At 44.3% G+C, this 288,358-nt stretch overlaps 7 protein-coding genes and 1 pseudogene across 18 annotated transcripts in view; 5 read left to right on the forward strand and 3 right to left on the reverse strand.

The window, feature by feature from the left end:
• Nucleotides 1-335: 335 nt before the first annotated feature.
• LOC139376977 (uncharacterized) lies at nucleotides 336-9,732 on the reverse strand. Its single transcript, XM_071120014.1, has 6 exons — nucleotides 9,563-9,732; nucleotides 9,252-9,330; nucleotides 1,939-2,096; nucleotides 1,690-1,841; nucleotides 1,225-1,513; nucleotides 336-628 (listed from the first exon to the last, which is right to left on the reverse strand). The coding sequence occupies exons 1-6, from the start codon at nucleotides 9,730-9,732 to the stop codon at nucleotides 478-480; spliced, it is 999 nt and encodes a 332-aa protein (XP_070976115.1). The 3' UTR covers nucleotides 336-477.
• A 9,069-nt stretch (nucleotides 9,733-18,801) lies between these two features.
• Nucleotides 18,802-38,568, forward strand: LOC139364867 (SWI/SNF complex subunit SMARCC1-like). Of its 2 annotated transcripts, none has more exons than XM_071102033.1 (26): nucleotides 18,802-19,054; nucleotides 20,159-20,278; nucleotides 20,526-20,611; nucleotides 20,944-21,118; nucleotides 21,222-21,291; nucleotides 22,661-22,730; nucleotides 22,837-22,912; nucleotides 23,064-23,189; nucleotides 23,448-23,566; nucleotides 23,713-23,843; nucleotides 24,345-24,404; nucleotides 24,537-24,574; nucleotides 25,649-25,770; nucleotides 25,886-25,957; nucleotides 26,107-26,220; nucleotides 26,495-26,648; nucleotides 26,944-27,114; nucleotides 27,196-27,454; nucleotides 27,883-28,044; nucleotides 29,306-29,361; nucleotides 32,879-33,020; nucleotides 33,124-33,290; nucleotides 33,677-33,811; nucleotides 36,272-36,539; nucleotides 36,739-36,855; nucleotides 36,957-38,568. In XM_071102033.1, exons 1-26 carry the CDS (start codon nucleotides 18,869-18,871, stop codon nucleotides 37,046-37,048), a joined length of 3,288 nt encoding a protein of 1,095 aa, XP_070958134.1. In that variant the 5' UTR covers nucleotides 18,802-18,868; the 3' UTR covers nucleotides 37,049-38,568. The 2 variants fall into 2 exon arrangements, with proteins under 2 accessions (XP_070958134.1, XP_070958145.1); XM_071102044.1 differs by having other exon boundaries at nucleotides 18,822-19,054; nucleotides 23,472-23,566.
• Nucleotides 38,569-47,956: 9,388 nt separating this feature from the next.
• Nucleotides 47,957-80,970, forward strand: LOC139364875 (chondroitin sulfate proteoglycan 5-like). 8 transcript variants are annotated; one of them, XM_071102119.1, is made up of 7 exons: nucleotides 48,021-48,610; nucleotides 57,222-58,203; nucleotides 71,394-71,582; nucleotides 75,117-75,195; nucleotides 77,330-77,386; nucleotides 78,820-78,921; nucleotides 80,113-80,198. In XM_071102119.1, exons 1-6 carry the CDS (start codon nucleotides 48,514-48,516, stop codon nucleotides 78,904-78,906), a joined length of 1,491 nt encoding a protein of 496 aa, XP_070958220.1. In that variant the 5' UTR covers nucleotides 48,021-48,513; the 3' UTR covers nucleotides 78,907-78,921; nucleotides 80,113-80,198. The 8 variants fall into 8 exon arrangements, with proteins under 8 accessions (XP_070958202.1, XP_070958220.1, XP_070958158.1 ...); XM_071102057.1 differs by lacking the exon at nucleotides 78,820-78,921 and having other exon boundaries at nucleotides 48,023-48,610; nucleotides 75,117-75,273; nucleotides 80,113-80,970; XM_071102066.1 differs by lacking the exon at nucleotides 78,820-78,921 and having other exon boundaries at nucleotides 48,023-48,610; nucleotides 75,120-75,273; nucleotides 80,113-80,970.
• Nucleotides 80,971-90,285: 9,315 nt separating this feature from the next.
• Nucleotides 90,286-92,705, forward strand: LOC139376986 (elongator complex protein 6-like; annotated as a pseudogene).
• Nucleotides 92,706-93,458: 753 nt separating this feature from the next.
• LOC139364915 (sterol regulatory element-binding protein cleavage-activating protein-like) lies at nucleotides 93,459-132,830 on the forward strand. Its single transcript, XM_071102143.1, has 21 exons — nucleotides 93,459-93,644; nucleotides 105,402-105,596; nucleotides 108,917-109,037; nucleotides 109,279-109,436; nucleotides 109,547-109,767; nucleotides 112,669-112,947; nucleotides 115,833-115,959; nucleotides 116,763-116,875; nucleotides 117,396-117,490; nucleotides 117,654-117,752; nucleotides 118,127-118,339; nucleotides 118,818-119,218; nucleotides 119,403-119,549; nucleotides 126,167-126,368; nucleotides 126,500-126,615; nucleotides 126,923-127,430; nucleotides 127,694-127,862; nucleotides 128,778-128,944; nucleotides 129,074-129,154; nucleotides 129,619-129,825; nucleotides 129,965-132,830. The coding sequence occupies exons 2-21, from the start codon at nucleotides 105,475-105,477 to the stop codon at nucleotides 130,208-130,210; spliced, it is 3,792 nt and encodes a 1,263-aa protein (XP_070958244.1). The 5' UTR covers nucleotides 93,459-93,644; nucleotides 105,402-105,474; the 3' UTR covers nucleotides 130,211-132,830.
• Nucleotides 132,831-132,956: 126 nt separating this feature from the next.
• On the reverse strand, nucleotides 132,957-164,833 carry LOC139364907 (tyrosine-protein phosphatase non-receptor type 23-like). Its single transcript, XM_071102132.1, has 23 exons — nucleotides 164,600-164,833; nucleotides 146,266-146,340; nucleotides 146,019-146,146; nucleotides 142,559-142,635; nucleotides 142,395-142,444; nucleotides 142,136-142,267; nucleotides 141,956-142,036; nucleotides 141,592-141,723; nucleotides 141,443-141,490; nucleotides 141,280-141,336; nucleotides 141,060-141,118; nucleotides 140,827-140,906; nucleotides 140,547-140,727; nucleotides 140,290-140,435; nucleotides 139,869-140,189; nucleotides 139,634-139,788; nucleotides 139,109-139,260; nucleotides 136,340-138,854; nucleotides 135,603-135,787; nucleotides 135,387-135,491; nucleotides 135,140-135,278; nucleotides 134,833-134,949; nucleotides 132,957-134,242 (listed from the first exon to the last, which is right to left on the reverse strand). Exons 1-23 carry the CDS (start codon nucleotides 164,681-164,683, stop codon nucleotides 133,625-133,627), a joined length of 5,637 nt encoding a protein of 1,878 aa, XP_070958233.1. The 5' UTR covers nucleotides 164,684-164,833; the 3' UTR covers nucleotides 132,957-133,624.
• A 256-nt stretch (nucleotides 164,834-165,089) lies between these two features.
• LOC139380528 (GA-binding protein subunit beta-1-like) lies at nucleotides 165,090-172,009 on the forward strand. 2 transcript variants are annotated; one of them, XM_071123269.1, is made up of 9 exons: nucleotides 165,090-165,255; nucleotides 166,091-166,201; nucleotides 166,388-166,555; nucleotides 166,747-166,941; nucleotides 167,226-167,331; nucleotides 167,523-167,603; nucleotides 167,746-167,910; nucleotides 170,223-170,341; nucleotides 170,428-172,009. In XM_071123269.1, exons 2-9 carry the CDS (start codon nucleotides 166,094-166,096, stop codon nucleotides 170,893-170,895), a joined length of 1,410 nt encoding a protein of 469 aa, XP_070979370.1. In that variant the 5' UTR covers nucleotides 165,090-165,255; nucleotides 166,091-166,093; the 3' UTR covers nucleotides 170,896-172,009. The 2 variants fall into 2 exon arrangements, with proteins under 2 accessions (XP_070979370.1, XP_070979379.1); XM_071123278.1 differs by having other exon boundaries at nucleotides 165,123-165,255; nucleotides 166,094-166,201.
• A 34,459-nt stretch (nucleotides 172,010-206,468) lies between these two features.
• The window catches only part of LOC139364924 (semaphorin-6D-like), a 122,466-nt gene continuing 40,576 nt past the window's right edge, over nucleotides 206,469-288,358 (reverse strand). Inside the window, exons 3-22 of one of the 3 annotated variants that reach the window (XM_071102166.1) lie at nucleotides 265,776-265,977; nucleotides 260,159-260,181; nucleotides 242,996-243,204; nucleotides 239,838-239,952; nucleotides 239,412-239,469; nucleotides 237,735-237,791; nucleotides 237,219-237,320; nucleotides 234,999-235,089; nucleotides 234,611-234,733; nucleotides 234,238-234,326; nucleotides 233,227-233,444; nucleotides 232,157-232,288; nucleotides 231,807-231,962; nucleotides 230,823-230,996; nucleotides 230,338-230,475; nucleotides 228,026-228,103; nucleotides 225,248-225,306; nucleotides 224,814-224,864; nucleotides 222,012-222,176; nucleotides 206,469-208,981 (exon numbers count right to left, since the gene is read on the reverse strand). In XM_071102166.1, coding sequence (XP_070958267.1) covers nucleotides 207,615-208,981; nucleotides 222,012-222,176; nucleotides 224,814-224,864; nucleotides 225,248-225,306; nucleotides 228,026-228,103; nucleotides 230,338-230,475; nucleotides 230,823-230,996; nucleotides 231,807-231,962; nucleotides 232,157-232,288; nucleotides 233,227-233,444; nucleotides 234,238-234,326; nucleotides 234,611-234,733; nucleotides 234,999-235,089; nucleotides 237,219-237,320; nucleotides 237,735-237,791; nucleotides 239,412-239,469; nucleotides 239,838-239,952; nucleotides 242,996-243,143 — 3,321 coding nt within the window. In that variant the 5' untranslated portion in view covers nucleotides 243,144-243,204; nucleotides 260,159-260,181; nucleotides 265,776-265,977 and the 3' untranslated portion in view covers nucleotides 206,469-207,614. The remainder of the gene's footprint in view (nucleotides 208,982-222,011; nucleotides 222,177-224,813; nucleotides 224,865-225,247; nucleotides 225,307-228,025; nucleotides 228,104-230,337; nucleotides 230,476-230,822; nucleotides 230,997-231,806; nucleotides 231,963-232,156; nucleotides 232,289-233,226; nucleotides 233,445-234,237; nucleotides 234,327-234,610; nucleotides 234,734-234,998; nucleotides 235,090-237,218; nucleotides 237,321-237,734; nucleotides 237,792-239,411; nucleotides 239,470-239,837; nucleotides 239,953-242,995; nucleotides 243,205-260,158; nucleotides 260,182-265,775; nucleotides 265,978-288,358) is intronic. The other 2 variants (XM_071102156.1, XM_071102176.1) reach the window with 2 other exon arrangements.

Genomic DNA, 288,358 nt, shown 5'->3' on the forward strand with positions numbered 1-288,358 from the left:
TGTGCACATTCTAGATAAATGGTTGAATTGATTCCCATCTCCCGTCTCATCATTATTTAATTGTTATAGCTACTGACGTGGTCATGAAACCCACGTGAATAGACATAACACAGGCCATAATATTCCTATCAAAATATATTTGATCATTGTTTTCTAGATGACATTAAGAAATGACTCTGAACCGTACGTGTTGTGTTACCCTTTATCTCCTCCAAATACATTAACATACAATACAGTACAATGTTAGGAGCCGTTACAGTATGTACAGTTACAATAAAACAGATCTAAATGAATGTACTCAATATACCTATATTTACCATGTGAAATTATAAAGCTAAACTGTTAAATGAATTTCAACATGGCTTTTCCTTACAGAGAGAATGTTACCTACATATAAATGATCTAAGCATATTAAGCCCACAAAACAGTGTGTCCTGCGCTTCACGTTCAGTTTTAGGAATAAATGCTCTGGATCTGTCAGTCCAGTGGTGACCCATAGACCTCCACCTCACACAGGGTCAGGTACTCCTTCCTTCCTGGAATGACCACGTTGACGTATCGACCCTCCATTCCGTTACACTTGAAGGTGCTGGATAAGCCCGCTGGAATAGAGGAGATCACAGCACACCTGCAGGATGAAGCAGAAACGGATTTAGTACAGCAGTAACAAACACTAAGTGACACATTTTACACAGCGCCTTGTGGACGTACAGTGAGCCATTCAATGATATTGACAACTGTGCACATTACTTGATGTAGTAAATCTAAAAGTCAGTGTGCACAGAGTAACGTGAAACAGTCCGAGGTTATATCGTTAGTATGGACTGATAGTCACATAGTTCACCTGGGATTAACCATCTCGCGAACAGACTACGTGACATAAGGTATTGTGATGTCTGTCATAAGAGTCCAGGATACGACAACTAACGACCAACGTTATTTCTGGTGCTTTGGTTTTCTGTCACTGTTTATTTGGACGTATCAGGATTGGGTTAAGGTGGTGGGGTTAAGGTGGTGGGGGGATTTCAAGTGATGATTTCAAAACATTATTTCAAGCTAAAAGTTTTCGGAAGTGGGGAGGCTAGGTTGAGGCTTTCCGATTAGGGGGGTGGAGCCTTTTCTAGTCTAACCAGAATATATTTCCATAAATCTCCTCTTAATAAAACCTAATTGAGCATCTAACACAATTACGCAAGATTTTAGTTCTGGGTTTCCGAGATTTACCTGGGATTGTTGTTGCCATTGTTGTCGTCCAAGGAGTCTCCAATACGGATCTCAGCACCATTCAGTCTGCTGGAATAAGAAAGATTCTTTCTGTTGGTGATGGTGATGGAGAACACTTTGTAGGTATTAAGCAGGTCCAATCGCCACCAGGGGTTAAGGTCACCAGAAGTGTGAGTGCAGGAGCCATGTTCCATAGCATTGTCACGGTTCCCATCAATGGCATTGTAAGCAAACCCAAACCCATGCAATGACGACTGGGTGGCTTTTCCCCGTAGAGCCACATTCTTTCCTGGATAGCGCAGGGCAAAATAGTTGTAGGGATTTCAGCATGTCTATAGGTGCCACCAGGCAAATGTTACCAAAGTTTTCTATATTTCCAAGTAGATGTTAAACTAATGCTCTGAATATTGATTACTGGTAATGATAATAATAACCTATAAGAGTGATAGTCTTACTTATCCTTACCAGTTGGGGCGAGGTACCCATAAACCTCCACTTCACAGAGTACTAGAGTGCTTGTCTTTGGTAGAACCACAGCCACATAACGTCCTTCAATACCTTTGTTCCAACTCAGAGTGAGAGATCTACCTGCTGGAATGGAGGTAATCACCCCAGCTCTAGAAGAAAGTGAGAGAGAATGAATGAGAGTGAGTTATCTACAATTGCAATAATATTTGAATAAAAAAAAAAAAATGAAAGTATTTGTGATCTTACAGTGTGTTGTGAATGCCATTATCCTGTAAGGATTTCCCAATGCGAATTTCAGCACCGTTGATATTTGTGTGGCAGCAGTCCCCTCTGTTGGTGATGGTGACGGAGGTGACTATGTACAGTGCCTTGCGAAAGTATTCGGCCCCCTTGAACTTTGCAACCTTTTGCCACATTTCAGGCTTCAAACATAAAGATATAAAACTGTATTTTTTTGTGAAGAATCAACAACAAGTGGGACACAATCATGAAGTGGAACGACATTTATTGGATATTTCAAACTTTTTTAACAAATCAAAAACTGAAAAATTGGGCGTGCAAAATTATTCAGCCCCCTTAAGTTAATACTTTGTAGCGCCACCTTTTGCTGCGATTACAGCTGTAAGTCGCTTGGGGTATGTCTCTATCAGTTTTGCACATCGAGAGACTGAATTTTTTTCCCATTCCTCCTTGCAAAACAGCTCGAGCTCAGTGAGGTTGGATGGAGAGCATTTGTGAACAGCAGTTTTCAGTTCTTTCCACAGATTCTTGATTGGATTCAGGTCTGGACTTTGACTTGGCCATTCTAACACCTGGATATGTTTATTTTTTAACCATTCCATTGTAGATTTTGCTTTATGTTTTGGATCATTGTCTTCTTGGAAGACAAATCTCCGTCCCAGTCTCAGGTCTTTTGCAGACTCCATCAGGTTTTCTTCCAGAATGGTCCTGTATTTGGCTCCATCCATCTTCCCATCAATTTTAACCATCTTCCCTGTCCCTGCTGAAGAAAAGCAGGCCCAAACCATGATGCTGCCACCACCATGTTTGACAGTGGGGATGGTGTGTTCAGTTGTGTTGCTTTTACGCCAAACATAACGTTTTGCATTGTTGCCAAAAAGTTACATTTGGTTTCATCTGACCAGAGCACCTTCTTCCACATGTTTGGTGTGTCTCCCAGGTGGCTTGTGGCAAACTTTAAACAACACTTTTTATGGATATCTTTAAGAAATGGCTTTCTTCTTGCCACTCTTCCATAAAGGCCAGATTTGTGCAATATACAACTGATTGTTGTCCTATGGACAGAGTCTCCCACCTCAGCTGTAGATCTCTACAGTTCATCCAGAGTGATCATGGGCCTCTTGGCTGCATCTCTGATCAGTCTTCTCCTTGTATGAGCTGAAAGTTTAGAGGGACGGCCAGGTCTTGGTAGATTTGCAGTGGTCTGATACTCCTTCCATTTCAATATTTTAATGGTGCACATGAGACAGAATAATGTGTGGTTATAATTTTATAAATGACAACAAGACCTGCCAATCTAAAGAGCATCATATATCTAGAGATAACAACAAAAGGAAGTGTTTACTTGGAACAATGGCACCAGATGGTGTTACTAGAAGAGCCAGCAAGAGAAAGAACATGGCCTGTCTCATCCTCCTGGAGTGGAAACATAACAAGCCAATGTACTGATATTGTGGCAAGATACACAGAAGTTCAGGCACATTGCAGATTCAGACAACTAACTTTCACAGTCTCACGTCAAAATTAGACGTTCATCCATGTTTCTCAAACATCACATTTTTAAGTTGTTGCAAACATAACATTTTTAAGTGTTTAAGGCTAAATTTAGGCATTAACTCAGAATGTTTAAGGATAGGGTAAAGTTTAGGCATTAGCTCCAAAATCTTAAGGTTAGTCATTAACTCAGAATGGTTCAAGTAAGGGTTAAGGTTTGGGATAGGCTTCACACATAAAGCTCAAAAACAGCTTTCTCTCACTGGATTTCAACTTGCAACCTTTGGCCAATTAGAGGCAGATGCTTATGCCTATCTGCCATCTCTATCCACCTTTCCCTAGCAAAACTGAACGCTAATTGAAGGTAACAGCGCTCACTGCTGCTCCTAGTGGTCGGTGTCCACATTATCTCCCGATGTCCTTAGACATGGATGAACGTTGTCTGAATCTGCAATGTGCCTGTACTTCATTCAAAGACACTCTTACTTACAGTTGTGGCTGCTTTGTGTGATGTATTGTTGTCTCTGCCTTCTTGCCCTTTGTGCTGTTGTCTGTGCCCAATAATGTTTGTACCATGTTTTGTGCTACTACCATGTTGTAATGCTGCCATGTTGTGTTGCTACCATGCTGTGTTATCATGTTTTTCTGCCATGCTATGGTGTTGTCTTAGGTCTGTCTTTATGTAGTGTTGTCTCTCTTGTCGTGATGTGTATTTTGTCGTATATTGTTATTTTATTTATTTATTTTTAATCCCAGCCCCCGTCCCCACAGGGGGCCTTTTGCCTTTTGGTAGGCTGTCATTGTAAATAAGAATTTGCTCTTAATTGACTTGCCTAGTTAAATAAAGGTTAAATAAAATACAATAAATAAAACGTTGAATACTGACTTGTATCACGGGTGACCTGGCTGGATTCAGTGGTACAACATTGCTCAGCAGCCTGTTCTCTTAGAGTAGACGTAGCACAGTAATTTAAATATGTGACCCTTCATCTAACCCTTCCCCTAGCCCTAATATTAACCCTTTAACCTAACTCCAAAACTTAACCCTAACCTTAACTCTAACTCCTAACCTAGCTAACGTTAGCCAGCTAGCTAACGTTAGCCACCTAGCAACCTAGCTAGAATTCATAACATAAAAGGTAAGAACATTTGTAACATACAGTGCATTTTGAAATTTGTAACTACGTTTTGAAATTCTTAACATGTAGTACAGCTGGCAAAGTAATAATATACACTGCTCAAAAAATAAAGGGAACACTTAAACAACACAATGTAACTCCAAGACAATCACACTTCTGTGAAATCAAACTGTCCACTTAGGAAGAAACACTGAATGACAATAAATTTCACATGCTGTTGTGCAAATGGAATAGACAACAGGTGGAAATTATAGGCAATTAGCAAGACACCCCCAATAAAGGAGTGGTTCTGCAGGTGGTGACCACAGACCACTTCTCAGTTCCTATGCTTCCTGGCTGATGTTTTGGTCACTTTTGAATGCTGGCGGTGCTTTCACTCTAGTGGTAGTATGAGACGGAGTCTACAACCCACACAAGTGGCTCAGCTCATCCAGGATGGAACATCAATGTGAGCTGTGGCAATAAGGTTTGCTGTGTCTGTCAGCGTAGTGTCCAGAGCATGGAGGCGCTACCAGGAGACAGGCCAGTACATCAGGAGACGTGGAGGAGGCCGTAGGAGGGCAACAACCCAGCAGCAGGACCGCTACCTCCGCCTTTGTGCAAGGAGGAGCAGGAGGAGCACTGCCAGAGCCCTGCAAAATGACCTCCAGCAGGCCACAAATGTGCATGTGTCTGCTCAAATGATCAGAGACAGACTCCATGAGGGTGGTATGAGGGCCCGATGTCCACAGGTGGGGGTTGTGCTTACAGCCCAACACCATGCAGGACGTTTGGCATTTGCCAGAGAACACCAAGATTGGCAAATTTGTCACTGGCGCCCTGTGCTCTTCACAGATGAAAGCTGGTTCACAATGAGCACATGTGACAGACATGACAGAGTCTGGAGACGCCGTGGTTGAAGGTTCTGCTGCCTGCAACATCCTCCAGCATGACCGGTTTGGCGGTGGGTCAGTCATGGTGTGGGGTGGCCTTTCTTTGGGGGGCTGCACAGCCCTCCATGTGCTCACCAGAGGTAGCCTGACTGCCATTAGGTACCGAGATGAGATCCTCAGACCCCTTGTGAGACCATATGCTGGTGCGGTTGGCCCTGGGTTCCTCCTAATGCAAGACAATGCTAGACCTCATGTGGCTGGAGTGTGTCAGCAGTTCCTGCAAGAGGAAGGCATTGATGCTATGGACTGGCCCGCCCGTTCCCCAGACCTGAATCCAATTGAGCACATCTGGGACATCATGTCTCGCTCCATCCACCAACGCCACATCGCACCACAGACTGTCCAGGAGTTGGCGAATGCTTTAGTCCAGGTCTGGGAGGAGATCCCTCAGGAGACCATCCGCCACCTCATCAGGAGCATGCCCAGGCGTTGTAGGGAGGTCATACAGGCACGTGGAGGCCACACACACTACCGAGCCTCATTTTGACTTGTTTTAAGGACATTACATCAAAGTTGGATCAGCCTGTAGTGTGGTTTTCCACTTTAATTTTGAGTGTGACTCCAAATCCAGACCTACATGGGTTGATAAATTTGATTTCCATTGATAATTTTTGTGTGATTTTGTTGTCAGCATATTCAACTATGTAAAGAAAAAAGTATTTAATAAGAATATTTCATTAATTCAGATCTAGGATGTGTTATTTTAGTATTCCCTTTATTTTTTTTGAGCAGTGTATATTACCTTTTGCAAATTTCTAACATATCGTAAGTTTGGCAAATTCGTAACAAATAATTTGAATTGTAATTCGTAACATATCATACGAAATGGTTCATGGACATCCACAAGTTAAAACAAACCAAGTGAACTAAATGGAAGGTCTCAAATTTACGTACAGAATGATATGAAATGTTCTGAGAGCAGGTTGGGCTCAAACACATGGCTCACATTGCAGTAGCATATAAACAGACCAATATTACACCAGCATAAGCATACATTTGTTCTCTGATGCCATTTATATTCTTTACAAAGCTCCCTGTTTTATATTTTTGTAGGTATGTATAGTAAAACAAAAGAGTAAATAGACTTTCCTCATATATACAGTTGAAGTCGGAAGTTTACATTCATTTAGGTTGGAGTCATTAAAACTCGTTTTTCAACCACTCTACAAATTTCTTGTTAACAAACTGTAGTTTTGGCAAGTCGGTTAGGACATCTACTTTATGCATGACACAAGTCATTTTTCCAAAAATTGTTTACAGACAGATTATTTCACTTATAATTCACTGTATCACAATCCCAGTGGGTCAGAAGTTTACATACACTAAGTTGACTGTGCCTTTAAACAGCTTAGAAAATTCCATAAAATGATGTTATGGCTTTAGAAGCTTCTGATGGGCTAATTGACATCATTTGAGTCAATTGGAGGTGTACCTGTGGATGTATTTCAAGGCCTACCTTCAAACTCAGTGACTCTTTGCTTGACATCATGAGAAAATCAAAAGAACTCAGTCAAGGCCTCAGAAGAAATTGTAGAGCTCCACAACTCTGGTTCATCCTTGGGAGCAATTTTCAAACGCCTGAAGGGACCACGTTCATCTGTACAAACAATTTCGCAAGTATCAACACCATGGGACCACGCAGCTGTCATACCACTCAGGAAGGAGACGCATTCTGTCTCCTAGAGATGAACGTACTTTGGTGCGAAAAGTGTGAATCAATGACAAAACAACATCAAAGGACCTTGTGAAGATTCTGGAGGAAACAGGTACAAAAGTATCTATATCCACAGTTAAACAAGTCCAATATCGACCAAAAGTATCTATATCCACAGTTAAACAAGTCCAATATCGACATAACCTGAAAGGACGCTCAGCAAGGAAGAAGCCACTGCTCCAAAACCGCCAGATTACGATTTGCAACTGCACATGGGAACAAAGATTGTACTTTTTGGAGAAATGTCCTCTGGTCTGATGAAACAAAAATATAACTGTTTGGCCATAATGACCAACATTATGTTTGGAGGAAAAAGGGGGCTGCTTGCAAGCCGAAGAACACCATCCCAACCGTGAAGCATGGGGTTGGCAGCATCATGTTGTGGGGTGCTTTGCTGCAGGAGGGACTGTTGCACTTCACAAAATAGATGGCATCATGAGGCAGGAAAATTACGTGGATATATTGAAGCAACATCTCAAGACATCAGTCAGGAAGTTAAAGCTTGGTCGCAAATGGGTCTTCCAAATGGACAAAGACCCCAAGCATACTTCCAAAGTTGTGGAAAAATGGCTTAAGGACAACAAGGTCAAGGTATTGGAGTGGTAATCACAAAGCCCTGACCTCAATCCTATAGACAATTTGTGGGCAGAACTAAAGAAGCAGGTGCGAGCAAGGAGGCCTACAAACCTGACTCAGTTACACCAGCTCTGTCAGGAGGAATGGGCCAAAATTCACCCAACTTATTGTGGGAAGCTTGTGGAAGGCTACCCAAAATATTTGGCCCAAGTTAAACAATTTGAAGGCAATGCTAGCAAATACTAATTGAGTGCATGTAAACTTTTGACCTACTGGGAATGTGATGAAAGAAATAAAAGCTGAAATAAATAATTATCTCTACTATTATTCTGACATTTCACATTCTTAAAATAAAGGGGTGATCCTAACTGACCTAAAACAGGTTGAAATGTCAGGAATTGGGAAAAACTGAGTTTAAATGTATTTGGCTAAGGTGTATGTAAACTCCCGACTTCAACTGTAAGTTGTTTAGTTGTATAAAATACAATACCACAAAAAAAGTTATTCATGTCAGGTTTGATGAAATCTACAATGCCATTCACTGCTGAATCTTTACACTGTTATTATGCTTTAACTGTTATGTAAATCAAGGGTTGATATAAGGTTGTAGTAAGACAGAAAATACAATAGAATATAAAGCAATTCCAATTAGTATTAGATTGTCATATCCTCTTACCTTCACACTCAAAATAATGAAGTCACTGTTGATGTTGATGTGATTTTGATGTAGGTGAAAGCTATGTAGACTAAGCTGAGTCTGACAGAGTTATTTTTACCCCAGTCAACAAGTTAATGACCTTGTGATCTTTGTTTTCTACATGTACATTTGTAGCACGTGCTATTATCAGAATAGATAAGGCTGAGCAATCTTGGCGATAAACAGCTAAAACGTGATTCCAATTTATGGAGCTATGCAGTATAATTGAATGATCAGGATATAATGATATGGAAGGGAATAACAGGAAACATGTACACGTGTTAAACATGTAACAGAGTAGTTGTTAACATTACTACACATATAATCTCAAGATCATGTACAGGAACCAGGCAACATACTGCATGTATACTTATTCCACATCAGATATTTTACTGCAGTTGATGACTAAATTAATTTAGATTTGTGGTAGGTGTCAATTATTCAATTAGTTCAATGTTTCCTTACATCTACGGTCCTGGTGCAATTGCAATCCACACTCTTATACATCACCAAGTGTGTGTGTATATGTTCGTGCATGTGTGAGTACGTGTGCGTGTGCTTGCGCATGTGACTTAACTAATTACTTGGTTTTGAGAATTAAAAAGACAATAGCTCGTAATATTCCTATCAAAAACTCTTACAGAAAGAATGTTACCTACAATATAAAACATCTAAGTACGTTGAGCTCAGAAAATTGTATCCTGTGCTTCAGACTAAGTTATGGGAATAAATGCTCTGGATCTGTCAGTCCAGTGGTGACCCTCCACCTCACACAGGGTCAGGTGTTCACTTCTTCCTGGAATGACCACGCTGATGTATCGACCCTCCATCCTGTTACACTGGGAGCTGGGATAGAGGAGAGAACAGCACACCTGCAGGATGACACAGAAACGGATTTAGAACAGCAGCAACAGTGAGTGACATGTTTTTATAAACATACAGTGAACCATTGAATAATGTTTAAAAATGGTACACATTTCTTGATGTAGTAAATCTAAAAGTCTGTTTGTACAGAGTAGCGTAAAACAGTCAATCTGAGGTTATATCATTATTTTGGACTCAAAGTCCCATAGTTCACCTGGGATTGTTGTTGTCATTGTTGTCATCCAGGAAATCTATGATGCGGATCTCAGCTCCATTGAGTCTGCTGTAATAATTCATGTTCTTTCTGTTGGTCATGTCAAACACTTTGTAGTTATTAAACAGGTCCAGTTGCCACCAGGGGTTTAAGGTCATGGCAGCATTCATGTGCCAAATCACTTTCAAGGTTTCCATTAATGGTGTTTTGAGCATTAAAAAATTCCCACATTAATGACTTGGTGGCTTTCCTCATAAAGCCACGTTCTTTCGGCACAAAATAGTACAAAAAGAGTTGTGAGAAACAACCTAATTGTGGTTACACATTTTAATTAGTTGGTCGATGATTGCTCTGAATTAGTTAATAATAACCTTTATTATTCCTTACTCCAACAATACTAAAATAGAATTTTAAGGGATGGGGCTTATCCTTACCAGTTGGGTCGAGATACCCATAAACCTCCACTTCACAGAGTTTTAGAAGACTGTTCTGTGAATCTGTTCAATGATTCCCAACCAAATTTCCTGAGCTTGAGCTTGAGAAATTTGGGCAAATACAATGAATATACAGTATGTTGCCTTAAGAGGTTGGTAGAATCTTATTCAAAATAATTCACAACTGTAATGGCTGCCAAAGGTGCTCCCACCAAGTGTTAACTCTGGGGCGTGAAGACAATAAATGACACAATAAATGCATCTTCATTTTGAAAATGTTCTATCATTTTTTCTTTCACTTTGAAAATGAGGAGCAGGCTGTGTAGATCGGTAGGGGGAAAAATCTAATTTAATCTCTTTTTAGATGTAATTTAATGCAGCAAAATGTGAAGGCTGCGAGGAGTGTGTAGACTTTCACTAGCGGCTGTATACACCAGTCAGATACCAGTTCAAAGAGAGTGAGACGTTTACTGCTGTTTTTTCACGCAAAACATGCATGGTATTTTTCAGAACAGATAAGGTGCAATAACATTCAAGATAAATAACTGAAACGTGATTCCAGTTTATGGAGTTATACAGTACGTGATCAAATGTGTGGGATGATGTGTGATACAACAACAGGAAGCATTTGCAGATTAACAAGGGAGGACTGAGGGCAAAGGACAGGCACAGCAACAAGGAAACTGTTATACTTACAGCACTTACATTACATGCTTTCTTATACTATTTCACATACAGTGCCTTGCGAAAGTATTCGGCCCCCTTGAACTTTGCGACCTTTTGCCACATTTCAGGCTTCAAACATAAAGATATAAAACTGTATTTTTTTGTGAAGAATCAACAACAAGTGGGACACAATCATGAAGTGGAACGACATTTATTGGATATTTCAAACTTTTTTAACAAATCAAAAACTGAAAAATTGGGCGTGCAAAATTATTCAGCCCCCTTAAGTTAATACTTTGTAGCGCCACCTTTTGCTGCGATTACAGCTGTAAGTCGCTTGGGGTATGTCTCTATCAGTTTTGCACATCGAGAGACTGAATTTTTTTCCCATTCCTCCTTGCAAAACAGCTCGAGCTCAATGAGGTTGGATGGAGAGCATTTGTGAACAGAAGTTTTCAGTTCTTTCCACAGATTCTCGATTGGATTCAGGTCTGGACTTTGACTTGGCCATTCTAACACCTGGATGTGTTTATTTTTGAACCATTCCATTGTAGATTTCGCTTTATGTTTTTTGTTGGAAGACAAATCTCCGTCCCAGTCTCAGGTCTTTTGCAGACTCCATCAGGTTTTCTTCCAGAATGGTCCTGTATTTGGCTCCATCCATCTTCCCATCAATTTTAACCATCTTCCCTGTCCCTGATGAAGAAAATCAGGCCCAAACCATGATGCTGCCACCACCATGTTTGACAGTGGGGATGGTGTGTTCAGCTGTGTTGCTTTTACGCCAAACATAACGTTTTGCATTGTTGCCAAAAAGTTACATTTTGGTTTCATCTGACCAGAGCACCTTCTTCCACATGTTTGGTGTGTCTCCCAGGTGGCTTGTGGCAAACTTTAATCAACACTTTATATGGATATCTTTAAGAAATGGCTTTCTTCTTGCCACTCTTCCATAAAGGCCAGATTTGTGCAATATACGACTGATTGTTGTCCTATGGACAGAGTCTCCCACCTCAGCTGTAGATCTCTGCAGTTCATCCAGAGTGATCATGGGCCTCTTGGCTGCATCTCTGATCAGTCTTCTCCTTGTATGAGCTGAAAGTTTAGAGGGACGGCCAGGTCTTGGTAGATTTGCAGTGGTCTGATACTCCTTCCATTTCAATATTATCGCTTGCACAGTGCTCCTTGGGATGTTTAAAGCTTGGGAAATCTTTTGTATCCAAATCCGGCTTTAAACTTCTTCACAACAGTATCTCGGACCTGCCTGGTGTGTTCCTTGTTCTTCATGATGCTCTCTGCGCTTTTAACAGACCTCTGAGACTATCACAGTGCAGGTGCATTTATACAGAGACTTGATTACACACAGGTGGATTGTATTTATCATCATTAGTCATTTAGGTCAACATTGGATCATTCAGATATCCTCACTGAACTTCTGGAGAGAGTTTGCTGCACTGAAAGTAAAGGGGCTGAATAATTTTGCACGCCCAATTTTTCAGTTTTTGATTTGTTAAAAAAGTTTGAAATATCCAATAAATGCCGTTCCACTTCATGATTGTGTCCCACTTGTTGTTGATTCTTCACAAAAAAATACAGTTTTATATCTTTATGTTTGAAGCCTGAAATGTGGCAAAAGGTCGCAAAGTTCAAGGGGGCCGAATACTTTCGCAAGGCACTGTATTTAAATGTAACCATTACAGATTAGTTTGTTTCCTAGTACACTTTGAAATTGTATGAAATAGTGTGGTTTTAAACTTGTTTTAATTGTTAACTTAACTATTATTCAAGGTGAACTAGTGTTGATGTTGATTAATCACAGATCACAATCCTGCAATAAATAGGGGAAAGGAATCTGTCTCTAATTGGTCTGTTTCTGTGTTGTATTCTCAAATGAACATGACCTTTTATTTTAGTCATATGCCTCTCCAATTAGCTTTATTTGATTGTCACTATTTTTTCAGGATATCAGCTATGTGAACTCATTTTGAGGCTGCAATGCCAATGCAGACATAGGCCTACAGCAGAGTTTCCCAACTCCAGTCCTTGAGTACCCCCAATGGTACACATTTTTGTTGTAGCCCCGTATAAACATAACTGATTAAGGGCCTTATGTAGGCCCTAACAGTTGGTGGGCACCGTTTGTCACCATTATAGTGCAATTAATGTATTGTTTAGAGCTGTGTAGTGGCTTGCTGGCATGCATGCTACTTGTTTTTTTTGCCCCACCAAGACTTACATGCTAAAATTGCCACTGGTCCTCGCTTGCAACAGTCACTACTGAGTTCCAAACTGCCTCTGGAAACAATGTCAGCACAAGAACTGTTGGACGGAAGCTTCATGAAATGGGTTTCCATGGCCGAGCAGCCGCACACAAGCCTAAGATCACCATGTGCAATGCCAAGCGATGGCTGGAGTGGTGTAAAGCTTGCCGCCATTGGACTCTGGAGTGATGAATCACATTTCGCCATCTGGCAGTCCGAGGGACAAATTTGGGTTTTGGTGGATGCCAAGAGAACCTAACTGCCTGAATGCGTAGGTCCAACTGTAAAGTTTGGTGGAGGAGGAGTAATGGTCTGGGGCTGTTTTTCATGGTCCGGGTTAAGCCCCTTAGTTCCAGTGAAGGGAAATCTTAACGCTACAGCATACAATTACATTCCAGACTTTTCTGTGTTCCAATTTTGTGGCAACAGTTTGGAGAAGGCCTTTTCCTGTTTCAGCATGACAATACCACTGCACATAGCGAGTGCCATACAGGAATGGTTTGTCGTGGAAGAACTTGACTGGCCTGCACAGAGCACTGACCTCAACCCCATCGAAACCCTTTGGGATGAAATGGAATGCAGACTACGAGCCAGGCCTAATTGCCCAACATCAGTGCCCAACATCACTAATGCACTTGTGCCTGTATGGAAGCAAGTCCCCGGCTCTCAACAGCAATGTTCCAACATCTAGTGGTTTTGCCTTCCCAGAAGAGTGCAAGTTGTTATAGCAGCTAAGGGGGAACCAACTCCATATTCATGCCTATGATTTTGGAATGAGATGTTCGACGAGCAGGTGTCCACATACCTTTGGTAATGTAGTGTAGCTAAAAAGTAGCTAAGATGCTAAAGTTGTCGGTGGTGAGATTCGAACACTCAACCTTTGGGTTGCTAGATGTTCACGTTTGTTAGCTGGCTAATATTAGCTGGGTTCGGGTTAGAGTTCAAAGGTTAGGAGTTAGGTTAAAAGGTTAAGTTTAGGGTTAGGGTTAGCTAAAAAGGTTAAGGTTAGGGGAAGAGTTAGCTAACATACTAAGTATACTGAACATAAATATAAACGCAACATGTAAAGTGTTGGTCCCATGTTTCATGAGCTGAAATAAATATCCCAGAAATGTTATATATGCACAAAAAGCTTACTTCTCTCAAATTGTGGGCACAGATGTGTTTACATCCTTGTTAGTGAGCATTTCTTTGTTGCCAAGATAATTCATCCCCCTGACAGGTGTGACATATCAAAAAACGGATTAAACAGCATGATCATTACACAGGTGCACCTTGTGCTGGGGACAATAAAGGGCCACTCTAAAATGTGCAGTTTTGTTACACAACAAAATGCCACAGATGTCTCAAGTTTTGAGGGAGCATGCAATTGGCATGCTGGCTGCAGGAATGTCCACCAGAGCTAGTGCCAGAGAACTGAATGTCTCTACCATTAAGCCGCCTACAACGTATTTTTAGAGAATTTGGTTGTGCGATCAACCGGCCTCATAACAGCAGACCTGTAACTGTATTCCATCTGTCCCTCTCTTTACCCCTAAATGGGCTCGAACCAGGGACCCTCTGCACACATTGACAACAGTCACCCTCGAAGCATCGTTACCTATTGCTCCACAAAAGCCGCTGCCCTTGCAGGGCAAGTGAAACAACTACTTCAAGGTCTCAGAGAAAATGACGTCACCGATTGAAATGCTATTAGCGTGCACCCCACTAACTAGCTAGCCATTTCACCCCCCCCCCTTTTGACCTCCTCTTTTTCCGCAGCAACCAGTGATCTGGATCAACAGCATCAATGTAACAGTGTTCCATCTGTGAACAGAGTGCCCCATAGTGGCGGTGGGGTTATGGTATGGGGAGGCATAAGCTATGGACAACAAACACAATTGCATTTTATTGATGCCAATTTAAATGCACAGAGATGCCGTGACGAGATCCTGATGCCCATTGTCGTGCTATTCATCTATCGCCATCATCTCATGTCTCAGTATCATAATGCACGGCCCCATGTCGAAAGGATCTGTGCACAATTCCTGGAATCTTGCCTGAATACTCACCAGACATGTCACCCATTGAGCATGTTTGGGATGCTCTGGGTCGTTGTGTACCACAACGTGTTTCACTTTCCACCAATATCCAGTAACCTCACACAGCCTTTGAAGAGGAGTGGGACAACATTCCACAGTCCACAATCAACGGCCTGATCAACTATACGCAAAGGATATGTGCATGAGGCAAATGGTGGTCACACTAGATACTGACTGGTTTTCTGATCCACGCCCCTAAATTTTTTTAAAGGTATCTGAGACTGGGTATCTGTGACTAGAATAACATATGCATATCTGTTATACCAGTCATGTGACATTCATAGATTAAGGCCTAATGAATCTATTTAAATTGACTGATTTCCTTACACTAAGTCAAATCTCAGTCAAATCTATGAAATTTTGCATTAGGCCTAATTCTAAAGTAGCTAAACAGTAGTAAGTTGTTGAAAAGTTCCTAAAATGCTAAAGTTGTTAGGGTTAAGGTTAGGAGTTAGGTTAAAGGGTTAAGGTTAGGGTTAGCTAAAAGGGTTAAGGTTAGGGTTAGAAACCCTAATTGGTCTACACTGTCAAGTTCTTGCCTGGTTTAGATCTTATCTGTCGGAAAGATATCAGTTATTCTCTGAACATGGTAAAGCCCCCAAATTGCCTATCCTGGAAGCCTGTGTTTCAGACGTAAGGAAGTGGATGGCGGCATTTTTTAAAACTTGAAAACTAAGACAAAACAGAGATGCTAATTCTAGGTCCAAAGAAACAAAGAGATCTGCTGTTGGATCTGACTATTAATCTTGATGTTTGTACAGTCCTCTAAAAAAAACTGTGAAGGACCTCTGAGTTACTCTGGACCACGATCTCTCTTTTGACAAACATATCAAGAATATTTCAAGGGCAGCTTTTTTCCATCTTTGTAGCATTGCAAAATTCTTAAACTTGTTGTCCAAAAATGATGCAGAAAAGATAATCCATGCTTTTGTCACGTCTAGATTAGACAACTGCAATGCTCTACTCTCTGGCTACCCAGATAAAGGACTAAATAAACTTTAGTTAGTGCTAAACACAGCTTCTAGAATCGTGACTAGAACCAAAACATTTGATCATAATACTCCAGTGCTAGCTACTGGCTTCCTGTTGAGGCTATTGGGCTGATTTCAAGGTTTTACTGTTAATCTACAAAGCATTACATGGACTTGCTACTACCTATCTCTGCGATTTGGTCCTTCCGTACATATCTACATGTACGCTACGGTCACAAGACAAAGGCCTCCTTACTGACCCTTGAATTTCTAAGCAAACAGCTGGAGGCAGGGCTTTCCCCTATAGAGCTCCATTTTTATGGAATGGTCTGCCTATCTATGTGAGAGACGCAGATTTGGTCTTGACCTTTTAGTCTTTACTGAAGATTGCTCTCTTCAGTAGGTCCTATGATGGAGTGTTTTCTGGCCCAGGGATGCGAAGGTGAACCGCACGGCACTGGAGTGACGAATCAGCCTTGCTGTCTCTGCCTGGCCGGCTCCCCTCTCTCCACTGGGATTCTCTGCCTCTGACCCTATTACGGGGGCTGAGTCACTGGATTACTAGTGCTCTCCCATGCCATCCCTAGGAGGGGTGCGTCACGTCGCGCCAGGCTTTTTTCGCTATACTTGACTTGAGTAGGTTGAGTCACTGACATGATCTTCCTGTCCGGTTTTGCACTCCCTTGGGCTCGGGTGGTGGGGAAGATCTTTGTGGGCTATGCTCAGCCTTGTCTGAGGGTAGTAAGTTGGTAGTCTGTTGATATCCCTCTAGTAGTGTGGACGCTGTGCTTTGGCAAAGTGGGTGGGGTTATATCCTGCCTGATTGCCCTGTCCGGGGGTACCGACGGACAAGGCCACAATGTCCCCGACCCCCCAGTCTCAGTCTCCAGGATCTATGCTGCAATAGTTTATGTTCCGGGGGAAAACGGTCAGTCTGTCCTATCTGGTGTAATTCTCCTGTTTTATCTGGTGCTCCCTCTAATTCTAGCATCTCTCTCTCCCTCTCCCCTCCTGCAGGACCTGAGCCCTAGGACCATGCCTCAGGACTACCTGGCCTGAGGACTCCTGGCTGCCCTTACGAAAAAAGATTGCAATCAGAGTGCAGTATAACTGCAGTATGCTGCAAATACTGCGTCAAAAATAACACAGTCAACAGCAGTTTACAGTGTACTGCAGTTGAACTGCAGTTATACTGCACTATAACTGCAGTTGAACTGCAGTTATTCTGCAATTACTGCGTCCAAAATACCACAGTCGACTGCAGTTACTGCACGTTTCAAAACGGCAAACTTTTTTTGCAATGGTATCCCCGTCCCCTGTCCACCTGGTCATGCTGCCTATCCAGTTTCTGTTGTATTGCTTGTGGCTATTGAACCCTGACCTTAAAAAAAATGTTTTATTGTATTATTATTATTTTTTGCAGAAACACCAGTATACATACAAGAAGAATACAAACAGACAATGATAACATATGCTATGGGGTACAACAAAATACAGATTACACAAAGACCTTAAAAAAATGCACCCATATTGATTGTTTTAATAGCTTTCTTATTATAAAAATGTAGAATGGTCTTAATGTACTGCTCGAGTTCTTTCTAGAAAACACGGAAGAGTGTTTTTTAATAGTGAATTTACATTTCTGAATATTAAATTTAGCTATTAGCACTATTACATTTATGAGGTACATTTTTTTTCCTTCATCCTTTTTATAGTTAAGGAAACTGAGCAGCACATTCTTCCATAAAAAAAACCCAAAAGTAATCAAGAATATTAACAATTATAAAACTACGAATATCTTTCCATAATTTCTTTACATGTAGACAATGCCAAAATAAATGCAAAACTATTTCTGGATGTTCAGCACAAAAAGTACAGTTAATGTTAGTCTTTTTTTAGTTTCTTCAGGTAATGATTTGCAAGATAATACTTATGGATCATTCTGAAAGAGACCTCTTTGACCTTGTTAACGAGTAGATATTTGTGTGGTAATAACCATACTTTTTCTCCAACAGATATTATTGACAAATGTATTCCTCCAGTAAGTTGTGACATAAGGAATGGATACAATATCCATTTTAAATAAAGGAACATACAGATATGTTGTTCTGAGGGAGCAATGAGAAACAAATGTTTCCTATTGGAGAGTCACCTGTATTAAGAGAGGGTAGGTCAAGAAGGTGAGGTCTGGTTACACCTCTAAACATGAGAGTTCCAGATGGAATAGCATCAAAGACTAAGACGAACTCTCTAGGTGTAACAGTGGTATTATAACGAGATTTTAAAAAATCCTCATAATTCAGTAACAAACCTTCTGCAATAAAAAGTTGACTCACAGCAGGATATCATTATTAAACCAGTTCTTAAAAAATAAAGACTTGTATCTATACAACATATCCTTATTGTTCTAAATGAAATACCTATGCAGGGAAAAAAATATATATATTAACGACCACACTAAAAATACTTGTCTATGAAAAGCAGATCATTTTGTAGGAATCTTATCAATGTTGTAGTTACAATGTAACAGAAAAGTGAGGCCACCAAAACCGGAGAAGATATAATGACGGATGAAATTCCAAATTTAAGTTGGATTCTTTAAGAAATGTTTAGTCCAATTTATCTTAAAAGTAATATTCAAAGTAGGAAAATCTAAAAAATTGAGACCACTATATTCATTGTTGTTCATAACGACAGATTTCCTAATATAATGTGAACGGCTTTTCCAACCCTGACCTTCACACTGACCCTTCCCAAATGAACCCTCTTTATCGCGAGATTCAACAACTTTGTGTTATTTACAAATCTGCGCGTGCGCGTTTTTTTATTCGAAAACCTGCTTTGTGAGTGACGCGGTTGAGCAGCGAAACAGCAGCGGACAAGACAAGAAACAATGGCGACAGCGGCAACTGCAGCGGGTGGAACGGGTTCAGGGGGACCAGCAGCCGGCCTTATGGGCGTCGGTACTGCGGTGGGCCGTAAGAAGGATGGAGGTCCTTCCTCGAAATACTGGGAGAGCGCAGAAACGGTCTCTCAGATCGATTCGGTGCGCCAATGGATCGGGAAACACTACAAAAAGGTTAGCGAGTGCTGGTTTTAACCTCCATTTGATTTCCAACATCAAGGCACGCGTCTCTAGCACAATGGATGTGCTATCTAGATATCTCTTTCAAGCTATCGCTCCTATTTTGGTACTTGTGGTGAACTAGATATGAATAGATAGTTAGCTTCATGGATCTAAAGAAACCTATCACAACATTACATGAACATTACATGTCAAGAGATAGCTAGGCTAACTAACGTTAGCTGCTAACTGAACAGCCGTAGCGTACTGTCCGTTTTGTTTTGTTACACGGCCAACACACTAGCTGAAGAGTTGTCTGTTTGTGTAAGCTACCCATCTAGTGTAGCAAGGTAGCTAACGTAATAACAGTTGTTTTCATCTGACTATCTGAGCGTAGCTGGCTAGCTAACGTTGCGAAAACTAGCTTCGGTAGGTAAGATAACTCAATTAGCATGTTTTGAAACGGTATCATGTCATCATGTAAACATTGAGGTGATCCGGTAAAGCACCGGACTTGATGTAACTAACGTTAGTTAGCTACGTTAACGGTTGGTAACATTGTGATTGGGCAGATAATAGCAAACGGATCATTGGGCCATTAATGTCTTATATTTATGTCTAGCTAATTAGCTGAATCGTCTTGATGGGAAACCTCGACTACCTCGTGTACTGAACTACTTTGCGCTCGGAGACCAGTGTGTTCCACACATAACCAAGCAAAAGCTGCCTTTGTTGACAGCAGCAAACCATCAAAACACCTCTGCGTGGTCATGTATTTCCGAAAACAACTGTATTGAAAAGAAGTAGCTAGCTACTATAAACTATTTTCTACTGTATTGCTTTTCTTGAAACCAGGAAGACCCTTTTCAGTGACCAGTGAAGGGGCTTCACTGAAAGAAAAGGTGATGTCATATCACCCTGCATATACCTAAGAAAGGCTGCTGTTTTGGTCTTATAATATGTGCTATCTACTCATAAGATCTTGTGTGTGCCTGCATTGGCCATGTGTTTGTCTGACCATGTAGCCTAACACTTCTGTGTTCTCACAATATTCAATCCCTCCTTTGTCACACATGAGTGTGCAGCCCTGACTAACACAGTGGCCTTGTGGTGTCTCAGTATGTCCAGGCAGACTCTCCCTCCAATAAGTCCCTGGCAGGGCTGGTGGTGCAGCTGCTTCAGTTCCAGGAAGATGCTTTCGGACGGAGGGTCAACAACCCTGCCCTCACCAAGTTACCTGTGAGTATCTCCTCCACACACATCTTTACACCTGACCAGGTTGGGACAGGGACGGGACCTACACACACAGTGACATTTAAATGAATCCTAGACCTTTTTTGGGCAAGGGAAGAATGGGCTATAGAGGGTTGGAGTGCTTCCCAATCACTTCTGCACATTTTGTGTCACAGTAGTTTGCCCTGTCTTTATCTATCTGAGCCAGCTTGTGGGAACGTCCCTCACCTTTTCTTCTGTATTGCCTCATCAGACCAAGAGCTTCCTGGACTTCAAGGCAGGGGGTGCTCTGTGTCACATCCTGGGCTCTACCTACAAGTTCAAGAGCGAGCAGGGCTGGTGAGTAGGGTCTTGATTGAACACTTAAAAAATGCATCATTCAGGCCTCCCGGGTGGTCTAAAAGCACTGCAGTGCTAGCTGTGCCACCAGAGGTTCTGGGTTCGAGTCCAGGCTCTGTCGCAGCCGGCCGCGAAAAGGGGGGCTAAAACAAATATTATAATAAATGCATCGTTCCCACCTTGGACCAAGAGCACTTATATGACTTGTAGAATGAATTGTTCAAATGTTCTTTCTCCTATGGAATCACAAGAGAGGGAGGGGAAATAAAGATGCCCTGTTGAGTTGACACTGTAAGTAACAAAAGCATGTTCTATCCCTCCTATCTGTGCAGGCGTAGGTTTGACCTGCAGAACCCCTCCAGGATGGATAGGAATGTAGAGATGTTCTTGAATGTAGAGAAGACCCTGGTTCAGAATAACTGCCTGACTCGACCAACCGTATTCCTGGTGCATGACATGGAGCAGAAGCAGGCCAATAAGCTGAAGGACATCATCAAGAGACACCAGGTAAGACACGCCCACCCAAATCACACCAACCAATGGTAGGATTGTCACCACTCGCCAGACATTCAAATGGCATCGGAAGTCACTCCTAACTTCTTTCCTTTAGGGCTCCATCACTGAGGACAAGTCTAAGGCCACCCATCATATCTACCCCTCTCCAACCCAGCAGGAGGATGGTAAGTGATGTGCTCTACTGAGAAAGGAAATAAATCACCCCCTTGCAATGTATATATCATCTACTTTGTTGCTTGATCCCATGAGGCTCAGTTGGTAGAGCATGGGGCTTGCAACGCCAGGGTTGTGGGCTCAATTCCCACGGGGGACCAGCGCAGAGAACTCGGGATAAGTGTATCTGCTAAATTACTAAAAATGGGAAAAAAATAAATATACACTGATCAAAAAAGTAAAGGGAACACTTAAACAACACAATGTAACTCCAAGTCAATCACACTTCTGTGAAATCAAACTGTCCACTTAGGAAGCAACACTGATTGACAATACATTTCACATGCTGTTGCGCAAATGGAATAGACAACAGGTGGAAATTATAGGCAATTAGCAAGACACCCCCAATAAAGGAGTGGTTCTGCAGGTGGTGACCACAGACCACTTCTCAGTTCCTATGCTTCCTGGCTGATGTTTTGGTCACTTTTGAATGCTGGCGGTGCTTTCACTCTAGTGGTAGCATGAGACGGAGTCTACAACCCACACAAGTGGCTCGGGTAGTGTAGCTCATCCAGGATGGCACATCAATGCGAGCTGTGACAAGAAGTTGTGTCTGTCAGCGTAGTGTCCAGAGCATGGAGGCGCTACCAGGAAACAGGCCAGTACATCAGGAGATGTGGAGGCCGTAGGAGGGCAACAACCCAGCAGCAGGACCGCTACCTCCGCCTTTGTACAAGGAGGAGCACTGCCAGAGCCCTGCAAAATGACCTCCAGCAGGCCACAAATGTGCATGTGTCTGCTCAAACGGCCGGTATTCTGTCCATGAGAGAAAGCAGGTTCACACTGAGAACGTTCTGCTGCCTGCAACATCCTCCAGCATGACCGGTTTGGCGGTGGGTCAGTCATGGTGTAGGGTGGCATTTCTTTGGGGTGCCGCACAGCCCTCTATGTGCTCACCAAACCAAGAGGAAGGCGTTGATGCTATGGACTGGCCCGCCCGTTCCCCAGACCTGAATCCAATTGAGCACATCTGGGACATCATGTCTCGCTCCATCCACCAACGCTATTTAATAAGAATATTTCATTCATTCAGATCTAGGATGTGTTATTTTAGTGTTCCCTTAATTTTTTTGAGCAATATATATATATTTATATTTATATATTTATATATTATATACTGGTATAGGTGGGATTGTACTGTAGTCTTTGAATCCAATTCCTTATGGTCACGTTACTGAGGCTTACTCTACTCTCATATCACATTTCAAAGAAAGTGACGTGTGTATACAGTAATATACTGTTATTAATACAGCAGTCGGTATGCATTACTTGAGGATGTGTGTGTATATGCTGATAGCAAGCTGTGTGTTTGTCTTGCAGAGGAGTGGCTGCGTCCGGTCATGCGTAAGGACAAGCAGGTGCTGGTGCACTGGGGCATGTACCCAGACAGGTGAGAGACTGGCACTGTTCAGCTTTGCTGGTCCACTCTGCCCTCTTACACGTCCACCCACTGTGACCTGTTACTGACCTTTAACCCCTCTTCTCTGTGTGGTCAGTTATGACACCTGGGTGTCCACCAGTGACGTGGAAGGGGATGTGGAGGACCCACCCATCTCTGAGAAGCCCTGGAAGGTGAGGATCGAGCATCCTGTCATGTTTAATATTTTTTATTTATATATATGCGCAAAATGAACCCCTGCCTCCAGCCTGAATAGTACTAGCAGACAACACCACCCTTGAGTAGTGGATTAGCTTCGACTCCTCTCCCCCTCTCCTCTCCCAGGTGCATGCCAAGTGGGTCCTGGACACTGACGCCTTCAACGAGTGGATGAATGAGGAAGACTATGAGGTGGACGAGAACAAGAAGACTGTGAGCTTCCGCCAGAGGATCTTCCCTAAGGAGGAGGAGGTAGGCCAAACTCTTGAGGTGTGTGTTATGGATTCTTAGGAAGTGTGTGTCTCGGTGAGTTGCTGCACCACAAGGCTCTGCACGGTGGATTGTTGTCTTGCTCTTGTCTGTCTCGTGTCACCCATCCTTTCAAGCTCTCCTCTCCTCACCACCACATCCTCCCTCTTCTCCTCCTCCCCCGCTCCCCTCTGTGTGAGACTGTTCCATCTTCTCATTCTCTCTCTCTCTCATCTGGCCATCCCTCGTGGTTCTGATCAGTCTTCCCGTACACCCGATCGTAAGGAGCGCAAGGCCAACGCCGCCGGGAAGAAGAGGAGGCGCTCGCCATCTCCCCCGACCACCCCAGCCGAGTCTCGCAAGAAGGGTGGCAAGAAGGGGTGAGTCCCCCAATAACTACAGATCTAGGACAAGCTTAACCTTCCCAAATCATAACCTTAGCCATTGGGGAGAAAAACACAAAACTGACCCTGGATAGGTGTCTTGGGCAAACTTCTGACCTTTTGACCTCTTCTCCTGTCCCCAGGAATCCTGGGTCTCACTGGAAGCGTCGTGGCCACCGTGGCGAGGAGGAGGAGGAGGAAGAGGACCTGACCAAGGACATGGAGGACCCCTCGCCTGTTCCCAGCATGGAGGAGGTCACTTTGCCCAAGAACGGTCAGTTGATTGTCCAACTCATCCTTCTTGTCTCCCTCTCCCACATCTGCTCTCCTCCCTCTCGATCCTTCACTCTGTCCTCTTTCTCACCCCTACCTCCCCGTGGTCCCCCCCCTCCGTCCTCCTTCATTGGCTCAGTCACTCTAAATCACATGTTGTAAATCTCCCGTTCTTTCTCATGGTCCTGTTTCTTTCTCTCAGTACATCCATCTTAAGCTTGTCACCATGTTGACTTGCAGTTTATTCCTCTCTGTAGTAACTGCAGTTTGTTCCTCTCTGAGTTAGAAAATAACTAATTGTTACACATGTACACTCTGTCCTTGCCAAGATGGCATGGAATTGCCCGGGGGGGGACTTTCTTCAGTGGTGCATTGAATGGAGTGCTATTCGAAAAGAGAGCTTACAAGAGAAGAGGCAGCCTTTAGCTACTGTCAGTGTATTTCACCCTTACCATACTCTCTGGCTTTTCTTCAGCCTATTTTTCTTCTTCCCTGTCCTCAGTGAACCCTAAGAAAGATAGCGAGAACACCCCAGTGAAGGGAGGGGCCGTGGCTGACTTGGGTAAGTGTGTGTGCAGAACTATTTCAGTGTTTAAGTATATACCTGTCTCAGTACTAAACCTTCAATCACCGAGATGTATTGAGTCAAGCAATGGATAGAGTGATGTCATAACGTCCCCTCTCGGTCTTCCAGATGATCTGGAGGATGACTCTGTGGTCTCCGGAGGCAAGGTAACACCCGTTTTTTCTTAACCTTTAATGATTGCCTCTAAATGCGGTCTCTTTTCTATCTTCATTGTAAACTGTTCCCTATTCATCCACAACCATAGTCATCATTTATAGATCTAGGATCAGATTATCCTAACCCCCACTTTTTAGCATATCCAGAAGAGGGATGGAAAAATATCTGGCCTGGTGTCAGTGTTTAGAAGCAATGTCTACCCATTTGTAGATTTGGGCCCGGTTTCCCGATAGCGTTGGAACTTAGGCCTGGTAGTGCTGGTCTCGGATCAGCTTTCTCCATTAAAATCTTTCCTTAAAATTATAATTATTTCACAATACTGATGACGGATCAGCTCCTATTACCACCTACAGCTGCAAATATTGAGTCCACTTATTATAATGCTTATCCAATGACAATGCACTAAGTCACCAATTTGGCACATCGTTAGGCTACACACCATGAAATATATTGAGGCAAATTAGACAGTAGCCTACGAGTAGCAAAATATAACTCAGTTGGGTTTTAATATGTCGCTTGTTTGTGTCCATCGCAGAGATATTGGCAACTTTTGTATTTGTAGTCAACTGTGTTCTGAAGTTATCGGCGGTCACATAGACCCACATGGTTTATCAGTCTATGTTTAGCGGAGGTCTAGAAGTGACGCGGGAGGGCAAATAAAGCATCTGACGACGCACTTCCCTGTTCTATGATTGGTCTGAGGCATGCATTACATCCCAAGCGTTTTCAAGTGCACCGTTATTAATGATGGTTTTGGGGAAACACCTCAGAGACTTAACGATGCTGCCTATGTTCTAACGATGATCTTAGCCGTAAGATGTTTTTGGGAAACCAGGTCCTGTTCTGTAAGCAGTAAAGTAGCCCCGGACCCAGTCTCATTCTAATTCAGTTCTCCTACATTTGGGATGGGATTATTCCGGATGAATCTGGAAATCCTGCTTTTCTGACATTTATCCTCCATTTGTATATAATGGAAACTGACCTACCCCCTAGCCAAAATTCTGCTCTCCTTGCTTGCCTATGTTGACCTGATCTCATCTGTGTGACTCTGTCTCCCCCTGTAGGAGGAGGAGGAGCAGGGCAAGGCCGAGGTCAACCGCCTCATCGACTCCAGCGAGGACAACGTGACCGAGCAGACCCACCACATCATCATCCCCAGCTACGCTGCCTGGTTCGACTACAACTGGTGAGGATGGCCCACTGTTCTTAGTGTGTGGGTGGTGTATTGTGTGTGTCTTGGGTGGGGGTGTTGGGCTGTATTTTATGTTTGTGTCTGAGTTTATCCCCCCCATCCCTTTCAGTATCCATGAGATTGAGAGGCGTGCACTGCCAGAGTTCTTCAACGGCAAGAACAAGTCCAAGTCCCCAGAAATGTGAGTCCGCAAAGAACACTGCCCCACACACACGCACGCTTTCACTAAGAATTTTTCGTTGTACACACACATTTTTGTCTAACACATTATGTCCTTATTTGTTCTGACGTTTCAGTGGTTTGTTTGTAAAATGTGTTTGTCCCTGTCAGATACCTGGCCTACCGTAACTTCATGATCGACACGTACCGGCTCAACCCCCAGGAGTACCTGACCTCCACCTCCTGCCGCAGGAACCTAACCGGAGACGTGTGTGCCGTCATGAGGTGAAGGGTCAAGGGGTCAACATGAAATGGATTCCTTAGGGCAGAAGCTAGGTCATTGTTTGTCAGGGCACACCGTATGCAAAACACTTTGTAATATGCGTTTCTTAAAAAATATGACTAGTTTAGGTTGTTCCTTATTGCTCCAGTCAGTTTCCTTCTGTTTGGTGCCTAATGAATAAGACCCAGGTTTAGTTGGACTGTTTTGTCTTGCTCTAGATCACTGATCAAGAGTGATGATTGTGGAGTATATTCTTTGCATGTATCTAACTACTAGGGTGCATGCGTTCCTGGAGCAGTGGGGGCTGGTGAACTACCAGGTGGATGCTGAGAGCCGGCCCCTCCCCATGGGCCCCCCGCCCACCCCCCACTTCAACGTGCTGGCTGACACCCCCTCTGGCCTGACGCCAATGCACCACCGCCCCCCACAGGTTAGAAAACTACATGGAGCTTTGGCCACATTGCTTTCACCTATCCAGTCCTTTCAGGTCATTGGATACTGAGGGAGTAGGGGCTAGGGGAAGGGTCTTTAAACCCAAGCCTGTTAGTGCCGATAGCGAATTATATCCAAATACACATACAGGCGTTGTGTGTCTGTAGCCATTGATTTTTGATGATTTATTGGGTCACAAATGTTGAGCGATTGTGTGAGAGTGTTCACTGCATCCTCTGACCACAGTGTAATTCCTTTCAACCTCCTCCCCTGTCTCTCCTCTGTCCTTCTAGATCCCCTCCGGCCAGCAGATGATCAACTTCCCAGAGAAGGGCAAAGACAAGCCCTCTGACATGCAGAACTTTGGCTTGCGTAACGACCTCTACTCTAAGAAGAACCCCAAGAGTAAAGGAACCAGCGGCGGCCGGGAGTGGACCGAGCAGGAGACTCTGCTCCTATTGGAGGTACGTCAGTCACAACAGACGTAATCTAAAACCTACCAGCCTATCAGAGCCCTTCTCATTCCTCTATCTCCTCCCTACCAGGCTCTGGAGATGTACAAGGACGACTGGAACAAGGTGTCGGAGCACGTGGGCTCGCGCACCCAGGACGAGTGTATCCTGCACTTCCTGCGTCTGCCCATCGAGGACCCTTACCTGGAGAACTCTGAGTCGTCCCTGGGCCCCCTGGCCTACCAGCCCGTACCCTTCAGCCAGTCAGGCAACCCTGTCATGAGCACCGTGGCCTTCCTGGCCTCCGTGGTGGATCCCCGTGTGGCCTCTGCCGCCGCCAAGGCAGCCCTGGGTACGTGTTGTGGGGACTGGGTGCGTGTTGTGGGGACTGGGTGCGTGTTGCGGGGACTGGGTGCGTGTTGCGGGGACTGGGTGCGTGTTGCGGGGACTGGGTGCGTGTTGCGGGGACTGGGTGCGTGTTGCGGGGACTGGGTGCGTGTTGCGGGGACTGGGTGCGTGTTGCGGGGACTGGGTGCGTGTTGCGGGGACTGGGTGTGTGGGTCATTTGCAAGGGTGTTTTATCACAATGTGTTTATTCACAAAATAAGATGTTTTCATTTGTATGTAATATCACGCTGCATGTAGTGTGTCGTAATGATACGGTTGTGTGTGTGTAATATCGCTGTGTGTTTGAACATATCTGTGTGTGTGTGTGTGTGTGGAGGGACTATCACAAGGTGTGAGTCTGTAGCTAACCACAGTGTCTTCCTCTCTTTCCAGAGGAGTTTAGCCGTGTGCGTGAGGAGGTGCCAGCAGAGCTGGTGGAGGCCCATGTGAAGAAGGTGCAGGAGGCGGCCCGCAGCACGGGCAAGGTAGACCCCGCCTATGGCCTGGAGAGCAGCGGCATCGCAGGAACCGCCCCCGAGGAGCCCGAGAAGACCGGTAAAACACACACTCGGAACAGAACACATGCTTTCAGATATACATACACCCACGGTCGCACATTAGCGAAGGTAGATAAAAAAAAATACTCTCAAGCGTACTCAAACTATCACAGTTGGTTGTGGCACCAAAACTCCAGTATTATTCCTTCATAGCTCATTCTCCATCTTTTTAAATAGGGAGCCAATTTGATATTAGCACTTTTATTTCCATGACTGGTCAAAACGTGTTTTCTCATGGCTCTCTTGTCCCTCTGCAGAAGACATATGGTGAGCGATACGTTTGGAACACCTCAATAAAGTCACAGTATTAAATAGCAATACATATAGAATTGTGTAAACACACAGGCCTTCATATAAACATACAGAAACATTCTCTCATCACATACATCAAACATACTGATGCATGCAATACTCACTCACTCACACAAAATACTCACCCAGATACACACCCCCACATTTAGATGGAGTACTGAGTGTTACCAGTGGAGGGCAGCAAATAGCCAAGACACACACAGACCACAGCTAACAGGTTAGGGCGAGGCTGCTAGTAGCCAGCTGTCCGCAGGTCACCTAGACCTTATTCCTACCTCCTGCGTGTGTGTGTGTGTGCGCGCTCGCGTGGGTAAACCCAGATGTGTATTCTCACCAGAACATTTTGAGGTGCCAGCTGAAATCTAGATGGCCAATGGCAACGTAGAGGTTTCTTCAGAGTGTGTTATATGCCTGTGCCCAGCTGTCGTGGTGTCCAGTGGATTAGAATGGCAGATGGGGCGTTGGGGAAGGGGTTGAAACTGGGTCAACACACTATGCCATGTGCCACGGCCTCAATGCCTGGTACACACACAGCAATCGCTCAATCGGCAATTACACATGAATAAATGCATGTTACACATACATGCATCAACAACCAATAAATGGCCTAAATGCATTCAATACCCTCCCCAAAGCAGTCTACCATCTCTCATACAGGTCAATACTCGCATAGTAAAAAATGTGCCCAAATGCACATGCGTGCATGCTTTTTCAAACACACACATTCATGCACTCTCACTCCACATCGACTCGCTCGCTTTCTCCCACGTTTGCAGATGCGCACACACACACACACACACACTGTCATTCCTAACCACAATAATGTCTGAGTCATGGCGAGCATCTACTTATGATGCATAATCTGTTTGATAATTTTCTCTGAGAAATGTCTTGTTCTTTGTCTATCCCTCTACTCTAAGCCCCTCCTTCTCTCTCTGTCACTGTAGAGCCAGCAGAGACCGAGAAGGTGGACACAGACTCCGACTCCCAGCAGCCTGACAAGGTGAGAAAGCCCAGGGACGAGAGAGGTCTTTAGCATAGTTTATTAATTCGACCATAAAAAAATACAGCTCACATAAAACTTGAAAAAGCCATATAAACTCAGCAACAACAAAAAACGTCTGTGCTGTCAACTGTTTCTTTTCAGCAAACTTAACATGTGTAAATATTTGTATGAACAGAAGATTCAACAACTGAGACACAAACTGAACAATTTCCACAGACATGTGACTAACAGAAATGGAATAATGTATCCCTGAACAAGGGGGGTTCAAAATCAAAAGTAACAGTCAGTATCTGGTGTGGCCACCAGCTGCATTAAGTACTGCAGTGCATCTCCTCCTCATGGACTGCACCAGATTTGCCAGTTCTTGCTGTGAGATGTTACCCCATTCTTCCACCAAGGCACCTGCAAGTTCCCGGACATTTCTGGGGGGAATGGCCCTAGCCCTCACCCTCCGATCGAACAGGTCCCAGACGTGCTCAATGGGATTGACATCTGGGCTCTTCGCTGACCACGGCAGAACGCTGACATTCCTGTATGGCAGGAAATAACCCACAGAATGAGCAGTATGGCTGGTGGCACTGTCAGGATGAGCCTGCAGGAAGGGTACCACATGAGGGAGGAGGATGTCTTCCCTGTAACGCACAGTGCTGAGATTGCCTGCAATGACAACATGCTCAGTTCAATGATGTTGTGACACATCGCCCCAGACCATGATGGACCCTCCACCTCCAAATCGATCCCGCTCCAGAGTACAGGCCTCGGTGTAACGCTCATTCCTTTGACGATAAACTCGAATCCGACCATCACCCCTAGTGAGACAAAACCGCGACTCGTCAGTGAAGAGCACTTTTTGCCAGTCCTGTCTGGTCCAGCGACGGTGGGTTTGTGCCGGTGATGTCTGGCGAGGACCTGCCTTACAACTGGCCTACACGCCCTCAGTCCAGCCTCTCTCGGCCTATTGCGGACAGTCTGAGCACTGATGGAGGGATTGTGTGTTCCTGGTGTAACTCAGGCAGTCCTAAGTTTTTATAACTGTGACCTTAATTGCCTACTGTCTATAAGATGTTAGTGTCTTAACAACTGTTTCACAGGTGATTGTTCATTAATTGTTAATGGTTAATTGAACAGGCATGGGAAACAATGTTTAAACCCTTTACAATGAAGATCTGTGAAGTTAATCGGATTTCTCCGAATTATCTTTGAAAGACAGGGTCCTGAAAAAGGGATGTTTCTTTTTTTGCCGAGTTTATGTACATCAGTAAAATCACGGAGGATAACACACAAAGTCTGGGACTTATTTCCATTGTGGTCCTCTTGAAACCAGATGGCAAGGCAAAATCGAACACGTTTGAACACAGTATGACAGCGAGATAATAAAACAAAGAAGAACAACATCCATCTCATTGCAGTTACATTGTAGGATACATTCATATGTGCACCGAAGACGGTCAAACAGTTTTTAACTTTATTTTTTAAAGCTGGCTGCCCCTCCATTTACTACTCTCCTTCCATCTTTGACTTACTCTATTCTTCTCTCTCTCTCCATCCATCCACCCTATCTGTCTGTGTTTAGGAAGGCCACGGGGCAAATGTAACGCCACAGATAACATTAGCAGGAGTCAGCCATGCATCAGTGACCACTGTAGAGGCTGAAATGTTCATTAACCTTCATTAGCCATCGCCTATCCACACCGGTTCTAGTCCTGATGGCTTTACTGCAGGCTTATTGAAATGCAGGGCATTAGCTTTGACCCTCGTTCGGTTTTGCATATTTTTCCTCTTGGGTAATTGAGAGCTGTCTGGCTATAGTCTTCAGTTTGGTATGTCTCAGCTCTATCATCCTACATTTTGTGTTTCTCAGTTCTGTGTGACCTGTATGTACGGTGGATTCGAAAGTATTCAGACCTCTTGACTTTTTCCCTCATTTTGTTACGTTACAGCCTTATTCTAAAATTGGAAGAAAAAAAATCTTATCAGTTGACACACAATACCCCATAATGACAAAGCAAAAACAAGTTTTTTTAAATAATTTTTTTCCAAAGGTATATATTTTTTTTAAGTTATTTTTATTTTCACATTTACGTAAGTCTTCAAACCCTTTACTCAATACTTTGTTGAAGCACCTTTGGCAGCGATCACAGCCTCGAGTCTTCTAGGGCTACAAGCTTGGCACACCTGTATTTGGGGAGTTTCTCCCATTCTTCTCTGCAGATCCTCTCAAGCTCTGTCAGGTTGGATGGGGCGTGTCGCTGCACTGCTATTTTCAGGTCTCTCCAGAGATGTTCGATCGGGTTCAAGTCGGGGCTCTGGCTGGGCCACTCAAGGACATTCACAAACTTGTCCCGAAGCCACTCCTGTGTTGTCTTGGCTGTGTGTTTATGGTCATTGTCCTTTTGGAAGGTGATTCTTCACCACAGTCTGAGGTCCTGAGCACTCTGGAGCAGGTTTTCATCAAGGATCTCTCTGTACTTTGTGCTGTTCATCTTTCCCTCGATCCTGACTAGTCTCCCAGTCCCTGCCGCTGAAAAACATCCCCACAGCATGATGCTGCCACCACCATGCTTCACCGTAGGGATGGTGCCAGGTTTTCTCCAGATGTGATGCTTGGCATTCAAGCCAAAGAGTTCAATCTTGGTTTCATCAGACCAGAGAATCTTGTTTCTCATGGTCTGAGAGTCTTTAGGTGCCTTTTGTCAAATTCCAAGCTGGCTGTTATGTGCCTTTTACCGAGGAGTGGTTTTGTCTGGCCACTCTACCATAAAGACATGATTGGTGGAGTGCTGCAGAGATGGTTGTCCTTCTGGAACGCTACAGCTCTGTCAGTGACCATCTGGTTCTTGTTCACCTCCCTGACCAAGGGCCTTCTCCCCCGGTTTCTCAGTTTGGCCGCACGGCCAGCTCTAGGAAGAGTCTTGGTGGTTCCAAACTTCTTCATTTTAAGAATGATGGTGGCCACTGTGTTCTCGGGGACCTTCAATGCTGCAGAAATGTTTTGGTACCCTTCCCCAGATCTGTGCCTCGACACAATCCTGTCTCGGAGCTCTACGGACAATTCCTTTGACCTCATGGCTTGGTTTTTGCTCTGACATGCACTGTCAACTGTGGGGAACTTATATAGACAGGTGTGTGCCTTTCCAAATCATGTTCAATCAATTGAATTTACCACAGGTGGAGTCGAATCAAGTTGTAGAAACATCTCAAGGATGATCAATGGAAACACGATGCACCTGAGCTCAATTTCAAGTCTCATAGCAAAAGGTCTGAATAACTATGTAAATAAGGTATTTCTGTTTTTTATTTTATATATTGGCTAACATTTCGAAAAAACTGTTTTCGCTTTGTCATTATGGGGTATTGTGTGTAGATTGCGAAGGAATTGTATTTTTCATCAATTTATGAATATGGCTGTAGCGTACTACAATGTGGAAAAAGTCAAGGGGTCTGAATACTTTCCGAAGGCACTGTAAATATAATCAGCTGTGTAACACTTTAGTCTTACCTGTCTCTGTCTCAGGCTGAGTCTAAGGACGAGGCGGAGAAGCCCAGTGAGTCTGCTGAGAAGCTGGCCGAGGGACAGAAGGTGAAGAGCGAGACAGCCGAACCGTCTGAACGGGAGGAGGGAGAGAGTGAGGGAGGAGAGGGCACGGCTTCAGCAGGTAGAGTAGATCTAAGCAGAATATACATTTTGTATTTGGGTTGTATAAGTCCTGCATCGACTTGAATGATAGTGTTTATTCAATGTTTTCGCAACGTTTTCAGACAAAGACAAGGAGGAGGCCATGGAGACCTCAGAGGAGGACAAAGAGGAGCAAGGAGCGATGGGAAAGGAGGAAGAGGAGAGGAAGAAGCTAGAGCCGGACGGGGGGGAGGGGAACATTGCCACTGCAGCCGCCGCTGCCCTCGCCTCAGCTGCCACCAAGGCCAAGGTTTGCTTCTTCCAGAGGGCCAAGGGGATAGCACTTTGTATATCGAAACCCGAAACTACACCGCAAGCATAGCGCTGTTTTTCGGAATGCTCTGTTTTTGGCGTTCGAAACCAGAAGTAGCAAACTGAGGCAGATATCGAAAGCGTGAGCCTTTTCGAAATGCATGAAATAGATCCGAAGCCTTAACAGATGCTTCGGCAGCTCCATTCACTCATGCTATGCTTGTGCTGCCGGTGTAGCATCTCATTGATCGGTGTCAGTTTTGCCCACGGCTCAAAAGCTCTTGCGCTACGCTTATACTACCTGGCCAGTCTAGTTTGGCTGTAAGGCGACGCTTTATATTTCCGTTACATCTCTTTCCTCTGTATTCCTCGCTGTCCCTGTAGCACCTGGCAGCAGTGGAGGAGAGGAAGATCAAGTCTCTGGTAGCTCTGCTGGTGGAGACTCAGATGAAGAAGCTGGAGATCAAGCTTAGACACTTTGAGGAGCTGGAGACCATCATGGACCGAGAGAAAGAGGCTGTAAGTAGTGGCCCCGCGGTGGATTGTGGGAATTGTAGTTCAATGGGAGACTGCATGCGGGTTGAAGGTGCTTGTAGTTTCAGATCCCTTTGGGGTGTTGAAAGGATTGGATATGCATCTGGATTTTAGCGGTATCTATATCAGTTGTCACCCATCCAGGCATTTCAGAGATGTGTGTGAGGGAGAGCCAATGACAGATGGATAACTTGGCTGAACAAATAGAAGGTTTTGGGAGTGGGCCAAAATATACAACATAAGCAGAGGAAGTGAAGTGTCAATATACAACATTTGCATTAATAATGGGTGGTAATTTTGAGGGGTAGTTGCAGAGTACACAGGATAGTAGAGTAAAGAGCATGTAAGCATATGAAGGGAAAGCACTTGGGGAGGGGTCAGGCATCGTTGCTGTGCCCATTTGGATACACATGGTTTAAGAGCAATACAATAAGCTAGTCAACTAACTGCTGGGTGATAGTGGGCCTCTAGTCCAGTGGAAAGTCAGGCTGTGTGTGAGTGTAAAACTCTGTAAAGCGTGGAGCTGCTGCGGACCGCAGCCTAGTTGAGCAGCCTGATAAATAGTGCATGAAAAGGCCAGCCAGTCGTTACATAACCCTCTGGAACAGCACCCAGGCTGCCTCCTCCTACCGCTACCACAGGCTGTAAACACTGGGTTATACACACACACACACACTCATACACACACTGTGTCTTACACACACATATATACAAACACTAAATCAGGGCACTCCTCACTGTCTTTAGTACTTCATACTCTTCCTCCTCTACAAATGTACTTACACAGGGAATAGACTTCCTCACCTCCCATCTCTTTTTCCACATCTCTCCATCCCTGTGTCTCTGTAGAGTTTTGGTAATGGAATTCCCCCCATTGATTCCGTGTCAGAGAGTGTGTTAGTGGTTTATTGCATGCAAATCAATCCCTTTATCGACATTTCCAGCCATTGCTCCCTCTCTCCTTCCTGCTTCCAGAGTGGTCCTGTTTCACTGCCCCCTCTCTTCCTCCCCACAGTCTCATTCCATTGCTCCCTCTCTCCTTCCTGCTTCCAGAGTGGTCCTGTTTCACTGCCCCCTCTCTTCCTCCCCACAGTCTCATTCCATTGCTTTTCCTCTCTCCTTCCTGCTTCCAGAGTGGTCCTGTTTCACTGGCCCCTCTCTTCCTCCCCACAGTCTCATTCCATTGCTTTTCCTCTCTCCTTCCTGCTTCCAGAGTGGTCCTGTTTCACTGCCCCCTCTCTTCCTCCCCACAGTCTCATTCCATTGCTTTTCCTCTCTCCTTCCTGCTTCCAGTGGTCCTGTTTCACTGCCCCCTCTCTTCCTCCCCACAGTCTCATTCCATTGCTTTTCCTCTCTCCTTCCTGCTTCCAGAGTGGTCCTGTTTCACTGCCCCCTCTCTTCCTCCCCACAGTCTCATTCCATTGCTTTTCCTCTCTCCTTCCTGCTTCCAGAGTGGTCCTGTTTCACTGCCCCTCTCTTCCTCCCCACAGTCTCATTCCATTGCTTTTCCTCTCTCCTTCCTGCTTCCAGAGTGGTCCTGTTTCACTGCCCCCTCTCTTCCTCCCCACAGTCTCATTCCATTGCTTTTCCTCTCTCCTTCCTGCTTCCAGTGGTCCTGTTTCACTGCCCCCTCTCTTCCTCCCCACAGTCTCATTCCATTGCTTTTCCTCTCTCCTTCCTGCTTCCAGAGTGGTCCTGTTTCACTGCCCCCTCTCTTCCTCCCCACAGTCTCATTCCATTGCTTTTCCTCTCTCCTTCCTGCTTCCAGAGTGGTCCTGTTTCACTGCCCCCTCTCTTCCTCCCCACAGTCTCATTCCATTGCTTTTCCTCTCTCCTTCCTGCTTCCAGTGGTCCTGTTTCACTGCCCCCTCTCTTCCTCCCCACAGTCTCATTCCATTGCTTTTCCTCTCTCCTTCCTGCTTCCAGAGTGGTCCTGTTTCACTGCCCCCTCTCTTCCTCCCCACAGTCTCATTCCATTGCTTTTCCTCTCTCCTTCCTGCTTCCAGAGTGGTCCTGTTTCACTGCCCCCTCTCTTCCTCCCCACAGTCTCATTCCATTGCTTTTCCTCTCTCCCGCTGTACCGTTCTTCCCTCCTGTCATAATGTCCGCTATCGTGATCAGCTTGTCTTTATGGCTTATACTCTTTTTTAAATGATTTCCTTTCTCTTCTTATTCCTCTCCTTCATGCTTTGATTTATCAATCCATGAAATGAAGCTGTTTCTGCATCACCACCCTGCTCCATATACACTGTTGACTTGGTTTATCATCCTCTCTCTCTGTCCAATGAGCTCTGTCCAATTAGCTTTATTGACATGATTATCTTTTCAAAGTGATACTATGAGTAATGATCTTCTACTTGTGGACAGTGGGCTTTTGAGAAGTGAAGGGGAATGATAATCTTGATTAATAGTATGATAACATGACACCCCCCCCCCCCCCTCCAGTTGGAGTTGCAGAGGCAGCAGCTGCTGACGGAGCGCCAGGCCTTCCACATGGAGCAGCTGAAGTATGCTGAGATGAAGGCCCGCCAGCAGATGGAGCAGCAGCAGGCCAACACAGTGGCCCAGGGCCCCGCACCCCACCATGGTCCCCCAGGGCCAGGCATGCACCACGGACCCTCCCACCACGGACCCCCTCCCGCCATGCACTCCGGACACGGCCCTCCCGGACCCGGGTTTCACCCCATGGGTCCCCACCACCCGCAACAGACCGGTAAGGACACACACACTGGAGCACACCAGTTCTCAGCAAAGAAGCACACAAAGACCCCAAAAGTCCTGGAACTATATCCAAGGCAAGGGAATAACACCAAATATCAGCTCGGAAACATTAGTCTGTTTTCAAAAACATGTTCCAGCACACTGATTCTGTGATAGGCCAAGAGTCTCACCAAGCCTCTCCTTCTGTTTAGGACCAATGGGAGGGCCCGGTCAACCCATGCCAGGACGCATGATGCCTGGCGGCCCCCCCACTGGCAGCATGCCTCCCATGATGGGTCCCCGCCACCCTGGAGCCCCCAACGGCATGTGTGAGTACACTATCCGTATCTGCCTTCCAGATCCTAATCAGCCAGAAAAGTGTGTGTGTTGGTGTGTCCCATTCTCAAACCAGTGTGTTCTCTGTCCTCAGACCCTGGCCCCTCGCCTGTACATGCTGATGGTATGCCCCCAGCATCTGTGGGACCTCAAGCGGCAGCCCCAGCACGAGTTGCTGACAGCTAAGATCCCTGCCCCCAAACAAACACACACCAACACACACTCACCTCTTATAAAACCTTAGCTCATTGATGGCCTTGCTACTGGCTGAGTGTTCTCTCAGCTCCAAAAACTCATCCTGGCTTACACACACACACACACACACCTCCCTCTCAGGGCACAGCGTCAAGGGGTCTGTGGCTCTGGCCCTCCTAGTAAGAACACTGTTTTCTCCTCAGTCAGTCTGGTGTGGGACAGATCAGATAGGCTCCTCCCAGTCATTTTTAAGAATATATTGTGTGTTCTCTATTTTAAAAGAATATGAAGCGGATATTCCTGGAGGAAATCGGAAAACTCCCACTTTTCCCTCTCACCTTTTTAGAATGACACAATAGTCTCTTCCTCTCCTTCAGCGCAACACCAACTCCCCCCCTTCCTCCCCCTCCCTCACGTCTTCCCTCAACACAACACCAGGGGGAGCTAGTTGGGTTTGAGGGCTAGTTGATCGTTTAGGGACGTGTGTTGTGTACTGTAATGAATGGGATCATGAAGGTTCCTTCGACACACACAGAGGGGGCCAGTAACCCTCCCTTCACACACACACACTCACTGAGAATCTACCTCTCCACTTCGCTCTTCTGAAGCTAAAAACACTGTAGTCCAAAGTGTGTGTTCATGTGTTTCTGTGTACGTTGTTGGTGTGTCAGAAGAGCAGAATGTGCGTACAGCTGAGACAGGTGTTTGACTGTCTGCTCGGCTGCTCTGCCCCCCGCCCCTCCTATCACATGGGTCAAACCACCGATCGATGGGGGTGTCCAGAGGGCCCATAAATCATAGCCCCCACCAGCCAGGCATAGCACTGTACTACTCACACACTTAGCTGAACCCTGCTCTAGTACACTGGAGGCTGCTCACACACAGGCCTAATATCCTACTGACATTCATCCATCCTTTTAGTGAGCTAGATATGGTGATATAGTTGAAGTTACAAACCATGTGCTCCTCAGTGGTGGAGTGGGCGTATAGCTGTTCTGGTGCTGATAATGTAGCTGCTACCGCTACCTCTCTTCATCCATCTTCGTTCATTTCAACACCCCTCTACACCTTTCTGCTACCTCTGCATCCTTTCTCTTTGTCTGTCTGCTACCTCTCTAGAACTGCTCTTGCTCTCTGCTAGCTACCTCTCTGCTCTGCGCACCCCTCTGCTACCTCTAGTACCCCTCTCTCATTCGCTGCCCACGTGACTGCGGCGTTACTATTACCCCCCCCCCCCCCCCCAGGTAGAATATCACATACACACAGCGTCTCTCACGCTCTCACACACTTCCTCATTCAAGGTCTTTCCAGTCTGTTATATCACAAATTATGAGAACCCCCTTACATCTTGTATCTTTTGTTTTGTTTTATGGTCATGTATTTTTAAGAATAAACTTTGTGTAGATTTCAGTTATCTTTGTTCTTGGAAGTTTGTAGCATTTTTTTTTATTGTTTCTTCAGGTCTGTTGGTACTTGGACAATGTCTAATAAATTGTTTTTGTATTAAGTGATGTCTGTTTTCAGTAGTTCATTTTATTCTGAACAAAATGTTGGATTTGGTGCTTACACTTGATTGAATTTATAGATTTGTATTATTTCAGGGAGGAACTACAATATCTAGACTAGAGCATGACGAAATGGTCATATTATCCTGGGAAATAGGAAGTTCAGAATATTCTCTTTCCTATCTTTCTCTATACATATTTTGGGGTAATCATTTTATGCTAGAAAAAAATAACTAAAGCCATATTTCATATTAAACACTGTCGGACACACAACCACACCTCAAAGCAAAACAATCAGCTTTTGACTGGTGAGGGGTCTAGGGCGAAGTGCTACAGGGGAGAGATGGTCTTTGACTGGTGAGGGGTCTAGGGCGAAGTGCTACAGGGGAGAGATGGTCTTTGACTGGTGAGGGGTCTAGGGCGAAGTGCTACAGGGGAGAGATGGTCTTTGACTGGTGAGGGGTCTAGGGCGAAGTGCTACAGGGGAGAGATGGTCTTTGACTGGTGAGGGGTCTAGGGCGAAGTGCTACAGGGGAGAGATGGTCTTTGACTGGTGAGGGGTCTAGGGCGAAGTGCTACAGGGGAGAGATGGTCTTTGACTGGTGAGGGGTCTAGGGCGAAGTGCTACAGGGGAGAGATGGTCTTTGTGTGGTTGTTTTGCTGCTTAGGCTCTTATGCAGCAGCTGCAAATGCATATGAGGAAAAATGATAACAGCATCTATTCCTCCTGATGTCATTTAAGCCCTATTCCCAGGCAGCCAGCACTGTAATCTGGCGGGAGGGGGGGGGGGGATTTCTCTGCCCAGGCAGATTGACCAGGAGGATGTTATTGAGAGGGATGAGGGGCGATTATGTCTTGGGGGGGGGGGGGGGTTGTCCCATTTTGTGCCATTTGAGCAGCCGTAGAGGAGGGAAACCGTGATCGTACAGAAACATTAATGACAAAGCATCACCCTTTAGAACAGAGTTAGACAACCCTGGTCCTGGAGTGCTGCAGGCACTTCATGTTTTTAATTTAACTGACCTGAAAGACCAGGTGTGTTGAATTTAGGCAATCATTGAACTGATCAATCAGCTCAGTTGGTCAGGTGTGGTGCCTGAAACCGAACAGGGTTACCTACCCCTACTCTGTAAGATCTACTTCTCTTCACATAAACAGGCTCAATGTTTTGAACAGCTCCTCTATAAATGCAACATGTAAAGTGTTGGTTTCATTAGCTGAAATAAATCCAGAAATGTTCAATGCGTACACATTTCTCAAATGTTCTGCACAAATTTACTTACCTGTTCGTGAGCATTTCTACTTAGCCAAGATAATCTATCCACCTGACAGGTGATCAATAAGATAATTAAACAGCATGATCATTATACAGGTGCACCTTGTGCTGGGGACACAACACAATACCACGGTTGAGGGAGTGTGCAGTTGGCATGAGAGCTGTTGACAGACATTTAAATGTTAATTTATCTACCATAAGCCGCCTCCAAAGTGGTTTTAGAGAATTTGGCAGTACGTCCAATCGGCCTCAACTGCAGACCACGTGTATGGCGTTGTGGGCGAGCGGTTTACTGATGTCAACGTTGTGAACAGAGTGTCCCATGGTGGTGGTGGGGATATGGTATAGGCAGCTACGGACAACAAACACAATTTTATTTTATCGATGGCAATTTCAAAGCACAGAGATAACGTGCTGAGATCCTGAGGCCCATGGTCGTGCCATTTATCAGCCACCATCACCTCATGTTTCAGCATGATCATGCACAGCCCCATGTCGCAATGATCTGTACACAATTCCTGGAAGCTGAAAATGGCCCAGTTCTTCCATGGCCTGCATACTCTCCAGACATGTCACCCATGTCCAGACATGTTTGGGATGCTCTGGATTGACGTGCACGACAGCGTGTTACGCTAATATCCAGCAACTTCACACAGCCATTGAAGAGGAGTGGGACAACATTTCACAGGCCACAATCAACAACCTGATCTATGTGAAAGAGATGTTGCGCTGAGGCAAATTGTGTTCACACCAGATACTGACTGGTTTTCTGATCCACGCCCCTACCTTTTTTAAATTAAAGTGTCTGTTACCAACAGATTCATATCAGTATTCCCAGTCATGTGAAATCCATAGATTATGGCCTAATGAATTTATTTCAATTGCCTTATTTCCTTATCTGAACTGTAATTATTGTGTATTGCGTTTACATTTTGGTTCAGTATAAAAGCATGGCAATATGGTGGACAGGACACCTATCCAGTCCTTGTGTTTATCAGTGGTCACAGAGGAAAGAAGACAAGGGGATCAACCTCCCGATCCACACTCCTCCCTTTGTCCCCCATACACTCTCCCTCCTCTTCCCCAGCTGAGTGAGTGGTAGAGATAGACGCAGCGAGAGAGTGTGCTGCTGATGGGCACAGGGATAGAGACTAGCTGCTCCCTGGATGAGTTGAGATGTTTCATAATTGGCACAGTGTCTCCCTCTGCCCTCCCACAGCTGTGCCAATTCTGCCACCACCGATGAGTGTTACTCTTCAAGGCTGAAGCATGGCTCTACTTCACAGTCCCTTTCTCTCCTCGGATTCCCCCCCTTTATGTCATTCTCCTCATTTTACCTTTACCTTGATTTTTTACCATTTCTTGTTCAACTCTGCTCTCTTTGTAGTCCTGTCTTTCCGGTTCCTCTCTTTGGTTGCTTAGGCAACAGATGAAGTACCCTTAGTAATTGAAGTAGACAAACACACTGCTATTGTTTCAAACTGTTTTTAGCCTCAGCCCAGCTGTCTTGCTTGCTAGTAATGTCAATAGTGTATCAATTTCATCCTTCCCTTTGGACCGACAGTCCAGCTCTATGTGCTTGATTTAGTGTCTGTAAACATAAACAGATGCATAAGTATCATCCATAAACAGATTCATGAGTATGAAGTGATTTGTGTTGACAGGCCCTAAACAGGTCTATGAATAGGGTATTGGGAAGAGGAGAGAAGTGTCCTCCCAAACATTTCCTTACCATAATGCATACAAACCTAGGCGTCATTTCCCAGTTTTCTATGTGGATGCAGTAGATGCTCTGTGCCATTGAAAACATATTACCAGCGCAATGCAAATGTAGGGACGGATGAAGCAAATAATGCCAGCCTGTGTGAGCAACATCTGTTTATTTTTTATTTTTAGCAGCGTGTTTCAAAAGTGTGTGTGTGTGTGTGCCTACGCCTGTGCCTGTGTAACAGGTAGGTTCCACCTCTATCTGACGCACAGAGGGTCCTTTCCCTTTGTCGGAGGGTGTTGCCATGGCGACATTTTTTCACTGTAGAGCACCAGAGCAAGTAGCGCCATGGGCAGTCTATCACATTGGTTACTGTCAGAGAACAGTGGCTTAGTGCTATAATGATAATAATCACGGACTGCGTTGAAACAGCGCTTTCACCATGCATCAAGCACTTCACATTCTATATGGTTAACTCCATCCACTACCAATACATAGCATCCACTTAGAGTAGGTGGTGCACGGCAGCCATTTTGTGCCAGAGACGTCACCACACATCAGCTTTTGCGCTAATACAAGTGTTGCACGTGTGTGTGCACATACTGGTCACGTGTGTGTGCATGCTTGTGTGTGTGTGTGTGTGTGTGTGTGTGTGTGTTGTGCTCCTGTCTGACAGGTTGATGTCTCATACTGTAAGCGCTGAGGGGGATGTGAGCGAGGGGTTTATTAAAGATGGAGGATGTTAAAGTAGGGCGGCGGTTCACACTGCCAGAGGGGGTGATGGGGAAAGGAGCGACGTATGCAAACCTCTCCTTATCTCTCCATCTCCTTCACCCACCATCCCTCTCTCTTCACAGGCATTCTCGTCTCATTGTTGTAATTACTCCAATGCAGGTATCAGACCATATTCACTTACGGTAGTATTGCCCAACAATTCTCAGTTATTACTCAATATTTACTGTATTTTTGGAGGGAAATGGTCAAACAAGCTTTTAAAAAACCTGTCAGTCGTTGTACTGCAGTCGCCCATCTCTCCCTTCTCCCCTATGAAGTAAACTGTGACCTGTAAATGACACTGAAAAAGGCCAGTGTGAACTACCCTGAAATCACATTTAGATGCCATTCAGTTGTCCAGATGCAATGTAAACACTGGCAATGGATGACTCATGCATAAAGTAACATTACACACACACACACACACACACACACACACACACACAATCAGCCTCACTTACCGTGCTTTTAGTTGTACACAGGACTACCAAATGTTCCTTTCAATTGCTCCGATTCTGTTCTTCCGCTCGACTGATTGAGTGAAAGCCATTGCTGAGCAGTACTTAGCTAATTATCCCAGTCATAGGCTGTAAAAGTGCTGTCGACAAGAGGTTTCAGTGCTTCCTAATGGGCAAAGCAACTCTGGCAGCCCCCGCATGGATTCCTGCAGTTCTGTCATCTTTCTGCTGGGTATTTGATGAGAACACATTAGCTGTGAACACATGAGGGGACAATGACAATAGAGCTCTCTCTCTCTATCTCTCTCTCTCTATCCCCACACACACACACACACACATTACCTGCCTTCCCACGCCTCATTGCGTCCTGGCCGATGGATACATAAACATTCCGTTTCGCTCCATCTCCCTCATTACCTGCATCCATTTTGTCTGTCACTGTCCCAAACTTCAAATTATGCAAGAAGAAATCCTCAGTGGCTCGACAGTAGGCTACAGTGGCTTGGATTGTCCTCTATATCCACGGCCCACTTTGACTATGTGATATAATGAAAGTACAGAAATGCAGTCTGATACTGTCAAAGTGAATGTGTGTTGTGTGCGATTTACTTACATTGTTCTCTCTACCCAGACCCCCCACGCCAACGCTTCAACAGGCCCTACTTTGCTGTTGATGACACTGTCATCCCTTGTTTATTCATGAATCAAATCACATACAATGTATTTATAAAGCCCTTCGTACATCAGCTGATATCTCAAAGTGCTGTACAGAAACCCAGCCTAAAACCCCAAACAGCAAGCAATGCAGGTGTTGAAGCACTTACTTACCTTGTATGAACCTTGTATTTACTGACTCACTATGTCAACGTGGAGTCTGTAGAATTAGGAATGGTGGAGTCATGAGTCGCCAGTCCCTCTCAACTCTCACTCTCATATTGGTCATTGGCCTCGGCTAACTGGTTCATGTGCCTAACATCCACCAGTCTCATTGGAGCCAATGTTGCTAAATTGATCTCAATGGTTTACTGGAATTCACGTATGAGAGGCGATCAAATATTGACAAGTGCCAGGCGGTGCTTTATTTTGACACTGGTAAATATGCAGAGAGGAAAACTGGTCCAGGGTATGTCTGGTTAACAAGGAAAAAAAGAGAAGTCAGTTTGTTAATGTGTGTGTGTTGTGTGTTTGCGTGTGTGTGTTTCCATCTGTGTATTAGACCATTCTTGTATACTCCCATCTTAGTTTCTGGAGCCTGTGAGTGGGTGGTTGCCTTGGCTATGTACATAGTAACAAATGCTCTTGCAAATTATTGAAGCTTTTCTGCCGGAGGAGGGAAGGACGAGAGAGAGCGTGCGAGAGAGGGAGAAGGATGAGGAAAATGTTGCTGCTGGGTGCAGAGAGAGGGGGAGGGAGGGGGGGGTGATTGGAACGAGTGAGGCTGAAGCTTATGTACAGTACGTATGGAGGAGGGGGACGATGGTTTGGATGATTGGCGGCCAGTGCAACGTGCTATGTTTGGGGTTTAAGCGGGGGGGGGGGGGGGGTTAAAAGGGGGGGCACAAACAGTTTAGTTCTGCTCTGGTTAGCAGCACGTCAGCTTGTGTTCCCCAAAGCCCAACCCGGCACTAGGAATAGCAGCACTGCTCAGACGGCAACGGAAAGAAGGAGTAGGTGGGAGGAGGGAGGAGGAGGACAAAGAGGGATGGAGAAAAAGGGAAGGCTGTGGCAGTCTGTGTTTTAACTGGTCTGGAAGTGGATTGTAAAATACATCTGGACCATGGATCTGTAAAATGAAATCTGTGCGTGTCTGTCCATCCATCAATATGCATTGTATGACTCGTATGCATGTCACAACCAGAAGTACCATGCATGTTACTATGCACTCTCATCCAGGAAACAATGTAAGCCGCATGAGAAAAAGAACCACTGACTCTTCTCCAGTTCATTAATAAAGACCTCGTGCCACACCACACACACAACTACGAGTAGGTGCACACACAGACACAGACACACACACAGACACCCCCCCGCCCCCCACACGCACACTGTCTCTCCCTCTGTCTCAAACTCCCACGTGAGCGTGTTCACTGGGCATGTATAGCTGGAATTCAGAAGAGAAGCAGCCTAAAAGGTCATTGTCTGGCCTCATTAGTACTATCTGACACAGCTGTAATAATGAAACCATAATGAGATATTATTAGTAAGTATATACAGTGATGTTGGTCATTGAATGACCTGGGGTCATCTGCTAAACTCTTCTCCAATCTCACTTTATCATGTTCATACCTGAGACAGGATATGTTACCCACACAGCAAACATCTTGCAGTGTTTCTTAGATAAAGGTTAGAGATAACGGTCTAATGTCTCAGTCTTGCCCCAGGGTGTCTGAGAAACCGCCTAGTTGTTACATTGTTTGTTTTGTTATTGTGTGCGTGCATGCCTGCCTGTACCCAGTAACCCTGTGTCACCGCAACCGGATAATAAGTGTGGGGGGGGGGGGGGGGGGTCAGTCATATTTTGGGGGGAGAGGAGAGTAAGGATTTATGTCTAATCCCAATGTTGTTGACGGCCCCGTGTTCAAAATTAAACCGATTGGTGAGACTGTCATAACAACAGTCCTGGTTAGAGCAGACATGAAAGCTGTAAGAGGTATTAACCCCAAAATGAGTACATGACGCCCAGAGACAGATCTGGGGTGAGGTGGTTTAGGGGGGTCTATTTGGGCATTGGAGGAATCCCCTCTTCTAACCCATCAACCTGACTCACACATAGCCAAATGGCTGATTCAGCTCCGGGTGGATGCATTTCTTAAGGGAAAATAAAGGGGGTGGTCGGGTGAGTAGAGGGGGTAGTGAAAGTCAAGTCGCTCTGACCTAATCAACCCCATCTAAAAAATGTATATATACACAGTCACTCAGAACATAGAGGATACTAACAAAGTCTCTAGTTTGTTTAAAAAAGCATGGAGACTGCAAACCATGAGAACAGTTGATGAAGGATAGTTCTGATAGATGATTTGAAGATCTCAGCAAAGTCCAATGAGGGGAGAATGAGTGGTCTGAGGGTACTGTACTGTACTGTACTGTACTGTCTGTCTGTCTGTCTGTTCCCCCAAAGAGGTTTATTGGTAGGCAGGGGGGCTGCAGACTGCTTGAGGCAATCTGCAGGGCGCGAGCACACACATATACACACAAACACACACAAAGCCCTCACAGGAAAGCAAAGTGATCGTTCTCAGGTCAGGTCAGATGTGTTGGAGAGGTAGGATGTGTGAGTACCATCCTTAATTTAGCTGAACTCTGCTTACGTGAAAACGTTGAATAGTCTAATTTGAAATAGGACAGTCAATTACTAATTTGTTTCACACTGCATTTCTACTTGACTTACTTTTCACAATTAATTTGACAAATGTATCATTTTCCAATTTTGTATTTATTTTGTATTAACTTGTAACACACACACACACACACACACACACACACACACACACACACACACACACACACACACACACACAACATAAAAGCCTGCTGCCGGGGCTACTTTCCATCTTCCTCCATGGTCATCCTCCATGGTGGCCAGCCAGGTCACCCGTGATACAAGTCAGTATTCTAAGTCCACCCATGTCTGAGAACGTTGGGAGATGAAGTGTAAAACGCCCACTAGGGGCAACAGTGAGCACTGTTAAGTAGCTTCAAGCATCTGCCTCTGATTCCAAAGGTTGCATGTTGGAATCCAGCAATAGAAAGTTGTTTTTGATATTATTGTTTTAAGCCTATCCATTCAGAGTTAATGCCTAAACTTAACCCTAACTGTAAAAATCCAGTTAATATCTATACTTAACCCTAACTGTAAAAATCCAGAGTTAATGCCTAAACTTAACCCTAACCGTAAAAATCCAGTTAATGTCTAAACTTAACCCTAACCGTAAAAATCCAGTTAATATCTAAACTTAACCCAAACTGTAAAAATCCAGAGTTAATCCCTAAATTTAACCCTAACCGTAAAAATCCAGTTAATATCTAAACTTAACCCAAACTGTAAAAATCCAGAGTTAATCCCTAAATTTAACCCTAACCGTAAAAATCCAGTTAATGCCTAAACTTAACCCTAACTGTAAAAATCCAGAGTTAATGCCTAAACTTAACCCTAACCGTAAAAATCCAGTTAATATCTAAACTTAACCCTAACTGTAAAAATCCAGAGTTAATGCCTAAATTTAACCCTAACTATAAAAATCCAGTTAATATCTAAACTGAACCCTAACTGTAAAAATCCAGAGTTAATGCCTAAACTTAACCCTAACCGTAAAAATCCAGTTAATATCTAAACTTAACCCTAACCGTAAAAATCCAGTTAATGCCTAAACTTAACCCTAACCGTAAAAATCCAGTTAATATCTAAACTTAACCCTAACTGTAAAAATCCAGTTAATATCTAAACTTAACCCAAACTGTAAAAATCCAGTTAATGCCTAAACTTAACCCTAACCGTAAAAATCCAGTTAATGCCTAAACTTAACCCTAACCGTAAAAATCCAGTTAATGCCTAAACTTAACCCTAACCGTAAAAATCCAGTTCATATCTAAACTTAACCCTAACTGTAAAAATCCAGTTAATATCTAAATTTACCCTTGAAATGTCACTTTTGGAAGAACTTCGAAATTTCTCGTTTGACAAACATGGTTGAACGTGTAGCCTAATTTTGACCTGAGACTGTGAGAGCTGGTAGCTTGTGAAAGAATGTGTGGGACCCCCACCGTCAGTACCCTGGGCCCTCATGCATTCATCACTGCATCCCAAAGTCTCTCACACCCCGCCCCCTCTCTGCTGTTTGTTTCTTTATCTTAACACACAATTAACCAAAAACATGTTGTTTCTAAAGCATTAAAACACTACTTTACTTTAAATCTCCCTCTCATCCAACTGTTATATGGCATGTGGCCCATGCACCGAATCAGAGTTTGAGCACAGTGCTTAAAACCCATGATTTATATTTCACTTGATTTATTCAAACATTTGGCCAAAGCATCAATCTCTTCAGGGAAATGCTTGAAACATTTGACAGTGGAAAATAAGCATACGCCTGCGCACTCACGCCAATTATTATATTTTTTTATTTTAAGTCTCCGTTGATAAATTGTGTTTAAAAGGCTGCTGAAATGCCGAGCTGAGTGTGTGCACTGGCAAAATCCAATAGTCTCAGTTGAATAGCAAATTGGTCCAAATTATTGAAAGGAAAAAAGCCTTGGGAAGAGGAGGGGTAGGAGTAGGAGACGGGAGGAGGGGGGCAGCAACAATCCTTTCCCCTTCCCATATGGTGAGAGCAGTGCCGAAAGCATCACATTCCGCGGAGCGTTGCCTGTCGTCCTATGGTGAAGTGCCATCGCTCTAATCAAAAACAAACGGAGCCGCAGCTTTCGCTTGCGCTCAACTCAGCTCCAGTACGGAACGTCCATCCTTGGCTGTGCGAGGTCTCCGTCTGGCCGATATTCGGTGGCGACGGGGCCTTGAACGATTGAACTGTGGCTAATTGAAGAAGCGGGAGAAGTAAATACGAGCACACCACTCAAGACGAAGTTACTATGGGGAAGTGCAGGGAGGCGGGAGTCTAACGTGGATAGGGGGCACAAATCAAATCAAAAGATTTACAATTCGGATTATTTATATTTTGAACACTTCATTTTCAGAGGGATTTTCAGAGGGATTTTCTGGCCATTATCACACGCAGGAATGAACGGAAAGGAAGCGAGGTTTTGCACGGGATGCTGGAGGCAAATGATGCTGTCAATCATTCTGGTTCTACACTTGATTCCCCTCTTTGTACATGGTAAGAAATCGTATACGTTTTTACTCACAAGAAAGCAAGGGTTGTCTCTTTGTTTCCCCTCGGATGTGTATGATAGGCTGACCACCGTGAAACCAGTGACTAAACACACTTGCACAGAGAGTCAGTCCAACAAAGGGGGCCAGTGAGTCTTCTATTGTAGGCTAGAGCCGACTGGTCATGCGCTCACTCTCAGAATAGTGTCATTGAGCACTGCACCATAGGCTATCTTTTACCAAGGCCGTTAACCGATATTTTATTTGGGTTATGAGATGACATTATGGGTGGGATATTGTCGGGCAATGGGTCAATTCCAAAGAGAGGCAATTGCATGGAAGTTGTATTGGTTTTTGGAGATCCGGATGGCACAATTGCCTTTCAGCAATGACCCACTCTCTGTATCGGTGTTACGGGGTAATAGTGGCGAGCCGATGCACCAAGATTGCTCCCCCGAGGCTGCTGCTGTCACTATGGCAATGATGGAGCCAGGCGACACAAAGGCAGGATTACGGTCGGAGTCCCTGTTGCATTATTCATCAACCAATCCGAACAGACATTCTGATACAGCGCGCCTTGGCTTTTATAGAAAACATGAAAAGACACTGAAAACTCTCTATCCTCATTTGTCTCATGCTGAATCACTTCTTACATATTAATAATGTTGTTGGCTATGAATAGCCCAGGGATAGAATCAATGTGACATCATGGGGATATAGGCTACCTAATTTAGTCGATTCATTTTTATTTAAATTGCCTTACTCGGTCGCCATTACCATTAGATTTTATGTTTGGCCACTTCTGCTTGGACACCCATAACAATGATGTCCAGTGATTGTAGGAATGGGAGCGCGAATTGGTTCCCTACTTACAGGCAACGTAGTCTGCGGAAGGATGGGATGTTAGGCTATATTTATTTATCCATAAGTCAGTATAAAAAAAACGTCTGTGTAGCCTCTGGAGACTGGTCCGGGTTGGTGCGCTATTGTCCAACCGGCAAAAAGAGGATCCGTTTATGCCCATCACCGCCCAGCAACAGGGCACTGAAGACGGTACCAATGCGCCAAGACATGCTCAAACAATGTCAAAATGCCCCCATTAAATGGGTGAATATTTAATATAACATTAGCCATGCCAAATATATACAATGATGGCTGCAGGAAAGTAGGGTGGCTGAGGGTGCAGCACCCTCTGATAAGAATACAATTTAAAACATTAGTTCCACAAAATGAGTGAACTAGGCTTTTAATACTCCTGTAGGGAGGGTGAGCCCTTCATCATCCCCTTCATTTTGTTGCTTCACCGGTTTGCTGTGGCAGTGGCACCACCTGCTCCTTCTACTGACCAAAGAATGGTGTCCCTAACAATGACACTTAATTACATGTCAGGGCTCCTCTTCTTGGTGGCATTTTCAGTCATCCATAGTGAAATGAAGAGATGGTTAGGGGGTAATAGTGAGGGATGTAGAGGCATCTCCCCTCCCCCACTCAGAATGATGGCTGTGTGAGCGGGTTTGGACGGGTGATGGAGGGGGTAATAGTAGTCAAGGCTCAGCCACATTTCCAGGATTTATGTCCCTGGGGCCAGCACAGTGATGGACTCTGGGAATGATGGACCTCCCCGCCCGCCTGCCTGCCTCTCCCTCCTGCCTGCCTCTCCCTTCTTTCCTCTGCTCTCCTCTGGCCTGCTGACACACATCTGCCGCGGACAGATTATCTTTGAAGCGCAAGTGTGTTAATCTGCAAACCAAATCCCCCCAGCCTTTTTTATAGCAGTTTAGGAAAAAACACACATTTTGATGATAACAGTCATTTTAAAATCAATTTAAAGTAAATTGGAGAAATAGTGCACGTCTGTCTGTCTGTCTGTCTGTCTGTCTGTCTGTCTGTCTGTCTGTCTGTCTGTCTGTCTGTCTGTCTGTCTGTCTGTCTGTCTGTCTGTCTGTCTGTCTGTCTGTCTGTCTGTCTGTCTGTCTGTCTGTCTGTCTGTCTGTCTGTCTGTCTGTCTGTCTGTCTGTCTGTCTGTCTGTCTGTCTGTCTGTCTGTCTGTCTGTCTGTCTGTCTGTCTGTCTGTCTGTCTGTCTGTCTGTCTGTCTGTCTGTCAGTTAGTTAGTTAGTTAGTTAGTTAGTTAGTTATGATGCCACTGTGGTATGTGCTCTGTGTAATGGCAGACAGGTTAGATATGCCACATGCTAAAACAGCCTACCTACATATCCTTCTTACATTTGTCTGCTCATTAGAAAACACCTGCCAATGGGTGTAGTCCCAACCTTCCTTTCTCTAGTCCCAGTAGTATACATTACTCATTTCACATTAATCACACAATGAGCTTTGTTCACTGCTAGGTTGAACACATCACCAATGGAGAGCTGAAATCATTAGAACCTTGGGTGGATGACCTCAAACCCCAGCACCTCACATGCTGCTTGGTAGAACCTCTGCACTCCACCTCCTTCCATCTCAAACAATGGCTTGCTCAGTGCAAAGACGCCTCTGCATGTGTAACATGAAACCCGCTTTAGGCACATCCTCCTTCCCAAGCAGCTCCTCTCGGTGTTGCTTCAGGGGGATTGTGGGGTGACTTTGCATCTCATCATCGGAGGAGAAGCACGGGGAGACGCAGAGAAGATAACAAAATAGTGTTATCCCGTTCTCTCTGTCCTACCACCTGCACCCCCCTGCACCCCCCTGCACCTCCCTGCACCCCCCTGGTCCCCCCTGCACCCCCCTGCACCTCCCTGCACCCCCCTGCACCTCCCTGCATCCCCCTGATCCCACCTGCACCCCCCTGATCCCCCCTGCACCTCCCTGCACCCCCCTGCTCCAAGGTTCTGCCTCCAGTTGCCAGCAGGGGACCATTAACATAGGTGTCGGTTGGCTTGACCTGGCCAGCCGTTTAAATGTGTGTGTGAGCATTCCCATAGGTTGTGATAGTGTTAAGAATAAGTGTGTATCTTTGTGTCCTTGTACGTTCTAGTAGTCTGTGTGCGTGTCAGCGAGTTCATGTCAGTGCACGCGCCTCCTAATGTGTCAGCGCACATCTAGTCTCCTCCTCAAAGCGAACCGTGCTCTGCAATGCGAGCGGAGTGTATTACATCACCAAGACAGCGTCCATAGCTGAGCCCTGTCCTATTAGCAGTCATTCCCCTACCTCCCCCTGTCAAAGAGGCGGTCCTCTGTAGCTCAGTTGGTAGAGCATGGCGCTTGCACCGCTAGGGTTGTGGGTTCAATTCCCTGGACCACCCATATGTAAAATGTATGTATGCACTTTGGATAAATGACATATTAATAAAGAAATCCACCACATTCAGCTGAACCAAGAGAAAGAAGGGATAATAATCTTACGAAGGGATAATAATCTTACTGATAGCTGGATTCATGTGGTCTGTGTGATCCCTGGATGCCTTTGAAAGCTTGGAGTTTATCGAAGGCTAATCACTTAAATCAGTGGTTCCCAACCTTTTTCGGTTACTGTATCCCACCAACAGAATTTAGCTCTGCCCGGAGTACCCCTGTGGTACCCTCTCATGGGCATTCTATGGTATCATGAGTCTCAAGTACCCTCTATGGATAGGCCAAGTACCCCAGGGGTCCTAGTACCACTGGCTTAAACCAATCAGGTAGAAGCAGGAAGGTAAAGGAGTAGTGTATGGAGTATGGACACCGGAGGGGCATGTTTAGAGAGGACAGGCTCCCTGTTCTGCATTTTGATAGCACACACGCACACACACGACCAGGCACACACACCTGCACACACACCCTATGTTATTGCGCACTTAATATTTTTGTCTGAAAATGTGAGTATTAGCGTTTTGTCCTGGTAGTGTGTGCGTGCATGCGTGTGTTTGTGTGCAGATCTGTTAGGTTAGCAACGCTGCATCAACTCTCTCTCTGCACAGTGAGGGCAAGACTGTTGCCATGGCAACCCATCCCTCCTCCAGCCTGCCACCTGTTGGGCACAGAAATGAAAGGTTTTATGTGATGGAGGGACGAAGGGAGAGAGAGAGAGAAGGAGAGAGAGAGATGGAAAGAGTGGTGGGTGGAAATCAATGCAGGGGTATTCAATTAAGGCTGAATGCAGACCCATGCATATCCACTTTCATAGATATTAATGAGTGGTGTTGAGTAAAGAGAAAAAGGTTAATGCATTATTCATAATGGTTATATAGTGTGTGTGTGTGTGTGTCTATATACAGTATGGAGGTCCTCTCTTGAGGATTGTTTAGAGGGAGCTCACTGTAAAATGAATGGAAACGAGTGATCAGTCAGGTTCACTCTCTCACACACAACCTCATAATCCCAGAGACATATAAACAGATATATTTCTTTGAATCTACAGCCAGCTGTGCTGTACTTTATCTCACTGCTCTGGCCACCCTTACCTCTGACCCTTCACCCCTATGTCCTTCTGCCTGGGTCAGCAGACACTGCCTGGGAGCTAAAATCTGTCACAACCAATCCCCGTCCTCTTTACTGTCTGTCACAGCCAATCACAATCCCCCGTTTCATTTCGAGGTAGGCAACGCATCCCAACTAACCAGGAAACAAAAGATTCGGCAGCTAGCCAACACCAACCCTGTTGTCCCTGGCAATGCTAAATACCTCTCATTACCCCCCCCCCCCCCCAAACACCTCAGAATACCCTTAAAGGGTGAGGGGGTTCCTTATGTAACACTGTCTGACTGTCCCGTCTGAAAGGGGAGCACAAAGACCACTTTATCCACCCCCCCCCCCCTCCCAGGCCGCCACACACTGCTCTCCAACAGCCCTTGGCCGGGGGTCCACTGTGGCCCCCGTGAGCCTCATTCCATCTGGGCCTAGAGGGACAATCAGCAGTGGAGGCCAGGAATGGTGAGAAGACCAGGTCTAAACAGGGATCTGACCCTACCCTGGCAATCTCCATTCAGGCCATTGTGGCATCATGCCAGGCTGCCACCCTGCTGGACCTGTGGATCTAATGTCCGTTTTGTTGGACAGGCTCTGTGTCATAGTGGGCACAGTGTAGCTTGTTGGCTGGGATTGGATGGCGTTCAGGATTGATGGTTACTCATACTGAATAGGTAAGTCACCTTCCTCTATCTTACACAAGTCTCCCTTAGACAACAAATCCATGATTTACACACAAGTTTTGCATCTGTAGGCCCACCTCAGGTTAGGCGTTAAATTACACTGCATTTTCACCTTTGTTCTTCTGCCTCAAATAATGTTTTTAATATTCTCTGATCTCCTAAAACGTTGCCTGATCATAAACACTCTCAAACGCAATATGAAGTATTTTTAGACTGGTGTTAATAGTCTCGCCTTGCAACTGGATAAATCAAATCAGTGTCTTCACATTGTTTAAAGAGAATGAGACTGCTATTTGTCTCTGGTGTATACAAGTCTTTCATTGGAAACCTCAACTCGAGTAACTCCAAGAATGGTGTAAGTGCCTTCATGTGTTCCAGTTTGACTTCAGAAACAGCTGCACATATACGGGCAGGCCCACTCTCTGTGAGCAGAAGTCTCTATGACTAAACTTCAGTTCTCCGTATTGAATCAAAAGCCTTTATTTGTGGCTTGGTCAGGTGATGAGGAGATAGCTGTGTACCAGTGGGAGATACAAGTCTGCTGTTCACAGTGGTTCTCAATCTATGGGTCTTGTCTAAGGCTGCAAAATTTAGTGAACTTTTAATAAATGCCCTGGTTTTCCCAATATCCCGGTTGGAGGATTCCCGGAATCCGGAAATCTCCAACTAGGATTTCTGGAAAACCAGGGAATTTATTAAAAGTTCACGGAATTTTACAACCCTACTCCTGGCCGGTGGTGCCCAGCGAAGTCAGCGGACTGTCAAAAGTCTCCTTGTTAATCCAATTAGGTTAACAACACTATGTGAGGATACATTTTTAATTGAAACTCACTTCAGAGAATCAGCAAAGCACTCTGGCAGACAGACACACTGTTGCCTCCAATAGAGCGGCTCTTCAAGAGCACCACTGGTGTCCTCCTTAGAGAGAGAGAGACAGACAGACAGAGAGAGAAACGGAAGGGGTTGAGAGAGAGAGAGAGAGAGTGTGTCTCTACGTAGATGAGTGATTAATAACCTTTCCTGCAGTCAAATAACCAAATCGCCCCCTAGTGGCCTCATGGGTGGAATGTTATTCATATTTTTTGTAATTTCATAATTAATTAACATTATTTTTAAAAACCTGCTGAAAATCTGGTGTTTCTATGTCAAACGGTGTTGTTATATTTCAGTCCTCTGTGATGTACAGTATATAAAGTGTTATATTGGTATGCACACTCAAATGTAATACATTTCAACTCTATATCTGACATTGTACAGGTGTCTTAAGCCCATAACCATCTGTGTGAGGTGTATACTTTTGTTTCAAAGTAGATTTGTTTAAGACTACCACTAACCAATGATTATTTTTTTTTACCTTGAAGTAATCCCTTGAAGATTCACATTTTGGACAGCCTATGATTCTCCATGATGTGACATTGCTTATATGGGAATTATATGACCTTTTAGAAGAGAGAACCACATGTATGGAATGTTTTAATTAGTGAACTAGTTACTGCCAAATGTAGTACAACTCCAGTATTCCTGACTTAATAAACCCGACCAACCCGACATCCATGAAATCTAGACATTTATACTGCACACAAATGACGGCCGTGCATCACAAAAATATTTCTATGGCTGTTAGCCCACTACACTGGCCACACTTTGAATGATACTGATATAGATGTTGATGGTGAAAACGACAGGGAACCCAGACTCGGCCAAGGTTACTGTTTGAAACAACGAGACAGACCTTGTCTTTGGAACGTTACTTTCCGTCTCCGTTTGTTTTCCAGACATACAACTGTTAAAGACGTAAAGTGCCTTGAGTGATTGTTAGAGCTGAACAAACACAGAAGTGTGCCTGAAGTGTCTCTTTACCGTCGGACGGAGCTGTTTGTTGAGTAGCCTGCCCCCCTGGCGACTACTCGCACAGAGTTAGCTAGCCTGTTCTGTTCCCTGTAAAGTCCATCACTTAATGAGGGAATGCCTGTGTGTGTGTGTGTGTGTGTGTGTGTGTGCGTGCGTGTGTGTGTGTGTGTGTGTGTGTGTGTGTGTGTGTCTGTATGTGTACAGTATATTCCTTTTAAAGTATATTCCCTGAATATGTGTGTAAGCGTGGCGGTCCATAGTGGTTTTGGCAGAAGCGACGTTGCTCAGAATGTCAGATGACGTCGTTAACAGCAGTGTGAGCAGCAGAATGAGTGTCTCTGGTGGATGGATTAACCCAAAATTCACCCTCATTTCAAAAGCCTCTGTTTCTCTGACTGCAGCAGAAATAAGCCCAGGATTCCACCTGGCTGCTCCCCACTAACAGCCTTTATCTGCTTAGTAATGTAATACTCTATAGGCCCACTGTATATTTCCTACAAATAATTCTAGTATAACAGCGCCTGGTTTTGTTGAAGCTTTGTGAGTTACTTGGTTGTCACGCACCACGTTTACTGAAGAAATGGTTATATTGTCTAATATGTGATGTTGGATTGTGTGGGTGTGAATGTTTTTCTTGGACACCATGCTGAAGCCTAGACACCACGTCACAAATGGCACAGCGCTTATTAAGTATGATGATGGCATTTCTGTGGAAGAAAACATCTCTTACTGACAAGTAAATCCGACACTCTTTCACTGAACTACATGTGTGTCTGGTTAAAGTAATGTGTCTCCCTGTGTTTCTCTCAGCTCTGCTCTCTGTGAGACTGCAGGGTGAAGATGCCATATGACCGTCTCCCCTCCAGATCACTCCACCTCCCACAGGGAGCCCCGGAGACCCTAAACCCCAAACCATAATCCCTAATCCCAGCTCCTTGCCATTCAAGTACATTAGTCAATTATTACACATAATCCATGGGGTTCGCCAAAGCTGCTTTAGGAGAGGAATAAGGAGCTACACTTGGCTGATGTAATTGACCAGTGGATAAGTATATGGCCAGTCCATCTTGGTCTAATTTGTTTTGCATTTTAGCCTCAGGGTAATGCTGGACTGCTGAGCCATCTTGGGAGACAGATACCGCCCAATGACTAGGGACTTGAGTCACGATATGTTCAGTCATTCAATTGACACAACTCGTAATTCTTGGCTGAAGCCTCAATGCAAGAAAGTCACTGGTCATCTGATAGTTTGTTCGGTTGGTGTTTGTTTACTACAGGTGTAGGATGTTAATTTGACCACTCTTTTGTTGCTGAGAATTTCCCTCACAGCAGGAAATGCAAACGTGTAGTGTATCTGAGGTTTAAAAAGGCTTCTGTTGGTAATTTACATTGAAAACAACTCAGACTTGACTTGCCCTAACGAAAAATCTATCAACCCCTACAAAAAAATGTTCTAATGTTCCAATGCACATAATAATTCACATTTCCTGTTGCTGCAGGATTATTTTCATGCCGTAGCAAACTGGCTCAAATTAAGATCCTACGTCTGTATCTCTGCCGCTTAGAGTAGGTCTAGTTCTTGTGTCCGTGTTTTGTATTATGAATGACATTAAGTGGACAGATTGATTAAAGGATATCCACTCATGGCGGTGTGTGGTTACGAGACCTGACAACATTGTTTTCTTGTATGTTTTCAGGGAACACTCTGAGGGCCAATGTCCCTGAGTTGGACACCACAGCCAACGTGACATCCCTGCCCAGTAAGGTCGAGGAAGCGGCCAAAGTGAATGATGTTGTTATCGAGGTGACCGGGGTCAGCGCCTCAGTCAGCCCCGTCGTCACGGTGACCCAGAGGGCCGGCCGCATGCCCCGCTCCAAAGAGGAGCAGGGCAGCGGCATGCTGGGAGAAGGGGTGTTGCCAGCCGAGGAGGAGGTGGTGGCCCCGCCCAGGATCAGCCCTGACTCAGCAGAGACAGAGCTCCTTCTGCTTAGCAACCCCCGTGGCACGGAGGAGGAAGAGGATGAAGAGGAGCACACCGACCCACCGTGGCTGAACGCCAGAGACAACGTCTTCGACCTGGACCGCCACTTCCGAGAAGGAGTAGCCAATCTGGCCACCACCACTGCCCCTCCCCCTGCCGCCGCTAACCCCTCTCGCCCGGACGTCCTCACCGTGGACTTCTTCGACCCCGCCTCTCGCGGCCGCGGCCTGGACCTAGCCCCGCCCTCTCCCTCCTCTTTGGCCCACGAGCTCCAGGGCGGCGACCCCACTTCCTGGGCCATGCCAGACAACTACGACCCCTTCACGCCGTACGAGGAGGGTGCATCGCCCACCCCTGATGAGTACTCCTACGGCACCACTACTGATACCTTGGATGGGGATGACGACTTGAGGCTAACTGCCGAGCCTCCATCGCGCTCCAGGCCCAGGGCTCCCCCAGGTTCCGGCTCCTTCACCCCAGACAAGAGGCTGCCCAGTGGGGGTGCTGCTGCTGCACCAGAGGGCCCTGCAGCAGCCCCTCCAGCGTTACCCGTGGATGGCTCAGACGGAGCCGGTGGCTGCCGCCAGGGCTACATGAAGCAGAATGGAACCTGCCGCTCCCCCTGCGACACACTGCCCAGCTACTGCTTCAACGGAGGCCAGTGCTACCTACTGGATGGAATGGGGGTCTTCTGCAGGTGAGAGATGGAATGAGCGCGCACACACACACACACACACACACACACACACACACACACACACACACACACACACACACACTCTGGCACACATAGCCATCACACATACTGTACATCATAGGCAAGGCATCCAGATGGAAGAAATCTAGTTTACTAACATATTAGAGATAAACATTGAACCCAATAAAACCCATTATCTCTGTCTGCATTGCAATAACAGATATCTACACCCTGGACAATGTGTTTAGAAAGTATGAGCTAGCCTGATGAGTGAATGAGATGGAGGATGGAAAACAGTTCCCCGTCACACACACACACACACACACACACACACACACACACACAAACACACACACACACATACACACACACACACACAGTGAGCGAGAGAGAGAGGGAGACAGAGAGAGAGAGAGGGTAGGGGAGAAAGAGGGAGACAGAGAGAGATAGAGAAAGAGAGAGAGAAGGAGATGGAGAGAGAGAGGGAGAGAGAGAAGGGGAGAAGGGGGGAGATGGAGAAAGAGAGAGGGAGACAGAGAGAGCTAGAGAAAGAGAGAGAGGGAATGTAAATGTAAATTAAAATTGGGCTAGAGAATAGAAAGCAACACGTGTTCCTGGATGCTTTACAGAGACGCTTAGGAGGAAACTTCAATTGTTTTGCCAGATCAATTTCAACCATCCGGTTCTGGTGTGGTAGTCACGCGACCCACACGTGCGCAATCAATCTAAAACAAAAATCCAGAAAATCACATTGTATGATTTTTAAGTAATTCATTTGCATTTTATTGCATGACATAAATATTTGATCGCCTACCAACCAGTAAGAATTCCGGCTCTCACAGTCCTGTTAGTTTTTCTTTAAGAAGCCCTCCTGTTCTCCACTCATTACCTATATTAACTGCACCTGTTTGAACTCGTTATCTGTATAAAAGACACCTGTCCACACACTCAATCAAACAGACTCCAACTTCTCCACAAGGACATCAGGGATAAAATTGTAGACCTGCACAATGCTGGGATGGGCTACAGGACAATAGGCAAGCAGCTTGGTGAGAAGGCAACAACTGTTGGCGCAATTATTAGAAAATGGAAGAAGTTCAAGATGACGGTCAATCACCCTCGGTCTGGGGCTGCATGCAAGATCTCACCTCGTGGGGCATCAATGATCATGAGGAAGGTGAGGGATCAGCCGAGAACTGCACGGCAGGACCTGGTCAATGACCTGAAGAGAGCTGGGACCACAGTCTCAAAGAAAACCATTAGTAACACACTACGCCGTCATGGATTAAAATCCTGCAGCGCACACAAGGTCCCCCTGCTCAAGCCAGCGCATGTCCAGGCCCGTCTGAAGTTTGCCAATGACCATCTGGATGATCCAGAGGAGGAATGGGAGAAGGTCATGTGGTCTGATGAGACAAAAATAGAGCTTTTTGGTCTAAACTCCACTCGCCGTGTTTGGAGGAAGAAGAAGGATGAGTACAACCCCAAGAACACCATCCCAACCGTGAAGCATGGAGGTGGAAATATAATTATTTGGGGATGCTTTTCTGCAAAGGGGACAGGATAACTGCACCGTATTGAGGGGAGGATGGATGGGGCCATGTATCGCGAGATCTTGGCCAACAACCTCCTTCCCTCAGTAAGAGATTGAAGATGGGTCGTGACTGGGTCTTCCAGCATGACAACGACCCGAAACACACAGCCAGGGCAACTAAGGAGTGGCTCCGTAAGAAGCATCTCAAGGTCCTGGAGTGGCCTAGCCCATCTCCAGACCTGAACCCAATAGAAAATCTTTGGAAGGAGCTGAAAGTCCGTATTGCCCAGCGACAGCCCCGAAACCTGAAGGACCTGGAGAAGGTCTGTATGGAGGAGTGGGCCAAAATCCCTGCTGCAGTGTGTGCAAACCTGGTCAAGAACTACAGGAAATGTATGATCTCTGTAATTGCAAACAAAGGTTTCTGTACCAAATATTAAGTTCTGCTTTTCTGATGTATCAAATACTTATATCACGCAATAAAATGCTAATTAATTACTTAAAAATCATAATGTGATTTTCTGGATTTTTGTTTTAGATTCCGTCTCTCACAGTTGAAGTGTACCTATGATGAAAATTACAGACCTCTACATGCTTTGTAAGTAGGAAAACTTGCAAAATCGGCAGTTTATCAAATACTTGTTCTCCTCATGTATGTTCACAGTATAGGGGATGCATTAGATACAGTATATCTCTGATCTTGTCATTGTCAGATTATTTTAAATTTACTGTGATTTTGTGTGTTTTACAAGGTTCCTGGTGCATTGATACCTGGCCAACAGATCTTTATAGAGGTCACCATGAGGAGAAAGTGTAAGCCAGGTTACATGAGAAGGAAAAATCCCTTCCCCAAACTCATCCAACCCATTGTTATAAAACCCCTCGGATCATTATGCAGAGCTATGCCAAGATATTTATTTCCCTTTATCCTGTAACTAACCGAACAAACCAATCAGCAGGGAGAGATCAGAAATCAGCAAACATCTGTGTGGATTAGCATGCAAATGTATGCGTGGTAGCAAGTCCCTGGATGGCCATCGCCTCCTGACTGGCTCTGATGGAGATGATGATGGCAATGAGAGCTGGCGCAGATGAATCGAATAGACAGGGTCCCCATGCCAAAGTGATTATGTTCACACAACAGGAGAGCTCACACAAATGTATGTGTGCACATATGCTCAAATTGAGACACACACACACACGCATTTACACATACACACGGACGCACACACTGTCACGGCTGTTGAAGGAAGAGGACCAAGGTGCAGCGTGGTGGGCGTACATATTCCTTTATTTAAGAACGACGCCGACAAAAAACAACAAACCATACAAAAAACGAACCGTGAAGCTAAAGGCCATGAACAAAGAGAGACAATGATAGACAGCTGTCCTCGAGTGAGAACCATACCCGGCCATAGAAATACAAAAATCATAGATAACAAAACATAGAATGCCTTCCCCAAATCACACCCTGACCAAACCAAATAGAGACATAAAAATCCCCCCCCCCCCCCCCCCTCAAAGGTGTGGACTCCGGCAGCAAATCCTGAACCTATAGGGGCGGGTCTGGGTGGGCATCTATCTGCGGTGGCGGCCCCGCTCCACCTCTGGCTCACCCCGCTGCGGGCCCAGACTGGGCACCCTCGTTGCTGCGGGCCCCGGACTGGAAGCCGTTGCCGCGGGCCCCGGACTGGAGGGCGTCGCCGGAGGCTCCGGACTGGAGGCCCTCGTTGGAGGCTTCGTGCCATGTCTCACCACTGGAGGCTTCTTGTCATAGATCATCACTGGAGGCTTCTTGCCATGGATCATCACTGGAGGCTTCGTGCCATGGATCATCACTCGAAGCTTCTTGCCATGGATCATCACTGGAGTCTTCGTGCCATGGTTCATCAGTGGAGGCTTCTTGCCATGGATCATCACTGGAGGCTTCTTGCCATGGATAATCACTGGAGACTTCGTGCCATGGATCATCACTGGAGGCTTTGTGCCATGGATCATCACTGGAGGCTTCGTGCCATGGATCATCACTGGAGGCTTCGTGCCATGGATCATCACTGGAGGCTTCGTGCTGGAGGCTTCTTGCCATGGATCATCACTGGAGGCCTGGCTCTGGGAGTAGGCACAGGACTCACCAGGCTGGGGAAACATACAGGAGGATTAGTTCTTGGCCGAGGCACAGGACTCACCAGGCTGGGGAGACATACAGGAGGCCTTGGCCAAGGCCCCGGATACACTGGGCCGTGGAGGCGCTCTGGAGGTCTCGAGCTAAGAGCCTGCACATTCCGTTCTGGCTCGATGGTGACTTTGGCCCGGCACGTGCGGGGCGCAGACACAGGACGCACTGGGCTGTGCAGACGCACTGGAGACACAGTGCGCAGAGCCGGCGCAGGATATCCTGGGCCGTAGAGACGTACTGGAGGTCTGGAGAGCAGGGCTGGCACCATCCGTCCTGGCTGGATGCTCACCCTAACCCTGGCAGATGCGGGGAGCTGGGATGTAGCGCACCAGGCTAAGAACACGTACTGGAGACACCGTGCACTCCACCGCATAACACGGTGCCTGACCAGTACGACGCCCGCCACGGTAAGCACGGGGAGTTGGCTCAGGTCTCCAACCTGACTCTGCCACACTCCCCGTGTGCCCCCCCAAAATAATTTTGGGGATGTCTCTCGGGCTTCCTTAGCTGCTTCCAGTTCCTCCCGTGGACGGCGATACTCCCCAGCCTGCCTCCAGGGTCCTTTCCCATCCAGGATATCTTCCCATGTCCAGGAGTCCCGAACACGCTGCTCCTCCTTACCACGCTGCTTGGTCCCTTGGTGGGAGAAAGTTCTGTCACGGCTGTTGAAGGAAGAGGACCAAGGTGCAGCGTGGTGGGCGTACGTATTCCTTTATTTAAGAATGACGCTGACAAAAAACAACAAACCATACAAAAACTAGCCTTGAAGCTAAAGGCTACGTGCCATGAACAAAGACAACTTCCCACAAAGAAAGGAGGGAAAACAGGTTACCTAAGTATCGTTCCCAATCAGAGACAACGATAGACAGCTGTCCCTGATTGAGAACCATACCCGGTCAAAACATAGAAATAAACAAAACATAGAATGCCCACCCCAAATCACACCCTGACCAAACCAAATAGAGACATAAAAAGGCTCTCTAAGGTCAGGGCGTGACACACACATACACACAAAAACACACACACGCTTTGCTTTTACCATGAGCCCAATAGAACCTTTCCCAACTCAAGGCCCTAATCATGACATAATGACCCGGTCTTCTCCTCCCCGTGCAGACACACAGTTTCTCACCAGTGTGCAGCTATACAGTTAAACTGTTCAGTGATCTTGACACTGACCTCTTGACTCTGACAGTTTCCTGTTGCAGGCCAGCAATAGGTAATCTTCCAGCCGGCCTAATGGCCAGTGATGAGGTGTGTGATTGAGATGGCAGATGCCTGATCCTTGCAGAGATTGGTCTTATCCTTTTACTGGTTTATAATCATTGGAGCAACAGTCCATAGAGTAGGCAAGCCAAGAGCAATATCGCAAATCACTCCCAACAAACTTAACTAGGATACTACAGCAATGTGGCTGCAGGTAGCTAGTTTAGTGGTTAAGAGCGTTGGGCCAATAAATGAAAGATCGCTGGTTCGAAATCCCTGAGCCGATTAGTGGAAAAGTCTGATAAGATGCCCTTGAACAAGGCACTTAACCCTAATTGCTCCTGTAAGTCACTTTGCGTAAGAGAATCTGATAAATGACTCAAATGTAAATGCTTATCACTATAAGACAAGGTCTTTGGTGGGCTTAAAGAGATCATAGTAAACCATAAACAAACAGTAAACAATGCACTAAGTACATTGATTTTGATGTCTGTGAGAAGTCCATGTTAGATGACACTGTCAGTGTCAGTGAAGATCTGTGTTACACTGAGGGACAGTCCAAGTTCTGTCTGAGGTTGGGCTAAGAGGCAATATGGGTCAGTGGAGCTCTGGCACAAGTGTCTGTGTGTGTCTGTGTGTAATGGTGAACTGAGGCTGATTCATACACCAGCCCAATTGAATCACAGTGGGATGAATGCAAAGGGCTCTGCCCTCTGTTATAACACACACACAAGTAGTTGGTTGTGTCTGCCCTCTGTTATAACACACTCCTACAAGTAGTTGGTTGTGTCTGCCCTCTGTTATAACACACTCCAACAAGTAGTTGGTTGTGTCTGCCCTCCACATCTCTTTCTGGGGTTTACCGACAAAAGCCATGTCCTGTTGTGTATGTGTGTACTGTAAGCCATGTCCTGTTGTGTATGTGTGTACTGTAAGCCATGTCCTGTTGTGTATGTGTGTACTGTAAGCCATGTCCTGTTGTGTATGTGTGTACTGTAAGCCATGTCCTGTTGTGTATGTGTGTACTGTAAGCCATGTCCTGCTGTGTATGTGTGTACTGTAAGCCATGTCCTGCTGTGTATGTGTGTACTGTAAGCCATGTCCTGTTGTGTATGTGTGTACTGTAAGCCATGTCCTGTTGTGTACGTGTGTACTGTAAGCCATGTCCTGTTGTGTATGTGTGTACTGTAAGCCATGTCCTGTTGTGTATGTGTGTACTGTAAGCCATGTCCTGTTGTGTATGTGTGTACTGTAAGCGTTTGCATACTACGTGTGTGCGCATGTGTGCGTTGGTTTGGATATGGTTAGTAAGACTAGTTACAGTCTGTAACAGTCATGGAGAGGCTAATTTGAATGTTTGATCTACCTAACATCATCAATAGTTTACCTTTCTCTACTATCCCAACTAACATTTGTAATAATTTCCCCCATAGCTGGAGGACAACACTGTAAAATGGAGTGTAGGAGGGAAAGAGAGCGAGATGGATGAGATAGACATGGCAAAGAAAATGAGAAAAAAAGAGAGTAGGAGGGACTGAGAGAGAAAATGAGTCAGAGTTCGTCCTGCCTGCCAGTATGGAAACAGATCAGGACGAGCCAGGTTGAATTAATTGTGAGCGTGTGTGTGTGTGTGTGTGTGTGTGTGTATACAGTCATAGCTGCGTTTGTGTGTTAGTGTGTGTGTGTATATGTGCATGTGTGTGTGTATGTCTGTGTCTATGTGTATACAGTCATAGCTGTGTTTATGTGTGTGTGTATATGTGCATGTGTGTGTGTGTGTATGTGTGTGTGTCCTGCAGCTTGATATAATTAAGAAGAGGTATTACCACCAGGAGTCCCATGTAGTCATGGCGATTTAGAATTTTGGGTTGCATTATGACAAGCATACACACAAATAAACATGCATGCGCATACACACGCACACACACGCACACACACACACACGCACACACACACACACACACACACACACACACACACACACACACACACACACACACACACACACACACACACACACACTCTCGGATTATGGCTATATTAAGACCCCATCCACCAATAAGCAGAAGTAGGAGAGCACAGGGTCATTCAAGAGGTCAGACACAGGAGATGAAGATCTAGTGAGAGGGCTCAGATCAGGGAACACACACACAGACCCACACACACAGACCCACAAACACAGTAAGGTAGTCCAATGTATCCGATGAGCCATTCTGTGGCAATAGAGTCTGGTTAGTTGATTTGGGGTGCACACACACACACACACACACACACACACACACACACACACACACACACACACACACACACACACACACACACACACACACAGCAGTTAAATGGAACATGGGGCAGGTATACTACATGTATTTCTAATTAGGGTTCATGGTTCATCAACACTTTACTTGACATCTAGCGTCACAACCTGTTATGGCACGGTCATAACCTGTCATAATATGGTCATAACACTGTCATGGGCCATATATTTACACCTGCTATGTGGACACCCCTTCAAATTAGTGGATTCGGCTATTTCAGCCACACCCGTTGCTGACAGGTGTATACAATTCAGCACACAGCCATGCAATCTCTGTAGACAAACATTGACAGTAGAATGGCCTTATTGAAGAGCTCAGTGACTTCAACGTGGCATTGTCATAAGATGCCACCTTTCCAACAAGTCAGTTCGTCAAATTTCTGTCCTGCTAGAGTTGGCCCAGTCAATTGTAAGTGTAGTTATTGTGAAGTGGAAACGTCTAGGAGCAACAACGGCTCATACACGAAGTGGTAGGCCACACAAGCACACAGAACGGGACCGCCGAGTGTTGAAGCGCGAAGCTCGTAAAAATGGTCTCTCCTTGGTAGTAACACCCACTACCGAGTTCCAAACTGCTTCTGGAAGCAACATCAGCACAATGATTGTTCGTTGGGAGCTTCATGAAATGGGTTTCCATGGCCGAGCAGCCGCACACGAGCCTAAGATCACAATGCCAAGTGTCGGCTGGAGTGGTATAAAGCTCACCGCCATTGGACTCTGGAGTGATAAATCACACTTCACCATCTGTCAGTCTGACGGAAGAATCTGGGTTTGGGGGATGCCACGAGAACGCTACCTGCCCCAATGCATAGTGCCAACTGTAGAGTTTGGTGGAGGAAGAATAATGGTCTGGGGCTGTTTTTCATGGTTTGGGCTAGGACCCTTAGTTCCAATGAAGGGAAATCTTAAAGCTACAGCATACAGTGACATTCTAGACTTTTCTGGGCTTTCAACTTTGTGACAACAGTTTGGGGAAGGCCCTTTCCTGTTTCAGCATGACAATGCTCCCGTGCACAAAGCAAGGTCCATACAGAAATGGTTAGTTTAGGCCTCCCGAGTAGCGCAACTGTCTAAGGCACTGCACCGGAGTGCTTGAGGCGTTACTACAGACCCTGGTTTGATCCTAGGCTGTGTCACAACCGACCGTGACTGGGAGTCCCATAGGGCGGCGCGCAATTGGCCCAGCGTTGTCCGGGTTTGGGGAGGGTTTGGCCGGGGGGGGCTTTATATGGCACATCGCTCTCTAGTGACTCCTTGTGTCGGGCCGGGCACCTGCAGGCCGACTTCGGTCAGTTGAACAGTGTTTGAACAGTGTTTCCTCCGACGCATTGGTGCAGCTGGCTTACAGGTTAAACGGCAGGTGTTAAGAAACACGGTTTGTCCGGTCATGTTTCAGAGGACCCATGGCTCGACCTTCGCCTCTTCCGAGCCTGTTGGGGAGTTGCAGCGATGAAACAAGATTGTAATTCGATCGCAATTGGATAGCACAAAATTTGGAAGAAAAAGGGGGTAAAAAAATGTATTTAAAAAAATAAAATGTTGGTTTGTCAAGATCGGTGTGGGACACCGACTGCAAGCCAGGCCTAATCGCCCAACATCAGTGCCCGACCTCACTAATGCTCTTGAATGGAAGCAAGTCCCTGCAGCAATGTTCCAACATCTAGTGGAAAGCCTTCCCAGAAGAGTGGAGGCTGTTGTAGGAGCAAAGGGGGATCAACTCCATATTGATGCCCATGATTTAGGAATGAGATGTTCGACGAGCAGGTGTCCACATACTTTTGGTCATGTAGTGTATATTATGAGTGTCAAAACCCACATTTATTCAAATGTGTTATTCCCTGCCAAGAAGTTTCCTTTCGTTTGGAAGTTGGTTTCTTAAATCCGTTGTTCTAGTATTGATTTCTTTACAGTCATGTTTTTTTCATCGTATTTTAAATAGCTTGTAGAAAATACACTTTATGACACTGTCATGAAGCATTATGACTGTCCTGTGTCACTTTACTTGGACTAAGAATTATAACCATCAAGAATCATGTTGCCAGATAGACCTATCACGTACATGCCCTTATGTCAGTCATCAGTCAAAAAGAGGGTGTCCTGTCCTGCTCCTGAAATCTGCATTCATCCCAGTCATCAGCAACAGAGCATTGGTGTAGGTGCACGTCTTGACATCAATGTGTGCGCAATTACAATTTCTGAAAATGTTATATAACATAAAAATACCGTTGACAAGTTGGCTATGGTGTAATGGAGTTTTGACACTCTTATGTAGGTGTCATAACCAGCCACAAATTAATGCTATATATGTCACAACTGGTCTGAATATGTGTAATGACAGTGTTATGTCCATATTATGACAAGTTATGTCAGCTGTTATGACATGGTTATGACGCTAGGGGTCAGGTAAAGCGTTACCCAGCAGGGTAATGGGTTTTGTATTGCCAGAGGAGGCATATGGGTGATAGTTTGACCGATTTGTTTCCTCTATCGATAACATTTTCCCGATCATGGTGCCACCCACCTAATGACTTCCCACACCTTCATTTGTCTCTTAAATGAGTTTCAATGGATTATTTTAGTATCTATTTGGGGGCTGACTAGGCTGGGACTCTAGTTGTAAAACTAGGGGAAACACTGCTCAATGTTGTGACAGTCCCGCTGGGCTCTGATTAACGTTGCTGATCTTACCCTCCATTACCCTTTCATTATCCCTCGTTCTCCTTCCCTTTGTACAGTACCCCCCCACCCCATCCCCCGTTTACCCTCATCCCCCTTCGACCTCACCCCACAACACTGTGGGGGGCCTCCCAGTATGTCCCGTCTGTGCCCCCCTCTACCTTCCAACCCACTCAGTGCCCCCCTCCTCTTGGCCAGGTTAGGGTATCTATCCTGGGGGAGTTGGCAGTCGAGCAGCCTTTACAAGCCTAATCAAGTAAATATTGAGGGGATTTGTGATGTGGCCCAGGCTCGGGTAATTCCATTGTGTCGCTGGGTTAGAGGGCTGTATTTGGTGGCGATTGGAGGTTGTGGTAAACCTTGATTGAGTTAATGATGGGGTAGGGAGGGAAGGCTCTGTGGTTACACTGGGTAACTGGTTAGGGTAAAGCTGTGGGAGTCGTGAGTGTTTAAACGAGGAGCTCAGAGAGAGAGAGAGAGAGAACCAAGGATAAAAGAACCAAGCCTTTTAAGGTAAAACAAACAAACAGCCATTTTGGATTGTAGGATTACAGGTTTCAGGGTGGAACACAATGTGGTCGATTTAAGGCTAATGAATGTTTCTACTGGGGTTATTTCAGTTGGATTGTTTCGGTTTGATTTTAACACTTGAGAAAACTTGCAACCAAAATCTTCAAGTCAAATTGTAGGGTTTTTAGGACTGCTGTTTTAGGACACCATTTATACAATGTCAAAACCAAAGTTAGTCAGCTAAATGGAAACAAGATTACACTCTCCTGGAGGCAGCTGGCAAAGAGCAGGAGAGCGGAAGGGGAGAGAGAGACATAAGGATAGTGGGAGGAAGAGAAGAAGAGGTGGTAAATCAGTGATAAATTAGAGCGATGGAGAAACTCAAGGGGCAGAGTGATAGAGGAGGGAGTAAGAGGACATTGAGAATGAAAAATAAAGAGACTACTAAGCGAGAGAGAGTCTCATGAGAGCTCTGTGTGTGTGTGTGTGTGTGTGTGTGTGTGTGTGTGTGTGTGTGTGTGTGTGTGTGTGTGTGTGTGTGTGTGTGTGTGTGTGTGTGTGTGTGTGTGTGTTGTGATGGAATGACATGTCGGTACTGCATCTGTTTCTTGTGCGGCTCAGCTGGATCGCCATGGCAACCAGCCATCCTCCTTACCCTCTCCTTAAATGTGCTCTCTTTCTCTCTCTCTTCGCTATATAAACTACCTCTTTGTACCAACATACAGTACCTTAGAGGGGGAGAGCGTATTCAAGTCCCCTTGAAAATGGCGAATGGCGTATCAGTAGTCCAGTCACACCTTCTCCTGCTAGAGAATGCCCCCTGGCACGGAGCCAACGCCCCTCGGTTGGCACTTTCGGCACGGGCACAAAGGGGGCAGGATGCAGGAAGCGGCACTGAAAGGAACCGAGCCCCCCATCACCCACTTACTGGGCTGAATTGAAACTGTGAATCTGAAAGGCCATACTCACACCTCCATTCATTCTACACATTTACATTCATCTGTGTGAGTCTGTAGGTCTCTTGGCCTGTGTTTGGGGAACAGGGGAAGGGAGAGGTGCATTTATGTTGCTCTTCACATTCAAATTCTTCCAAGTGAATTTGTGTCCTTCCGTAAGTGGTGATTTCCCTCTAAAATCCACATGCAGACATTTGAGGAGTGAGTGTGAACCTTTGCATTCTCGTACCTATTTTAGCCTGTATGGGCTCTTCTCAGTGAGTGAGTTTCATTCACATTCACATGCTTTCCCGAGTTCCAACTACTTCACACATTCAGTCTCTTTAAACAGCCTGTTTTATTCTCAGTGATCACACTTCTACTACTAGAAAAAAAGGTTTCAAAAGAGTTCTTTGGTTGTTCCCATAGGAGAACCCTTTTAGGTTCCATGTAAAAATCTGTGTAAAGCATTCTACATAGAACCCAAAAGGGTTCAACCTGGAACCAAAAAGAGTTCTTCAAAGGGTTCTCCTATGGGAACAACCAAAGAATCCTTTTAGGTTCTAGATATTAGCAGAAATATACATAGTATCTGGTTACTATGAGACCAGTCATTACCATTTCCTCTTGTTAACTAGTGTGATCGACCCAGTTTATAGAGTCTTATTTCTTATTCTACATGCAGTACCATTCATTCTCGTAGTGGTTTCAAGCATTTGATTAGTAAGGTTCCAGTCTTGTTCCAGTCAGCAGACGAAGCCATCTGCCTCTGTCATTTTTGTCCTGGAGCAAAAAGAGTCTAGGGCTCAGATGGCGGCAAGTGTGTGTGTGTGTGTGTGTGTGTGTGTGTGTGTGTGTGTGTGTGTGTGTGTGTGTGTGTGTGTGTGTGTGTGTGTGTGTGTGTGTGTGTGTGTGTGTGTGTGTGTGTGTGTGTGTGTGTGTGTGTGTGTGTGTGTGTGTGTGTGTGTGGAAAACAGCCTCTGGTTTTCAGTTTTTTTCTATTTTCTGTTCAGACAGAATGATCACATTATCCCTTCAAATAGAGCTATGTTGAAAGCCTGCTGGTGACACTTCAGTCTGTTTTAGACCAGGAGTTGAAATTTCACTTCCATAAATGATATACACTGGGGCAGTGTATGTGGGATGTTGAATAGCATTTTTTTTGCCCCCACACTCAGGGCTGGATTCAATCCGTATCGCAGAAGTATCGTGGAAGATCCGCGTTATAGCTCGATTTAAATTGAGATTGTCCACGATACTTCCGCGATACGGATTGAATCCAGCCCCGAAAGCTTTCAGACTCACATAATGAAGTACTTGGGATAATTATAAAAATAAATTCTTGATTTTCTTAAACCTAGCAATCTGGATTGAAATGTGTGCCAACCATTCAAGCTTGAACTATGAATGACACAGTGGTACTGCCCTCACCCTAATCTAAATAATTTAGAGCCTGCACACGCACGCACACACAGACAGAGATACACACAGACAGAGATACACACACACACACACACACTCACAATTTTGTTAAAGTGTTATGTTTGGTGAATAAACCCTTTTCCATTTCTCACCCACCCTTCTTTTCTCTCCATCCTTCATTTGTTTCCCTTTACCCTCCTCTCATGGCCTTTCTCCACTCTTCCCTTATCTGGCCACTTCATCTGTCTCCCATCTGTATTTCCCTGGCTGCTCTTCTCTCTCTCCTCTCCGTATTCCATTCCACATGCCTCATTGTTTCCACTACTACTACTTCCCCCTCTTCATCTTGGTTTTCTTTTTCTCTCCGCTCCTTTTTGCTCCCCTCTCTCTCTCCATCCCTCCGTCTCCATGCAGGTGTAATGTCCAGGACTACATCTGGCACAAGGGTTCCCGCTGTGAGTCGGTGGTGACAGAGTTCCAGGTGCTGTGTTTGACCATCGGGGCGTCGGCCCTCATGGTGCTGCTGCTCTTCATGATCATCGTCTGCTTCACCAAGAAGCTCCACGTGCTCAAGACCGAGAACAGCAAGCTGCGCAAACGCAGGTAAGCTTACAGCGGGGGCCTGGGGAAACCTGCACAAATATAGGGGAGTCTATGGACCAGATAAAACCAGTTAGCACAAAGGTGTAAGAAAACCAGGAAAAACCAGGCAGTGAAACCAGAGAGCATAGAACCCATGGGAAACTGGCTGCGCAAAACGCAGGTGAGCTTATGGACTAGAAAAACCAGGCAGCAGATAGACAGGTTTTTGAGCTCTTGTATTCTCACAGCATATGTATGCGAAATAAGCATTTCTAGCACTATTGAAAATGAAATATTTAGTATTCGACTGGAGTTTTACATGAGTATTGGACATGTGTGGACCTGTGAATTACAACGACATTACAACTACTTCCATTGAAACAAAGCTCCGTTCAGGGCGAAACCTTGGGGCTGTTGGAGAGAGTAGTGGTGGGGGGGGGGGGGACAAAGGATCGGGACAAAAGGACAGGAGATGGAGGAGGAGGAAGAGAGCTGAAGCTAGAGATACCTGAGAAGGTTGTGGATAACTTTAGGAGAGAGAAGAGGCTGAGAGAGGGAAGTGAGGGAGGCTGGACTGGAAAGAGGAGGATGGGGGGGGGGGGGGGGGTGACAAAGAGAAGAGGCGATAGATAGGATAGACAGAGGGGGATTTTACATGAGCGAAGGAGACAATGAAGGAATGCGGAGGAGGAGGAGGAGGGGGAGGAAAACACGATGACAAGATAGATGAGAGAGGAAACACAAATAGAGAGAAGAGATAAAGCAGAGAGAGAGAGAGAAAAGGGAGGGATTGAGTTTGCATTGAAAGAGAACGGGATGAGGATAGCTAGAACGAGTGCTGTGTGAGATGCGGCTGTGCCTTCGCCTGTCGTTTTGCCTAGCAACAGTGAAGTCACGTAGGAGGGTGGATGAATGTGGATGCTTCCATCAGCAGTGCACATTTCTTAGCTGAGGATGATGATGTTAGCATTATGATGATGATGAAGAAGAAAAGGGGAGCAGTCAGTGCGGGGGATAGCGTGCTGATGGCTAGCGCGCGGTGCTAGCTGAAAATAGTGATGTCATTGCTGCTCTGGTTCCAGCTGAAAGTAGGGCAGTCTGATCAGGAGTGTATGAGAGGGGAGGGGGGGACAAGGCAGGGGAGGCGAAGTTGACCTACATACAGCTGTGCGACCTGAGGGGTGTGTGTGTGAGGAACGGGGGGTGGGGATGGACAGCATGCAGCGTAGGAGAGACACCACAGCCTCATCAAGTGGTTAGCCAAAAATCAAAGAGGAGGAAGGAGAAACAGAAGAGTAGAAGAGAGCAGAATGAAACAGGAAAACGGAGGGGCGGGAAGAGTGAAGGAGAGAGAGTGGAAATGTGTAGAGGATGGTGAGCAGAGGGAGAGCAGGAATAGGAAAGAGCTTTTACCAAGAGAAAAACTCAGTTGTTGTTGGAAGGACATGTTGTTGGAGGGAGAGAGAGTGTGTGCATGTGCGCGCGTGTATAGGGCACTGCTGATGAGGCTCATGTATACATGAGACGCCCACCGCTCTCTCCCTCCATCTGCTGCAGATAATTGCAGTGGGCTGCACAGTGTCTGTGCCGCAGTCAAGATGGGGTCTGCTTCCCTGTCAGAGAGAGAGAGGCAGAGAAAAAGAGGGAGTGAGAGAGAGATGGAGGGAGGGAGATGCTGGGGGAAGGGGGAGAAAGAATGGGAGGAAGGGGGAGAAAGGGAAAAATAGTTGGGATTGAGGGAGGGAAAGAGAGAGAAAGCGAGAGGGGTGACAAGAGTAGCAGAGGACAGAGAGAGAGAGAGATGCAGGTAACGTCTTTGCAGAGAGGAGAGTGTGTGTTCTGGCTGAAGTGGCAGATTAAAACTTAGTTTTAGTCCTTTTTCCCCTGTACCACGGCTTAGAAACCACACATATCTCAATTATGGACATAAATAACACACCTACAATCCGTATCCAAGCCCTGCAGTATCCTCCTTTCAATTCAATTCAAGCTTACTTTGGAGATTTACAATACTAACATAATTAAAATAATTTGAATCAATATTGTCAACTGCTTTCTGTCTCCCTATTTATTTCTCTACTCCATCTCTCTAGCACACCCTCCCTCCTCATTACTTGAGCTTTGATTGGCCTGTCATATGAACTCATTAAATATAAATGTTGGAGCGGCATCTCAATCAGACAGTAGTAGGAAGTGCTGGGGCTGTACTGATGGGTCTAGTTCAGAAGATGTTTAACTATGGATATGATGAGGAGAGGGAGAGATGGAGAGATGGAGGTCGAGAAGAGACAGAGAAACTGAGAAACTCTTTCCAGCCAGCAGATGTTTCTGGAATAACACAAAATGACAAATGACTGTTTGGGAAGTCTGTTTTGGATATCAAGTTTCTCCAAGTCTTTAATTGGTTATACAAAGTGAATCACAGTGCTTCAATGGTAGGTCAATGGTGAGTCATTGTTGTCTGTTTTGAAAGTAACTTTCATTTTTGTTTTCAGTTGCAAAACAGTGTACCCCATTGAATGCAACCCAGGATTGGGTGTCAAAGTGGCCATAGCTGTAGTCTAGTTTTGATTCACAGCTGATTTGTTGCATCACAGAGGGTATCTGTCTGTCTGTCATCTGCAAACTGAAGTCTTACACTTGCACTATATTGTAACTAACGCTGCTCTCTCTTGCTTTTTCTCTCCCTCCTTCCTCCTCTCTCTACCTCCTTTACCCCACGTTTTCACATACTTTCCCCTCATCCTTGAATCCTGATTTTGCCCTCCCTATTCTCTCTTCATCTCTCTTTTTCTCTTCTCTCCTCCTCTCACTACATCCCTCTTTTTCCATTTCCCCCTCCCCATTGACACTCTCATTTTCCTCCACAATGTGACCCCTCCTACTTTCCTCCTCATTTAATCATCTTTTACCTGTTCTCCCTCCTCCCTTCCTCTCGTCTCTGGTCCCCTCCCTGTCCCCCTTCCCTGTCCTCCCTTCCTCTCGTCTCTGGTCCCCTCCCTGTCCCCCCCTCCCTGTCCTCCCTTCCTCTCGTCTCTGGTCCCCTCCCTGTCCTCCCTTCCTCTCGTCTCTGGTCCCCTCCCTGTCCCCCCCTCCCTGTCCTCCCTTCCTCTCGTCTCTGGTCCCCTCCCTGTCCTCCCTTCCTCTCGTCCCCTCCCTGTCCTCCCTTCCGCTCGTCTCTTGTCCCCTCCCTGTCCTCCCTTCCTCTCGTCTCTGGTCCCCTCCCTGTCCTCCCTCTCGTCTCTCGTCCCCTCCCTGTCCTCCCTTCCTCTCGTCTCTGGTCCCCTCCCTGTCCTCCCTTCCTCTCGTCCCCTCCCTGTCCTCCCTTCCTCTCGTCTCTGGGCCCCTCCCTGTCCTCCCTTCCTCTGGTCCCCTCCCTGTCCTCCCTTCCTCTGGTCCCCTCCCTGTCCTTACCTTCCTCTCGTCTCTGGTCCCCTCCCTGTCCTCCCTTCCTCTGGTCCCCTCCCTGTCCTACCTTCCTCTCGTCTCTGGTCCCCTCCCTGTCCTCCCTTCCTCTCGTCTCTGGTTCCCTCCCTGTCCTCCTCCTCTTCCCAGCAGTAAGTACCGGCCTCCATCGGAGCAGCACAATGATAATTTCTCCCTGTCCACCATCGCTGAGGGCTCCCACCCAAATGTAAGGAAACTGTGCGACACCCCTCCTAACGTCCCTCATGCCCGTGCTTTGGCTTACTATGATAACATTATCTGTCAGGTAACGTGGTTCTCGTCTCTCTCTCACCCTTTCCTTCCTTCCCTCCTCCGCATGGGCTTGAGTGTCACCTCTCCGGGGTTACGAGGCGGGGTGTTACAGTGGGGGCATTCTCTCTCGCTATGGGACAAGTTTACAGCCAGATAGGCAGGCAATACTGTTACCATGGCAACAGCGTGGCTGTAAAGTCTTTACTGTGTATTGCCTCATTGTCAGTTATTGGTTGATTTTTTTTGTTAGCTATTGATCGTACTTGAAGGTGACACACACACACGCATGTACACACACTGCAGATCAAATCAAATTGTATTGGTCACATACACATACACACGGTTAGCAGATGCTATTGTGTGTGTAGCGAAATGCTTCTAAATGTGAAAGATGGAGCAAGGAAATAAGTGTATCTTACCTATACACCTGCCTGACCCATTGGTGTGGTGTGGTCAGTTCTGTCCAGGCTAAGACTTGACCAAGAGAGAACTCCTATAGCCCTCACTGTTACCCCCTCCACCCCATCTATCCCTGATCTGCTCTCCCTTTAATCACCTGTGCATTGGTATGTCACTGCATGCCTGCTCTATCGCTCACATGGTGGCTCACATGGTGGCCCCCCCTGGTGGCCATGTCAGCCACTGCAGCAGCCTGTCCGTCGCTCTGCCTCCGCATCTCTGTCCGTCCGTTGCACTCATTTATCCTGACTTGGGCTGGATAGGTTGGAAAAGTGAAGAAGATCTCTTGATTGGTCGATAATAGGGCTTTGGGGGGGGCGGGGAATCTGGGGGCATGAAATGTATTTTGTTTATGGGGTTATTATCAGGTTGGTAGAGGATGGTGTGCGAGATGTGTGCAAGGTGGGCGGGGCTATTAAGTCAGGATAAACATCTGAGATGCAACGTCCCCCTGCTGCCTGTAGGTGGCGGGGGAGAGCATAGACCTAGCTGCACAACTAACGGAAGCATGGGGTAGCATAGCGCTAACATGGTTGTAGCAGCATGAGTAGAATTAGTGCTATGACATAAGATGTGGTGCCACATTCTCACGACTCATCAAATAGTTCTGGTCATCATACATGGTATAACCACAAGAAAATTGCTTCACTTAGATTTATTTTGCTCGTTTCTTTGTTTGTCTGTAGTTCGTTTATTTTGCGTTATTCTTCCTTCTGGGTAGTTGCGATAATGTTTCCGTAAATATAATATAGTGACAACTTGGGGGGCATCATATTGCAGTGCTTCATAACATCAGACAGTTAGCACAATCGCCTATCAGAACACTACTAACCGTAACCATAACCGCTACCCGATACCATCCACGACCAAATAAAACATCATACAACACCCCCATCTTCCAGACATCTTCTGATCTCTGAAACAGGAAATCTCTGCTCTTTGAGTCTCAACCTGGGTTTGCAGTTTACATCCACAGGTCCACAGTCAGTGTGTTTGTACATCTCTCTATTCATACGAGTCGATTTCAGAGCACCAGTACAGAGTATCTGGAGAAAAGGTCCATTAAAATACTATGTAGATTCATCTGCAGAGAACAGCCAACACCATAGAGACATACTTCTTACTAAAAAAGCTCCGAAAACATAAACTAATAATACCAATACCTCAAATCCCTCCGTCTAGTTCATGAACTAAAACCCTTGTGTTTCTATGTCAACACGTTACCCTCAGAAATATTTCATCCAACATTTACTATGGTAATGTCAAGGCCACAAAGCACCATAGTTACTGAGACAAATCCTTCGGTGTCCTTATATGGGCAAGACAGTCTCGACCTCTCAATGTGAGCTGGGAATATCAGATATCATCCTTAGGAAGTTCCCCTTAGTAGGTCTTCTCTCCCTGCTTTTTCATTCTCTCTCTCTACCGCCAACTCTCTTGGTTTCTATCCAACTACCTCTTTCTCTGTCACTCTCTGTTTTTCTCTCTCTCTCTCTCTGTCTCCCTCCCTCTCTCTCTTTATCACACTCTCTCTCTCGCTCTCTCTGTTTGAGGATGTTATGTATCTTTGAGGAGTATAACCCTCTCCTCCTGCCCCCCCCCCCCCCCAGAAAACCATGAGCAGATACACCTGGGAGTGTAAGACCAAAGAGGAGCCCGACAGTGAGGTAAGATAAACCCCCTCAGATGGCCCGCCCCCTCTCCCTTAAACGGCTCTCATTGTACTGTGACCCTGTCAGTCACCCTCTCTCAACTCAACGGACCAATCCACAGTCCTAAACTTGGCTATTCAGAACCTAGTGCTGTTACTCCTAAGTGCTGATCTAAAGTCCGTTTATAAATTAAGTTAGCCATTATCCGGAAATGATCCATTAAGGGGTTCGAGTAAATGCTGATTTTAGACATGATCCATATCTTTACATATTGTGGGCTCTTAAAATAACAACTACGAAATAAACATAATTTAAAATATGAAATGTACACTTTTATCTAGGTTAAATGGCACAGAGATAAACATTGTAGCAGTACACTGTTGTCCTTGTAGGGTCCTTCAGAAAGGGGATATCGACCCTTCCCACATGAGTTCTTAGCAGAAGAGAAAACACTGCAGTAGACTGAAACCAGAGGAATCTCGCTAGACAGAAACTCTCTCTTCAGATAAACACACGGTCAGAAACGGTACACACTCCAACATGTATAAAAACACTATAATATATGCAGAAACACAGATAATACAACTAGAGAGTGAAATATTGTTGGAGGGAGAATAGTTTCTCTATTTTCAGCATTACATGGACCGAGTACAGTGGATTGTATCCGTTTACCCTTAATCTCCTATCAACATTAATACTTGTCCTTTTATGGACCATGCTGATTTACAGCATGTATTGAACTTTGGCTTGTGTCAATTCCATTCTAACTCAGTCAATTGACAAAATGATAATGAGGATAAGTAAAAGTCTAAATTTAGAGTAATTAATACATGTGTATGTTCTCTGTATTGATTGAATTAATATTAAATTGATGAAGTGATTATGGAAGGGTTAGACTGATACATAGTGACATGTGTTCATAACACTGCCAGACCTGTGGAATAAAGGCCGGGATGTATAGTATCGGTGTCCCTATTGTCCAGTCCTGCCCCGTAGGCTGTGCTTTGCTGTGCTGTGCTGAGCCATACTGTACTGTGCCATGCCAGTGAAGAGCATTGAGGCTCTCTATCTGTAACAAATCGTTTGACTCAGTCCTGTCCCACCCTCTTCGTGTCCTTCCTCCACGACGCACACACAGATACACACACACGTTTTATATCATGCACACAAAGATGCAGATCCAGACACACTCACATCAACTCTGGACACACACACACACACACACACACACACACACACACACACACACACACACACACACACACACACACACACACACACACACACACACACACACACAAAGAAGGAAGGATACAAAGATCTGTCCATGTTTCATCTTCATCTCAACACCCCGTATATCTCTGTTCCAAAAACTCCCCACAAAGTCCCTCTCACCCTCGTTCCCCAATACAATGGAAAACAACAGCAAACAACAACACATTTTCCAGTTTCACGCTGACGGAAGGAAAGATGGCCCCTATCCTGTAACCATGGAAGTGACGTATCCCCACGTCCTGCCCGAAGTTACTATCTAGGCCATCAGCCAATGGGTAAATGCTCTCGCCACCCCTTTTGTGTGCCATTGAATAACAAGCATTCAGCTCTGTTTCGTAATGGCACAGCCCTCAGGGTCTGCAGTGTGTGTGCGTGCGTGTGCGCGTGCCTGTGTGTGCGCTTGCGTGTGTATGTGTGTGTGTGCGTGCGTGCTCATGTGTGTATATGCGCGTGTTTGTATGTATGTGTGTATGCATGCGTGTGTCTGTCAGTCAGCCTGAGCACAGACAGACACTTCTACCTCAACACAGCAGGGTCGATGAAGCTATGCAATATTAATGAGGATAACAGGCTGGGAAAAACAGATTCAAATGAATGCCAATCCATTCTTGTTCTTGACCTTAATTAAATGCAGCCAAAAGCATGAATTGAAGTGAAACAGAGTTGTCTCTTAATGCATTGTTTTTCCAGCTCCAGCTGTACTGTAGGTATGTATGAAGGTGGTTCCACAGACAATGTGTTTAATGCCAATGGGGGCACAGCTCATTGTGTTTTAATTGGGACAGTAGCGAGGTGAAGGGGGCTGGATGAGTGATGGGGGGGAGGTTCTTGCATGTGGATATGCATGCGCTTCCTGGTTGGCCTGGATGGGGTGCTTGTTGGTGGGTTATGAAGGGTGGGAGGGAGTCACTCATACAGTTCTCCAATCACCTCAATGTCCCTTCAACCAAAACAAATGTGCAAAGTGAGCATGATGCTGAAACAATTGGTTAGCCACTGTGCAATGTTTTTTTTTAAAACAGTTAGCTTCCTCGCAGCTCTCTTCCATTGACGGATAGTCAGGTAGTGTGAGGATAATATGGGATTTTGGGATATTTATATCCAAACAATATATTAAATCGGAGTAAAGCGAGGGATGGAGGGGAGAGGGGTGGTAAGAGGTGGAGTTAGAGGCTCAAATATCTTGAGATGTTAAGGTGATATTTCAGATATTCTCATCTCTTTAAGGGGAATGACTTTATGCAATAGCAGTGGTCTGTCTATAAGGGGCTATAAATTGATATTTTCAGAGGTTGAAGGCCATCTATTGGCTAATGCTGTGACGGTCCCTATGACAGGATGCAACAAAAGACCACATGGGAGACTAGAAGAAGGGTTTGGTTTATAACAGTTTTGGGTGGTCTGACTGGGTGGGCCTAACCGTGTTTTCTCCTCCCTCCGTCCATCTGTCCGTCCATCCCTGGCAGGATGATCCTAATGCCCAGAACAAGCTGGAGGACCCCGTGAAGGCCCCGGTGCCCAAGGAGGATGACTCCCTGAACATCCACAACTCCCTGACCCCCAAACACGAGAACCACAAGGTACTGGGCGAGGAGAACTCCTCTGAGGTAAACTCACTGCAGAACAACATGATGTAGAAGCCTGGGTTGGGATGAGAGCTCCAGTCCTGCTCTCTATCCCAGCCACCACGCCTACAACTGCTACCACCAGCCAACCACCGTCTACAACACGGCAACACTGCCACCAAGCGGCCCACGCCGCTGGAAAAAAAAACAAAAAACGCACCACCCCAGCTGAAACTCCTCCCCGACCTGCCACCGCCTATAGCGACCCCTTACGCCCAATCACGCTCCCCCGCCTCGCTGCCCTGCCCCTTCGTTGCTGTCACTCTGCTCCCCCTTACCCCCTGCCCGCACGCACATACACACACCAGAAAACACAAACAGACACACCAAAACACACAAACACACATATGTACAAACACACACTCACATATACACTCATAATTCCCCTGCCTGCATTGGTGTATTTTGTAAAAATAAAAAAATCATATGGAGTTTAAAAAAAGAAGTTAAACATTGTAAAAAATATAAAAGTTACTGAGAGGTTTTGATGTTTGTCTGACTAATTAAGTGAGTATGTATAAATATATGGAAAAAATGCTTGGATTGATATAAAAGAAACAACACAATGTGTCTTCGTTTTCATTGATGTGATTTCTAATCCTTTGATGTACTTGTTTTATTTTGTACTTTTTTGGGAATACAGACTTCAAAACAGAGAACAAAATCTAACAATTGTTGAAATAAACCTTTTTAACATGACACCTTTGTCCCTGTGTTTTCCTGAACAAGACTGTCCCTTTCCCTCTCAAACTCTTGCATGGCTTATTACAGCTTGGTAGCTCCTTGGGTTGCACTCTCTCTCTCTCTCTCTCTCTCTCTCTCTCACTCACTCACTCACTCACTCACTCACTCACTCACTCACTCACTCACTCACTCACTCACTCACTCACTCACTCACTCACTCACTCACTCTCTCACTCTCTCACTCACTCACTCACTCTCTCACTCTCTCACTCTCTCACTCTCTCACACACACACACACACACACACACACACACACACACACACACACACACACACACACACACACTACCTGCAGCTTGCATGGATCCTGTAGTTTGCTTTCTCACAAAACTGCAGCTGAAACACACAAAACAAAAACTCTTCTCTCACCACTCATGTCAGAAAGAGCCTTATTCAGAAGGCCAAACACACACATAACTCTCTTTTTTTCTTACACACGCGCACACACACACCCACCCACCCTCTGTTACATTCCCCGTTCACACATCATTTTTCATACCTTCCCTGCATTCTCAATGAATCTCGAAGAAGGCCTCTCCGATGCGATGCCTTTGTCGGAGTGATCATTGAGAGAGTTCTAGACTGATTGGACAGAGTCTGGTATTGTAGGGCCCTTCTTAAGCTGTGGGGCCTTTGGTTGGGTGGATGGGGGATGGAGGGCCCCTTTCCCATCAATAGCGACAGAAATATTCAAACTACTACAGAGGAAAAGTTTGGCTATGGGAATGAACAGCAGGCAAGCAGCTACAACAGCAATTGACACATTTTCTCTCTCTCCCCTAGTCTCTGTTATGTTGCGGGTATGCAAGACAACACATAGCACTCATGGTTCAAAGGAGAAAACCTAACGGCTTCGCACAAACACACACACTCACACTCTGAAGAATATGTAAAGCTGAAACATTTGTGTGTCCTTGGGATGGACAGAGAATATAAAATCAATCAGCCTGCATGAGCTATAGCTAAGCAACTTGCTCCTCAATTGTGCCTGGGTTCCAGCCTTGGTGTGAGACCAATCAGTAGAAAGTGGTACTTCCTAAGTAAGAGCTTGACGTCCGTTACATTAAGGATTGTTCTTTGGCATTTTAGCAGACCGAAGAACTCTCCAATGAATCTGTTATGTTTCTACCCTCATCTCTTTAATATTCCACTTTATCTCCAATCAACACCAATGACACTTGAGGACTCAACCAGAAAGCCTCCCTTCCCTGGGGGCCACTCTGGGTTTGACTGTGTGTGTGTTTCTGTGTGTGTGTGTGTATGTGTGTGTGTGTGTGTTCAGGCTTGTCTCTGGGAAGAGAGAGCACAGTGTTCATCACACCACAGGACAAGAGGTGATGGTGTGGTTGAGAGAGCTGGGCACTGAGATAGATGTCTATCACTATTCCTCTAAAACCCGGTCACCCTTTCTAAATATATTTTCATACAACCCCCCACCCCTCCCTCTTTCCGTTTTGCTCCTTTTTGTTCTTTCTATATCTCTTTCTGGCATCAACCTCTCCCCCTCTCTTTCTGGCTTATTCCCACTCTCTAGATTTCTCCTCACATCGTTCCACCAGTCCTCTCTCTCCTCTATCTCTCTCCTATCGCTCCTCTCCTCCCTGTTGCTGGAGGGTCTTTACAAATGCAGCCTCAGACAGAGGGGGCACCGTTGCCATGGAAACCAATTATGTCGCTACGGTCCAAGCTTGAGAGGACCTCTATTCCTTTCTTTCTTTCTTACACACACACACACACACACACACACAACAGCCAGCCTGTATCGCGTTGTACTGAAAATGATGTATCAGAATGCATTATGCAGATTTAATGTCATCTAAGGAAAACATGAAATGTTGATGTTAAATACACTCTGATTCCACATAACCCTCTTACATTACTCCCTCTCTCTCTTTAGCTGACCTAAATACCACTTTCTGTTCTTATAGCGCTTTTACAATGTTCTGACAATGAATGCACTCCTGCTCACCTTTACCAAATAATTTATCTGGAGAGGAGAGAGGAAGGGCACACTTCAGGTAAGGAGAGAGGGGCAGGGGGTGAAGAGAGGGCACAAATAGGGCGTGTCAAGATTTTTCTCTGCCTCCCAAAGCCTGCTGGGATGTTGGATTCATCCGCACACTGTCATTGGCTGAGGATGTGGTGGAACGATGGTGTGTGAATTCCACAGGGAGCCTCAGGATTGGCCAACGCAAACACATATATGCACAGACAAGCATGCACGCCCGCACACGCACTCACTCACGCACGCACGCACACACACACTTGCAGAAAAGCTCACAAAGCAGCTTGGGAAGCAAGTGTTGAAACTTAAAGGCAGGGTGCGGGTGAGTTATGTCTGATTGAACAATTTTGCCATTACTCTGGTTCATTAATGAGGACGTCTGGAATGCAGACGATCATCAGAGAAGCCTTTCTGATGGAAATGTGCCCATACGTTACCACACTGAGGCCAATCCTACTCCCCCTTTTCCCCGAAGAAAGGAGGGAGGGGAAAAAGATAATATGATTGGCCTTTGGCCTTTCTCTGATGTGTTATCCTGTGTGGATCAGTGTACGGCTGGAATGGAGGTTACGGGTAGAAGGAAAGGGTAGCTGTTAAGAGCAAATGAGGGATACAAAGTATATTGAAAGCAGGTGCTTCCACACAGGTATGGTTCCTGAGTTAATTAAGCAATTCACATCCAATCATGCTTAGCGTTATATATAAAACCCAATATGGGAGATTCTGTAGCGGCGCCTGAGACAATGTTTTCCTCCACCATCAATAAAACACAAAATTATGGAATTTCTTGTGGAAGAATGGTGTCACATCCTTCCAATAGAGTTCCAGACGTTTGTGGAATCTAAGCCAAGGTGCATTGAAGCTGTTCTGGCTCGTGGTGGCCCAATGCCCTATTAAGAAACTTTATGTTGGCGTTTCATTTCTGTAGAAAACCGTTTTAGGTATAAGTAACCACACAGATGTGTGTCTATGTGTAGGGTGGGATACATTACTTTCTAAATGTAATCTGTTACAGTTACCAGTTACCTCCTGTCCAAAATTGTAATCAGTAACATAACGTTTGGATTACCCAAACTCAATAACATAAATCGGATTACTTTCAGTTACTTTTGGATTACTTTCCCCTTAAGAGGCATTAGAAGAGACAAAAAGTATCCATCAAACACATTTTAGTGTGTTATAGTGGTCTCTGATTTGTGGTCAGACTCGCTCAGGTGGAACAAACTTAAACTTTCACCTTTTTTCAAGGCTTAATTGAATGTAATTGAGTAAACAGAAAGGTGTCATAATGTATTTGTTTTGCATCCTTTCTGATTTAAAAGCAATCCAAGAAGTAATCATCTAGTTTAAAAATATATATCTGTAATCTGAGTGGAATATATTTCTTGTAACGTAACTGATTACAGTTACAGTTTTTATTTAATGAGATTACATGTACTGATTGCATGTAATCAGTTCCTCCCCAACCCTGTACTGTATGTGTGTGTGCGTGTGTATGTGCGTATGTGTGCGTGCGTGTGTTCTTACAGGGCGAGGTGACCATCGAGATGGAGCTCTACCGTCCCAAAAACGCCAAGCCAAGGCCCCCCTGCAGTCCCCTGATCCACTATGATGTGTACCTCTACAAGGTGCCCAAAGCACCTGTTGTCAACCGGATAGGGGCCAGGCCCAGGGGTAAGGTACTGAGGTGGGAGGATGACATGTACCCCCCTTCGCAACCCTGTCCTATGTACAGCCCCCTTAGTACACGGTCCTTACCGACCATCGACCCCAGTGGTTGTAGGACACGACCACGGACAGCCAAGGTGTGCACTCCCTAAGCCCAGGGTCAAACATCGCCACACCTCTATCACTGTACAGGACTATACTGACATACAGTATACATGCTAAAACAGAGTGTTGCAATGTACTGGAACTGGAGGCTGAAAGAATGTACTGACAAACAATGAAATAATACTCATGTGGACAGAGTCATACTGAACTTTTTATCCATCGTCAGTGGGTTGTTGGCGAGTTGCAAAACATAAAAGGTGGATTCTTCCATAACAGTGCAGCTGAAATATTCATCAAAAACCCTGGTCTGTATTTCAATAATCCAAAATGGCTTTCTTTTCTCTTCTCCTTCATCTATTGCGCTGATCTGGGAGAGTAAGCCATTTCAGACTATTTAGGTTACTGGTCGCCGTGATTTCATACTACCTCACATCATCTGGTGGATACTATAGTTAGTTACGTAACAGTGGCTGTAAATGCGCGGCAAACTTGAACACTGGCAAATGAATGTGACCCAACTCAAGTGTGTAGTCTCAGACACAATGAGGATACTTGATTTTAAAACAAACAGTCACTCGAGCAGCTACCATTGAACATTCTAAAAGGACAAAAATCTTATTTCACCATGGATATATTGAACACATACAGTGCATTTGGAAAGTATTCAGACCCCTTGACTTTTTCCACATTTTGTTGTTACAGCCTTATTCAAAAATGGATTAAAAAAAATAAAAATTCCCTCATCCATCTACACACAATACCCCATAATGACAAAGCGAAAATAGGTTTTTAGAAATGTTTGCCAATTTCTTAATTATAAATAAACTGAAATACCTTATTTACATAAGTATTCAGACCCTTTGCTATGAGACTCTAAATAAATTGAGCTCAGGTGCATCCTGTTTCCATTGATCATCCAAAAACCGAGCCATGAGTTCGAAGGAATTGTCCGTAGAGCTCCGAGACAGGATTGTGTCGAGGCACAGATCTGGGGAAGGGTACCAAAAAATGTCTGCAGCATTAAAGGTCCCCAAGAACACAGTGGCCTCCATCATTCTTAAATGGAAGAAGTTTGGAACCAATAAGATTCTAACTTATATCTGGCCGCCCAACCTAACTGAGTAATCGGGGGAGAAGGACCTTGGTTAGGGAGGTGAACAAGAACCCGATGGTCACTCTGACAGAGCTCCAGAGTTCATCTGTGGAGAAGGGAGAATCTTCCAGAAGGACAACCATCTCTACCGCACTCCACCAATCAGGCCTTTATTGGAGAGTGGCCAGATGGAAACCCCTCCTCAGTAAAAGGCACATAACAGTCCGCTTGGAGTTTGCCAAAAGTCACCTAAAGGACTCTCAGACCATGAGAAACAAGTCTGGTCTGATGAAACCAAGATTGAACTATTTGGCCTGAATGCCAGGAGGAAACCTGGCACCGTCCCTACGGTGAATCACGGTGGTGGCAGCAACACGCTGAGGACGTTTTTCAGTGACAGGGACTGGGAGAATAGTCAGGATTGAGGAAAAGATGCACGGAGCAAAGTACAGAGAAATTCTTGATGAAAACCTGCTCCAGAACGCTCAGGAACAGGACAACGACCCTAGGCACACAGCCAAGACAATGCAGGGGTGGCTTCGAGACAAGTCTCTGAATGTCCTTGAGTGGCCCAGACAGAGCCATGGCTTGAACCCGATTTAACATCTCTGGAGAGACCTAAAAATAGCTGTGCAGCAATGCTCCCATCCAACCTGACAGAACTTGAAATCTGCAGAAAAGAAATGGGAGAAACTCCCCAAATACAAGTGTGCCATGCTTGTAGCGTCATACCCAAGAAGACTCCAGGCTGTAATCGCTGCTAAAGGTGCTTCAACAAAGTACTGAGTAAAGGGTCTGAATACTTATGCAAATATGAATTTCAGTTTTAAAATTTTTTTACATGTCCAAAATTTTATAAAAACCTGTTTTTGCTTTGTCATTGTGTGTAGATTGATGACGAACATTAAAAAAATATATATTTTAGAATAAGGCTGTAACGTAACAAAATGTGGAAAAAGTAAAGGGGTCTGAATTATTTTCGAATGCACTATAATAACTGTGAAATTATACTCAATGCTTATATTTTTATGATATAAACAAAATAATTGTTTCTATACAATAAAGTAAAACAATTTCTCTGTTAACATGAACTGTTTCTTGTGGGTTTCTGTGTGGCTATCTAAAGATTACTTTTCTATTCATAACCCCAGAACGAAGACATACGGCATGGGAAGCATATGGAGCAGGGGATCACAGTTTCACTGCTTCTTTCAGTCTGTACTTGTGTCATCAAGCCCCAGTGGCCTAATGGATAAGGCACTTTCTTTCTAAGCCATGGATTGTGGGTTTGGGTCAATCTTAGTGGTTTGTAGCTGATTGGCGCAGAGGAATCGCACTGGGCCCATAACCCAGAGGTCGATGGATCGAAACCTTCCTCAGTTGTCTTTTAGACAAAAAAAAACAAAAAACAGCATTTCATGGGTGGATCTTCCATGCTGACATTCCCACAAGCTTCTTACATCTGAGTGAGTTCAAATAATAGGTTTTGTACGATCTAGATTTACAGAACTCAGCCTCCCCAGGCTCAGAGGGTATACAACAAAGCAAGATCAGTTAGTCAACTACTGTACCTTGCATAAATATTACTAACTTTATATTTTTTAAATTGGCATGATGTAGTTGAGTCTACAACCAAAAACACATATCTAAGTTGATTTTTCTTAATGAATAAGAAAATGTGTGGTTATTTCTGGTTGTTTATCTTTAGCTAGCTAGCTAACCCATTGATGCTGCTTTGTAGTATACCCCCCTCCCTCCAAACACACAACCAGAGATTGATTGGAGACAGCTTGTGTCAATTACTGAACATTTCCTAGAATTTTCTATATGCAGCGACATATGTGGCCATATGTGTAGAATTGCAGGAGATTAGCTTTAAAACAGCAACATTTTCTCTCAGCCTCATGGACAAATGTTAGAATCGCATGAGATTATTTATAAAACTGCACGCCACTGGAGATAATCTGCATCAGTTTTTAGAGATTTTTTTTTGCATTCATGTAATCTAAACAAGCACATAAAGGCTTCATAAATCACAAAGGTCATGTTAATGGACTGATATATATACATTTATAAGATCTCCTAAACCTGTGTTAACCTCATACCTTATTTTCAGCGTTTATCCCAAAACCCATTTTTTTTACGCATGAATTTCCCCCATAGGAATGGCTGAACAAACCAGAGGTACGGCGGGTTGTTAGAATAACAAGCACCATGAGCGCTTTAGTCCCGAACTTATTACGGTAATTTAGGTGCCACGTTTATGGTCATATTGTAGCAGTGTGTAGGAGGGAGATTCCTAGATGTGAGAAGTGTACAGGAGGGCATGAGACAAAGAAATGTGTAGTTACAGCCTGGTTTCATAGACTAGACAAAACATAGTAACTGAAAATATGCAACACTCAAATGAGTATGATATGTTTTGTAGGTTTCATAAGACATATTGTTACTTAAGGCAAAATTTAAACTAGGATGGGTGGGTGTATAACGCAAACGTCGAGCAACCCAAAGGTCTTATCACGGACAACTTTAGCATTTTAGCAACTTACTACTTTTTAGCGACTTTGCAACTACTTAGCATGTTATCTAACCCTTCCACAAACCCTAACCATTTTACCTAACCCTTCCCTTAAAGAAGAAGAGCAAAAAGTGTAAGTAGAGTGAGCTGAAGACAGGAGGCGAAATGGAAGTGAATGAGGTCGAAGTATCGGAGGTGGTAGGTGTGGTGAAGTTCTCGGAGCCGAGCCTTGCACCGAGGGTCAGGATAAAGATGAGTCTGTGACATTAGGAGTGAAGTTTTTGGAAAAATTAGACCCTTGCCTTTTGGCTGATCCATTTGTGGTTTCAGGGTGGGTGAAAACAGAGTTGGGTGCTGTTGAATCGGCGAGGGTAACCAGAAGTGGTCTTGTGATAATTGTTTGTATTTCTGCTGGTCAGAGGAAGAAGGCGCTCCGCGTTTAACGAAATGGGAGCAAGACATTTGAATTGTTTTGCTCTCAAGCAAAGGACGTCATTGAAAATAGTGATTACTGGGGTAGCAGTAAATGTAAAAGTTGACCAACTGAAGGGGGAGATTGACGGTGTTTGTGATGCTCGTCGTTTGGTACGACGCAGACAGGGTGGCTTGAGTGGCAACACAGAAGTGTCATTGTCTGTTCTTTTGAGTTTTGATGTTGAGTCTTTGCCCGACAAAGTGATGTTTGGATATATAAGTTATCCTGTATGAGCTTTTGTGCCGAATACATTATGTTGTTACATTTGTCAAGTTTATGGGCATGTGGCAGCAGTATGTATGAGGGAGGTTCCTAGGTGTGAGAAGTGTGCAGAAGGGCATGAGACAAAGGAATGTGTAGCATTGGGGAAAGTAGTGGTATGTGTTAATTGTATGGGTGCCCATGGGGCTGGGGATTAGAAATGTCCCGTGCGAGAGAGGCAGGTTGAGTTTTACAGGGTTAGAGTAGTGCAGAAGTTGTCATATGCTGAGGCAGTGAAGAAAGGAGAGGAAGATGGGTTGGGGTGGGAGGGATCCTGAGAGGAGTGGTGTGAGTAGTAGATCTGTACCAGTACAGAAGGATAGGCCAACAAATTATATATGTTTCAGTAAGATTGGATTTTTAGCATTTATAGCAATGGTTATAAACTGTACTGCAGGGATGGAATGTAAGTTGCAGAAAATGGAGGTTGTGGTGGCAGCTGCAGAGGTATTTGGGTGTGCGAGACTTGACATCAGAAGAGTTACAGGGTGTGTTAAGTGGTGGTGTCCCATCCTTTCAGGTTGTTGGCCTGAGGTAGGACTAAATAGATTTAAATAGTAGAGTAGAGGGATTTTTTGGTGAGTGTAGTGTTAGATGGTAAGGTATTTGTTTAAGGGAGTTGTACTCCAGTCTAGTAGGTGGCGGTAATGCAACATTTATCGGATGCCAACCGCCGTTAAACCTCATCAAGGAAGAAGTCGAAACGCTTTTCACATGCTCAGATTGTCCCTCCTCTTCGTGCAGTAGAAACTACGATCTTGCACCCATGCTACTTTTTCACAACAAACATTCGGAAAATGAAATGGCTATGACTGTGGAATTGTTTTAAACAATGTGGTTATTATTGACATAAAAATACTTTGAGCTGTTGGGGTTTGTCCTGGATAACGCTAAAATTCGTGTCAACAATCTAGCCAACATAGCCTCAATCGGCAGCCTGTGCTAGCTAAATGTATTTTCCTGGGAGTGTTAAGTGTTCACATATATACAGTCATTGGTTAATATCTAGCTAGTTATTAATAAAGTAATTTATATCAATCGATGTTAGTATTTATCTAGCTAACTAGGTAGCTAGCTATAAGTTAGCAACTCACCAGAAGACATTCCAAATATTCGTATGAGATAAGTCTTCATCCCTTCTCAATATGTTTGCAGTGCTCAACAATATTCTCAATACTAGTCCCGACAACTTCAAGCCGGTAACTCTAACCTCACCCCTAACCGTTACCAATTTAAATCCCTATGCCTAATCCTAACATCTGTGGATTTATGTCTGTTCTCTGCAGGGAGAGTTTATCTTGGTGTCTGACAAACAGACAGACGGTCCTTCCTCATTCACCATTTCCTCTCCTTTTATTTACGATGTGAGGATTTATGTGAGTGGACTGATGTCTAGTTGACTGAAACGTGTGCTTAACACCGTTCCCTCCTATTATTGCTGTTGATTGTAGTGTTAGGTGAAAAACAATGACAGTTAGTAATAGAGGGAACATATGGGGCCAAGTTGTGTACTACTTTGATGCACTCTCATAAGTGGTCAAAAATTAAATCTGGTGAGGCCAGACGTGCTCAGATGTAAGGTGTTTCCTGGGTCTTGTGCAGTCCTTCAGTCACTACAGTGCAATTAGTCAACGATTGGTGAGTATACTTATCCTCTAAAACGCTGGGTTAAACCCCCCCAGCCACTCTTATACATACTGTGCAAGTAAATGTGTCTTTACAGTTGTGTATGGTTTGCTGTTGCTTGGTGGAGCTGTATTAACTACATTTTGTATGGGTTCTTTCACTGTGTTCCATGTTAATCAGGGTGTGAGTTTGGCCCAGGCAAGGGAGAAAGGGCAGCTGGTGTTCATAGAGGGGCTAAAGGAATCCTTGGAGGTACTGCTTCAGGGGGAGTCCAGCAAAGGAACCCAGGCACTGGACTTCCTCAGGTACCTGTCTGTAGCGTTGACTCTGATCAAGCCTACTGGTCTAAAAAGCATGTTCATTCAGTGCAGAAGCTCCATTGAAAGTGCATTTTGGTCCTAGAATATCATAGACTTTATCTGGTTCCGGGAATTCGACCTGTATGAGTGTGTAAAACAATACATATTTTTCTGATGTAATCAAAGCAATTAATGATAATATGAATCTGAAAAGATCTCTTCCCCCTTCATTTATCTCACCCTCTATGTCCCCTTTCTTTCTTTGTCTCTCATCCCTCGCCCCCTCAATCTTTCTCCATCTCTCTGTTCCCCTCCACCTCCACAGAGATCCCAGTTCTGGCCTGCGGGGTCTATATGACTTTGTGCGGGACAATGTAAGGTCGGCAGTAAGTGGAGGTGAGGAGTGGGGTCCCCCATGTGATCCTGGTGGATGCCCTCAGTGTGGTCCTGAGTCTGGGGGTCAGTGTTGGGGCAGCGCTGGACTTCAGTCATTACTGCAGAGCCACTGTCTGCTCCGAGCTGCAGGTCAGATACAGGTCAGATAATACAGTATCACATTTTACAGTTACATTTTAGTCATTTAGCGGACGCTCTTATCCAGAGCAACTTAGTTAGTGCGTTCATCTTAAGATAGCTAGGTGGGACAGCCACATTACACAGTCATAGTAAGTAAATTTTTCCTCAAAGTTGGAAGGGTGGGGGGCTGTGGGATGTTTTAAGATACTCTTTGAAGAGGTAGGGTTTTAGATGTTTTTGGAAGATGGGAAGGGTCTCTGCGGTCCCAGCTTCAGGGGGAAGCTGGTTCCACCATTGGGGTAACAGGACAGAGAAGAGCTTGGACTGGGATGAGCGGGAGTTGCTGTCACGTAGGGGTGGGAGGGCCAAGAGACCAGAGGAGGCTGAACGGAGAGTTCAGGTTGAATTTTTATTTTTTATTACACCTTTATTTAATCAGGTAGGCTAGTTGAGAACAAGTTCTCATTTTCAACTAAATAAATAAATACAGTATGGGGATGAGGTAGATTGGATGGGCTATTTACAGGGTTGGGGTGTAGGGTTTGAGCATAGCCTGAAGGTAGAAATGGGCAGTTCCTTTTGCTGCTCCGTAGGCAAGTACCATGATTTTTTAGTGGATGCGAGCTTTGGCGGATGAGCGGTGTGACATGGGATGTGCACGGTATCACAAGCTCACTGTCTCTTTCGTCTGTCTCTGTTCAAATAATCACACACATTCCTCTCTACTATCCCTTTTCTCTTTTATCTGCTGGGCAGCATGGTGATGTTGGTGCGATGTGAGGCAGAAGAAGAAGAAGAGAGTGATGATGAACGCTCAGTGGCTCCTGAGGGGCCTTGTGCAGCCTCACACTCCAAGTACAGGGTCTCCCCACCGGCTACTGCAGGGACATCCACGGACAAGTCAGATGGATTAGATTATTTGTGTGTGAGAGTGGAAAAAAAGAGAGAGCGAAAGAGCACTGTTAAACGCATTAAGCTGAACCGTACTGTGTGTGTTTCAGGTGGAAGTGTGCTGGCGAGGACAATGTGACAGGCAGCAGACCCAGAAGAAACTTTTCCAGTATAACGTCCACGACAAGGGGGCTTCCTTTTTCGCCAGGGGGACATCCAGTGCAGTCCTTTAAGCCCTCAATGGATCCTTTCTGCCTCCCTTCCTAGTGTCGATCCCCAGTCCCTCACATCTCAGTCACATGGCTCTCTGAGCTCAACCAGAGAATGATAGAGGCCTCTAGTGGCCAAAAGGCTGTATTAGCATGGGCAGCTATTAAGCTTCCAACATTTTAAAGTAGTCAACCTCATGGAATTTCCAACTTCATTGGCTGATCCCTCCTGGTGACTCTGTTGGAATCATGTCCAACCGGATCATCAGGAGGGATCAGCCAACCGTGAAGAAGAAAATGGACTACTTTAAAATAGAGATTGACAATGCTGTTATTGACATTGTAATGATACAGCTAGAAAGATGAGTCTTCTATCTCTCTATGGGCTCAACACACAGGTGGGAAGTTTGCAATTTAGGACAATCAAGGTGCTGGATTATGGTCATGAAACAGGTTGGGATCAGTTTTGAACTGGAGATGTGGTATTGAATTGAACATTGGATTACTGCATTAGAACCAACTGGACACATGCATTGCAAAGCTGATAAAGGAAACCAGGGTGAATTGGTCATTTCTCAAGTGACATGGGAACTGACCTAACTAGGTCGGACTTGTGTTATACAACAACAACAAAACAATAAACAGCACATTTTAAATCGAACACCAGTGTATGCGTTTTGGGGCGTTGTTGATCATGAAGGTAAAATACTGTGGTTTACAGTAATCTAGCCAGCGCGTGTCGCTATATCCTCATGCTTTCTTGTCTTGGATGAAGGGTGAGAGGTCGACAATTCACGCTGCTGCTGAAACAGTAGTGACATGTTCTGTTGATGCAGTCAGTTTTTCAAGTTAAATTAGCTAAATTTTAGCTACTAGAATAAGGAGGTTAAGACGGTACACGACTAGCTCCTCGATAGCAGGACCAGCACTATCGACGAAGACACGAGAAAGTTATTCAGCCAGGCAAGTGTAACGTAGTAGCTAGCTAGTCAACTAGCTAACGCGAGCTTTGGTGTGTTAATTTAAGTAGCTAATTTACTCGATTAGTTAGCAAAGCGGACCATAATCAACTTTAAGCTAACTAACGAAGTTAGACGCGAAGAACCTAGGTTGAATATATTTTTTCGACCTAGGGTAGAACTTCTCTGGGTTTGGCGGGGCAGATGAACGCGGGACTCGCGGTTAGGTGTTTTTGGTGGTAGCAGCTAGCCAGTTAAGTTCGCTTAACTAATAGCTATTGACAGACGATGTCACTGGCATTACTCGGCAACGCTAATGTGATTATCTAATTGCTAGCTGCCTGCCCTATTATCAGCGTAAGGTCAACAACCATGTCTTGCTGTCATGGATACGTTGGTTGGCATCATTCAGCAATGTGTTAAGAAGCATTTACCATATCTGCTAACAGTAGAAGCTAGCTAACGACGTTACGCTTGATTCAAGCTGATTTTACAACGTTCCATGTTGCAGAGTTATGGATTAACATTGTTTTTGGTAGTTTCAGGTGTATATGTAAATGGCGACTAGCTGGTGGCTAGGTTGTGGAATTGAAGTGAAGTTGCCCTGTGTTCGTTAACGTCAGCTCGCTAAGGAACGTTAGCATCTGTTAAAGCTAACGCTACTGGTGACTCGTTTGACAGCCGACAGCGCGCCCTCGGGAGGCCTGTAAAAGTTTGTTCGCACGGGTGAATAAATTGTTTTCTGTCATCTAATTAATTTAAGCATCGGGCAAAATTTTACACAATTGATTTGAATGAGATCACGTGTAGGGATATTTACGGCGTGGCATCACCACCCTTACCTACTGTGTGCACAGACGAGGGTGACTGTGTTTCTGAATGATGTATTAGCAGTAGTACTATCTGTAATTGATACCAAATTGTGAAATTAAAATGTAAACTTTTTTCTGTCTGGGGAATTTATATTGTTACAGAGCTGCGCCACACCAGTTGGTTAACGTTGGCCAAATGCAATTTGATTGGTCAACACCTACACATTAAATAACTGAGTATTTGGGATTTCTCTGCCCATGGAGATTGACCAGGAGGATGTTGAGAGGGATGAGGGTTTGGGGAGGGGTGTTTTTTGTCCCACTTAGTGCCATTTGAGCAGCCGTAGAGGAGGGAAACGGTGATCATACAGAAACATTAATGACAAAGCATCACCCTTCAGAACAGAGTTGGACAACCCTGGTCCTGGAGTGCTGCAGGCACTTCATGTTTTTAATTTAACTGACCTGAAAGACCAGGTGTGTTGAATTTAGGCAATCATTGAACTGATCAATCAGCTCAGTTGGTCAGGTGTGGTGCCTGAAACCGAACAGGGTTGCCTACCCCTACTCTGTAAGATCTACTTCTCTTCACATAAACAGGCTCAATGTTTTGAACAGCTCCTCTCCTCCAGATCTGAAAGAGCATCGACACTGAACAAAAATATAAATGCAACATGTAAAGTGTTGGTTTCATGAGCTGAAATTAAAAATCCAGAAATGTTCCATATGTACACATTTCTCAAATGTTCTGCACTTACCTGTTAATGAGCATTTCTACTTTGCCAAGATAATCTATCCACCTGACAGTAATAAGTAATCATCAATGAGATTATTAAACAGCATGATCATTACACAGGTGCACATTGTGCGGGGACCAAAGGCCACTCTAAAATGCAGGTTTTGTCACCCAACACAATGCCAAAGATGTCTCAAGTTTTGAGGAAGCGTGTAATTGGTATCATGAAAAATGTTATGTTCATTTCTCTGCCATAAACAGAGAATTTCTGTTTTAGAGAATTTGGCAGAACGTCCAACCGGCCTCAACCGCAGACCACATGTGGGCGAGTGGTTTGCTGATGTCAATGTGAACAGAGTGCCCCATGGTTGCGATGGGGTTATGGTATTGGTATCACCCATTGAGCATGTTTGGGATTCTCTGTATCAAGGTGTATAACAGCGTGTTCCAGTTCCCACCAATATCCAGCAACTTTGCACAGCCATTGAAGAGGAGTGGGACAACATTCCACAGGCCACAATCAACAGCCTGATCAACTTTATGAGAAGATGTTGTGCTGCATGAGGCAAATAAATGGTGGTTACACCGGATACTGACCAGTTTTCTGATCCACACCATAACTTTTTTTTAAAGGTGCGCTATATATACAAACTATGTGACCACCCCTTAACATCACTGAATTTGGCTATTTCAGCCACACCCGTTTGGTGAAGGAGGAATAATGGTCTGGGGCTGTTTTTCATGGTTCGGGCTAGGCTCCTTAGTTCCAGTGAAGGGAAATCTTAACACTACAGCATACAATGACATTCTAAACGATTATGTGCTTCCAACTGTGTGGTAACAGTTTGGGGAAGGCCCATTCCCGTTTCAGCATGACAATGCCTCCGTGCATGAAGCTAGGTCCATAAAGAAATGGTTTGTTGAGATTGGTGTGGAAGAACTTGACTGGCCCTCACAGAGCCCTGACCTCAACCCCATCAAACACATTTGGGATTAATTGGAATGCAGACTGCGAGCCAGACCTAATCGCTCAACATCAGTGCCTGACTTGACTAATGTTCTTGTGGCTGAATGGAAGCAAGTCCCCAGCTCCCCCCAGGAATGTTCCAACATCTAGTGGAAAGCCTTCCCAGAAGAGTGGAGGCTGTTATAGCAGCAAAGGGGGAACCGACTCCATATTAATGCCCATGATATTGGAATGAGATGTTTGACGAGCAGGTGTCCACATACTTTGGTCATTTGAAATTCATAGATTAGGGTCCAATCCTTTTATTTAAATTAACTGTTTTCCTTATATGAACTATAACTTGGTAAAGTCTTTGAAATTGTTGCATGTAGCGTTTATATTTTTGTTCAGTGTGTATATATGTGTATGTATATACAGTGGGGCAAAAACGTATTTAGTCACCCACCAATTGTGCAAGTTCTTTCACTTAAAAAGATGAGGCCTGTAATTTTCATCATAGGTACACTTCAACTATGATGGACAAAATGAGAAAAACAATTCCAGAAAATCACATTGTAGGATTTTTAATGAATCAATTTGCAAATTATGGTGAAAATAAGTATTTGGTCAGGACGTCGGGCCCTCATACCACCCTCATGGAGTCTGTTTCTGACCGTTTGAGCAGACACATGCACATTTGTGGCCTGCTGGAGGTTATTTTGCAGGGCTCTGGCAGTGCTCCTCCTGCTCCTCCTTGCACAAAGGCGGAGGTAGCGGTCCTACTGCTGGGTTGTTGCCCTCCTACGGCCTCCTCCACGTCTCCTGATGTACTGGCCTGTCTCCTGGTAGCGCCTCCATACTCTGGACACTACGCTGACAGACACAGCAAACCTTCTTGCCACAGCTCGCATTGATGTGCCATCCTGGATGAGCTGCACTACCTGAGCCACTTGTGTGGGTTGTAGACTCCGTCTCATGCTACCACTAGAGTGAAAGCACCGCCAGCATTCAAAAGTGACCAAAACATCAGCCAGGAAGCATAGGAACTGAGAAGTGGTCTGTGGTTACCACCTGCAAAACCACTCCTTTATTGAGGGTGTCTTGCTAATTGCCTATAAATTCCACCTGTTGTCTATTCCATTTGCACAACAGCATGTGAAATTTATTGTCAATCAGTGTTGCTTCCTAAGTGGACAGTTTGATTTCACAGTAGTGTAATTGACTTGGAGTTACATTGTGTTGTTTAAGTGTTCCCTTTATATTTTTGAGCAGTGTATATGTGTGTGTGTATATATATAGTTGAAGTCGGAAGTTTACATACACCTTAGCCAAATACATTTAAACTTAAGTTTTTCCACAATTCCTGACATTTAATCCTAGTAAAAATTCCCTGTCTTAGGTCATATAGAATCACCACTTTATTTTAAGAATGTGAAATGTCAGAATAATAGTAGAGAGTGATCTATTTCAGCTTTTATTTCTTTTATCACATTCCCAGTGGGTCAGAAGTTTACATACACTCAATTAGTATTTGATAGCATTGCCTTTAAATTGTTTAACTTAGGTCAAACGTTTTGGGTAGCCTTCCACAAGCTTCCCACAATGAGTTGGGTGAATGTTAGCCCATTCCTCCTGACAGAGCTGGTGTAACTGAGTCAGGTTTGTAGGCCTCCTTGCTCGCACATGCTTTTTCAGTTCTGCCCACAAATTCTCTGTGTGATTGAGGTCAGGGCTTTGTGATGGCCACTCCATCCAATACCTTGACTTTGTTGTCCTTAAGCTATTTTGCCACAACTTTGGAAGTATGCTTGGTGTCATTGTCCATTTGGAAGACCCATTTGCGACCAAGCTTTAACTTCCTGACTGATGTCTTGAGATGTTGCTTCAATATCTCCACATAATTTTCCTGTCTCATAAAGCCGTCTATTTTGTGAAGTTCATCAGTCCCTCCTGCAGCAAAGCTGAGGTCTTGGCTGATTTCTTTTGATTTTCCCATGATGTTAAGCAAAGAGGCACTGAGTTTGAAGGTAGGCCTTGAAATACATCCACAGGTACACCTCCAATTGACTCAAATGATGCCATGCCATAATTTTCTGGAATTTCCCAAGCTGTTTAAAGGCACACTAAGTTGACTGTATGCAAACTTCTGACCCACTGGAATTGTGATACAGATATAAGTGAAATAATCTGTAAACAATTGTTTGAAAAATGAATTAGAAAAAGTAGATGTCCTAACCGACTTGCCAAAACTATAGTTTGTTAACCTCTCTAGGGTACGGGGGATGGTAGCGTCCCACCTAGTCAACAGCCAGTGAAACTGCAGGGCGCCAAATTCAAAACAACAGAAATCCCATAATTAAAATTCCTCAAACGTACATGTATTTTACACCATTTTAAAGATACACTTCTTGTTAATCCCACCACAGTATCCGATTTCAAAAAGGCTTTACAACGAAAGCAAACCAAACGATTATGTTAGGTCAGCGCCAAGTCACAGAAAAACACAGCCATATTTCCAGCCAAAGAGAGGAGTCACCAAAAGCAGAAATTTAGATAAAATTAATCACTAACCTTTGATGATCTTCATCAGATGACACTCATAGGACTTCATGTTACACAATACATGTATGTTTTGTTCCGTAAAGTTCATATTTATATCTAAAAATCTGAGTTTACATTGGCGCGTTATGTTCAGTAGTTCCAAAACATCCAGTGATTTTGCAGAGAGCCACATCAATTTAAAGAAATACTCATAATAAACATTGCTAAAAGATACAATTGTTATGGAATTTTAGATCCACTTCTCCTTAATGCAACCGCTGTGTCAGATTTTTTTTAAACTTTACAGAAAAAGCACACCATGCAATAATCTGAGTACGGCGCTCAGAGACCAAAACAACCCAAACAGATATCCACCATGTTGTGTATTCAACAGAAGTCAGAAATAGCATTATAAATATTCACTTACCTTTGATGATCTTCATCAGAATGCACTCCCAGGAATCCCAGTTCCACAATAAATGTTTGTTTTGTTCGATATTTGTCCATCATTTATGTCCAAATACCTCCTTTTTGTTTGCGCGTTCGGTACACAATCCAAACTCACGACGTGCGATCACTAGGAGCAGACGAAAAGTCAGAAAGTTCCGTTACAGTCCGTAGAAACATGTCAAACGATGTATAGAATAAATCTTTACAATGTTTTTAACATAAATCTTCAATAATGTTCCAACCGTAGAATTCCTATGTCTGTAGAATTGCAATGGAACAGAGCTAACTATCACGTGAGTGCGCGAGACTGAGCTCGTGGCACTCAGCCAGACCTCTGACTCAATCCCCTCTCATTCGCCCCCCCCCCCCCCCCACTTCACAGTAGACGCATCAAACAAGGTTCTAAAGACTGTTGACATCTAGTGGAAGCCTTAGGAAGTGCAATATGACCCAATAGACACTGTGTATTTGATAGGCCAAGAGTTGAAGAACTACAAACCTCAGATTTCCCACTTCCTGGTTGGATTTTTTGTCAGGTTTTTGCCTGCCATATGAGTTCTGTTATACTCACAGACATCATTCAAACATTTTTAGAAACTTCAGTGTTTTCTATCCAAATCTACTAATTATATGCATATTATAGCTTTTATGGCTGAGTATTAGGCAGTTTAATTTGGGCACACTTTTCATCCAAAATTCCCAATGCTGCCCCCTACCCTAGAGAAGTTAACAAGAAATTTGTGGAGTGGTTGAAAAACAAGTTTTAATGACATCAAGCTAAGTGTATGTAAACTTCTGATTTCAACTGTGTGTGTGTATGTGTGTATGTGTGTGTGTATACACAGTACTAGTAACACGTTTGGGGTGGACACCTACTCATTCGAGTGTTTTTCTTTATTTTTTACTATTTTCTACATTGTATAATAATAGTGAAGACATCCAAACTATTAAAAAACACATGGAATCATGAATTAACCAAAAAAGTGTTGAACAAATCAAAAATATAGTTTATATTTCAGATTCTCCAAAGTAGCCACCCTTTGCCTTTGACAGCTTTGCACACTCTTGGCATTCTCTCAACCAGCTTCATGAGGTAGTCACCTGGAATGGAATGCGTTTAAATTAGCAGGTGTGCTTTGTTAAAAGTTAATTTGTGGAATTTCTTAATGCGTTTGAGCCAATCTGTTGTGTCTTGACAAGGTATGGTATACAGAAGAAAGCCCTATTTGGTAAAAGACCATGGCCATATTATGGCAAGAACAGCTCAAATAAACAAAGAGAAACGACAGTCCATCATTACTTTAAGACATGAAGGTCAGTCAATATGGAAAATGTTAAAAACTTTTGAAAGTTTCTTCAAGTGTAGTCGCAAAGACAATCAAGCGCTATATATTTTTATATCTTTGCTTAAAACTTGGTTAGTTGAAGTCAAACCATCTGCCATCCAAATTCGAAACTCAAAGTCAAATATAGACTTATTGACACTCTGTGCACTTTCACATTTTTACACTTCTCACATTCATTCACCTACTGTATGTTTCATGCATGTTCAAACCACACACGACCACACATTCACGTTGCATACAATTTTCTTTAAAAAAAAAGCTGATATTTAATTCAACTCAGTATATGAATGTTAAGGAGTTTTTTTTGTGCAAAATACACATAGGCCCACTGATTTTTCTTATTTAAATGTTCATTGTGTCTCATCACTAAAGCCTTTGTGACGGGTCACTCAACGTTTTCATTGTAGTTTTTGGACCGGGTTTTTGCCATTTTCGATGACATAATAGTGGTTACTGATTGACTGGGCCAATTTGCTCCCTGTATGTTTGTAAATGGGTGGCTGTAAATGAATTGTCGCAATAAAGCCTTCAGGCATTAGTCCCAGCTGACATTGACTCAAGAATGGTCTGTACAGTTATGGTGCATTAGAGTTGAGGAGCAAGTGCTCAGTTCACTATAGGAGAAGGGAGCTGAAATACAATCGTGCTGCTTCTCAATGCAGCCCAAAATCCCTGCATTTATGGTGCTACTTGCCAGGAGTCTTAGCTTTTTTACATTGGGTTTTAAGACCCCTTACACAGGTGTGGATCATGGCAATGGACTGTATAGGATCCAGCGATGCCTTCAAACTGGGGATTTTAGGAAGCATCGTTAGGAGGTAAGCATTTATTTGGTTTACTTCAGGCACACTCTTCTTCCGAGCAGCATATGATGAAATCTTAAGCCTAGTCTTGTGTAACTCTGTTACCAATTCCTCCATGAGCTAACAAACATGTTTCTGAGAAAAGCGTGTGCACATTTTTTGGAAAATGTAGCCTACCGGTACGCACCATTTAAATTATAATCTTATTTCCATTTCCTGGGAACTTGCAACTAGAAAAACATGTAGTACATAGGCTACTATGTAAAAAGAGGTTGATAGTTTTGGCAGGCATTTTTGTCCCTGATGTTCTCGCAAAAGTGCTTTTGGAACATAATGACATGCTCTGTTTTGTCAGAAGCTGTATTGTTTGCTGTATGAGTGGTTAAGCAGGTAGGCCTACTGAAGGTGAACTGCTGCCCCCTCCCTGAGCTGGGCTACTGGAATCCATAGTGGCACATGTCTCAAGACTTGGCATCATAAAGTCTCTGTGGTATTGCTGGCTGGGTCAGTCGTTTTCTTTGTCTTAAAATGCCTTAGTCTGAGGTATGCACTGACGACTGGGGCGGCAGGTCGCCTAGTGGTTAGAGCATTGGACTAGTAACCGGAAGGTTGCAAGATCGAATCTCCGAGCTGACAAGGTAAAAATCTGTCCTTCTGCCCCTGAACAAGGCAGTTACCCCACTGTTCCAAGGCCATCATTGAAAATAAGAATTTGTTCTTAACTGACTTGCCTAGTTAAATAAAGGTAAAATAAACTCACTGTCATGTGCAGACTGACTTGACTGCCTGCCTGACGTGTGTACAGACCTGTTAAGTCTGCCTCACCCGTGTAGCTGCAGGATCGAGAGACTAGGGAAAAAGAGGTAGAGAGGGTGGGGGCCTAGACCTGTGAGCCTCGTTGTGGCGTTTCCTATCCCGGATTAACTCACTGACGGAGATGTTGTTGAGCACCTGCCAACTCAGGCCTCGCTTTCCTGCACCACAACACCAGGGAAGGACTGAGGAGATGGACGCACAGGGCATAATGGGACCTACAGGCTAGATATCAGGTCAAAAATGTAGAGCAATGTAGAAATGGGGTGAGTCACGGCACTCGAGGCCTCTGATTAAATTCAACTGTCGGTATACCCTCTAGCCATTTGTTGGTATGTGTGTGTGTTGCTGCCTGCTGTGTTTACTGTATATAGAGTATTTATAGTGGAAGATCAAGCCGCTCCAGAGGTAGGCTAAATTCCCCCAGGAATGTTTCCAGAGTACTCAGGGGGTAGAGCTGAGCCAGTCAGTCACACTTTGGCTGTGGTGCCTGAAATAGGGCTCTGTTGTTTTAAGCCAGGGATCTCCGTGAAACCTTTAAAATCCGGTGCTTTTGGAGGACTTAGGCCAAACAGGCACGAGAGAGCGTGAGAGGCAGCCAGACTTCCCCCTGAACAGGTACTGGGACAGAAAGGCACTTTTTCCGATTTAAAGAAAGTTAACTGGGACAGAGCTGAGTTTGTCTGGGATAATAACTACACTAGCTAGATAGATGCTGTGGCAGGGCTGAGTTTTTCTGGGATAGTAACTAGACTAGCTAGATAGATGCTGTGGCAGGGCTGAGTTTGTCTTGGATAATAAATACACTAGCTAGATAGATGCTGTGGCAGGGCTGAGTTTGTCTGGGATAGTAACTAGACTAGCTAGATAGATGCTGTGGCAGGGCTGAGTTTGTCTTGGATAATAAATACACTAGCTAGATAGATGCTGTGGCAGGGCTGAGTTTGTCTGGGATAGTAACTAGACTAGCTAGATAGATGCTGTGGCAGGGCTTAGTTTGTCTGGGATAGTAACTAGACTAGCTAGATAGATGCTGTGGCAGGGCTGAGTTTGTCTGGGATAGTAACTAGACTAGCTAGATAGATGCTGTGGCAGGGCTGAGTTTGTCTGGGATAGTAACTAGAGGTCGACCGATTATAATTTTTCAACGCCGATACCGATTATTGGAGGACCAAAAAACCTGATACCAATTAATCGGATGATTTAATTTTTACAATTTTTTAATAATGACAATTACAACAATACTGAATTAACACTTATTTTAACTTAATATAATACATTAATAAAATCAATTTAGCCTCAAGTAGATAATGAAACATGTTCAATTTGGTTTAAATGCAAAAACAATGTGTTGGAGAAGAAAGTAAAAGTGCAATATGTGCTATGTAAGAAAGCTAATGTTTCAGTTCCTTGCTCAGAACATGAGAACATATGAAAGCTGGTGGTTCCTTTTAACATGAGTCTTCAATATTCCCAGGTAAGAAGTTTTAGGTTGTAGTTATTGTAGGACTATTTCCCTCTATACCGTTTGTATTTCATTAACCTTTGACTATTGGATGTTCTTATAGGCACTTTAGTATTGCCAGTGTAAGAGTATAGCTTCCGTCCCTCTCCTCGCTCCTCCCTGGGCTCGAACCAGCAACACAACGACAACAGCCACCACATCGAAGCAGCGTTACTCATGCAGAGCAAGGGAAACAACCACCCCAAGGCTCAGAACGAGTGAAGTTTGAAACGCTATTAGCGTGCGCTAACTAGCCAGCCATTTCACTTAGGTCACACCAGCCTCATCTCGGGAGTTGATAGGTTTGAAGTCATAAACAGTGCAATGCTTGACGCACAACGAAGAGCTGCTGGCAAAACGCACAAAAGTGCTGTTTGAATGAATGTTTACGCGCCTGCTTCTGCCTACCACCACTCAGTCAGATACTTAGATACTTGTATGCTCAGTCAGATTATATGCAACACAGGACACGCTAGATAATATCTAGTAATATCATCAACCATGTGTAGTTAACTAGTGATTATGATTGATAGTTTTTTATAAGATAAGTTTAATGCTAGCTAGCAACTTTCCTTGGCTTACAGCATTTGCGTAACAGGCAGTCAGTCTCCTTGTGGAGTGCAACGAGAGAGAAGCAGGTCGTTATTGCATTGGACTAGTTAACTGTAAGGTTGCAAGGTTGGATCCCCCGAGCTGACAAGGTGAAAATCTGTCTTTCTGCCCCTGAACGAGGCAGTTAGCCCACCGTTGCTAGGCCGTAATTGAAAATAAGAATTGGTTCTTAACTGATTTGCCTAGTTAAATAAAGATTAAATAAAGATGTAAAAAAAATGTAAAATAAAATCGGCGCCCAAAAATACTGATTTCCGATTGTAATGAAATCTTGAAATCGGCCCTAATTGTTCAGCCATTCCGATTAATCGGTCGACCTCTAGTAGTAACTACACTAGCTAGATAGATGCTGTGGCAGGGCTGAGTTTGTCTGGGATAGTAACTACACTAGCTAGATAGATTCGGTGGCAGGGCTGAGTTTGTCTGGGATAGTAACCAGACTAGCTAGATAGATGCTGTGGCAGGGCTGAGTTTGTCTGGGATAGTAACTAGACTAGCTAGATAGATGCTGTGGCAGGGCTGAGTTTGTCTGGGATAGTAACCAGACTAGCTAGATAGATGCTGTGGCAGGGCTGAGTTTGTCTGGGATAGTAACTAGACTAGCTAGATAGATGCTGTGGCAGGGCTGCATTTGTCTGAGGGTGGGGGGTAGAAGATACTGTGATGTAGCCTAGCCAATCTGGTAAGGTTGTCGCTAAATGGAGGTTGTACTTGGGACATACAGGTAAGACCAAATATCTTGTGGTGGTGTTAGGGATGGGAAATGTGGACGTGATATCTATGGTGTTTCTGATGGGACAGGGAGTTAATGAGGGCTTCTCTTTGGTTTCTGCAGTGTGTGACCATATATAGGTTTGAGGTGTTTTGTGTAATAAATTGGTAATAAGGCAGACTCGTCCAAAGCAACATGAACAGGCTACATTCAGCAGCAGCTGATTATGTGGTGAGTGCCGAGTATCCTCCAGGGTTGAGGTCAAGTCAAAATGAAGGCAGTCAATTCAGGAAGTAAACTGAAATTCCAGGTCAATAATTTAAAAAAGGGCACCTATGTTCTATGCTTTAATTCAAAGCTTTTTCCATTTTAATTTTCAATTCAAATCACTTCCTGAATTGACAGCATTCCATTTGAATTGACCCCAACCATGGTATCTCTGAGTTTGTGTTAACCCACACCTCTCGTCTCTGTGGTTCCCTATAGGTCCCTGGATGCACCACGGCACTCCGTCCTCGCTCGCCCTCCCGATGACCGGCAGCTGACCCCGCCCCCCAGGATGACGGTGAGAGAGCGGCTGCGAGAGAAGATCTCGACGGCATTTTACCGCCATGGGCTGCTTTGCGCTTCCTATCCGGTGCCCATCATCCTCTTCACCTCTGCCAGTATTCTCGCCTGCTGGTACGTCTGAGGAAGGGGAGTGTCTATGAGGGAAGTGGGTTCTGGGGATGGGCGTGTGCATCTTCAAGAGATTATATGTGAGAGTTCTTGTACTGGTTTCTCTGAACATGTTTTTGGCAGGTTTTGAAAGGATTGTATGTATTTTTTCTATCCACATGGGCAGATGTGAGATGGTAGGTCAGTAAAATAGAAGAGAAGCAGATGGATGAACATTTAAAAAAAGAGGTCAACAACAGAGGTGGGAGAAAAAGGAGCAGGCCCTGCAAAACCCAGTCAACTAAATGAAACGCCCATAGCCATACACATAAATCAACACTCGGAACAGAACACACACTTTTCCACCTCAGAGATCCACATTAGAGGTCAACGCCGTCACAGTTGAAAGGTCACAGATGAGAAGTCAGGACAGGATGGAACGAATACGGTACAGCATGGAACCGTGGAGGCAGCAGTGCAGTGCCAAAAGCACGGCTGGCTGACGGCTGCACTGAGTTCAGGGAATTAAAGGGGTGGAAGCAGAGTTAAAAAGAGAGACACAGCAGAGGGCTGTGAGAAAGTGACCCCTGGAGAATAGGCCTATCTGTGTGTTCCTGGCCCTCCATCTGCCTCCCAGGAGGTGGGGGCTCCTGCTGCAAAACAAAAGCCCTTTGTGGCAGTACAGTGACCTTAGAGAGAGGGAGAGGGAGAGGGGGTGTAGTGTCCTCAAAGAGAAATCTGTATCCCGTGGCCTGACAGGCTGCCAAAGAACCAGGATGAAAGAGTGTTCAAGCACTTAGATAGTGAGCAACACTGTCAGTCACGTCACTATTAAAAAAAACAAGCATTTCGCTACACCCGCAATAACATCTGCTAAATATGTGTATGTGACCAAAAATATTTTATTTATTGTACTATACTTTGGAACTATGCAAACTGCACCTTTTGATGTGGTGCAGGTCAGGGATACTGAGTCAGTATTGACAGTGTTTAGTGTATAGAACACCCATAAACGTTTCAGTGTGTTCAGTCCTCACCTGAAAATCAATTTCCCAATGCCCTGTTGGAATCTTTAGTTAATTATTCAAGAGGTTTGAAATGCTTTTGCTCGTCTATGGAAGTGGGCTTCAACTTCGAAGGCAACAGAGCAAGGCCTATACCCTTCACAGTGGGGTAGTCTCCTCACGAGGGGTAATAAGATTTTAAGAGATTTTAACTGGTTATAGTTGGCGTCCTCCAAATTTGTACCCACATTCATCCCTTTGCTACAGTATTGCCAGGCTGTCGGCATCATTTCCAGTCGTGGTAAAGTGTACCCAATGGCCTAACAGAGACAGACAAATCCAGCAGGGTCACTCTGGCTGTTTGTCTTAGCCTCAGTAGCCTCGTAGCTTTCCGTGAATTTTGGAGGCGCCCTTGAACTTAATGCACTTGTTGGTTTTCTTTGTTTTTTTCCCTCATTTAAAATGAGTTTGTTCACAGGGCAAATGGGCCCTAGAAAGTGGTCCTTTCTATGGGAATGGTTGAGTGAAGACGATGACAACCTGGGATGAAAGGTTGTAGTTACTTACTCTTGCATTAGGGTGGAATTAGTGAGCATTAGTAGACTCATGTTTTACAAACACACATTCATGAGTGGATATGGTATCGGCATACATATTAAGTGCTAAACCCCTTCAATCCTTTTCTCATTAAGTGTGTGTATGTGTGTGTGTTCGTTCCTGTGTCAGTGTGTGGGGCATGCAATTGTGCACGTGCGAGTGTATCGGTCTACTAAATCTTGTAAATCTCAGTGTGTTTCGTAAGAGCCAACCTCTTCCCAGGGAAACGGGTGGTCGGTGTCTAGTTAATGCTAAATCTGCCAACAAAGGACAGGGGAGGCAGTGGCACCGACTTCTTTTTTTCACTTACACAGACATTCACACACTTGCACACTCAGGGATGCTTATATACACATACATGTATTATTATACTGAACAACAATATAAACGCAACATGTAGTGTTGGTTTCATGTGCTAAAATATAATTCTCTCAAATTTGGTGCACACATTTGTTTACATCCCTGTTAGTGAGCATTTCGCCTTTGCCAAGATAATCCATCCACCTAACAGGTGTGGTATATCAAGAAGCTAATTGACCGCATGATCATTACACAGGTGCACCTTGTGCTGGGGACAATAAAAAGCCACTCTAAAATATGCAGGTTTGTCACACAACAAAATACCACAGATGTCTCAAGTTTTGAGGGAGCGTGCAATTAGCCTACACCTGTGGGATTGTCTGAGACCAGCCACCCGGACAGCTGATGAAACTGTGGGTTTGCACAACTAAAGAATTTCTGCACAAACTTTCAGAAACCGTCTCAGGGAACGTGCTCGTCGTCCTCACCAAGATCTTGACCTGACTGCAGTTCAGCATCGCAACCAATTTCAGTGGGCAAATGCTCACATTAGATAGCCATTGGCACGCTGGAGAAGTGTGCTCTTCACGGATTAATCCTGGTTTCAACTGTACCAGCAGATGGCGTCGTGTGGGCAAGTGGTTTGCTATTGTGAACAGAATTCCCCATGGTGGCAGTGGGGTTATGGTATAGGCAGGCATAAGCTACAGACTATGAACACAATCGCATTTTATCGATGGCGATTTGAATGCGCAGAGATGCCGTGACGAGATCCTGAGGCCCATTATCGTGCCATTCATCCGACGCAATCACCTAATTTTTCAGTATGATGATGCACAGACCCATGTCGCAAGGATCTCTACACAATTTCTGGAAGCTGAAAATGTCCCAGTTCTTCCATGACCTGCATACTCTCCAGATATGTCGCCCATTGAGCATGTTTGGGATGCTCTGGAACGATGTGTACGACAGCTTGTACCAGTTCCCGCCAATATCCAGCAACTTTGCAACAGCTTGATCAACTCTATGCTAAAGAGATGTCTTGCTACATGAGGCAAATAATGGCCACACCAGATACTGACTGGTTTTCTGATCCACGCCCCTACCGTCTCTTTTAAGGTATCTGTGACCAACAGATGCATATCTGTATTCCCAGTCATGTGAAATCCATAGATTAGGGCCTCATGAATTTTTTTCAATTGACTGATTTCCTTATTTGAACTGTAACTCAGTAAAATCTTTGAAATTGTTGCATGTTGCGTTTATTTTTGTTCAGTGTACGTTTAACTGTAAGGAAATTATCATTTTGGTAGAGGGTGTGTATTTTAGTGCTGGGATAATAATTCACAATACTCAAGCCTGTAACTAATATTCAGACCACACTGTCACTTATTCTCCACTCCCATGTTCTCCCAAGTCATTGCTCTCTCCCCCCTCTCTCAGCTACCCCCTGCTGCGGCTGCCTCTGCCGGGGACCGGGCCGGTGGAGTTCACCACACGGGTCCGAGATTATACCGTCCCTTCCCATGAGCCCCAGGGAGACCTCGGCGAGCGGCCTGACTGGGTAAGACTCACGGTCAAAAGATCACCCCACTTACAGTACCCACATGGCTTGACTGTTTACATGGTACATTTGTAATATCATGATCTTTAAAAAATAAACCTAACACCACTAAGTACCATTTGGTACCAGGTAGTTACCAATTGCATTGAGTGTTTGAAATACCAGCTGAAAAAGGGACTGTAAAATAACAAACTCATCCGATTCTCTGCCATGTTTTTCAAAACCCTCTATGTTCCTCCAGTATCGGGGTCCTCCGGTGGCCTACATCCAACAGGTCCTGGTGAAGGCAGCTGTGTCTCCCTGGGACAGTACGCTGGTCCCTGTGGACGTGTTCCGCTCCCCACTGAGCCGCGTATTCAGCCTGCTGGAGGAGATCCGCAACCATGTACACAACGACGGGTATGGGAAACTACACACGTACATCCAATGTCTCTCTCCCACCTCGAGCTTTCTCTACCGTTTTAAAATGCACCTTGACTTGACCGGACTTACCTTTCGTCTCTTTGCAGTTCTGGGGTCAGGAGCCTGGAGGCGCTCTGCCTGCAGGTGACGGACCTGTTGCCGGGGTTACGGCGTATGCAGACAGTGCTTCCGGAGCACGGTTGTCTGCTGGTCTCCCCCGGCAACTACTGGCAGAACCAGCGGGAGCTGTTTGACTCTGACCCCGACCTGCTGAAGACCGTCCACCAGCACGAACCCAAAGGACTGCACACCTCCGCCACACTGAGAGGTAGAGAGGGGAGGAAGGGATGGGAGGGGTGAGGTAAATGGAGGGCAGAGCAAAGGAATCATCCTTTTGTATCCCTTTGGCTAATGCTCATTGAGCCCCAACCAGAGCGTGTGAGCAGAGCCGCTCATCACTAATGGAGTGGTGCTTGCGCTCCATGTCGTTTCCACTAAAGACCCACGCCAAATTCGCTCCATTCATTAAAATCACAATTTAACCAACACCCATCTATTTTTGTGACTACCTGGATCTACAAATCAAATCAAATTGTTTTTGTCACATGCGCTGAATACAACAGATTACAGTGAAATGCTTACTTACAAGCCCTTAACCAACAATGCAGTTTTAAGAAAAATAAGTGTTGAAGTATTTTCTTGTGAAAAATAACAAATAATTAAAGGGCAACAATAAAATAACAGTAGCGAGGCTATATTTTACTTATTTGTATTTTATTTAACCTCTTTATTTAACTAGGCAAGTCAGTTAAGAACAAATTCTTATTTACAGTGTCGGCCTATATACAGGGCGTACCTGTACAGAGTCAATGTGCGGGGGCACAGGTTAGTCAAGGTAATTGGGGTAATATGTACATGTAGGTAGAGGTAAAGTGACTATGCATAGATAATAAACAGAGAGTAGGAGCAGCGTAAAGGTGGTAGTGGTGGTGGGTTCAAAGCAAAAAGTCTGGGTAGCCATTTGACTTGGGGGTAGAAGCTGTTAAGAAGCCTTTTGGACCAAGACTTGGCACTCCGGTACTGCTTGCCGTGAGGTAGCAGAGATAACAGTCTATGACTAGGGTGGCTGGAGTCTTTGGCAATTTTTAGGGCATTCCTCTGACACCGCCTGGTATAGAGGTCCTGGATGGCAGGAAGCTTGGCTTGGTGATGTACTGGACCATATGCACTACCCTCTGTAGTGCCTTGTGGTCGGAGGCCGAGCAGTTGCCATACCAGGCGGTGATGCAACCAGTCAGAATGCTCTCGATGGTGCAGCTGTATAACGTTTTGAGGATCTGAGGACCCATGACAGATCTTTTCAGTCTCCGAGGGGGAATAGGGGTTGTCGTGCCCTCTTCACGACTGTCTTGGTGTGTTTGGATCATGATAATTGGACATCAAGGAACTTGAATCGCTCAACCTGCTCCACTAGAGCCCCGTCGATTAAAATGGGGACGCGCTCTGCCCTCCTTTTCTTGTAGTTCACGATCATCTCCTTTGTCTTGATCACGTTGAGGGAGAGGTTGTTATCCTGGCACCACACTGCCAGGTCTCTGACCTCCTCCCTATAGGCTGTCTCATCGTTGTCGGTGATCAGGCCTACATCTGTCGTCTGCAAACTTATTGATGGTGTTGGAGTCGTGCCTGGTCATGCAGTCATGGGTGAACAGGGAGTACAGGAGGGGACTGAGCACGCATCCCTGAGGGGCCCTCGTGTTGATGATCAGCGTGGATCAGATGTGTTGTTACCTACCCTCACCACCTGGGGGCGGCCTGTCAGGAAGTCCAGGATCCAGTTGCAGAGGGAGGTGTTTAGTCCCAGGCTCCTTAGCTTAGTGATGAGCTTTGGGGGCACTATGGTGTCCCAATTGTTTTTTAAGTATTGAAACCAAACCATATGGATTTGACTGAAAGCTGTTTGAATAAACATATGAAGATGAATGTAAGAAGTGAACATCATTCCAAATAGGCTACATGTCATATTAAACCGCATATAAACACTCTAAACAGGTCAGGAGCCAGACATGGAGCCTAAGAAGGAACTAATTATTTAGGCTATTATTTCAATTATTTCAAGGCTGCAGCCTACAAAGAAATACATTGTGAAGGATTTGTGAATGCAACCCCAGGCTGGTAGGAACATAGTGCTCAGCATTTAAACAACATTTAGTTGTATTAAATCATTGTAGTCTATAAATTTGGCATTTAGGCTGTGACTGTCTACAGTACCTTTTAATAAATGTTTTGAATACACGCCAGTCTGTGGCTTCAGGCTCATGCGATGGTGCCTGGAGAGCGAGCCAGCAGCGGAGAATATCCTCTCCACACTTGCAGAGGAACTGGGGAAGCTAAACACCCTTTTGGCCACTCTTGCCAGGCTGAGCTGAGATGTAGAGTTGTTTTAAAAATGTTCTATAGGTAGGCCTAAAGGTTTTTAGGCAAATTAACCCAATCAAAACAGAAAGCTCCTAGAAAGTGGGAATGTACCAGGCCTATTGGGCCAAAATATTTATGGCCTAATTTATCTCTATTATGGGATCAGATTTTTTTTGTTTATAAATACTTTGCTACAATGACACAGTTAGTTATTTACAAACCTTGTTCCTTTCTTTTAGCATGTGGACGTAGTATACGGTCATACTTTCGGGATACGTATCTTTTCAGATTCCACAATGATTCTCTAGTTGTAGACACTACATCAACAAACTCCTTCTCTTGCTCTTGGTCCTCATCTTTGTAAGTCAACTTGATTTTGCACCTGTGTGTTTTATCAGTTTCTTTATAAAAAAATATTTAGTGAACTCCGTGGCTGTAGCTAAAGCATGGGGCTATAGCAGCACACAAGTAGACTACAAATGCATGCTGGGATGGACATGCCCTGAGCTCCTGAAGTGAGCGCTACTTTTTTGAAGTGAAATTAGAGCGGGCAAGATGGCTGACGCTCCAGCCTTTTGGGAATCTCGCTCCGTGCTCCAGTCAAATTGGGCACGCTCCTCACTGCTCACATACTCTGGCCCCAACTAATGTCAGGCAGACTGGTAATGCTGTTATTGTTCAATGCTAAGTGTGTGTGTGTGTGTGTGTGTGTGTGTGTGTGTGTGTGTGTGTGTGTGTGTGTGTGTGTGTGTGTGTGTGTGTGTGTGTGTGTGTGTGTGTGTGTGTGTGTGTGTGTGTGTGTGTGTGTTAGACCTGCTGTTTGGCGTCCCGGTGAAACACACAGGGGTGAGTCTGTACAGCAGGAAGAGGGTGGTCACCTACACCATCACCATGGTCCTGGGCAGCTACGACGCCAGGTTCCTGTCTAGCCTGCGGGCGCGTCTCCGCCAGCTGCACCCCTCGGTGAACTGCAGCCTACGCGAGGACCACATGGTGCACGTGCACTTCAAGGAGGAGATAGGCATGGCCGAGCTCATCCCCCTGGTCACCACCTACATCATACTTTTCGCCTACATCTACTTCTCCACACGTAAGTCTCTGACTGGAGTCTGGGCGCCACGGGGGCATCTCAATAGTCTAAAGAGCTTCCCTTCATCTGCACTGATCTGAAAGAGTTGGCTTAGTTTCATTTAGTTAAAGATGCATCCTTCTTTCCATCCATTTTTCCTTGAAGTAATGTGTCCCATTACTAAAGCCGGGGGGGGGGGCGGGGGAATTGGTTTCAAAAGAAATGCTGAAGTCGGATGTCTTGCTTTGTGGGCGTCTCGTTTTCACTGGGATATTGTTCCCAGGTGCCCAGTCAAGGCCACAGAGCCAAGGTCCAGATTAGTGTGTGTGTGTGTGTGTGTGTGTGTGTGTGTGACTGAGTCCTAGCCAAGGCTGTTCCTGTCTCGTCCAGGGATAATCTCCTACACAGGAACACTGTAGTCCACCATAATAATCTACCATGATAAGACTCACCAATGTGTGCCAAAACCAACAATATGCTGGCATGCACACACATACACACACATGCAAAATGTACTGTGCACAAACCTCATTTCAACTAAAAGCTGCATAAACTGAAGTGTGTGTGTTGTAGTGTGGGTGTTAGACAGAGTCCTATGCTAACTCTTTCCTCTCAGTGTATGTAGACTGTCTATGCTAACTCTTTCCTCCCAGTGTGTGTAGCCTCTGTCTATGCTAACTCTTTCCTCCCAATGTATGTAGCCTCTGTCTATGCTAACTCTTTCCTCCCAGTGTGTGTAGCCTCTGTCTATGTTAACTCTTTCCTCCCAGTGTGTGTAGCCTCTGTCTATGCTAACTCTTCCTCCCAGTGTGTGTAGCCTCTGTCTATGTTAACTCTTTCCTCCCAGTGTGTGTAGACTCTGTCTATGCTAACTCTTTCCTCCCAGTGTGTGTAGACTCTGTCTATGCTAACTCTTTCCTCCCAGTGTGTGTAGACTCTGTCTATGCTAACTCTTTCCTCCCAGTGTGTGTAGCCTCTGTCTATGTTAACTCTTTCCTCCCAGTGTGTGTAGACTCTGTCTATGCTAACTCTTTCCTCCCAATGTATGTAGCCTCTGTCTATGCTAACTCTTTCCTCCCAGTGTGTGTAGCCTCTGTCTATGCTAACTCTTTCCTCCCAGTGTGTGTAGCCTCTGTCTATGCTAACTCTTTCCTCCCAGTGTGTGTAGACTCTGTCTATGCTAACTCTTTCCTCCCAGTGTGTTTAGCCTCTGTCTATGTTAACTCTTTCCTCCCAGTGTGTGTAGACTCTATGTTAACTCTTTCCTCCCAGTGTGTGTAGACTCTGTCTATGCTAACTCTTTCCTCCCAGTGTGTGTAGACTCTGTCTTATGTTAACTCTTTCCTCCCAGTGTATGTAGACTCTGTCTATGTTAACTATTTCCTTCCAGTGTGGGTAAACTATGTCTATGTTAACTCTTTCCTCCCAGTGTGTGTAGACTCTGTCTATGCTAACTCTTTCCTCCCAGTGTGGGTAAACTCTGTCTATGCTAACTCTTTCCTCCCAGTGTGTGTAGACTCTGTCTATGCTAACTCTTTCCTCCCAGTGTGTGTAGACTCTGTCTATGTTAACTCTTTCCTCCCAGTGTGTGTAGACTCTGTCTATGTTAACTCTTTCCTCCCAGTGTGTGTAGACTCTATGCTAACTCTTTCCTCTCAGTGTATGTAGACTGTCTATGCTAACTCTTTCCTCCCAGTGTGTGTAGCCTCTGTCTATGCTAACTCTTTCCTCCCAATGTATGTAGCCTCTGTCTATGCTAACTCTTTCCTCCCAGTGTGTGTAGCCTCTGTCTATGTTAACTCTTTCCTCCCAGTGTGTGTAGCCTCTGTCTATGCTAACTCTTCCTCCCAGTGTGTGTAGCCTCTGTCTATGTTAACTCTTTCCTCCCAGTGTGTGTAGACTCTGTCTATGCTAACTCTTTCCTCCCAGTGTGTGTAGACTCTGTCTATGCTAACTCTTTCCTCCCAGTGTGTGTAGACTCTGTCTATGCTAACTCTTTCCTCCCAGTGTATGTAGACTCTGTCTATGTTAACTATTTCCTTCCAGTGTGGGTAAACTATGTCTATGCTAACTCTTTCCTCCCAGTGTGTGTAGACTCTGTCTATGCTAACTCTTTCCTCCCAGTGTGTGTAGCCTCTGTCTATGCTAACTCTTTCCTCCCAGTGTGTGTAGAGTCTGTCTATGTTAACTATTTCATCCCAGTGTGTGTAGCCTCTGTCTATGTTAACTCTTTCCTCCCAGTGTGTGTAGCCTCTGTCTATGCTAACTCTTTCCTCCCAGTGTGTGTAGAGTCTGTCTATGTTAACTCTTTCCTCCCAGTGTGTGTAGCCTCTGTCTATGCTAACTCTTTCCTCCCAGTGTGTGTAGTCTGTCTATGTTAACTCTTTCCTCCCAGTGTGTGTAGACTCTGTCTATGCTAACTCTTTCCTCCCAGTGTGTGTAGCCTCTGTCTATGTTAACTCTTTCCTCCCAGTGTGTGTAGACTCTATGTTAACTCTTTCCTCCCAGTGTATGTAGACTCTGTCTATGTTAACTCTTTCCTCCCAGTGTGTGTAGACTCTGTCTATGCTAACTCTTTCCTCCCAGTGTGTGTAGACTCTGTCTATGCTAACTCTTTCCTTCCAGTGTGTGTAGACTCTGTCTATGCTAACTCTTTCCTCCCAGTGTGTGTAGACTCTGTCTATGCTAACTCTTTCCTCCCAGTGTGTGTAGCCTCTGTCTATGTTAAGTCTTTCTTTCCAGTGTGTGTAGCCTCTGTCTATGCTGACTCTTTCCTCCCAGTGTGTGTAGCCTCTGTCTATGCTAACTCTTTCCTTCCAGTGTGTGTAGACTCTGTCTATGCTAACGCTTTCCTCCCAGTGTGTGTAAACTCTGTCTATGCTAACTCTACTTCTTCCTCTCTCCAGGTAAGATTGACATGGTGAAGTCAAAATGGGGCTTGGCGCTGGCTGCCGTGGTAACAGTGCTCAGCTCTCTGCTTATGTCTGTGGGGCTCTGCACCCTGTTCGGCCTGACGCCCACACTCAATGGAGGGTAAGAAACACACACACACACACACACACACACACACACACACACACACACACACACACACACACACACACACACACACTCTACATATATCCTAAAAGCCCCTGACCCTCTCCTGCTCATTGATCTGTATGGACTACTGTGGGACTGCAGACATTAATGTACAGTGAGGGCCAAGGGCAACAGATGTGGACTCAAAGGGGAGGAGGGATTCTTAAGAGGGCGGGGATAGATGTTGATGTGGCGTACCTGGCCAATCACACCCAGCTTATTGGAATGTAGAGGATGGCGTGACCATCTCACACCATCCAAATCTCACCAACCATCAATCAAGATTCCAGGGTCCACACGCACACAGACCTACATACCCACAGTCGTGCATATTGACACAATGGTCACATAATAAAACCTGTTGAAGTAATAACACGTGTGTTTGGTCTTTATCTTCTGTGGCGTAGTTTTGTTACATACTGACCTCCAACCCTTATCTTCACGTGTAACGATAGTATATCTCTGGTTTACTGTCTGTCAAACCTTGACTGTCTTCAATCGTCCCTTTTCTCTTTCATCATCTGTACTCTTGTCTACTAAATATCCCGTTTTCTATTTTTAACCTGTTTTTTATTTGTGCGACAATTTGACGACAATCAAATTGAGAAACCTGACCTCTCTCCCACCCTAACATCCAAACTTGCATCTATCACCTGATCCACGAATAAGCGCTCTGAGAGCACTGGTTACTCAAATTAGATTATGAAGTATTATTCACAACAGCCTTGTAATCATGTTGTCTCTCTCTCTGTCAGTGAGATCTTCCCATATCTGGTGGTGGTGATAGGGCTGGAGAACGTCCTGGTTCTCACCAAGTCTGTGGTGTCCACCCCTGTTGACCTGGAGGTCAAACTACGCATCGCTCAGGGTAAGAGTGTGTGTGGGCTGGTTCTTCTATCCTTGTGGGGACCTACAATCCCCAAAAGTCCCCACGAGGATGGTAAAAGCAAGCGACACCTTGTGACGGGCCGGGTGCATGCACGCTGACTTCGGTCGCCAGCTGTTCGCCGTGTCCTCCAACACATTGGTGCGGCTAGCTTCCGAGTTAAACTAGCAGTGTGTCAAGAAGCAGTGCGGATTGGCAGGGTCGTGTTTCGGGGGACGCATGGCTCTCGACCTTCGCCTCTCCCGAGTCCGTACGGGAGTTGTAGCGATGAGACAAGACTTTAACTACCAATTGGATATCACAAAATTGTGGAGAAAAAGGGGTAAAAAAGTACCATGAAAAACTAATTTGTGTAAGGAGTTATGGTTTAGGGTTATGGTAAGTTTTAGGGATAGGGAAAATAGGATTTGATTTTAGGTCCCCACGAGGATATAAGAACAAAATGTGTGTGTGCGTGAAATCCAAGCATTTGTTAATGTGGTATTGTGTTGTCCCTCTCCAGGCCTTAGTAATGAGAGCTGGTCTATCATGAAGAACATGGCCACAGAGCTGTGCATCATCCTCATAGGATATTTCACCCTGGTGCCCGCTATCCAGGTAACACACACACACCAATCTATCACACACTGGCGTATGAACACAGGTACACGCACACTTTCATTCACATAGACAGAGTAGATCGTACTGCCACACAACATGCACACACACACTTCTACTGTGCATGTTATGAGTGGCCTGATGTTTATTTCTGTGTTTCCAGGAGTTCTGTCTGTTTGCTGTGGTGGGGCTGGTGTCTGACTTCTTCCTTCAGATGTTTTTCTTCACCACAGTTCTTTCCATTGACATCCGACGCATGGAGGTGAACACACACACACACACACTGTCAACAGTGCTTTCCTTAGTCATTTACAGCATGGAGGTGAGGTCATAGACACACACACACACACACACACACACACACACACACACACACACACACACACATTTGCCATGTGATGGCGAGGTCTCTTGATCCATGAGTCATTTCCTCAGTCTATAGAGCTCAGTAAACTATTGACAGTCTCTCTTTATCCACCTTTGTTCCTCTTATCCACCTTGTTCCTCTGTTACAGTCATAGATGCATGCATACTCTAACACTAATCCATACACATGTACCATACACATGTACTCTCATACATGTTACACTCTCCCACATACCCGCGCAGCCTAAAACTGTCCTCTCACACACACAGTTGGCCGATCTGAACCGCCGTCTACCGGCCGAGGCGGGGATGCCCCCTCCCAAACCGGGCCCCCTGCGCCCTCGGGAGGCGCCTCCTCCCCCACGGCCCTCGCCCTACACCATCACCCTGCAGACGCCCGCCTTCAGGAACCTGCGTCTGCCCAAGAGGCTCCGTGTGGTCTACTTCCTGGCCCGCACACGTCTGGCCCAGCGCTTCATCATGGTGAGACTGGCTAGAGGCACTTCCTGAAAAGACAGTTTAAGTTAGGGTTGCACGATTATTTTGCTAAATGCACAGGCTTTTCAGAAATTAGGTTTGGAAGATTCCTGATTTTTTTCCTGCTTATTCCCATCTGATTCCGGGAATCTTCCCAACTGGATTTTCTGGGAATTTGGGGAAAGTTACCGTAATCCTCCGACCCCAGTTTCACATAGTCCAGTGTTAACAAATGCTTCTGTGAAAGGAGGGTGAGTTAGCACTGGGCTAAGAACATGCAGTGTGAAAAAGCCTTGAGGGTGACTGTCTCAAGGCCTTTTCACAGAGAGTCTGCCTGTTGGGCCGTCGTGTCTGCGTGTGTTACCTTCTGTCTCGCCTGTCAGTATTTGTCTGTCTCTGTATGACTGTGTGAACGTTTACAGTACTTCCTTGAAGTAGTTCTCTGTATGCATTGACATGTCCCTCTATCCCTGTATTATTGTAGGTGGGTACAGTGATCTGGATTGGCATCCTGGCCTACACGGACCCCGCTGGCCTCCGTACCTACCTGGCAGCCCAGGTGTCTGAACAGAGCCCCCTGGGGGAGGGCGGGGCCAGGGGTCTGCCCCCCCACCTGGGAGGAGCCTCGGTCTTCCCTGGACCAGGAGGGGACCCCGCCAGCACCCTCAGTGTCCTACCTGCCCCCGCTGAACCCACCCCACTTCCAGAGAACCAGTCCCAGGGTCACCACGGGGCCCCCAGGGAAGGAGTACCCCACCAGGCCCAGGCCCCACCCCTGGTGCCCCAGATCAGCTGGGGGGCGGAGGATGAGGAGGGCTGGAGGAGGCTGTCTTTCAGACACTGGCCCTCGCTCTTCAGCTACTATAATATTACTCTGGCCAAGAGGTAGGTCAGGGGAGTTGGAATGAGTTACTGTGTGTGTTTATTGGGTGTGAGTGCACGCGTATGTGCATAGTGTTTGTGCCACTGTTGACCCTACTTACCATGCTTTTGGGTTATGGAAGGGAAGAAAGGTCGAATTCATTGATTAATGTAGGAAATGTCATTTTGTTACCTTTCTGTCCCACAGATACATCAGCATCCTGCCTGTCATTCCCGTCACGCTTCACCTGAGCCCCCGGGAGGCCATCGAGACGCGTCACCCCCAGGACACACGCCACCCCCCGCCGCCCAGCCTCAAAACTAACGACCTACCCGCAGACCTCACGCTCTACAAGTCAGTACCGACACACTCTCACACACACCAACCTCCATTTCCAACGCCTTCAAACTACAGATTGACTAACATTCCCCCTACTACAATCCATGCACTTCATGTGTTTCACACACACACACACACACACACACGCACACACCCATGCACAGTGCACACCACTTCAAAGTCCATGCTAATGCTCTTGTGCAGGGGAAAGATCAATGTTATAGTGAACGATTATGGTGTCAAGGCCAAGAGATTCAGTGATAATCCACACAGTCCAAACCCACATCTCATACAGAATATGTTTGCATTTGTCCCGCGTAGGGTTGCAAAATTCCGGAAACTTTCAATAAATTCAATGATTGATTTGATTTGATTTGGTTTTCCCCAAATCCTGGTTGGAAGAATCTCGGAATCAGGAAGGAGTAAGCAGGAAATCCGGAACTGTCCAACCAGGATTTGCAACGCTAGTCCCACACCTCTCTTTTCTTCCTCTTTCTAACCTTGTAAACGAAACACAGCCAAACAGTCCGTCACTGTGTCAATGGTTATCTCAAAAACGGTAGGAAGAAAGAGAAAATCGTTTTTTCTCTTATCACTATAGTTGAATTGGACTGGATATTGGGCGAGGTTCGTTTTGCATCGGTGCCCCCACCCACCCAGGGCACAGGGCCATGCAAAATGAACCCCCTCACTGACTCACAGACTTTGTTCCTGTCTACCGTCTCATCTGATTGGCTGTCAGGTTACTCGTAAGATGTCCGTGGGTTGACGATGTCATGGTGGAGTGGATGATGTTTGGTGTGGTTTTGGGACCGAGTGAAACAGTCTCTCAACTGTGTTTTCCCTAGTTCTATTTTGTTGGTATTAGGGTGCAAAGGTTCCTCAAAGCAACAGGCAGTACTGCCAACGTTAATGTTTCTATTAGAACAAACAGAATTGGGCAGAGGGGGTGCTGTGTTGCTTAAGACCACCAGTGTTTTTCCTGCAGTATACTACGTCCTTGACCAATAGCATATTAAAATGGATCCAACATTGGAACTGTGTCCACTGTGATGTGTAACGCCAGGGAGGTTTTTCATTTGAAGTGGAAGGTTTGAATCATATTCATCAGGTCATGGTCATCTGTGAAACCCAGATCAGTGTTCACGGTTCATATCTGAGATAAAGGCCACAGTGGTGAAGTTCATCTCTGGAACACAGGCCAGGCACAGATGGAGATTTATCTATTAGAATCTTTGGGTCAAGTCAAGGTGGAGGGGCCTGGATGGTTCTCCCAGAATAAAGTAGAATCTATCGTATCTCTATGGTTGTCCAATCAAGGACAGAATCCTTTGAAACTCTTGCTTTTATTTGATTTAACCTTTATTTAACTAGGCAAGTCAGTTAATTAAGAACAAATTCAGACAACCCCTGTGGGTAGAGAAAGCTTGTTAGACACTAAGAAAGCTTTATTGTAGAGCATTTAACACAAAATCGAGGGAGGGGCCAGCTGAGTATAAGACTGTATCATCTGCATGTAAATGGATGAGAGAGCTTCCAACTGCCTGAGTTATGTTGTTGATGTAAATTGAGAAGAGCGTGGGCCTAGGATTGAGCCTTGGGGCACTCCCTTGGTGACAGGCAGTGGCTGAGACAGCAGATGTTCTGACTTTATACACTGCACTCTTTGAGAGAGGTAGTTAGCAAACCAGGCCAAAGACCCCTCAGAGACACCAATACTCCTTAGCTGGCCCACAAGAATGGAATGGTCTACCGTATCAAAAGCTTTGGCCAAGTCAATAAAAATAGCAGCACACTATTTCTTAGAATCAAGGGCAATGGTGACAACATTGAGAACCTTTAAGGTTGCAGTGACACATCCATAACCTGAGCGGGAACCAGATTGCATACTAGAGATAATACTATAGCTATCAAGAAAGCCAGTCAGTTGATTATTGACAAGTTTTTTTTTAACAGGGGAAAATAGAAATAGGCCTATAACAGTTAGGATCAGCTTGATCTCCCCTTTAAATAAAGGATGAACTGTGGCTGCCTTCCAAGCAGTGGGAACCTCCCCAGAAAGGAGAGACTGGTTAAAGAGGTTGGAGATAGGCTTTGCGATGATAGGGGCAGCATCCTTAACCTGTCTAGGACTGGGGTTCCGCCCCGCAACAGCCAGTGAAAGTGCAGGGTGCCAAATTCAAAACAACAAAAATGTCATAATTAAAATTCCTCAAGCATACAAGTATTTTACACCATTTTAAAGATAAAATTCTCGTTAATCCAGCCACAGTGTCTGATTTCAAAAAAGATTTACAGCGAAGCACCACAAACGATTATGTTAGGTCACCACCAAGCCACAGAAAAACACAGCCATTTTTTCCAGCCAAAGATAGGAGTCACAAAAAGCAGAAATAGAGATAAAATTAATCACTAGCCTTTGATGATCTTCATCAGATGACATTCATAGGACTTCATGTTACACAATACATGTATGGTTTGTTTGATAAAGTTCATATTTATAAAAAAAAATCTGTTTACATTGGCGCGTTACGTTCAGTAGTTCTAAAACATGCGGTGATATTGCAGAGAGCCACATCAATTTACAGAAATACTCATAATAAACATTGATAAAGATACAACTATTATACATGGAACATTAGATAAACTTCTCCTTAATGCAACCGCTGTGTCAGATTTTTAAAAAATCTGTACGGAGAAAGCAAACCATGCAATAATCTGAGTACAGCCTTTAGACTACAAAGCAGCCAAAAAGATAGCCGCCATATTGGGTAGTCAACATTACTCAGAAATAGCATTTTAAATATTCACTTACCTTTGATGATCTTCATCAGAATGCACTCCCAGGAATCCCAGTTGCACCATAAATGTTTTGATTTGTTCGATAATGTCCAGTGAGCTGTAATCAATGAATAGCATTCTCACGTAGATGTTCCTTTTGTCCAGGTGGGAAAGGGCAGTTATGTCCAAATATTATATTTTATATTAATATTTTAACAAAAAGTTTAAAAAGTTCCGTTACAGCCCGTAGAAACATGCCAAACTAAGTATGGAACCAGTCTTTAGGATGTTTTTAACATAAAACTTCATTAATGTTCCAACCAGACAATTCCTTTGTCTGTACAAATGAAGTGAAACTTAGCTACCTTTCACGTGAGCGTGCCAGACCGAGGCTGTGGCACTCTGCCAGACCGAGGCTGTGGCACTCTGCCAGACCTCTCAATCAAAGAGCCCTTATGAGCCCCTCCTTTAGAGTAGAATCGTCAAAACAGGTTTTAAATACTGTTGACATCTAGTGGAAGCCTTGGGAAGTGAAACATAACTAATATCACCCTACAAACCTCAGATTTCCCACTTCCTGGTTGGATCTTTCTCAGATTTTCACCTGCCATATGAGTTTTGTTATACTCACAGACATCATTCAAACAGTTTTAGAAACTTCAGAGTGTTTTCTATCCAATACTAACAATAATATGCATATATTAGCATCTGGGACAGAGTAGGAGGCAGTTCACTCTGGGCACGCTATTCATCCAAAAGTGAAAATGCTGCCCCTTATCCCAAAAAGGTTATTAACAATACCACTGAAAATGAAATAAAAATAATAAGTTCCAACAGAGGGGATCAGTCTGATTCTATACCATTTTACAAAGACCAATTCATTTTTTTATTAGATTTTTTTATTTCACCTTTATTTAACCAGGTAGGCAAGTTGAGAACAAGTTCTCATTTACAATTGCGACCTGGCCAAGATAAAGCAAAGCAGTTCGACACATACAACGACACAGAGTTACACATGGAGTAAAACAAACATACAGTCAATAATACAGTATAAACAAGTCTATATACGATGTGAGCAAATGAGATGAGATAAGGGAGGTAAAGGCAAAAAAAGGCCATGGTGGCAAAGTAAATACAATATAGCAAGTAAAACACTGGAATGGTAGATTTGCAATGGAAGAATGTGCAAAGTAGAAATAAAAATAATGGGGTGCAAAGGAGCAAAATAAATAAATAATTTAAATACAGTAGGGAAAGAGGTAGTTGTTTGGGCTAAATTATAGGTGGGCTATGTACAGGTGCAGTAATCTGTGAGCTGCTCTGACAGTTGGTGCTTAAAGCTAGTGAGGGAGATAAGTGTTTCCAGTTTCAGAGATTTTTGTAGTTCGTTCCAGTCATTGGCAGCAGAGAACTGGAAGGAGAGGCGGCCAAAGAAAGAATTGGTTTTGGGTTGACTAGAGAGATATACCTGCTGGAGCGTGTGCTACAGGTGGGAGATGCTATGGTGACCAGCGAACTGAGATAAGGGGGGAGTTTACCTAGCAGGGTCTTGTAGATGACATGGAGCCAGTGGGTTTGGCGACGAGTATGAAGCGAGGGCCAGCCAACGAGAGCGTACAGGTCGCAATGGTGGGTAGTATATGGGGCTTTGGTGACAAAACGGATTGCATTGTGATAGACTGCATCCAATTTGTTGAGTAGGGTATAGGAGGCTATTTTGTAAATGACATCGCCAAAGTCGAGGATTGGTAGGATGGTCAGTTTTACAAGGGTATGTTTGGCAGCATGAGTGAAGGATGCTTTGTTGCAAAATAGGAAGCCAATTCTAGATTTAACTTTGGATTGGAGATGTTTGATATGGGTCTGGAAGGAGAGTTTACAGTCTAACCAGACACCTAAGTATTTGTAGTTGTCCACGTATTCTAAGTCAGAGCCGTCCAGAGTAGTAATGTTGGACAGGCGGGCAGGTGCAGGTAGCGATCGGTTGAAGAGCATGCATTTAGTTTTACTTGTATTTAAGAGCAATTGGAGGCCACGGAAGGAGAGTTGTATGGCATTGAAGCTTGCCTGGAGGGTTGTTAACACAGTGTCCAAAGAAGGGCCAGAAGTATACAGATTGGTGTCGTCTGCGTAGAGGTGGATCAGAGACTCACCAGCAGCAAGAGCGACCTCATTGATGTATACAGAGAAGAGAGTCGGTCCAAGAATTGAACCCTGTGGCACCCCCATAGAGACTGCCAAAGATCCGGACAGCAGACCCTCCAATTTGACACACTGAACTCTATCAGAGCAGTAGTTGGTGTACCAGGCGAGGCAATCATTTGAGAAACCAAGGCTTGCTCATTAAAGGAAGGCTTGCTCATTAAAGTTTTTTAGCGTCTATGACAAATCAGGACAGGTCGTTTCACTGAGCAGCCATTACGAACACAGGCTGTAAAACAGTGATCACTAAGGTCATTACAGAAAACACCAGACTGACACCATCAGGTTTATTTGGAGAGTAGCCTTTTTTGGGTGTTTGGAGTCATCCCTTGTGGGATTGGTGATAATCTGAGAAAGATTTACAGAGTCCCATTGCTTTTGGAATTGGTCAGGTGGTTTAAGCATGTCCCAGTTTACGTCACCTTGCAGGACAAATTCAGACTTATTGTAACACGGAACCCAAACCGGCTGCGCGCGTGCGCCATCGTGCATACATTTATTTTGTCCCCCCACACCAAACGCGATCACAACACGCAGGTTAAAATATCAAAGCAAATTCTGAACCAATTACATTAATTTGGAGACAGGTCAAAAAGCATTAATCATGCATGGCAATTTAGCTAGCTAGCTTTCACATGCTAGCTAATTTGTCCTATTTAGCTAGCTTGCTGTTGCTAGTTAATTTGTCCTGGGATATAAACATTGAGTTGTTATTTTACCTGAAATGGACAAGGACCTCTACTCCGACAATTAACAGACAGACTTCGTAGAGGCAACCGTCAGAGACAACCGTCAGAAAATCTCCCTCAGCCTGTTTTATAATAATCATAAACAAATAAACTGGTTGCCAATCAATGTTACACACTATTTTATTATGTTAGGCCTGTAGCGGTGATGGAATTAGTATGATCATTTTCTAACATCATTTCAAGCCTCAAATGGAAAGGCTGCTTTCTGTTGTAGTGTGAATGGAAGTGCAAACATAAGGTGAGGAAAAACAACCATTTTGTTCCTGGCTCTTAACGGCGCACATTTGCATACTTCCACTGAAGTGGTGTGGTTGGCTTGAACATGTGCTATGTGCAGCCAGTTTGTGCACACCACATGGGTATAACCTTTCTCTAAGGGGACAATAAAGTCAGTATGTACACGCTGACTCCATGCATGAGCATGTGTGAGAGAGGACGTGTGCTGGACCAATCAGACTCTGCCGTGGTTTCAGGACTGGTATTGCACGTCGAGCTGGTCACACCCGTGCGGCATGGCAGTGACTCATTCTACACGACAGGTGCTTTTTAGGCTTCTGCCTTTGCAACCGTCTCCACTAGAGGGACACACTGGACCCATTACATACGGCTCTGCTTTCCAGGCTTTCCTCATGGGGGGACAATAAACAGTCGGTCATGTTATGGAATGTCATTCTGACGAGCTGAGGATTTACGTCGGTATGCCATTGCGTAGTTCACACCTCTCTCAAGGTTCAAGTCTTTCCGTTGTAAGATGCTCTGTGCGGGCCATGAGATTACTTGGTCTCCCCGTCATTGGTACTCTCTCTCTAACTCGCTCTCTCTCAATGCAATCCAAACCAGCTTTATTGGCATGTATGGAGAAGGCAGCAAACAGGTTATTAACCCCCTCTCTCTCTCTAGGGTAGCAGCTCTGGGCCTGGCGGCAGGGGTTCTGCTGGTGCTGCTGCTCTTCTGTCTCTACCGGGTCCTCTGTCCCCGCAACTACGGCCAGAACGGAGTGGCCCATGGACGCCGTCGCCGCGGTGACCTGCCCTGCGATGACTACGGCTACTCGCCACCCATCAGCGAGATCTCCCCCCTGCTGCTGCGTGGACACAGCATGGTGAGAGACTGGGCACACACACACACACACATACCATTGTTCATTTGCATGAATATTTACAAGTAATCCCTCCTCTCTCTCTTCCTTCCTCTCTCTGTTTCTCTTTCTTTCGTTCACCCCCCCACCCCCAGGATATAGAGTGTCTGGCGAGTGATGGCATGCTGTTGGCCAGTTGTTGTCTGGCAGGACAGATCCGTGTGTGGGACGCTCAGACTGGAGACTGCCTCACTGTCATTCCTAAGCATGGGTAAGACACGCACTCGTGCCATGTACACAAGGTCACCTTGGCCAATACAGGATTACATACACACACCTATGGACAGTTAATGCTTGTATTCATGCATAATGTTTATATTTTTTGGCCTGGCACCATCCCCTCTTCGGAGTACAACTTGTATTATTTTAATAATAAATGTAGAATATTAACTTCTTGTCTGTGTTCACCCTTCTTCCCATTCCCATGTCCTTTATTTCTTCCAACATAGTCTTCCCTCCAGTTCTCCTATATGCATATCCAGCCTCCTTCCCTGAACACTAAACTGTCTCTCTGTCAGGTTGCGGCGGAGTAGTAGCAGTGGCTGCTGGGAACAACGGGATGGCTGGGACACCGTGGGTGTGGCCGAACCTGAGAATCTGGGAGGCGGGACAGAACCAGGGGGCGGGGTTTTCGATGAGGATGAGGGCTACCCCCTCAGGCGGCGGACCACCCCACGCCCGGCTCTCTTTGAGGACCAACCCGACCTCACCCCCCTCATCGACACCAACTTCGACTCCCAGCCCCCCTCCCACCTCCTCCTCACCCCGCCCAGGGATGGCTTTGACTTCGGGGGGCTGGTGGAAAGAGCCTACCTAGAGCACGAGCCTCCCTCGCCGGGCCTCACTGCCTCCTACCCCTCCCCCTCCCCCCCATCGGGACCCCCTCCCCAGAGGAGACGCAGCCTGGGGTACATCCAGCCCCCTGTTCCACAGGGCCAGGGAACCCCGGACTGGGAAAGCGCCGTGTGGGCCATGGAGCTTCGGGGGAACCTCATTGCTGCTGGGAGGAGCAGCGGCAAACTGGAGGTGAGACCCAATCCCAAATCGACCCCCCCCCAGCCCCTACCCCGTCACTAGACACTTTATGATGCTCCCTTGTAGAACAGAAAGAAAGAACGGGATGGGTGCAGAGGGAGTGGATGAGATGAGAAGGGGAAAGAGAGGAGTTAGTCATAATGAGAAAGCAGGAAACAATATTTGCAAGAGGAGAGAGAGTCAGAGTAGGAGAAATTGGCAAAGGGAAAGTGAGAAAAGGCCAGGGCAAGTGTACTAATGTGTTATGTGGTTAGCTGTGGGACGCAGTGGAGGGCTCGTTACGCTGCAGTAATGAAGACGGCGTCTCGGGGATCACAGCCCTGGCCTTCCTCAACAACAGGATCGTGGCGGCCAGACTCGACGGCTCTCTAGACTTCTTCACTGTCGACATCAACAAGCCCCTGGGCTTACTGCAGTACAGAGGTGAGCTTCACACACACTGTCAAACGACCCAATGATGTCAATATACACCGAGTGCACAAAACATTAGGAACCTGCTTTTTCCTTGACATAGACTGACCAGGTGAAAGCTATGGTCCCTTATTGATGTCACTTGTTAAATCCACTTCAATCAGTGCAGATGAAGGGGAGGAGACAGGTTAAAGAAGGGGTTTTAAGCCTTGAGACAATTGAGACATGGATTGTGTATGTGTGCCATTCAGAGGGTGAATGGGCAAGACAAAATATTGCAAAAGTGCATTTGAACGGGGTATGGTAGTAGGTGCCAGGTGCACCGGTTTGAGTGTGTCAAGAACTGCAATGCTGCTGGGTTTTTCACGCTTAACAGTTTCCTGTGTGTATCAAGAATGGTCCACCACCCAAAGGACATCCAGCCAACATGACACAACTGTGTGAAGCATTAGTCAACATGGGCCAGCATCCCTGTGGAACACTTTCGACACCTTGTAGAGTCCATGCCCCGACGAGTTGAGGCTGTTCTGAGGGCAACAGCGGGTGCAACTCAATATTAGGAAGGTGTTCATAATGTCTTGTACACTCAGTGTATGTCTAATATGCTTGGAAAGTCGATCAGTAAAATGTCAACAACTGGAGTCACCTGGTCATTCTTGGAGACGTTATTGACCGGGCAGTACTACGGTAGCTATCAACTGTGTAGTTAACTAATTATCAAGTAAGGTGTCTCCGGCTATGGTTACTTTTGGAGCGTTTTAACTGTAGACGTGTGTGTGTGTGTGTGTGTGTGTGTGTGTGTGTGTGTGTGTGTGTGTGTGTGTGTGTGTGTGTGTGTGTGTGTGTGTGTGTGTGTGTGTGTGTGTGTGTGTGTGTGTGTGTGTGTGTGTGTGTGTGTGTGTGTGTGTGTGTGTGTGTGTGTGTCAGGTCCTCCCGGGCGTAGTAACATACTGCCCTCGCCCTGCTACAGCAGTGAGGATGTGATCTCATGCCAGCTGACGCGCTCGGTGCAGTGTGCCCACCAGAAACCCATCACGGTGCTGCGAGCCGCTGCCGGCAGAGTGGTCACTGGCAGCCAGGATCACACGGTCAGGGTGAGTGAGGACACAAATGCACACAGAAACACACACACATGTGCACTCTTGTGTATATCATTCACCAACCTAAAACAGAATAAAATGTACACTCACTCACACACACTGAAACCCTTCTGTGTGTGTCAGGTATATCGTCTGGAGGACTCATGCTGTCTCTTCACGCTCCAGGGCCACTCTGGGGGAATCACTGCCATCTACATAGACCAGGTTAGTCAATGGTACGGTCTGTATCTCCCCCCCCCCCCCCCCATCCGATGGTACAGCCTTGTAACCCAAAGCTGTGTTCCAATGGCTAAACTCATGTCTAACTGCATTCCAACCCAAAACCTGCTCCCTTGAATAATTTCCCCCAGAAGCATAGTTATGCAATGTAGCAATGGGCTCACCTTGCTCCTAAAATGCCACCTTTTCCGAACCTTGTGTACCAGTCTTGCTGGGTGTGCATGAGTCACTAAGGTACAGGCAGCCCAATTCTGATATTTTTTACACTAATCCATTTGAGTGTAAGCCCCCCTTACTAGGAGGGCACATCGTAGCAAAACATTTTGCAACGGAAAATGTGGATTTCTAATGAACAACTCCAGGTAGTCCCTCCCCAGAGCAGTCCACTTTTTTCTGTTTGTACTTAATGAATATGTGAAGTATCAGTCATTGTCATTGTCGTGTTGCAGACCATGGTTCTGGCCAGTGGGGGGCAGGACGGAGCAATCTGTCTGTGGGATGTGCTGACGGGCAGCCGGGTGAGCCACGTGTACGGTCACCGCGGCGACGTGACCTCGCTGGTGTGCACCACATCGTGCGTGATCAGCAGCGGCCTTGACGACCTCATCTGCATCTGGGACCGCAGCACGGGCATCAAGCTCTACTCCATACAGCAGGTGTGTGTGTGTGTGTGTGTGTGTGTGTGTGGTGTGTGTGTGTGTGTGTGTGTAAAAACTAGTCTCCTGTTTTTCAACGATAGTTTATGCCTCTTCGTCTGCTTCAATTCCAATTTTCCTTTATTTTCCCTCTTTTTAGGAGGTGGGCTGTGGTGCTAGTCTGGGGGTCATCTCTGAGTCTCTCCTGGTGACAGGGGGCCAGGGCTGTGTGTCCTTCTGGGACCTGAACTTCGGGGACCTCCTCCAGACGGTCTACCTGGGCCAGAGCAGCGACGGCCAGGGGGTCCGCCAGCTCGTGGTGCTGAACAACGCCGCCATCGTCTGCGACTTTGGCTCCGAGCTCAGCCTGGTCTATGTACCCTCGGTGCTGGAGAAGCTGGACTGAGCAGTAGCAGAACTAGGACAGGTGCCACACAGTGGCCTGGAGGAGTAGATGAAATGGTCAGTACTGACAATGGGGATACCTGCAAACGCAACTAATTTTGGCCCTACATTACGCTGCAGTTGGACAATCTTCTTGGAAAGAGTTAACGTGATTGGCTAATTTAGATCGTTAGCACTTCACCCGAATAGGTGGGAGGGCATTTCTATAGCAATACATAACGTTTTTTATAAAGCTAATGTCTGGTTGGAGAGACAGATGTACAGACAGACAGACTTACAAGTGGTCAACCTGCCACAGGGTCTGTCTGACCAGAAAGATGACCCTTGACCTTGTTAGTAGCTCAGGGGGTTTGTATCCAAGGGGTTACCATCCAACAATCAGTCTGTCTGCACTCTATGATGCTGTCATTGGCGGAGTGTTTGATACCACGCCAGTCAATCAGTGTGGCAGGCTCATGTCATGAGGTCTGAGGGCTGTTGGGCTAAGCTAAGCAGTTACTAGCATGTGTGTGTTTTGTGTCCTGGGAAAGAAACAGTCCCTTTTATGGTGAAAACACTGCTGACAAAAATCCTTCATTATTGTGTGTGTGTGCAAGAGAACTGGATACGATTACTGTAATGAAATGCACCTTGAGAGGGGGTTGTTTTTATGTTTAAATCTATTTATTAGTGATACAGTTTAAAGTAACAATTTGAGATGTGCATAATATAATGTGCCGATGTCATAAATGTAGGGTTAGATTTTTTTTTTTTTTTTAAACATTGGTTATGATGAATATTTGTAATATGAATATTTTGGAACTGAAGTGTTTTCTTGTAGTTGGAGATTGAGGGGGAGAGGTTCCTTGCCTTACCAAGCCTCAGGCTCTGATTTTAGGGCTACTGTTGCTGCAAGAGGACCCATCTGGCCCTTTTAGCTGTAGGAGGCTCTATACCTCTACACTTTCTGCTTGAATTTGAGATGTGCATCTGAAGTTGTGGTAGCTCTACATTTGCTGCTCTCTTCCCATGTTGACTGGGCCTAGGAGAAATGTCAGATCATTTGAGATTGTGAATATATTCAATTGCACTGTTTTACGTTAGTAACATTGTCATGCTACCATTGTATATGTCTTGTTCTCTGACAGAAGGTTCCATTGAGGAAATCACGTTACTTTTTAAATGGCTTCCTCTTGAAAAACATCTTACAACTGAGTTTCTCTGTCTGTTTTTTCCCAATACAATGAAACGGTCTCTTTACTTTCCCTTATCTCTGTAATTCTCTGCTTGTGAGTTTGAGAACCCTATCAGGCATAACAGGAGAGGATGGGTAGTGTACCAGTAATGTGGTGATAACTCCACCTTGTCCCAGCCAGTCTTTTCAAGTGAGCAAAGGAGTCAGCGAGGGCCTCAGACTAGGAATATGAGGAGTTTGATGGGACCCTCTAGCTTGGACCCCCTTTACTAACTCAACCTTTCTTTCAGCCCCTTAGCTCTGAGTGACCGTAGCGCTAGCCTGCAGACACACGCAATGCAGAGAGCGTGCAGTGGGCTTGACATTAGCCTACTTGGTTACTTACACCCATAGCTGAATGTGGGTCCGTGACGCTTGGTATTGAAAAGCAAATCCCCTCAACTTCTACATACAGAAATATAACACACTAACTTGTGCACTAACTCTTAACCCTCTGAAATGCACACACGCCCACACACACGCACACACACATCAGGCACTTTGAAACATAATGTATAGAAAGACATTCAGAAACACACACATCAGACTTGTGAATGCAGGGGTGGGCAGCTTTAGTCCTCAAGTGTTGTGACGTCTCCTGGTTTATCAATAACATGAATTGAAGACAAACGAAAACCCAGACGGACTGGAGTTGTGCTCCCATGTTCTATTGTAACATTTCTAATTTATTTTGTGTAAATAATAGGTAAATGCTTTAGTGTGTAGATTCACTTATAATTTGAAGATCGTTTTTTACTTCCTGACCAAATGGTCTCTTTCTGGCAGTGTGGTGGGGGTTGATGATGATGACTTGGGTCTCTAAGGAATGAATGTTGAAGGATATAAACTGCTGCCTGTATTGGGCAGTAAAATATGGTTGTGTTCCAAGTCCTTTTAAGCTGCCTTTCCTTATCTCCTTGCTTGCAAATAATGATGTTATAGTTATTTAACAGACATCCACCCATTGCAGCAGTTCACACACATTCAGTCACAATATGTGGTCTATGCAGGAATTAAACCGAACAACTCTGGTGTTGCGAGCACTATGCTCCAAACAGAACGTTTATGGAACAGGACCTTTCTTACATATGTTTCCCAGCGTTCTGCCACTGTACTATCAGTAGTGATGAAAGGAGATGAGAAGGGAAGCATTTAAGATAATTGGAACACAGCCCATGTCCCCTTGATCTGTTCCTTTTGGTCCTACAAAATAGTTGACGGAGGGAGGGGCAGAGAGAAACTGGTGTAAATATTGTTTTTGTGGAATCATAGGCCTGCTCTGCCCCCCTCCGCCCTTCGGTTGGCTAGGGTACACAGACTGTAGTGGCGGTAGCAAATGTTCTGGACTATTTTTAACACGGAGCAAAACTTTGTACTAATTTCCAAATAAAGAGGCTTTGATACCTTGTCATGTGGTCTGATTTTTGTAGAAAAGTGGATACTCACTTGAGAAATAAACCATACATCAATTCAAACATTCCATAAGCTGTAGGTGTGTATTTTAAATACAGTAGTCAAAACCATGACAACGTAATAACATGAGGGTAGTCTACATTTATTCAAGATATATTTACAGTGTTAATGAAAGACAAGAAAAAAATCTTAAGATGTGCCGATTCATGTATGCATGCGGTTAACACAACGACACCTTCATCTGCAGGCTCCTCCCCCACCCTTTGGCCTCTGTCTGCGTCACCTTAGTGCAACCATATCAGTCACTACCGTCATCATCTTAGTCCACATGAAGAGCCCAAGCCAACCCCGTGCCTGGAGCGACCAGCTGTACGAGGGGACCATAGAAACTGCTGCTAGGAGGGCGTGCTGGGATTGTAGTGATGCCGAGTGGCCAGCTAAGAAGCATGGAGTGAAGAACAGTCCCATCTGGTACAGGTAGAAACAGACAAAGAGAAGGAAAGAAAAGACGAGTGCTCCATGATTTGGTCCCAGAAGCACAGCCAGGCTACCAGTGATGGGAGGCGGAATGTATGACCCCTGAAGCAACAGAAAGGCCCAGGTTCAAACCAACCCCTAGCCCCTACCACTAAGCACTTCTAGTTGTGATTCTTGGAGTTTCCACCATTCTAGTCATTTTGGTTAATTAACTAAGAATCAGAGAATCAAGAACTAGTACTAAAGGCTACAGGTCAGTTTGACACACGGCTATGAAGTGAGAAAGAAAGAGGGCATCGTGGCTCCTGTGTTTCAGTTCCTGTTGAGGCTCCAGAGGGGGTCTAGGCTGCTCAGGGGGTCGTCTCCCCCCTCGTCGCTGGGCCCCTGGTGGAGGCCCTGGCCCTCGGCAGGCTGCAGGAAGCTCTGCTTAGTGACACGGTGCTTGCCCTTGCACCCACCACCCTCCATGGAGAAGGCCTCGGGAGTCAGCGAGGCCAGCAGCTCCAGGGAGTTTGGGGCCGGGCCAGAGGGAGGGGCTGGATCAGGGGTCACCTTTGGGACTGCATGGTTATTGGCTGTGGGGGGAGAGGAAGGGGCGGTGGCATCCACACCATTGGGTGATGGGGACTGAACCTTCTCTGGGGAGGAGAGTAGGGGACTGAGGGAGGAGGGTTGGGTCTTGCTGGGAGAGGGGTCCCGGGCGGGGGCGGTGGCTGGCTCTAGCTCTCTATCCAAGGGCAGGTCGGTGGGGGGGTTGAAGGGTTGGTCCTCCAGACCAGAGGAAGCGCCACTGTCGAGGACAGGGTCCATGGCTGGGTCAGTGGCACTGGGAGGCCGGATGCTGAGTTTGGCGATGGTGGCCTGAATGGAGCTGATGGTCATGTCACCTCCCAGAACTATGTCCTGTTGCGACTCCTGGCGAGAGTAAGGCTACAGGGAAAAGACAACCAGACAATATTTAGACAGGAGTGAGTAGTAGTGTCGCATAGGCGGGTTGGTTGACAAGCAACAGCAGCGAAACGTGCGCAACTATGGGGCAAAACAGACAGGGTTGGCTTAGATTGTTGACAACATGTAAACTATATTTTGTCTCCAATGTTTATTGAAAACATAAATGTGCACAATGTCTCTCAAATACATCATTACAGTTGTTGGTTAACTAGTGATTTTTTTGCCATATTGACATGAAATCAGTGAAAACAAGATAAAACAACTCCCTACATGGCAGTTTCTTGTCATTGTTGCTAGCTATCTGGCCATCCAGAATCACAACAACTCATATACTTCTGCCCCATTGAAGCGTGCACATAGTTTTCGTGACGTTGTCAGCTAACCCATCTATAGGGCCTCTCAAGTTTAGCTTACATCGAGTGCAAATAAAATTGTTTTTCCAACTACATTTTCAATAGGAGCATATTTACGACCTCAATCACCACTACTCACTATCCATTCAGGTGTCTGAGACCCTAAAGCCTGAATGCCAAAAGGATGAAAAACTGTCTCAGTGAGACTGGGCTCACCTTGGTGGCAGCAGTGCTGGGTGTCCTGCTGCAGGGGGCGGTAGGGAGGTAGCCGTGTCTCTGGAGGACCTGCTCAGCGTGTTTCAGCACCGCCTCATAACAGAACTTCAGGTGCAGCTGTGGACAGACACCAGAGAGAGGAGACAACTTGAAGAGCCATCATACCAACAAACAACACTGACTCAATGCACTGGGAAAGTGACAACATGAGCTTTTACTAGAGAACTTGCCTATGTGACGTCACTCTTACGAGACTGCACATTTAACCCCTTGTAAAGCATGAGGTCGTTAGGTGTGTCTCTCTAACCTTCTCCTGCAACATGTTCTTCCTCTGCTGCCTCATCTTCTTGACCAGTAGAGGTAGGTCAGGGATGCTGTTCCCTGCCTCCAGCTCCTGTACCGCTGCATACAGCAGACAGAGGGCGCCGGTACGCCCCACGCCAGAGCTGAGGTCACGGAGAGAGACCGGGTTCGTGGCAATACTCACATACACTTGGTTTTGATTAATCATCATGATGTTTGGTGATCTTAATAAAATAGCATGTGTGTGTTACCTGCAGTGCACAACAATAGGTGTGTGTAAGGGCCTCTGGTGCAGGTAGTATCCATGAACCTCCTGGATGAAGCAGATTAGATTGCTCTTGCTCTCAGGAAGACCCCTGGGAGGGGGAGGGGGGAGAGAGAGAGAGAAGAAGTGAAATGGTATTCGTTAGCCAGATATTAATTTCCATGCATACAGTGGTTATTCAGTTGTTACTGTGTGGACTCACAGCTCAGGCCAGGAGGTGAACTGTAGGTGTATGACAGTGCGTTTGAGGCTCTGGTCACGATATTGCAGGCCAATCATTCGCTCCACGTGGGTGGGCGTGGTCTTCTGCGTAGTCAGGGTGACTGTGATTGGTCCCTGAGCAAGCTGCTGGCCGCGTTCTGTCGGGAAATATCGCAAAACCTTTCCCTACGGAAACACAGTAAAGAAACGACTAGGAGTTGGGGTTCTCTCAATAAATTACAATGTGTCAATCAAAATATGGACCGATAACTTCCAATGAAATAATAAATGTGTTTTCACAAACGTTTAGTCTGGAAGTAAATAAACCATCTCATCTAAGTTCTGCCTTATCCAATTCCTTACCTACCTTTTATTCCTTCTTGGGTAAAAACCAAACAGGTGGTACATCTACCACCCACAGTAGTAAGCCTTTATAAGCGACCCCTAGAATGGCCCATTCCTTCTTGGGTAAAAACCAAACAGGTGGTACATCTACCACCCACAGTAGTAAGCCTTTATAAGCGACCCCTAGAATGGCCCATTCCTTCTTGGGTAAAAACCAAACAGGTGGTACATCTACCACCCACAGTAGTAAGCCTTTATAAGCAACCCCTAGAATGGCCCATTCCTTCTTGGGTAAAAACCAAACAGGTGGTACATCTACCACTCACAGTAGTAAGCCTTTATAAGCAACCCCTAGAATGGCCCATTCCTTCTCCCCTGAGTGTGTGTTCATACCTTATCTAACTCCTGCTCTGAGACCAGCATGACCACCAGCGAAACCTTCTGCTCCCACACCATGAGCCAGAAGTCGGCGGCCGTGCCCGACAGCGGCGCCTGCGTGGCGATGAGGCGCGGGCAGTAGGGCGACAGCTCCTCCACAAAGCTGCCGTTGATGTAGTCGTCCTTGCCAGAGCGCAGCAGGACGCGGTTACAGTCGTAGGGCATCACGTCCTGGTGACGGTTCTTCATGGTGTAGCAGCGGGCGATGGCGATGGACAGCTGCCTGGCGTCCCTCTCCTGCCCCTCCTGGAGCTCCTTCCAACGGGCATCCAGCGGCGACAGGCCACCTTCGTCCACCGACGGGCGCTCCAGAGACTCCACGGCCGACCGGAAGCGTTCGAGTTCGCCGCAGAGGCGGGCTACGCATTCGGGGGCTTGGTACGGGTCGCCCTGGATCAGCCGGATGCCCTGGGAGCTCTTCTTGCGGCGCTCCCCGTCCTGAGGGTCAGCCTTGGTGGGTTGGAGGACGTTGGCGGGGGCTTTGGGGCCACCGGGCTGGCTCTCTGGGCTGGAGGAGAGCAGGTCGTCTGTGATGGAGTTCTGGCGCGGGAAGAGGGAGGTGGAGGGGGATGAGGAGGAAGGGAGAGAGGGTGGACCGCCAGGGGTGGGGGCTGGGGAGGGCCTCTGGGGGGCCAGGCCTAGGGAAGAGGGGCCTGGGGAGGGAGAAGGGGAAGGTGAGGACGAGGGAAGGATGACATTAGGTGGGAGGGCCACTGGAGGAGCTCCAGCAGTTGGTGGAATCATGTGCTGGGGAGGAGGCCGAGGTTGGCCCATAGAGGTGGGCTGTGGTGGGGCTCCGGGAGAGCCGTTCACACCTGAAGGAGTAGCGTACATGGTGGGGGTCATGGGGGCTACAGGTTGGGGAGCCTGGGACTGTTGGGGGGCTGAATGAGGCATTATAGGAGGCTGGTAGCCCTGTGGTAACTGGGGCTGATAGACATGTTGGGGGGGTTGACCAGGGTGGGGCATCTGAGGCCCCTGAGGTGGGAGGGGGCCCCTGGGCAGGTAACCCTGAGGGAGGTGGACATGATGGGGCTGGGAAGCAGGGGGCATCTGCTGGTGCAGGCCAGGGGGCATGGGCTGGCTGGTGGGGGGCAGGTAAGCCTGGGAAACTGGGGGCATCAGCTGGCTGTTAGCGGGCATCTGCTGATGAGGGCCAGGGTGCATTTGTGGATGAGGGTGCATTTGCTGGGTGTTGGGATGCAGTTGTTGTTGTTGGGAAGGTAGCATCTGCTGATGAGGGTGCGGGGGCATCTGTTGGTTGGCAGGTTGCATGTATGGTTGGGAGACAGGGGGCATGGGCTGGACAGTGGGGGGCATCTGTGGGTGAGGGCCCCTTGGGATCATGGGTTGGGGCTGTTGGGGTGGGTAGCCCTGCTGAGGGTGTTGAGGCTGATAGCCCTGTGGTAACTGGGGCTGGTAGCCATGCTGGGGTTGTGGCTGGGGCTGACCAGGATATGGTTGTTGATACTGGGGGGGCATGGGTGGCCGGGGCTGGTGCTGGGGGGGCATGTACTGTGGGTAACCCTGCTGGGCCTGGGGTCGGGGCCCGGGCATAGCCCTGGGGGCAGACTGGTAGCCAGGAGGCAGCTGCCCAGGAGGGTGTTGGTACTGCTGCTGTGGATGTTGGTGTGGTACCTGGCTGGGCACTTGCATGGGCACCCCAGGCTGGGTCATGTACTGTGGGTACACACCCATCTGTGGGGGAACAGCGTAGCCTGCAGAGACAGTATGTGGTACAGGGTGGCGTGGGGCTGAGTTATAACTGGGGATGGGGGTCTGGATACTATCTACTGTAGTAGTGGAGGGACGGAAAGGGGCACGGGCAGGCCCGACTCCCCCAGTTTGGGGGGCTTGCGGCTGGGGAGGGCCATAGCCAGAAACAGGGGTCTGCTGGGGGGGTAGCTGAGTGAAGGGTCCGCGAGGGAAACCCTGGGCGGGGAGCGGGCCAGGGAAATGGTGCGGGCGAAGATTTGGGGGGAACTGAGGGGTATAGAGCGGTGCCCCAGGTGCCCCTGGCCAGGGTAACGAAGCATTGCCACCCAGATTGGCACCAGGAAGGAAAGCCTCAGGTCCCGGGCGAAGGGCAGAGTGCAGGGAGGGGTGGTCGGGGGGTAGACTACGAAGCTCGTCAGGCAGGTCTCCTCCCAGGCTCAGTATAGCAGCGTTGATCTGGGCTAGCTCAGCATCCTCCAGACTAGAACAGGCAGAGTCCACGTCTGAGCCCCCCTTGGACCCCAGGGACGGTTTGGCTGCAGTGGGCCGAGAAGGGGGATTCTTCTGGGTCTCCCTGTCCAGCACGGCCTTCCTCTCCTCCTCCCTGCCCTGACACAGAGTCTTAGCTCTCTCCAGCAGGCGGGAGGACTTGGTCTCCAGGTCCTCGTAGAACTCCTTCCCCTCCTGGGACTTCTTCATCAGGTCCTCGTAAGCCTCATAGGACGCCACCAGGGTCTGCACCGTGCCGTTCCACCTGAGAGTTGGAGCGAGAGAAAGGAAGGAGGAGAAGAGGAAGAGAAAGGGAGAGGTGAGATAACTTCTTCAGCAACAATGACATGAGGCTAATGCTTATGTTTCTAGTGTTTCCATTTGTCTGCTCCGATTTGTTTGTGTGTTCTGATTCTCTTCATTGGCCCCGTTCCTATGGCCTTGGACTGGAACAGCGTCAAAGTCCTTTGACAAATAGTACTGGTGTTCCACTAAAACCCTTCCCAAGACCTTGCTCACTTGTGTTCCGTCTCGGCGAGGCCCTTGCGGACCGAGGCGTATTGCACGTTGGCTTCCGTCAGCGCCTTGAGGATGTTCTCCTGGGCAGACAGGTTCTGGTCGATGTACACCTTCACCTGCTCATACTTCTTCAACTGCTCCTCAAACAACCTCTATAGGGAGAGAGGGAGGGAGAGGGAGAGAGGGAGAGAGAGAGGGGAGAGAGAGAGAGAGAGGGAGAGAGGGGAGAGGGAGAGAGGGGAGAGAGAAAGGGAGAGATGGAGAGGGAGGGAGAGAGAAAGGGAGAGAGGGGGAGAGAGGGAGAGGGAGAGAGAGAGAGGAGAGAAAGAGAGAGAGGGAGAGAGGGGAGAGGGAGAGAGGGGAGAGAGAAAGGGAGAGAGGGAGAGGGAGGGAGAGAGAAAGGGAGAGAAAGGGAGAGAGAGGGGGAGAGAGAGAGGAAGAGGCAAATGTTACATATAGTGTGTTTAGAGGCATGCGTTAGTCTAGAATTTCCTGAAGATCAAACCCACACACAATGTCCTGTACCTTCATGTCAGTGCGCTCGGTAGTGACAAGGGAGGAAGTGATGTCGTCCTGCTGGATGAGGTCACGCAGCTGTTTTTCCAGGGTGCTCCTCTGGTCCCTCATCTCCTGCACCTTACCCAGGATCCTCTTCATGCACTGCAGCCCCGCCACCTCCTCTGTAGGAACACACACACACACACATTTAGAAACACACTCCAAATGACACCATAACTCTTTTCCACTTTCCTATACCCACCCTGGTTGAGTTGGGGCCTCGGCAGGGCGTCTCTCAGGGCATCCAGTGGTCCCCCAAGCAGCCTCAGGTTACTGATGTGCAGGTTCATGGCTCTGTGCAGCTCGGTGTTGGTGAAGCTGGCCTTCTCATGGGCCTCCATGTACTTCTCCAGGTCCCTGCGGATCTCAGCCAGGGTCTGTGCATGTGCCTGGGGGTGCAGCTCTGCCGCGGGGCCTCCTCCCACCGCCTCTTGCAGCGCCCGCACCCCGGCCTCGTCCTCCTCCAGCACATCCCGGATCTCCCTCAGAGACGCCTCCACGTCCGTGAATACACCAGACAAGACTGAGGGAGAGAAACATAGGGATATTATCGAAAGGCTGTGTACATATGTATGTGTGTGTGTGAGACATGTGTATGTGTGTGTCCCAGGCCAACCACTCACCCTGCATGGACTGAATGAGGCTCTTGACGGTGTCTGGTCTGACACTGAGCGCAGCACACTTCTCCATCAGTACGGGGGGGATGTGACTGTACATGTCCAGGTTATCTACTGAGTCTGGCTCCAGACCCAGAGAATCCATAAACTGCCTGTAAACCCAGAGCTACATCAGTAACCACACAAAGTCACTATATTAAATCGTAAAAGGCGTACCTAGACGACACAAATACACACACAGCCCCTCCGACTCTCCTACTCACTCTAGAGTCTCATTCCTGCTGTCTATCTTGGTCATGATATCCCGTAGCAACTTGGCCTTCTCTTCACTGTAGAGAGAGGATGCCTCATGGGCAGCCATGGGCACCAGCTTGGCAAACAGGTCTGGTCCTGTGACACTGGGATCAGTTGGGTTCACGGGCAAGGCCTTCACCAGGGGGGCACCTAGAGAGGACATGATGACAATGAAAATCCAAATATAGTATAAGAAATGCAGGAGAGGTTGTGTGTGAGGATAGGTCAGAGGTCAGGGTTCAATGTGACCTTTGACGGAAGCAAGAGTCTCCAACGAGGGCACAGTCTCATGGTAGATGAAGTCATTGTCTTTCTTGGCAGAGTTGAACCTACAAGGGACAGGGGATAAGGAATATCAAAATAAAAGGAGAAGACGGATCAGAAAGAATGTGTGTGACTGTCTACCTATCTCAAAGGGTAAAGATTGTACCAACCTACCCACAATCATACGTGAATATACGGTAGGGAATATAGCTGCTTACTTTCCCCCTATCACGTCCATGGTGAACTTCAAGGCCTCCTGCACACTGTCCGGCTGACCCTGTTCAAACAAGAGAGAATGAGAGAAGAGGGGATTGAGGGGAAGGAGCATAAAGACAGTTCCTTTGTTATTGTAAGCTTGATAACAGATGCAAAAGAATCCATTTCAGAATGCCAAATGAAAAAGGTTACACACAAGAGTCAATTGGAAGCTGACTGTACCTTGGCCAACTTGATGGCTTCACTTAGTTTGTCTAAGGAGCTCTGCAGGTAAGCCAGCTTTAGAAAAACAGGTGTATAAGGAGAGACATTAGTATGTAGAGGAATGGAGGTATGCAGAGGAATATACACGGGGGGAGTAGGGATAGTCAAGAAGGTGACATACCCGCTCTCCATATTTCTGTTGCTCCTCAGCCTGCTTCCCCATATGCAGCTGAAAAAAAATGTTATTCAATAACAGAGTATCCGTTAACCAAATTGAGAACACATTCGCAATACACTCCCTCACAACTCACTGTCCTGTCTCAAACTCACATGAGCGATGGAGGCAAAGTAGTAGATCTTCATTTGCACCAGTTTCTTCCAGTCCTTCTGGATCTTACCCAGCATGGAGGCTGTGTCAGAGTTCTCCAGAGCCCTGCATGCCTCCTTATAGTAGTCCACCACCTAGACCAGGCCAACAATAGAACAGTCACACACCTGGGTCATACTCATTAGGGCACACCGTAGCGAAACGTTTTGCAACAGAAAATAATTCGCATTTTCTTATTGGATAAGTTCAGTTAGTCCCTCCCTGTTTGATGCCTATTGAGAACAACAGTGCTCTATGGCAACTGAGGTCTAGAGGGTGTAATCGTGCCCTGCTACTACATCTTGCGTTGACAGAAGGGAAATTTACCTGAGCACTGATGCGGGCTACAAGGAAACTCTTCCTGTTGTCTAGCATGGACTTCTCCAGGAGACACTCCTGAGCCTGACCCTGAATAGAGAAATAATAATGATGAAGTGTGTGTGTTCATGCTTGTGAGAACACATGCATGTGCACACGTGTGTGTGTGTGTGTGTGTGCGATAGTTACCAGCATGAGGTTGATGTTGAGGTTAAGGATCTGGTGACTCATGTCCACGCTGAAGTTGTGGCTGAAGTGGTCCCTCAGGTAGGAGAAGGCCCCCGCGGAGCACTGGAAGTGTGTACATGACACCTTCATCCCCTAGAGGGAGAGAGAGGAGGAAGGGAGACAGAAGGGAGTGAGGAGGTAAGTGATAGAAAGAGGAGGACAAGACAATGTCCGTGTGAGATGTCATGGAGAGAGAGGTTAACGTGTTACTTCTGCTCACCTCTTCGGACACCCTGTTATCCATGGCTCCCAACATGGAGTGGAGAGCACCTACAGAGAAGACAACATCATGGCAATCAGGAAATAGCTGTTTGACGGCTGGTTAGGCCCTCAGTGCGGATCGAAGGTCAGTTTTACACTTCACCACTCAATGGTTCAACTCACCCAGGTTGTAGAGGATGCAGGCTTGCTCATAGCTGATGTCATCATGAGTGACCGTTTTTCCAGAAAATATTTCTGTCCTGATAAGAGAGAATGAAATTGTTGACACACTGTTTTGCACACATGAGGGTGTGGTGTGTGTCTACATGTATGGGCCTGTCTGTATTTGTATGTATTATGGATCCCCATTAGTTCCTGCCAAGGCAGCAGCTTATCCTCCCGGGGTCCAGCAAAATTAAAGCAGTTATATACAATTTTAAAAACATTACAACAGATTTTTACGACACATTAATAAGTGTGTTCCCCTCGGGCCACTACTCTACAACCACAAATCTACAACACAAAATACATGTGTATGTGTATAGTATGTTATATTGTGTGTGTCTCTTCACATTCCCGGCTGTTCCATAAGGTGTATTTTATCAGTTTTCTTTTAAATCAGATTTTACTGCTTGCACGAGTTACTTGATGTGGAATATAGTTCAATATAGCCATGGCTCTATGTAGTACTGTGCGCCTCCCATAATCTGTTCTGGACTTGGGGACTGTGAAGAGACCTCTGGTGGCATGTCTTGTGAGGTATGCATGGATGTCCGAGCTGTGTGCTAATAGCTTAAACAAACAGCTTGGTGCATAGAACATGTCAATGCTTCTCGCAAATACAAGTTGTGAAGAAGTCAATCTGTCCTCTACTTTGAGCCAGGTGAGACTGACATAATGTTAACTCTCTGTGTACATTTAAGAGCCAGCCGTGCTGCCCTGTTCTGGGCCAATTGTAAGTCCCTGCCTTCCCTGCGGGCCCAAAGAGAAAATGAAGTGCACTATAAGCCTACCCCTGGCCAATCAGATGACTGTGTCTGCCGTAACGTAGCGTGGCAAAAAAGAAAGCTGCAGAAAGTTGATACTGTGAGATTTCTAAACGTTTAAAACCATGAGAGAGAGAGACTGTCAACGAATACAGCAAAGAGATGCTGTTTTTATGACTGAGTTCATGTGTAAGTTCTTACTCAGCACTGTCAACACTTTGTATTCAACACTTTTAATAGGCATAAAATGCACGTTGTTCCTATATCCACTCAGCGCTACAACAAGCACCGCAGCAGTAATGAATAAGTAGGAAAGTGTACCTATAGGCTTACGTTTTTTAAAGTCATGTTAAAAACAATCTGAGCGGTAGATCTCGGCTTGCATTTTGACTCAGTGATCTTGACTCAGACAAGGTTGATGACCAGTGTTCTAGAGTTGTCCCTGTTAACACTATCAACCTTACCGAAACAAAACAAACTATGCAAGAGATTTTGTTGTAGGCAGGACGCATCAGAGTAGGATTCTCCAGCCTTGTGCGGTATAAACAATCAGAGCTGCAGTAGGCCTATATGCAAATAGCTCATTGCCATATATGGATATGTGCCATTTACATTGAACTGAACTGTGTTTGCAGCATGAGCGGTCGTGAGTAGATGCGCTTAATTTGAAGTCAAAGTAAGAGCTGCTGTAGCCACATGTGCACATTTTGTTCATATCCTTTGCTATTTAGTGAGTTATTAGCCCTGTTATAGTCAGCAATAGGGGAGTGATTGCTTCCTACAAGAGCACAAAACATATACATCTCTAGACGTCTTTGAAAAGCGAGTCAGGCAAAGAGCGTTTTTTTTAATGTCTTAAAGGGGAAGTGTTGTATTTTGAGACAGGCTTGAATAAGCTAAGTAGCCAATAGGCAAAGGGTAGAATAATTTGTCTGATTCTCTGTAATAATGGTATGGGAATAATAATGCATTTTATTTTGTAAAGTGGTTTCTTGCATCAAACAACACAACAACATGTTTAGTCACCTCCTTGTCTGAAGGACAAGTGGATAAACAGGTTAATGTCAAGCCCTGCATGTTTTTTTCAAAAGTCTCATGGAATGTAGACCTACTTTGAACACCGCACATTGGTTGCTACGTTAGGCTGAATGATAGAACAGCCGTTTCCACGTTAAACTGTTATGGGATACATTTTCTCAATTGTTTTGATGTTAGGCCACTCTGGTAGGCTTACGTTATGATCAAATAGCCACAGTAGCCTACATGGCCACCTCTAAAACTGTAACTTAAAGCGGGTACAGCCTCCGGGTTCACAGTAAACGCACGCTGGACGTTGCACAGAAATTTCACAACGTTCAAAGGTCACATTAAGCAGACCTGAAATTTGCTCAGTGCCTGAAAAAAATTGAGGGAACATTACATTACACATATGCCTTTCCAGCAGCAGATTATTATAGATAATGTCAACAAAACAGGTCCCACAATCCTTTTATTTACTCATTATTATTATTTTGTTAGCCAATCATCAGTCATTTGTGTAAGTGGCGTGCATGTTGAATGCCCATCCCTATAAGCGTTTTGAAAATCTGCTGTTCATTTGTTTACCGTGAAAAAGCATTGTATCTGGTCAAACACTATTTTGTCCAAAAGTTTACTAAGGGTTGGTAACAGGCTGATTGGTCGGCTGTTTGAGCAGGGTGCTTTGCTATTCTTGTGGAGCAGAATTACTTTTGCTTCCTTCCAGGTCTGAGTACACACACTTTCCTGTAGGCTTAGATTGAAAAGATGGCAAATATGAGTGAAAATATCATCCACTATCATCCTCAGTCATTTTCCATCCAAGTTGTCAGAACCAGGTGGTTTGTCATTGTTGATAGACAACAATATTTGTTTCACCACTGCCACACTCACTTTACAGAATTACAATGCTTGTCGTTCATAATTTGGTCAGTTATGCATGGATGTGTAGGTTCAGAATGTTGTTTGCATGTCAAAGTTTGCTAATCTTGCCAATGAAAAAATTATTAAAGTAGTTTGCAATATCAGTGGGTTTTGTGATGAATGAGCCATCTGATTCAATGAATGATGGAACTGAGTTTGCACAAAACTGTATTTAAGGTGATCCAAACCTTTTTACTATCGTTCATCTTTGTTTCACAGTAACTGTTTCTCCAGAAAATATTTCTGTCCTGGTAAGAGAGAATGAAATTGGCGACACACTGTATTGCATACCTGAGGGTGTGGTCTGTGTCTACGCGTATGGTAGGGAGAGCTTATGAAAGTGTGTGTGTGTGTGTTTGCTCACACTTTATTTGGATAGTTCAGATTGTCCATCTGTAGATGCTCTGTGGATGCTCTTGAGATATCTGCAGATAAGCAACTGCTTGCGAAGGTTACAGTTAGGGATGTTTCAGAATAAGGGTTAGGGTAGAGTTAAGGTTGGGGCTAGGGTTAAGTTTAGGGTTAGGATTAAATGTTACTGATAGTCTGTCGAGCATCTACAGATGGACTATCCAAATAAAGTGTTAGCTTGTGTTCTTCCGGTCGTTCCGTAGCCGTCTGTGGAAGAGTTTATGAAAGGAACTGTGTGTATGATAAGGATCTCATAGGTAAGTGTGTGAATATAGGGCTCCTATGTGTACTTCATTGCCTCATACCATGAGATGGGTACTGCTGCTTCCTGCCCAGGCCCCAGAGGCACACGGCTCTGGAGGTAGTGCAGCTGCCCAAAGTACTTCCTCAAAATGCTGCAGCCCTCAAAGTCCCGCGTCACATTCACCGCACCCTGCCACAAACACTTACTTATTATAGGATAGAAAGACAGTACAGTATAGTATATGGCCGACATAACAAATAAATCACAACATATGACATTTGCATAGCACGCTCAGTCCCAGTTCATACCTGTCTCAGTGTCTCTAGCTTCTTCAGTTGTTCATTATAGCTGTCTGGATTCTCCCCATAGTTCTTCAGGATGAACTGAAATGACAGAGGGAAAGCAGATAAGAGGGGCCATTGGGAGCTCAGCAAATAACCTTTACTTAACCAATAAGGTATATTCATTCAATCAGAAATAGATTTACAGTACCAGTCAAAAGTTTGGGCACAACTACTTATTCAAGGGTTTTTCTTTATTTTTTACTGTTTTCTACATTGTAGAATAATAGTGAAGACATCAACACTATGAAATAACACATATGGAATCATGTAGTAACCCCCAAAAAAGTGTTAAACAAATCAAAATATATTTTATATTTCAAATAGACACCCTTTGACTTGACAGCTTTGCACACTCTTGGAATTTTCTCAACCAGCTTTATGAGGTAGTCACCTGGAATGCATTTCAATTAACAGGTGTGCCTTGTTAAAAGTTAATTTGTGGAATTTCTGTCCTTAATACGTTTGAGCCAATCAGTTTTGTTGTGATAAGGTAGGGGTGGTTTACAGAAGATAGCCCTATTTGACCGGTGGAAATCTGCCCTTTGGTCTGATGAGTCCAAACTTGAGATTTTTGGTTCCAACCGCTGTGTCTTTGTGAGACGCAGAGTAGGTGAACGGATGATCTCCGCATTTGTGGCTCCCACCGTGAACAAGGTGGTGTGATGTTGCTTTGCTGGTGACACGGTCTGTGATTTATTTGAATTCAAGGCACACTTAACCAGCATGGCTACCACAGCATTCTGGAACTATATGCCATCCTAAGTAACTTCAATATGCTGCCCTGCATCCCCACCATCTCATTGTTCCAGCAGGATCCAGCACAAATTTAGCACTGACATTCATAATTAATCCATAATCCAATCCAATTAATCCATGTAATAAAAAACGACTAGATCTGCACCTACTGTGTGGACAAAGGAAATTGATCTGAATCTCGCAGACAGTGTTTTATTTATTTTGTTGGTCTTTGTTAGCCGAAAGCTGGGATTTGTTCCAATCCACGTTAGGTCCATGTTAAATCTACGTTATAGCCACAGAAGGCTGGTGGGAGGAGATATAGGAGGATGGACTCATTGTAATGGCTGAAATGGAATAGTGGAACGGAGTCTAATATGTGGTTTCCATATATTTTATGTGTTTGATACCGTTCCATTTAATCCATTACAATGAGCCTGGCCTCCTACAGCTCCTCCCATCAGCCTCCTCTGGTTATAGCGCGGTTGACATACAAAGGTTATTCCCGATTGAGCCAACATGCACAGCTTTTACTGTGAATGATAGATGGAGAACGTGTGGAAAAATGCCAATAAAAGCCGCATCGTCAGCTTCCCAGCGCGCTGCTCTATGAATAGAATCCCGGCCTAAATCTAGTCTCTTGTTTTATTTGGTCGTCAAGAGACACCACTTTATTCTCCTGTAGATGTTGAGAAGAAGAGCAGCAGTGCCGTCTGGATCCGAGCCTGAATCTTCTGACAGCGGAGAGATGAGAGACCCCACAAACTGACCAGGATGTGGAGGTTCCCACAGCCGACAGGTAATCATGGAGATATCTGGAGTAGAGGTCGACCGATTATGATTTTTCAACGCCGATACCAATACCGATTATTGGAGGACCAAAAAAGCCGATACCGATTAATCAGACGATTTTTTAAAAATGTATTTGTAATAATGACAATTACAACAATACTGAATGAACACTTATTTTAACTTAATATAATACATCAATAACATCAATTTAGCCTCAAGTAAATAATGAAACATGTTCAATTTCATTTAAATAATGCAAAAACAAAGTGTTGGAGAAGAAAGTAAAAGTGCAATATGTGCTATGTAAGAAAGCTAACGTTTCAGTTCCTTGTTCAGAACATGAGATCATATGAAAGCTGGTGGTTCCTTTTAATATTCCCAGGTAAGAAGTTTTAGGTTGTAGTTATTATAGGAATTATAGGACTATTTCCCTCTATACCATTTGTATTTCATTAACCTTTGACTATTGGATGTTCTTATAGGCACTTTAGTATTGCCAGTGTAACAGTATAGCTTCCGTCCCTCTCCTCGCTCCTCCCTGGGCTCGAACCAGGAACACAACGACAACAGCCACCCTCGAAGCAGCGTTACCCATGCAGAGCAAGGGAAACAACCACTGCAAGGCTCAGAGCGAGTGACGTTTGAAACGCTATTAGCGTGTGCTAACTAGCCAGCCATTTCACTTCGGTTACACCAGCCTCATCTCGGGAGTTGATAGGCTTGAAGTCATAAACGCACAACGAAGAGCTGCTGGCAAAACGCACGAACGTGCTGTTTGAATGAATGTTTACGTGCCTGCTTCTGCCTACCACCGCTCAGTCAGATACTTAGATACTTGTATGCTTGTATGCTCAGTCAGATTATATGCAACGCAGGACACGCTAGATAATATCTAGTAATATCATCAACCACTAGTTATCTAGTGATTATGATTGATTGTTTTTTATAAGATAAGTTTACTGCTAGCTAGCAACTTACCTTGGCTTACTGCATTCGCGTAACAGGCCGTTTCCTTGTGGAGTGCAACAAGAGGCAGGTCGTTATTGCGTTGGACAAGTTAACTGTAAGGTTGCAAGATTGGTTCCCCGAGCTGACAAGGTGAAAATCTGTCGTTCCGCCCCTGAATGAGGCAGTTAACCCACCGTTCCTAGGCCGTCATTGAAAATAAGAATGTTTTCTTAACTGACTTGCCTAGTTAAATAAAGATTAAATAAAAAAAGATGTAAAAAAATCAGCGCCCAAAAATACCGATTTCCGATTGTTATGAAAACTTGAAATCGGCTCTAATTAATCGGCCATTCCGACTAATCGGCCGACCCCCTAATCTGGAGATGGTTGTTTGGGGACGGTGGACCAGATGGATTAAGACGATTGAAAGCCCATATGTCTTGATTTTCCCTGTCTGATTGTTCATTGCATCACTGATAAAATTCCTGTCAATTTTTTGATTATGACAGGGATGATGAGGATCTTTGTAACAATCATGATGACAGTTGTTGTTATCAATGTTGTGTTATCGTCATGATTGTTGATTGGGACACATGCTCATACAGATCCGGTGGCTGACCTGCACCAAACCAGGAGTCAGTTAGGGAAAGTCTGTTTGATCATCCTGTGTCTGAGTGTCACACTAGGGCCATTGGTGACTTTCAGGACCAACTCTATTCAAGCTTGCTCCATTCCTCCCCCTTTCCACTCTAGCTGCCCTGTTCACACTGCCAAATACACTATAACACCAGTCAAGGTTTCAACGCATCTAATGATGTCTGCATACAAGGACCACAGGGGAAGGGGAGCCATGCGCATCCTTGCCATGGTCAAACAAAGACCGAACCACGTCTCTGTACTGTGTGTTTTGCTGCTCTGGACAGGCCCCCCAGGTCGCTCCAGCCGATGTCGTAATGCACAGCGTCCACTATGGATACCCGTATGCGGCCGCAGACATGCCCGTCCTTGAAGGACAAGGATGCAACGCCACACACGTCACTCTCACCACACACCTAGAGAGCCAGGATGCCCTCAACCAGACATTTCTGACTATCCAGAACAGGGAGAGATGGGAGGATTTCCCCATCCTCCAGTACTACGCAGAAGAGGGCACTCTGGAAGTGATCGACTGGCCCATCAACCACTTCCTCAAGCCCTCTACTGGGTAGGAGGCCCAGGAGCTGGAAGGGGACATCCACCTCAACGGCCATCTGACCACCAAGAAAGAGTGTATCTACAGGAATATGTACAGGTCGCGGTACGTGCTGCTGGCTGACTTTGACCAGCTCCTGGTCCCGGCCTCAAACATCTCTCTGCGACCCCACATGGAGGACCTACAGGGGCAGCACCCAGACGCAGCAGTGTTCCTGATGGAGACGCACCACTTCCCTGCCACGGCCGGTACCACTACTCCAGACCATTCCACACGGAGGAGGGCGCCGGAGGTGGATCTCCTCGACTACGTCTACAGAGAACCTGTTCAGGAGGACGCCACCCACTCCTACAAGATGGTGGTCAACCCCCGGCTGGTGCTGCAGACAGACATGTTTGAGGTGACACAGAGCTACATTGACACTGTTAGGGTTCTGTCAGACTTGTGTAAGATCATGCAAGTGAAAGAAGCGCAGAAAGGGAGCTAGTGTAACGAGCAGCTGGTCCTCGATAGAAGTCTCTGGGAATTCTGAGATTATCTCATGTCCATTATTGATTACATTTTTACAGACATTAGGAATACATAAAACTCATTGGGAGCATTTACTCAGTTAAAAGTTGGATATTGAGAATCAAAATGCAACATTTCTAGGACTACAGGGTTAAATCCATTTGAATACTATTTGACAGCACCCCTTTTGAAGTCTTCCAAACATACAGTGCACTAGGAAAGTATTCAGACCCCTTCACTTTTCCACGTTTTGTTACGTTACAGTCTTGTTCTAAAATGGAATATTTAAAAAAAAGTTAGCATCAATCTACACACAACACAGCACTATGACAAAGCAAAAAAGGATTTCTAGAAATTGTAGCAAAATCTGAAATATCATGTTTACATAAGTATTCAGACCCTTTACTCAGTACTTTGTTGAAGCACTTTTGGCAGCGATTACAGCCTTGAATCTTCTTGGGTATGACGTTACAAGCTTGGCACACCTGTATTTGGGGAATTTCTCCCATTCTTCTTTGCAGAGCCTCTCAAGCTCTGTCAGGTTGGATGGGGAGCGTCTCCAGAGATGTTCGATCGGGTTCAGGCTCTGGCTGGGCCACTCAAAGACATTCAGAAACTTGTCCCAAAGCCACTCCTGCATTGTCTTGGCTGTATGTTTAGGGTTGTTGTCCTGTTGGAAGGTGAACCTTCACCCCAGCCTGAAGTCCTGAGCGCTCTGGAGCAGGTTTTCATCAAGGATCTCTCTGTACTTTGCTCCGTTCCTCTTTCCCTTGATCCTGACTAGTCTCCCAGTCCCTGCCACTGAAAAACATCCCCACAGCATGATGTTTCACCGTAGGGATGGTGACAGGTTTCCTCCAGATGTGACGCTTGGCATTCAGGCCAAAGTGTTCCATCTTGGTTTCATCAGACCAGAGAATCTTGTTTCTCATGGTCAGAGTCCTTTAGGTGCTTTTTTGCAAACTCCAAGTGGGCTGTCGTGTTTTTTTTTACTGAGGAGTGGCTTCCGTAAAGGCCTGATTGGTTGAGTGCTGCAGAGATGGTTGTCTTCTGGAAGGTTCTCCCAACTCCACAGAAGATCTCTGGGGCTCTGTCAGAGTGACCATCGGGCTCTTGGTCACCTCCCTGACCAAGGCCTTTCTCCCTCGATTGTTCAGTTTGGCAGGGTGGCCAGCTCTAGGAAGAGTCTTGGTGGTTCCAAACTTCTTCAATTTAAGAATGGTGGAGGCCACTGTGTTCTTGGGGACCTTCAATGCTGCAAACAGGTTTTGTTACCCTTTCCCAGATCTGTGCCTCAACACAATCCTGTCTCGGAGCTCTACTGAGAATTCCTTCGACTTCATGGCTTGGTTTTTGCTCTGACATGCACTGTCAACTGTGGGACCTTATATAGACAGGCCTTTCCAAATCATGTCCAATCAATTGAATTTACCACAGGTGGACTCCAATCAAGTTGTAGAAACATCTCAAGGATGATCAATGGAAACAGCAGGATGCACCTGAGCTCAATTTCAAGTATCATAGCAAAGGGTCTGAATACTTATGTAAATAAGGTATTTCTGTATTTTGCAAAAATTTCAAAAAACCTGTTTTCGCTTTGTCATTATGGGCTATTGTGTGTAGATTTAGATTTTTTTTTAAATGTATCCATTTTAGAAATAGGTAATGTAACAAAATGTGGAAAGAGTCAAGGGGTCTGAATACTTTCCGAATGCACGGTGTGTTAGCAAATGTTGTATACAACAATACATTTAAAAATTACAAACATTGTAGGCTACAAACGTATTACAACTGTAGCAGGCCAATCCTTCTCCTGCAGGTACGCTGGGTGTGCAGGTTTCTGTTTCAGCCCAGCACTAACACACCTGATTTAACTTACATAACCTAATCAGTTGATAATAATGTGTATTATTTCTGGGCTGGAATAGAAGCATGCTCACCCAGTAGATCAGAGAGTGGAGCAAGGTTGGCCACCTCGGGTATGGACTTTTTTGTACACCTGCAATGATGCTTTAGTAATAATAGCCTAATTACTAAGATGTGTAACATTTACAAACAAGTTAGATTATTTGTACTTTTGAAATTATATTTTGATTCATTCAATGTTGATTCATTGAAGTGAAGTGTTAAAACTTGTTTTAATTGTTAACTTAAAAACATAATTCAAGATGACCTACAGTAGTGCCAATGTTCATTCATCACAGATCACAAATCGGCAATAAAGGTGTGAACGGGACCCGTCTCTAATTTGTCTGTGTTGCTTTCTTAAATTAACATGACCTTTTTGTCCAGTTGTGAGTTCTCCAGTTGAAAATTATACCAGTAGATAATGTATTTGAAGCTAACCACAAGCCAGATATTTAACAATTCTTCTGACCTGAAATTGTTTTCCAAATCCAACCCTTATATTTTAAGTACAGTATTTTACATGAAAATAAGGAGCTAGAAACTTGTAGGCTAATTAAAAGTGTAAAAAATGAAAATAATATGGTGTGGGAAGTGTTTGTAATTTTCCCTTAGAATAGAACCGAAATCAGATGGTCAATTGCAGAGATGTTGGTGTTGATGAGGGGTAAAGAGAAATTTACACAACATTTGCAAGTCAAAGCCCCAATTCCATTTACCCAAAGTACCCATTCATGTACGCCTATGTATTTTACAGGGAGCGAGCTATAATCATCAATTTCATGACACAAGTATAATGAAAGAGCCATAAACTATAATATGATAATCATAATGTTAAAATACCGTAAACCAATTTGTAGCATATTACATGGAAAAGTCATGCTTAGTGTATACTTTACAATCTTATAATGCGTGTTACTGGCGTTTTCTATCCTTTGGTGCGCAAATTTCACAATTGAATTTACTGAACACATTCACGAATGGTGGCTTTGATCACAGTTTCGAGGTTTAGGAGCACACGCACATTGTTGTGTAAATCTCTCTTCACCCACCATCAACAACCTCTGCAATCCTCCTCTATGCCATGTACCTTATGATATTGTCTCTGTATTTTAGCATAGCAAAATCATATAGAATTGGAAAACAAGTCGCAGCGATGATTGGCTTTCCTCCATCTTTTTTAGTTGCGCTTGCTCGGAACTAATGACAAGCGGAACTACATGCCTACATGAATGAAAGATTATCAAACAAATATCTGTTCCTCACTTGATTGGTTAGCGGTGGCCGCGTGCAATTTGCATAAAGTAGAGCAGAGCTTAACTTCTTCGAGATAGGGGGCGCTCTTTTAATTTTTGGATAAAAAACGTTCCCGTTTTAAACAAGATATTTTGTCACGAAAAGATGCTCGACTATGCATGTAATTGACAGCTTTGGAAATAAAAAACTCTGACGTTTCCAAAACTGCAAAGATATTATCTGTGAGTGCCCCAGAACTAATGCTACAGGCGAAACCAAGATGAAGTTTCATACAGGAAATGCCCCAGATTCTGAAGGCGCTGTGTTCCAATGTCTCCTTATATGGCTGTGAATGCGCCAGGAATGAGCCTGCCTTTTCTGTCGTTTCTCCAAGGTGTCTGCAGCATTGTGACGTATTTGTAGGCATATCATTGGAAGATTGACCATAAGAGACTACATTTACCAGGTGTCCGCCCGGTGTCCTGTGTCGAAATTATTGCGTAATCTCTAGGTCCATGCGCGTTCCATTTCTTCAGAAGAGAAAGTCAACTGCCATGAAGGATTTATCATCGATAGATATGTGAAAAACACCTTGAGGAATGATTCTAAACATCGTTTGCCATGTTTCTGTCGATATTATGGAGTTCCATTTGGAAAAAAGTTTGTGTTTTAATGACTTAATTTTTTTCTTTTTTTTTTCTTACCCAAACGTGATGAAGAAAACGGAGCGATTTGTCAACACAAATAATATTTTTGTAAAAACTGAACATTTGCTATCTAACTGAGAGTCTCCTCATTGAAAACATCTGAAGTTCTTCAAAGGTAAATGATTTTATTTGAATGCTTTTCTGGTTTTTGTGAAAATGTTGAATGCTGAATGCCAGGGATAATCCTATGCTAGGCTATCAATACTGTTACACAAATGCTTGTTTAGCTATGGTTCAAAAGCATATTTTGAAAATCTGAGATGACAGTGTTGTTAACAAAAGGCTAAGCTTGAGAGCAAATAGATTTATTTCATTTCATTTGCGATTTTCATGAATAGTTAACGTTGTGTTATGCTAATGAGCTTGCGGATAGATTTACACAATCCTGGATACAGGTTTTTTTCGTAGCTAAACGTGACGCAGAAAATGGAGCGATTTGTCCTAAACAAATAATCTTTCAGGAAAAACTGAACATTTGGTATCTAACTGAGAGTCTCCTCATTGAAAACATCCGAAGTTCTTCAAAGGTAAATTATTTTATTGAATGCTTTTCTGGTTTTTGTGAAAATGTTGCCTGCTGAATGCTAATGCTAAATGCTACGCTAAATGCTCCGCTAGCTATCAATACTGTTACACAAATGCTTGTTTTGCTATGGTTGAGAAGCATATTTTGAAAATCTGAGATGACAGTGTTGTTAACAAAAGGCTAAGCTTGAGAGCTAGCATATTGATTTCATTTCATTTGCGATTTTCATGAATAGTTAACGTTGCGTTATGGTAATGAGCTTGAGGCTGTAGTCACGATCCCGGATCCGGGATGGCTCGACGCAAGAAGTTAACTTTTTATATCGCTCCGCTAGCAGAGTTCGCGCCGCTCACCTTTCCACAATCCCCTGCGCATTTCTCTGCGTGTTCCCATTGAAAATGAATGGGGGCGGGACTTCGCCTGGCGAATTTGGAAGTGTTGGAATCCCCACGATAGAATTACCTGGCCTGCTTCTCGCTAATGTCAAATGTAGGAGAGTGCCCAGCTGGGCTTCTCAGTAATATTTTCTTCACCTCACACAGTAAGTCAACAAATACCTTTTTTTTTAACCATTCAAATTAATGTGACATTATGCGAATACTTCATTTGAATGGTTTTGTGCATCGAAATAGGAATTGTATAAATAAAATGTCGCTATATGCAGAAGAGTCAACAGACAAGGACAAGGTAGGCATATCAGTGGAGGCTGGTGGGAGGAGGATATTAGAAGGGCAGGCTCATTGTAATGTCTGGAATGGTATGAATGGAACAGTATCTGACATATGAAACCTGGTTTGACTCCGTTCCAAAAAATCAATTCCAGCCATTAAAATGAGCCCGTCCTCCTATAGCTCCTCCCACCATCCTCCTCTGGCCTCTCTGTTAATGTTGTGCCAAGACAAAAAAAGCAACAGATCGTCTCCAACCTGGCATTTCCTAATTTGTTGATTAATATAACTAATAATCTGAATAACAATAATGAAATGCCATGATAATAACAAAGTGTAATTACTTGTTTCAAAAATGGTTTCATTAAGAAGCATAGCAATGTTAAAAAGTATGCAAACAGAGTTGTGAACAGTTATGTCGGTGACCATGTGTACATTGGCCTGGACAATTACCATAACCTCACATTCCAAGACATTCACAGTCCTACTTAAATGTCAATTATCTAAAAATGCTTAAATTGTTTTACATGATCTGAGGTTTTTGTGTGTTGCCCACCATCGGTTGAGACACAACATGCTCTTGAATACAGGATGGGTGTCATGTTTGGCTGATATTTGTACTAACATTTTCAGCAAATTTTTACTTTCAAATGGTACCACAAAGATGTTTGGAGGTTCAAATATCAGATAGTGTTGACTCTGTTGTCTTAAATAACACTGTCAACCCTCCAATGGTAACCTATTGAAATCAAATTTTATTTGTCACATGCGTCAAATACAAAAGGTACAGACAAATGCTTACAAATGCTTACTTACAAGCCCTGCTGGGGGCAGTATTGAGTAGCTTGGATGAATGAGTAGCTTGGATGAATAAGGTGCCCAGAATAAACTGCCTGCTACTCAGGCCCAGTTGCTAATATATGCATATTATTAGTAGATTTGGATAGAAAACACTCTGAAGTTTCTAAAAATGTTTAAATGATGTCTGTGAGTATAACAGAACTCATATGGCAGGCAAAAACCTGAGAAGAAATCCAACCAGGAAGTGTGAAATCTGAGGTTTGTATGTCTTAAAGTCATTGCCAATCGAATATACAGTGTCTGGGGTCATATTGTACGTCCTAAGGCTTCCACTAGATGTCAACAGTCGTTAGAACCTTGTTTGAGGCTTCTACTGTGAAGGAGGGGGGAATGAGAGCTGATTGAGTCAGGGGTCTGGCAGAGTGGCATGAGCTGATCACGCGTGCTCACGTGAGAGTTAGCTGCGTTCGATTGCATTTCTACAGACAAAGGAATTCTCCGGTTGAAACATTATTGAAGATTTATGATAAAAACATCCTAAAGATTGATTCTATACTTCATTTGACATGTTTCTACAGAACTGTAATATGACTTTTCGCCTGGACTTGCCCACGCCTCGTGAGTTTGGATTGTGTACTAAACGCTAAAACAAAAAGAAGGTATTTGGACATAAATTATGGACTTTATCGAACAAATCAAACATTTATTGTGGATCTGAGATTCCTGGGAGTGCATTCTGATGAAGATCATCAAAGGTAAGTGAATATTTATAATGCTATTTCTGACTTCTGTTGACTCCACAACATGGCGGATATCTGTATGGCTCGTTTTGTTGTCTGAGCGCTGTACTCAGATTATTGCATGGTGTGCTTTTTCGGTAAAGCTTTTTTGAAATCTGACACAGCGGTTGCATTAAGGAGAACTTTATCTAAAGTTCCATGCACAACACTTGTATTTTCATCAACATTTATGTTGAGTAATTCTGTAAAAATGATGTGGCTCTCTGCAAAATCACCGGATGTTTTGGAAGCAAAACATTACTGAAAGTAAAGCGCCAATGTAAACTGAGATTTTTGGATATAAATATGAACTTTATCGAAGAAAACATACATGTATTGTGTAACATGAAGTCCTATGAGTGTCATCTGATGAAGGTCATCAAAGGTTAGTGATTCATTTTCTCGTTTTTTGTAAAGCCTTTTTGAAATCGGACACTGTGGTGGGATTAACAACAAGTTTATCTTTAAAATAGTGTAAAATACTTTGCGATTTCTGTTGTTTTGAATTTGTCGCCCTGCACTTTCACTGGCTTTTGTCAAATCGACCCCGTTAGCCGGATTGAGGCAGAGCAGTTGCCATACCAGGCAGTGATGGAACCAGTCAGGATGCTCTCAATGGTGCAGCTGTAGAACTTTGAGGATCTGAGGACCCATGCCAAATCTTTTCAGTCTCCTGAGGGGGAATATGTTTTGTTGTGCCCTCTTCACAACTGTCTTGGTATGCTTGGACCATGATAGTTTGTTGGTGATGTGGACACCAATACATTTGAAGCTCTCAACCTGCTCCACTAGAGCCCCGTCGATGAGAATGGGGGTGTGCTCGGTCCTTGTCTTCCTGTAGTCCTCAATCATCTCCTTTATCTTGATCACATTGAGGAAGATGTTGTTGTCCTGGGACCACACAGCCAGGTCTCTGACCTCCTCCCTATAAGCTGTCTCATCGTTGTCGGTGATCAGGCCTACTAAGTCCAGGATCCAGTTGCAGAGGGAGGTGTTTAGTCCCAGGGTCCTTAGCTTTGTGATGAGCTTTGAGGGCACTATGGTGTTGAACGCTGAGCTGTAGTCAATTAATAGCATTCTCACATAGGTGTTCCTTTTGTCAAGGTGTGACAGGGCAGTGTGGAGTGCAATAGAGATTGCATCATCTGTGGATCGTTTGGGGCGGTATGCAAATTGGAGAGGATCTAGGGTTTCTGGGAGAATGGTGTTGATGTGAGCCATGACCAGCCTTTCAAAGCACTTCATGGCTACAGAAGTGAGTGCTACGGGTCGGCAGTCATTTAGGCAGGTTACCTTAGTGTTCTTGGGCACAGGGACTATGGTGATCTGCTTGAAACATGTTGGTATTACAGACTATCAAAATAAAGAAAGTCGCACACTCCATGTATAAACTCCCAGAAATTTAATTTACCAACGTTTCGGCATCACTGTGCCTTGTGTATTACATCACTGTGCCACTGTGTATTACAGACTTAGACAGGGAAAGGTTGAAAATGTCAGTGATCAGCACATGCTCGGAGTGCACGTCCTGGTAATCCATCTGGCACTTTGTCCTTGTGAATGTTGACCTGTTTAAAGGTCTTACTCACATCGGCTGCTGAGAGCGTGATCACACAGTCGTCCGGAACAGCTGATGCTCTCATGCATGCTTCAGTGTTACTTGCCTCGAAGTGAGCATAGAAGTAATTTAGCTTGTCTGGTAGGCTCGTGTACTGTGCAGCTCCTGGCTGTGCTTCCCTTTGTAGTCTGTAATAGTTTGCAAGCCCTGCCACATCCGACAAGCGTCGGAGCCGGCGGTGTAGTACGATTCAATCTTAGTCCTGTATTGACGCTTTGCCTGTTTGATAAATCGTCGGAGGGCATAGCGGGATTTCATAAGCTTCCGGGTGTGTTCCTCTCCTTGAAAGCGGCAGCTCAACCCTTTAGCTCAATGAGGATGTTGCCTGTAATCCATGGCTTCTGGTATGTGCGAGCGGTCACTGTGGGGACGACCTCATCAACGCACTTATTGATGAAGCCAGTGACTGATGTGGTGTACTAGGAGTGTGGTGTCAGGAAAGTAACCTCACACTCAACGTCAACAAAGCAAAGGAGATGATTGTGGACTTCAGGAAACAGCAGAGGGAGCACAACCCTATCCACATCGACGGGACAGTAGTGGAGAGGGTAGTAAGTTTTAAGTTCCCCGGCGTACACATCACGGACAAACTGAATTGGTCCACCCACACAGACAGCGTTGTGAAGAAGGCCCAGCAGCGCCTCTTCAACCTCAGGAGGCTGAAGAAATTCAGTTTGTCACCAAAAGCACTCAAACTTTTCTCCAGAGGGTAGTGAGGTCTGCACAACGCATCACCGGGGGCACCCTACCTGCCCTCCAGGACACCTACACCACCCAATGTCACAGGAAGGCCATAAAGATCATCAAGGACAACAACCACCTGAGCCACTGCCTGTTCACCCCGCTATCATCCAGAAGGCGAGGTCAGTACAGGTGCATCAAAGCAGGGACTGAGAGACTGAAAAACAGCTTCTATCTCAAGGCCATCAGACTGTTAAATGAGTGGCTACTGCCAACATACTGACTCAACTCCAGCTCACTTTAATAATGGAAATTGATGTAAAAAAAATGTATCACTAGCCACTTTAAACAATGCCACTTAATATAATGTTAACATACCCTACATTACTCATCTCATATGTATACACTGTACTCGATACCATCTACTGCATCTTGCCTATGCCGTTCTGTACCATCACTCATTCATATATCTTTATGTACAAACTTGTGTGTATAAGGTAGTAGTTGTGGAATTGTTAGGTTAGATTACTCGTTGGTTATTACTGCATTGTCGGAACTAGAAGCACAAGCATTTCGCTACACTTGCATTAACATCTGCTAACCATGTGCATGTGACAAATAAAATTTGATTTGATCTCCTCAATGTCATTGGAAGAATCACAGATAACATTCCAGTCTGTGCTAGCAAAACAGTCCTGTAACTTAGCATCTGCTTCATCTGACCACTTTCTTATTGCCCAAGTCACTGGTGCTTCCTGTTTTAGGCCTTTTACTGAGGAGTGGCTTCCGTCTGGCCACTCTACCATAAAGGCCAGATTGTTGGAGTGCTGCAGAGATGGTTGTCCTTCTGGAAGGTTCTCCCATCTCCACAGAGGAACTCTGGAGCTGTGTCAGAGTGGCCATCGGGTTCTTGGTCACCTCCCTGTCCAATGCCCTTCTCCCCTGATTTCTCAGTTCACCTCTACGCAGACGACACCATTCTGTATACTTCTGGCCCTTCCTTGGACACTGTGCTATCTAACCTCCAAACGAGCTTCAATGCCATACAACACTCCTTCCGTGGCCTCCACTGCTCTTAAACGCTAGTAAAACCAAATGCATGCTTTTCAACCGTTCGCTGCCTGCACCCGCACGCCCGACTAGCATCACCACCCTGGATGGTGGTTTCTCCGACCTAGAATATGTGGACATCTATAAGTACCTAGGTGTCTGGCTAGACTGTAAACTCTCCTTCCAGACTCCTATCAAACATCTCCAATCTAAAATCAAATCTAGAGTCGGCTTTCTATTCCGCAACAAAGCCTTCTTCACTCACGCCGCCAAACTTACCCTAGTAAAACTGACTATCCTACCGATCCTCGACTTCGGTGATGTCATCTACAAAATAGCTTCCAATACTCTATTCAGCAAACTGGATGCAGTTTATCACAGTGCCATCCGTTTTGTTACTAAAGCACCTTATACCACCCACCACTGCGACCTGTATGCTCTAGTCGGCTGGCCCTCGCTACATATTCGTCGCCAGACCCACAGGCTCCAAGTCATCTACAAGTCAATGCTAGGTAAAGCTCCGCCTTATCTCAGTTCACTGGTCACGATGGCAACACCCACCCGTAGCACGCGCTCCAGTAGGTGTATCTCACTGATCATCCCTAAAGCCAACACCTCATTTGGCCGCCTTTCCTTCCAGTTCTCTGCTGCCTGTGACTGGAACAAATTGCAAAAATCGCTGAAGTTGGAGACTTTTATCTCCCTCACCAACTTTAAACATCTGCTATCTGAGCAGCTAACCGATCGCTGCAGCTGTCCTTAGTCCATCGGTAAATAGCCCACCCAATTTACCTACCTCATCCCCATACTGTTTTTATTTATTTACTTTTCTGCTCTTTTGCACACCAGTATCTCTACCTGCACATGACCATCTGATCATTTATCACTCCAGTGTTAATCTGCAAAATTGTAATTATTCGCCTACCTCCTCATGCCTTTTGCACACAATGTATATGGACTCTTTTTTTTCTACTGTGTTATTGACTTGTTAATTGTTTACTCCATGTGTAACTCTGTGTTGTTGTCTGTTCACACTGCTATGCTTTATCTTGGCCAGGTCACAGTTGTAAATGAGAACTTGTTCTCAACTAGCCTACCTGATTAAATAAAGGTGAAAAAATCAAATAAGTGGTCTGGCACTTTCCGAATGCACTGTATATATACAAAAGTATGTGGAAGCCCCTTTAAGTAAGTGGATTTGACTATTTCAGACACAAACGGGCGTATATAATCGAGCACAATGCCATGCAATCTCTATAGACAAACATTGGCAATAGAATGGCTTTACTGAAAAGCTCAGTGACTTTAAACGTAGCACCGTCATAGGATGCCACCTTTCCAACAAGTCATTTTGTCAAATTTCTCTCCTGCTAGAGCGGCCCTGGTCAACTGTAATTGCTGTTATTGTGAAGGGAAAATGTCAAGGAGCAACAACGGCTCAGTCGCGAGGTGGTAGGCCACACAAGCTCACAGAACGGGAGTGCTGAAGTGCGTAAAATCGTCTGTCCTCAGTTGCATCACTAACTACCGAGTTCCAAACTGCCTCTGTAAGCAAAGTCAGCACACTAATGCTCTTGTGGCTGAATGGAAGCATGTCCCCGCAGCAATGTTCCAACATCTAGTGGAAAGCCTTCCCAGAAGAGTAGAGGCTGTTATAGCAGCAAAGGGGGGGACCAACTCCATATTAATGCCCTTGATTTTGGAATGAGATGTTTGACGAGCACGTTTCCACATACATTTGGTCATGTAGCGTACATGAGTCAATACTATTAAAATTTTGTCCACTACTAACCAGATTTGAATAAGTGTTTAATAATCCGTCTGAAAAAATCTCTAAATTGATGACATCCTTCCAAAACTACACATCATTGATTATTAACATGTATCTACAGTACTGCTGTGTATGTATCATGGCGTTAGTCACCTTTGACCTCAATGCAAATAGAAATACAGTAGGGTAAATCCATTTAAATTCAATCACTTTTTGACAGCATTCCTTTTGGTTTAAACAAAACTTTCCATACATGTTTGCCCATGGAAGACCCGAATGCCAAAACATAAAAGATTAAGATAAAACTGTTCAAAGTACTCATTTTGCATACCCAACCATACCATGAGACAGCCATTGTCTTCATCACTGGAAAATATAAACTGTTGAGTTTGATATCATTTAAAAGCTTACAAACAGGGTTGTCAAATTATTTCATATTTTCTAGATATAAAATAAAAACAGATTTGAACCTTTAACGTCAATTATCTAAATGCTTAAACTCATATTCACATATGTTGTAATTTAGACCCTACTTTCCATTGTCTATTTTGGTGTTGTGCCTGCCATCAGTTGACACAACATGCTCTTAAGTACAGGGTAAGTGGCATTTGAATCATATAAATACAATTCATAGAATGGACCTATCCCTTCAGACCACTGCAATTTATCTGGAACAGTGGGTACACCATTGAAATTGAATACAAATTTGAACTTCTAATTACTGCCACAAAGATGGCCGCCGGTCCACCCACCATTGAATCTCAACTTAAATGGTCATGTTTATTCTACTATCTATACTTCCCAAGCACGACAGCCAAACTGATATTTCAGTTTTTTCATAAATTTACAAAGATGTCAACCTGTTTTTGCTTTGTGATTTTGGGGTATTGAGTGAAAATACAAATTTGATCAATTTTAGAGTAAGGCTAACTTAACAAAATGTGGGAAAAGGTCAAGGGGTCTGAATACTTTCCGAATGCACTGTACCTGCATCACATGTAATCTGCTAAATTTGAACCTGGATGGCATACATGATCAATCTGTCTTAACATTGAATCCTGAATCTTATCAACATTCCCTTGTCATGATTGTCTATGACCCTTTTGGCTGGACTGGGAGGAGCAGGCCTCCAAATGGCTCTGGAGCAATCCCATCATGCCCTGCTGTGGTAAGTATTCTCCGGTCAGTGATGAACCTCTCTAATAAGCAGCTACTTATAGTCAGACTCACTGGAGCCACAGTCTGGAGGTAAAGGAGACCATTATTTGTCCTTATTACAAGCCACATCTCCAACATAATATCCTCCTTAAACAAAATATATTTGTCTGCCATAGCCAAATAAATAACACACGGTTGTCTATCAGTATTGTGCTTCAACAGGACAGAGATTGTCCTGTTACAAAACTCCAGCTGCACTGCTAGCCTAAACAAAGAAACTATATTATTCTCTCTCCATTCATATCCCAGCTCTTTCTCCTCCTTTCCATTACTATTCCATGGACTGTTATCCTTAATTTTCTTTCCAGATAAGCAATCTGTCACTGCTATGATAAAAATCGTAACCTTCATTGAATGTCATTGACAAACGTTGCTAGAAAATTGATCTGGGACTAAGGCAGCAAAAAAGAAGGACTAGAGAGGGCAAAGGTCCTCTAGTAATATCTGGAGCATGAGGTGGAGGAGGAAGAAAGGAGATTGGATCATAAGGCATAAGATGTAATTGTAATGGGTGTGTGGGAGAATTTCCTCAGAAGTATGTTATGATGACTATGGTAGAGTTTTCCCTGGCCGGATCACATGACAAGAAAAAAATCCTGACTCCACTATGACCCTTCACCTAACGTCACTCTGCTGTTCTCTAATTTTAACTCATTCCAGCACTAATTTCTGAATGTCTTGGCTATTTTTTACCATGTTATTTCCCACCCTTAATGATCACTGACAGAGGTGTGAACATATAGGATTCCAATCTACCAGACTTGCCTCTAAATCAAAGCAAAATATTCCAGGGTGCATGTGACAATGACATCATTATTTTATAGACTAACTAGCTAGACTATTAGGCCTGCACAGAAACCAAGACAGCTAGTTCTACTATAGCTTATTTATTTGTTGTGACTGGGGTATCTGACACATTAACTACATGTTGACATAAATAGCTAACTAATTATCAACTTAGCTAGCTAAGTGTAAACAAAGGCGATTGTCATGGCTGACACAGTTAACCAGATACGAGCTAGTTAACTACCTTTACTTGATGCTAACAACTGTCTAGATGTGCTCGATACGTATGATTATCTTCCGTAATCCGTGTCTGCTTGACTTCCGATCTCAACCGCCCGGCAGTGCCCTGTTGCTCCACTCCCCCACCCATCTCACCTGCCTCACCGACGGGCTGAACTCGAACTCCCCTGCCTCTTTCAGATCCAGCCAGATCATTGGCATACGGGGGACCGCCTCCATCGCGGCCAGCGACTGCACCGAGTCTGAGTTAAAGTGACTTCAATTTAAATATCACTTCAGCAGTTTTTAATTCAGTGGATTTCTATATATTGTTTCTTATCATCCCCAAACAACTGTGTCATGTCTCCCTTTACACTTCAACAGGAAACGATGGACGCTAAGTGACGTGACGCCAGAAGGAATGTTCCAGTGCGCAAATGTTTATGGGAAATGTAGTTCACTATATTAGATCAGACTACTTGTTTCACTAGATGGTTTGAATTTGAAACATCTAGCTATATTCAGTATCGTTGGTTAGTCAATAACTACATGACATAATAGTATTATTTTTTAAAGTTATACTAATGTATTTTATCATCATGTTCGAGCGTGGGAACATTTGTGGAACATTTTTGCTGCACACAACATACTATTACCACTTCCGGTGTGCCTGGCCGCCATATTTGATTCTGCAAAAAATATAAATATTATGATATTTGTTTAGCTGTCTAGCAAAGTTACGAAAGTGTAATAAACACACATTCAGCGGCACAAATTAGAAGAGTTGCACTTTTAGCGAACGACTTTCTAAGGTAAGCAACACTTGAAAGTCGAATCCATAGTTAGCTGTAGCTAAATAACAAACCGTGTAGAAATGCTCTGCAACTTAGCTAGCTATCTAACGTTAAGCTAACGAGCTAGCTACTTGTAAAAGTAAGTCATTGACATTGTTAGATGTCTATCTAGCTAGCTATCTTGCAATGTAGATAAATACCCCAAACGCGAAATACTATTAAGATGTTATTGATTATGTCTTGTGAAAATCAAAGCCATCTTCAGTTCTGAATGCTAGTAACTAACGTTAGCTAGCTAACAATAATAGTGCGGATGTGGAAGTAGCCAGATTTGGTGCCCACTTCTTTGACATCCGTAGTTTCATATTCGACTTCCACCGGAACATAACACCAACCAAGTATCAAAGCATATAGTGTTGATTGTTACTTTATTAGATGTATTACTAGCTGACGAGAAAAGTTCAAGCCCAGCTAAATGAACTGTGCGATCATTCAGTCAGTGTTTCTTCCGCTAGCATGTGACTTGACACTTGTATTTTAGCAAAATAAATAATTTCACTTTTGCCAAGTTGATTCTTATTGCTGCCACAATTTCACATGTGTTCTGACTACGATTGCTTCACATTTACAAAAACGGAATATTTCCTAGTACTGCAATTTTTCCTTCAATACAACCATCAACATTACACCAATAAAACACATTGATGCAACATGTTTCGCAGAGCATAAACAATACTATTTTGGCAGCAAAAAAACATTATCTAGACATTTTAGCAATGCCTGGCTTATATTACTCAAGAGGGTTGTCTTACTGTTTTGACACTTACACAAAAACACTCTTTCTGTCTCCCAGTAGATGTCACTGGTTGACCTGGGGAAGCGGCTGCTGGAGGCTGCACGGGCAGGGCTGGATGATGATGTCAGGACCCTCATGGTTAATGGAGCTCCCTTCACCACTGATTGGGTAAGGGTCTCACTGTAGGGATACTCACATCCACTCACCTCATGTAGCCTAACACAGAGATATTGTTCCTCAGATCTCTTGCGGTACATCACAAATCTACCTATGTTGCAGTGCTGGCTTCTTTCACACAATCCAGACACAGTGTTGTAGGGACTGGGTCCTCATAAACCAAACTGTGTGTTCTAGCTGGGGACATCCCCGCTCCATCTAGCGGCTCAGTACGGACACCACTCCACTGCTGAGGTGCTCCTTCGAGCAGGCGTTAGCAGGGATGCCCGGACCAAAGTGGACAGGACCCCACTCCACATGGCGGCCACGGAGGGCCACTCCAATATAGTGGAGCTGCTAGTCAGTGTAAGGGCAACCAAATGTAAAGCTGACAGTATTCAGCAGTTTATATGAAAAACATAACAGTTCTATTTTTAGTAAAGTGACTGATTATTTTTATGTTGAATGTTCACCACCCTCATTTTGGAATCTAGGCTACCCGTCTCACTTTCCTATCTCTTTTCCACCACTGTGGGGCGTGCTGTACTCCCTAGCAGAGCGGAGCGGACATCAACGCTAAGGACATGCTGAAGATGACAGCCCTGCACTGGGCGGCCCAGCACGGTCACAGAGAGGTGGCAGAGCTGCTGCTCAAATATGGAGCAGACGTCCACTCCCTCAGCAAGTTTGACAAGACGCCCTTTGACATTGCCATGGACACCAGCAATACTGAGCTCATGATACTGTTACAGGTGAAGGGACTGTGTGTGTGTGTTTTGTATGTATATGGCTCTGATGTTCATTTGTTTTCATGAAAATGCCCTTGTCTGTATAAGAAGGGAAGTGAACACGGGAGGGGGGGGGGGATCTAAACACATGCAAGTGTGTGTTCTTATCGCTGGTTTATGTAGCACGTGTTGAGACCCTGAAGGTTTATGTAGCACGTGTTGAGACCCTGAAGGTTGAACTGTTGTGGGATGAACTGTCTGTTATTGTTAAATAACATCTTCAAGGTGTGTTTTGTGTATGTACACAGGATGGCATGCAGAACCAAGTGAACATGAACCCAGAGCCCCAGTTCATAATTTCCTCTGCTGGGGTCGTGAACCTCTCTGACCTCGTCAACACCACCGCCAAGTCAGGTATGGGCAACTGGAGCACTGGTTACAGTAAGTTAGGTACAAATTTAAGTAGAGGTACATCAAATATAATATAACTCACTGACATTTATAATTGATATAAATGGGGGAATCTTAGTTACCACCTGACCTCACCCAAGACACTTCTAAATACGATGACTTGATTGAGGTTTTGCATTGTCTTATTATCCCAGGAGAATCTGTCTCTACCACCTCAGTCCTGGCAACACTGGCAGCCCTGGCAGAAGCCTCCGGTCCCATGGGTAACAATGCAGGTAAGTGATGTCTATGCATAACCATGAGGATAACACTACAAATTACTCTGAGCTACTCATGTTACAATTAAAAGTTAGGGCTAACACGATCTGTATTATAGTTCTTAGACTGCAATGGTAAGTAACTCTATCTTTCCCACAGGCAAATCTGAGGATGCGATCGCTGCAGATTCTGTGGACTCGGCCATTCAGCATGTAGTGGGCGATGGAGGTCAGAGGGTCATCACCATAGTGACGGACCAACACGGCAACCTGCAGCCAGCGGGACTTGGACAGCAGTTCTTTGTCACTATGCAGGGGCAGCAAAGTAAGTAGGAAACCACAGCCATATATAGCCATTTATACACTCGGTAGCCAGTTTATTAGACCCCAGCCACACCCGGACTGTTCTCTCTACTACCGCATGGCAAGCGGTATCGGAGTGCCAAGTCTAGGACTTGGCCATTTGTGAACAGCCACACCCGTTCACAAATGGTTCCTACAGACATTGAGTCACGTGGCCGTGGCTTGCTATAAAATGCAGATAGACAGGCATCGGGGCATTCAGTTAATGTTGCAGCTGTAGACTGTTAGAATGGGCAAAATGAGTGACCTATCAAATTCAAGTTTATTTGTCACGTGCGCCGAATATAACAGGTGTTGTACAACCTTACAGTGAAATGCTTACTTACAGGCTCTAACCAATAGTGCAAAAAAAAGGTGTGTGTAGGTAAGTAAAGAAATAAAACAACAATACAACAATACAAAGACATTTGAAAATAAGAGTAGCAAGGATATATACAGACACCGGTTAGTCAGGCTTATTGAGGTAGTATGTACATGTAGGTATGGTTAAAGTGACTATGCATATATGATGAACAGAGAGTAGCAGTAGCGTAAAAAGGGAGGGTGGTGGGACACAATGCAGATAGCCCGGTTAGCCAATGTGCAGGAGCCCTGGTTGGTCGGGCCAATTGAGGTAGTATGTACATGAACGTATAGTTAAAGTGACTATGCAATAATGATGAACAGAGAGTAGCAGCAGGGTAAAAGAGGGGGTGGGGGGGCACACAATGCAAATAGTCCGGGTAACCATTTGGTTACCTGTTCAGGAGTCTTATGGCTTGGGGGTGAAAACTGTTGAGATGCCTTTTTGTCCTAGACTTGGCACTCCGATACCGCTTGCCATGCGGTAGTAGAGAGAACAGTCCGGGTGTGGCTGGGGTCTTTGACAATTTTTCAGGCCTTCCTCTGGCACCACCTGGTGTAGAGGTCCTGGATGGCAGGCAGCTTTGCACCAGTGATGTACTGGGCCGTACGCACTACCCTCTGAAGTGCCTTGCGGTCGGATGCCGAGCAATTGCCGTACCAGGCAGTGATGCAACCGGTCAGGATGCTCTCGATGTTGCAGCTGTAGAACCTTTTGAGGATCTCAGGACCCATGCCAAATCTTTTTAGTTTCCTGAGGAGGTATAGGCTTTGTCGTGTCCTCTTCACGACTGTCTTGGTGTGTTTGGACTATTCTAGTTTGTTGTTGATGTGGACACCAAGGAACTTGAAGCTCTCAACCTGCTCCACTACAGCCCCGTCGATGAGAATGGGGGCGTGCTCGATGCTCCTTTTCCTGTAGTCCACAATCATCTCCTTAGTCTTGGTTACGTTGAGGGATAGGTTGTTATTCTAGCACCACCCGGCCAGGTCTCTGACCTCCTCCCTATAGGCTGTCTCGTCGTTGTCGGTGATCAGGCCTACCACTGTTGTGTCGTCTGCAAACTTAATGATTGTGTTGGAGTCTTGCCTGGCCAATCAGTCGTGGGTGAACAGGGAGTACAGGAGGGGACTGAGCACGCACCCCTGGGGAGCTCCAGTGTTGAGGATCAGCGTGGCGGATGTGTTGCTACCTACCCTCACCACCTGAGGGCAACCCATCAGGAAGTCCAGGATCCAGTTGCAGAGGGAGGTGTTTAGTCCCAGGTTCCTTAGCTTAGTGATGAGCTTTGAGGGTACTATGGTGTTGAACGCTGAGATGACCTATGCTACTTTGAGCATGATATGATTGTCGGTGCCAGGCTCACCAGTTCCAGTATTTCAGAAATGGCTTTTCCCGTGCTTTTCAAGCACAACAGTATCTAGGATTTACAGAGAATAGTGCGACAAAAAAACCCATCTAGTCAGTGGCAGTCCTGTGGGCAAAAAACGATGAGAGAGGTCGAAGGAGAATGACAAGAATCATGCAAGCTAACAGGCAGGCCTCAAACAGGCAAATAACGGCACAGTACAACAATGGTGTGCAGAATGGCATCTCTGAACGCACAACTCGTCGATCCTTGTTACGGATGGGCTATTGCAGCAGACAACCACACTGGGTTCCACTCCTATCAGATAAAAACAAGAAAATGCCTCTTGATAGGTCCCTTGATACCAATTAAGCAACATTTGAATGCCACAACTTATAGAATATGTGCCCTGAAGAATTCAGACTGTTCTGGAGGCAAAGGGGTGTCCGACCCGGTACTAGATGGGTGTACCCAATAAACTGGCCACTGAGTGTATATTTATTTAGTTTACATTGTGCTCATGTCAGCCTTTTTCAAGCCATTACAATGAATGCATTCATGAGCTTGTGTTTTGTTTCTGTAGTGGTGGCAGTCCCGGCTGGTCAGATCACAGAGGAGGTGGTAGAACAGGAGCCTTATCCCTCTCCGGCACGCAAGAGGAGAATAGAGCCTGCAGTCATCCTAACCAGACCCAAAGAAAAGGTCAGCAATGGTCCCCATGTTTGTTGCTTGGCATAATATTCTGAAATCGTCTCTCTCTTTTTACTGTATGTGTCCATCGTTCTCAGAAAGCGAAGTCAGGGGACAGCAGTCGGGAGCAGCTCCAGAAGCAGTTGCAGGAGGCCAACCGGAAGGCCCAGGAGTACCGCACACAGCTCCTACAGAAGGAGCAGGAGGCTGAGCAGTACCGCCTCCGACTAGAGGAGGCCATAGAGCAACAACAGAGCAACAATACCAGCAATGCTACTGGTTCTACCAGAACAGGTGTCCAGGAGGTAGAGGTAGAGGAGGAGGTGGTCCAAATAGAAAAACAACATGAGACAGAGGAGAGAGTTGTAGAGGAAGACAAAGTGGAAGGGGAGGAGGACGTCCCATTTCCGGAAGACACCATTCTGGTTAAAGTGGAGGAGGAGCTGGATTCAGGGGAGGGAGAACAGATAACAGTGGATGAGACCGAGGAAACAGAGAAGGCTTCAACTAAGGTCACAACAACCCCCAAACGAGGGAGGGGACGAGGACGTGGGAGGAGGCGGTAGTCGAGTGTCCCTCTGTTCTCTTGGTGTTCTCTCATGATGTCTTGTTTTATGCTTTTATATTAATATAAACATTTATTACTTGTTTGTTATTTTAGAACAATAACGTTGTACTTGTATTTGTAACTAGGTTTTGAGATTATTTTATTTACTTACAATACTTTTGAAGCCATTGGCGAGCACTTGTAAGCTAACGCTGAGCCATGTGGGAGGAGTTAAGGATGCAGATGGCTCCACAGTGTACAAACCATTCTGTAAATTTATAGAAAGTAAGAAAAGGTATGTTTGCATAGGAGTGTAAATACTGCAATGTGGGTTTGATTGCACTGCATTCATTCTCCTAAGAATAAGGTTTGCAACACATTCTAAATAGGATATTCAATCCACAGCATTTCTGGTTCCTGTCATCAGCGTCATGTTTAAAATGGTAGAATCAAGTTAGCTCAAGTGTATAGTGCTAACTGAGCAAATGTATCTGATTCTTCCGAAAAGGTTGTCCAAGGCTGGCTAAGTTGTAGTTATTTGCGTACCTCAATGTGTGAGTGTTTGGGCATGTGTGGATGAGGTCGATGTGTGAGATATCGGTGTTTCTTTGGTAGTTGGCCAGCTTTCTTAAATCTCAGGCTTAAATATCCTCTTCTAGTACTATTTTAGTTGCAGACCACTCAGACATTAAGATACTGTAGGTTTTCATTTTTTGTTCCAAGTAATGTTAGATTTTAGAGTTAATGTGTAAGTTAATGTTATTCTTAAGCTCTTCTTTTTGTTCCTTTTGTCATTTTAAAGCATTACACTCTGTATAGACCAGCGTCTGTCAATAGACATTGATCTGTCATCGCAGTCCAGTTTAAACTAATACTCTCAGAAAAATATTGTTTACATATGCTCTCTTTGATGGCTAGTTAGTTTGGCACTATGTTCTCCTATGTGTTTTTATAATGTTCATAAAGAAACACTATCAGGGGTTATCTTCCAGTTGGTTAGGAGAAAAATAAATAAACATTTTGGTACAAAATAATGTTAGTGAGAAAATGTTGGATTGTTTTTTATGTGGAATACCCCTTTCTTAACAAATTTATTTTTAGAATTCAATAAATAAGCACTTATTGTTATTCTATCCATGCATGTTACTTGTCCTTTTTGATTATTTATTATATGACTATTGTTCATCGACAAACAATGCATCTACATACACTGAGTGTGCAAAACATTAGGAACACTTGCTCTTTCCATGACAGACTGACCAGGTGAATCCAGGTGAAAGCTATAATCCCTTATTGATGCCACTTCTTAAATCCACTTCAATCCGTGTAGATGAACGGGAGGAAACAGGTTAAAAAATGATTTTTATGCCTTGAGACATGGATTGTGAATGTGTCCCATTCAGAGGATGAATGGTCAAGACAAAAAATTTAAGTTCCCTTTGAACGGGGCATGGTATTAGGTTCCCATGTGTATCAAGAATGGTCCACCACCCAAAGGACATCCAGCCAACTTGACAAAACTGTAGGAAATATTGGGGTCAACATGGGCCAGCATCCCTGTGGAACGCTTTCGACACCTTGTACAGTCCATGCCCCGAAAGGGGTATGCAACTCAATATTAAGGTGTTCCTAATGTTTTGTACACTCCATGTATACCTGCAGGCATATAAAACAATCTAAATCTTATGTGTTTTGAATTAGTCCTGACGGAGTAGCTTTAATGAGGTTCACCATATAGCTTCTGTAAGTAATTATTAGAACGGAGCATTTCTTTCTTGCCTCGTTGAGCCTGAGGTTTTTTTTATTTCATATTTTCTCTTGAGGAATGCTGAATAAGTTTATCTAACTTTACTTCTATTTATAGCATGCATTTCACAATGATGTCCCTGGAGACCAATCAGGAAAATTACAAGCAATTTTTTAAAGTGCTTAGCTGTACATGAACAGTATCTATTCTGTTAAAACAGCTGTGATGGTTTCAGCAATGTACCATAGTACATCGGTGTCTCTTCCCAAGAAATTCCCAAGAAAACTGTTTACAGACCATTAAATAAACTTGAATAGATTACAGCAGAAAAACTAAAACAGCCCCTTTTGGTAATGAAATGAAGTCAGTGCATATAAAGTTGAAGTCAGAAGTTTACATACACCTTAGCCAAATACATTTAAACTCAGTTTTTCACAATTCCTGACATTTAATCATTTAAACATTTAAGTAAGAATTCCCTGTCTTAGGTCAGTTAGGATCACCACTTTATTTTTAGAATGTGAAATGTCTGAAATGAATAATAGTAGAGAGAATTATTTATTTCAGATTTTATTTCTTTCATCACATTCCCAGTGGGTAAGAAGTTTACATACACTCAATTAGTATTTGCTAGCATTGCCTTTAAATTGTTTAACTTGGGTCAAACGTTTCGGGTAGCCTTCCACAAGCTTCCCACAATAAGTTGGGTGAATTTTAGCCCATTCCTCCTGACAGAGCTGGTATAATTAGTCAGGTTTGCAGGCCTCCTTGCTCGCACACACTTTTTCAATTTTCTATTGGATTGAGTTCAGGGCTTTGTGATTGCCACTCCAATACCTTGACTTTGTTATCCTTAAGCCATTTTGCCACAACTTTGTAAGTATGCTTGGGGTCATTGTCCATTTGGAAGACCCATTTGCGACCAAGCTTTAACTTCCTGACTGATGTCTTGAGATGTTGCTTCAATATATCCACATAATTTTTCTCCCTCATGATGCCATCTATTTTGTGAAGTGCACCAGTCCCTCCTGCAGCAAAGCACCCCACAACATGATGTTGCCACCCCCGTGCTTCACGGTTGGGATGGTGTTCTTCGGCTTGAAAGCATCCCCCCTTTTCCTCCAAACATAACGATGGTCATTATGGCCAAACAATTCTATTTTTGTTTCATCAGACCAGAGGACATTTCTCCACAAAGTACGATATTTGTCCCCATGTGCAGTTGCAAACCGTAGTCTGGCTTTTTTATGGCGGTTTTGGAGCAGTGGCTTCTTCCTTGCTGAGCGGCCTTTCAGGTTATGTCGATATAGGACTCGTTTTACTTTGGATATAGATACTTTTGTACCTGTTTCCTTCAGCATCTTCACAAGGTCCTTTGCTGTTGTTCTGATATTGATTTTCACTTTTCACACCAAAGTACATTCATCTCTAGGAGACAGAACATGTCTCCTTCCTGAGCGGTATGAGGGCTGCGTGGTCCCATGGTGTTTATACTTGCTTACTATTGTTTGTACAGATGAAGGTGGTACCTTCAGGCATTTGGAAATTGCTCACAAGGATGAACCAGACTTGTGGTGGTCTTGGCTGATTTATTTTGATTTTCCCATGATGTCAAGCAAAGAGGCACCGAGTTTGAAGGTAGGCCTTGAAATACATCCACAGGTACACCTCCAATTGACTCAAATTATGTCAATTAGCATATCAGAAGCTTCTAAAGCCATGACACCATTTTCTGGAATTTTCCAAGCTGTTTAAAGGCACAGTCAACTTAGTGTATGTAAACTTCTGACCCACTGGAATTGCGATACAGTGAAATATAAGTGAAATAATCTGCCTGTAAACAATTGTTGGAAAAATTACTTGTGTCATGCACAAAGTAGATGTCCTAACCGACTTGCCAAAACTATAGTTTGTTAACAAGAAATTTGTAGAGTGGTTGAAAAACAAGTTTTAATGACTCCAACCTAAGTGTAGGTAAACTTCCGACTTCAACTGTATGTAAAGTGGCTGAGTGTGTGTCGTAGACCTTAAAGAGCCAATGAACACACCAATTGGTGTATGGGAGGGGGAAACTGAAAATTAGTTGTCATTGGCAGAGGTTTGGAACTCTCTTTCTTATTGATCTATTAACTAATTAACCACATGGTGATGTCACCATGGAAGGCCAAAACTCCATCCCACTGACAGGCTGACATTTCCTGCATCTTTCAAACAGCTCATACAATGAAAGTGCCCTTAACATAATTTTCATAATTTCATAATATTATTCCAATCTTATAGTGTGTAAATATACAGTGGGTTCTGAAATTATTGACAACTTTGATAAAGATGAGCAAAAATGAAAGTATAAAATAAATAATTTAAAAACTGAGGTATATTGAATGCAAACAAAGGGGGGAAATTATATTATTTTATACTAATACAATTGCTCAGAGAAAGAGATTGTGTTTAACAAGTAATATTTCTTATCTCAAAAAGGTAGCGTTCAAGATTATTGACACCCATTTTCAATACCTTTCAATAACTCACCTTGCGAGGATAATGGCACTGAGCCTTTAAAAAAAAATGGAGAACACATTGGGAGGGATCTTAGACCATTCCTCCATACAGAATAATTCCAGATCATTGGTATCCTTCATCTACGCTTATGGACTGCCCTCTTCAATTCAATCCACAGGTTTTCAATGGGTTTCAAGTCCGGAGACAGCTGGCCATTGCAACATTTGGCCACGCACACCAGTGGTGGGTTTGGTGTTGAAATGAGAATGCACGAGCAGAAAATAACCCCATACTACTGTAAAATATGGTGGTGGATCTTTAATGTTATGGGGCTATTTTGTTTCCGCTGGTTCTGGGGCCCTTGTTAAGGTGAACACCATCATGATCTTTACCCAATACCAGGATATTTTAACCAAAAATCTTCCAGCAAGCCTGTTGCTGCCAGACTTGATACACCAGTACCGCTTGCAGTGTGGAAGCAGAGAGAATAGTGTATGGCTTGGATTGGAGTCTTTAACAATTTTCCAGGCCTTCCTAACACACCGCCTGATAAACTATAGATGTCCTACATGGCAGGCAGCTTGGCCCCAGTGATGTACTGGGCTGTCTGCACCACCCTCTGTAGTGCCATGCGATCGAGGGTGGTGCTATTGCCATACCAGGCTGTGAAGCAGCCAGTCAAAATGCTCTCAATTGTACAGCTGTAGAACTTTTGGAGGATTTGAGAGCCCATGCCCTCAAATCACATGACTGCGTTTGGACCATTTTAAGTCTTTACTGATTTGGACACCGAGGATCTTGAAGCTCTCGACCTGCTCCACTGCAGCCCCGTCAAAGGATTCTGCATGAAGGAATGGTCTAAGATCCCTCCCAATGTGTTCTCCAACTAATAATTTTTTTTAGAAAAAGGCTCAGTGCCGTTATCCTCGCATAGTGAGGTATTGAAAGGTATTGAAAATAGGGGTGTGAATAATTTTGACCCCTGCCTTTTTGAGAAGAAAATATATGACTTCTTAACCGTGCTTGACTTGGACTGAAATTGGTTCCGGTAGTCATTTTGGGTGCCGGTACAGTTTATATTTAGGTGCAGGAGCGCCACAATACTGCTCAAGCAGTAGAACATTTGAGGTGCCGGTACTCAGCTCCAGTGAGCTCCTGCCCAAGTTAAGCACTACTTGTTAAACAATTTTCTCTGAGTAATTGTATTAGTATCCATAATATCATTCCCCCCAAAAATGTAGAATACAATATAACTCAATATTTGAATTATTTATTTTATACACAAATTTTTGCTAATTTTTATCAAGTGCGTCAATGATTTTTGACTGCACTGTGCCTTTAAAATGCTCATGTAATTAATGGGTACATTTATCAGTTATTGATAATTGATAGTTATTGATCACCACAGTTTATGTCCTTAACATGTGCAGAGAACGTCAAATTACTGTAGTAGACTGTGAATATGGGAATGGAATGCCTGCTTCTAGCAGGAAGACACACAAAGGGTTTGTATCCATGTTCCAATGTTAGTGTATGTGTATCTTTAAAAAACAGAAGTGTTGTCAATATCAACAATAGATTATATGAATTACCGAAGACCTCTACAGCTTTTTTGAAAGATATGTAACAGTATTGTACTAAATGGCACAATAACAATTGCTTATTGCTTTACACAAGCGTTTTAATATTTCACAAAATGATTGTACATAAATGTTTTTAGATGCAATATTAAATAGGTTCCCCATCACTGTCTGTCTATACGATAATTATATATATCAAGGCACCCCATTTGTGTGTCACAGTGAATTGTTATTCTGCATGGTATTGGATCCGTCTCGGTCGAAAGAGCAGCCCTTGCCTGCGGCTGGAGCAATAGCAGGTGTGTCTATTGGCCTGATGAGAGTCAGACAAAGCGCTTGGGTTCACACAAATGATACAGACGGCTGCAAGCTACCCCTGCCACAAACTGAGAATGTGTTAAAGAGAAAGTGTTAATGTTTTTACCCGTATCATGAGCTTGGAGCATAATAAAAAATAATTATGTTTTTTCCCTTAACTTTTCGTCTGATGTTTGACTTCTTAAAACAAGAAACTAAGGCAATGCATCGTAATTACTTTTATTATGAAAGGAAAGAGGCTCAAGGCAAGCATAATACATGTTCAAAAGAAGGCTCAAACGTTGACAGTGAATACTGTACAGTACCAACTAAATAACAGCAGCATCAACATGCGTAAAGCACTCAACATGCTTGGAGGGGAAACTTTGCAAAAACATGCAAAGACACTTGTGCACAGAAAGGTACCACTAAACTGATACATTGTGATAGGAAAAGGCCACAGTATATCACAAGAACATCACATGTCAAAGTGTGAAAGCACACTCATTTGGTAGGTGTATGACATCTGCTTGAAGTGCATAACATATTTTTCTGTCATCTATTGACTATCTGTAAACATGCTACTCTATAAGGCGTACAGTTAAGGAGTTGCCCAAATAAAGAGCCACAGACATTGTCCATAAAGGGATCGTCCAAGGTGTGATAATATGTTCAGATGTTGCACACTGCTAACATGCCATCTGTAGGCAGTGATATGCTTTATTTTATTTCAGATATGAAAAGGATATTACATAGAACTATAGCAAGATGTTATCTACGACAGAACTACTGGAATTAATCTTTCGACTCATCCAGATGTTCATAATTAGGCACAAGTTATGGCACAGTAAACATTTCAATAAACCTCATTTGGTCATTCAGATTTATGACTCTGGATCCTTTACATTAAAAGTGATTTGTCATTTTTTTGATTGCAGACATTGAATAGTTAACACTTATCCCACTGCTGACATCAAACATCTAAGGCCCATTGAAGCCTCCCGAAAAACAATGAAGTCTCTTTAAAGGATACTTTGAAACATTGTCTACCTCTCTTTCCACGATGGCAAGAAAACAAAGAACTTGGGTGACAAAGATAGGGATATCAATGTTATGTTATAGGCTGGCTGATGTTAAAGGAAATATCTGTCTTCCAATTTCAAAAAGTATCAACCAGCTCAATGAGGGTCAGGGTCTTTGTGAGTGCACAAGGCGCTGGTTGGCATAAATGTAACTACATTTGTTTTTTCTGTGTAAGTGTATTTTTGTTTGAGCGATGCTTGATTGATTGTTTGTGCATTTTGTACCTTGGCCAAAGTGGACAATTGAAGTCAAAAATTCCACAGGATACACTGTTTATACACTGAGGACCTTGCCGCAAACAAGCAACTTTATAGCTTCAAGCGGCATTCAAATGTTTTCCTTGTTCTTACATGGAGTTTTATTCCTTTACTACTACAAGTACACAATTGAAATGTAGGCCTATTTGCAGGAGGAACTGTTGCATAGAGCACCTGTAGCCCTTTCCTGCAGTCAAATGACCAAAAGTGGTCTCATGGGTGGAATGTTATTAATATTTCTCATAGTTTCATAATTAATAAACATCCAGTGTTGCTATGTCAAACAGTTGTGTTATATTTCAGTATTCTGTGATGTATATAAAATGTAATATTGGGATGCAAACTCAAAATTGAATACATTTCAACTATATATCTGACTTGGTAAAATTGTCTTATTATTTTAAACCCATAACCATGTGCATAAGGTGTATACATTTTTTCTGAGTAGATTTGTTTAAGACAAGAAACACTGTGTGACCCTAGTTTAGCCCACCGCAGTAAAGGGTTAAGGGGATGGGGTAGTGAAATAATGCAATAGTAGTGGCAACGAGTTAGCCTGGAGTGTGTCTTCGGGAGTTAGATATGATAGCAGGTACCTTAGATGATGCCTATAGTGTTAGACATTTGGTAGAAGATGTTCCTTATAAGTGATTCCATATGAAACCAGAACAAATAAAATACCATGATTTAGGGATTTTCGCAACATAGAATGGTCCTTTGGAGGAAAGCATAACTGAGAATTACTAAATCAAAGTTGCCATATTATGGCATTTTTGCCTTACCCAGGCCTCCTGTAAGACTCCACAATCTTTCCTCTGTAGATGCTAAAAAGCTAAAATTGGTGTCATATTAAACTTGCTCTGTAATATGAGTAGTATTATGATTTCAATAACATTTTTGTACATTCATTTATGAATATTTAAAAATACAAACATGAATATTGAAAAAAATTAACAAATGTTTCAATATATTGTTGAACATAATATACTCTAGGGGCATATCAAAGTTCCATGGTGGGATCTCTGCTAGTTTTAATTTTATTGAACGTTTCATATTGAGAAATTGGCACAGCAGGCAATGTAACCAATCACAGCCCTCCTTTTACTTGCATCATTGCACATCATGCAAATTTAAGGACTCCTGGGAAAGGCCAAAATGTCATAAATATGACAACTTAGATCAATTGTTTCTCAATTATGCTTTTAGATACAAATGTCAAATATATGTCAACAATCTTTCTTACAAAGGACATTTCTATGGATAAAATCTTTTTTTAAATCTGCAAAATGATGTCCTTTTTTGTCCTGGTTTCATATGGAATCACTCGTATGTGTTGTCATTAGGGTAATAAGGGCTGGCAATTACTGCTTATGACTGCAGTAATTGGTGAAGCAATTGATACAACATGTTACAATAGAGCAGACAAAGAAAGGTTTTAGGTGATGCATGCTCTTTGGCTGCTTCTAATCCAAAGATGTCACTGGTGGTTTGGCACCAGCAGTCATACAGCATGTGGTCCTTGGGCAAAATGGATAAACAAAGTTGCTCCTCGAGCATTGCAATATTTAACAGTGCTTCAGTGTCAAGGGAGCTCCTTCTCCACACGGAGAAGGACACTGCAATACAGTGTCGAGGGAGCTCCTTAGGTCCTCCTTAGACAATGCGGTAGTCAAACGTGTCCTTCTCCGTGTGGTCTGTCCAGTTGGAGGAGGGCATGCTGCGGTATGGGTCCAGCAGGATGCGGAAGCAGCGCACGATGAGCAAGGCCAGGGCGATGAAGAGGAGGAGGACGAAGACAAAGGCAGCCTTCCCCTCAGCCATCCTGGACCCCTCATCCATTTCGGCACTGCTCCTCCTGCCTTCCTCAGATAATCACTTTCAGATGTGGTAAGATACTGGAGCACTGGTGGCTCCTGTAGTGAAAGCCAAACCAATCAAATATGAGTAAATACAATGTATATAATATGTCATTCAGGGCAGGTGGGGCTTGCCTGTTTTGCATGTTATTTTGGCATTAATACGTGTCACATATCAGTTTGCAAATAATGCAACAAAAAATATATAATTGAGTTAATTAAGCCGCATACAAACATGGTCTCTTTTTTGTTTTCTTGAGTAAGGCAGCTCCAAAATGCAGGTGTTTCAGCTTAGCTTAGTGCTTTCTGTGGTGGTGGGGCAAGCCAGCAGAAAATATGGAGCATTGTGCCGTGATTGGCTCAGTGTTCTGTCACTCATGGGGACACTACGTCACCACCAAGTCTAAGGGTAGACATAAAAAATTCTATCCCCTTGGGTGCTGCCATAGAGTTACATTAGAAGTGACCATCCAAGAAGGCTCAAGGTCATTGGCCACAGATAAAATGACATCAAGTCCCGTTATACAGTAGCTTTGAATGAACTGATCAGGTCAACATCATACTTTCAAAATATTAGCTAGCAGTCATCATCATGAATCAAGTCGACAATCTACTGGCAAATCCTTTTCAATCCTTGTCATATGAAGAGAAATAATGAAGATAAATTATAGATAGAATGCATCGGTGCTCATCGCCCATCGCCCATTGGACATAAACATTACAGAACAAGTTGAAAATCGCAAATTCAACAATGAGTGGGTTGGAAGGAATCAGCGGCTAACTGGAAGTACTGCAAAGCAATCATTAGCCTGCAATTCATTGGAGTGGCTGTGGCTGTGTGGTCCCAAGTCTAAGATTAAGGGTCTCTTTTCCTAGTTTAAAATTATAAACATTTAACATTGGCCATGCTGTTAATGAAGCAAGATTTGTGCCGTGCTCAAAACAACTGTTAACTCAGAACTGCAAAATCTGACTTTAGTGAGTACAAGACAATCGGAACTCGGGTAAAATACGTTTTTAACTTTCATCCAACTCGGAATTGTAAATCCGGAATTTGAGCCTCTATCTAGAGCTACAACCTTAAAATCACAGACATCAACAAGATTCAACCATTTTTTTCCCCCCAGAGTTTCCAGTTGTCTTGAAAGCACAATAAATCCAGAGGATGCCAGACTTTGATGACAAAATTGTTCAAGTGAGCACATCACAAGGTGAGTCCAAAAATGTATTGTATGATGCTGCATAAATGATTTAATATGCCAGGGAGACAGTATTACTTTCCTTGCTACAGTATTACTTTCCTTGCTAAAGTATGCATATGTGTATGTTGTGTAGTAAGTAAGCTGTTAGTAGCCCATTTGCCAATACTTTGGTCTATTTTTCACCTCTTAATTTCACCCGACCAAGATTTAAATGCTTTGAATAGTTCAGGCTCCAAGCAGCAACACTGTGTTAGAATGTTTTGCTCTCTCGATTGTGAGCTTTAAGAGGCTATTTTGGGCTGGATTTAGGCCTCATGGTTCTGTAAGCATTAAGCGTTGTCACAGAGATTGAGAACGTCACCTGGGAGGGGATGACAGGCAAAGCCGGTAGTGTTATGTGATGGCTTATGGTGAGGATGAAGACGAAAGAGCCCGTTGTTCTAGACATATCTCTGCCAGTGACTCTCGGGAGAGAAGCCTTCAACCCTGCTTCTCTGTGACGGGCAGAGGATGAACATCCTGTAATCCATCACACTTAGGACTCAAGAATGATATTTCACCCTGCTGACTTATTGTGTTGCTAGAGGAAAGTGACAGATGATGTGGCAGTAAGCACAGCTGAAGGAAAAGGAACCAAAACGAATGTCTGGTTTACGGTAAACAAAAATTCAGTCTGATGTAAATCGATGTTAGTTAATACAATATAATTGTTGATGAATTTAAGCTAATATCCATGTCTTACTATGATGAAATTAATAATTTATACTACAAAAAAGAGAGAACATGTTTAAGCAGTGCTTTTGATATAGGCTACCTTCTTCAGTTCTTTAATTCTGTCCCTTCAAGGTACTATTGTTGAGCAATTAAGTCTAGCAACCCGCATTTTTAGGCAATATAAAATCAAGTCTCCTCACATTTACTTGACCATTTTGCATTGTCGTTGCATTACAGAAGCCTCAGTTACAAAAAAAAATCAGGGAGGCAGTTGACACCTTAAAGAATATGATTGTTCATGCCTGTGTAGACATGAACAGAGTTGACTATCAAAGTGGCAAGAGAATGAGTTTTGGTTTGATTTATGACTTACTATTCAATTCTACAGCTGACTTCTAGTGTCATTTTGTAGGGTGGGCTGTGAACAGCATTAATTAAATATATATTTTTATTAGTCAAACTGGAGAGAATAATACTATGGTATGATGGGTTCCATACGTTTGTTATTGATTCTACAGTGTCAGAATGCATATTCTAGGCTATATCTCATAACAAACACATATTTGCCTGGGATCGACTGACTTCTGAAATAATGTGACAGAATGGCACGTGTTGCGCATTGACAAGCCACACCATTTTGAAAATAGAAAACAAGCTATTTTTAGAAAACAGGTCACACCCTTAAATAAATGTTTATTTTAATATGTTTTATAAGAGTTTATAGACTATTAGAATTATTTTCTGATAGAGTGTTATTGTATCAGGACAACATTGGGAAATTAAAAGGAAAATTCAAGGCATTCTCTCGCCTGTGCGCAGGTGCCAAAATGACACAAAAATAGTTTTTTCTCTGTCACTCAATGAGCAGCATGGCATTGAAACGCTAAAATAAATGACCAAAACATGATTTTAAATAATTAATGTATTAGGCCTACTTTAGACTAGCGAGAAGATGGCGTGACGCTTACCTGTTGTATCAGAAGAGCGCGGGAAATTCCGTCAGCGCGCGCACCAAAGGCAATACATTTATGAATAGCCTCATATTTTTCAGTATTTTGCGAGAAAAACAAAAACAAGCATTTTATCTAAACATACCCTGCTCTCCATTTTCAATATCTTTCTTTCAAGCTGTTAATATTTCTGCCTGCTCATCCACCCAGAGCTTTTGTCGTCCCCCTCACTCACTCCCACCAAAGTGATGTAGTAGGCTCTCGTTGCCAGTGGCAACCTGTTGCCATAGTAATCCATCCTTACAGGTGTAAGTGCACGAGAGAAAGCAAGGTGTGGTTCTGTCTGTGTTTCATGACGTAGCAAATTGACAAGCTTCTGTTTGAGACATATGAATAATTGATTCTTCCACAACCTTATTGTTAGATAATTGTAAAATGTGCAGATTATCTCTACAAATAGAGAGATAACACATCGAAAACATTTAATTCTGGCCTTTGATATATATATATTTTTAACTTCGCTGCAAGAAACATGTAGAGAACCCTTGCACAGACTAGTATCTTGGTTTTGACTCATATCCCATTCCCCGAGTCCCCCGATAGTCCAGGCTACCAAACTATTGCCTAATACCCACATTATTTTTCATAAATAAACAATGATGACCATGCAAGTCAGTTTCTCAATGGTCTGTGAGTAATAGGCTATATTAGACATACCTCACTGGTAAGATGTGATTGAATTACTTGATTCATAATATAAGCAGACCAATACTGTTTTGGGTCACAGAGAGTGGGTTATTTGACCTCAGTGTTCGATGAGCATGATTTGCTCTAAACCAGACGTCAAGCAGTTAGTCTTCCACATTTAAGAATGATGGGTCAGACTGCTTGAAAAAAACAAATCCACGTTGAAGTTGTTCACTAATCTAAAACTCACTGATGGGCCTGGCATACAAAGCCCCACAGAGCTCTCTGGTGGTTATTTTGTGCATTGCGGTTTAAAGCACACAACGGTGACGTACGCTGAATGTATAAAACAGGAACCCTTGCTCTTTACATGACATATACTGACCAGATGAATCCAGGTGAAAGCTATGATCCCCTATTGATCTCAACTAGTAAATCCACTTCAAACAGTGTAGGAGGAAGGGAAGGAGACAGGTTAAAGAAGGATTTTTAAACCTTGAGACATGGATTGTGTACGTGTGCCATTCAGAGGGTGAATGGGCAAGACAAAATATTTAAGCGCCTTTGAACGGGGTATGGTAGTAGGTTCCAGGTGCACCGGTTTGAGTGTGTCAGGAACTGCAACACTGCTGGGTTTTTCACGCTCAACAGTTTCCCTTGTGTATCAAGAATGGTCCACCACACAAAGGACATCCAGCCAACTTGACAACAACATCCCTGTGGAACACTTTCAACACTTTGTAGAGTCCATGCCAGATGAATTGAGGCTGTTCTGAGGGCAAAAGGGATGCAACTCAATATTAGGAAGGTGTTCCTAATGTTTTGTACACTCAGTGTATAAGAATATACTGTATAACCTGGTATTGAGCCTCAGGCGTTTAGTTACCGGACAGCGATGGGCCGATACCAGTGCTGCCATTGGCTCAAAGGGAAGCTGAATCTCATTCATCTACACCCTCACTGCATGCAGGCTATTATTATGCAAAAACAATACACGTATAGGTAAACAATAGTTTATGTGCAAGTAAGAATCAAAGATTTACTCATTTGTTGATTCCTATGGAAGTTCCACTGTTAACACTTCTGTAGCCGCTGACTGTTTCTTGCTTTCTTTCCAATAGAGAACTGAAAACACAGTCTTTGATTAGCTACCCTCCTAATTAGGAGACATTTTCACTTCATGTTCTTTTATGGAAATGAATTGAAATGAACACCGTTCATATCAAACACAATTTGCATAGTTCACTCAAGAAGCTATATACTCAAGAAGCTGGCTACATTTGACCATAACACTTTAGTTCACACACCAAAATCAAACCCATATGAATTTACATTTGAAAGAGGAGCATAAATATATTTTACCCAGGGGGTATGTGGTTACAGAACAGATGAAACAATATTCAAACATGCACTCACACCATCCCTTGATATGCTTTTCATGTTGGCTACATAGTTTAGAGCTTTTAAGTCACATTTCTACTGATAAATGAGTGTGCACATGTGCATACACATACCCTTTCATGTGAAACACACAAACCACAGGAGGCTGCTGAGGGGAGGATGGCTCATAACGGCTGGATTCAAGTGAATGGAATGGTATCATACATGTTTTTGATGAGTTCAATACCATTCCATTTATTCCGTGCCAGCCGTTACTATGAGCCCATCCTCCCCAATTCGTTTTTTTTAATCCCTTTGGTGCAATTCTCACAAGTATGTGGTACATTTTTACAACTCTTAGTACAAAACTCAAAATAGATCATCAAAAAGGCAGTCGTTTCAAATCTCTAAGCACATTTTCAATTGACTAAGGCCTAGATTTGATTAGATCAAGTGTCAACTGGCAATTGTCGACACCCACATAGCTGATATTTTGGTTGTGTCATAGCTGATGTTTTGGCGATGTTTCGGAGGTGTAACTGCATTGGAGATGTCAAAACCTGTGAGCAACTCCTCTTGATCAGTCACAAAGTCGTAGGACTACCCCTCCCGGCTGACATCTGATTTAACAACAACACACAAAATCATAGTCACTTTTTCACCAAACTTTATCAGTGTTTCAGAAATACAGTGGGGCAAAAAAGTATTTAGTCAGCCACCAATTGTGCAAGTTCTCCCACTTAAAAAGTTGAGAGGCCTGTAATTTTCATCATAGGTACATTTCAACTATGACAGACAAAATGAGAAAAACAAATCCAGAAAATCACATTGTAGGATTTTTAATGAATTTATTTGCAAATTATGGTGGAAAATAAGTATTTGGTCAATAACAAAAGTTTATCTCAATACTTTGTTATATACCCTTTGTTGGCAATGACAGAGGTCAAACGTTTTCTGTAAGTCTTCACAAGGTTTTCACACACTGTTGCTGGTATTAAGGCCCATTCCTCCATGCAGATCTCCTCTAGAGCAGTGATGTTTTGGGGCTGTTGCTGGGCAACACGGACTTTCAACTCCCTCCAAAGATTTTCTATGGGGTTGAGATCTGGAGACTGGCTAGGCCACTCCAGGACCTTGAAATGCTTCTTACAAAGCCACTCCTTCGTTGCCCGGGCGGTGTGTTTGGGATCATTGTCATGCTGAAAGACCCAGCCACGTTTAATCTTCAATGCCCTTGCTGATGGAAGGAGGTTTTCACTCAAAATCTCACGATACATGGCCCCATTCATTTTTTCCTTTACACGGATCAGTCGTCCTGGTCCCTTTGCAGAAAAACAGCCCCAAAGCATGATGTTTCCACCCCCATGCTTCACAGTAGGTATGGTGTTCTTTGGATGCAACTCAGCATTCTTTGTCCTCCAAACACGACGAGTTGAGTTTTTACCAAAAAGTTATATTTTGGTTTCATCTGACCATATGACATTCTCCCAATCTTCTTCTGGATCATCCAAATGCTCTCTAGCAAACTTCAGACGGGCCTGGACATGTACTGGCTTAAGCAGGGGGACACGTCTGGCACTGCAGGATTTGAGTGCCTAGCGGCGTAGTGTGTTACTGATGGTAGGCTTTGTTACTTTGGTCCCAGCTCTCTGCAGGTCATTCACTAGGTCCCCCCGTGTGGTTCTGGGATTTTTGCTCACCGTTCTTGTGATCATTTTGACCGCACAGGGTGAGATCTTGCGTGGAGCCCCAGATCGAGGGAGATTATCAGTGGTCTTGTATGTCTTCCATTTCCTAATAATTGCTCCCACAGTTGATTTCTTCAAACCAAGCTGCTTACCTATTGCAGATTCAGTCTTCCCAGCCTGGTGCAGGTCTACAATTTTGTTTCTGGTGTCCTTTGACAGCTCTTTGGTCTTGGCCATAGTGGAGTTTGAAGTGTGACTGTTTGAGGTTGTGGACAGGTGTCGTTTATACTGGAGGACAGAGGAGCCTCTTAAAGAAGAAGTTACAGGTCTGTGAGAGTCAGAAATCTTGCTTGTTTGTAGGTGACCAAATACTTATTTTCCACCAAAATTTGCAAATAAATTCATTAAAAATCCTACAATGTGATTTTCTGGATTTTTCTTTCTCATTTTGTCTGTCATAGTTGAAGTGTACCTATGATGAAAATTACAGGCCTCTCTCATCTTTTTAAGTGAGAGAACTTGCACAATTGGTGGCTGACTAAATACTTTTTTGCCCCACTGTACATGTTTCACATTTATATGAGCAACACATGTTCATATAAAGTAATTGCCTTTTACAATGCAAATCTCACATTACTTTTGATATGATTTTAATTCATCCGACTGCTCTTTATTGATGATCACTTAAACGTTTGGTTAACCTATAGATTTGACATATAAACTGGTTTGTCTACTGCAGATTTTGAGAACGACATCATGAAAATGTATGTCGATAAAGTAGAAACATAAAAAGTTTGATATGTACTCTAATGAACTATTATAGGCTAAAGGGTGACTTGTGATTTTACTTCAGAGTAAGTTTTCAAAAAATGATATTGACAAGATCATAGATGTACTGTATACAACAAATCCAATCAAATTAAACTTTATTGTTTGTGTATACAGATTAGCAGATGTTACAGCAGGGTGCAGCAAAATGTTTGTGTTTCTAGCTCCTACAGTGCATTAATACAATATCAATACGCAATTCAGTACTGTATACCGGAATATAAACCATTTAAGTAGAAGACACTTTTATCCAAAGTGACAACAGTCCACACATTTTGGTATTTGACCCCAGTGGGAATCGAACCCACTGCTCTGGTGTTGCTAATGACGTGCTCTTATGAACTGAGACACGTACAGGACCCCTACAATACATACGTACAATACTGTAAAATACAACATACGATTACAATTCAGGTGGAAGAAGTATGACTTCCATCCACATGAGCGTACCACTCTCCTTCAGGCCATGCATGATGAGGATGCAATGATTTCAATCCAGACCAGTCAGGCTTGGATTAGCCATGCCAAAAGGTTTTTCCCCAAGTACATTTACTGTGATGTTGATGAGAATCTATGAATCTATGGAAAAAAATGCTCAAAACATGCTTGATGCAATGGAGCCTGCTAAACATTGCTTCTTTAATTTATTTAATTTGATTACATTGTGAAAGTTGTCTTGAATGATGACACCTTTGATCACACATGGGACAGAAATTATGTAAATGTGATGTTAAGTCAATTTTAATGGGTAGTGCAAGTGTTTTGCCAAATGTGAAAAAGTGTCATGTACTGTAATTAACAACAATAACAAAAATTGAGAAGATATCAATATGTTTTGTTTTGGTGATTAAACCAATGTACTCATTATATTGCACAGTAAACTTACATTTTGAATCAATGGTTGTGTGGTCAAAGATGTATATAAACTAAATTAATGCACAATGAAAGGTTTAGAATGTAAGACTGGCTGTGTGACAAGTGTTACCAGTGTAGAGTTCAGAAAATTCACCACATACTTGTGAATCACACGCACACACACACTCTCTCTCGACAAAATCAGACATATCCTCATGTGAAAGCACGATTTTCCTAACTATTCATCAGGCACAGCCTCAGAAGAATGACCATTAATTATTTTTATTTTTTTTTAATTGGTGGGCTGAAATTGATTTCCTTTCATTATTTTTGTATGAATGTATGTATACTACCTGCCCAAAAGTATATGGTCACCTGCTCATCGAACATCTCATTCCAAAATCATGGGCATTAATACAGTCCCCACTCTTCTGGGAATGCTTTCCACTAGATGTTGGAATATTGCTGTGGGGACTTACTTCCATTCAGCCACAAGAGCATTAGTGAGTTCGGGCACTGATGTTGGGCAATTAGGCCTGGCTCGCTGTTAGCATTCCAATTCATCACAAAGGTGTTGAATGGAGTTCAGGTCAGGGCTCTGTGCAGGCCAGTCAAGTTTTTCCACACCGATCTCGACACACCATTTCTGTATGGACCTCGCTTCATGCACAGGGGCATTGTAATGCTGAAACAGAAAAGGGCCTTCCCCAAACTGTTGCCACAAAGTTGGAAGTCGTCTAGAATATCATTGCATGCTGTAGCGTTAAGATTTCCCTTCGCTGGAATCATAAAAAACAGCCCCAGACCATTATTCCTCCTCCACCAAAATGTACAGTTTGCACTATGCATTCGGGCGGTACCATTCTCCTTGCATCCACAGATTCGTCCTTCAGACTGCCAGATGGTGAAGCTTGATTCATCACTCCAGATAACACTTTTCCACTGCTCCAGAGTCCAATGGCAGAGAGCTTTACACCACTCATGTCTACACTTGGCATTGGATTTCCCGATTAACAGTTCAGTTCTTGTACTGACGTCACTTCCAGAGGCAGTTTGGAACTTGGTAGTGAGTGTTGCAACCGAGGACAGTCGATTTTAACGCTCTATGCGCTTCAGCACTTGGCGGTCACGTTCTGTCTCGTTCGGCTGTGTGCTCGATTTTATATGCCTGTCATCAAAGGGTGTTGCTAAAATTTCCGATACGTTTGTATATATAGTGAATGTGTACGTATGCGTGCATATACCGTTTAGTGGCTTTGGGGCCTGAATGGACTAGGTGTGACGAACATATATTCTATTCGGAAACATGGGTAACTCCACGTCTCTGTAGTCTGACTGATTTCATGTGTGTATTGTAGTAATATGCTATGTTGTTGGATGGTGTTGATCTGTCAGTAAACATGTGGTCTACTGAATGTGTAGTGAAGAAAAGTGAAGTAAACTTTTGAGTCTTGAACACGAATGTCAAAATAAAGATAATTCATTATTGACAGTTCCTGCAACAGTTAAGATTGCATTTGTCCATCAAAGAGTTCATATAAGGCATGGAAGGATGTCACAAATGGATTAATGGTTGTATATGTTTCTATCCACAAGAGGGCAGTATACTATTATACATCTCATGTACATAATCCAAAAAGGATCTTTAGTCAGACACCATTCATGCATATAGCAGTAAATAAAACATCTAAAATGTTTATTGATCATTGCCTAGATCCTGTCGAACATGGAATTTGCTGCTCTTTAAATTTGATTCATTCACAACAGCAGCCCTGAAAGTGGCTTTTGTGCCTGGAAAATATCGTGCATGTACTGTACAGGAAGGTTGACAAGTGTTTAATTTCCTGAAGTGACTGTCTGGGAGAGTTGTGGCCTCTATGCTCATCGCAGCTCTGCAGCAGAGCAGGCCCACTGTATACAACTAGAGTAAACCACTAAAAATATCAAAGTCCCAATCGCTCGCTCGCACGCTCTCTCTCTCTGAGTTATTACAGCATGTTTGCTGCTCTTCCATATAAATCAATGTAGAAATCACTACACACTCATCTTTAGTGGTGATGTGGAGCTGATAATGTCTGGATGCTTTTGACTTGATCCTGCTTTGTTTACAATGTAACTTAAGGGGATCACAAGCGCTTTTAAAACATATATTTTTTTCTGTTAATTACCCTGAGTAATCAACCTTTCGATTGCCACAACAGAATTCTATGATGTATCACATAATTTGAATTAATGAGGTAGAGCGCAGATACATATGGTGGGAAAACAGAAATGAAATACAACAGGAACTATCGGCCTCTCAGACAGAATCCCTATTGGTGAGGATTCTTCATCACACAAAGATTCCTCTGTTCTGTGGCCCATCTTTATTTTGTGTTCTTGTACTTTGGAGGAAATCTACTGTATGTAATATCCATTGCCAGATGAATGACGGATTTCTTTGTTTGATATTCTTTGTGAAAGTGAGAAATTCGTAATTACACGACACACACCTCCGCGTTATCAGCAGCCTCGCACTACGCACGATGGACAATGTACATTCCTTCTTCACAAAAACAAGTTTAAAAATCAATGAGCTAAGGTTTCATGATCAATTCTTAGGCAGTGCTTCTAGTCTTCAATTTCCCCCTCTCATTTTCAGTTTTTCTACCTGATGGAACTGTAGAGCATCCAGAAAATAGCCCAACTCATTTAAAATGACAAAGACTAAAATGTTACTGCCTGGAAAGAAAATCAGCATTTCTCCAAACTGTCATCTCTTCAATCTCCCAAAGACAGTAATGATCCTTAGGCTGTGCAATTTAAGGAAACAATTTGTTTGGGGGGGTGAAAAAGAAAGAAGGAATGATGTCTCGGGGAAGGATGGGAAGAGGTTCCGAATCATTAGCTCTGTGGAAGTGCCGCTGTTACGGGACTAATTGAGTGTCCGGGTGAGCCATCGTTTGGTCGGAATCAAAGCGCCGGCGTCAGCATAAACCAGGTGGGCGGCTGTAAAGCTAGGAAAACGAAGCCCCACTTCCAGGCAGGAGTAATCAGTGCAGTTTAATAGGGGCGACTTTGAGCCGGTTCAGCCGATGAGCGGCATAAAAGGTCATGAAAGGCAGAGCGAGGGAGTGTATGGCGTGTTAAGTGAGGTTAGGTACACGTACTGCTGAGTTAAGCAATTTAATTACAATGTACAAACACCTGAAGATGTGTAAGGAAGTGGAAAAATTGTCTATTGTCACACTACACTCCCCGTTCTGTTTGATCTTGTTCATTTCAACAATGACTTTAGAATCCAGGTCACACCGCCTTTCTCAGACACTGGAACAAAGTGAACAGTGGTTGAATGCTTTATCAGGCTCTTCCCTCCTTGCAGAGTCTCGCAGAATCACCACACACGGGTGGAGGAGCTTCCACCTTTGTTAGTTGTAGATCTTAACTTTTAGGATAATAACGATATCATTCCCTTGTTTCACATCCTGCAAGTCACATAAGCCATTTACATAACTCGGTGAACTTCACGTGAAGTTGATATACCCACCATTTTTTTATGTCAAGAATTTAGAAATGGTGGTATTCCTCAAGTGCTATAATCACATAGCTGCAAGACAAGTTACCCACTGAGCTGGAAGTGGAAACCAATTTCATCATCCATTTCACTTCATCATCCACAGCTGGACAGGGCCTACAGTTGAAGTCGGAAGTTTACATACACTTAGGTTGGAGTTATTAAAACTAGTTTTTCAACCACTCCACAAATTTCTTGTTAACAAACTATAGTTTTGGCAAGTCGGTTAGGACATCTACTTTGTGCATGACAAGTAATTTTTCCAACATTTGTTTACAGACAGATTATTTCACTTACAGTGAATTATATCACAATTCCAGTGTGTCAGAAATGTATATACACTAAGTTGACTGTGCTTTTAAACAGCTTGGAAAATTCCAGAAAATGTTGTGGCTTTAGAAGCTTCTGATAGGCTAATTGACATAATTTGAGTCAATTGGAGGTGTACATGTGGATGTATTTTAAGGCCTACCTTCAAACTCAGTGCCTCTTTTCTTGACTTCATGGGAAAATCAAAAGAAATCAGCCAAGACCTCAGAAAAAAATTGGTTCATCCTTGGGAGCAATTTCCAAATGCCTGAACGTACCACGTTCATCTGTACAAACAATAGTATGCAAGTATAAACACCATGGGACCACGCAGCCGTCATACCACTTAGGAAGGAGACATGTTCTGTCTCCTAGAGATGAACGTACTTTGGTGCGAAAAGTGCAAATCAATCCCAGAACAACAGCAAAGGACCTTGTGAAGATGCTGAAGGAAACAGGTACAAAATAATCTATATCCACAGTAAAACGAGTCCTATATCGTCATAACCTGAAAGGCCGTTCAGCAAGGAAGAAGCCACTGCTCCAAAACCGCCATAAAAAAGACAGATTACGGTTTGCAACTGCACATGGGGACAAAGATCGTACTTTTTGGAGAAATGTCCTCTGGTCTGATTAAACAAAAATAGAACTGTTTGGCCATAATGACCATCGTTATGTTTGGAGGATGAAGGGGGAGGCTTGCAAGCTGAAGAACACCATTGCAACCGTGAAGCACGGGGGAAGTAGCATCATGTTGTGGGGGTGCTTTGCTGCAGGAGGGACTGGTGCACTTCACAAAATAGAAGGCATCATGAGGCATTGTGTGTATATATTGAAGCAACATCTCAAGACATCAGTCAGGAAGTTAAAGCTTTGTCGCAAATGGGTCAACCAAATGGACAATGACCCCAAGCATACTTCCAAAGTTGTGGCAAAATGGCTTAAGGACAACAAGTCAAGGTATTGGAGTGGCCATCACAAATTCCTGACCTCAATCCCATAGAAAATTTGTGGGCAGAACTGAAAAAGCATGTGCGAGCAAGGAGGCCTACAAACCTGACTCAGTTATACCAGTTCTGTCAGGAGGAATGGGCCAAAATTCATCCAACTTACTGTGGGAAGCTTGTGGAAGGCTACCCGAAACGTTTGACCCAAGTCAAACAATTTAAAGGCAATGCTACCAAATACTAATTGAGTGTATGTAAACTTCTGACCCACTGGGAATGTGATGAAAGAAATAACAGCTGAAATAAATCACTTTCTACTATTATTCTGTCATTTCACATTCTTAAAATAAAGTGGTGATCCTAACTGGGAATTTTTACTAGGATTAAATCAGGAATTGTGAAAAACTGAGTTTAAATGTATTTGGCTAAGGTTTATGTAAACGTTCGACTTCAACTGTATATCTCTGCATTCAGGATTTCAGTGCAGAGGGTGAGCCTGTTTTATTGCACCTATCATCTTCAGAGACAAGTTGAGAACGGCCTCTGTTTAGCACTAGGATAACGGGGCTCGCTGTGACCACCACTAACGGCCCATGATGAGAACACTCAACCTGTCACTTCCTGTTTCCTCTGGCTCTCTGTTTATGCTCCCCGGCCATTCACAGCACAGAGGCTTTAATGGGGCACCACAGAACCAACCAAACAAACAATAATCACCCTGTAAGGTGTCAAACCAGGAGGTGTTCACCACATGATGAGGCAAAACATACCCTCCCTGAAGACATCGATAGTTGATGTCTTGGTATTGGTGTTGGGATCATCGATTTTGGTCCGCTCTTGCCTACAACAGAAAGCCTTGGGTTTGTCTGAGGACACAGTCTAAATATAGGAGTAGGTTCCGGGGCAGCTGTGGTTGGGGTTGTATGTTATAAGTGTGTTTTTGTTTGATAGGTATCAGTGTGGACTGGACTGGATGAAGGCTGTTTAGACTTGTAGTGCTGTGGGACTTCCAGTTGGCTGACAACACTCTGGCAGGTCTGAGGCCAGCAAGTGGTGTGTGTTGGGGGTTGTAACTGGGGCGGGATGTCCTGGTCTGGACAGGTGCAGGGTGAACAGGTTGAGACAGGCAGGGAAATGGGAAGAAATGGGAGGGGCATGAAGGGCGAGGAGTGGATGGTGAAGGAGGGGAGGGGCAGAGGAGACTTGTCAGAAACGGACAAGCACAGGTGGCTTCTTGTCTCCGGGTGAAAGTGTCAGAAGTGCTGAGTCGAGACCTCTACTGTGCCAGAATGGGCCGGATTGAACCGGCCCCCGCCCCCTCCGCCAACTGTAGCATTTGGGGTGTGCTACGGTCCACGGGCGCCAGACGTGCCAGGCATGCCAACCATACAGCATGGCTCTCTACTGACATAAACCCTGATTGTGGCTGAGCCCAGCGCGACAAGCCTCACCCCACAGTGTAAAGGCCACGTAGCTGGAACAGAGAGTGTAGCACTGTTGATGTGGGCATATGCTTCACATTCCCCATGGAACAACATACACAGTCTGTGGCTTTCTCAATGGCTAGCTCACAAAGGATTAATGAAAAAGCCAGTGAACTTGAATAAAATTAGCTTACAGGAAAGTCACTATGTTTAGCTAAGCCCTCTAGGTCGAGGAAATAGGATTTTGTTTTAGGCAATAGTTGAAAATGTTGAAATAGTCCTTGAGGTCAGAATTGTGGACAGAAGAAAAAGGAAAGCAATTTAGAATACCCTGAAGAGAATTATCCAATCAATCACAAAACATGCAGAAGAGAAACAGAGAAACTGTCTGGTAAACCAATACATCTCAGAGGGAGACTTGATGGTACGTGGTTGACTGCTTTGCAGTGGTAGGAGGACAGAGGGTAAGGGAGGACAAGTTCAGTTTGATCGTGTTGGCCAAGCTACTGTAAGACCTGCATGGGTCCAGATCAATGTTGAACAGGGGCCATAAGAGGCCACTCACTATATGGTTAGTATTAGTGTAAAAAGCCTCACCCCGTGAGACCTATAGCCTGAGAGGATTTCACCCTTAATCCATAATAGGTATGCCTGTCAATTACCATCGCATGACACATTTGTGTTGGCGAAAATTAATTTTGAACATAGAATGGATCCTATAATATCCATGTGGTGTAGGCGAAATACTATTACAGACATTTTCTCCCACATTCTTTTCAGAATGAAAGGGTCTTTCATGAAAGGCAATAAAGGAAGGAGAAATGAAAGAGAAATGTAATATTTTTCATACTGCAATTTTCAGGAAAATAAAATGGTTTTCACCCTAGTAGAAGGGAGACTAGAGGCTGCTTGTCTCTGTGCTCTGGGTGAAGCCTTGTGTTTCTCTACCAGTGTTTATGGGCCATTTAAAAGGCTCCAAATGCACTGCGGTTTGTGGCTTACTAGTCCTTCCCAACTCCTCGCTGGGAGCGAGGCCAAACTGGGCCTACTGTAAAAACAAATACTGCAGAAATAGTGAGGAGTCTGAGATATGGACACTAGTCTTGTGGATAGAGAGTTTTTGGCTTATATGTCTAAGCGCTTCCATCGTTCTGGCATCCATTTTTATTTCACTGAGTGTAGCTTCTACAGAGCTTAGCAATGATCTGGTCAATAAATGTTTACATTTTTCAGAAGGAAATCATTCTGAGGGGATCTATTGCACATGCTCAAGCACAAGACCAAAACAAGATATTTGAGGATGTGTCCCTGTTCTTATCAAAGAGGAACATGATTAACTATGATTTGAAGCTATCTTGACTAAATGCTTTGAGAGTCTGTAAGGAACGTTTGCATCCAAGACCAACGTATAATAAGCATCATAGGGTACTGGACCAAACTATCTTATCAGATGTGTACTAATGCCCTTCAAAGCATGCCAAAGTTAATTCAAAACTGACTTGAAAAAAAACCTAACCTTGGTTTCCTCATCCCCTTGTGATACATGCTGACCGAAGATAGTATGACCCTGACTTTTAAGTGAAAACTTTACGGTCAACTTCAGCAAGATGTTTCTGTTTCTGTTTCTAGCTTCCTCCGATCGTTTCCATGGGGGCATTCATAAACGGAGTCCTTGCATTCTACTCTCTAGAAAAAGCATAGTGTTGAATTTGCCCTCAGAAGGCTGGAGTGCCTACATCTCTTAGTTGAAGCACACATGCGCCGACGGTGAAAATAAAATGAGGAACTTTGAGACCAGAGCTTTCACAGGATGCATCATTCATCAAATAATGTGCAATCAAATAAAGTGGGTTAATTTTGTAAAGCCTGGATTCACATTAGTTGACAACTCAATCAAATGTTCGCAGTGGGAAAAGACCCGTATTTCTTTATTCTGTGGTCCTATTGGTTGTCTGGATTGTCAAACAGCAATGCTGTGGTCTGCATAGTGACAACCAGGTGCAGTGAGGCCACCTTCTTTGTTTAAGGCCAGTGACAGTGATGAATGGGACTATATGAAAGCGCCACAGAAAAACACAAGAAAGGTTGATGGAGGGAAAAGTATGAATACAAGGAAGAGACAAGCAGCATTACACGTGTCCTGAAACCTGGATCAATGTTCTCAGCGTCGTCTTTTTTTTCCCGGCAAAACCCTGTCAACTTTTCAGCGACAGTGATTATTCCACTGACAGGTCTCGCTGGTTTAAAAAAATGGTGACTGCGTCTGCCCAGCCTTTCAGACGTTCCGTTGGGAGATATGTAATGAATTCTGATGCCAGCTGTCAGTGTGCTGTCGCTAGGGTGGACACGTCGGGAATAGGAAGTAATTTTAAGGCGATTCCATGATTCCACTGGAGCTCTATTTCTTAGGGGAGGGGGAAGGGGTGGGTTGAGGGGAGTGGAATGGTTGGGGGGGAGGGGGTGCAGGTAGGTCACAATGGAATAGCTGACAGCATATAAACCTATTTAGAAGGAGAAAAATACATGGCTTGTGAAGTCAACAGTCAGGCGGATTAAGGGAGGTGTGGGACCATGCAAGGTAATTGGAAAATGTATTTTTCTGTCAATCATACGTGGTGTTTTCTTACATCGGTATTCTATTAGTTTTTCTTCGACGTAGAAAGTTGAAGGACCAATCTAGTTCTGGAATTTGCCAGAGAGTGACTTATTTCGGGGCGTTTGATTTTTCTCATCAGGAGAACAAGTGTAGGTGGTGTTCTGATCGAATTTGTTTCACATGAACTTCCATGGGTGAAATTCCTTTATTTGAGGCCAGAAGGCTTTCTCATACACCTCAATTCAAAGACCAGACACACACAAAAAACAGTCTTCCCATATGAATTCAAGTCACACAGGTGTAGGCCTGCTTTGCATCAGATAAACTAGCTTTGCAGTTAAAAGCACCAAAATAAGGTTTATACATTTAAAAAGGACAGCTCTTTCATTAAGGTGCAAAGTGGTGTAAGTGATATGTCTCTGATAAGCCATCATAAGTTATTTCAAGGGCCGTCTACAGTCGTGGCCAAAAGTTGAGAATGACACAAATATTAATTTTCACAAAGTTTGCTGCTTCAGTGTCTTTAGATATTTTTGTCAGATGTTACTATGGAATACTGAAGTATAATTACAAGCATTTCATAAGTGTCAAAGGCTTTTATTGACAATTACATGAAGTTGATAGTCAATATTTGAATATTTGACCTTTCTTTTTCAAGACCTCTGCAATCTGCCCTGGCATGCTGTCAATTAACTTCTGGGCCACATCCTGACTGATTGCAGCCCATTCTTGCATAATCAATGCTTGGAGTTTGTCCGAATTTGTGGGTTTTTGTTTTTGTGGATTTTTGTTTCTTGAGAATTGACCACAAGTTCTCAATGGGATTAAGGTCTGGGGAGTTTCCTGGCCATGGACCCAAAATATCGATGTTTTGTTCCCCGAGCCACTTAGTTATCACTTTTGCCTTATCGCAAGGTGCTCCATCATGCTGGAAAAGGCATTGTTTGTCACCAAACTGTTCCTGGATGGTTGGGAAAAGTTGCTCTTGGAGGATGTGTTGGTACCATTCTTTATTCATGGATGTGTTCTTAGGCAAAATTGTGAGTGAGCCCACTCCCTTGGCTGAGAAGCAACTCCACACATGAATGGTCTCAGGATGCTTTACTGTTGGCATGGCACAGGACTGATGGTAGCGCTCACCTTGTTTTTTCCGGACAAGCATTTTTCCGGATGCCCCGAAAAATAGGAAAGGGGTTTCATCAGAGAAAATTATTTTACCCCAGTCCTCATCAGTCCAATCCCTCTACCTTGTGCAGAATCAGTCTGTCCCTGATGTTTTTCCTGAAGAGAAGTGGCTTCTTTGCTGCCCTTCTTGACACCAGGCCATCCTCCAAAAGTCTTCACCTCACTGTGCGTGCAGATGCACTCACACCTGCCTGCTGCCATTCCTGAGCAAGCTCTGTACTGGTGGTGCCCGATTCCGCAGCTGAATCAACTTTAGGAGACGGTCCTGGCGCTTGCAGGACTTTCTTGGGTGCCCTGAAGCCTTCTTCACAGCAATTGAACCGCTCTCCTTGAAGTTCTAGATCACATATGTCAGAGTCAAGGCCCGCGGGCCACATCCGGCCCGCAAGAAGGTTTTTTACGGCCCCTGGGATGATCTTGATTTATTATTAGAACCGGCCCGCAGCAAGCCGGCAGCCCGCAGATCTTTTACACGCACCAATACTACATTTCCCACAATGCAAAGGTGACGCACCGAGCAGTAGGCTGCTTCATTTCAATATTTATTGGCACAGCAGTCGTCAGCATCACAGTAAAATTAACTTTCAGATACCCATCAAAAATGGCAAAACGGAAGGTGGATACTGAGAACCGGGGGTTTCAAACAAGGTGGGAGTCGGAGTATATGTTCACGAAGGTAGCTGGAAAACCTGTGTGTCTTCTGTGTGGAGAAAGTGTGGCGGTACTGAAAGAGTATAATCTGAGACGACATTATGAAACGAAACACGCGGACAAAAACAAGAATATGGACATGGAACAAAGGCTACAAAAGGCAGAGGAATTAAAACGAGGCCTCAAATCTCGACAGGCTCTGTTCAAAAAAGCCAAATCACAAGGCCAGGCTGCTGTCAAGGCCAGTTTTATTTTGGCAGAAGAGATCGCTAAATCAGCCCGGCCATTTACGGAGGGGGATTTCATCAAAAACTGCATGATTAAAGTTTGTGACGAAGTTTGCCCAGAAAAAAGGCAACTCTTTTTAAATGTGAGTCTGAGCAGAAACACCATTGCCGAGAGAGTAGACCAGTTGTCCATCAATCTAAAAGAGCAGCTTGTGAAAAAGGGAAAAGATTTTATTGCATATTCCTTGGCTGTGGATGAGAGCACCGACATTTCTGACATTGCCCAGTTGTCAATTTTCATCCGCGGAGTGGACTCCAACCTAAGCGTGACAGAGGAGTTTTTGGCTTTACGTCCTATGCATGGCACAACTACGGGGCATGATTTGTATGAAGAGGTGTCAAGATGTGTAAATGAGATGGAGCTGCCTTGGGAAAAACTCGTGGGTTTGACAACCGACGGAGCACCTGCGATGTGTGGACACAGGAGCGGACTGGTGGCGAAGATACGGGAAAAGATGCAAGAGGAAAACGCGACAGGTGAGCTGACAGCTTATCATTGTATCATACACCAGGAAGCGTTGTGCGGTAAAGCCTTGAAAATGGAGCATGTAATGAGCATCATCACGCGCACAGTTAACTTTATCAGAGCCAAAGGTTTGAATCACCGCCAGTTCAAGGCATTTCTGACGGAGTTAGAAACGGAGCATGGTGATTTGCCTTATCACACAGAGGTGCGATGGCTAAGCCAGGGAAAGGTGCTTCAAAGATGTTTTGAGCTTCGTGAGGAGATTTGTCTGTTCTTGGACAGCAAAGGGAAAGACACAACACAACTCCGAGACGAAATGTTTCTGTGTGAAATGGCTTTTCTGTGTGACATTACGAGTCATCTGAATGCAATAAACTTGCAGCTGCAGGGTCGGGATCGTGTCATCTCTGATATGTACAGTACAGTGAAGGCATTTAAAACCAAACTGACTCTGTGGGAGACGCAGATGCGGAAAGAAAATTTGAGCCACTTTCCCAGCTGCCAGACCATGAAAGAGAAGCTCTCTACCAGTGCGTTCCCGAGCACACAGTTGGCTGATAAAATAGGTATGCTTGCCGCTGACTTTCGACGCCGATTTGCTGACTTTGAAGCACAAAAAAGCAGGTTGGAACTGCTCGGTAACCCATTTGCTGTTGACGTGGAAAGCTCACCACCAAACCTCCAAATGGAGTTGATTGACCTCCAATGCAATGATGCACTGAGGGCAAAATATGCGGCAGTGGGTGCTGCGGAGTTCGCCCGTTTCCTCCCCGGCACAATGCCCCAGCTGCGCATCCAGGCTGCTCAAACGTTGTCTATGTTTGGCAGCACATACCTGTGTGAACAACTGTTTTCTTTGATGAACCTGAACAAAACATCACACAGAAGTCGACTTACTGCTGAACACCTCCACTCAATTCTGAGGATTTCTTCAGCTCAGAGCCTTACCCCGAACATTGATGAACTTGTGGAAAAGATGGGACACCACCAAGTATCACCCTCAACCTCAAACAAGTGAACATTACTGTGCAATCACATATTTAGAGTTTTTACTCAGTTCAAGTTTAAAAGTTAAAATTTAATATTTGTTTTCACTGCATGTTACTTCTCCTTAAACAAAGTGTTGTTTTTGATTAATAGATTTTTGCACTTTATTTTTTTGTATTTCAATCCAATTATATTTTAAAAATATTTCAGTTGAGTGGATGATAGAAAATTGCTATTATTGTTTTTTCTTTGAAGTAAATTTAGCCCACTTTTGCTAAAATAGAAAATATAGTCTACTGATGGTGCCTTGAATACCGGTTTCTTTCATTTAATGTTCATGTTATGGGGATATTTATATAAAGGAAATTTGTCTTTTGTGTCTGTTGAAAATTAAAGATTACTGACAGAGCCATAAGAAAATATTGCTTTATTTATCTGATCATATTGTAATATATTTGTTAGGTTTTCAGTAGGTTCAATTAGGTTCACTAGACTATATGCGTCATTTAAAAAATTTTCAATGAACATTCGAACAGTCCGGCCCTCGTCTTGTAGCTGATTTTTTTATTTGGCCCTCCGTCCATTTGACTTTGACACCCCTGTTCTAGATGATCCGATAAATGGTTGATTTAGGTGCAATCTTACTGGCAGCAATATCCTTGCCTGTGAAGCCCTTTTTGTGCAAAGCAATGATGACGGCACGTGTTTCCTTGCAGGTAACCATGTTTGACAGAGGAAGAACAATGATTCCAAGCACCACCCTCCTTTTGAAGCTTCCAGTCTGTTATTCAAACTCAATCAGCATGACAGAGTGATCTCCAGCCTTGTCCTCGTCAACACTCACACCTGTGTTAATGAGAGAATCACTGACATGATGTCCGCTGGTCCTTTTGTGACAGGGCTGAAATGCAGTGGAAATGTTTTTTGGGGATTCAGTTCATTTGCATGGCAAAAAGGGACTTTGCAATGAATTCCAATTAATCTGATCACTCTTCATAATATTCTGGAGTATATGCAAATTGCCATCATACAAACTGAGGCAGCAGACTTTGACACAAATATACATTTTCACATTCTCAAAAGTACAGTCGTGGCCAAAAGTTATTTGACCACAGCAGTAGACTCCTATTAAATAAATTAACGTCTCACCTCTGTGTGAGTGGGGCCTTTTGACTCCCTACTCCCTCCCACCACTACCCCCATGCTAATACAGTCATGATTACCCAACAGGCACTGAGGATAATTATGTACGTTAATCAATACAGGCTTGTTAGGAGGAGCCAAAGTCAAACATTTTCAGCACAGCAGTATTGTACCTCATCAACAAAATGGAGAAGGTAACAGCCAAGACATCAATCCCAAGTCACATCAACACATGTAAACAGTCCTCTTGACTAGGGTTGAATATTTTCCCGGTATTTTGCAAATGTTCTATCCCTAAAATAAATCACTTTTCTTCTGGGTGACCCAGCATTTCCTGCCAAAAACAGAAGTGTCATTCTAAAGCATACACATTCTGTATGTCTTCTATTCTGTATGGATTTCATTCGAGCTTCGATTGGCATGAAAATTAAATCCGGATGTGCCATACACTACAGACATTTTATTAGCCCTACATTAAATACATTTTATGAGCCCAAGCCCAAAGAAGCCTAAATGACTGTGCAGTCATCCAATACATGACCTATGGTGACTTCCTGCTTATATAAAGGTAAAATAAAATATATACGTTACCTCACATTACGCACGACAGAAAACATAAAAGCCCATAGATGTAGCTATTCTGTCTTGGGTAAATAAATTAAACAAGCTCCAGAAGGCTACTCTTTTTGAGTGTGGACTGTATTACTGTACTGAATTGTATTATACGGACTGGAATTACACACTTGTTCAAAGCATGAAGATGGGAGAGAACATGCGATGCTGGTGCAGTGCATGCAGTCTTCAAGTTACAATTATAGGCTAGCGAGTTTGATTTTGAAATATAATAGGGTCTATTTTACTTTAAAAAAAAATAATTAGTAGGCTGACGCAAGGAGTGTATTAGCCTATGTCCTCTTTTTCTCTATTGCTTCATTGCTTCCTAGCTTCCTAGCTTTTGAGCAAGAGGCTATAAATGAGAAACTTATGCATAATCCATCATTCATTCATTAGCTAAAAGGCTACACTACACTGAATGTATTACCTGAAAAAAGGTAGGCTAGGACATCTATTAATCTAACTATATACAGTGCCTTCGGAAAGTATTGACTTTCTCCACATTTGTTTACATCCCTGTTAGTGAGCAATTCTCCTTTGCCAAGATAATCCATCCAACTGACAGGTGTGGCATATCAAGAAGCTGATTAAACAACATGATTATTACACAGGTGCACCTTGTGCTGGGGGCAATAAAAGGCCACTCTAAAATGTGCAGTTGTGTCACACAACACAATGTCACAGATGCCTCAAGTTGAGGGAGCGTGAAAATGGCATGATGACTGTCGGAATGTCCATCAGAGCTGTTGCCAGATAATTGAATGTTCATTTCTCTACCATAAGCCACCTCCAACATTGTTTTAGAGAATTTGTCAGTACGTCCAACCGGCATCACAACCACAAACCATGTGTATGGTGTCGTGTTGCCAAGGGGTTTGCTGATGTCAACGTTGTGAACAGAGTGCCCCATGGTGGTGGTGGGGTTATTGTATGGGTAGGCATAAGCTATGGACAACGAACACAATTGCATTTTATCAACGGCAATTTGAATGCACAGAGATACCGTGAAGAGATCCTGAGGCCCATTGTCGTGCCATTCATCCGCCGCAATCACCTCATGTTTCAGAATGATAATGCACGGCCCCATGTCTCAGGGATCTGTACACAATTTCTGGAAGCTGAAAATGTCCCAGTTCTTCCATGACCTGCATACTCTCCAGACATGTCACCCGTTGAGCATGTTTGGGATGCTTTGGAGCGACTGGTATGACAGCATGTTCCAGTTCCAGACAATATCTAGCAACTTCGCAATAGCCATTGAAGAGGAGCGGGACAACATTCCACCGGCCACAATCAACAGCCTGATCAACTCTATACGAAAGAGATTTTCTGATCCACGCCCATCCTTTTAAAAACATTTTTTTTAAAGGTACATGTATCTTCTTTTTTTTTCTACCCCTTTTTGCTCCCCAATTTCGTGGTATCCAATTGGTAGTAGTTACAGTCTTGTCTCATCGCTGCAACTCCCGTACGGACTAGGGAGAGGCGAAGGTCGAGAGCCACGCATCCTCCGAAACACAACCCAGCCTAGCCGCACTGCTTCTTGACACAACGCACATCCAACCCGGAAGCCAGCCGCACCAATGTGTCGGAGGAAACACCGTACACCTGGTGACCTGATCAGCGTGCACTGCGCACAGCCCGACACAGGAGTCGCTAGTACGCGATGAGACAAGGATATCCCTGCCGGCCAAACCCTCCCTAACCCAGACGACGCTGGGCCAATTGTGAGGTACATGTATCTTCGACCAACAGATGCATATCTGTATTCCCAGTCATGTGAAATCCATAGATTAGGGGGTAATTCATTTAATTCAATAGGCTGATATACTTGAATGTCTTGGAACTCATTAAAATCTTTTAAATTGTTGCATGTTGTGTATATTTTTATTAAGTACATATAAGTCTTGAACAGGATGATCTATTTGGGATGCAATTTGAATGAAATTGATGGAGAGGGGGGAAACCGAGTGCTCAAGTGTACACTGATTTAAAGCAATTATATTAGAGTGATAGGCTGCTAAAAAACTCTGCAGCTTCAAATATATAAAAAAGTATTCTTACAATTAAAAAGTGAAACCCGAAATATGGAGATGTGTAAATTAGATGTGCATTCAGTCCTTATATTATCCTACTGTGGCATAGGCTATGCTGCAGCAAATGTAGACCTACCTGTCACAAGAAAAATAAGTTACCATGATAAGATAATGCATTGCCTACTGAGATGCGCTCGGTCCCAACCCTGAGCGTTGATGATTGATCATGCAGATAGCAGAGAGAAGGCCGGTGAGAAGCCAGATTTAGCCAGATATAATGTAACAGTTCAATTTCACGTCATGCTGTTGATAGAAATGATTTATTACAATTTACTGGGTTCTCGCAGTGATTTATCCCGGGGAAAAGGGAGTGGGTTTGGGCGGGAAGTCTCAGTAAATCTGTTCCCGCAATTCAACCCTATTCTTGACAATGGTTTATAAAGTTCAATATTTTTGTAATAAAACAGGTAACTTCTATGTGAGAATAATGTGACACATATCAAAGTCAGTGACACACTTGCAATGTATTTTAATTTATTTCTATTATAAGAGACATACAATGGTATTCTGTGAAACCAAATTCATAAGCGCCCAAAGAATGAAAACATCATGAATCAACGAGAGCCCTCCCCCCCAAGAGAATGTATTTACACTCTGTGCAATACTGATAGCTATTAAAAGTCAAATAGACCATTCCCTTTCCCATACAATCTCAAAGCAAACTCAAATAAACTTCACTTCAACTCACCAATAAGTACTGTAGCTGCCCTTTTCCTGTTATGAGATATGGTCACATTCAAATCAAATACTGGTTTCATGTGTAATGGGAGTGATCCATAATGTCTGTGAGGATTCTACTTATGCGTGTGTTGCATCCAAACAACTAGTTTGCCTAAAACGCAAGAATGTAGCCATCTATAACAAATGTTGTAGTTTTAGCTCATGTATATATCAGTCAGTCCCAAGGTGAATTCAAGTGTGAAGGGTGAACTTGGGGTCAGACCAGCTTCAGGAATCTAGGGCATAAATACTCTTATCAGATACAAGTGTTTTTCTCTCTCAAATAATTGATCATGAATCCAGCAACCCATGAAGTAGCCCAGAAAGTGCAACAACAGAGTTCCAGTGGGAGTGGTATTTCTGAGGCCGATCTGACTGCTTTCCCTCTCTCTCCCTGAGGAGAACACCCGGCAGACGCTTCCGGTCCCTTCCGGTCTACGCTCATCGATCAGGGAGTCCATTCCATTTCTACCTAAAACCATTTCAACATCTTCTGATCAGACAAAAAAAACACCAAATCCCACCCTTCGGATCTTTTACGCTACCTGTGGTGTTCCTGTGGTGTTGAGATTGAGACCAAGTGATATGTAGGGAGTATCAGAGAGCCTGAATAATCTTAACATCTGAGGGACTGATGTCCCCCCTTTTAATCTATTGAGTAGCCTGCTATGCTACAAACAATCAAAAGGTAAAGTTAGCAATCAGGGAAAAAGCCAACCCAGTGAAAACACATGAAAAGGAGGCAAACAAAAAAGATGCAGCCTCAAGCTGTGGTAGTCGCTATGCCAGGGCTGGCAGGCTCACAGTTCAGGGATATCAAAAACCCTAGTTAGAAATACAAATCTACAATAGATATGACACATTCCGACGACCATAAAAAATAATAACAATCTAACACCTATTATATAGCATCTTGGCGCCTTGCATTTACCCCTACCCCATACCACATACTATATTAAATAAGGCACACATTTACACATACAATTAACATTTGGCTAGTATTATTCCTTTATTTACAACCAATAGCCACAAAGTTAATAATTATAATAACTGCAGTCTGTATCATGTTAAGAGTGTTTTTTGGGGGTGGATGGTCTGATCTTGATCCTGATTCATTGGGGGTTGAGTGTCTGGTCCTCTTTGGGTATGATACATGATAATTATATTAGAATTCATGAGGATCAACTAAGCACCAATGTGATAAAAACATTCTTTAGGAATTGTAGTAGGCCCTACTTCATAGACCCGCTGTATTAAAGCCTTTCATCGGCTTCTCAGGCCTTGGTATCCATTTTCAAAAAAGAGAAACGCCTAGCATAGTTGCTTTGAGTAGTTTCCTTTGCTTGTCAGTATCCACCAGCTTGGCTCTCTTTTTGAATGTGAGTAGCAAATTCACCATGAACGTGTTAATATGGTAAATGATTACTTATTCCCCTAGTCCACATACTAACCATGCTGAAACAGGGACAGGCAGGGCCTTGCCTCATTTCAAGAACTTATATTTGAGATGCCAAACACCAACCAGTAATGTATTTCAACATAATGGGTTCAGTTTCAAAGTAAGGCAAAAAGACAGAGCTACCTTTAAAAGGAGTTTTGTTGATGTCGCTCCACAGGATGCATATACTGCATATGTATATGTATACATATACGGTGTAGATATAAAACACACATATATATACACACACATGCATATATAGAAACACGTTAGGGGGATCAGGACTGTTTGTCAACACTACATAAGAAAAAGGTAAGCAAAAGCAAGTTTCATAGGCATCACAAGAAGCTCTAGATTGAATCTTAAGCTGTCCGATGTTTGATGGCAAACTCTTCCATAACTAAGTTGCATGGCAAATCCACACTGAGGACATTGGCAGCATAATATAAGGGGGTCACGTTTCACCAACCCCAGTCCCTCACCTTCTATAAGCAAGTAGCTGAGCAATACCAATATGGTACAAAGATATTCATTGGACAAAAAGGGGGAAATAAGTTTGTTTGAGGTTTGTCGACAGCAAGAATGGCTGCCACATAATCCAGGGCACGTCTTCTCATAAAGGTCTTTCACTTTTCACCCATTGAGAGGAGAGGACGAGGCACAGTCACTCTTGTCCTGTTCTCCTCTCCTCTTTCTCCTCAGTAGTTGAAGTTTCCCTGTTGGTTGACGGGAGAGGAGGCAGGGATGAAGAGGGGTTTGGGAGGGACATCGGGTTTGAGGGAGGTGGTCCGGCGGACTATGGCCCCCCGGTGGAGGTATCCTCCGGTATCCTCCTGTTGCTCTCCGTTGTAGCTCTGCTGGCGTGTCAGGTACCCATTGGGGATGAGCGGGTAGTGGATCTCGCAGGCGCTGCCGGTGGAGTTCATTCGAGCCAGCATAGGGGGCGGTTGGTGCTGGTGGCCGTTACGCTGGCTGAAGCTTTGCTGTCGGTGGACCATCCCTCCACCACCCCCTCCGTTGGCAATCTTAGTGGCAGCGGTAATCAGTGAGTGTCTCTGGGAAGAGTGTCTCCGCTCCAGGGTGGACTGGTGGTGATGGGGCATGTCTGGAGGTACGTCCATGCGGCGGGACAGGCTGTCTCTGGGCAGGGTGGATGAGCTGTAGTAGGGCGCAGACTCCGTCTCGGGGATGTGCGGCTGGACACGGTTGGCAAAGGCTAGTTGACCCCCATGGCACCCGCCGCTGGCTGACAGGCCGGATGAGGTCATGACCTGGGCGTTCTTGCTGGCGTTGGCCTCGTGGATGTGTTTGAGCAGCTCATCCAGCGACGTGACCTCCATCACCTTCTGTGAGTAGCAGGGGTAAGGTTGCTGGACCAACATGCGCTCGGTATTGTGGATCTTGCGTTCCTCCAGCTGCTGGGGTCCACCGACTAAGGCATGCCCATTGGCCAGAGCTTGCCCATTGGAGAAACTGTGAGAGTAGGGGTAGATCTGCTGGTGGAGCTGGCCTGAGCTGGGCCTGGAGCCTTGTCCCATGTTGTGGGACTTGGGCTCCTTGGCATTGTTGCAGTTCTGGTTCTTCTCCCACTGGTTCTTGAAAGCCTTCATGTTCTTGATGGGCAGTTCAGGGGTGGAGTCTGGGGTGGGCAGACCCGAGAGCTCCGAAGAGTGGTGTAGGTGATGGGGGTGGACCTGGTCTCCCATGGACATCCCTGGGTGGTGACCACCGTTCCGTCTGGGTGCTCCTTGATGATGCTCCTTCCCGTTCTGGAAGAAGGAGTTGTAGAGCTTGGGCGAGGACACCTCCATCTTATCCTCCTTGTTCTGGCATTCCAGCAGGCCATTGAGCTTGGCCAGGCTGCGTAGGGACAGGGCGTGAGGAATGGGGGCCTCTGGGTCCTTGGCCAGCCTCTTGGTCTTGTGGCCAGTGTGGTTGCAGTAGCAGGAGACCAGAAAGCCCGAGAGGAAGGCTCCAAGGACAAAAGCCACCAGCACACAGGCAATCAGCAGGGTGTAGTGGACACTGTGGTTGGTCTTCTCCATCTCGGGAGGCCGTCGGACACCTTCACAGAAAAAGAGAACGAGAACAAAATGGTCTTTAGTGTAATAAAACCAGAGACCTAGAAGAGACTATAATTTCTATGAGGTCAAGCAGGCAGCAGCTGGAAAAGACTGGTTGTGTTTACAGAAGCTCTACTATGTGGGAAGCAGCATTGCAGAGGTGTTGGAACGAGCCTCTTGGCTTGCCTCCCTCTCTGTTAATGAATCAATAAAGTATTTCTTGCCAAAACCTCCACTTTCGTCGACAACTGCAAAGAGTGGCAGAGTGCAAGAGCTCCCCAGTCAGTGAGAAATCAACTCCAAAATGAGTTTGGGTTTTAAATATTGATGGGTGCACTGGCAGGAGTCTGATGTCATTCACACTGGCTGTGCTTTCAAATGCATGGATCTGGGTGAGTGCATCTGCAATGAACTTGACAAAAATAACCAACTCGACCAACCAGCTCATAGAATAAGTCGCTCTATAATTGAACGAGAGTCTGACTGATTCAAATGGTTGTCTGGGAAAACATCTGAACCACCCCAACTAAGCGCCTCAAAATCTCAAGGTTATCTCAACACTATGAAAACGCCCTTGGATGGTGTGACCCTGCCACTATATTTGCCTAATGTCATCTGAGATTCAACAGGAGGAGTGATACTAGCCACCTTTCTCGCAATCAGAGCTCATTTACAAAGGCTGCTGCCATCTGTGGTGTCAGGCCCTTCTCCAACCTTAATGATAGTCTCTGTGAAATTGATAAGTCTGGGGAGTCGGGGGAGGGGGTTTGGGCCACCCAGGAGCAGAAATACAGGTGTTCCAAACAGGCTAATTTCATCCCGTAATGAGAGCTCAGGTTAGGGAGTATTGGGCAATGATAGTACCAGCTTTAGACGTAATGGTGGTGATGGGATGTTGAAGATGATGATGAGGAGGACGATTTAAGTGATTGGGCCTAAGAGAGACTTGTCAAGTTTTTTTTTTCTCTTTCGATGAAATTACAAAGAGCTCCCACATGCTTCAGCTTTAACAGAGTGAGGGCACTTGATTAGAAGGGAATTTCACTGAGGGGAATTTACAATTAGGCGTTTAGTGGAATCAAACATCTCGTACAACAATTTCAATGACAGCAGTGTCACTTCATAGTTTCTTTAAATGGATTTTGTTCAAATAGGTTGCCAATACATGATTCTGTCTGAATAAGGGCCGAAAACTGGAGTCTGAGGGTAAATGCAGGCAGCATACCAATACCATTTGAAAGAAAGATATTCATTAATTTATAAGGGAAAGGGAGATGTGAATAATAACTTGCATTAATCTACAGCACACGCAGAACACAAAACGGAATGTCCTTGGATACATTATTTTTTTTAAATGCTCTTAGGTCAAGTGTGTGCGTTTGTCTTTAGGAATGTATGTGGAGAACAGGTACACACACAGTATGTCTTTAGGTATATACTGTATGTGGAGAACAGCTATGCAGTGCACACATTCCATTGCAAAACTACCATTCCAGTGTTTTACTTGCTATATTGTATTTACTTTGCCACCATGGCCTTTTTTGCCTTTACCTCCCTTCTCACCTCATTTGCTCACATTGTATATAGACTTGTTTATACTGTATTATTGACTGTATGTTTGTTTTACTCCATGTGTAACTCTGTGTCGTTGTATCTGTCGAACTGCTTTGCTTTATCTTGGCCAGGTCGCAGTTGTAAATGAGAACTTGTTCTCAACTTGCCTACCTGGTTAAATAAAGGTAAAATAAATAAATAAAACATTGTAGGCTGAGGAAGTGAGTAACAAAGCTCCACTGCAGCTTCAAGCACAAACTCATCATGAATCTATTAAAGTAACAAAAGCACAACAGGGAAAACCTCGATGTGTCAATAGAGGAGCACAGGCATCAGCCTTGAAGCTCCTGGCACTTTGCTAGTAACTCTAAAGGGTACTTGTCACCATTACCGTTTTTCTCTGACAGCTTCTTAATACAAAAAGAGAGAATGTGTGGCAGAATTAGCATCAAACAAGACTTCGTTCCTCGGTCTTGAAGTAGCTGCCGACACGAGTGTCTCGTTACCTGACGTTGATGGAAAGTTATATGTAGGTCACAAAGTTACAGGAGAAGTGTCTGCTCCCTGTCTCTCTCTCAGCGCTATCAGGAAGTAAAGGCTTTTAGAGCACTGCAAAGCTCCCTATCACTATCAATTGGGCCATTTGCTCTACATCAGTAAGTAGAATACTGGGTGCCATTCCCCTATGGAGAGATGCAATATACTGTACTATCACATTCTCCTGGCGATAATGTTAAATTCACAGAATATGTTTGACGTGCTGCTTTGAAATCGTAAGTTCTATCCATTCAAGTGCTATATCCATTGTATTTCTATGGCGTTATTTTTTATATATTTAAATGTTCACCTTTATTTAACCAGGTAGGCTAGTTGAGAACAAGTTCTCATTTACAACTGCGACCTGGCCAAGAATAAAGCAAAGCAGTTCGACACATACAACAACAGAGTTACACATGGAATAAACAAACATACATTCAATAATAGAGTAGAAAAATTCTATATGCCAGTGTGTGCAAATGAGGTAAGGGAGGTAAGGCAATAAATAGGCCATGGTGGCGAAGTGATTACAATATACTAATTAAACACTGGAGTGATTGATGTGCAGAAGATGCATGTGCAAGTTGAGCTACTGGGGTGCAAAGGAGCAAGATAAATAAATAAATACAGTATGGGGATGAGGTAGTTGGATGGGCTATTTACAGATGGGCTATGTACAGGTGCAGTGGTCTGTGAGCTGCTCTGACAACTGGTGCTTAAAGTTAGTGAGGAAGATATGAGTCCCCAGCTTCAGTGATTTTTGCAGTTTGTTCCAGTCATTGGCTGCAGAGAACTGGAAGGAAAGGCAGCCAAAGGAGGAATTGGCTTTGGGGGTGACTAGTGAGATATACCTGATGGAGCGCGTGCTACGGGTGGGTGCTGCAATGGTGACCAGTGAGCTGAGATAAGGCGGGGCTTTACCTAGCAAGGACTTATAGATGACAGGGAGCCAGTGGGTTTGGTGACGAGTATGAAGCGTGGGCCAGTCAACGAGAGTTCACAGGTCGCAATGGTGGGTAGTATATGGGGCTTTGGTGACAAAACGGATGGCACTGTGATAGGCTGCATCCAATTTGGCATGGCGGTGCTTCATGTATCCTATCTGTCCTAGGCCAGTGTGTCAGTGAGCCGAGGCAGTATGTTTTTTTTTAGGAATAATAGAGGTCAGGATGCATGTGTCTGTGTGGATTCACCCAGCCTCCATGTGGCTCCCAGCTCCCAGTTCTGTGACTCATCTGGGCCCCCTGACCAGGACCCTATGACTATTGAAGGGTTCCACATGGCCGAGGAGCAATGAGTCAAGAGCCACAGTGGGGAAATGCACAGCGGAGGTACACAGATCTCCAACCCCACGCACAACCTGTCACAACACGTTTGGGGCAGGGGTGGATGACTCAATCGGGCCGTATGCGTGACATATGGTGGCATGGTCACAGTGAAATGAATACCCACTGAATCATGGCATGTGGGAGACTGGTGTGCTGCTAGATGGCACGCAGGAGGCATATCATGCAGGCCAACAGTATAAAGCATTGCCTCAATACAGTGTTGAAAGAAAATACCTTCAAAAAGGGTCAAATGAATCATTTTATGACCCAATATTGTATGACACCTCTGATAAAGAGGTGAGACAAAAAGGTTTGAGAGCTTTGCTTTAATGTAACATGTGACCATTAATTGGAGTTGCCTGCACCTGTGTAGTGGTAGAGGCTGCATAAACATTTTAGTAAAATATAGTTGTGTTATATAAAGATATGTGGTGCCGCAGGATAATTGAAGCTACTCAAAGCAACAATAACAACCTCCTCTCAATGGTTTATATAATGTTAATAACTGAGTGTTTTTCCATGTTTGTTTTTCTCAGTTGTCACACTATCTTTAGCCATGATCTCTGTTGAACAGAGGCCTACTGTACGTGTAATGCGTGAAGAACTGGAACACACACACACATTAAGAACTCTCAGGTCTTCTAAAAGGGTAACACACATATGGTTGAGAGTGGACAGGAGGGAAGGAGGAGAGAAATGGTGACAGAAAGGGAGGGGGCAGCTGGATGTATTCATGCTCAACAGGACGAGAGACAGAGAGAGAGAGAGAGAGAGATAGATACAGTAGGGAGAGAAAATATAACTTCAGTAAGAATGCCAGGCAACAGAAAAGAGAGAGAGCGGAACAGGACAGAAAAAAGATGAGCAAGAGTACTAGAGAAAATAAAATGATATAGAATGTGGCAGAAAGCTGGGGACAAAAAGTGACAGAAATAGAGTGTGAGAAAGAATGTGCAGGGAGCAGATTGTAAGGGGGAGGCTGGGAGATGATGATGGAGAGAGAGATGTGTCAAAGTGAGTGACAGATTGTCAGCCTGGTGGGTTTTGAAGCCGCGCTCTCAGAAGCAGCTGTGTTTTGGTACGTAGAAGGCCCCCGCTTGACGCTCTCATAGCCCTGCATGAGAGAAACACTGAGCGATTATATCCATAATGGTAAAAATAGACAAGGATGTGCATTATGTAACCAAGCTAAAGCTATACGCAACCTGGAGTCTGTTCTGCGTTTCACTAATTAGGTATGGGTTGCGCGAGGAGCCAAAGTTGAGAACGTGTCGATTCTGGAGTGTGAAGTGCTATTTCAGCAGGTGATTAAATGGCTCCAAAACAAACAAAAACAAAAGAAGTGAAACACAAACAAGGAAAGCAGAAGTTTTCACCTTTGACTCAAGTCTAACCCTTCTCTGAGATGCTTAAAACCGATAGTTATATAAAATCATACAGATTCATTTAGCTCCAACTGAACTACAACTGTACATACCTAAGCAGTGTTTCAGAGTCTAGCTGTGTTTTTATTCTACAGCATGTGCACCATAGAATCAGCTAGCCATCTGCAGTGTTGATGGCCAAATGGATGGTCTTGAGCATCAGGGATTTTGGATAAACTGGACATCAACCGACTATTGAACTGGGATACTACAGTGTTTATGGTAATCCTGATTGCTGATGCCTAACTATTGTGTGGAATATAGACAGCTCGACTTTGGGACAATTCCAATGTTGTTTTCAGAGTGAACTATCCCTTTAAAGATTACTGACACAATGGAAAAGTTCACTGAGTTCAGGAAGTATTGCTACCGATGGACTTATTCCACATGTTGTTGTGTTATAGCCTGAAGGAAAAAGGAAACTGCACACTGCTCTTGATAGTATCACTGATCTTTAATAATCTTACGTATCGGCCTCACGGCCTTCGTCAGAGCTCTGCTATTTCCTTTTTCCTTCATCTTGTTCAAATGTTACCATGCACCTGCAAAAAAGATTGCTCAGATGTGTGAGTGCCTTTTGGATGTTGTGTTATAGCCGGAATTCAAAATGGATCAAACGTATTCCATCTACACACAATACCCAAAAATGACAAAGTGGAAACATGTTTTTAGAAGTGTGCAAAATGTATTGAAAATGAAAAACAGAAATATCTCATTTATTTAGTATTCACACCCCTGAGTCAATACTTTGTAGAAGCACCTTTGGCAGCGATTACAAATGTTGAGTCTTTCTGGGTAAGTCTCTAAGAGCTTTGCACACCTGGATTGTGCAACATTTGCCCATAATTGTTTTCATAATTCTTCAAGCTCTGTCAAATTGGTTGTTGATTGTTGCTAGACAACAATTTTCAGGTCTTGCCATAGATTTTCAAGTAGATTTAAGTCAAAACAGTAGCGTGACCACTCAGGAATATTCACTGTCTTCTTGGTAAGCAACTCCAGTGTAGATTTGGCCTTATGTTTCAGGTTATTGTCCTGCTGAAAGGTTAATTAATCTCCCAGTGTCTGGTGGAAAGCAGACTGAACCAGGTTTTCTATAATTTTGCCTTGCTTAGCTCCATTCCGTTTCATTTTTATCCTGAAAAACTCCCCAGTCCTTAAAGATGAAAAGCTTTAAAATGTAGGAATTTGTAAACATTTCGAAAAACACAATTCCACTGACACAGAACCAAAAATCTAAATTTAATCAATTTGAAAAATCAGGCTGTAACACAACAAAATGTTGAAAAAGTCAAGGGGTGTGAATACTTTCTGAAGGCACTGTAGCTAAGCATGGGAAACGACTCCTGAGTTCTATATCTGCGTCAAGTAAAGATGTTCCAAAATAGCCTAATTAGTTTCTGTTTCTCTACAGCTGAGGGGAGAATGTAATAGTTCCATTAAGGGGTACTTCATTCCATAGTGCCGCAATGAGTCAAAATGGCCCCAGGCTTCGCAGGCAACCATTAACCCCAACTAATGCCAGAGATGTATTTTCTGCCATGGAAAACACAACAACAAATCGGCTGCAACACTCCAAGCACTGAGAGCGTTTTCAAAATTAGACACGAACAGGAGTCTGCTAACTAAAATTCGGAGTACTTTGACAGTTCAAATAGCTGATGCTTGGGTAATGATGAACAGAGTTAACGCTCTGTGTTCGTGTGTGTGGTGTGTGAGTGTGTGCGAGAGGGGGTCTGGGTGATCGTGTGAATGAGTTCAATCATGTATTCTCATTATTAAGAATATGCATAATATTACACATCAGTGCCCAACCAATTGGATGCAGCTTGATTTATGCACACACAAGGTAATATGATACGCTGTAATGTAACTGGTTCACTCCAATTGAAAAAATAGTGCTAATGAACATGGCATTGTATTAGAAGTGTGCTGATGCATGTAGAGCATCAATAGGTTTCACTGAGGAGACTTGTGTTGAATACTGGTAAAAATTAAAAATTAAAATGGCACGAATGGAGAGATCGAAATGTACACAATAGTTACCTGGAGGAAAATGGGGGAGCGTCATGCTTTTTCAATTTCAGTCAGGAGGGTTTAGTGTAACAACAATATCATGGAATAAAATACAATAAATTAAGTAAATGATAGTTTATTATTATTATTTTTAATATTTTTTATAATTTTATGATTATTTTTACAAGTGCATGTTATGTGGCAGGTATAAACAATGAAACAATGAATGGCTTTTTCTCTTATTCATTGATGATCAGATACTTCAGTTGTATCTGGTTCTGTTGCAATACATTTGAACAGTTGATATACTTTAGCATTGTTCCAAACTTAGACTATCCTCTTTTTTTGTGGTACTTTTACCCATTTTTCATGATATCCAAATTGGTAGTTACAGTCTTGTCCCATCTCTGCAACTCCCCTACGGACTCGGAAGAGGCGAAGGTCTAGAGCCATGCATCCTACAAAACAAGCCGCAATGCTTCTTGACACACTGCTCGCTTAACCCGGAAGCCAGCCGCACCAATGCGTCGGAGGAAACACCGTCCAACTGGAGACCATAGTCAGCTTGCACCAGCTGGAAATCCCAGCTGGCCAAACCCTCCTCTAACCCGGACGACGCTGGGCCAATTGTGCGCCTCCTCATGGGTCTCCTGGTCACAGCCGGCTTTGACACAGCCGGCTGTGACACAGCCTGGGATCGAACCCGGGGCTGTAGTGATGCTTCAAGCACTGCGGTGCAGTGCCTTAGACACTGCGCCACTCGGGAGGCCAATATATCCTATTTTTTAACAATAGCCTGAATAGAAATCCGGTGCTGCAGCATGTGCTCATTTGTTGTCATGCTCGATGGTGGTATAAAAAAATATTCTGCTGTTCTCTGGTCATTTTCGTAGAATTGCATAGAAATGCATTATAAAAGGCTATTTTCTTCGCAGACCGCAAATAAGAGGATAGATTCATGTAGTGCTTTTATTATAATTAATATATTTTCACCCCCCCCCTCCCCCTTATCCATGGTGGTTTGCAAATCCACAACCTTCTGGCTACTTTGCATTGTGATGCTTACGAAATGAAGAACAGTTTCTATAACTGCATACAGTATCTAAGGCTCTCATCTGTCTTTGGAGTGAGGGTAAACGCTAGGCATGTTTCTTGATATCCACTTATAATTTTAATTATTATTTGGGGTATTGCGGAGGGTCACTTGTTTTTTTTCTCTCCAAGCATTCAGGGAGGGTCGGATAAATATATATTTTACTGAAGGGAAGGCCATCCATTTTCTCCAGGTATCCCGCATTACAAATAACGTACAATACCTTAGAACCTGGCACGTAGAGACCAATTTGCCATAATATCTCAGTACAGTACATCACTCAACACTGACTTTGAAAACCAAGATATTATCTGTCAAAACATGAGCGATAATACAGTTCAAAGACACATTTTCCATTTCAAACAGCTTTGGAACAGACATAGTTCAAGTACTGATAGCCTCATCATCCACAATCAAATCAAGCATGGCACTACATGCATTGTGGGACACATTTTACATGCAATTGCATCTGGAATCAAATAAAGAGATAAAGAGGGCATTCACCATTCAGCACCTGGTAAAGCTACTGTGTTCCAGAGCCAATCCCTAACATAACTCCCTAAACAAACATTAACTGTCTGGATAGAAAAGCAGCTCTGGAAGAACCATAGCTTTACCAAACAGTGGCCTGAAACCCACGCCTAAAGCCACAGAGAAACAACTGCTTGTAGGCAACAAAAACACACAAAGCAACGTTTCAGTCATAGGCTTTGAAACTGGGTAGAGAGGTCATATGGGGAAAAGGGGAAGAGAAGGCGGAGGATTCAACAAAGGAGGCAGATAAGGGTTAGTCCAACCGAAAAACAAGCAGGTTAATAGAGAACTATTCCCCAGGGGTCGAGGAGACAGAAGGGGTCGGGGTTAGGAGTCAGGACAACTGCGTGTGTGGATCTGTACACTGTGGGCCCAAATGTCACTGGGACACTCAACATTCTGATGTTGACTAACACTCTGGTCTCCATTGTGTTATCATGATAATAAAAATGTCATGGTGACACTAAGCACTCTGAACCCGAGGGTGACAGTAAACATATAGGAAGTTTCCCCAGACTCAGATTAAGCTTAGTGCTGGATTTAAAAGCATGCTCAATGGAGAATCACCATCAGCTTTTTTTTGTCCAAGGACTAGGGTTAATCTGTGAACGGGAAACTAGCCCCTAATGTTGACAGACAGGCAAGAACATGATGTGAATAACTTCAGTATAGTGCATGTTTTGAGGTGTTCATTTTGCTGCGTATGGAAAGATGTAGTATTGTGTATGTACTGTATATGACCAGTGGGGAGGTGTACAGTACAGAGCCCTACAGTGTGTGTTTTCATAGTCAAACCTGATGTCAATCATAGCCTTCATAAAGAGCGAGTAATTCGGGCAAAGGAATTAAAGGAAACAGTGATCTAGGTAAAGTGACCTTTATTTAGTTGCATTACCACATGACTAAGTAGTGATGCTAAATTGGCTGCAACAGCTGTGGCTGAGGCACTTTAGTGAGGTGGGCAACATTTTCCTGGTTATGATGAATAGCTTAATGTACACACCCAGCTTGAGGAGAATGCTGCATAGGATTGTTGATATGCCTAAACTATCCATGTTTTTTGAGTTTATAATGCACAACTTAAAATGAATTTACCGACATAGGATGACTGATGTTGTCGTAATCAAGAAGAGAGGTGATATGAGAGTTGAGTTGTATTTATGGCTTGACGGGAAGTCTATATTCCTCGATCCACTGAGATATAAATAAGAGTAAGGAACTGACACCAACCCTTCTTCATCAGCAAAGAGAAGTTCAGCCCAAGTTAATTCTCTGCTCTTCTCCTAGTGCTTTAATGAGTTTCAGAGCCCTGCCTGCTTGCCTCTATTATCGAGTTGTCTCCCTGTACTTGTTGGCTAAATTAGCTGCTAGCAATGTTTTTTTTCGCCGTACCCACACAGGTGAATTTGAATATGCGGACTACCCCGGAGGAGGTCTGTTTAAAATAAGCTAAGCAGGAAGTAACACTGGGAAAACAAACAATAGGGAGGTCTAAAAGCTGGGTCTAAATAATGTGTGTCTGCGTAGGTTGAAGCATTCTGACACTACAGGGAGGTAGGCGTTCTCCCTTGATGGAAACATAGGGTCGAACCACAGCTAAATGATCGCTGGAAATGTTCATAACAGCGAGGTCTCAAAAGGGGTGCTTGTACTTGTATTTTGGTCAGTCATAGTCTTTATATAATACATTGCTTCTATCCGTAGCTGGATGAATCATGTCACCTTGTATTTGCGTCTGTGTAGGCCTTACATAAAATATAAACAAAAGCAGTTGGGATGCAATTCTAGAGTGCTTCAGAATTGCTATTACTGTAGCTTGCGGTAAATAGTTTATTTATTGTGCCAAAGATGTTTCAAACCTGCTTCAAGGCTAGCCTTAAACTTACATCAGAGCTAACTAGACTCTTCTCAAATGAACCTCAGTTTACGTTGGTGCTGAGCTAGAACAAAAGCCTGCACCCACAGCTGCCTTCCAGGACCAGAGTTTCTTGACCCCTATTCTACCTATACTGCATCTCTTCTGAAGTTTCCACGATGTTCCTTAACTGAAACCAATAGCATCATATATACACACACACATACAGTGGGGCAAAAAAGTATTTAGTCAGCCACCAATTGTGCAAATTCTCCCACTTAAAAAGATGAGGCCTGTAATTTTCATCATAGGTACACTTCAGACAAAATTAGAAAAAATCATCCAGAAAATCACATTGTAGGATTTTTTATTGATTTATTTGCAAATTATGGTGGAAAATAAGTATTTGGTCACCTACAAACAAGCAAGATTTTTGTCTCTCACAGACCTGTAACTTCTTCTTTAAGAGGCTCCTCTGTCCTCCACTCGTTACCTGTATTAATGGCACCTGTTTGAACTTGTTATCAGTATAAAAGACACCTGTCCACAACCTCAAACAGTCCCACTCCAAACTCCACTATGGCCAAGACCAAAGAGTGGTCAAAGGACTCCAGAAACAGAATTGTAGACCTGCACCAGGCTGGGAAGACTGAATCTGCAATAGGTAAGCAGCTTGGTTTGAAGAAATCAACTGTGGGAGCAATTATTAGGAAATGGAAGACACAAGACCACTGATACCCTCGATCTGGGGCTCCATGCAAGATCTCACCCCGTGGGGTCAAAATGATCACAAGAACGGTGAGCAAAAATCCCAGAACCACACGAGGGGGACCTAGTGAATGACCTGCAGAGAGCTGGGACCAAAGTAACAAAGCCTACCATCAGTAACACACTACGCCGCCAGGGACTCAAATCCTGCAGTGCCAGACGTGTCCCCCTGCTTAAGCCAGTACATGTCCAGGCCCGTCTGAAGTTTGCTAGAGAGCATTTGGATGATCCAGAAGAAGATTGGGAGAATGTCATATGGTCAGATGAAACCAAAATATAACTTTTTGGTAAAAACTCAACTTGTCGTGTTTGGAGGACAAAGAATGCTGAGTTGCATCCAAAGAATACCATACCTACTGTGAAGCATGGGGGTGGAAACATCATGCTTTGGGGCTGTTTTTCTGCAAAGGGACCAGGACGACTGATCCGTGTAAAGGAAAGAATGAATGGGGCCATGTATCGTGAGATTTTGAGTGAAAACCTCCTTCCATCAGCAAGGGCATTGAAGATGAAACGTGGCTGGTTCTTTCAGCATGACAATGATCCCAAACACACCGCCCGGGCAACAAAGGAGTGGCTTCGTAAGAAGCATTTCAAGGTCCTGGAGTGGCCTAGCCAGTCTCCAGATCTCAACCCCAAAGAAAATCTTTGGAGGGAGTTGAAAGTCTGTGTTGCCCAGCAACAGCCCCAAAACATCACTGCTCTAGAGGAGATCTGCATGGAGGAATGGGCCAAAATACCAGCAACAGTGTGTGAAAACCTTGTGAAGACTTACAGAAAACGTTTGACCTCTGTCATTGCCAACAAAGGGTATATAACAAAGTATTGAGATAAACTTTTGTTATTGACCAAATACTTATTTTCCACCACAATTTGCAAATAAATTCATTAAAAATCCTACAATGTGATTTTCTGGATTTGTTTTTCTCATTTTGTCTGTCATAGTTGAAGTGTACCTATGATGAAAATTATAGGCCTCTCATCTTTTTAAGTGGGAGAACTTGCACAATTGGTGGCTGACTACATACGTTTTTTTGCCCCCACTGTATATACACATATGTGTGTCCTATAGCTAGTACAGTGTGTGGGTGCATCAGAGAGAGAGAGAGGCCTTCCTTGGAACTGCCAAGCTGTTACTTCCAGAACAGTTCCTCTCTCGCCTTATCAGCCAGGTCCCCGTGCTTTTGATTGAACCGGCAGCCAGGCGACACTAGCCCATGCTGAAATAGATTGCGTTGCCCAAGTTTCTATTACGGTTTCCCCTTGTACGCTTGCCAGCTGCTGGTTATTTATTTGTTACAGGCTTTTCTCATTTGAGCCTGAGTGGCTCATCATTGCAGCCGGAGACTCTGTCGGCCTGAATGGAACCCATCACTAGCAAGGATTTATGGACTCCTGACAAGGCGCCAGAGGAGCGCAGCAAGGAGAGCCTGGGCTAAAGGAAATAGCATCAACGAACAGTCTTCCCATCCTGCTGAATATTAGGAGCTCCGGTTGGTTTCCTATTGGGAGTAATCTGGGAATGACATTCAGGAAGCAGCGCTCTAGACAGCGTGAGAAGAGAAGACGTGCTTGGTCGTGTGTGACTGTTAAAGTGTGTCCCGCTGGAGAGCGGAGAGTAAGCTACCCTAGTAGATGGACTAAATAAGAGATGAGAGGAGACATGCAGGAGTCATTTTGTTAGGACATTGTTTGGAAGAGTTAAATGGATCCAATGCAGTATCTATTTAAGTGATTAAGCCTCTCTAACTCATGGTTGCTTCATTAAGTGAGTGGATATATGGTTAAATGTTTAGTGTCCTACACACAGAGATTAGAGTGTTAGTGCTCATCTTGGTTAGTAGTGTGCAGTGAAGCTTCAGGGCCCATCAATGCAATCCAGTGCAGATCAAAGTTCAGCAGACAGGCACCCCATCTCCTTACCCTCCATCTCCACACTGATTGCTTCCGAGTCAGGTGACCCCTGGTCCCCAACTGGGACTGGAGGACTGCCATCAGGACCTGTACCTCTTTCAGAGTCACCTGCCACCTTAGGGAATGGGGCGACCTGATTGGTTGTGCTGGCGGTTGTTGTGGGTGTGGTCTTCCCTGTTGTTGTGCAGGTGGGGGAGGGGTAACAAAGTGACCCGTTAGTGAAATGGAAATGCAGCACACAAAAACACCTAAATATAATGTTGTTTTATGACAAGGGAAGGATTCTTTGTACCTTGGAGAAAAAGATATGTAAATCCAGCATGAAAAAAAGATTACTGTCATAATTACTGTTAAGCTGATGATGACAATGAGGACATTAACATAAAGAGCGCTTTGAAGAGAATTCAACTGAATCCATGACTGCAATAAATAAAGTAGGTAGCCTATACATCACACGTAAAGCCCTCCTCCATAGGTGCAACATGACTCAGCGCTTTAGAACCAACATTTTTCCCACTGTTTAATGCCCTTAATAGATAAAACATTCAGGCGTTGCAGAAATTACGAGACATTGGAGAAAAACACTCAGGGCCAATATGGTCATGAGTTGGCTGCAGTGCCGGCCTTAAGATTTCCAAACCGGCTACCTTTGTTACTGAACCAGTGAGGAATCTCTTGCACCTGGCACTGCAGCACATTCTACACAGCAAAACCCTGTTGTTGTGGATGCTACCAGCTGGTGCATGGACTCTTCCAGCACATACAAACTCTGATATACAGTTACCTTTCACGTCCGATTTTCTTTACTAAGTAGTTTGACAGATGAGTTGAAATAGATACCAGTAGCTGAGGTAATGGTAGGTAATGACTTACAGCAACTTTCGGTTCTCTGCTTCACTAAACTGTTTTACAGGTAGTTACCGTCTAACCTACATAGGGAATGGTTTATGGAAAATGTGACAATGTTTATGGAAAATGTGACAATGTCAACATATCCAATTAGGATCTGTACTGGTACTGCGGGGTTATGCGGTGTCTGAGTCTGTGGATCCAATACGGGTCTGTACTGTGAGAGACCTGGCAGAAGAAAGCACTGTCATCGTCACAACAACCATCATGAGTGTCTTCCTAATTCTCTAACAGTGGATGTCCTTGAGGCCTTGTGTGCAGCACGCCGCTATTGATGTGGATGTTTCGCTAATAAGCCGGCCATAATGTTAGCATACTGGAGGGTGCCAGCCCAGATTGAAAGTGAAAGGCCCGCTCTCGATGCCAGTTGATAGTTTTCACTCTGAATAAGGTGCCCTGTCAGAGCACCAACTGCGCCAGGCAAATTAAAACGGCACACCGGGGGAGTTCAGCCTTGGGATGCCAGACAACAGCTCCAGGGCTGCATTATTAGTTAAATTTATCAACATTGTGTGTGTACATTGCTTTCTCCTTTCCAGAGAGAAAAGAAAGGAGAAAAGCACAATATGCAATGGGGAATGATTTGACTGTCTACACTGCTGGGTGTTTGTCTCTCGCTGCTTTCTCTATGGGATGGGATTGTTCCATTCTGGGGAATAGTAAGAAAGAGGACTTAGGAACCAATGCACACCAGCGAGAATGGCATTGTTCAACATTATGGGGTGTTCTATTGTGGGGAAACCTTGTTCTTCAGTTTGGACTCATCAAAGGCTTTTGTCATTCTGCAAGTCTGAGTCTGAAGTCTGGCAGTGTGTGAAGTACTTCAAACAGAGTACAGAGGCATGGATGGAGTAATCGCCGGGCGGAATTAGCCAGTGGGGTCGCTCATCTAGTCCCACTGCCCACTGAGCGGCACTTCCTCCAGCAGAGAGGATACAGAAAACAAAGGCATTGTGGGAATGTGGAGGTCTGAGGCTAAGTATTGCTTGTGTTCTGAAGTAGATAGAGGCTGGACTGGACCCTGGATGGATGGTATTGTTGAGATATAATGGCCAGCAACTCTCACTAAGATGGTCTCAATGCTGTGTTTATCACTTCTAGGGAAAAGCAGCCACCATCAGTACCCATGGATCATTTGTAAGGTGACAAAGGGCAATTTTCTTTTTTTCTTTTTTTACCAGCAACTCCTTTTGGGGAAAATGGTGGATTCCCAGTTGAATTAGACTGACAAGTAAGTTTGAGAGAAGTGAGCCTGAATGAGTTCACCAATTGTATCACTAACTACCTGACTAGTTAACTAACTAACCCACTAACTCAGCTAACCGAAAACCAGAGCTACGTAAATAAGAGCCGTAAACAATTCTGCTCTCTGACAACAAAAAAAACAATCATTAAGTCATGGCCCAGGGATGTCACTATCATAATTCAAAGATAATTCCACAGTAATTGTTTATTAATGCTACGTTAGACTACATCTCAGCTGAGAGCTAGCAATGTGCTTGCTGCCAGACGCTGAGCTCTGTAGCCACCCTGCTCTATGGGAAGGCAGTGGGGAGTAACGGAGCGTTACAGGGATGATGATTCTCCTTGATAAAGGGAAGTGGGCAGCTTGGCAACTGGCGCTGCTAGCCTGTCAAACATCCATGCTGGTGCTGCTGCCGCGACTAGAGTTGGACAATAGCTCAAATGTTAAAGATAGCTGTTGAGGTGAGAGAGGTGGTGTTGCTGTTCTACGCAACAAACTCTCCTGAACTGCTCGTGTTGCATAACACCAAAAATAAGTCCAAAAAAGGGGAATAGAGATGTTGCTTACAAGGCTTTGCTAGCGTTAGCCTGTTCGCTAACAACCTCAGACAGTTCGGACAAGTTTTAAAAATAGAGGATAAAGAAATGTCAACTGACCATATGCTGAATCAGCAAGAGTGTTTTGCTTGCGTGTGGTCGCCAGGACGTCTAGAGAAGAAAAGGGAAAGCAACAGACATATTGACAGAACAGTACATTGTGTAAGTCTGAGTAGTGGTTAAATACTCAAACTGTACTTAGTTAAATGTATAATTGACTGCTTGTTTAACGTGCCCATCTGCAAGGAGCAATTGAGAGCAAAATTCCCACCGGGGTACTCTTCAGCTAGGAAATGACAGGCTACTTCAACTTGTACCGAGTTGCTGATTCATTTCATTGTACTATCACTCTCCAAGTATGGCAATCACTTTTTCTGTATCATTTTGGACAATTAAATGCACTTGATAAGCTTTGCTTGTTATGAAAGAGCTTTTATGATGGCTCTGTGCATCTAGTGGAGAGCCATTAAGAACAGATGATTGGTCCACCTTACCGTGGCAGCTGTCGGGGTAGTGAGGGTAGCCGTTCTCCACATCCTGCTCAAATCCGCCCCTGAGGAAAAACAAAAACAGAAGAGGACAAAACGGCCTGTCAGCGTGTGTGTCATTCCTCTTTCACTATTTAAACACAACCTCCGCTTTCATTAATTGGGTACATTGTCAAGCTTTTCAAAATGAAGACAAAGACTTAAATAAATGGTGCTGCAAAAGAAAACCATTTCATTGGTTTTGTCTCTGCAAGGTCAGGCTGACTGTTTTGTTAATGTCCAAATTCAAATGGATGTGTCGAGGTGCTATCACCTGGCAAGAATAATGTTTCCCCACCAGTTGCATCCATGATGATACTCTGTTCTCTGGTTCCACTTATACAGCAAAAGAAACATTGCATTCTTGCAACACATTTAGTACCTCTAGTATGTATTTACATTTGGTTGTGCTCCAGTGCATTGGACACTTTCTTGGACATCTTTCTTCTATGAATCAAAGGCTTGTGCACATTCAGAAATCATACATTCCCCCTGGTGAGTAACGTGATTGCGTTGATGCACAGTGGAGTGAGTGGCCCCTTAGTCAAGCAGAACATAACATCAATGACACTGAATCTTCTACGACGCAGTATCGACTGAGCAGGCAATCAAAGAAAAGAACAGATGTAAATACTCATGAACATTCACACATACGCAAACACGCGCTCACACACTTGCTCGCGCGGGCAATCAAACACACATCTACACAAAACAGACGTTCCAGGCGCGGCAAAAAAACAAATTACATCTAAATGAGAAGCAGGCCTAGATGAGTGAATACAGACCCAGTGAGCAAATCAAGAGTGAAAAAATACAACAGGGAATTCAGAGGGGAGAAATAATAAACTCTAAGAAATAATAACTTCACTTATCTTTCCATGCTCAGCAGTGGGCCCAATGACAGCCGATAGCATTAGTTGTATTACCACAGCAGAGTGGGTTTGTTTGTGAGTGAATAGGTCGGCCTGGGGGATTTTGCGTGATTGTGTGTCCGTGTATGTGGACCACAACTAGTAACCAGTATTACTGTATGCCTCCATTCCCTTTCTGTTTGTTTTATTCATGTATTTATTTATTCTGAGAGTTTGAGAGAAAGAGCCACGGAGAGAGTCCTAGACTGGCCTCTTTGGCACGCCGTCCCCAAGCGCTGACAGTGAGGGGAGAGAGACAGGAAACCATGGAAACAATTCACCTCTGGCTCAACCCCCCCCCCCAAAAAAAAGCAGCCGGCAGAATTTATGCCACCTCTGGAGCGAGAGAGTAAGGGAGGAGAGAGTAAAGGGGGATGTGTCCCCTGTTGCTCTCCGGTCCAGCCCCATTACAGCCTTTATGAGCTGTTGCATCTGTTCTGGAGGCATGGCCATGCTCGGGTTCTGACTATTTCACACCATATCACTCTCTCTCTCTGACGTGGACAGAGCAGGCACAGCGTAATAGCTCTACTGACTGCATGTATAATATTTGCCAATCTCTTCGGTTCCACTCCATTGGCTTGCTGCATGGCACTGTCCCGCTGGTTAAAAATGTGATAAATCAAGCCTCAGTCCAATTCTGATTACCTGCCCAGCACGTACACACCGCCGCACGCACGCATACACACACATACACACCTTTGGAATATTACATTAACGTCTGGCTGTGAAGCTATGGCAAATAAAACCCATGGGTGGCCAATCACAGGATATGCAATAAGTCGACCCCCAACAGAATAATCCATTTGAAGCAGTCCATATGACTATTAGGATAGTGGCAGCTGCCTCTGCTGTGATGTCTGTCCACCCATCCACACAAAGTTTACAGCCCATGTTTACAGAGGCGAATACCTACAGCAAGTGATTTAAGGCCACACTGAAAATCAGAGGAACAGCGACAGCCCAGTCCCTGAGTGTCAGGAGGCAACATAGGAGGTGAAATAGTGTGTTCTACTGCCTCTCCTCCTCTACCGCTCTCCTTCCCTCCCTCCGTTCGGAAGACAGTGAGGTACACACGACATGATTGAAATCCACCCAGCTGAGCATTACTTTCGATTCCATGCTACAGTGCAGAAAGAAAAAGACAGTGGGTCAGGAGGGAGTCTCAGACAGAGGAATTGATTGGCTTTTTGTTTGCACACACACACCCTGCTTGGTGCTGACGCTGAGCCAGTCGATAGCTCCAAGTGTCAAATGGCTTCCTTCCAGTTCATCAGAATGGATCAGTAAATTACATTGAGGTCATTTTGATCGATGCCTTTCAGTCCCACCCCAAGTGACGCACGGCCCCTCCAAGCAGGTATCTGGGGTTTCATTTCCGAGTGATTGCAGACGTGATGTATGTCCGCCACATAGAAATAAACAAGATGGATGCTCGTCCTATATGTGAAATGGAGCCGACAGACCAATGTTTTTACTGTATTTTAGAGGCCGTATTCATCACGTTGACAATCTGGGCAAGTCAAACTCCAGATTAGGTATCGATTATTGAAAGCATACAAGGAAGTAGTTTGCAGAGTACTATGAAGTTACTGCTACTTCCTTCATTTACTGTATGTTTCATGCAAGGTCATGTCTATGGCCATTTGATGATGATAAATTGTCAGTAATGTTACATTTTTCTGATCGAAGACTCAACACTAATATTTGACACATACTACTCAACAAAACAAGGAGTAGGGGCTAGGGATGGGTTTGGTACTTGGCCTCTTAACCTGCTGTCATATAATTGGCTGCGTGGTGGGGTGGTCCTTACGCAACATCTGTGACTCACCTGAATCTGGGCACCACTGTGACACAGCTCCCAGTCCTCTGCCACACGCAGTAAGGGTCCCTCGAGGACAGACAGCTCCTGTGAGACAGACAGACAGTCAGAGTTCGGTGTGTGAACACTATCAAAAAGTAAGAGACCAAATACATATTTTAATGAAGACTCTTTTGTGAGGCATGACCTGAAGTGACATGTGATATCTATTCACCTAACAACACCCCCATATTCTGGAGTGTCTCATTAACATCACAGGCCACAGTCACACCAGACGAAGTTAAACAGATCAGGCAAGGGTGTCATTTTACCTCACAGAAAAAACCTGCCATTTCAATTTTTAAACTGCAGAGTGAGCCTAGCTTGTAACTCTCCTTATCTAGGAGCTCAGAAAGAGGCAGAGATGAATATGAGAGATGGTCAACGTAGTGTGACTGGCTGTCGGTCTGTGAGGCTGCAGACAGCAGTGTTTGGTTAGAGCCCCCTGGGTGTCTGGAGCCCCCTGGGTGTCTGGTAGCCAGAGGCAGTCTTGGACATGGACTCAGTGACACAGCCCAACTAACAGGCCAGTACGTAGAAGAGATGTCGGGAGCCAGAGATGAGGACTGAGAGTTAGGTCAGTCATGCTCAACATGGTTTACAACACAGAGGGTCGTGTAGAGCGGGAGAGTGGAGGAGTCTCCACCAGACCGGCATTGACAACATGTCAGAGTTAAAAGGTAATGACCCCTATCTGTAGGGGAGACTTGAAGCATTCCTGCTGGCTCCTTTTCTCTGTGCCTGTCAGGACATGATGAAGACACAGGTGTTCCTCTCACCTATGGATCACTAGAGCTGTGTATATATCTATAGCTCTGTATGGAACCACTCATTAGAAAATGTCTATCTGGAAGGAAGGTCCACCATGTCTAATCTCGCTTCTCTCAATGGTGTAAATTCACAATGTCTCCTTCCTTCCTGTGCCTTGTCAGTTTTGCTGTCTTACTGTTCTTTACTGAGAATATCACCCCGGGTCTGTTGGGTTACAGCTGATCTTTTCTGGGGGTTCTCATTAACCTAGCACTGAGGCAAAACAGTTGCAAATGTGACAACATTTTGTAACTGCTTTAATAACTAAAAAGGGGGGAAATGAAAATGTTATGAACATTGTGTGGGTTAAAGGGTTGAGACTTTCACACAACTTTTGATATCCCTTTGCCATCTTTTTCACTAAATCTCTTTTCTCTATATATTTCATTCAATGTGTTTCTGCTGTCTGAACCATATCCATTGCTGAAACCTAATAGAAACAGCAGCTGCAGCGAGAAGCGAGAGATAGAAAAACCGTTTTGCTTTGTGCCAAGATAGAGGCTACAGTAAGGTGGAGAGACAGACCAAACCAACCAAACCTAATTTGGAGGCAGACAGATGGGGAGAGGAGGATATGGGCCTGACACCTGACCCCTACAAAGCATCATGGGGCTTAAGGGGCCCCTAATCCCTGGTTGAGGTGCGCTGGGCTGTTTCGGAGTGATCCAGCGATGGAGGGGCATTAAGCCCTCTAAAGTGAGACAGGCCCTATCCTTCTCCTCGTCGTCGCGTTGAAACCCTGGACGTGGGTTGGCCTGCAGCCAATCAGCTGGTTCCAATTTGTGCGTAAATGCTGTTGAGCACTTCTCTAAGGCTCACAATGAGGGTTTAGCATGCTACGTCCCTGTATCAAATTTAATACAAATGTTTTTCTTGGGGGGTTGGGTAGAGGCAGGGGGGAACATTCCTCCACAACCCCAAAATAGGACACAAGATTGTTGAGTATACTAGCTCGGACAAAACATCCCTGACAAAACAAATCCCCTCCAGCAGTTGCTCTGACTGCAAGGAAGTCCTTTTCACTGCCCTCATAGCAACGTCGACTTCTAAACCCTTGGTGATTCATATTGTGAATATAGTCTGTTGCATACAGCATATTCACAATTTGACAAACGATAGCAGCAACATTTTTTTATTTAGATGTATTTAACCTTTATTTAACCAGGTAGGTCAGTTGAAAATAAGTTCTCATTTACAACTGCAACCTGGCCAAGATAAAGCAAAGCAGTGTGACAAAAACAACACAGATTTACACATGGTATTAACAAATGTACAGTCAATAACACAATAGAGACATGATTGATTGTATGTCACACATGTGTAACTTCACATCACCATAGCAGCACTGGGGGAAGGAAGCCTCTATAGCGGCAAACGCATGAAAACTGGAATTCCACAGCAATATTAACACACACTTGGCAACTGTTAACAGTGCGGTACTAGCTGTTTATAATGGATGGGGTATCACTCACTTCTTGCAGGAGCCGTAGTCATTGCAGCGGCTCAGAGGTACTCGGACCACACAACTGGAGAAGGCCACAAACAGAGCGTGATGTTCCCTGTCCAGCTCCAATCCCAGAACCCGTCTGTCCTCTCCGCGGACGTTACATCTAGGAAAGGGGAAACGACAAACACGTCTCATTATTTCCGAAATTTATGCTGATGGATGGCGACATCTACAGCACCCTGGGAGACTGTATGCAAATGAGAGTGGAGTTGAAAAGCTGTTCAGGACACGTACTAACAGCACCACAACGCATATCACTGTCTTATTACAGTGGACTCTGCTTGGAAGCATCACATACAATAAATAACTATCCTCTTACAGCGGGCAAAAAAATTACTTCTGTTTGTTGCTGAACCAATAAAAGTGAACATTATGAGAGGAGTGCACTATATTATAAAACAGATTGTTTGCATCATGTAGATGAAGAAGAACGGAGAAAGGGAGGCTGACTTGGTGGGGTTGTAGACATCGATGTCCTCCAGTAGCTGTGTGCTGAAGGAGGCGTTGAGCTGGGTGCTGGCCAGGATCTTCAGTACCCTGCCATCCTCGCTCCCCAGGAACAGCACCGTGTGGTTCTTATAGGGCCCAGCTGACGTATCCACTGCTAGCTGGGTCAACTTGAACCTGGGTGGACACAACAACAGGGTTGTGGTTCGGGGTTAACATAATGATACCTCCGAAGAGACAAAGCATCTGCATTCAAAGATTATTGTCGGAGTGTGTGCATGCACTGCAAAGTGACAACACCGTGTAAGAATACGCAGGACACTATTGTAAGTAAAACCACTGTACAGCTGCTCTCAACTTTCCTTCAGTCCCACACAAGTTGATGACATGTTGTTTACTCAGAACATCACACTGACTGGCACTACGCTAGCTAAATGACTCAACAACGTGAGGTATTCAAGTTCTGTTGTTCAGCTCATCTCGGGAGAGTTCTGAAGCAGATGTGACGTTTGGAGGCAGATGTGAGACAGACAGCGTGCCTTCCCTCCGCTGTGTGAAGACGCCTGGTTGTCTGTCAGACTGGCTCGGCTTTACCATGTAAGTCACAGCAGGGGACCGAGCTAGGTGGCTGTCTGACAGCCCTCTGACACCCATTCTACATTCAGCACCACTACATGGCTGGGCTTCTAATGAGCCACTGGCGCTATTTCCTGCATTTGTCTGGTAGACCACACCCGGACGGTGTCTTTCATTGATATGCTTTTCAGCTTTTCACAGACCCCTTCCGGTTGGATCTATAATTTTGGGGAGGCCCTATCCTTTTTGGGTCTATCTTTGATGTGGTGTTATGGAAGGCCTCATCCTGACTGCATCAAACTTTTATATTTAATGGGCTTTTCATGTTGAGACAAGGGACCAAGTTTTCTACCCATCGATTTTCCCTTTTATCTATCCATCTTTTCATCCCTCCATCCACCCTGTTACTACCTGCTGGTTGTGCGTGTGAAGTAGGGCCGGTGGTTGACGGAGGGAACAGCCTCGTCCATCAGGGGGTGGTTCTTGATGAAGGTCAGGGTGTCGTCGGGGAAGGTCGTGGATGACTTGTAGGCAGCAGCAGAGCCGTCGCCGGCACAGCAGCCTGGTCTGTGAGACCGAGAGGAGGGGCAGAAGTTAGTCAGTGGAGTTTCAAAGTCAGTGGGCTAGATTTACTAAGAACTCACAGTGAGGGAATATAATACTGTAGATGCAAACTTTTGTTGACAGTGTTTACACTGGAATAAAGTAAATTTGTCTGGACGGAGGTTGTCAAAGTTCCCACTCACATGTGTTGGTCTTACCTGGGTTTGGGTACCTGCTCCTCAGGCACGGGTGTCCAGGCTGACTCACTGTTCCTCTGCTCCTTGAACTTCCCGTTGAAAGCCTTCTCAATGTCGTCCATGTAGAATGCACATACTGCTGAGCCTGTGATACTGATGAGGAAAACAACAGAGACATCTGTCATGGGCAGCACCCACCTGTAGCACGCGCTCCAGCAGGTATATCTCTCTGGTCACCCCCAAAACCAATTCTTCCTTTCTCTCCTTTCAATTCTCTGCTGCCAATGACTGGAACGAACTACAAAAATCTCTGAAACTGGAAGCACTTATCTCCCTCACTAGCTTTAAGCACCAGCTGTCAGAGCAGCTCACAGATTACTGCACCTGTACATAGCCCATCTATAATTTAGCCCAAACAACTACCTCTTCCCCTACTGTATTTATTTATTTTGCTCCTTTGCACCCCATTATTTTTATTTCTACTTTGCACATTCTTCCACTGCAAATGTACCATTCCAGTGTTTTACTTGCTATATTGTATTTACTTCGCCACCATGGTCTTTTTTTGCCTTTACCTCCCTTATCTCATTTGCTCACATCGTATATAGACTTATTTTTCTACTGTATTATTGACTGTATGTTTGTTTTACTCTATGTGTGTAACTCTATGTTGTTGTATGTGTCGAACTGCTTTGCTTTATCTTGGCCAGGTCGCAATTGTAAATGAGAACTTGTTCTCAACTTGCTTACCTGGTTAAATAAAGGTGAAATAAAAAACATTTTAAAAAATGGGAAAGGCCCATATTAACCCAGGTTATAATGGATTGTATAACTATAAAAACATTCAAGACTGCTGCCCAAGGTTGTATAGGACATTAAACAACAATCTTATAAAATAAGCTTTTAAAAATATACAAGGGGTAGGATATTGCAAATGTGAGCATTATCTTCTATGAAAGCATTTGGCTGTTTTTTAATTTATATTTTCTATAAAAAGAGGTACAGTAAAACCTCATTATACTCATTGTATGAGTATGTACTGTATATCTGTATGGTGGTCTGTCATGTTGCTGCCTGGTACTGTGACTGACCTGTTGGCCTGTGTAGTGAAGACCCCCAGCACGGCTGGTCTGAGATTGATCTGCAGCACGTTGGTCAGCGACTGCAGAACGTCAAAGTAGAAGAAGGAATCGCCCGGCACAGAGCAGTTGAGCCTCGCTTTGAGGAACGACGTCCAGTAACGCTCTAGAACCCTGGGAGAACCTCCGTTGTCGTTCTTACATACACGAGCCACTCTGGAGAACACAACCTGATGGGGGGGGGGGGGGGGGGGGGGGGGGGTTAGAGGAATATCTTTATAGGATTTTCCACAGATTTTAATTCCTTTTGTGTTCATTCAGTAACATAACACAGTGTCATGACATGACATTGTTTCACATTTGACATTACATTGCAGCCTATCCAATACAATCCAACGTTATTGTCCATATGTTACAACAAAATAAGTTTTGTGTTCTCAACCCCTCCAGACAGCACATATCACACATACAGTTGAAACAAGGGGAGATTCTACTAAGCTAAATGGAATTGTTTTAAGGTCATACGAAGGATCATTTATCTATTTGATTTTGAAATTTAAAACACCTTGAAGTATCAAAGAAATATATACAAAAATGATTTGGTGAAAAATTTAATTTGGCTTACTGCTATTAGCCCATACAAATGCATTGAATAGCAGATTCTATACATGGAACAACAGATAGTCCCCCCAAAAATATCAAAAAGGAAGTTTATTTTGAAGTGTCTGTCCTATATCTGAGGGGGATAAAAAAAAGATCAGGAAACTATTACGTTTAAAAAAAAATTTATTCGACCCCTTATTTGTGGCACTAAACTATTCAGACCCCTTCACTTTTTTCCACATTTTGTTACGTTACGGCCTTATTCTAAAATGGGTTAAATAAAAAATTCTCATCAATCTACACACAATACCCCATAATGGAAAAGCCGAAAACAGTTTCTGAATTTTTATAAATTTAAAAAAATAAAAAAGATATATTATTTACATAAATATTCAGACCCTTGAATTACAACTGTCTTACCTTGCCAAGTGTGGTGTACTCCACAGCAATCTCACTGAAGAAGAAGTACACATAGTTCCCGTACTCAATGGCATGGAGGAAATGAGGCTCTGAGGAGACAAAAGGGAGAAATATGAAACAGTAGAACTGACTGTACTACTTGGTATTCACAATAATAATGCATTAGGCAGTCAGTGTTTTGGTAGGAAACATCACTCAAGTGGATACCACACATTGATTTAGAATGAAATACCACTAATATGTAATGTACTGCATACAAATATTTCATGATATGTGGCAATGCAAAACTGAGAAGAATTCAGAAGGAAGATTGAGGAAGGTAAATTCACATGTTGTTTCAAATTAAGACCTGAGGCCAAGGCCAGGTGCTCACCTCGTAGCCATTTGGAGTCGTACTTCACGGTACGAAGTACCGGGCTGCTCTCTCCCAGACTACGGTAAATTACTGCATCACTCGCCAGGAAGTCTGTCATGGTGGCCGAGTAGAAATCGCCACCTGAGAGGTACAAAATAACTCATTTAAGAAAGGCATGCTTTTTTTCAAATGAACACAATTGCAGTGAAGACTAGAAACCCATGCCTCCCAATGTGTATTTTCATCTCTTGGCTACATTTCATGTAGGGGCTGTGCTGCTCTCAATAACACTGTGTGAACTATGTCTAAATGTCACTGGCAAATTGGCAAGATTGAGGGCAGGTTTACTGATCAAGTTGCTGCCCCCAGCTGACATGTCTCTCTGTCTCTGTCCAGAGCAACTCACCAGCGAAGAGGCCGACGTTGGATTGGCGAGACTCAAAGGGACAGCGGGCCTGACCCACCACTTCCTCACCGTCCTGTTCCAGTGTGGACATCTGGGAGAGAGAGGGACGAAAGAAGAGAGGACTCAGAGAGGGAAGAGAGTACTTCATAAAGCTATTTATAGGAGTGTAACTAAAAAGAAATACGCCACGGAGCTTATATTGAAAAACCTCAACTAAAATAACTAGGTCATTGTTTGCAGTTGTTATTAAGTTTAATATTTCCCCTTTACTGAAAAATCGATTCAGTCCAAACTTGAGTATTGTTCTGTTTTATATCAGGTTAGCTTTACGGCTAACTACCAAGTTATAAAGTCAACCCCTTAAAGTCATGGACAGAATGAGCCTCTAGTCAATCCTGATGAATAAATAGGAACACGTGTCATAAAGATACCTTTTATTTAGTACGTTTTACACTGCATTGTAACAACAGTGAAGTCAAAAGGTCAGGAGTAACACTCCTGTCAGCCTGCTCTATGGCTGCTACTCTGGTAGCACTGTGAGGAGACAGTATCTCCTAACCACAGATCTTTAGCAGCTATTCCTGCCCCACCATAACAAGGTCGTAAACCTCGGCTCAGACAATACGTGTGAATCCCGCTGGGGTGGGGGAAGGGAGTGGCAGAATGCGACCCGGAGGAAAGGTCATTCTCGGCAGCTCCAGCACACCAGCCTTCACAAACACACACAGTGACAGCCGTCAACATGTGTGTTTATATTTAATGCTGTGTCATTGCTCAGAGTTCCCTATGGGTACACTCCAAGTGAGACATCCACCAATGCTACTGTGGCTGTTATATCTCTGATCTGTCTGCTAAACCATGGTTCTGGGGCTTCAATACAGTGTTATTTAGACTAGAGGCTACAGGTTTTCACTTCCTGGTCTAACTACCACCTGATCACACAACCTCTGTCTTTGATCCAGCTGGCTCATTGGGCAGAGTGTTTTGTGGCGATCAATTTACATGGAAAATGCACTCTGTGCAAAATAAAACATCTTCCAACCGTCCACACCCACAATCCAATCCCCTTCACCCTAACAGACCCGCTCCTGACCCCACTGCCCTTCTCAGTCTTTCTAAGGAATGCTGCAGACAGATTGCATGATATGATTTCAACTTCAGCACACTATTCCCAGTTCTCCGGGTAGACATCGCTCCCGGTTTTTCCGAGCCGGGAGGGAGCGGGACAGGGAGAGGAATTTGTTCTGGATAAAGGGTAAATCAACGTCTTCCATTGGGAGTCTATGGCGGAAAAGGTAAATCTTCTGCAGTGGTCTGTATGGATTTAGTCAGCTCCCCAGTGGACTTCTCAGACTGTAGACGTTACGTTCCCTCTTCCAAAAAACACACCGTGAATCATTGCCCAGAACCGTGATGTCATCTCAGCTCAACCAGACTTCTTTTGTATTGGTAGACATCCTGGGGAGTATGAGTCCATCTACGCACCGTTGTCACGATTAACGTATCGCTATTTTCCTTTGTATGTTTCCACTTAGCCGAGATCTCGCTCTTGCACACTTTGGGTTGTTAATCATTTGAGCAGTCAGATAGCCATTGAGACTAGGTGGCGTGAGTTCTTTTGGAACTAAAGTAGTGGCTCTCCTGGGATTCTGACTCCAGTTTTCAAGCAAGTTTTGTTTTCTCTCTCCCCTCCCTTCTCTCGCTTTCTCCCTCCCTCTCTTTCCCCCACTCTGTCCCTCGGAGGATGATGATCTCAAATCTGCGGTTGCAGTTTATTCCTCAGATGTGTAAATAAAGACTGTTATTATCATCATGGATCTGTGTTCAGTCAACAGACCGCTGCCAACCTTGGTTGAGTCAACATGTTTCTCCATCAACATCCAGGATAGCAGTACTCCTTTGAAGTGTTGATGCAATCTGGAGCCCTATCTGTGCACGACAACGTTGACTTGATGATTTTATACTGTAGATAGAGAGGACACTTTTTTTTCTCCCAAAAAGTTAGGAGAAAGTCAGTATGTCAACACCTGTAGGCATATGCTCTGAATGCAGCGCCCTTAACCGCTAAACCACCCCATGTTATGGAAAAGAGCACTTTGACATTGGTTCAACAATTTTTTTAAACTAAGCTTATTTACCCCATCTGTTAGGTTTCAGAACAGTGCTGGGTATGGAGCTGGGGGCTTTAGATCGAAAGGTGACTGAGGTGTAGTGTCCTACCTTGTAGTTGCGGCAGGTGGGGTTAAAGGCGTTGGTACCGCAGGCAAATAGCGTCTCGTCGTTGCGTGGGACCAGAACTTTGATGTAGTTGTAGCACTCATCCTGTCAAAGGGATACGGCTGGGTTTCAGAGGACGGCAATGTGACTACTGGCTGCTGGTGTTATCACCCCACATGCAGTGTCATTGCACAGCTTATTATGCACTGAATTGCATTTTGCTAAGTGTACACACGCACACCCTCTCAGTCATACTTCTGTTCCTATTCTTGTCATTCCCATAATCCCTGTGCTGATCTCTATGGTTTCACTAGAGCTCTGGGAGGCTGACGCTGCTTGTGCCACAGACTGGTTCTGGAACTACAGATACCTGTGGTGCCGATTTTGATAAGCAATCTATGCTATTGTTAGTGCTACCCTCCCACATCAAATAACAGACAGTCAGAGAGCGAGAAACAGAGAGAAAAAAGAAAGAAAGAAAGAAAGAAAGAAAGAAAGAAAAGGGAGAGAGATACTCACGCTGTTCTTCCCTCTCACTGTGCATTTATCCACATCCTTTGTCTTCCAAGTCAATTTCTGCAACACACAGACAACCAACTGTCAGAGCAAGAAAGAGACCCTTTTTTCACCCAGCCATTCAAATGCTATTAGGAGACAGCTGTGATGAAAAAAAAGCTTCTGACAAACAAACAATCAGACAGACAAACATCTGAAACACCTGAGGAGCTGTGTCTAACTTTGTCAGCGTGCAACTAAAGACTATTGTTCCTCTCTTACAACCCATCACCCATACAATCCATCACAATCCACATGTACTTCTTAACAACAAGACATCTCTATGGATAATTCGACCAACAAGAAGATCAAGGAATCAGAAAAGAATCTGCAATGCATTCCTATGGGAAGTAGATTGCCCTGATACTAGCTATCTATGGTCCTCCTGGATGTCCTTATCTCCTAGCATTGACCCCCCGCTAGTGGAGTGAATAGGACGAAATCCATCAACTTGTTAACAAGGTCGCCTGGTTGAAGGTGGTTTAATGCACTGCCCACCAGTGCAGATCCACTGTTCCACTGCCGACTGACTGGAAGGGTGATTTACTGACCCCGCTGTCCTCCCTGCAGGAGCGCCAAACTCATCAAACTCATCAACACCATGGGGCATGCTGGGAAATAAGATTTCTCCAGAGACTAAAGTGAAATCCCCCTTTTGGCTCAAGACTCAACTGCTACCCTTCTGGGCCTTAAAGTGGAGTGAAATGTTTCCCCCAAGGCTCTTCTCACTTCCCTATTGAAAATCCAATATGATAGGATAAATAGGATAGACGTCAGCAATATGCTAATAGTTCCCCCTAGACCTCTGGCAGAGTGAGGTGGAGTTAGCTATTTATTGCTTATACCCATCCAGGCCTTTGAAATACAGTATCTCTGAGTGGGGGATCATGAAGGGTCTGGTGAGGAGACTGGGGATTAGAACTGAAACTGGGCCATAGAAAAGGAATAGATCCATGATGAAGCAGACCCTAGGTTTTTGATTATGACTCAGCCGCACACTAATGAGCTCACTGAGACCGATAAGAAGCATGGGAAAGTCAGAAAGCCAGGTTGGTAATATGGCTGATGACCAATGAACTATGTACTATGTACTATGCAATGCACATATTCTTAGTTCTCCTAACTTCCTTTAAAATACATACTTTCTCTTCCGACAATTCTCTGCACTACACATCATTCCTCTCATGTATTTCCACTGCAATCATGTACATCAATAACGTTAGATCTCATTGATGTTGAGTGGGTCCCTTATAGGGATGACTCATGCAGTAAATGAATCTAAATACGATAGGCACAAGCAAACACAAGCCTTAAAGTGATTTTTATTTAAGTGCAATCATGTTTGACAAATGCGATTCAGATGGGAGAGAGAGAGCACAGCACTTCAAAACCAGGAGTGCACGACATGACTTCTATTGGATATCTGTCTGAAGTGAAATGGCCTCATATCTGCATGAATGAAGAGATTGGCTGAGTAAGAAGAAAACAACACAAATAAACTATATTTAAAAGATGAGCAGAAAAGTAGGAGCCATTGAACCACCAGTTATGTCCAGCCAGCTGCAATGATACACTAGTCTATGACCCATGAGGTCATAACTCATGTAAACGATGTGTTTGTAAAGACAACATAAGGCTTACCTGTTGTGGGACGATCTGCTCAGAGGAGGCGCTGAGACTGACAGCAAACACATGATCCCTGTAAGAGGTCAAACGTCAGAACACATTTGAAGCCGTCTCCTCTATGCCCTGAAACCCAATCCCACCACACCACACCCAAGCTGCCTGTTCTTAGCCTAAAGTAGATTGATTAGGGTCAGTCACAAAGCTCTTTAATGCAGGCTTATTGATGTAGAATGGCTTCTTGCTGAGCCTGAGGAACCTTTTAGATAATGAACCTACTGTATGACAATATGAACGTAACAGGAGCTATCCAATACGGTTGACTGATATAATGACAGAAATAATACAAAGGGATTCAATGAAGAGCTGTCAATACAGGGATAATGTAAGGCAGTCCAGTGCATTAAAGTTAGGTGAACAATACTGAGAGGCGTGTTGACTGACCTGGCTGCGATGTAGAGCATGTGGTTGATCCGGAGCATCCTCTGGAAGTCCAGGCCCAGTCGTACTGTATCGTTGTCTGACATGAGGCCCTGGAAGCTTGGGTACAGGTAGGAGTCTGCATGGGGAGGGGGAAAGAGTAGCAAGCTCAGTTCAGTGACAGTGTTCATCTGGGGAAAAAACATCTCCATAACGACAAACCAGGCACTAAAAAAATCAAGTGTGTGAATCTGAAAATAGGGTGAATTCAAGCACAAAAATAGAGATTGTTTGAGTACAAGAGAGAGAGAGAGAAAAATTGGTTTTTGACTTGATAAAACCCTCTGATTGCAGTATGCTTTCTCAGTTTCTATTTTGGATGCTTTTCCTTTGCCCCACATTTGCTGCAGATGCCCAGATTGCAATTTGTTTTAACTGTCAGGTGGTTGTTTTTGTGGGCTATCCCATGACTCTATTCTGTGCTGCTAGAGATAATACACTTAACTGTGTAAAATAAAAGGGGGGAGTGGGAAGCATCGCCAGACCCTAAGTTTATCACAAGAGCTGGACAAAACAAAAACACTGCAACAACTGGGACATGCTTAAACCACCTGACCAAGTCCTAAAGCAAATGGGACTCCCTAAATCTTTCTCAGATTATTACCAATCCCACAAGGGATGACTCCAAACACCCAGAAAATGCAACTCTCCTCTATGTTATCCTCACAAATAATCCTGATCGGTATGAGTCTGGTGTTTTGTGTGTTGACCGTAGTGATCACTGTTTTACAGCCTGTGTTCGTAATGGCTGCTCAGTGAAACAGACCTGTCCTGATTTGTCATAGACGCTTGCTAAAAAAACATTAATGAGTAAGCCTTCCTTCATGAACTGGCCTCTGTAAAATGGTATAGAATCAGCTTGATCCCGCCCCCTCTGTCGAAGACACTTGGAACTTATTTTTTGATATTTTCAGTGATATTATTAACAAACCATCCTCTGGTTCAGCCCCTGGTTCGACCATGATCTTGCAGAGTTACTCCACCTCAAGAATTGCATTTGGCGAAAGGCTTGGCACACGCATACTCAGGCTGACTGGCTCTCGTTCAGGCAAATGAGAAATAAGTGCACTCAGGCTATCCGGAAGGCCAAAGTTAGTTACTTTAAGGAGCAGTTCTCTCTCTGTGGGTCTAACCACAACAAGTTCTGGAAAACGGTTAAAGACCTGGAGAATAAACCCTCCTCCTCACAGCTGCCCATGTCCCTTCATGTTGATAATGTGGTTGTTACTGACAAGAAGCACATGGCTGAGCTCTTTAAATCACCACTTCATTAAGTCAGGATTCCTATTTGACTCAGCCATGCCTCCTTGCCTGTCCAAAATTTCCTCATCTCCCACCCCTTCTCATGCGACTAGCCCTGATACTCCTCCTTTTTTTCCCCCTGCCCCGCTACAAAGTTTCTCCCTGCAGGCGGTCACGAGGTGCTAAAGGAGCTCCTTAAACTTGACCCCCCAAAAACATCTGGGTCAGATGGTTTAGACCCTTTCTTCTTTAAGGTTGCTTCCCCTATCATCGCCAAGCATGTCTCTCCTTTCTGGGGAGGTTCCCATTGCTTGGAAGGCAGCCACAGTTCGTCCTTTATTTAAAAGGGAGATCAAGCTGATCCTAACTGTTATAGGCCTATTTCTATTTTGCCTTATTTATCAAAAGTGTTGGATTTTTTTTTTGTCAATAATCAACTGACTGGCTTTCTTGATATCTATAGTATTATCTCTAGTATGCAATCTGGTTCCCGCTCAGGTTATGGACGTGTCACTGCAACCTCAAAGGTCCTCAATGTTGTCACCATTGCCCTTGATTCTAAGCAATGGTGTGCTGCTATTTTTATTGACTTGGCTGAAGCTTTTGATACGGTAGACCATTCCATTCTTGTAGTCCGGCAAAGGAGTATTGGTGTTTGAGGGGTCTTTGGACTGGTTTGCTACCCACCTCTCTCAAAGATTGCAGTGTATAAAGTCAGAACATATGCTGTCTCAGCCACTGCCTGTCACCAAGGGAGTACCCCAAGGCTCAATCCTAGGCCCCACGCTCAATATACTTTGAGAAATGAACTCAATATACTTTGAAATGACAAAACAAAAATTCTAAACGGTGTACAAATGATGGACCTATATTCATACAGTTTCTTGATTGTCCAGCACGCTAAAAATCACTAGACAGTCAGGGAGCAATTTCTAGCACATTTTGACGGAAAGGAAATGTAACAAATTATCAGTGCAGCCCTCCGGACCTCGATGAAGACCGAATGTGATCCCTGGGAAAAATGAGATTGACACCTCTGGCTTAGGCCTTCCCGTCCAATTTAACCTCTGTAATTTCAGATAGTGTCCCATTTTAATCTCCTCAGGGGAAGCATCTTTCCCCCAACTAAGCAAGTCCGGCTCGACTGTTTAAAGATTTTAACTCCGGGGCGATTGGGTCAAGCAGAGCAGTGATTCGCTGTGGGGCAGAAAGGGAGCGGGATAAGTCCACCCCGGCGAACGCTCGCTCGTTCCTTTAATTACTCCTCAGCACATTCACTACCTTTAAAGTTTCGGCCACCGTGTCGCCATGGAAACCACTAACCCAGTTCCTCCAATTAGCCTCTGCGAGGGAGATGATGTCGGAGGTGGAGCTGGGTGCTGGATGTATTACCATACATAATGGACATCCTGGGGAGTTGTGAGGGGTTCTGACGCCCAGTTACCTACAGACCTGCTGATAAATGGCCCTCATTACACCTGAGATGGGCTCCAAATATAGATCTATTAGCGTGGCTATTTATGCTAATGTTCCACTCCTCCAGATAGATAAATTAAAGCGCAAGGCCTCAGTCTCTGTCACCTCTTAAATAAATGGGGCTGGCCAGGACCTCCTGACCACACGTGCCACTGACGGGCTGTACGTGTGGCCCAATCAGACACTGTATTATGTCATATAGCTAAAATGTATAGCCATTTTATTTCGATAGTGGCAATTATGTATTTGAAGTCGTCATCCTATTACTGACATAGATCTGTAAGACAACTGACAAAATATGTGTACATACAACTAGACATGATGCTGCCCTTTAACGGTAGATCAGAACTTCATGCCCCCCTGAACTAAGGAGCAACATTGCATCATGATGGGCTTGCACTCACGTTCTCTCTCCCCAATGCTGATTGGCTCCAGGTCCTGGGGGAAGGGTGTGACTCCCATGGCCAGGTGAGGTAAGAGTGCTGTGAAGGCTAGAGCCAGGACCACCGCCAGAAGGGGGAGGGGCCGAGGCGACCGGGGCACCAGCCTCATGTTGGCAGGGGTTTACCACACCTCACCAGAACAGCATGGCCAACAGCGGGCACACCACCACCTAGAAGAGGAGAGAGTGAGACACAGGTTAACATAGCTACAACCAAAGTTAGCTGTACCATTATCTGTTAAAACAGTCACAGGCTAATGTGAATGACTACAACAGCAGCGTTGGCTTCATAATGCTCACTATAATTCTGCTATCAAGTTCTACAGTAGCTGTTGGAACTTTCTGAGTTTGGATGCTAAGCTCTCATTAGCATGCGATGCTCACTGCCAGTGCGGCATTGTGATTGAGTGTTAGCTGAACTGTGATGGCAGCCTGAACACAGAGAGAGAGGGAGAGGGACAGGAACAGAGAGAGAGGTGAGGCCACAAGGGCCCCTTACTGGGACACCTGGCTCATTTACTCCCAGCCTTCAGTCTTTCACAGGTGACTTCACACAATTAACCACCGCCCCCACAGGGGAACGCGACCCCCACTGTCTGCACCAAGACACCAGGCCCAAGGGGGAGGTGACAGGTACCCACTTTCACCTAATATACAAAAAATATATATAAATTGTTTGACTAGATGGGAAAAATGAGTGGCTCCTGTAAGAAGGTCAGACGATTCAAGTTTGAGCAAAGTTTACTCTCTGCATTATTAATCACTCAGGTAAGCTATGTGTCAGATCTGAATTGTCTCTAAATGCTAATTACCACATCTGCTTGATTTCTGGGATGAGAGACCGGGACAGATGGATGTGGATTGCGCAACTAAATCTACAGAATGCTGTGACCTGTGTTTTGGCACCAACTTAATAAGGGCAGCGTGTCCTCTAAGGGTTTCAACTCAGCACAGCCCAGATTGATGTAGTTCACCAATGCGATCCTGCCACACAACTCTTAAATGGGGAGCTGAAAATAAAGTCAACAGAGATATGAACCGCCATCAATATTGATAACATGCTGCCTCATTCTGATTCAGAGGAGATTCGCATTTAGCGATGAGGTCAAGCGATGATCACAGTGTCATAAATCGAGGGGAGGCGGTGTCTGCTCCTGTTTACTTCATGAATTACTGCCTCCCGCGTGTCCTGCCTGGGCGATATATGAGGACATTACTCCCAATGGATTAACTCACAGGCTTTTCGGCTTCTCAGAGGAGGTAGACAGCTTGAGCAAACAGGATATGATGCGGTGGCTTCCTGCCTGAGCAGGCCAAACAGCATGTCCCCAAAACACCACTGTCACCCCATCTAATCTGAATATATCATTGATGATCCAATATCTTTGTAAATGCTCTGAAGGTTGAGCAATGGCCTCAAGTTAAAAGAGTATGCTCACATTTATACTGATTATGCAAATGCTTGAGGGATCTTGAAGTAAAAAAAAACTTGGTAAAGTCGCAGTTTAAAACATGCTAAATAAACTCAATAAAAACTACAAAATTATTTGCATAACTGTCTCCCTGCTCTCATTAATATGCATAGACTAGACCGACGGTCATAAACATGTAGAGTGTGAAAATCAAAGGTTATGGAGATGGGGCAGAGATCAAATATCGACAAGTGCAGAGTATTTATCCAATGGCTATAAAGCCAGGAAAATGCAAAAATGACTCACAGCAAGACAAGCACAGTGCCTGCAGGAGCTTATGCAAGACAGACCAACAGATACACTGACCCTACAGACCCTCTGAGGCTTCTGGACCTTCCACAGATTTCCACACAAAGGCACTGAGTGGATGAGCTTCTTGGCGTGTTTATCAGCAGCACCCTGAATAGTTGCGGTTCCTGTTTGTGAAGTTCTCCACACGTTGACGAGCCTCACAGCTGGGGATGGATGTGGAGCTTGTGGAAGTGGAAAATGCTATGACGAAATGCCCAACGTAATCCAATTAAATCCTAGCTACAGTAATGTAATATAAACCAGCATAAGTCCCTTTGATCTGATGCATACACTGTTGTCCTGGGGTTCACTTCCAGACGGGTGCTGGTGGTGGGGATTTGGCAAGAGGCCTTTATCTAGGGCTTGATGACAGTGACACGGTAGAAAAAACCCTATCATGTAGACTTGAAACGTACTGTATGTGAGGCACGTCCAGTCTTTCATGCTGAGTGACTGACAGATGTGATGGTAAGCATCACTGTGAGAGCAGGGGCCGACTTCCACCTCTTTAAAAGACATGCATAGACATTCCACAGTGACAAAGTCAACTTCTTCTTAAACTCAGAGACTCACTATGCCCAAGCCCCATAAAGCCACTGGCTTCATTTAACAGACTTTTAAGATGTGATTTTACAAATATATTTGGGGCCTGCCTTCAAATTGCCCTGCTTGTGGAGCATCTATTGTGTTAATGTTGTTAATCGCCTCAACCAGTAAATTCTTCAGCTTCTTCTCAATGGGATATTTCCATAGTGACAGGGGCATGATCTAAAACCCGATACCAAGGTCCAGCTGCTACCGCCACACCGAATGCCGCCCGCCAAAACTTGCCATGTCACAAACACAAACACACCACACCCTCCCCATAAACATGTAAACCATGCAGCACCCTTTAGGAATTTGTTGCTGTCTGTTTTCTTTATCTAATCAATTGCTTTTTACAGAGTGAATGGAGAGGCAGGCTGATGTGCTGACAGCTGTCGATGGGATATAAGCCACTGCTTATCCCGACCCACACTCTCTCTCTGTTTTCTGTTTTGGATGGGATGTATGGGATCGTTTTGTTTTTAATGAACTGGACTTGTCAAGCCATCTGGGAGATACTGGCAGTTGGTCCTCTTTGTAGGGCAAGGAATTGAGGGCCGCTGGGGCCGCACATTGATTATCTGACATTCATTTGGATTAGACCACAGTGATGGTTCTGTGGTTTGATGAGATGTCTTCAGGATGGTGGTTTGAGGGCTTTTTCACAGCACTGTGCGAAAATGAAACTTAATGATGAGAAAATGGGAGCCTTTATGAGGGGTGGATGAGGCCACGGTGTCATCTTTTAAAAGGATCCATTTTAATTCATACATAAACCTTAACAAGTCAATCTTTATGACCCAGCTTCAGTTTGGCCAGGGACCACAGTTCCATAAAAAGATGCAATTAGAATAAATGCCAATTTTATCCTCAATCAACCGCTTTATGCACCTGTCTGCTCCAGGGATGTTTATTTTCTGCCAACACCTGTCGTACAAACTAAATAGAGGCGCATTATCCTAATGCAGACCCACCCCCTCTGATATGCTGTGACCTCACAAACTGAACACCGCTGCAGTTTCACTGGGGGGGCGAATCCCTTCACGGTTTTGGATAACAGGGGGATAGCTAGCCAACACCCACCCCCCGCCTCGGGACGCCACAGGGCCCAAGAGAAGTAGGAATTGAATGAGTCCACCCCCAGTATACATGGGCCTACATAATGAGGGTGCATGTCCCTGGCCTCTGTCATTTCAGACACGATTAGGCACATTACCCCCTGCTCTTCATGGACCATTACCCACCCAGGGCTCTGCTGGGGACTATCACATCACCATGGCGATGAGCAGGGACAGGGGGCCAGATGATCTGCCGCAGAATGTGTGTGTGGTCGGAGTGTGTAGGCCTTTGTCGATGTGTGTCTACCTCATTTGGGAAAGGGAACACTGCGAATCCTGTTTAGCTCTCTAACCATGTATCCCCTAGCTATCGTGACTTTTCTCTGGTCGGTTTACTTTCAGTGATCCAATGATTAAGACTGTGTAATGGCCATTCTTCTGCTTGATAAAGAACCAGAAAGTCATCCAAGTGCATGGAGTACACAGTACAGGTCATTCATTGATCAATAGCAGTTCTGTGTGAAAATCTACAAGTTGATAGAAGCAGGATGCTGTTGTAATTTCTCACATTATAAGTTACTCAATAGAGTGATTAATGAAATGACAACAGGGTAACTTCACAACTCATAGCTGAGGAAGCACATTGTTTATTCAAGACTGTGGTTACCTCAGGAAATGGCACTCAGTTTTCTTTTCATTCTGACAAATTTTGACCAACACCTTATACATTTTCTGCTGTGCAAAAACTTAATTGGAAGAAAACTCATCCGAGGAGTGACCTTACGACAGAAGATTTCGTCGTTAAGCCTGGGCAACATCATCCTTACCCTACTCTCTGAGAGTTCATCTGACTGTTGATACCTGAACACTGTCCCATGAGGCACCATCACAAGGCTGACAATTAGCTGCTGAATAGAGACTGTTTTCTAGTCACAGACAACTCTCCTCTTACCCCGAGACATCCACTCCCCTACAGAGTGCTCAGTGTGGCAGCAATGTATGCAGCTGATGAGTCACCTACGGTTTTCAGGAAGTATGATGCTCCTCCTATCACTCTGAATTCTCAACTCTCCGCCTTCTGTAGACTTTGTGTTAGATGCTACTTCTCAACAAGCCCCTCTTCTGCCCGAGGGCCCTTTCAACTCTCTACATGAGCCCCTCAGAAAGAGGAACTTCGCTAATTAGATTTCCAATGGCTAACCACACAGACACCGCCGAGGCAAATTGGAATTGGGATCAAGGAACATTGGACAATAATTGGGGAACAGCTCCCGCAGGATACGGAGGAGATTTCTATGGGTGATTTTCAGATGACTGCTACATGCTGGTGGTGCTTGGAGTTCATCCTACTGTTGCTCATAAATTAACTTACTGGAGTCTTTGAAAGCACCTATACAAGTTCAACCACATCCAGCAAGGCCAGCAGGCTTCAGGACGTTTATAGCCTCTGCTGGTTTAACTACTTTCACAGTAGTTTTAAACACTTCTTTATCAGTTACTTCTGAATTCCACTTTCAGTTGGGGCAGGAGTGCAACAATGTTGGATGTCAGTGTCAGAGTTGCAATATCGGCAGGCTTTGACAGGCCAAGTCCTGTGAATGAAGTCAACACTTGATCTAGATGAGGGACAGAAACTTAAACTTGCTGTTGAATAACAACATGTCAGTTGAAGTTGATGGGGAATTTCAGAGGCCCTGCAGTAGCAACATGAGAGCGGCTCAAGGGAGGCCTCAGTGACAACATTCTGAAAGCCCTATTAGCATGCTGGGTCAAGAGGGAATGACGGCTGGCTGCTTTCCTTTTGGTCCCTATAGTCCCTTAGTTCTGGAATCTGCATTTCAAACGGATGGTGGCAGTGTCGTGGAATCTCTCCTTATAGTCTTTATCTGACAGTTGCATGGGCAGGAGGAAAGAGTTTGGGAGAGGGGAGCGGAGATACGGGGCACCATGGCATCCAGGGTGAGATGTGTCTGTCAGTGGAGGTCAGGACCCTCCCTGCCATCACTGCCACTCAACTTGCCTCAAAGGGATGCTGTGATGGCCTCCTCGCCCATAGGGTTCAGACAAAGTGACGGGTTGTCCTGTGAGATGGGCCATCTATTGTCACCCTACGTAAGAGTGCTCTACGCCTTCCACATGGAAGAGTCCCCACAGATTAAAGCCCGTTTGTTAGCCACGGGCAGCGCATCAAGCCTCCAACTCATCCCCACCAGCTCCTCTCTCTAGGAATCATGTAGGGCTGAATCAAGTTTACAGTGAGAGTCAACTAAAGTTGTACGACAGGAAGAAGTGATACTGTACAAAGTCCATGCAAAGGTTCAGTAACCGTGGGCTGAGGGCTCTCTAAAAATGAGACTGAAAGGGAGCATCTAAACATTGGTTTGAAATATCTCACCAATGTTCAAGGACCCGAGAGATGTTGACAACTCAAACACACTACAGCAGTGATACATAGAAAAATAACTGGCACCCATTACTTTCTGTTTACTGGTATCAATCTCTGAGAAAAGTGCCTCTGCCACCAGTCTGGGCCTAAACCTGTAAGGCATCCCGCCACAGCGGGTTGAGCTGGCCAGACTTCAGACAGGGATCTATGCGAGACACAGACACTGAGACGGTCGTCCGATCGATCGGGAGAACCGCTGAGAGCGTCATCCATCGTCTTTCTGTCTACTTGAGATGAAAAAAGCCCCAAAGGCTATCAGCGAGAGACGGATCAGACACACACTAAGGTTATCCTCTTCATTTGTCTGCCTCATATTCATTATTTATTTTTTATCTTCAGACAAGCCCTGTAATTCACTGGAAAATCCCTCTCTCTGTCTATCCATCTACAGTATCCATTCATCCACAGTATCCATCCATCTACAGTATCCATCCAGCCACAGTATCCATCCATCCATCTTTCTATCTAGCCATCTCAATTTTCCTCTACTCTTTCTAGTGTGACATCTTCGGATGAGTGTAACCCCGGGTCACCTCATCAGACCTTCTGGCAGGAAAATGCAGATGTCGTTCAAGCTCCCTCCTCGACCCTCCTCCCGTCGTCTCCACCTCATAACTAAAAACCGAATGTTATCTACCTCCTCTCAATCTCCCCATCATCAATAATTCAAAGTGTTCTTGAGAAACACTACCTGAACCTCTATTGACAGAAACTCCAGCACTGTCATTCCCTCAAGGGCATCATAATTGGATCTTCAAAGTCTGCTGCTACAGACCCAGGCGGGGGAACAGGAGTCTGTGTTTACGTTTTTTTGTTGAGGTGTCATTGTGTGTGTTTGCTTCTATTTTTACATATTTATTTCAGTACTCCAAACCAGCCACCCCCAGACCCAACAGCACACAGCAGGAGCCATCCCGTGCATAGAGTGACCTGGCCAGTCTTCAGAAACATTCCCCTCAGGGGTGTTTTAAAGGTGGGCGGGAAAGTGTTTGGTTATCTAGCACCGTGGAGAAAGGATTGTGGAGGGATTGTGGATGAGTCATATTGGGAAGGGCAGTGAAGCTCTTTATCAATTGCAGTAGTGCACTTTCTCAAACCTGGAGGGGGCAGTTGTTTGGCACAAGTCAAAAGGTGAAGAGAGTTGCATTGCAAGCAGGAGTGACAGCTTTTGAGAAGGTTAAAATTCTGAGAGCTTGATTTCACAAAGCAACAGTTTAACTCCCACAGTACAGTACATGCTTAAAAATAACAGGCTCACCAGTATGACATACCATTGTATCATAACATGCAGTATGTCAACAGCTTTAATATTTCAGTGTTGATGCGGGTGGTAGAACAAAAAAAGACACATCAGTCATAGAGCTAAATTAAGTTTAAACAATAGCAAAACTGTCAGTATTGACACTAAACTTATCTTCAACATCAACGTCAGCGGTATTCAAGGCCTCGCTTTTATGCACAATATACAAATATGGCAAAATTAACGCTGCTGTCGTGCAGTGTCCTCTCCTCTGACAGGTCAACAATAGGAAGAGATAGTGCTCCCTCCCACTACGCTTTGTAGACTATAGTACCAGCGGAGCCTATCATTATTTCACCAGAACTGCCGACCGCCCGGAGGGGAGAGGAGAGGAGGGTGGAGGAGAGAGAGCAGCCAGATGAAGATGCTATTCAAAACACTCCTGCTGGGAAAGATGAAACGCGCCACACCAATATAAGCGAGGGAGAGTAGAACGGGAGGAGAGGATGAGGTGAATACGCAGCTCTGTCAGTGCTCATCAGGTTGCTGATCGCTCAGTGTTCTCCAGTGGCGGCTCTTTATTACCACCAGGGGGGGGGGGGCTATCCCTGGCCCCTCCTATCACTTAGGACCCCTGAGTTCAGCCTTGGTGGTACAGTAAAGAGCAGCAGCGGGGTGGAGATGTGTCTTCCTGCTGGTGCCAGGTCCCCTTGGGTGGCGGTGCAAGCTAATGGGCGGGGTGACCGAGCTAAGCGGCTGGTCTGCCTCCCTGTGATTAGATTTGGGCTCGTTGAGAGTGAGAGTGAGAGAGTGTGTGTGTGTGTGTGTGTGTGTGTGTGCTGATCCCCCTCATCACACGGCTCTGATTAGGCACTGCGGTGGTTCTCTGGCTTGGCGAGCCCTCGTTCTGCTGCCAGTGCAGAAATAAAGCCTGTCTATCAGCGCATCGGTGCCAGGCTGATTCTGAAGGACAACAATAATTATGCTCACTGCAGAGCGATGAGAAATAGAAGAAACAAAGTTTACGGTTATTGGCAACCTTGAACTGTACAGTAGGTTTAATAACTAATGTTCTAACATAACGAAAGTAACAATTCATGAAGGAGACGGAGTGTTCTTTGCTATTTTCTTTCTACCCTTCTATACCATGGCATTACAAGGAAAGGTATTGAGACTGAGCCCCTTAGAAATGGGGTCAATTAAGTAAATAAAATGTTTTAAAACATGTATGAGAGCAACCTTTCTTTAAGGCACTGAATGGTGCTTGAGCTGAGGACTGCTGTGATGATGCCTTTGTATCCGTCTCCGTATTTAAGGTGGGGAACAATGAGAGAATGCGACATCTCTATTAACAGAAAGCTCTTTGATCTCCATCTTTCTCTATGCTCTCCAGCAAATGGATCCTCCCCAGGCACCAATTAGATGGGTGCACTGTTTGCACTTCAATCTCTGCATTCCAATTCTGAAAGTTGGAAGACACATGAATTATCAAAGTGAATTTTGAGTGTCACGGTGTTCCGGAGGTTTCATTTGCGAGTGAACTTTAGAGGTAGTGAAGAAAGATTAATCAAACCCCTCAATTTACTCATCTCAGGCGCATTGTGCCAATTTAATATATATCTTTCATTCTGTTTGAAGGACCTGTACCATGTTTGTCAGAGCCATAGATAGAGCCCTTAGGATGCAGGACAAGCACACAATGACACGTATGAAAACATGTAGAAAGCACCTAGTCAAGGACTCAGGCGTAACATTAGAGACAGAGTAGTTGTGAAAGGAAGATAAATAGCGTCCGCAATCACGCTGCCGTCACCCACCAGATCCATCCTTGTCACATTACCCGAAAATATAATACATTTAAAAAGAAGTGGGCACGCAAGACGGGTTGGTGACAACAGTATGTTCTTTAGCAGCTGGCGCACAAAATGGCCGACCTCTTTAATAAATGAAAGATTTTCCAATCTGAGAAGTCGATGCTGATGAAGGGACATATAAATCAGGTGAGGAGCGGCGGAGGGGTTCTGTAGAATGCTCCTCGCTGTAATGGTATTATCATGCCTGCGTGCTTCACTGTTCCTGTGGAGATTAAACGCTTTATCATTGTCTTGGCTACAAACAGTCCCCATTCCCAACATGCATCCCATAATCAAACCCCTTCCCATTCAGATCCACCAGGCTGCCACTCTTAACAACACCATCACACACTGCCTGAGGGAGAGTCAGGAGAGAAAGAGAGTGCGAGAGCGAGCGAGCGAGAGAGCATAGGATTATCAGGGCATCCCTACGTTCGGGGTTATGTGGATGAACTGGACATCATTAACTTTTTAATTTTTTTTTTTTTAGCTTTTTGCTCCATATATCTCATGTTATTGCTGTGGCACTTCTTTCTCAGCTCAAGAAAGTCCATGACCATTGGCTGCTCATACACAGAATGTGAAGTGAGGCTCTTCTCGGTGTGCTGAAGGCTACATTGTGTCAGTCTGAAGTACTATCAAAATGCTTGGGTTGGTAGCGCAGGCCTGTCTGACAAGACTATGTCCTGGGGACATGTAGTCTAGCCCTGTTGTGCTGAGAAAGAACCAGTCGCTGTAAATGAGGATGATGTCTGTGACCTCGCAGTGCACTGATCTGGAATCAGCCAGGCAATCAATCCTCCCACTCAATCTCAGCTCAGCAGATGTACTGACAGCTCCACACAACATTGAGGGGTTAAGGTGCAAAAACAACAACAGCTAACAAAACAGGCACACTAGAATAACACTATTCATGATTTTTATTTTAGAACATATTTTATTTCTGGATAGTGTATTACAGTAAACAATGGATCTCATGACTCTAACCCAGACCAGAGCTAGAAGGGCACCAGACCAGAGCTAGAGGTGCACTAGAAGAGAAAGGAGTCATTGAGGAGCAGAACCGGCATACCAGTATCGCGATACTCGTTAGTATCGTGGCAAGGAAACAAAACATGAAGAGGATTTAACTTCTTCAGGAAAACAGTCCTAATGTTGGAAACAAACATTATGTTGTCATCCAGAGTCACATTTATTCATTTCCCAAGCTACAGCACACAATATTTTAAATACAGCAGGATTTTAAAAGGATCAAAGTGTTTTTGTCTGTTTGGTGTTTTCATTTTTGCCATGGAAAAAATATTACGATGCTGGTATCGTCCCGGCCCTACTAGTTGGTACCAACAATGCTTTCTCTAGTCTACAGATTGTTGTCTAAGGTTAAGTATGGGCATAGAGACTGAGTGTTGGAGTGTGTGTGTGTGTGTGTAAATGTGTCTCTGAGCTGTTAAAGAGAGTCTCTGATCACAGTGCAGATACTGTAGATCCTGCAGCCCTTAGGGAGGATAAGCTCTTATCTTTCGGCTAAATCCCAAAAGTCGTTAAAGGGGCTCCGGAGTTGCTTAGAAGTCCAACTAATTAGAGTTCAAATCATTTTCGGTAACACTTTACATGACACCTAGCGTCATAACATGTAATGACACAGCCATAACCATGTCATAATAGCTGACATAACTTGTCATAATATGGACATAACACTGTCTTTACACATATTCAGACCAGTTGTGACTTATATAGCATTATTCTGTGTCTGGTTATGACATCTACATAAGGCAAAAACATTCCATTACACCATAGCCTACTTGTCCACAGTATGTTACATACAATTTTCAGATATTGACCATATTAAATTATCATTGTGATTGCACACAAATCAGACGTGCACCTAGCTCAATGCTCTGTTGCTGATGACTGGGATGAATGCATAAACAGATTTCAGGAGCAGGACAAGACACCCTCTTTTTGACTGATGACTGACATAAGGGCATGTAACGTGATAGGTCTATCTGGCTCATATGATTATGATGGTCATAATGCTTCTTGACAGAGGAATAAAGTGTATTTTCTACAAGTTATCTAAAATATGATGGCGGACAAAATTGACAAAATAATTCACGACAACAACAACAGACTTTAAAAAAAGAGAGGGAAAAAACTATTGAATAAATGTGGGTTTTGACACTTATGTAGATGTCACAACCAACCATAAAATAACCCAATATGTCTACAGTTCACAAAGCACGATCAATGAGTTATCAAGCTAGCTAAATACTGTACAATGCAGCAACCCTTTGTTTCAGATGTATAGAAAACAATAAACTAGCCTGGTCATTCTTGACAGACATTCCATTAGGGTCGAGATGAGGTGAGAGCCGTTGTGTGGAACGCTGCCCACTCTCAAACAAAACAACAGTCACAGTGTGGATCAAAGCGCCGTATGTAGTATTTTTCTGTCGAGCCTCCCGCTGCTCCTCCGTCCTGGCACAAACACGCATCTGCATTTGTTGTCCTGAAGTCAAAAAGCGAAACGCGGCAGGCACAAAGAGAGACCAGACAAATCCACAGGGCGAGGGCGAGAATGAAAGATGGACAGAAAAACAGAGAGAGTGAAAGAGTTGGAGAAAAACAAAAGCTGTCTGTTGCTTCCAGTGTCCCCCCGACTTACCACCCCCCACTACGAACTTCTTCTCTCCCTCAGCAGCCCTGGGAAGCACAGGAGGTTGGTGGCACCTTAATTGGGGAGGACGGGCTCGTGGTAATGGCTGGAGCAGAATTAGTGGAATGGTATCAAATACATGCCAATCCATTTGCTCCTTTCAAGTCATTATTATGAGCCGTCCTCCCCTCAGCAGCCTCCACTGGTGGGAAGGTATGAGCAGGCAGCCGTAATGGAAAAGAGAGGAGACCAACAGGCCCATCTATAACAGGCTAGATAGTGGTGTATGGGTGCCGTTAAGCCTGGGCGATGGTGTCATTAAGTGCGAGTGCGTGATAAATGCACTCTGCTTGTCGTATTTGAGATTCTCATTAGTCTGTGTGCAGGAGGGAACCGGAGGCTATTACTCTTGTGGCTGTGGTGACACCGCACAGAGTGTGCGTCTGTATCTATTGTCTGTGTTTTGTTGTGTACTGGACGTGTGTACAAAGGGAACGTGTGTGGCGAATGTACAACTGTGAGGGTGTGTAAAAGAGTTTGATAATAATCTCCTTCTGTGTCATGGTGAAATGCTCTGTAGGTGTGTACATACAGTGAGTATACAAGAACACCTGCTCTTTCCATGACATACTAACTGCTATGATCCCTTATTGATGTCACTTGTTAAATCCAATTCAAATCAGTGTAGAAGAAGGGGAGAAGACAGGTTAAAGAAGGATTTTTAAGCGTTGAGACATGGATTGTGTACGCGTCCCATTCAGAGGGCGAATGGGCAAGACAAAAAATGTAAGTGCCTTTCAATGGGGTATGGTAGTAGGTGCCATGCACACCTGTTTGTGTCAAGAACTGCAACGCTGCTGGATTTTTCACACTCAGAAGTTTCCCCATGTGTATCAAGAATGGTCCACCACCCAAAGGATATCCAGCCAACTTGACAACTATGGAAAGTATTGGAGTCAATAGGCCAGCATCCCCCTGGAACACTTTCGACACCATGTAGAGTCCATGCCCAACGAATTGAGACTGTTCTGAGAGCAAAAGCGGGGGCAACTCATTATTAGGAAGGTGTTCTCAATGTTTGGTATACTCAGTGTATATAGAAAGTGAACGTGTGTTTTTGCTTTGTGTGTTGTGTCAGGTTTCTCAAATGCTCCCTTCAAGGTACAGACAGCCACAGCTATAGCAGCAGCCAGCCGCAGAACGACCTGTGGGTCGTCTGGACGTCTGCTCTGCTCCAATCAATACTTGGAGGTGTCCTGTTACCCTGTCTTCCCTAAGCCTCCGCTCCCCCCTGCTCAACGGGCAGGCAGGCAGCCTTTTGTTGGCAGTTGTTCATATCAGCTCTGGCTTATCATAGAACATCACAGGAAATGTGAGAACAGCAACGTACAGGTCAGTGACACTTTTCATTTGTCTCGGGTGATAGGGTTTGTCAAACTATTCCTGGGCTGCCTCATCACCGACCGCATTTGCTCACTTAGAGGTTGACTTTCCCCCCTCATGTGAAATGTGGCGACGCTATACTGCTATCTTGACCTTGATGTTGAATTGCATCATGTTTTGAATTGAATTTATTTTTGAATAGGAAAAGTCCTCCTGAATGGAGATGGCATTGTACTGCAATAGAAAGTGGTGCGACACATTCCGCACAACTAAGAAGGATATGAGAAGAGTTTTTAAAATAGATGCCCTTTGCAGTATCTGCTCTACAAATCATCACGTTAGAAAATTAACTAGCTAAATCTAAATGGAGTGAGATATTTTTAAAGCTATAAGACGACACTCTATAAACAGGTCTTGGTGATTGTGGATGTCTAAGGAGTCAAATTAACCAATATGGTACTGGGGTACAAATGAACTTTTCCTAAATAGGTGTTCCAAATAAAGTGTGCCAGGATATTAGATTTTCAAGTTGTCATTAAGGCAACATCAAAATAGTTTTTAATGGATTGTGTACTTGAAATAACTTTCTAAATATAATTTTCACGGTTTACTTCTCAATCTGACCCAGGTCTTACATTGAATTACCAAGATAACATGCTACTAATTATTTGGATGGTCAATATTACTTTGAAAATAACTCAACATGCTATAAAACAGCTCCTTCTGATAGTTTTATTGTTTATTTACACAAATCTGCCCAACAGACTACATTAGCGCAAAGTCAAAATGTATAAACACGCAATAAAATGTACATATCACGACTGCACCCATTTTTTCCCTCTTAAATCTTTCAAATTTGTTGTCTGGCATTCATCCAATTCAAATCCATTTGAAACTGTACACACACACACACACACACACACACACTTTTAAAAGGACCCGCCAAAACATTCCATGCAGTGCTACGCCTGGGCGTTAGGGTTCATAAAATCCCCAAATAGCAAGTGATGCCTTGTAAAGCGAAGGTTGACTTTGCAAGTCGGGTCTCTTACACCATAACCCTACGATAGTTCAGTTTCAATTGAAACAGACTGACATCTCTAACAAGGCCCAGGTATAGTTACAGCACAAATAAAAATGATCCAATGTTCAAATTGTCTTCCAGAGTAGAAACTATAGCAATATTATTTATTTTGGGAGAGGTAACAATTACATTTGAGTCTATCCTATTAAATGACTAATCGTACAGTAAAAAGGCAAAAGTAGCTTCCTTTGTGTTGAAATGCCATGCCAATTAAAGTCTGGAAGTAGCAATAGTGACAACTACCTTCCATTATGTTACATCCCTGTGCCATCTAAAATTAGCCATGCTCATGGATTTAGTCTCTCTCCCAGGGTAGAGATACACTTTAATCTCTGTTATTTTTTTCTTCATTCCTGGGATTGGCGGTGCAGATGTCTTTTCTGTGTGCTAAAGCTCCACAGCCATATGTCACCACTGCCCTGTCCATGACACACACACTTTTAATCAGAGCTCAGTGATGGACCACATTGTGTCCTTTAGACCCGAAGCTTTGAGTCCTGGACTGATACAGCCGTGCTCTAAGCCGGTTGGCTGCCTGCATCCAGTACTGAGCTTCATCACACACATTCCTGGGTAGCAAAAAGTTAATAACTGTGAGTTACTGTGACCCATAGGAGTCTCATTATATTTACATATTTTAGTGGCATTTAACAAACTGAAAATATACAGACGATAGAGGGAAAGTCCTCTATCCCTATAGCCCAGGGAACATCAACTAGCGGATGGTCAGGGGGCCGGAACATAAATACAAATAATTTGTAGACAGCAAATGGACCGCAGGAAGCCCAAACAGACACACTACATGACCAAAAGTATGTGGACACCTGCTTGTCGAACATCACATTCCAAAATGAGGTGCATTAATATGGAGTTGGTCTCCCTTTCGTTGCTATAACAGCCTCCACTCTTCTGGGAAGGCATTCTACCAGATGTTGGAACATTGTTGTGGGAATTTGCTTCCATTCAGCCATAAGAGCATTTGTGAGGTCGGGCACGGATGTTGGGCAATTAAGCCTGGCTCGCAGTCGACTTTCCAATTCATCCCAAAGATGTTCGATGGGGTTGAGGTCAGGGCTATGTGCAGGCCAGTCAAGTTCTTCCACAACGATCTCGACAAATCATTTCTTATTGGACCTCGCTTTGCGCACGGGTGCATTGTCACACTGAAACAGGAGAGGGCCTTCCCCAAACTGTTGCCACAAAGTTGGAAGCACAGAATCATCTAGAATGTCATTGTATGCTGTAGCATTAAGATTTCCCTTCAGTGGAGCTAAGGGACCTAGCCCGAAACATGAAAAACAGCCCATACCATTATTCGGGCAGGTAGCGTTCTCTTGGCATTTGCCAAACCCAGATTCTTCCACCGGACTGCCAGATGGTGAAGTGTGAATCATCACTCCGGAAAACGCGTTTCCACTGCTCCAGAATCCAATGGCGGTGAGTTTTACACCACTCCAGCTGACGCTTGGCATTGTGCATGGTGATCTTAGACTTGTGTGCGGCTGCATGGCCATGGAAACCCATGTAATGAAGCTCCTGACAAATAGTCCTTGTGCTGACGTTACTTCTAGAGGCAGTTTGGAACTCGGTAGTGAGTGTTGCAACTAAGGACAGACAATTTTTACAGGCTATGCGCTTCAGCGGTCCCATCCTGTAAGTTTGTGTGGCCTACCATTTTGCGGCTGAGCCATTGTTGCTCCTAGATATTTCCACTTCACAATAACAGCACTTACAGTTGACCGGGGCAACTCTAGCAGGGCAGACATTTGATGAACTGACTTGTCGGAAAGGTGGCATCCTATGACGGTGCCACGTTGAAAGTCTCTTTAGTGAGGCCATTCTACTGCCAAATGTTGGTCTATGAAGATGGCTGTTTGCTCAATTTTATACACCTGTCAGCAACGGGTGTGGCTGAAATAGCCGAATCCACTCATTTCAAGGGGTGTCCACATACATTTGTGGATATATAATGCATAATGTTTGACTAAAACAATCATTTCAAACCTTGCGTACATTTATATATGATCACGTGTTTCTCTTCTTGGGAACAGATTTCTAAAATTAAAGTCACTTGTAGCTGATTTCCTGGTTGTTAGTCTGATGTCCAACAAAAAATTATTATTATTATTATTTATTTTTTTAACTTGCTCTAGCCTCTTAGGCAGCCAAGCCAAGGGTGTATGTAGTCAAGTCAATCAAGAAAGGTCAGATGTGAAACAGGCTGATGCGGATTAATGTTGACAATAAATGACATGATAATGCAGATGGCAGATGAAAGACTTCACCCACACTCGTGTTCTAATGTTCAACATCAAATCAGAATTCCTACTCTCTCAGAATGTACTGTACTTTAAGGACAGTGCGCGCACGTGTGCGTGTGTGCATGCATGTGCGCCCACCAATTATGTAGATTTTAAAAGCATTCTAGGTTCACCTCGATGCCCTGCACTGAAAAAGCACAGACAAGGGGCAATGTCAAGATGACAAGTGCAAACAGCCAAAAGCTAAAAAAGGACTTCCTATTAAAACTAAAGTAGCTATTTTGGATGACAGCCAACTGTCCAAGTAAATCAATTTGAATTTGTTCAGGAGTTATCTGAAGGGTGAAAGTGATGTAATTTTAATAAGCAAATATGAACTTTAGGATGATTAAATGAATTTAGATGTTTTCCCTCAAAGTGAACATTATTCAATAGCTGAACACATTTGCATACATGAAGTTACATTCCAAGAAAGCTCAGTACATGTCTTAAGTCAAATGGCAAAAACAAGCAAGTCCCATTACCTTACAGTACATAGTTAAAGGCAAACCTGCATTCATTAATCTACTGAATTTTCTTTCATTCGTTTAATGTAAAACATCGCAAAGGCTTTAGGACTTTCTAAATCTGCAACAAAACCAGGACTCCTACTTTTAGAGCCAACAAGCATCATTCTGAAATGAGAGCACTTTCAGTATTTATTTAGACCTCAAACCAAGAGTCTGGCAAAGAATCACCCTGGGAGGTGGTTTAGTGGGGTATAGCAAAACACAATCAGGAAACCTGAATCTCCTACCTGACTGATGTCTTCATCCAGACCTGACCGTGTGGAGAGGAGAAAAGGAGAAGAGGAGAGAGAGTAGGACAGAGGGTAGTGGAGGTCAGATAGGCCATACATAACCAGCTCTGCTGTTGACATTGTAGAACTCATTCTGTGGTTGTAGAGGCATTTCTCTTCCACTTTGGTGAGAGGATTTATTTACATGTCTCTGCCTGCAGCTTTCATTTGGCAAGATTTTACGGAGTGAGCGAGTCCTAGGGTTTGGGGGAGTAAGGTCTGCAGATAGTCTTGTTGACAGTAGAGCTGTTATCACAGACGGAGTGCTGCTTGTCTCCTCACAGCTTAAGTACTTAAGGGTGTGTGTGTGTGTGTGTGTGTGTGAGAGAGAGAGAGAGAGAGAGAGAGAGAGAGGTTTGGATCGAACCCTACAGCATGGAGTGTCTGAGAAGACACCTCATAAAAAATTCCATGCTGTGTGAAGTTCATATTTTTTCAGAGGAACGTTAACTGGATGAAGAAGTTGCATCACTTATTTGGCCCCTTTAACATTCCATGTGGAAGGAAAATGGCCGCCAAGTTACTTCGAACTCAGCAAAGTACAAAAGCAGAGCATGTCCTTAACTACATATGAGGACACCAAGGGTTGGACCTCAATTTTTTGCAATAAAATAAAAATATATATTTTGTACACAATAAAGAAAATAAATTATGGGTCAATTACGGGTCAACATCTAAATATTGTTCCTGGCACTCATCAAAGCTCAGAAGAATAATTAATTTGAACATTCTAATCGCGCCTGCCTTTGCGAACAAGTAGAATTGTGAACAGTGGTTTGTTCGTTATGATAACCTGCATCCCCCTGATTTGCCTCCCAGATTTGCCTTTTTAACAGCACATTCACCACTCTCACAAACAGCTAACTCGGCCCTCTTGCGGCACAGGCCGGGGGCCGAGTTATTTTACTTATTCCACATTTTGTTATGTTACAGCCCGAATTCAAAACTTACACACAATAACCCATAATGAAAAAGTGACATTTTTTCAAATTTTAACAAATGTATTGAAAATTATAAAGAATTACCTCATTTACACAAGTATTCACACCCCTAAGTAAATACTTTGTAGAAGCACCGTTGGCAGCGATAAGGCTGTAAGTCTTTCTGGGTAGGTCTCTAAGAGCTAGACAACCACTAAGGTCTTGCCATAGATTTTCAAGCAGATTTAGTCAAAACTGTAACTCTGCCATTCAGGAACACTCATTGTCTTTTTGGTAAGCAACTCCAGTGAAAATTTGGCCTTTTAGTTTATTGTCCTGCTGAAAGGTGAATTCAACTCCACCTGTCTGGTTGAAAGCAGAGTGAACCAGTTTTTCCTCTAGGATTCTGCCTGTGCTTAGCTGCATTCCATTTCAATTTTATCATGAAAAACTCCCCAGTCCTTAACAATTACAAGCATAACAATAACATGATGCAGCCATCACTATGTTTGAAAATATGGAGAGTTGTATTGGATTTGTTCCCAAACTTGGGGTCAGGGTCCCATGTGGGGTCCCATGAGAAAATCTGTACTAATCTTATCAAACAAGTTAGGAACATAAAAAAGAGGATATGTTGCAATATGAACATCTCCACATGGCCTATCTTCCCTATAGGCCTACATTAAAATGCAATCAAAATGAAAACACAGTTGAAAGTTTTCGCTTCGTCGCTATTTAATTCCTTGAGAGGAAGAACACACAGAGGAGATATTGTGAACGCTTCTCCAGCCTAGCTCGTTTCTTTCTCACTCATCTCCACTATGTTGCCTCCCATGGTCTCTAAGGACCAGCCGAGGTTGGGGTGCATTAGCATTCCCACACAGAAGATCCCACAGATGCTCAGGGGAAAGTCCCACAGGATGCAATGATCTGTGGATCAATATCTGGAGCTTAACGCATTGTGTTCACAGAATATTAAGTCATCGTGGGAAAGTTATCCCATCACGCTCCAGGTGAAAAGAGCCAAAGCCCACAATTATCCTAAGCCAGCCAGCCACCCACCCACCACGCTACGGTTTGAGATGATAAATGCAAATCATACCAATGAACAGAGGAAAAACTACTTTGAGGCAGGAGTCTGTCGAATTACAAAATACGAAAGCTGCATCTGTAAGCAAAATATTGACGCATGAATCAAAAGTAGGCAACATGCATCAACGTGCGTTGAAACATAGGAACTGGATTTATTTGAAGTGTCCACAGGGACTTCGGACATTCAGACACAAACTCGTTGCTCAAATGTCGACAACGGTAACTGTGTAAACAGAACATCTCGTTGTTGACATCCTGACATGTACAGTGCCTATATTGCTGTAAACCCCTGAGTCTCCTAGACCTACCATTAGTCTGACTCGTCTATGTCAAATCCCTCCTTGTCCCTTCTTTTCCAGGGTAGCGGAGCGGAGAGCCTGTGACAGGTTACGCGCGCATCCACTGCACACATCATTGATAGTAATGGGGGGGGGGGTAAAGTAGGCAGGGAGGGGTGTGTGTGAGAAAGTGTGTATGCAGGGGGGTTAGCAAGTCAGGATTACACAAGCGGAGCATGAGTTCCGCTCCGCGAGATCAATTTATGTCACCAAACGGCATGACAACCAGTCCCCTCCCAGTCACCATCTGCCTTGTCCCCAAGCCAATTTGTCACAGCACATTCATGTGTGGTGATGCCCTCCTTTAACATTGAGGAAGATGGCTGTGGGGAAAATAAGAAAGGAAGGAAGTAAAGAAAGGAGGAAGGGGAAAATAGCACTGGCAGCACACTTATTGAGGTACTACTGGTATGGACTGGTGTCAGAACTTAGTTCGCACCCAACTGAATTAGAATGACCTAATTGAGGTGAACACTCTCCAGCATTTTCTCACGTAAGATGGCGTCATTCTAACGTGACATACAGTTGCCAGGAGCCATCTGTCTAAACAAACGTGGAAGAATCATCTCTAAGAATCATGATGACCTAACACTAGTTCCTAATTCTCCACTCTCCGTAGCTATGATGCACTGGCTACTACGGCAAACAATGCTCGATCAGCTGAGCCAACCAGTGAATGGCCATTAGAGTAGGTTGTTTGCCAGCTTGCTGATGAAGTTGTACGGCACCAAAGTTATGGGACTGTTTTAAGAAATCAGCATGTGTCTGACTGACAGCTGGCACTGTGCCTTGCTACTTTGTAACATTTGGCCAATGCCATAACGCTGCGAAAGAGTGGTCAGCTGTGCTGCAGAACTCAGCCCACTAGTCACGGCAGAACAGAAACTGCCTTATCATGAAAACTCACTAGTGCTATTAGCTAGAATTTCACTACACTAGCTAACGGGAGTATTCAGCAACGAATGTGTAGTGAGGGCCAGCCAACGAGAGCATACAGGTTGCAGTGGTTGGTAGTATATGGGGCTTTGGTGACAAAACGGATGGCACTGAGATAGACTGCATCCAATTTGCTGAGTAGAGTGTTGGAGGCTATTTTGTAAATGACATTGCCGAAGTCAAGGATCGGTAGGATAGTCAGTTTAACGAGGGTATGTTAGGCAGCATGAGTGAAGGATGCTTTGTTGCAAAATGGGAAGCTGATTCTAGATTTAATTTTGGATTCTTAATATGAGTCTGGAAGGAGAGTTTGCAGTCTAACCAGACACCTAGGTATTTGTAGTTGTCCACATATTCTAAGTCAGACCCGTCCAGAGTAGTGATGCTAGGCGGGCGGGCAGGTGCGGGCAAGCAATCGGTTGAAGAGCATGCATTTAGTTTTACTTGCATTTAAGAGCAGTTGTATGGCATTGAAGCTCGTCTGGAGGTTAGTTAACACAGTGTCCAAAGAAGGGCCAGAAGTATACAGAATGGTGTCTTCTGCGTAGAGGTGGATCAGAGAATCACCAGCCGCAAGAGCGACATCATTGATGTATACAGAGAAAAGAGTCAGCCCGAATCATCTCATATGTATTTGCTGTATTCTATTTAATGCCACTGACGTTGGTCGTCCTAATATTTAAATATTTCTTAATTCCATTACTTTTCGATTTGTGTGTGTTGTTGTGAATTGTTACAAATATTTCTGCACTGTTGAAGCTAGTAACACAAGCATTTCCCTACACCTGCAATAACATCTGCTAAATGTGTATGTGACCAATACAATTTGATTTCAGCCAGAAAGCAGGTCGCTAGTTAGCTAGCAAATTTTTGTGCACATTTCAATTTTCATACTGATTCTACAACCACAAAACACCTTTAGCTTTATGTAGAATTAGGTAAAGACTTTCTCAAAAAAACCATCAATATCAGCTACGGGTTTATAGTGTTTGGTAAGATTGGTAAGATTAACTGAGTCTTAAGGATGAAAGGGGGTTCAGTTTTGAGGATGAAATTAGTGTTTTCTAGTTATCAGACAGATCAGTGAAGACCCTCCAGTGGCAATGGAAAAAAGGTTGGATTAATGTCTTATATGAGCTGTTATAGAGTAGTGAGGTTTTGGACAGGGCAATAAACTGGTGCCAACCAAGGCATTAAAGGAGTGTACACTACAAATCAGAGCTTATTTCTTACCATCTTTCACTAGAAAAAGCAGTGAAACAACCTTTGCAGCGATGCATGGAAGATATGAATAGAATTTCACACATTTGTGCCAGTGTGTGAGGCCAGTGGGACGGGGACAGTGCTTTATTGCGAAATGACTGGGTGACAAGGTATGAAAGCAATGTGAGACACAGTCCTCTCATATACACACACACACCGTTTGCTGTGACAAGTCCCGCCATTCAGTGCTCCGTCTGATCACATTACATGCCTTTGCTCCCACTGACTGGTGTTCCTTCCCATTTTACCGTTTGTGGCAGCCATAATGAAAAGCAGAAAATGGCCAACCATATCAGAGCCAGCTGTAGACACCCAACTACTCTGCCAGTGACCAATTGAGCACAACACCTATATCCTCTTTCTACATGGCCTGCACACCAAACCCTAATGCATTGTTTGCCTGCTAACATATTTGACACCAATGGAAGTGGCTGGCATGCACTCACTTTGATTGATGCACAACGCTACACAATGGCCCGTGATGTTTGTATACATAGCCGGCCAAAAGAGGGCTATCAGTACAAAGCCAATGCACATCAAGGGGTATGAACGCAGGTGTGTCCAATGTGAACCCTCGTCCCGTCAAAACGCTGAAAATACGGGCAACAGGGAGTGAAAAGGGTGACAGAGACAGAATTGCAGCTGTGTTGTTATATAAAGCATTGAGGGCGGTTGTCCAACAAAGCCGGGCCTATACAGATAAGGTTTCAAATGAAAGTCCTGAAGAGCTCATTTCCACTGCGGACAACAATCACTTCATGATGTGAGGGCTCACGTAGTCAGCTACGGGTGTTATCCGGAAGGACATTGAAACATCAACAGCAGGCATCATAGCACACCACTCGGTGACCTTTGAGCTATAGAACACCAATTAGATACGAGTCAGCATTTATTACAGCCAGCATGTTTGACGTCATACTCCATCTAAACCCATGGGTTAGACTACTTTGGATCCTGTTTCCAAGCCAAGATTCTATGTCTGAAATGTAGACATGAAGAGGGAAGAATAATGGTGACAGTACTCACTTTCTGTATCAGTACAGATGGATGGTTATTGGTTACACCGTCAAATGGCCCAGTTGATCTTTGGTTCCTCCCAACAGAGGTGAAGAATTCAGAGGGTCCGATCCGATAAGTACGGAGGGGTTGTGCAGTTGGGGGAGGGTCAGGGGGTTGAAACCCCCCTCAGATATTTTCACAATTAGTTTTGCAATCCTCAGCAAACTTCCTGTGAGAGAAAAAAAAAAACAAGAGACGAACAACATGAGCGGTGCGCTGCAGCAGTGATGGCCCAGTACGTAAACAACGGGAGGGAGAGCACAGCTGAGCTGCAAACACACAGGCTAATAACCTCTGCCTTTTCAACGCACAGCCTCGGCAGGATACTGCAACGGGCCGCTGACCCATGACTGAGGAAGACGTGCGGAGGGGGGCAAACATCCTCTTAGCATAATCTCCTCAGTCGCTTTACTGTCATAACATAGCAGCATAACACAAGCAGATGAGCTCTAAATATAACCAGATGCGTGGGGCTCCACAGGGGTTGAGGCGGTGAGGCGACAGAGAAGCTGCAGAGCTACAGTATAGTGTGAGAACTTCTCTCTATACTTATCCATTTCCCCATAATCTCAAATTGTTTAGATTATTCAAACAGCCTACAATGGATGTGGAATATAGACACTAATGGAAAAAAGAGCTGTCAATCATCTAAGGTTGTTTGTTACATAGTAACGCTAACAGCCTACTGGTACTTCATATAAAGTTGCTGCTAACAACTCTGTGTTACAAATGGCTATTCCACTGAAGCTTGTTTATGAGCTTCAGAACCATCTGGGAGATTGAATTATAACCGGCCTTGTCAGCTAACTGTATCATCATGGTTTTACCATCTCTCCTAAAGAAACCCCCTTGCAGTGATGGGAACCCGTGACAGATGAACTTCCCTTCAATCCATTCCAGACTAATGGCATGTGGTCGATGACTCTTGCGCCCATCGCTAACAACCAGCGCTGACTAATGTCATGTGGTCGATGCGTCTTGCGCCCACAAATACGCCCCCGCCGCACATCCATTCATGCGCACAGGGTCGCACACAAATGGCTGCGGATTGCAGGTCGTGACCATGGAGCTCTCCCTTACATCCTGTAATTACTAACGTATGTCCACTCACTGAACTGACTCACACAGCCCAGCGGATGGAGGACATCAGTCTCTCTGACCCCCCTGGATATTAACCCAGCTGATTGCAGCTGCTATAGACTGCAGAGTGACTCAGGAGCCTAACCAACAGTGGTCTAATGCCCCCATGAATAAGGCTATAAACCCAGAACCACCCCAGCATTCTCCACATTAACTAGGCTAGCGTGGGTTCCTTGGCATAACGACCCACAGTGACTAAACCTATGTGGTGAAGAGGGGGACGCAAACCTTGGCTCACACGGTGTGGGTCGGTAAGTGGATGCATGTTGGTCTTCATGCCAAATGACATAGGTTCCCAATCATGGGACACAGAAGTTTGCTGTACACGATTGATGTCAGTGCTCAACTACAAATACCCTCTACAACTGATTTCCAGTTAAGACCACAGTGGTCACATTTGGCACAGAGCAGCCATTTTGGAGTGACACTAAACCATCAGAGGCCCTGTCAACATCTGTTGAATAGCTAATTTAGCAGCCTCTGGCACATAGGATAGCTCAAATTATGGTCAGCTGATTTCGTTGGCACACAATGTGTCTTTTCAGAGTTGAGACCAAGAGAAGGTATGAGCAAGGCGTTTTGTTGTTTGTGCTTGCTTGTTTGTTTGTTTTCCCCAGCCCAACATAGATTGACTTGCAGTATAGATTTCACGAAATTAAAACTTCTAGACGTGGTCTTTACTTTTTTTTTTCTTAAAACAAACCATACCATGCCCTGGAACCGAAGTTGAGAGAATTGGTTTTGGTGCACACATAAATATGGAGAATATAAATCATTCATCACGTTTTTACTATTCAGATTTTGTCCAATAATTTCTAATCTTATTGGCTTGGATTGGCCGCACTGAGCCTCCGTTTCCCCTGCTTGGTGTCTTGGTGTCACCCCCCCCAAAAAATTACAAATATTTTCACATGAACATCCCTTTGAACTGTAAAAAAATATTTATTCATGTGGATATTGACTTTGTCACATCAGCATGCTTTTGTGACTCAGTCGATGCCAAGCAGGGCTACGGGCCAGAAGGTTAAGGGTTCGCCGACCACAATGGACGAGCCACTCCCCCTGCCATTCTCATTACACCTACACTACAATCATAGCTGGCTGCAGATAATGATCAGCTAAGTGGAAATCAGATTTTCAACATTTTGATGCTATATTTATAATCATATAAAATATATGCAACAAATTTCCACCAACAGGTTTCTGTGCCAACACATCACAACCAATAAGCAAAGCATACCTACTTTCGCCGCGTTAATGTCACGGTTTGAGATTTCAACACCACAATCTGCACAGTTTGGAGACTGGAATTCTATTTTGGACGAATGTGCACAGGTAACCTACAGGAGATTTCTGAAGTAGTCTAATCAGATTAAAACATTGTGACTAGGGCTGTGACAATACCAGTATCGCAATATTTCTTCCATGGCAAAAATGAAAACATAAAGCAGCCCAAACTCTTTGGTCCTTAAAAAACCTACTGTATGTAAAATATTGTGTGCTATATCTTGAAAAATAAATAAACGTGACTCTGGATGACATCATAATGATCCCACTGGGCACAGATGTCAGTTCAAAATGTAGTTTTGATTTACATTTGGTTGAGTGAACATGAATTCAACAACAAATATGGTTTTAGGTTAAAAGTCAGGTAAAAAATAAGACAAAATGCTCTTACATTGATGACTTTTTGCAAATCCAATCAGTTTTCCACATTGATTCAACGTCATCCCTTTTAACTCTGCATTGTTGTAAAATGACCCGTAAGTAAGCATTTCACTGTTAGTCTAAAACGGTTGTTTACTAAGCATGTGACGAATTCATTTTATTTGATCACATTGATTTTCTTGGTTGAAATGATATGGACACTAGGGATTTAACATTTTATTACTGTTCAAGTACTCGCATGATTTTTTTGGGTGTACGAGTCAACTGGTGATATTATATTGTGGAAAACAATCTTCAAAAAAGCAGTAACCTCAGCAGTGGGGTTTGCTTGTAAAAGCCTATGACGGCAATGGCATAGCTTTGCTTTGTTAATATAGCAGGCCTTATCTCCTGAGCCCTTATCACAGTCAAGACACCTATCTCATAGTGATAAGTAAAAAAAACAAACATGTAAAATAACAGCATAAAATAGAACATAATGCCAGTACGAAGTGATGTGCATCTCGGGTCTGGAACAGCTGTTCTCAAAGAGTGATCATTTGAAACGGGGCTCGATACGGCGAGTTGAAATATTTTTTTCCAGGGTTACAAACCGAGATCTATCTTTCAATATACAGATGTTCCATTTAGAATATTCAAACTGTTCTTTGGAATTTTCCAAATGGATTAACAATTCCACATTGAATACTGCATGGTGATAACGTATGGCCATAGCATCTGTTTGGTGAGCAGGTTTGTGTATTTTCAGTGTGAAACCCGTCTATGTTTCGGCTAACCAATTCTAAAAATGGATCATGGCTTTCACCTGGTCAGTCTACGTCATGGAAATGTTTGGTACACTCAGTGTATTTTCCTACTTCAATCAAGCAGTCCATTTTGAATTAGTGATAAAACTTTTGTCATTTGGCAAGGAATGTAGCTTGTGTATTCCGTTAGTTAGATCCGTTATTATAGGCATTTATTTATGTAAACCTAACAGGAGCATGTGTTTCGGGAGCGGTCAGAACACAACTCAGCGAATGAGACAGGGAGGGGAAAGGGAATTTAGGGAGAAGGACTGTGTGATGCTTGGCTTGGTTTCTTCTTGGTTGTGCCCCGCAAATGCACATGAACTTTGTGAAGAATTTCACTTGCCATTTTGGGCATCCACAAAGCACATTCCACCAAATAATCTCAGGTTCAAATTTGAGCTTTGACGTCCATTCGAGTACTCATGCCCATCCCTAGTGGAAACAATGTTGATTCCACCTGTTTTTTCCCCCAGTGGGATATTTGTTTCCAACATTAGGGCAGATTTCATAAAGAAGTTAAATCCACTTTGTGTTTTGTCTCCTTGCCACGATACTAACGAGTATCGCGATACTGGTATAGTCCAGTCCCCTAATTGTGAATGGTTGTGTTTATGCCACACATGAAAGGTAATACATTTTAAAAGTTAAATGACAAATATTTAGGGTATATTAAAGCTTTATTGGTTCTACGTGCGTAAGGAATATCGGAGAAGAGGCAGACCACGCGTTAAGCTTTCCTGAATAACTGGGCCTGCTGGGAGCATATGTGGCCACATTTTTATAGGACGACTTGAGAGAATGATGATCCACAACAGACAGTGCATCTCAGTATCACAACTTAAAATACAGCCAGACTGGCTTGCTACTGTGCCTTTCTATGCCTTATAAACTGTTCAGTAGACCTCCTGATCCAAATGGAATGAAATATTCAAATCACAGGGCACTGTTATTCAAATGATATTTTCACTGCAGTTTACAGCCTAGAGTAGAATGTTGTACTCACTTGAAAACAATACTGAAATTATTCATTGTAATGTTGTGTTTTAGGTTAATCTAGGTAGGATACTTGTACTGTTCCTAAAGAGCAATACGGGAGCTGCGTGTCTCATGTCTTCACTGTTCTTTCCACTATATAGAAAATTGGTGCAGCTTTGAATGATTTTACATGTAGTATGATTGTCCAGATCTGCAATATGCAAACTAACAAACAATCCACCTACCACTTTTGTCACTATGAATGGTGGATAAAGGACAGGATAGACAGACTGGTAGACTATTGACCTGTGTGGTATAGTTAACGTGGGAAGTACCAAAACACCTTGACTTCCAGTAGGGGAGGCACATGCAAGCGGATGAGGACATGTGGCTAGGATGGAAGAAATTATAATATTAAAACCTGCAAAAGGGCGAATGCAAACCAGGTTAAAAAAAAGGAACTACCCCCCCTCATGCCCAGTTCATCTCTGCCCTCAAATCCCTCCTCCTTCCCTTGCAGGCTCCTCACCTCTTGCCTCCTTTCTTTATCTCTACCACTTCCAACCTTCACCTCCTACCATTTATGTGCAATTCCTCCCGCCTTCCAAAAAACCTCTTCAGTATCCTCCTTAAAAGTCTTTGCAAACCCTCCCTCCCTCCTCCACATCCTCCCTCCATCTCTCAGATCATTCTTCCCTCCAGATATCTCCCTCTAGGCATTGCGCTGGTTCGCTCTGCTGCAGAGGTGATCAATGGCCCCTGGCGCCTCGGGGCCCCTGGGCTCCTGAAATGCAGGTATTAATAATGCATAATGGCTGTCATATCCTCCATTAGCTTGGGGGAGACATGGGGCCCGGATGGCTGATTGATTACTAATTGGATTAATTGCAGTCTTTTAGGGGAGGAGAATGTAGTAGTCTGGAGACCTAGCTGGCAACTGATAGGGGAGTGCATTTGACATGCTGGCATTCAGAGATAGGGATACCGAATGCTGAAACGGGTAGCGTAAACTGTGAGGGGGTTGGATAGACTGGGGTTGCCTGTTCAGTTTATTTGGTTGACGCCAGGGTTGAGAGGGTATGTCATTTGAGATACAGGAACATTTTTGCAACATGCACTTGGTAGAAACGAGGAATTGATCAAGCAGCTTCTCAATAGAGGCGTGTTCCATTATTGCAGTGTGTGTCTGCTGAACGAAATTAACTCAACGCCTTGTACACCAAATCACCCATCCTGATGATATCGTTACTTTCATTTGCTAGGTCTTTCCTCCCATTTCCTTTGGAGGTATCTTCTTAGCCATCAACATCTGGCTACACACTTTGATAAGACAGCGATGTAGATTAGGTAAATGTGCAATGATTGTTTCTGATGGACAACACTTTCTGTAATCTTCTAACCTTCCTTTGAGATAAAGTTAATAAACCTCATTACAGCCATGGCACACTGAGATCTGTGTTCTCCAGAAGGGCCCATTCACCACATTGGAAAAGCCTAAAACATGCAGTCATGTCAATGCCTTTCCGTATAGGATTCTAATTGTTGACCTATCCATCGCACTGATCGCAGACATGTGCAAATCAAAGTTTATTGGTCGCATACAGTTTAGCAGATGTTATAGCGGGTGAAACAAAATGCTTAATTTACTAGTGCCTAACAATGCAGTGAAATGTCAAAAAGTACACATATAATCAAACAAATAAGAAATGTCCAAAATGTCCAAATCCAATGAACAACCCAAATAGCCTGTAACAGTACGTAAAATGTAATCCATACGTAGATACACTGAGTGTACAAAACATTAAGCGCACCTGCTCTTTCCATGACAGAGACTGACTAGGTGAATGCTATGATCCCTCATTGATGTAACTTGTTAAATCCACTTCAATCAGTGTAGATGGAGGGGAGGAGACAGGTTAAAGAAGGATTTTCTAGTCGTGAGACAATTGAGACATGGATTGTGTGTGTGCCATTCAGAGGGTGAATGGGCAAGACAAAATATTTGTATGGGGTATGATAGTAGGTACCAGGCGCACCAGTTTGTGTCAAGAACTGCAACTCTACTGGGTTTTTCACACGCAATAGTTTCCTGTGTGTATCAAGAATGGTCCACCACCCAAAGGACATCCAGCCAACTTGACAACTGTGGGAAGTCAACATGATGAACGCTTTCGACACCTTGTAGAGTTCATGACCTGATGAATTGAGGCAGTTCAGGGGGAAAAAGGGGTGGGGTGCAACTCAATATTAGGAAGGTGTTCTTAACGTTTGGTATACTCGGTGTATACACGATGAATTTACACAATACAGTTGAAGTCGAAAGACTACATACACTTAGGCTAGAGTCATTAAAAATAGTTTTTCAACCACTCCATAAATGTCTTGTTAACAAACTATAGTTTTGGCAAGTCGGTTAGGACATCTACTTTGTGCATGACACAAGTAATTTTTCCAACAATTATTTACAGACAGATTATTTCACTTATAATTCACTGTATCACAATTCTAGTGGGTCAGAAGTTTAAAGGCACAGTCAACTTAGTCTATGTAAACAGATTGGACAATTCCAGAAATGTCCTGGCTTTAGAAGCTTCTGATAGGCTAATTGACATGATTTGAGTCAATTGGAGGTGTACCTGTGAATGTATTTCAAGGCCTACCTTCAAACTCAGTGCCTCTTTGCTTGACATCATGGGAAAATCAAAAGAAATCAGCCAAGACCTCAAATGTAGACCTCAAAAAGTCTAGTTCATCCTTGGGAGCAATCTCCAAATGCCTGAAGATCCCACGTTCATCTGTATAAACAATAATATGCAAGTATAAACACCATGGGACCATACAGCTGTCATACCGCTCAGGAAGGAGACGCATTCCGTCTCCTAGAGATGAACGTACTCTGGTGCGAAAAGTGCAAATCAATCCCAGAACAGCAGCAAAGGACCTTGTGAAGATGCTGGAGGAAACCAGTACAAAAGTATCTATATCCACAGTAAAATGAGTCCTATATCCACATAACCTGAAAGGCCGCTCAGCAAGGAAGAAGCCACTGCTCCAAAACCGTCATTAAAAAGCCAGACTACGGTTTGCAACTGCACATGGAGACAAAGATCATACTTTTTGGAGAAAAGTCCTCTGGTCTGATGAAACAAAAATAGAACTGTTTGGCCATAATGACCATCATTATGTTTGGAGGAAAAAGGGGGAGGCATGCAAGCCGAAGAACACCATCCCAATCGTGAAGCATGGCAGAATCATGCTGCAGGAGGGACTGCTGCACTTCACAAAATAGATGGCTTCATGAGGAGGGAAAATTATGTGGCTATATTGAAGCAACATCTCAAGAAACAGCCAGGAAGTTAAAGCTTGGTCTCAAATGGGTCTTTCAAATGGACAATGACCCCAAGCATACTTCATAAAGTTGTGGCAAAATGCTGTGGCAAAATAGCTTAAGGAAAACAAAGTCAAGGTATTGAAGTGGCCATCACAAAGCCCTGACATCAATCCCATAGAATATATGTGGACAGAACTGAAAAAGCGTGTGCGAGCAAGGATGCCTACAAACCTGACTCAGTTACACCAGCTCTGTCAGGAGGAATGGGCCAAAATTCAGCCAACTTATTGTGGGAAGCTTGTGGAAGGCTACCAGAAATGTTTGACCCAAGTTAAAAAATGTAAAGGCAATGCAACCAGATACTAATTTAGTGTATGTAAACCTCTGACGCACTGAGAATGTGCTGAAAGAAATACAAGATTCTCTACTATTATTCTGACATTTCACATTCTTAAAATAAAGTGGTGATCCTAACTGACCTAAAACAGGGAATTATTACTAGGATTAAATGTCAGGAATTGTGAAAAACTGAGTTTAAATGTACTTGGCTAAGGTGTATGTAAACTTCAGACTTCAACTGTATAACCTAAGAATGATATGTACAGCAGTGGATATTAAATTCCGTAAATATAAACACACACATACACACTAGTACCGGGTTGGACCCCCCTTAGCCTCCAGAACAGCCTGAATTCGGGGCATGGGAACGTTACTCAATTGGTATGCCAGGAATACATTCTCCACCCCATTACACCTCCGCGAACAGCTTGTACCATTGACACCAGAAAGGATGGGGCCCATGGACTCATGCTGCTTACGGCAAATCCTGACTCAGCATGACGCAACAGGAACTGGGATTCGTCGGACCAAGCAATGCTTTTCCACTCCTCAATTGTCCAGTGTCAGTGATTGCGTGCCTACTGGAGCCTCTCTTGTTTTTAGCTGATAGGAGTGGAACCCAGTGTAGTCATCTGCTGCAATAGCCCATCAGTGACAAGGAGTGCCGAATTGTGCATCCCAAGATGCCGTTCTGCACTGTTACTTGTCTGTTTGTGAGCTGCCTGATAGCTTGCACCATTCTTGCCATTCTCCTTCGACCTCATCAACGAGTGGTTGTTGCCCACAGGACTGCCGCTGACTGGATGCTTTTTGTTTGTCGCACCATTCTCGGTAAACCCTAGACACTGTCGTGCATGAAGATCCCAGGGCTCCGTCCGATTCTGAGATACTGAAACCGGCACACCTGGCAAGGACGATCATACTACGCTCATAGTCACTTAGGTCACTAGTTTTGCCCATTCTAATGTTTAATCGAACAGTAACTGAATGCCTCAATGCCTGTCTGCCTGCTTTATATAGCAAGCCATGGCCATGTGACTTGCTATCTGGAACCAGGTGGGTGTATCAAATAAACTATCAAGAGAGTGTACGTATGTAAATGGTGTGTATAGACAGTTGGGACAGTATGTGAATAGAAAATTAGTTATATAGGATGAGCCATGACTAAAATACAGTATATACTGTACATTTAAAGTGGGTTAAACAATATGTAAACATTATTAAAGTGACCAGTGTTCAATGACTATGTACAGCAGCAGTCTCTAAGTTGCAGGGTAGAGTACCGGGTGGTAGCCGGCTTGTGACAGTATCTAAGAATCAGGGCATGGTAATGGGCGGAGGCCAGCTAGTGGTGACTGTTTAACAGTCTGATGGCCTGGAGATAAACAGCTTCTTATCAGTCTCTTGATCCCAGCTTTGATGCACCTGTACTGTCTCCAGGTTCTCGATGGTAGCGGGGTGAACAGGGCGAGGTTTAGGCGGCTAAGGACCTTGATGATCTTCTTAGATGTCCTGGAGGGGAGGCAGAGTTTCCCCTGATGATGCGTTGGGCTGACCGGAGCACCCTCTGGAGAGCCCTACTGTGCAATGTTTGCATGTATGTGCATATTAATGCGTCCAATGCTGTGCTTATGTGTTTGTATGTGTCAGCCTTACGTGTTGCCCTTGGTAACTGGTGGTCAGGCATAGATCATGGTTAGAAAAACTCATGTGTGTGCACGCTGGGAGTTTGTGTGTGTATACTGTATGTTTTTACAACACGCCAAAACCCACAATAGAAACAAATCCACTTATGCATGGATCCGACACATATCATTGTGGGTGCGTGTATGCGAGCATCCACATGAAAGCATAGCAAGTCATATCCTGCCAGCTGGAGCACAGAAACCTCAGGAGTGTGTGTACAGTGTGTGAAACAACATACTGTAGTGTCCTACTTACAAACTCATCAGGTTATTTTGAAGGGAAAATACAATTTATTGGCCAATCCAGAAATCACAAAGGCAACTCATTATTCCTGAATACAGTGCAGCCGGACTGCTTCATCCTTTCCCAGGCTGTATCACATCCGGCCGTGATTGGGAGTCCCATAGGGCAGCGCACAATTGGCCCAGCGTTGTCTGGGTTTGGCAGGTGTAGGCCGTCATTGTAAATAAGAATTTGTTCTTAACTGACTTGCCTAGTTAAGTAAAGGTTAAGTAAAAAACAAAAAACAAAAATCCCCAGTATAGAATGTCAGAGTGATAGACTACTATAATGGGATTTACAGAAGAGGTCCTTTGTCTGATCCTTGCTCTTCTCCTCTCAAGTCTTATGAATCATTAGAAGACCCTCATCAGGATTTTTGACAGTATGAGATGTCATTACGCTTTCTTCCCAACGAGGTGTTGTCAGGATTCCGTCATGGTTTCAAACAGTAAGCCTCTCTACATTTCACTCCCGAAGCCCGCACACACACACCCTTTGCTTCCTTCCAGGCAAAAGCGTTATTCCTTGGGCAGTCGGGGACAAGCACGACTCTCTTTCTCGCGCTCTGTCTCTCTCTTTCGCGCTGTGCTGCACCTGCTCCCCTTAACCCACTCCTCTTCTCACCCCTCACCTCCTCCCGGCCCCTGTGGCTAGCTGCAGAGATGGCCCGCTGCGCTAATTGAAAGCGACCCTGACTCGTCCTTTCCCCCAGGCGCTCCAGCCGATGCCCCATTGTTTTCTTTCACCGGCGGTTGACAACTGGCCTTTTAGCCATGGCGCGCTGCAGCGCAAACTCTGACCACAGCGCTCTGTCCTCACGCCCTAACCCCTCTCTCTCCCCACAGCCCCTTTTCAGGCCCATGGTGAAATGGAGAAACTGCAGAGTTGCAGATTTGGTTGTTGTTCTGATTCTAAGGTAAGAACGGTTTGTCAAAATTAGACAGAATCGCATGTAAGTGGATTAAGTTATTTTGATTATGGTCCATTTATTGGAGCCAGCAGCCCAAGAGGTGAAAATGAGACAGTGATGTTAAAATACTTTGAGTGCTGATGATAATAATTCACTACTTCGCCTTTCTTAGCAAGACTCCCGAAAGGATAAAGGATAAAACATTTAATGGGAACGCTGATATACCCACAAGACAGGCAAATGTGCTTGGATACAATTTCCTTCAGATGGCACCTTGTGAAAAAAAACTGCAATGTCCCCCTGAAATGAGGCGCGTGAACGGGGAGTTTTCCCATGGCTGTAGGCTGTTCTTATCACCCACACGGAGCAGAGCTGGAGCCCATAATCTAATAGCCTCGCAGCACTGTCATAAATCACCCTGAGAGACTGCATGCTGCAACACACTGACACTTCCAATCTGGCAACCTGTGTCTTTATTAAAGACCACATTATACGGGGGAGACCCCCCCCCCCTTTCCTCCAACTATCCTCCATTGGAAAAGCATACATCCTGTACACACACACAAGAACATTAACACACAGAGAGATGCCATATATGCTGTGTAAATGTATGACCTGCGAACTGAGAGGGGAGGGTGATGAATGCTAGAGTGATGGCTGTAGTCAAGAAGCACATTTCAGTGCATGCGTGCGTGTTTGTATGTGCAGAAATGCACACAGTAGGGTTGGTTTTTGCCTGGCTGCCTGCCTGCCTGTGTGGGTCCATGCATGCATTCGTTTCCTTTCAGTCATTTTGACAACTTCATTGGAAAATGCCAATGTAAACATGGATTCTGACAAACAGTAGCAATGCAGGGTCTGAGATAGCCAGCTTAGGCTCTCTCGTTTCCTTCTTAAATATAATTATAGCACTGTCACACAGAGAAATTACAACATAGCACATCCAAAATGGAGAGAGAACATTGGCTCATTGACGTAATAAAACTAAATGAACAGGCCGACCCACAGGTCTAGCTTATTGAACCTGAAGGACCAGCAGGCCTATTTTAAAAACATTAACATTTTGAGGAGGAGACAATGATTTTGGTAACAAATCCACAGCTATTCTGTGCACTTTCTATCTACGAAAGCTTTCTCTTCAAAGTTCACAGGAATGACTCACTGAATCTTTGTCAAGACACTAGATCCATCGCTCAATGGGGAAAATCAAGCTTATTGTACCTTTACCAACCCTCACAGAGTTGAACCAACTTTGGTGGAGAAAGCTAAAACTGCTTGAACTCACTGAGTGATGTATGCACCAACAAAATGAAACATGCAGCTTTCACTGCCTGTCTCAGTACTCAACCAAAATAGTGCAAATTCCCGAAAGGAGAGACCTCCCAAATTCCTACCCCTGTGGAAAGACATCACTGAAGACATGATATTTAAGTAGCAGTTGTTATTCTGTAGCAATACACCGTTGAGGAAGTGGATTATACAAAGACAAGAGTCAGAGGTGTTCTTGGGTTTTTCTGTAATCCATTTCACTGTAATATGACCGATAGTTCTAAACCACAAGAGACAAGTCTCAGAGGACCTTTCTCACACACAGAGCTACAGTGTAGATCTTTATTACACCCTGCCATGCATCAGAACCAGACACCCTCAGTCTCTCTGCCAGCAGATACCCAGACAGCAGCCTCCTCACCTGTGTCAATACCACACATCCTCCCAGACCCACCGTGGAAACCTGGGCACTGTGCAGTCTGGGCTTGCTGGGCAACTCACAACCAACTGCCGCTGCTGTGCAGATGTTGCAGAGCCATATCACAGAGAAAAACACTCACACAGTGAGTCAAAGTCTTGGCCGGTGTCGTTATCTCTGCTGACGTGGATCGTTGACACAGACGACAGAATCGGACAGGTAATCCTGGATTACAGTCCAGACGTGTCATATCCTGGATGCCCTTTAGACGTGGGCGTAACCTCATCCATCCTTCCATCCTCTCCTCTGGTGCCCATCAACGGAGCACCGTGCCCCTGCATAGATGGAGGAATAATGAGCTCTAGTTGCCTTGTCAACGCTGTCCTTTCTACCACTGTGCTCTAAGCTCCCATTTGGCCATTCCCTCCCCACCAGGCTCTTTTGTAATCATGGGGATCCAGGAGGCAGATGAGATTTCATATTGTCTGAAATCCCTCAATCTCTGATTGGAAACCAGGAATGGAGCATGCATACTCTGGCTGCATAACTACGTGTGTAGATTGGCTTTTTAACAGCTTCTACCCCCAAGCCATAAGACCGAACAGCTAATCAAAGGGCTACCCAGACACCTCTTCTACGCTGCTGCTACTCTCTGTTTATTATCTATGCATAGTCACTTTAACTCTACCCACATGTACATGTTACCTCAATTACCTCGACTAACCTGTGGCCCCGCACACGGACTCTGTACAGGTACCCCCTGTATTTAGCCTCGCTACTGTTATTTTACTGCTGCTGTTTAAATATTTGTTACTTTCATTTTCTATTTAACACTTATTTTTCTTAAAACTTCTTAAAGCATTGTTGGTTAAGGGCTTGTTAGTAAACATTTCACTGTAAGGTGAACCTGTTGTATTCGGCGCATGTGACAAATTCAATTTGATTTGATTACTTCCACGCAGATGACGATTATAAGGGGATCATGTAAAATGCTCCTCGAGGGGGGGGGGGGGGGGGGGGGGGGATCACGCTTTTCCTCAGATCTCAAAGCCATCAAACCTGGCAATAACAATGACAATGGATGGGGTGTTTTATATTGGAGTATTTAACAGCCCTTTATATTGGGTGGATCGAACCCGAGCAACAAAAATGATCTCGTCCTCAATTGGGTGACTCACTACAGCCAGTTTACACCAGTAAGCTCACCGCACAATTGTCGCTATAGGGCGGTATCCAACCAACTTCCCTAAAGTCATACATCAAAGGGAAGAGCGCATTGGCTTGTAATTATAGAGGTTGGTTTCTGGTTAGAAGAAGTGGTTGACTTTCTGGTTTTGCTTCAAGCCCTCTTAGGTTCATCACTCTACTTGAGAAGACACAGTATAGCATGACATTTCCTGTGGGGGAGCATTCTGCTCCATGCCCACGTAACAACATGGTGTCACCCACACTCCAAAACAAAAACTTTCCATTCAGACAAACTGAAAAGTTGTGTTTCCTCGTGATGTAGGCAGTGTGCCGTGACTAACGAAATGTCTTTAAAAGTATGTAGAATGAAATGCGTGTGATGTGTTGGTATTACGGTTCAGAGAAACATTTACAGGTTGAGCTTTTCAGCATTTTCAACCTCTAGGTAACACAAAACATCCTCATGACTCAGGTTAATGCTCTACTTTTTAACTCAGCTTCTCTTAAACCTTCATATGCATGACAGAGCATTTTTCAGACTAGCTTTTCGTATATTCATTGCTTAAGTGATTCTTACTTCTAACTGCCTTCACCTTGTGAATTAAACATGACTTTAAAAAAAAGGTCAAACAGGAATAACTAGTATAGACTTTCTCAATATTTACTCAGCCTATGTTGAGTTTAAAAAACTTTTAGAAAAGGAAGTTCTACTAAACCCAAGGGTGTGTGTAACTTCATCTACAGTCCCAAAAAGTCATTAGGCTACTTCATACACTTCATCCCTTCAAAACATCCATTGGGGGTTAATGCACTGCTAATTTAACAGTTACTGTAGCAGAGACAGACTTCTAGCTCTGGCAGCAGGGTGGGATTAGCTCATGTTTCTCTCCCCATAACTGACTCATTAGTTATATTTGAACAAAAAAAAAATAGAGATCTGTTCCTCAACAAAAGCAGCTGCTCAAACAAAGAGGAAAAACACATGCTGACATTCAGAATAACAAAATGTTTCTTTACCGAGCTTGGTTAATTAACGCAGGCAAGCTAACCTCTCACCCAGTAGAGAAAGAGTTCAAAAGAAAGAGGACTTGATGAGCAGTGAAATTCTTACTCAAAATCAAATCAACACAAATTGTCACACATCCAGTTGGAAAAGGAGCATGTTTCCAATGTAGGACATGATGACATTAAAATGCTCTGAGATTTCTCAGAAATTACATTTCCCCAGCCTTGGATATGGAGATGCCTCGTGTTTCAATAGCTGTTGTATTTTATTTTACGAGGCAAGTCAGTGAAGAACAAAATCTTATTTACAATGACAGCCTACCCCGGCCAAACCCTAACCCGGACGACGCTGGGCCATTTGTGCGCCACCCTATGGGACCAATCACGGCCAGTTGTGATACAGCCTGGAACCGAACCAGGGTCTGTAGTGACGCCTCCAGCACTGAGATGTAGTAATTTAGACCGTTGCGCCACTCGGGAGCCCAAAAAAATATAATCTATATTTTTTTGGGCTCCCGAGTGGCGCAACGGTTTAAACAAAATAATACATAATTTTTTGACAGCCACTATAAACCATTACTCGTGAAATGTTTCAGAAAATACAATACAAAAAAACTAAAACTCACCCTCCTGTTCTTGAACCATTGGAGGGTGCACATAATGACCACACTACTCTATGTCAACATGCTGTTTGGATGAATGGATGCAGTGAGTGCCAGGGGGCAAGGGGTGCCCATACACACTGACATGTCGTGGCCTGTTCTGGAAGGAGACTCATGGAAACCAGTGGGACACTGGCCGCCAGGCAGGCCCGCTACAGGAGTACTCTGGTCTGCTAATGGTCCTCAGGGTTTGGGACTGCCAATGTCGGCCCCACTAATGTGAGTGCCAGAAGGACCAGCCTCTTTCCATCGCTCCACCAGAGGAAAAATACTGCAGTCCCGCTGGCCAGCACTGCACAAACACACACCCACTCATAATGATCAAACATACAAACACACGGGCATAGACATAGAATACTGTCCACAAAAGTTTGTGTGGATGTATTGCACATGGAGGAAGAGACTTTCAGCAGAATCTGTACTAACACAAACTAACCCACATACAAAGAGAAAAGCAACTTGACAAACTCACCGCGTACCTGATACTTCAACAGCAGACACTGCCCCAAAAACTGGAAACAAGATGGTCTGTTGAGATAGCCTGTTCTGATTCTTGCCATGTTCCCAGCGCATTATGAAAAATTGGTCACTCTTTCGACTGATCTGTATTCAAGCCAGGCAAACGGGATCCCAACAGGAAGCACGAAACCTCTCGTGAAGAGAAAGGGGGACAGAGAAACATGAGTGCAAGAGAGGGAGCAAGCTAAGGAGAAATAAAAGGAGAGCTAGAGAGGTTGTGGGGCCCCGAGTGTGCCCCGTGGTGGGCCATTTCACAGTCCCACAGACTGACTAACACAGACAGGTCAGCTGGAAGACTCGCTGCCAAGAGAAACCCACAGCGGAAAGAGCCAGGCACAAGGCTGCACACACAGACCACACCTCCCAGCACAGCAAAACTATTTCCTTCTCAATCTACCACACAATAACTGGGCCGCTGTTTATTGACCTTTTGCATGGGCTTTCATCAGGCAATCAGTTCCCTGCTCCAGGTACAGAAATATAATCTAAGCCCTCTGCCCTCGGCTGTAAACTCGCCACCTTCCAGTTGGATGGAGCTGCTAACCCTGATTCTCCATTCACATCAGGGTATGTCAGGGATGTTGGGCTGCGAGCGCCTGCGGGACTGTACGTCTCAGTACTGCCAGCTGTCACACCTTTCAGAGTTGATAAAATCATCATGGGTGACAATGAGATATCATATCGCAATAATTAGTGGAATAACAAATCAATTAAGCGTAATAATGGAGCTGAAAGGCTCCATACACAAGGGGGTCTGAGAGACAATGTCTGAATGCAGCGCACACTGTTTGAGTACTCATATCATGTCCCTTTGATTGCCATAGGAACACACATCATTCATTTATGGGTTGAATGTCAACATTGCATATTATGACATTGTGAAATTGCAATCTACTTCCTGGTCTATGGGATACTGAATCTTTATAATAAATAACAATAATACAAAAAATAACAATAGGACAGAACTTTCCAAATTTTAGAACTACAACGTTTCAGCATCACCCATTCTCAGTGTCAAACTTTAGGCAAAGTTATGGCAACAAGCTTTTGGTTTGACAGTTGACAGCAACACTTGCACGAGCGCGTCCAAATAAATGACTGAATTATTATCATTCAGAAAGTTCTGTCCTATTGTTTAAAGACTATCTTGGCAACACAAGCTACTTCAAACATACCATCGCTGTGATGCATAGGATCTTCAGCCATGTGGACAAGGGTTTTCTATTTTCAGTTCATTATTTCCATTAGCGTCACTATCTGTGTAGTAGGAGAAGGAGCTGCTCTGTTGATTTGGACACCATCTTACTCTCTGGGGCAGGGGATTAGGCGATGGGGGCTCCATCGCAGTAGAAACCTGCCCGTCCCGCGTGAAGAACGGTGACAGTGCGAGTCCCGTTCGACTGACGAGCGGCAGGAAGCCAGGCGGGCAGGCAGCGGCTTATCTGCCAAAACAGCTGGAGTGCTCCGTATCCCCAGCTGTGAGCGCTGCCGCGACTGAACGACCCCACGCAGAGAGACAGACAGAGAGGGGGGGAGAAAGGGAGGAGAAAGAATGAGAAATAGTGGGAAACAGTATAAAAAAAAGAGGAAATTGGAAAGCATGGAGAGAAAAACTAGGTGGGAGGAATCACACTTTTGCTCTACTTTTTGCGCTCCCTCACCTGGAGATTACACTAGCCTCGTTCCGCTGTTCACTCATGGCTCCGTTCCACCTCCTCTGCTGCCATTTCAATATAGTCCCAATGTAACACATCCGGAACGCACAGGAATTCCATTTGGGGCAGCGCTCTGTGCCAAACTCATCTCCGGAGCCTGTGAAGTGTTGACTAAGCATGGGGGGCCGCTGTCGGGGAGCTGTCCTGGACTTTGTGGAAGGTGTGAATGTGAGACCCAGGTGTCACTTTAATTGAGACTGAGACATTGCTGTAGGAGCAATACAACTGAATTGTGGGTGGACATTTTAACTTTGCAACAATGTATAACCTTACTGAGATAGTGGGGCGAATAGCTTTTGCCTCCAAATAAACTGAAAGTGTCTCATCCCCAGTCACAGCCATAGACCCAGAGAGGGTTAAGTCTCCAAACAGCAAAAGGAAAACAGCGGTCTGTCAAGGAGTCTGTCTGCTGCATCGGCACACTGGCTCCTCTTTCTGCCGTTGTAATGAAATTACAGTGGGCCCCGTCTGATTGATGAAAGTGCCATGTCTGCGAGTGCCTCTTTTACATAAAAGGAGAGGCTCTCCCACAGACTGCAATTCATCATCTGGCAGTCGGATGGCTCCATTCGTCTTAATTCACGCCGGGCCCAGGTCATGCAGCCCTGCCTCAACTCCCTGTTCGGGTTGGGGAGGGGTTGGCGGGGCTATTAAAAGGAGTTTAACCTTGTTATGTACTGCCACTCTGAGCGGTCTTAAGACAGCTCAAAGTGTGTATGCATTTTTCTGGGTCAAGAAAAACATGGAGACAATACAAACAACAAAATGAATACTCAGATCCTGTGCTCTCTACATATTCCTATGGCAGTCCCTCCAATCTATATGAAGACAGGCCTACACCGCCCGAGGGTAGTGATGAGGGGTCATTGCAATAGAAACCTATTCATCCCTCAGGACCACCCAGACTGCAAGGAACTTTCCCATCCAACATCTGCCAATAACTCTGCTACTTTTTACCACCGCCATACTATACACAGAACTGTCAACCTCCCCAAATAGACTGCCACAATTACAAGTGAATCCTGATCCAAATACTCACCGGCAGATAGAGGGTAATATGGTGTGACTACACACTACAGTGAATCCTGCTATCCAGGGCGAGGTAAGAAAAACCCTACCAGCCCAAAAAGAGGAAGTCTCAGCTCTCCAACTCTGAGGGTAAACTGCTGGTCAGTGCAGTCTGGGATATTTGGGTTGTCCTTACCCTAAATCCTAACCATCACCCCTACCCTAAACCATTTTCACTTCAATGGGGGGTAGTGACATTCCAAGGATCCCGGAGAGCACAGAACATAAACTGCCAGCCTTACGCAGTTAGGCTTTGTTTCTTTCACATGTGGCTTGGCCTATGGATGCAGTCCATAACCTACCACGAAAAAACATGGTCATTACATTGCGTGACTGTTTCTTTTGACCCATTTAGTGAATAGAAAATGGTGCTTTAGAAATGTGTTTGCCTCAGCAAGTGAGCAAATAGCTCTATTTTTTTCTCTCTTTCATTGTTCTTGGCAAGTCAGCAGGGGTAATTGGCATGCATGCCCTGGCAGTGCACTCGACGAGCCAGGTCTTGAGTTTGGGCAAGGAGCACAACGGCTCCGCTATGCCCACGTAATTTGTTTAAAGCTATGATTCAGCTACAGGCAGCGTCCTGTAGGGCTCAACTGATGCAATCCATCACTGCAAATCCATTTCGCTGGGAAAACCACCGATCCACACCGTTCTCTCCCCACACAACCCCCTGCAGCCAGTTTCCACTCCTTACCACTCCTTCAGAGTAAACAGCAGGAATGAGACAAAGCTAAAGAAGGCTGGGCGGTGGCTAACCAGCCACTACCCCTACAGCCATGATTCAAGCAGCCGTGAGAGAAAAACATTGGTGGTGATAAGGTGCTGGGGATGAGGGGGGGTTCAAGGGGATCACATCTTCTCATTAACTTTGGCCAGGCCTGGGGAGTGTGGGAGGATGAGGTGGAGGGAGGGATTGGTTTAATGAAGACTCCTACCGTGAGGGTCCGTCTCCCGACTGCGCTGCCCTGTGAGTAAGCTTGGCCGACAGTTGGGCTGAGGAATTGATCAGTAAGAGACAGTAGAGACCTGAGCTGACAGATGATACATAGATATATACACACACACACACACACACACTGCTCAAAAAAATAAAAGGGAACACTAAAATAACACATCCAGGATCTGAATGAATGAAATATTCTTATTAAATACTATTTTCTTTACATAGTTGAATGTGCTGACAACAAAATCACACAAAAATTATCAATGGAAATCAAATTTATCAACCCATGGAGGTCTGGATTTGGAGTCACACTCAAAATTAAAGTGGAAAACCACACTACAGGCTGATCGAACTTTGATGTCCTTAAAACAAGTCAAAATGAGGCTCAGTAGTGTGTGTGGCCTCCACGTGCCTGTATGACCTCCCTACAACGCCTGGGCATGCTCCTGATGAGGTGGCGGATGGTCTCCTGAGGGATCTCCTCCCAGACCTGGACTAAAGCATCTGCCAACTCCTGGACAGTCTGTGGTGCGATGTGGCGTTGGTGGATGGAGCGAGACATGATGTCCCAGATGTGCTCAATTGGATTCAGGTCTGGGGAACGGGCGGGCCAGTCCATAGCATCAATGCCTTCCTCTTGCAGGAACTGCTGACACACTCCAGCCACATGAGGTCTAGCATTGTCTTGCATTAGGAGGAACCCAGGGCCAACCGCACCAGCATATGCTCTCACAAGGGGTCTGAGGATCTCATCTCGTTACCTAATGGCAGTCAGGCTACCTCTGGCGAGCACATGGAGGGCTGTGCGGCCCCCCAAAGAAATGCCACAACACACCATGACTGACCCACCGCCAAACCGGTCCTGCTGGAGGACGTTGCAAGCAGCAGAACGTTCTCCACGGCGTCTCCAGACTGTCACGTCTGTCACATGTGCTCAGTGTGAACATGCTTTCATCTGTGAAGAGCACAGGGCGCCAGTGGTGAATTTGCCAATCTTGGTGTTCTCTGGCAAATGCCAAACGTCCTGCACGGTGTTGGGCTGTAAGCACAACCCCCACCTGTGGACGTCGGGCCCTCATACCACCCTCATGGAGTCTGTTTCTGACCGTTTGAGCAGACACATGCACATTTGTGGCCTGCTGGAGGTCATTTTGCAGGGCTCTGGCAGTGCTCCTCCTGCTCCTCCTTGCACAAAGGCGGAAGTAGCGGTCCGGCTACTGGGTTGTTGCCCTCCTACGGCCTCCTCCATATCTCCTGATGCACTTGCCTGTCTCCTGGTAGCGCCTCCACGCTCTGGACACTACGCTGACAGACACAGCAAACCTTCTTGCCACAGCTCACATTGATGTGCCATCCTGGATGAGCTGCACTACTTGAGCCACTAGTGTGGGTTGTAGAGTCCGTCTCATGCTACCACTAGAGTGAAAGCACCGCCAGCATTCAAGTGACCAAAACATCAGCCAGGAAGCATAGGAACTGAGAAGTGGTCTGTGGTCACCACCTGCAGAACCACTCCTTTATTGGGGGTGTCTTGCTAATTTCCTATAATTTCCACCTGTTGTCTATTCCATTTGCACAACAGCATGTGAAATGTATTGTCAGTCAGTGTTGCTTCCTAAGTGGACAGTTTGATTTCACAGAAGTGTGATTGACTTGGAGTTACATGGTGTTGTTTAAGTGCTCCCTTTATTTTTTTGAGCAGTGTATATCCATCTATCTATATGTGTGCATCCACGGTTATAGAAACAAAAACAATGGTTTCGGGATCTGCTAATCAACAGTAAAGGTTGTATTTGAAGTGTATGCACAGCTGAACTTGAGGAATGAGATTTTTACTCAAGGTGCACCGCATCAGAAACACTTCCACTAATTCTTTATCAAAACAGAAAAACATTGCAGACGCAACACCCCAGAGTGCAGGAGACTGATGAATAAACATGTCTGTGCAGGTGTGCTCAGGTCAGGATTCCCCACGAATTAAGAAAGAACTGTCTGACATTAGGTATCATTCCTGCCCTGGCGCTGTCACTCCACTGTCCTTCTGAGACCTGTCCTACTTTCAGCCTCTGTGTGACATCCATCTTTCACAGAAATTACACCCCCCCCCTCCAGTCTCATTCTTTTGTTCAAGGCTCAGAGATGGAACCCGGCAATTCTGTCATCTGCAAAAGCTCAATACCTGCCTGCCGCACTGATAAGCAGACAGGTGCTAGTCGAGGCAGAATACAGCAGATGCAGTCACAGGGAGGGCGCCTATTTGTTCCATATAACCCAAGCCGAGCATTTTGATTCAAGCCCTGAGGACAGGGAATATGGCTTTTCTTTGTAGCAGCCCAGAATTTCAAGCCTGCTTGAGTGACCTCTCAGGCTAAAGCTTCCAGTGTTATTGCAAAAATCATGCCAAGTGGATATAAGGACAGTTGGGAGAGAGTAGAGCATCTGAAAATGTTCATTTTGTTTAACCTATTGGTAATCTCATTGTAGGTATAATTAGTGTCCCTTGGACAGTGAGCAGGTCAGATATGCAGGCACTCTCACTTCTGTCACTGTTGAAAACACATGCAGACACAATTAGCATAGCACAGAAGGATAAACGTGCTACCACACCGCTAATTTGCCCTGTATTGTGTGCGTTTGTCAG

Source organism: Oncorhynchus clarkii, chromosome 2 (assembly GCF_045791955.1).
Source record: "Oncorhynchus clarkii lewisi isolate Uvic-CL-2024 chromosome 2, UVic_Ocla_1.0, whole genome shotgun sequence".
Lineage (NCBI taxonomy): Eukaryota > Metazoa > Chordata > Actinopteri > Salmoniformes > Salmonidae > Oncorhynchus > Oncorhynchus clarkii.

Bases quoted from the DNA above. Each gene is read 5' to 3' on its own strand.
- LOC139376977 (XM_071120014.1), bottom strand. From the start codon at position 9,732: ATGAATGCTGCCATGACCTTAAACCCCTGGTGGCAACTGGACCTGTTT. The intron at 2,097-9,251 runs GTGGAGGGTCAC...ATGTGGCAAAAG, and splicing joins AACACCTGACCCTGTGTGAG to GTTGCAAAGTTCAAGGGGGC. The intron at 1,514-1,689 runs GTAAGGATAAGT...TGCGCTATCCAG, and splicing joins TGGGTACCTCGCCCCAACTG to GAAAGAATGTGGCTCTACGG.
- LOC139364867 (XM_071102033.1), top strand. From the start codon at position 18,869: ATGGCGACAGCGGCAACTGCAGCGGGTGGAACGGGTTCAGGGGGACCA. The intron at 23,567-23,712 runs GTGAGTCCCCCA...TCCTGTCCCCAG, and splicing joins AAGAAGGGTGGCAAGAAGGG to GAATCCTGGGTCTCACTGGA. The intron at 33,021-33,123 runs GTAGAGTAGATC...CAACGTTTTCAG, and splicing joins AGAGGGCACGGCTTCAGCAG to ACAAAGACAAGGAGGAGGCC.
- LOC139364875 (XM_071102057.1), top strand. From the start codon at position 48,514: ATGAACGGAAAGGAAGCGAGGTTTTGCACGGGATGCTGGAGGCAAATG. The intron at 71,583-75,116 runs GTAAGCTTACAG...TCCTCTTCCCAG, and splicing joins AGCAAGCTGCGCAAACGCAG to CAGTAAGTACCGGCCTCCAT. The intron at 77,387-80,112 runs GTAAGATAAACC...CATCCCTGGCAG, and splicing joins AAGAGGAGCCCGACAGTGAG to GATGATCCTAATGCCCAGAA.
- LOC139364915 (XM_071102143.1), top strand. From the start codon at position 105,475: ATGACGGTGAGAGAGCGGCTGCGAGAGAAGATCTCGACGGCATTTTAC. The intron at 109,038-109,278 runs GTAAGACTCACG...ATGTTCCTCCAG, and splicing joins TCGGCGAGCGGCCTGACTGG to TATCGGGGTCCTCCGGTGGC. The intron at 128,945-129,073 runs GTGAGTGAGGAC...TGTGTGTGTCAG, and splicing joins GCCAGGATCACACGGTCAGG to GTATATCGTCTGGAGGACTC.
- LOC139364907 (XM_071102132.1), bottom strand. From the start codon at position 164,683: ATGGAGGCGGTCCCCCGTATGCCAATGATCTGGCTGGATCTGAAAGAG. The intron at 142,445-142,558 runs GTGAGTTGAACC...TCTTCTCTGTAG, and splicing joins CTGCATCCTCTACAACCTGG to GTGCTCTCCACTCCATGTTG. The intron at 142,037-142,135 runs GTAACTATCGCA...TTCTCTATTCAG, and splicing joins TCAACATCAACCTCATGCTG to GGTCAGGCTCAGGAGTGTCT.
- LOC139380528 (XM_071123269.1), top strand. From the start codon at position 166,094: ATGTCACTGGTTGACCTGGGGAAGCGGCTGCTGGAGGCTGCACGGGCA. The intron at 166,556-166,746 runs GTAAGGGCAACC...ACTCCCTAGCAG, and splicing joins TAGTGGAGCTGCTAGTCAGT to AGCGGAGCGGACATCAACGC. The intron at 166,942-167,225 runs GTGAAGGGACTG...GTATGTACACAG, and splicing joins AGCTCATGATACTGTTACAG to GATGGCATGCAGAACCAAGT.